Genomic DNA, 288,358 nt, shown 5'->3' with positions numbered 1-288,358 from the left:
ATGCTGACGGACCAGATGTTGGACATGAGTAGGCAGTGTGTACCTGCAGCCCAGAACACCAATCACATCCTGGGCTGCATCAAACTATGCATTGCCAGCAGATCCAGAGAGGTGATACTGCCATTTTACTGTGCTCTGCTCAGACCTCACCTGGAGTACTATGTCCAGGTCTGGAGCCCTCAGTACAGGAAGGACATGGACCTGATAGAGTGGGTCTAGAGAAGGGCCACAAAAATGATCAAGGGGTTGGAGCAGCTCTGCTGCAAACACAGGCCGAGGGATCTGGGGGTGTTCAGCCTGTAGAAGAAAAGGCTCCAGACAGACCTAACAGCAGGCTTACAACACCTGAAGGGGGGCTGCAAGAAGGATGGAGAGAGACTGGTTACTAAGGCCTGCAGTGACACCACAAGGGGCAATGGCTTCAAACTAGGGAAGAGCAGATTTAGATTGGATGTTAGGAACAAGTTCTGCACCATGAGGGTGGTGGAAGACTGCCCTGGGAGGTGGCTGGGGAACCCATTCCTGAAGATGCTCAAAGTGAGGCTTGACAGGGCTCTGGGCAACCTGATTGAATTGAGGATGTCCCTGCTGCCCACAGAAGGGTTTGGACTGGATGACCTTTGGAGGTGTCTTTCAGCCCAGCCCATTCTGTGATTCTATGATTACATGAACTGTTACAAAAGCGTTACTCAGGTTGCTGAAAACTGAAGCAGTTGATGTGTTATGCAGTTCTCCATTGTTCCACCTCTAGCGTATAGGTGGGGAATATTCACTAGGCTTGCTAAATGCTGCAGTCAGAACAGCTCTCTGGTTTGGCCTGCCTGCAGACATTGCCTGCCATTCTGGATGCCATCAAATGCTGGGTCAACACCTCACAAAGTTGAATGGAGAATTATTCCTCCCTCTTGCAAAACCTGATAATTTTCCAAGCAAGCTCATCCTCAGTTGGCATTTTATTAAAAAAGACTACTAATCCCTCATGGATACTCATAGAATTTTGGAGACTGGAAGTGGAAAGGGAGGGCTTATCAGGTCATCTCATCTACCTGAAAAATTGTGCACTTAGTGCAAGTTTTAATTCTTTGGCTATCAGCATTTTGTGTGGCATGTATAAAGCAAAGCAGTCTTTATCCATTTAGGCAACAATTCTGTGGAGAAAGGTCTCTCATCAGCAAATTCTGCATATCATGGTCACCTTAGCCAGTATACAGACTGGCAGGCTTTGCATGTTCTCCTTTCACACTGAGGCAGCCACCAGTATTTTTGGCTTAAAACTATATTGAAATGGGGGTGGGGGATGTGTGGAATTATTTGAAGCTTATTTTTCAATTGTTCATCACATTTGTTTGGAATAGAAATTTTATAGTTCACTTTCAGCTTGTAGAAGAGGATAAAGGATAAATTTAAGTATTTCAGGCACTGGAATGGGGGGGGGGGGGGGTGTGGAGTCATCATCCCTGGAGGTATTTACTCAGCACTGGTTAGGCCACACCTGGAGTACTGTGTCCAGTTCTGGGCCCCTCAGTTTAAGAAAGACGTTGAGGTGATTGAATGTGTCCAGAGAAGGGCACTGAGGCTGGTGAGGGGGCTGGAGCACAGCCCTGCGAGGAGAGGCTGAGGGAGCTGAGGGTGTTCAGCCTGCAGAAAAGGAGGCTCAGGGGAGATCTCATTGCTGTCTACAACTACCTGAAGGGAGGATGTAGCCAGGTGGGGGTTGGTCTCTTCTGCCAGGCAAGCAGCAACAGAACAAGGGGACACAGCCTCAAGTTGTGGCGGGGGAGGAACAGGCTGGATGTTAGGAGAAAGTTCTTCACAAAGAGAGTGCTTGGCATTGTAATGGGTTCCCAGGGAGGTGGTGTAGTTGCCATCCCTGGAGATGTTCAAGAAAAGACTGGATGAGGCATTTAATGACTTAGTGCCATGGTCTAGTTGATTGGACGGGGCTGGGTGCTAGGTTGGACTGGATGATCTTGGAGGTCTCTTCCAACCTGGTTGATTCTATGATTAGTAGTGCTTTTCAGGTTCAACTCTTGGTAAGTAAACTTGGGTACTTAACTCCAAGCATCTGTAGCTGTTGCTCAAGAGGGATATTTCCTGAAGAACTGAGTGGCCAGGGTAGGCTTTTTGCTGCTGCTTTTCAGAGGAAGAAGAGGGACTATTTTCTCTTAGCCTCTCACAATTAACGCTTGTCTTCGACTGCCAGAACTCTACCTGGATTTCTGTGTAGTGGAGTCACTATCTCTGGAGGTGTTTAAAAGGAGATTGGATGAGATAGGTTTAGTTAGTTAGAAGGTGTTAGGTGATAGGTTGGACTCAATGATCTTGAAGGTCTTTTCAAACCTGGTTAATTCTGTGATTCTTTTAAGAAAAGAATAAATGTGGCACTTGGTGGCGTGGTGTAGGTGACATCATGGTGTTAGGTTATACTCCGGATTTGATGATCCCAGAGGTCTTTTCTAGCCTTGGTGATTCTGTGATTAAAACTGTGTGGGAGGGTGGTTGTTAGCTGAGCTTTGCCTTTTTTGACACAGTCCCTAGGTCAGATCTTTTCTTATCTTGAAGAAGTCAAGCAATGTGTTGCTGAGGCTTCATGTGCCATTCCTTGCACTATATCAGTTCTGATGCAGCTCTCTTTTCCTTCACAAAGGCTGATGCTTGTTGGATTTTGACTGGTTTGCAACCACAAAACAAAACAAAACAAAACAAACTTCCCCCCGCAAAAAAAAAGAAAAGAAAAGCCACAATGATTCATTCTGACTTATTTTGTTCGACAGCTGAAACTTGTTTGCTTCACCTTATTTATGACACTCATTTAGTAGTCATTACAATATCCAAAGTTACTGACAGCTTAAGTGTTTTTTAGAAATAAGAAGTCAACTGTTCATTTTTTTCCCAGGCTTTTACAGATCCTATTGCTATCTAATCAAATGTCCACAGACCCACTGTAAACACAGACTGATGTAAGCTGAACTCTGAAGCCTCAGTATCAGATGAACACAGCACTCAGGATTTTAAGTGGTTTTTTTTTTCCTACACAAGGCTTCCCAATTTAATTTGCAGCCAACTTTCCATACGTATCAATTTCCATGAGGCTTTACAAATTTGCATTGTTTTCTTTGATGCAGCCTGCAGTTTTGCTGACTGTACAGGGGCTTTGATGACGCTTTCAGTAGGTGTGAATTCAGAAAACAGAGGAGGCGCTGTGAGCAGTAACAACATGTGTATGAGTATAAGGTGTGCTAGTTTGAAGCTAGCTAGAATGTTTTGGTGAGAAGGATTAGATCACAGGCTGTGAAAGAGAAACAATGGTCGTGTCTACTTCACTCATAGGCTTGCTGAGAGGTATAAGAGCAAGAATCCAAACAGATAAGGGAGTTGCTCTTCATCTGGGCTGTGGGCTGCATTTCTCTCTAACCTCACCTTCCATCTCTCTGATTAATCCACCTGCTTCCTAACCCCCCATGCCGACTCTCCATTCTTCCTTGGGCACAAGGCAGTGTCTGGGGTAAGGTAGAGGGGTGGGAGAATGTGAAAGGGTGGTGGGGAGCCCCTCCTGGGGACTCAGGTTGCTGGGAGGGGAGTTGTGTTTCTGTATTACCGTTTTCCTTGTATATTTCTGTCTATAACTGTATATACTGTAAATATCTGCTTGTATATTCTGCTAAGCTGTAAATATAAGCTTCATTCAATTTCCAGAGCCAGCTTAGTCTAGTCTGGGTGATTTCCAAAGTGTGTGTGTGGGGGGGCAGGTAACACTCAAACCACCACAACAGGGGACAATTCGCAGTTCCTCCAGCAAAACTCAAAAATAAATGCTTTAAGGGAAATGTCTTCACTTCTGTGTGAGCTTTGTAGCGCTTCCATGCTCCTCTGACATTAAAACTTCCACAAAGCATAGGTGCTTTAGTGAGAACTTTTGTAGACATGCAGAGAGAATCTAAGCATTGCCCTTTTGCTTAATTACACAGAAGCTGGGGGAAAATATAATTAAAAAAAAAAAAAAGGAAATTGCTTTTTAATGAGCTAAATAAAGCTGCCAAAAGGACACTGGATAATTAACCCTGGAGAGGAAGACAGTGAAACGTTTTGTAAGGAAAAAGATGCTTGGCCGGATGAAGATTGCGGTGTTGGGGAACAGCAAAGTGGTGAAGTATGAAACTGAAAACTGATGACTTAAGGCTAACTGTATGTCCAGATACTAACATGGAAAAGAGCATTTTTAAGCATAGCAAACAAAATCATAACTTTATATTTGCCAGCACAAGCAGAAGGTAGTTTTGCAAGATGTAGTGTAGCTGGCTCAGAAAAGCTCAGACAAACATGGTCTGCAGTTTTCTAATTAGAAAATGCCAGGGATATTTTTCACAGTATCACAGTATCACCAAGGTTGGAAAACCGCAACTCCACCACCTCCCCGGGCAGCCCATTCCAGTGTCCAATGACTCTCTCAGTGAAGAACTTTCTCCTCACCTCCAGCCTAAAATTCCCCTGGCACAGCCTGAGGCTGTGTCCTCTTGTTCTGGTGCTGGCCACCTGAGAGAAGAGAGCAACCTCCTCCTGGCCACAACTACCCTTCAGGTAGTTGTAGACAGCAATAAGGTCACCCCTGAGCCTCCTCTTCTCCAGGCTAAACAATCCCAGCTCCCTCAGCCTCTCCTCATAGGGCTGTGCTCAAGGCCTCTCACCAGCCTTGTCGCCCTTCTCTGGACATGCTCAAGCATCTCAATGTCCCTCCTAAACTGGGGGGCCCAGAACTGAACACAGTACTCAAGGTGTGGTGTAAGCAGTGCAGAGTACAGGGGCAGAATGACCTCCCTGCTCCTGCTGACCACACCATTCCTGATGCCGGCCAGGATGCCATTGGCTCTCTTGGCCACCTGGGCACACTGCTGGCTCATGTTCAGGTGGGTATCAATCAGCACCCCCAGACCCCTCTCTGTCTGTCTGCTCTCCAGCCACTCCGACCCCAGCCTGTATCTCTACATGGGGTTGTTGTGGCCAAAGTGCAGCACCCTGCACTTGGAGCTATTGAACCCATCCCATTGGACTGTGCCCATCTGTCCAGGCCGTCAAGGTCCTGCTGCAGAGCCCTTCTGCCCTCCAACCCAGCCACATCTGCCCCCAGCTTGGTGTCATCTGCAAACTTGCTGATGACTGACTCCATGCCCTCATCCAGATCATCTATGAAGATGTTAAAGAGGATGGGGCCCAGCACTGATCCCTGGGGGACACCACTAGTGACTGGCCACCAGCTGGATGTGGCAAAGGTTGCAGCAGTAGTATTTTCTTTTAAAATATAAATCACATTTTCTTTTTTTTTTTTTTTTCCTGAGGTTATCTGAATAGAAATTATAAAATAGGAACATTGGAGAGAGAAATAAAATAGTGCCAGGCAGTGAACAGGGCATGGGTGTCAAACAGCCCAGAAAAGGCATATGTGGCTTTTAATAAAGGAAATGCAATCCAAACATTTCCGAAAGATGTGCAACAGCTTTTTCAAACCCTCCCCTGCATAATTAGGGCTCAGCTTTGTGTGTTCTGGTCATCAGAGGGATTTCCAAAGTTGAGAATTCTAAGACATTTAACCCTGATGTAAATTCCTGACCTACTTTTACCCCGATTGTAGTGGTAGTGAGGCATTCAGTAGCCAATTAATCACTATATTAATTTAAGGTTTTCAGGTAAACTAATATCCACCTATTGCATAACATAACAGCTTCTCCAATGATAAACTAATGACATAGAACTGTCAGGGTTGGCAGAGACCTCAAAGTTATCCAGTTCCAACCCCCCTGCCATAGGCAGGGACACCTCACACTAGACCAGGTTGTTCAGAGCCACATCCAGCCTGGCCTTAAAAACTCCCAGGGATGGGGCTTCCACCACCTCCCTGGGCAGCCTGTTCTAGTGTCTCACCACCCTCATGGTGAAGAACTTCTTCCTAACATCCAATCTGAATCTACCCAATTCCAGCGTTGTTCCATTCCTCCCAGTCCTGCCACTACCTGACACCCTATTAAGTCCCTCCCCAGCTTTCCTGTAGTGCTCTTCAGACACTGGAAGGGCACAGTAAGGTCTCCTGGGAGCCTTCTCTTCTCCAAACTGAACACCTATGTCCAGTTTCTCCATGTGACTGCATATACATATATCTGCAGCACTCAAAATAGCAATTTACACAGGTGAGCCAGAACAATCCCTGAGTGTACACACACTACTTCTGCTCTTGATAAATTTATGAAGAAAGATTGCACAGAACACCCACCCCCCCCACCCCCCCCCCCCCATGCCCTATAAAAGATATATCCAGGCAGTTTTCAGTCAAGACATTGGCCATAAATGTTCCCAGACCACCAAAGCAGTTTGTAAGTAAGCATGTCTTCCATACTTATGCTTCAGATCCTCCACCTCAACATGAAGAAGAACTTCTTTACTGTAAGGGTCATGGAGCACTGGAACAGGGTGCCCAGAGAGATTGTGGAGTCTCCTTCTCTAGAGACCTTCCAGCCCTGTCTGGGTGTGTTCCTGTGCAACCTATGGTCCTGCTCTGGCAGGGGGGGTGGACTCAAAGATCTCTTGGGGTCTCTTCCACCCCCTAACAGGCTGTGATCCTGTGAAATCTCCTCCAAGAAGATCAGATGCAGAAAACCAGATTCTCTGTAATGTCTTTTTATTCCTACACATGCCAAAAATTCGCTTCTGTGAGTGGAGTGGTGGAAGGTTAGCAAACAGATCAGTACTTCTCTGCTTCTGCTGCAGCAGTGTCTGAAGTAGCTGGCTGCTCATTTTGTGGGTGGTTCTTCTGCTTTGTCAAAATCTCAGCTAAACAGCTGTGACTCTGTCCAGACCCTCTGCTTCCCAAAATACACAGAGATTGGGGAACAGATAAGGAATAACTGCGAAAATAACTTGGACATCCAAATATGCTTTCCAAGGCAGTCATCTCAGGAAGCAGACCAAAGCTTGGAAAAGCCAAGCCAGTTTATAATGGAATCTACTGAATAAAACCACACTGGTTTAAGACATTATAGAAAGAGTTTTAGAAAGCAGAAGGACAGGAGCACCTTCCAGAAGCTGCATATTTTTGTAGCAGCCTTCCAGTATCTGAAGGGGGCCTACAGGAAGGCTGGGGAGGGACTATTTACAAGGTCTTGCAATGACAGGATGAGGCCTTGAGTGACCTGTTCTAGTGGTGTCCTGGAGTCTTGTACCCCTAAATGCCTCTCCTGCCCGGACTTCGGGGGGAAAGGGGAAAAGCCGCCTGGTTTCCCTCCCCCCTCGCCTGCCCTGCAGCCGTGAAGGGGGGGAGGACTGCCCCGTGAGTTCCCGCGCTGGAGCCAGGCTGGGATTGGCCGTGCGCTTTCGCGCCTAAGGTGTGGTAACTCTGCCCTTTGTCTAGCCAAGGTTATAAATATTGGGGGTCTTCCCGCCTTTGGGGTTCCCGCTTTGGAGTTTGCCTGTGCCTGGACGTATGTGTCTGCCTGAGCTCACACACTCCCCTCGGCTGGACTGCAGAGACCTTCAGGAATTCGCTTTCCTATTGACACCTTTGTGTGCCTAACGACCCTTAACGACCCTTAATGATTCCTGCAGCCACTGAAAGGAAGAGGGAGACAGACCGCACGAGTCAGCCTGAGTGAGTTATTTGGCTTAGCTTAATTTATTAAGAAACCACTATTAATTAATAGCTGAGGCCTTTTCCAACTTCTGACTTCCAATATGGTCAGATTATTGATGGTGTCCTTGTAGGTTAATTCTCATGCAACTGAATCTGCTTATTAAACTAAATTAATCTTTGTATATATAGTTGTGGGGGCGGGTGTTTGGGAAAATAAAAATAACTATTTTTGATAAATTCCTGACTTGGCCACATATTAATTCCTGCTCTCCGCAACAAGTGGGAGATGTCCTTGTCTATGGCAGGGGGTTGGAACTGGATGATCTTTGAGGTCTTTTCTGACCTGAACCATTCTATGATTCTATGACAAAGTTAGTCTGTGTCATAGCACTATTGTCAGTTGGACTTGGTGATCCTAAGGGTCTTTTCCAACCTGAATGCTGCTGTGACTCTATGGGAGTTAATGTTTTCAGATAAAGAACTTGAGATTCAGATAGATGAGTCAAAGGTAATTAAAAGAAAGGATCTAGGTCAAAAGAATATGCTAAACCCAGGCAACCAGTGACAGAACAAGAGGATAGAGCCTCAAGCTGTGCTAGGACAGGTTTAGGATGGATTTTAGGAAGAAGTTCTTCACAGCAAGAGTGATTGGCATTGGAATTGGCTGCCTGGGGAGGTGGTGGAGTCACCATCCCCAGAGATGTTTAAAAGAAGGCTGGATGAGGCACCTGGTGCCGTGGTTTAGTTAATTAGAAGATGTTAGTTGAATAGGCTGGACTCGATGACCTCAAAGGTGTATTCCAACCTGGTTAATTCTGTGGTTCTGTGAAACAGAATCACAAATTTGCAGATAAATACAATTGTTGTTCTGTTTCTTAAGAAAATGTTACATGTCTGATATTAAAATCTTTAGCATTATGAAAATCAGTGGAATTAAACCCGACACCTGATCTCCAAGGTCTTTTTACTAAGAAATTGTTTACAAACTTAAACTTTCCACATCCCTAAACTTCTGGATGCACTAACTCACAAAGGCTAAAGATTTAGGAAGTGTTTTTGTTGTAAGTTCATCTCATTCCAGGCTGTGTTCTGGAGCATGAATAGATCGGTCCTTGTATTAATTTATTTCAGGCATAGCAATTTTCATTTATTAATTTGTTCAAAATATCTGACTCCAGCTCAGTTCAATGGGTGGAGATTGTCATGTGCTGGAGCAAATGTGCTGCTGTGTTGTTGCTGGCTTTGTTTCATGAGGTCATAGAGAGGAGAGAGCAGCAGAGCTGCTCATGCCCTCCTGCACACTCCCACTGTGCCTTTCACAGAACTAAAAGGCTCCAGGGGGCTGGCAGGGCTTGAAGGGTCAGCTCTTCTGCATTTCTGTTCTGGCCTGTCCCAGTGTGATCTGAGACTGTAGCTTTCTTCCATTCTCAGAGTCTATTGCTGTAATATCAGCCTCTGCCTGCAGAACTGCCTGGGATCTTACCAAATCCTAGGCAGGCAGTTCATTCCTTGAATAGCTGATGCTTGCTGTAGCTCTTTCTCTATCTCTTTTGACAAGTACTGGTTTTGAGGGTCATCATTAGTCACATTTGAAGGGAGAGCAAAAAAACCAGTAAGACTGGTCAGGTGAACTCATCAGAATAACTCATTGCAGACAAATGTGCCTTGATGGAAACAGAGCTGGCTAAAGATAGAGATCAGAAATGAAAATATTCAAAATATTTGTTCTCATGTGGGAATGCAGCACATGAGAGGAGCATTTTGCATCAGTTATTTACCATCTCACCTGTCTGAAGGCCATTTTACAAATGTTACGGCTTAAAAATTACCAGGTGTCCTAAACCCCATGCGTTTCTTATGGCTGAAATGAATGCTAAAAGCATGGCAGTTGAGGAGTCAGCTTGAATGTGACCTCAGCTGTCAAACAAACTGCAAAGAAGAAGTGTGTTCAGCTCTTTGGGGCAAGCTTTTCTGTTTGCACCTCTACAACTACCTGAGGGGTGGTTGTGGCCAGGAGGAGGTTGCTCTCTTCTCTCAGGTGGCCAGCACCAGAACAAGAGGACACAGCCTCAGGCTGCGCCAGGGGAGATTTAGGCTCGAGGTGAGGAGAAAGTTCTTCACTGAGAGAGTCATTGGACACTGGAATGGGCTGCCCGGGGAGGTGGTGGAGTCGCTGTCCCTGGGCTGTTCAAGGCAAGATTGGACGTGGCACTTGGTGCCATGGTCTAGCTTTGAGCTCTGTGGTAAAGGGTTGGACTTGATGATCTGTGAGGTCTCTTCCAACCCTGATGATTCTGTGATACTGTGAAATGTACTTGCAGTGAAACAGCAGAACATGGAAGCACCAGCTTAGATGTCTCGAATCCTTCATTGTGTTAAGACATCAATAAAAAAAAATAATCCTTAGTGTGATAACTGTGAGACTCTGAAACATTCAAATAAAAAGCAGCTTCTAGCTCTTAATTCCCTCAAGATAGCTGAGAGACTGCAAGGTCATCCAAGTAGTGACTTGTTGATGCAAAGTGTCTAGATTGTGACTTGTTGGCTGACTGTGAGGTTGCTTTACAACTCTCTAGTGACATGGGGTGAGGAGTTTGGAGAGCCAGCTTTTCAGTTACTACAGGTCTGAACAGCTCAGAAATCTCATTGTTAGTTTCTCTTTTTTATTTTTATCCCTTCTTCTTCTCTTGTCCAACATGACTCTGGATGTTTGTGATGCTCTTTCTTACTCAAATGGTGTATAATGACAGTGAGAACCAGCTCAGAAGCTCCAAACCCAGGAAATGCATTAAGTGAGAATGGCAGGTGTTTACACCACCAAGGTAGCCATGGATTAATGCTCATGGAAATAAGACAATATGTGTCAGGGTATGACATCTTCCTCCTGGTAGATGCTGTCTTTCAACCTACTAAGAGTAGTTTTGAATGATTTTATGTTTATTTATAGAATCATAGAATAGTTTAGCTTGGAAGGGACCACTAAGATCATCCAGTTCCACCCCCCCCACCAGAGGCAAGGACACCTCCCACTAGAACAGGTCACTCAAGGCCTCATCCAACCTGCCCTTGAACACCTTCGGGGAGGGAGCAGCCACAACATCCCCGGGCAACCTGTGCCAGTGTCTCACCACCCTCACTGAAAAGAACTTCTTCCTAACATCCAGTTTAAATCTCACCTCTGCCAGTTTAAACCCATTGCTCCTCGTCCTGTCATTACAAGATCTTGTCAATAGTCCCTCTCCAGCCCTTCTGTAAGCCCTCTTCAGATACTGGAAGGCCACTCTAAGGTCTCCTCAAAGCCTTCTCTTCTCCAGGCTGAAGAGCCCCAGTTATTGTAGTCTGTTGTCATAGCAGAGCTGCTGCAGCCCTCTGAGCATCTTGGTGGCCAACTCTGGACTCTCTCCAACAGTTCCATGTCCTTCTTGTGTTGGGGGCTACAGAACTGCACACAGTACTCCAGGTGGGGTCTCAGGAGAGCAGAGTAAAGGGGCAGAATCCCCTCCCTTGCCTCTTGGCCACACTGCTCTTGCTGCAGCCCAGCACACAGTTGCTGTCTGGGCTGCACTCACACTGCTGGCTCATGTTGAGCTTTTCATCAACCCAGACCTCCAGGGCATTTTCCCCCAGGGCTACTCTCAGCCATTTGCCACCCAGCTTGGATCTGTGCTTGAGATTGTGCCAACCTAGGTGCAAGACCTTATACTTGGCAATGTTGAATGTCATGAGGTTGGCCTGGGCCCACCTCTCCAACCTGTCCAGGTCCCTCTGGATGGATCCCTTCCTTTTAGCAAGTTGACTGTGCTGCACAGTTTGGTGTCACCTGCAGACTTGCTGAGGGTGCACTCGATTCCTCTGTCCATGTCACTGACAAAGACGTTGAACAGCACTGGTCCCGACACTGACCCCTGAGAGATGGCACTTAACACTGGTCTCCAGGTGGACACTGTGATGTGAAGTTTGTTTGTTCGGGAGTTTGGTTTTGGGCTAGAGGGTTTTTTGTGCCTGACAAGGCATGGTTTGGATGGATTTGAACCTGGATCCCCAAGGAGGTGAAGCAAGCCTCAATATGCTTAAGTGTAACTTGGGAAGTGAAAAGCGCTTCAAGGGTAAGGAATGTGGAAAGCCTCTTGGTACTGACACGCTGGGGCCGTGATGTTTGTGCTGTGTTTGACATCTTCAGGGCCTGGCTTATGTGCTGTGCAGCTCATTGAAAAGAGTGCACAGTCATAGAATAGAGACTCTCCTCATGTTTTTTCTCCATCCAACATCATTTACTACAGCCATTCCTGAAATGGCAGGGATGACTCTGTGAGAGACTTCTTATTATTCCTTTCATGTGCCATTTTTGCCTGACACTTCCACAGAAATGGAAAACAGAGCCAAATTCTTGCTTGTTTATGCCTCTTATCCACCATTCAGTTCATCAATATGACCTGGACATGTCTATGGATGTCATTCATATCTGCTTTAGCAGTTCCATAATGAGCATCTATGTGTTTGGTACTTATGGTTTATTCTATAAAGGAATCTTCAACATTTCCTGTTGGCCTAAAAAATATCAACATATCAGGACCTCAAAATCAGTTCCAGAAAGAGCCAGATGCATTGTTTCTGAGATGGACTAGTAGCTATTTTTCCCCTGGGAGGTGTTATTAGCTCAGCATGAATAGATTAAAACTGGCTTGCTCATTGTTGTGCTGGTTTGAGGTTAATTGGAATATGTTAATGAGACAAATTAGATCATTGGCTGTGAAAATAAAATAATAGTGAAGTCTACATTGCCAGCAATAGCATAACACACATATAAGTCATAGAATCAGAGAATGGTTTAGGTGGGAAGGTATGATGAAGGGGTAACAAATTAATTGTGGGATGATATTTTCCAAAATTAATATTGTTTATTAATTTTTGATACTCAGGACTCTCGCCACCCTGACCACTAATTTTAATACTAATGGGTTCTTCACACGGTCATGGAACCTTTACACAGACAATAACATAGGATCTTGAAATAACTTGCAAAAATACATAAGCAGTAATTTGTGGGAGAATTTCTCCCGCAGCGGAGCGTGAGCTGTAAACATGAGAACTTGTGATGGGAAATGTCCTTGGAGCCCAGCCAGCCCCAAGGAAGCTAGGCTGTTAGGCTGAGCAACCCACGCACACCTGATAGGGGATGGAATCTGCCAGCCCCTAGGGGTGGACACAGCTCCAGGGGGCTGACCCTGCCAGCCCCCTGAGGTGGGACCACGGGCTGTTTTCATAAGGGTAACCTATCTGCACCCTGCACGTGGCTTGGGGCCAATCTGTACTGTCCACTTCTGCCAGCCCCAGGCTGGTTGTGCACACCTCCTCTGAGGACTATATAAACCGCTGTATCGCCTTAATAAAACGCACTGATGCATAGCAGCTACAGAGTCGACTCGTCAGTACCCCGATCTCGCCTCTCGTCAGCCTCCGGACCCCAACAGTTATTGAACTGGAAGAGCATGTTCTTGCAGCCAGGTGCTGCTTGCAGTCAATGTACTGCTTACCCACTAGATGGACTCAAGGAGCTTCTTTCTGCTTATGGCAGAAGGCAAAGGTGAAGCACAAGAGGTTTTAAGTATTTACTCACAAAATATTATTTCCCAATTTGTAGGGCTAGCTACAGCTTCAGACAGTACCCAGAGGCTTTCAGGGAATTCTGTTACTTATCAGCCACAAAGACTTCTGATTCTTCCCAGGCTCCATGGACTGCTGGGAAAGGAGACAGACGATCTCTGACCTTATATCTTTGTTCCTCTGGATGATCTGTGTGTCTCCAGCACTTCCTGTCTTGGCAGGAGCCTCTCAGGTGTAGGCAGGATGTCTTGTGATGTGCAGTCTTAGCACGATGTCACACTGGCTATGCAGGCCACTCACATGGAGGCATTTAGAGGCTGTTCCTGGTAAACTCAAGGCAGGCAGTTTCCAGGCAATTCAGGATGCACTGAGGCAGTGAGCAATAGCAGCAGGCAACAGCAGGCACAAATACAATGGCAGAGCACATTGTGTTACCTGTTAAATTTCTTTTATCAATATGGCCCAAGGTTAATGTGCCTTTGGACACAGAATAGCCAATGAGAATGGCAGTCAGCCAAGCCTGACCATATTAGGTGAAACCATAGGCTTGCTTTACCTAAATTTGGGAAAAGCATAGGCCTTGCACAGGGCAAGCACAAGCTAAGTGTGTGTACCTTGTTTACCACAGCATGTAAACAAGTCTGGGCAGGCCAGAGTCCTTAGACTCAGTGGCTCTGCATTCTTTGTTCTCTTTTCCACAGGTGTTTTTCCCCAGAACAGAAGAGAGACATCAGAAAAATACGCCTGGGCAAGCCAGGACATGTATGAGACTATTTCAGCCTATCAGGGCTACCATGAGAGAAGGGACCTCAAAGATCATCCAGTTCCAACCCCCTGCCAGAGGCAGGGACAACTCCCACTAAAACAGGTTGCTCAAGGCCTCATTCAACCTGGTCTTGAACACCTCCAGGGAGGGAGCATCCACAGCCTCCCTGGGTGCCAGTGTTTCACCACCCTTACTGGAAGGAACTTCTTCGTAACATCCAGTTTAAATCTCCCTTCTGCCAGTTTAAACCCATGACTCCCCATACTCTTCGCCATTTTACACAGAAGATGACTATAACCATAGGATCACAGAATCACAGGCTTGTTTTGCTTGGAAAGAACCTCTAAGATCATTGAGTCCATCCATCAACCTAGGACCACCATGGCCATTAAACCACAGCACAGAGCACCATGTCCACTTGTTTCTTGAACACCTTCAGGAACAGTGACTCCACCACTGCCCTGGGCCATCTGTTCCAATACCTGAAGTGAAGAAGTTTTTTCCTAATATCCAACCTAAATCTCCCTTGGCACAATTTCATTTCCTCTCATTCTGTCACCTGATATATTAGAAAAGACTCCAACTCCTGTCAGATAGTTGGAGAGTGCAATGAGGTCTCCCCACAACCTCCTCTTATCCAGATGAGAGCACAAAGGTCTCACAACCAAGCTGTATCATGCTGTAACCTGTTGCAGCACATGGCAAGATTGTTCCCCTTCTTCCACTAACATTTCAAGGTGTTTCTGTGCATTCCTGCACCCACCCAGCAGCCCTTGGCAGGTCTTTTGCTTTCCATCCCCCAGGTCCTGGAGCTGGGCACTTTGCCACTTGGATGTGTGTTTGAAGGGTGTGTAAGAGAAAGCTGCATGGCCTTTAGAAAGGGAAGGATCTTGTATTCTGTATTGCCAGGTGGAACAAGTAAATATGCTTGCCAGTAATTTTTTCCATAATTAATAACCTGCAGCTTGTTTGTGCTGTACCACACTGTTCTCCAAAATCTGTGTCTCACCCAGGCAAACATGCGTGCAGGCACCCACAGAAGGCTGCTGTGAAACCTCAGATCACTCCAGGCTGAAAAGCAATAGAACAGACACCAATAGAAAGCATCAAGCAAGATCCTTCTTTTTCTTGTTGTTTCCCTAAGGCAGTGACCCTTCATTGCAGAAATGGAAGGAACTCCAATACCGAGAAGAACAGAACAGATGTGAGGGGAAAGAAAAGCCAAAAAACAAACACCATTTGTGTTGAAATTTGTTTTAGCAATCAGCAAAATCTGTTAAGTTTGTTGGTAGCTTTTGCATTGCAATGCCTGATTTATCTTGGAACAAATGCATCAACAGCAGTACAGCTCTCTCTAGATTTTTAGAGGTGCTAACCATCATAAGAATGTTAATTGAAAGCATTTTCAGCAATTTGTGCCTATTCTGAACTATCTTCTTTTTCTTCAGAAGAGCAGCCAAAACTGTTGAAGTTTGCAGAATCACAGAATGTTAGAGGTTGGAAGTGACCTCCAGAGGTCATCGAATCCAACCCCCCTGCCAAGGCAGGATCCCCTAGGGTAGTTCACACAGGAATGCATCCAGGAGGGTTTTGAAAGTATCCAGAGAAGGAGACTCCACAACCTCTCTGGGCAGCCTGTTCCAGGGCTCTGTCACCCTCACTGTAAAGAAGTTTCTCCTCATGCTGAGGTGAAACCTTCTCTGTGACAGTTTGTATCTGTTGCTCCTTGTCTTATTGCTGCTGACCATCAAAAAGAGATTGGCTCCAGCCATTTGACACCCACCCCTCAGATATTTGTACACCTGGATCAGATCTCCTCTTAGTCTTCTCTTCTCCAGACTAAACAGCACCAGGGCTCTCAGTCTCTCTTCATAGGGGAGATGCTCAAGTCATCTATGTGGCTTTCCACTGGACTCTCTCCAGCAGGTCCCTGTCTCTCCTGAAATGGGGAGCCCCAAACTGGACACAGTATTCCAGGTGTGGTCTCACCAGGACATATTAGCGGAGAAGAATCTCCCTAGATGTGCTGGCCACACTTTTCCTGATGCACCCTAAGATGCCATTGGCTTTCTTGGCCACAGTGGCACATTGCTGAATGTTCTGAACCTGGTGATCTGCACTATCTGGGCATTGGCAGAGGACTAACAAATTAGCAGGAAAAAAATTCAGAAGGATTTACTGTTTCACTTGCTGGTGGCACAAAGGTACCGAGAGTTTGATGTTAATGCTAATTATGATTCTATGAAGTAATGATAAATATGATTTGGATGACAAGGAACAAATTTGAGGTATGTGACCACCTCCATACACTATGATTTATTAAATACATCACCAGATCAGGACCAAGATTCTGCTCATATCTTTATTCCACATGTTTAGAACATATTGTCTCTTCTGTATGCTGTATTTTCCCATTTGTTTCATATGGAGATGCCACTCTAGATATAAAGTTCTCAGAGATTTGGAGATGGTGTGTGGATGTAAAGCAATTCACCATTTTGACATTCCCTTACTCAGTCTTTCCTCCACTTTCTGAGCAGTGAGAATGGTCATGGGTGAGATCTCGGGAGCTGGAAAAGTAAAAGTATGCAGCGGTTTTGTTCACAATGGCAAAACATAAAGAGGCACAGCAAGGCAGCTTATGGGAAAGATAGAATAACAACCCTGACCCCCTGACCTTCAGAAATTAGGAAGTGCAATTTCTAAATCAAAACCAGCAGCAGAAGCTCTGGGAATGGAAACAGACTTAATTCTCTGCTGTGCAAAGAGCTTGAGAGTTCCATAATAGCAGGTCAGATTTTCAATCCTGCCTACGTGTCCGTTTGTTTCAGAAATTCCCCACAGCTGTTTGTGCTGCTGGCCTTGGGAACAAGCAGGAGGCAGGGATAGGAGGTGCTGAGTGGTGTGCTGGGAGTTGGCATATCATGAGATGCAGAGTTCAGAAGCAGGATCAGAATTAATCAGGTTGGAAAAGACATTTGAGATCATTAAGTCCAACCTATAACCTAACATCTTCTAATTAACTAAACCATGGCACTTAGTGCCTCATTCACCCTCTTTTAAAACACCTCCTGGGATGGAGAGTCCACCATCCCCCCGGGCAGCCCATTCCAATGCCAATCACTCTTTCCGTGATGAATTTCTTCCTAACATCCAGTGTGAACCTGCCCTGGTTCAGTTCCAGGCTGTGTTCTCTTGTTCTGTCACTGGTTGCCTGGCAAAACAGACCAACCTCCACCTAACCACAACCTCTGTTCAGATAGCTGCAGAGAGCAACGAGATCTCCCCTGAGCCTCCTCTTCTCCAGGCTGAACACCCCCAGCTCCCTCAGCCTCTCCTCACAGGGCTGTGCTCCAGCCCCCTCACCAGCCTTGCTGCCCTTCTCTGGACACATTCAAGCACCTCATCATTTGACTCCTCCTCTCTTCCCAGATGGGGATCTATTTGCAGTTGACACCTTTCATCTCTCCTGCAATATCTTCTCTTCTGAAATCTGGGGTTGTTTAGTTTGGGGAAGACTGAGAGGAGACCTGATCAATATATACACATATCTGAGGGCTGGTGTCAAGTGGATGGGGCCAACCACTTTTCAGTGGTCAGCAGCAATAAGACAAGGAGCAACAGCTGCAAGCTGGAAGAGAGAAAGTTTCACCTCAACATGAGGAGAAACTTCTTCACAGTGAGGGTGACAGAGTTCTGGAAAAGGCTGTCCCAAGAAGTTGTGGAGTCTCCTTCTCTGGAGACTTTCAAAACCCTCCTGGATGCATTCTTGTGTGAGCTACCCTAGGGGATCCTGCCTTGGCAGGGTTTGGACTCAATGATCTCTGGAGGTCCCTTCCAACATCTAACGTTCTGTGACTCTGTGACCTACTGAACCGTCTGAGCACTGCACTGCACTAAACAACTCCCTGCTGCCATCAGGAAAGAATGACCCAGAGCAGATCTCTAAGGCTAAAATAAATACTAATCAGATACAGTGGCATTCACTGAGTGATTCTTTCCACTGCTGCTGCTGCTTTCAATTGTCTGCATGCAAGATTTCTTCGATAGTGTGGGTCCTGGAGCTTGACCGATCTCTAGCAAGAGTTTGGTGGAGTATCCCCTTGAGGGCAGAGAGTTCAGCTGAGGCTGGCAAGGTGGAGTCAGATGCTGAGTTTCATTTAAAGACATACTCTCTGCTCTCAAAATCATGACTGTGGTACTTTTCTGTAATCACAGCCCCAGCCTTGTGCTTCTGCTTTTCCCATTGTGTTCATAGCAGACTATTCATTGTTCTGCCCTTTCAGAACAGGATGTTTATCATCTTCAAATGTGGATTTAATTAACTCTGCATCTAATTAGCACTTTCCTGTATTTCCACGTGTGTAGAAAAGGATCTGCTGAAAAGAATGCATTCTTAGATTAAACAGTGAGATGTCACACCACAAAACTGTTCATTAATAAAAATGATAAATAAATCACAGGATCACAGGATGTCAGGGGTTGGAAGAGACCCAAAGAGATCATCCAGTCCAACCCCCTGCCAGAGCAGGACCATACAATCTAGCTCATGTCACACAGGAACACATCCAGATAGGTCTTGAATGTCTCCAGAGAAAGAGACTCCACAACCTCTCTGGGGAGCCTGTCCCAGTGCTCTATCACCCTTACAGTAAAGAAGTTCTTCCTCATGCTGAGGTGGAACCTCCTGTGCTGCAGCTTACATCCATTGCTTCTTGTCCTATCATAGGGAGCAAGTGAGCAGAGCCTGTCCCTCCCCTCCTGACCCCCAGCCCCCAGATATTTATAAACATTGATTAAATCCCCTCTCAGACTTCTCCAGACTAAACAGGCCCAGGTTCCTCAGCCTCTCCTCATAAGGCAGTTGTCTTGGGTTCAAATGCAGGTTCCCAGAGACTCTTATAAATTTGGTAGACCCAATGACAATTTATAGAATTTATAGAGTGCCCTCCCCTCCTCCCCTTCCTTTCCCCAAAAGACAGGGAGAGAGATAAAAGGTAGGGACACCCCAATAAATCAATCTCACTCGATTTGGAAGTTAAAAAGGAAAAGTTTAACAATAACTTAGAAAAAGGGATTGGAGGTAGGGGAGTTTACAAAGGATAAGGAAGGGAAAACAGCAAAATACAAAACAGGGATGGATACAACCCGAGTAGTGTGATGGTGTCTCTGCCTCGTGGCTGGTATGCAGTATCAGTGTGTGTGTGTGTTCGTGAACGCAGGTAGGGAGAAAGAGGGCGAAAAAAGAGGAAGAGACAGGAGAACTCCTGTCTTTTATACCACAGGAAGTGGGGGGAGTGGGCTAACCATCACCTGGAGTGTGGCCCACCCCTGAGGAGGGGCCGAGACCCCTAGGGTCAGGTTCAGGGTCACTCCCCCAGGAGTGTTAACCCTATACAGCAGTGCTCCAGTCCCCTAACCATCCTTTCAGCCCTCTGCTGGACTCTCTCCAGAAGATCCATGTCCCTCTTAAGCTGGGGAGCCCAAAACTGAATGCAGTATTCAAGATAGAATCTCACCAGGGCAGAATAGAGGCAGAAAAGAACCTCCCTTGATCTGCTGGACACACTCTTAATACAGCCCAATATCCCATTTGCCTTCTTGGCCATAGATGTTATCCACCAGCACTCCCAGGTCCCTCTCCACAGGGCTGCTCTTCAGCAGATCACCTTCCAGCCTGTACTGGTGCAGTTTATTATTCCTCCCCAGGTGCAGGACTCTGCCCTTGTCCACAATAGTTTTATTGTTCCAGTGGATATCTTTTGCTACCACATATATTTCCACTTTTCCATGAGACACAATTGTTTGCATAGAACTACATCCATTACCTTTAGGATACAAAGACTTAAATAGATTCCAAGTTAGGCGTAACAATTTTGTGATTCACAGAATAGCTTAAATCAAGTGAATTAGCATAAATTATTTGAGTATATGTAATTATATTGCTACCATTTTTTTTGTTTTTTAGATGATTCTTCCTAACTTCAACTTGGTCACCAGAGTCCACCACAATTTTGTTATTGCTGCTTTTGTGGCATCTTTTTACATGAAGTATCTATCAGAGCTTTTCCAGGCTTGCCTATCATAACCCAAACAGCTTTTGCTGACATAAAACTGCTGTATCTTGAGCAAACCTGCAATCCCATATAGAAGTTAACCATAAAATGAGTTCAGGTCAGTAGTATAGCTACAAACCTATTTATAATGTGGCTTTTTAATATCTTCTTTATCTGCCATTAAACCTGATGTTATTAATACATCAGGTAAACCACAGCACAGGAAAATCCACCCCAAGGTGAGGTAGAGCTTCTTTACTGTAAGGCACGAAGCAGTGGAACAGGCTTCCCAGAGACGTTATGAAGTTTTCTTCTCTGGAGACTTTCAAGCCCTGCCCGAACGCATTCCTGAGTGACCTGCATTAGATTATGGTTCTGCTCTGGCAGGGAGGGTTGGACCTGATGATCTCCAGAGGTCACTTCCAATCCCTAACATCCTGTGATCCTGTGACTTGGAGGCTTTCAAATATCAAGTGTCTATTTAGTCTTCTTAGGACAGGATTCACAGATTTACAGAAGAGACCCTCAAAGGCCATCTTGTCCAAACTCCTTGCAGTTTGGAGCAAGGACACCTCAGGGTGTCCAGGGCAACAAAAGGAGCTCACCTCAGAGTGTCCAGGGTGACAAAAGGAACTTTGAAAGCTACCTTTGGAAAGCACAATAGATCAATCCATTCCTCTAAACTAAGGTCCCGGGGTGACTGGACTAGATGACCTTTTGAAGTCCCTTCCAACCTAAAGCAATCTGTAAATCTGTGAACCCCATCCTAAGAACATGCTTAGGGATATGGTTTAAGGTGTATCCTGTGAAGTAGGGTTATAGGTTGGACTTGGTTGTCCTTTGGGTCCTTTCCAACTTGGATGTTTCTGTGATTCTGTGATTAAACAGTCACTTGGTATTTGAAAGCCTCCAGGCCTGCTTCTCCAAAGTTGTTCTTCAATGCATGAGACTGGACAGATCAATTTGTAATTGCTGCCACTTTCCAGCAGTAGATGTACGATGAGCTCTGTGACAACATACTGGGGTCAACGGCAGAGAAAAGAATGCGACAGGAGGTCACAGATCAGAAGAAATCCCATAAAGTACATGTTGAGAGAACCCTTGCAGTCAGCCTTGCAGGCCACCCACCCACTCATGCGAGCAGCAGCAGGGCTGGCCCCAGCTTGGTACACTTCCCCTCCTCCTCCTCCTCCCAGGAAAGCAGCTGGATGCTGTTTGTCCATTCTAGGAAATCAGTGTGCTCTTTGGGACACATGGAGCTCTCACAATCCAGAGGAGAACGTCATACCTGCCTCATCCCATCTCCCAGCCAAAACGGGCTTGACATGACTCCTGAAGATTGCTACTTCATGGTGTGTTCTGTTTTTTTCAGACTGGGATTTCATTTTCTAGTGGAAGCCTCTCACATTGCCACATTCTCTGACCTACTTGCACATCTGCAGCAGCCTTCATTTAAGAATAGAGGCATTCTTTTAAAAAAAAATATTCTTTTGCCTTGGTAATTTCTGTTGCTTCCAATCATGTTAATACTGAACAGATCAAGAGTTAAAACATTTAATCCCTGTCTTCTTCTCTTTTCTGCTTTGGTTTTTGTTGTTTGTTTTTTTTTCTAAGGATGAGTCATCTGAGCACGGAGGGCCTTTTGTTTTTCTTTAGTAAACTCAAGCAAGAATACTCATTCCCTCATTAGAACAGCAGTATCTTAGACTCATTGTTCCTTTTTGTTATTGTTTAAAAAGACCAAAAAAAAAGTCCATGAAATGTAGTGGATTGCTACTGCTGAAGCTTGGAAGCTACAACCTTTGTGAGATGAGGTCCCATATAAAGCACAGCTCAAGTACAGTGCACTTGAGCCTGCCGTATCCTATGTGTGCTCTCCGAGGGCCAACAGAGACAGCAGCTGGTCCTTGAGCCTTACCAACAAAGTGACTTTTTTTGATTTGCATGGTGCCACCTCCACTTTCTACACAAACTCCATGGTAGAAAGCATAACCTATTTTTAATGACAATTTCTTCTTCTCAGCTTGTTCTTCTGATGGATTGAAGAGGTTTCGTTACAGCAAAACATGACTCTTTGGAAGTTGTGTAAAACTAACATAGATACAAATTCACAACCAGTTTTGTTCTTACACTGATAACTATTTTCTTCCATCTCATGTCATTTTAATGTCCAACAACCATAAGCTGCAGATCAGAAAAGGCTTTACAAATCATTGTCCTGCCACCAAGTCCCCTAGCCACTTTATGAAGTACTTTCTTAGGTGGATAGGACTGTGGTATTTCTTTAAAAGGGAGAGTCTGGGTTTTTTTTTCGCTTGCACATTGGAAATCTGTATTAGAGACAAGAAGAACTGTTTCCTTGCAAAATGATTTTGACACCTCTGTGGAAAGGAGGAGCATCCTCAGACAGGCGCTGGGCCAGTGTCCTAAATTAACAGTTTCCATCACTGGCGACCAGAGTAGGTGCGTGTTCAGTACAGAAAAGCCACTCCCTGACCCTAAGCTTTGAATTCCCCAGCATTCAGTACACCCAGAGGTCATTTTAAACCCTTTTGGCTTGCTGTCCCTCCTGCTGTGAAGAGAAAATGCGGTGGGTGCTGTCTGCTTCACCAGAATGCAGTCATCATGTTGGCTCTGCCTTAAGAGCCCTCACAGCTGTGCTGCAACGGTTGTTCCCAACATGACTCAGATGAAGGATTTTTATTTAATCTGCCCAGCAGTTTTCTGCAAAAAGAAGTGGTTTTTCACTTGTGAAAAGCATTGGAGGTGAAAAGAGAGCACATGTGAATGAGAGGTTGTCTCTGCAGCTGACTTCACATTGTCTTAGGAAATTGTTTCAGTGAAAATGGAAAGGTGGAAGAATGAAACAATTTCATGGACCTGACCACCTTAATTTCTGTAATTGCCCATTAAGATGTCATTCATGGTTTACATTACTTCATGGACAGGAATGGTTGAAGTGCATGGGGAGTGATTTTCTAGAGGCTCTAGATTCAGCTTTTTTTCCACATCAAATACTTTAACAAGTGGGCTTTAAGAGAAAACAATTCCATAGATGCATCTTACAGCTGTTGATTCATTAGGTACCATTTGGACCCCCAAAAAAATTTATTTACATTTATCTCAATGAAGCATTTAAATGTTTTGTTGTTTTTAATTCTCTTGTTGTGCTTTTGGTCACCATTTGCTGTGCAGTATATGCTGTATTTTATTTCTGCAAGCCTTTACACTCCTTCTTTAATTCCGAGGTTCTTTACTGTCCTTGTAGTCTGCTCTGGTGAGGCCACACCTCGAGTATTGTGTTCAGTTTTAGGCACCCCATTACAAGAGGGATGTGGAGGTGCTGGAGCCAGTGGAGGGCAAGGAAGCTGTAGAAGGGCCTGGAGAATAAATCTTATGAAGTGCAACTGAAGCAACTGAGGCTGGTTAGTATAAAAAAGAGGAGGCTGAGGGAAGACCTCATTGCTGACTATAACTACCTGAAAGGACCTTCTGGAGAGGCTGTTGCTGGTCTCTTCTCACAGGTGGTTACTGATAGAACAAGATGGAATGTCCTCAAGCTGCAACTGGGTGGGTTTAGATTGGACATTATGAAATATTTTTTTGCAGCAAGAGTGGTCAGGCATTGGAATGAGCTGCACAAGGAGGCAGTTAAGTCACCAATCCTGGATGGGTTTGAAAGTCATTTGGATGTGGTGCCTGGGGATATGGTTTAGGGTGAACCTTGTGGAGTAGGGTTCTTGGATAGACTTGGTGATCCTGAGGGGCTTTTCCAACTGGAATGTTTCTCTGATTCTGTCATTAAAATCCACCAAAAAAAAAAATATATATATATATATATATTTTGTTCCTGACACAGGGATAATCATGTGTAAAACTCCTGAAGATTAAACTCTCTTGGACACAAGGGATAGCTTCTGGTTTGTTCTTACGGTGAGAAATTGGGGAACTGTCAAAGTAACACCTGGATCATTCAGTTAAGGACTGGCCTTTTGTGAAGGGGGACCCGAGGTCACCTGATGAACATGTAAAAGTGTGTCTTCCATTTGTCTTTCTAAGGCAGGATGTCACTAACCACAAGACTCAAACATATAGACAAAATCCCAAAGTGCAGGAGCATCATAAGGGCTCCAGTCACCTGAGGCAGAGGTAGTTTTGTTCTATGCACCTTTCATGATATCTGTGCTGAAGTGCAAATGCCTTTAATAACTCTTATTATTAAACTCCTATTATTCCAGGTCCCTCTGTGCAAAATGCTCCAATTGCAATGTGAGAACCTTCTTACAGTTCAGTCCAGATGCCAGGATGCTACATCCCTGGGAAAGCTAAGTGTTAACCAAGAGCTGCTCCTTAATACTCCAAAACTGCCTCCAAGACTCAAGAATCAATACAGATGGTTTTCTAGGACAACTGCTTCTGTGAACAGGTTATCAAAAGGCAAGATTGAGTCATAAAGTGTCCACTGAATATTCAAGGGAAGTTGAGTGCCAGTCTGTCCAGCCCAGGCAACTAAAGGAAAGAAAACTTGTGAATGTCCAGTCAGAAAGAATTGACTCATGATGGAAAACAGCATTTGTGCCACACTAGTATTATAGAATCAGTTCTACAACCACCACTATGTGAAGGTAGCACTAATGAGAAATTCCAGGGTAGCTGAGCTGACATACACGATTTACTGAACCTCAGCAAATAGGCTGCAGTGCCCAAGGAAAATAAGGTCCATAGGTTGTTTTGGTCTTTATGGAATGTAACCATTAAGCGATATTGATTATGCTTCTACACATAAACCTCAGGATTCATTTCTGCACAAATGCAAACAAACAGGTTAATGCTCCAATGACTGTGGGAAAAAGTAGGTGTCATGGATGAGTCTTGGTTCATAATCTAGTTAGAGACTCATTTAACATCCAGGGTGTACAGACCAGAACTGTTGTGAGTGTTTAAATCTTAGTCATGTCTTGTTCTGTAAAAATTTCAGAGGAGTGTTAGTGATTTTAAGGGAGTCACTAAGGATCTTCCTTCTTTTGAAAGGATAAACATAAGAAATGTAGATAAATGTTTATTATGGCCAAATGGGCTGGAAAAAATATAGAATTCAATATGAAAGTGGCTTTAAGTCAAACACCGTCATCAAATTTGTCTTAGTTTTCCTTTGGCCATCTGAATGTGGGCACTATGTAACTTTGATTAAGCTTTATGGAAATTAAACAATTACTGTGCTGAGCAGGTAGGCATTCCTACAGGAGAGTGACAATAAAATGTCATCTGCAGACCACTTTGATAAAAAGTTAATTTAGTTTAATTAACCATAGCTGAGAATGGTTTAGATCCAGTCTTTGGTCTGTTTGTGCAAACCTTTGAAGAAAGAAAGAAAAAAAAAATCAATCCAGGTATTATTAGGTATTGTGGTTCTTATTTATGTCCTGAGGAAAAAAAAACTTACATATCCATGCATAAAAAATGTAAGTATTTTTAGTTTACTTTGTAGGACAGCTCAATAAGTGGTGGTTGTCTGGTTGTTGATTGTAGCTACTTGGAAGTTCATGATCCAAATAGCCTCTAACTAGTATGATACTGCACAGGAAAAACACAAACTGCATGAAATAATTTCACTGTGACAACACAGACAACATGTAAAATAGGGAAATATTTAATTTGTGCAAAAGAAAAATTGGTGTGCAAGTCCCTTGAAATGTATCAAGCCATGAATACCTCGTGGGTGTTAAATGGCACAGAAGAGAGTCTCAGGGTGCATTGAAAGTGGCATCAAATTATTTAAGGTCTCTTAGCACTTGCTTCAAGATTTTTCCCCTAAGGTCACCACTGCAGAAAAGATCTTTCCAGTTTAAGTGAAGATGAATTTCAGATAAATCAGTTTTGATATGAGGCCAAAGATTAAAAAAAAAAAAATAGCATCAAGCTGCTTTTGTTTTGCTATGCATTCAGAGATATGTGTCCCTTTTTTGGAATGACAGTTGAGGACACTAATCAATTTATCGATAGGAAGGATGGTTCCCTGGGTCACTAACAGGGAGGGCTCCCTGGGTCACTGTAATCTCAGCAACACTTAAGAACGAATGAATGAGCACTCCTGCAGCTAACGACTTGGATCAAGTTAATCGACTGAGAGTAGCAATCCGTTTTGGTCATGATCTTAGCAGAGATGCTCACTGTGACAGCTTTCTGTATTCCCTTTGGAGTCTCCCAAACTTGTACTTAAAGCAACACTGCATTCATAGCAAAACTTTCTTATTTGGAAATAAAGTGTACTTCTTGTCCTGTCCTGGGTGTCCTGATCCTGTTTTCAGTAAAGTTTCACGTGGAACAAAGAAGTAGGTTTGATAGGGATCAGTAGTCTCAAGGTCTTTGCCTGCTGTACCTTCTAGTTAGAGGAGAACATGGTAAAGAAAAAAAGTGGTACTTGTCCTGCATTCCTTTCAAATGTTGTAATGACAGCAACAAACTGAATTATTTGAAAAGTTTTCCTTTGAGAGATCAGTGCTTCTGATTTGGGACCTTGCTTTCTTCGGTTTGAGGTTTTTGGGTTTGGGGCTTTTTTTTTTTTTTTTTCAGGTTTGCTTTGTCCCCAGGTCTCACAAAATTATGGTGTGAGGCAGACATTAGGAGAAAAGCACTGTGGAACCAAAATGTTGTGGTTTTCAGGTCTCCCTTTCCTTACCTCTGGTTTCCTTACCAGCAGAAACATCCAGGTTTGCTCTTCCACTTCAGTGATTGTCTCAGCCACATTAGGTATTCATCTTTTATCTTTGTAAAGGAGCACTAAGAATTTCAAGTCCTCTTTGGGCTGGAGCCGTTGACTCCTAATTAACTTATAAAAAAAATGCTTTTCCACAGAGGCTTTCCTACAGGAATCCTTTGGTTTTTTTCCCATGTGCACGTATCTGACATGCAGCACACACTAACTACTCCTCTCACACACACTCACAGTGTGCATTTCATAAAAAAGTTCCAGATGTGCTGTGTGTCTTCTTTAAAGTTCCAGATGTGCTGTGTGTCTTCTTTAGTTGACTTTCTTCTCCTGTAAAGCCAAGAGAAATATTAATCATTCATTTACTGTTAGGGGATGGGTCCTCTTCTCATGTTTCAGTAAAGGGGGTGGAAAAGTAAAGTAAGCCAATTTTTTTCCTATTTAAGGCCAAAGCTGGGGAATGCTTGTGGCTGAGTTCTGTACATGGCCCGGTGCTGGAAGGGCAGGGAACAACCGATGTTGCTAATTTGAATAGATTTTTTTCTTTTCTTTCTCTCCCCCCACCCCCCCTCCCATTTTTATTTTTGCACAGAGAGTCTCATGTCTAATATTTAGACATGATGAGCTTTGTGCAAAAAGTAGCTTTGCTCATTCTTGCCGTGTTTCAACCCTCGGTTATCTTGGCACAACAGGATGGTGAGTAATACAAGCTTCTTATGATTTCATGGATTGGGGGGGGGGGGTATTTTTATTTTTATTTTCACCAATGGGTTTAATAGCTTGTAAGAAATGCACAAATCTCACCAGGACACTCTTCCTTCATTAAATGAAGCAGGCAGATAATTCAGTGCCGAAGCTGAAAGCTGAGGAGCTTGCATTGCCACCTCCAAGTTTTCCTCTTCGCTTTGCTTTTCTGCGGTTGAAAGGACTGTACAGCATGGTCTGCCTTAGCTGAATTTGTTCTTGTTCTATCTTGTTATCCTGTCACAGACATCAGAGAGTTTTCAAACTGTTCCTTTTAACTCTTGGATCAACATTTGAACTGAGAGCTCTGTGCTGCCGGGAAGTCGTTTACCACGAGGAATAAGTCCTTGCTTCCAGCTTTTTTTCATTTGGAGTCCTCCTTCGTATCTGTGTGTTTTCCACTGGCAGCACAGGGGTTGCCAAAAACAGGCTTAAAATTCTACCTGGTTTGGATGAACAGTTTTTAAGAGCAATATATGAAAATATGTCAGCTGATAGGATTTTGAACTTTGACAGAAAGCAGGAGGGTACATTAATTTGCTGAGCTGAGATAGTTTGAATCGTACATCTGCAGGCTGTTTGCTGTTTCGGTCCTACACAGGACTGAGTAGCAGCTGATGGTATCTGGTAGTCCGTGCAAGCACGTGTGCATGTTTACAGAGGATGAGAACACCAAAAGGCAGAGGAACATGGATTTTTTTTTTTTCTTTTTTTGTGGGGGGAGAGAGGGGAAATTACTTTGTATGCAATAGCCCAACTTTGAGTGAAGATAAGTGTGGTATGAGTATTTAAATTACATAGAAGACATTCCGCAAGTACAGCTGACCTTTTTTGGATGTGCTCTGTTCCTGCTTGCCAGATGTTGTAAACCAGACCTCCCTTCACATAAAACATTCTTCTTTTCTGCTAATATGAAAGATCTGCAGTGGACCTTGAATTATTGGAGGTTTCCTCATGGGGCAAGCAAATCAGACACGTAGCCTAGGGAAGACTAGTGTCCTTCTGAAGTGGCAGCTGCCCAGCAAGCAAGTCTCTCTTAAGCAGCAATAAGTGTTTGTGTAAAAGCAACTGAACTTAATTTCTATGCTGCAAATGTAGCCAGGAGAGTACTCTGACATTTTATCATCTGCAGTGTATTTATTCCCACATGGAGGCAACGAATAACATTCCAAACAGCTTGATAAGCAGCAGCCGAATGAACTGCAGTGCAGCAAAGGAAAGCCAAATGCCTTTGAAACCACACCTCACCCTATTCTGTGTGATACAAATCATGGAAACGATTCCTTCAGCCAATTTCATGGCAAATCTATCTGCTTCAACATACCTGTAAAGGCATCTCTGCCGAGGGGAGGTGGCCTTGAGTCCACCAGCAGGCTGTCGGCAGTAGAGCAGCTGAAGCTCAGGGGGCTCTGTGCATGAGCAAATCCTCTGCCACAGCAGCTTGCCCAAAGAGCAGCCTCCCCTCACCTGGCAGAGGCATAGGCTGAGCCTTGTAAAGTATTTTAGAAGAGAAAAAGCATGTGAAGGCATCATGAGAACAAACATAAGGTACTGTGAACTGATGCTTTTCTGCTTCTGCTTTTCCTGCATATAAGCTACCTCTGCGGTAATTCAAGAAAATACTACAAAATGTCAGCAAAATTCATGCTGTGAAGTTTCCCTTCTCACAGCAGCAAATACTATGTACATATATAGACTATATTTCATATGCATTATCTATATTGATACATATATATGCAAGTGATGATCCAGCATACAGAGAAAGAATATTGGTGTTATTTCTCCCACTAATCAAATTCCCCCTGAATGCCAGATCTCTTTCCCTCACTGTAGTTTTATCCTGATGTTCAGCACACATTTGACTCAAGAAATGGTAAATTTGGGGTAGAAGAACAATACACAAACGAAGTGTGAGGGAGTATTCTCATCTCTCCTCCACATTCCTGTTTCATGGTGTAGTAACATTTCCTTGCTGGGCTAACTTCCATACTACTTATAGGGACAAGGTTACACAGAGGGACTGAAAAAACACTGGCTGTCTCTCAAAACATCAGATGCTGTCCTCTCTTTGGAATGTTCCTTTCCTCACATTTGAAAATGCTTTTCTCATAAGAATAATAATATAACTGGAGGGGTTGAAAAGAAATAATTGGAGAGGTGTGTTGCTAGCATCATTAATTCATGTGCATGGCAGCAATGACTGGGAAGCCAAATTTTCCACAGTTTGAAAGAAAATTTCCAGACATGGTAAAAAATGGTTAGTATCAAATGCAAGTCAGTATAAAAGTTTCCTTGAGACAGTCTGCCAAGAGACAAGACTTGGCAAGATATTAAGGAAACTGCTTGGTATACACTAAGTTTAGGATAATCAGATCTACCTCTGGGCTATGTGTTTCTTTGTCTCTCTGTTAAAGCTAGAAACAGAGATTTAAGTTAAGCCTCAGGTTGAACTTCTTTAAAAGCTTGAGATCTGGATACCGCGGAAGGAGGAATTTTCTGTGGCTTTGTGTCCCAGTAACCCACTAGGATGCTTTTAGCCTGCAAATGAAGTAGCCGTGACACAATTCAGACTTTCTGATGTGTGTCAGGTTAGTGCAAGGCTATAGAAAGCCCTGAACCTGTTTGTGTTAAAATGCCTCCTGGTGGCTGACATGGCATGAAGGTGGTGCATTAGATTCCAGCAGTACACACTCAGTTCTCCTACAGGAAGGCAGCAGAGGGACTTTTCATACAGATGTCCAGCAATAGGACAAGGGGGGATGGTTTGAAGCTGAGGGAGAGTAGGATTAGACTGAATCTTAGGAAAAAGGTTTTCAGTATGAGGATGGTAAGACTCTGGGATAGGCTGCCCAGAGAGCTTGTGGATGATTCCTCCCTGGGAGTGTTCAAGGCCAGGTCAGATTAGGCTTTGAGCAGTTGAGTTTATAGTTGGCAGACATCCAGATCCATGCCAGGATGGTTGGAGTAGATGATGCCTAAGGTTCCTTCCAACCTAAGCCCTTCTTTGATTGTATGATTTTATGATTTGAAGGCAGCTTTACTTCCTGTATATGATACTATCAAAAAATGTAAGAACTTAGAAATTTCTTTTCTTAATGAAATCCATCCTCCTCTCACCCAGCATGAGTTATGCAGGCCTTTACCAGCCTTATACAAACCAACATTAATCCTATTTATCTTGAGTTTGTAGAAGCAATCAAGGAGGCTACCCCAGAAGCAACACAAGTTTTGGTTAAGCCAGCCTGTGCCTATCTGACCAATTTTCTCCATCTTCAAAGGAAGCATGTGCACAGCCCTGTCTCTTTGATGCCAAAAGGGAGGTCAGATGGATTTGGGCCAGGCTCAGCTGTTTCTGATATGGTTAAAGGACATCTCAGTCACCAAGAAGCATGGCATTTCTCATACCTCATAGTCCTTGAGGAACTTCACTGAAGTCATCAGATCTGCTCTAAAAGCAGTGTGAGAGCAGAGCCAGTATCCCTGCTTCACTATTACAAATGATGTTTTGGCTCCACTGTAATTAAGTGTCTTCCTTGCAATGACCTTTACATTAGAACCATAGAATCATAGAATGGTTTAGTTTGGAAGGGACCTCAAAGATCATCCAGTTTCCAACCCCCCCCGCCAGAGGCCAAAGACACCTCCCACTAGAACAGGTCACTCAAGGCCTCATCCAACCTGCACTTGACCACCTCCAGGGAGGGAGCAGCCACAGCCTCCCTGGGCAACCTGTGCCAGTGTCTCACCACCCTCACTGGAAAGAACTTCTGCCTAACATCCAGTTTAAATCTCTCCTCTACCAGTGTAAACCCATTGCTCCTCGTCCTGTCAGTACAAGATCTTGTCAGTAGTTCCTCCCCAGCCCTCAGTAGGCTTCCTTCAGATACTGGAAGGCCACATCAAGGTCTCCCTCAAAGTATTCTCTTCTCCAGGCTGAAGGGACCCAACTCTTATAGCCTGTCTCACAAGGGGAGGTGCTCCAGCCCTCTGAGCATTACTCTCAATAACAAAACCCCCATCTTCCAAAGGAAACGCAGGTAAGTTTCAGGAGTCAGCATGCAGTGACTTTTAGTGCTAGTATCTATTTCTGATCCCCCAGAAACAAAGGATGGATTTTAGGGAAAGTTGTAAAAAGCTTGGTTTAGTTATTTTGCTTTCTTGTGTGGTTAACAGCAAAGGGTTAGAGAGGTGATGAAGCTGATGAGTACTGAGTAGTCACAGTACACTTGTGAGAGTGACAGGCTGATACTTACTTGTCTGTAACTCTGCACATCTGCATTCTTTGGTGATAAACTGCCCAGTTTGAGGATAACACCAGTGACTGAGCTATCTCTCCTCAAAGGTTTTGCTAACAGAAAAAATCCCCTCCAGACTTTTGAAGATAAAATTAGATGATGCATGTCTGTGTGCGGCAGACAATTCCACCCTCCTATCTAACCTGGATCATGGGAAGCTATCGATATCAGGAATCTACTGCTCCCCTTCCATTTGTCCTAACTGTTTATCACCAAGCACATGGCAGGCAAGATTGTGCTTAGGAAAACTGAAACATTCCTTTCTGATCTGGAAATCTTGTGGTAAATGAGAGCCTGGGGAATACACCACCTCTAAAGATTATGCATAGATATGTGTGTGTGTGTGTACTTGGAAATCTGACAAATTTCATAGTCACGTTTTAGATCACGCATCCCTGGAAGACATCAGCCTTAGGAAAATGAGGACATTGTATATCATTTTCATTATTTTCCAGAGGTGTTTTCTGATTTGAAATCAAATCTATGCAGAGTTGTTTGTTTTGTTTTGTTTTTTTATATATAGAGGGGGTGGAGCTGGAAACATCCACTAATTCATTAGCAAGGGAAGAGGCAGAGGGAGAAGGTTGTCTCTGGCACAGATAATACTGTTGATGCCCCAGAGTCATTCTATTTGCTCCTCTCTTAGTGCTGCAGGTTACAAGCAGATCCTGTTTCCTCTTCCAGCTTCTGCCAGAGTTTTGAGGTTGGAAATAGCCAGGTGTTACTTGCAAAATCTCAGCTGATGCCAGCCTTACATAACCATATGTGTGTTAGCTTTAATTAATACAAATGAGGTTCAACAAAGACAAGTGCAGAGTCCTGCACCTGGAGAGGAGTCATAAACTGCACCAGGACAGGCTGGGAGGTGATCTGCTGGAGAGCAGCCCTGTGGAGAGGACCTGGGAGTGCTGGTGGATAACAAGTTACTATGGGACAGCAATGTGCCCTGGTGGCCAAACAAGGCCAATGGGATCCTGGGGTGCACTAAGAAGAGTGTGTCTGGAGATCAAGGCAGATTCTCCTCCCACCCTACTTTGCCACGGTGATAGCCTATCTTGAGTACTGCATTTAGTTTTGGGCTCCCCAGTTTAAGAGGGACATGGATCTTCTGGAAAGGGTTCAGCAGAGGGCTGCGAGGATGGTTAGGGGACTGGAGCACTCCCTTATGAGGAGAGGCTGAAGGACCTGGGGCTGCTTAGTCTGGAGAAGAGAAGACTGAGAGGGGACTAAATAAATATTCATAAATATCTGAGAGCTGGAGGTCAGGACTGGGGGGACAGGCTCTGCTCACTTGCTCCCTATTGATGGGACAAGAAGCAATGGATGTAGGCTGCAGCACAGGAGGTTCCACCTCACAGAGGAAGAACTTTACTGTAAGGGTGACAGAGCATTGGCACAGGCTCTCCTGAGAGGCTGTGGAATCTCCTCTGGAGACTTTCATGGCTGTTGGATGTGTTCCAGTGTGACCTGAGCTAGATTGTATGGTTCTGCTCTGGGCAGAGGGAGTTGGACTCGATGATCTCTTTGGGTCACATCCAACTCTGACATCCTGTGATCCTGTAACAGTGTTCAAGAGAAAGAAAGGAAGGGATTACTATCAGGTTTTTTGTTGCCTGGACTGGTCAATGAACCACACTGATACGAATCTGTTAGTCATGCCCCAGTTACGTGTAATGTGTTTCAAACCTAGTTTTAATCAGGAACGAGCAGGAAAATGGGGAGAAGCCTGGCTTCATAATGCTTGGGAAAGCATGCTGGTAGGTCAGTGACAGAAACGATGCAAGCTGTCAAAGGCAATCTCTTCAGAGTTGAAAGTTCATCCTGTGGGTAGGGGGGAAGCAATAACAAAGTGTTTTTTCCCAAGCTAGCAGGCACTGTGAAAGCTCCATTGCTCTGATGTTTTCCAGGGTAGGTTTTTTGGTTGGGGAAAAGCATAGGTCACAGCTGCTGTCACTGTTGCAAGTTGTATTTGTTGGTTAGAAGTCATCATTTGTGAAAACTCACAGAACTGGCAATTAATGGAATGGTCATGTCCATTAATCATAGAATTATACAATCATAGAATGGTTTAGGTTGGAAGGGACTGCAAAGACATCTAGTTCCAACCCTTCCCACAGAACAGGTCACTCAAGGCCTCATCCAATCTAGTCTTGAACACCTCCAGGGAGGGAGCAGCCACAAACCTCCCTGGGCAACCCTGTGCCAGTGTCTCACCACCCTCACTGGAAAGAACTTCTTTGCAATATCTAGTTTAAATCTCCCCTCTGCCAGTTTAAACCCATTACTTCTCATCCTGTCATTACAAGACCTAGTAAATAGTCCTTCCACAGTCCTCCTGTAGGCTTCCTTCAGATACTGGAATGTTACTACAAGGTCTCCTCAAAGCCTTCTCTTCTTCAAAACCCAAACCCCAAATTTGGAAAAGATAGACTAGAATCTTTTCTGATTCAACATGAAAATGTTTAGCTCATTCTCTCTGCCACAGCTTGGTAGATTATAGTAGCACAATTTCACTGTGGTTTAGAGTTCATAAAACTGTATGTCCACAGTTTAAAGATGTTCTGATTTTGGTTTCTGGAAGCTGATAGCCAACCCAAAATGAAACAAAAATTCTAGTGTCACCATTTTACCTGCTGCAATAGTCCACCAGTCTACTTCTCTAACACATGTGTGATAGAATATCCTGTACAGGAGGAGAGCTGGCCACAGACATCATTCCTTCTCCAGGAGTGATGCAAGCAGTGTTGTTTGCTTCTGTGCCTTCAGGTCAGGCTTATTAAAGGAAGTGTGGGTGAGTGAAGAAGAATGCTGCAGCCCTTGACCCTTAGCATGCTGTCCAACTCCATCTCAGGAGAGCCAGAGGATTCCTCTTAAGAGAAGGCTCTTCAGGGCTGTGCTACACGCAGTGATGTAACCTCTGTCACAGAGATGCCATGTGATGATTGCCACAGTTGGCTTCCCATGGCCTTGCTGCTGCTAGGTATAGGAACCAATGCTCTGGTTTAGTTACTGCTGCAGGACAATTACTCCTCTGTGGATTTTCTTTCCTCTCTTTGTTTTTCTTTCTTTTCTTTCTCAATGTATTTGTGAAGCTTTATTTTCTCTCCTCTCTATGGCTCCCATGGTAAGAGCTACTCTGTCTTTGCAAAAAAAAAAACCTGTAAGGAATTCCTACAGAATTTCCTGATCTTTCTCCTTTCAGGACAGTCAGGCAGTGTGTCCTTAAGGGAAATAAGACTCCCATATTTATGTGTAGGGAGCATGCCACTACTATTTCTCACATTGCTTTGAAACTTTCTGACAGTTTCAAAGGAGGATTAACTCTCAAGTTGCTCCTGACTGTGGTTAATGAACTGATAATCTCCACAGGCAGCAGAAAAAGTACACATTACAGAAGTCAGAATGTCTCTTCTATTTGTGTAGGGAAGATAGCGAGGTGTGCTTATCCCACCTGGCTGACAGGTTGGACTGGATGATCATGGAGGTCTCTTCCAACCTGCTTGATTCTATGATTCTGTGATACCTTAAGTGCTGGAAGGGTCCAAGGATGAATGAGTGCCACCAGTGTCTGTAAAACAATACATCTTTCATGCAGAGCCATGGTAAATGATCTTTTTCCTTCCTATTTTCCAGAAGTCATTATTTATCCTCACCTTTTATTTCATACAAAAGGTTCTCTCCATTTTGCTTCGAGAAAACCAAACCTGTTTCCAAGCTGGGGGTTTATTTATTTATTTTCCCTTCAGAGGCAACCTTCCTGTCTTTGAATTTGCAAAATGGAAGCCTCTGCCTGTTCCGTGTCAAACCGACAATGGAAAACATGATATAACCCCCTCCAACAACAAGCGCTTGTTGGCTTTAGTTTGGATAAACTTCAGCTCTGGGACTTCTGGCTTTGTTTAGTGGAAGTACAGCAGAAGAGATTCCTTTCACATTAGCTAAGAGACTGCATCCATTTTCCCTCATTTATGTCAAACCCTTCATTTAAACATAACTATCAGAATGAGAATGAAAATGAGGCCTCCTTTAACCACGGCTGTGCATTGTTGTCTTGCTTTGGGTCACGCAAGTACTGCATGAGGAGATTGAATCATCAAATCATAGAATGGCTTAGGTTGGAAGGGATCTCAAAGATCATTTAGTTGCAACCCCCCAACCATAGGCAGGGACACCTCCCACTAGAACAGGTCACTCAAGGCCTCATCCAACCTGGCCTTGAACACCTCCAGGGAGGGAGCAGCCACAACCTCCCTGGGCAACCTGTGCCAGTGTCTCACCACCCTCATGGGAAAGTTCTTCCTGACATCCAATTTAGATCTACTTTCTTCTAGTTTAAACCCATTACTCCTTGTACTGTCTTACAAAACCTTGTGAATAGTGCCCCCCCCCCCCCAGCCCTCCTGTAGGCTGCCTTCAGATACTGGACAGCCACTACAAGGTCTCCTCAAAGCCTTCTCTTCTCCAGGCTGAATAGTACCATCTCTTGTAGTCTGTCCTCATATGAGAGCTGCTGCAGCTCTCTGAGCATCTTGGTGGCCTCCTCTGGACTCGCTCCAACAGTTCCATGTCCTTCTTGCGCTGCGTGCTCCAGATGCCTGGCAGGGAGGAGAAAGCATGCACAGGACATTGCACAGGAAGACTGTGATGATAATAGAAAGATACACATTGGAGGGCTGAATGTGTTTTGTTATCTTGAAAGACTATGCCTTTTCTCACAGCTTAAGGGACACACAAAGGACTTTCAGGACACGGAGGATGTGACTTGTAGATTTAAGGCTTAAGCTGAGTTTGTACCAGAGTAGCCTGCAGCATAACACGCAGACACAGAAGACCCATCCCTTTCTGCTGATGGTTTTCTGCTTTCAGTCCCTGTGCATCCCACCCTGGAGGGCAGCACAGACTTCCTTTCATATGCCAAACTTCTATGGGCTGCTATGGTGGCTTCAGGCACTGCTTTTTGCCCACAAAGACCAGCAAAATCACAGGAGTGTCCTGTGCATGCTTGCAGCAGTGGATATGAAAGGATGATCTGTGTCTGGAAACTGGTGGTCCTTGGAAAACTCTGGACATAATTAGTCCCCACTAAAATTGCCCACAATTCACACCCACTACACCCAGCCCGTGCACTAGGAGGCTGGCTGCTGTGAACGTCTATTTGATTCTATTCTTTCCCTTTGCACTTCTTCTCTTTTCCTTCTTTGTGTTTTCTTTTAGGAAGGGAGGCAAGAGCAGACCTGCAGCTCCTTTTTCAAACAGAAACAGTTGCTTACCCAAACACTGCAAATGGAAAATATGGGAATGGTTGCTCCTTGCCCCTTTGATGTTCAGTGTAGTAGCCATGCTGAGCATCAAAGGAGAATGAGCTGCATCCCCCATGCTTTCCCTCAGCTATAAGCAAGGAAAATAGAACTGCCATTATCTTGGGAAACACTCCTGTGCTCGTGAGAGTCTCTTTTAAGAAAAGCTAAATAATTTCCCCCCCCTGTGTTTGGCTTTAAATCTACTGTGTGGTGTTTGCTTGTCTTCCTACAGAGCAGCAGTTGTTCTGTGCCAGCTGTTTAAGAGAAGAATGTCCCAGTGAAAGCAAACAATAGGCTGTGCAGTGGGGATTGCAAACCTTTGAAAAGAGTAATTGAAATCTGCTCAGACATTTCCAAGAGTCCTTGCACAACATTCTAAGCTTGTTGGTGGCTTAGTGTTTGCCAGGGTGGTCTTCTTTGTAGATCCCTCTTTTTTTGTAGGAACAGAGAAACATAAATATGGGGGGGAGGGGAAGAAAAAGAAAAGAAGAGAGACATTCAAGTCCAACTGATTCTTTTCCTGTTAGAGCAGCTGAAGAAAGAAGGAGCACTGTAAATTTCCTTCAATGAGGAATTAAAAAGACAAAAAGGTACAGAGCCTCTTCATTTATCAGGTGTTCTCTGGCTCAGGCTCTTCCACTCATACCTTTTAAGGACTCTGGTGGAGCTGGCTGTGTCTGCTGAAGATGTTCTGCTATGCAGAGCTGTTTATCCTCACTCCATGCCAGCAAGCACGGTTGCTACACAGAGCAGGGAGAGTTAAACGTGTGCCAGGCTTCAGACAGCCACTTCAGCAGCAGTGCTTCTGACCTCTGATATTAACATCATATATTAAAACGTCAGCTCTGTGCCTGCAGGCTCTTCACCACACCAAGAGTGTGGATTTTCACCTGACAAGGCAGTTAAGAAGGAAGACCCTTAGGTCCTCAATGCTTGCAAAACAGGCTTAGAACTTGATACTTAAAAGTGGCTCCAAAATTAGGAAAGTTGTCCTTGGTACCCTGAGAAAACTCTGGCAATGCTCACTTGAGTAGTCTTAGGGAGCTGACAATAAGAACGTTGTACAGAGGGTACAAATAGCCATTTAATAGCCTCTATGAGGCAGACTAAGAAGAATTTCAAATGCTGCCATCTGTGTCCAACAAACTGTCCAAAACTGCTGCGGGGTGAATTAGCCCAAACTGGAGTGAATGAATGCAAACTGTTCTGCAGATGAAGCTGGGTTAACAATGCTCCATGCATTCAGAATCTCACTCGCTGACCTTCTAAATTACAAATACCTTTAGTTTACTGGCAGCCAAGGGTAGGATTCTTTCTTTAGACAACACGCCAGAGTGCTTTAATCCATCTCTGGAATATGAAATACAAACCAAACCCTTCGTTTAATTCCAGCTCCTGAAATTACAGGGAAATAAAAGAAATTGTGTAGTGTAGAATTTGCCCCCCTGCTGCTTTACTCCTCTCTGATGTAAATGCACTATGGCCGTGGAGTTGCATGTATTGGGGCTGGCTTTGTCCAACCTATCTGCAAATACAAACGATAGTACCATATGTACTACACTGCATTGTAACATTTCCCATCTGTTTCAGTCTCGGGAGACAAGCACTGAATCAAGCTGACTTCTTCCAAGGCAAACCACGGGAACAGCCTTGCATGAAACTGTTAGCCCTCTCTCCCTGAGCTGAGGGGAAAGAGAAGATCACATCCCACTTGAAATTTGAATCACTCGTTACAAAGTGGTTTAATTTCAAAGTTAGGCAATAACACTCCTCCCCAATCTTTTTTTGTTTTTCCCTTTTATCTTGCAAGAAGCCTGAAGTATCCTGAATTAAGTAGTTGTAGTTCAGTGTTTTACACTGGGTATGTAGAACAAGGTGCACCAATTCTGCTTTAAAGCCCTGACACATGGCACTGTTGGGACAAATTCAGACAGAAAAATGATCTGAGGGTTTCAGCACCTCTGCTACAAGGACAGGCTAAGAGAGTTGGGGTTGTTCAGGATGGAGAGGGCTCCAGGAAGTCCTTATTGTGGCCTTTCAGTATTTATAGGGGGCCTTTAAGAAAGATGGAGACAGGCTTTTTAGCATGGCCTGTTGTGACAGGACAAGGGGTGATGGTGTGAAACTGAAAGAGAGATTTAAATGAGATACAAGGAAGACTTTTCTTTTTAGGCTGAGATTGGTGAAACATTGGCCTAGGTTGCCCAGAGAGGTGGTAGAAGCCCCATCCCTGGAAACATTCCATGTGAGGTTGGACAGGACTCTGAGCAGCCTGCTCTAGCTGAAGGTGTCCCTGCTTTCACCACAGGAGGGCTGGACAAGATGACTTTTAAGGGTCTTTCCAACCTTAAGGTTCTGTGAATGATCAACTTCCAATGGTTTCTTTTCCCTTAGTAACTCAGAAGCTAAATCCCACTTGTGTGATGCTTTGGCTTTGTCAGGCTGGTTGTACAGTCTGGGAAACCCTCCTCCACACAATGAGTTTTCCAGTTTTTCTTTATTCTCTCCAGGGGAGACCTACTGCAAGAAACGTTGTGAAAAAAAAATCCTTCACTGCTAGAGACTCTTCCTGGTGCTATCTAAAATCAGAAAGACAGCAGCCTTTCTATGAGATATCCCTTGGGTGGAGGTGATTTGCTCTTCTAAAGAAATATGTTAGGCCAGCTCCTTGGGGAATAAAATTGGAAGTGTTTGTGTGTTGAAGTGTTCAAAATTAAGATCCCCTTCACATTTGGGCTCTGACTGTACAGGTCCTCATTGAAAATCCAAGGAGTGGGCAAGGATGTATAATTAAAGAAACTAATAAATCCATAAAAATCATCAGTAATCCTATCAGACCTTGAATTTATTTCACTTTCTGCTTGGTTTAAGACACAAGCCTTTGTGCCATTTGGCATCAGTTACTCTAAAGACAAGAAGCTCATTAAAATCAGATTACTGCAGAGGAGGGAGAATTTATGCCAGTGCTAAAACTAAATAGCCACAAATAAAGTGATTGCAGCCTGCTGCTTGTTTTTAGAGTTGACACCAAGTGGCACAAAAAGTGATGTACCAAAACATATTGCAGTGTGAGAAGAGAGGGGATGGAAAAAAATCTCATAGGCATTTTAAAGGAGTGACTGAAAAATTACATAATGGTCCCTCTAAAAGACATTGAATACATTGAAATAAGATTAAAATCTTGTTTGCTATATGTCTTGATCTTACTTGTACTAAAAGGTTTGATCACTGAGGAACTGAAGACCTTCAGTATAGAAAAATTAGATATTTATGTTCTTTAGACCTGATCAAACCCCAGTAAAATCAAAGTAAGTTCTGATCAGGCAGCATTCACCCTTAGTAAGAAATGAATGATACAATAATGTACAGATTACAGCAAGAGAAGTTTATCCCTATTGAAAAGACAGAAATGTCAATACAATTGAGTTGAATCACAGAATCATTTCTGTTGGAAAAAAATTTTAGATGTAGGATATTTGGAAGAATTCCTTACCAAAAGTGTGGCCAGACACTGGAAACGGCTGCCCAGGGAGGTGGTGGAGTCACCATCCCTGGAGGTGTTCAAAAAAGCTGTAGTCAGGGCACATCAGAACATGGTTTACTGAGTCTGGTTGGTGCTGGGTTGCAGTTGAACTTGATGATCTTAGAGGTCTTTTCCAGCCTTAGTGATTCTAGGATTCTGCAAGATCATCAAGTCCAACCGTTATATAACTCTACCAAGTCTGTACTAAACTGTGCCACTCAGCACCACATCTATGCATCTTTTAAACATCTCAGTGGATAATGACACAAGAACCGCCCTGGGGAGCCCAGTGCAGTGTATTTGATCATCCTTTTGGTGAAAAGGTTTCTTCTAATATCCAAACTAAACTTCCACTGGCACGACTTGAAGCCTTTTCCTCTCACCCTATCACTTATTACTATGTAGAAGAGATCAACACCCCCACCTTGCTACAACCTCTTTCAGAGAAAGAAGTCTACCTTCACAAAAGAACTTCGAAGAGAAAATATCAGAGTGGCATTTCAGTACAGATGGCCACTCAGGAATGTCTTCCTCCTTCCCTCCTGAGCCATAACGTTGTCTAGGAACAGCTAACAACAGAAGGAGTATAAGCCAACCATCAGATGTTTTGCTCAAAATGACTTTCTTAAGTTCAGAAACAGGTAAAACAATTCCCTGGGCAGCTCCCTAAAGGAAGCAAACTGATACATAGCAGTCTGCTCTATCCTGCCCCTGTTATGTTGGTCTGAAGGTGATCAGAGGTCTGGAGCAGCTCTGCTATGAGGACAGGCCATAAGAGTTGGGTCTCTTCAGCCTGGAGAAGAGAAGGCTTTGAGGAGACCCTAGAGTAGCCTTCCAGTATCTGAAGGGGGCCTGTATGAGGGCTGGGAAGGGACTATTGACAAGGTTTTGTAAAGACAGGACCAGGAGTAAAGGGTTAAACTGGCAGAGGTGAGATTTAAACTAGATATTAGGAAGAAGCTCTTTCCAGTGAGGGTGGTGAGACACTGGCACAGGTTGCCCAGGGAGGTTGTGGCTGCTCCCTCCCTGGAGGTGTTCAAGGGCAGGTTGGATGAGGCCTTGATTGACCTGTTCTAGTGAGGATGTCCCTGCCTCTGGCAGGAGGTTGGAACTAGATGATCTTTGCAGTCCCTTCCAACCTAGACCCTTCTATGACTCTGTGAAACAACAGTTCTGCCAAAGACAATCCCCACCAATGAAACAAACAAGGAAAACCTTGGGCTTTGTTTTCCTGTTAGCAGCTTAGAAAGGAGAAGCCTCATCTGCCATTGTTTTCGTGTTGGACACCAGCTGAAGCCAGTGGGGCCGTTGTGCAACAATATCCCTGATGGGTTATCTCTGATCCTTCTTTCAAAGCAACACTTATGTGGCAGGGTGACCTTTAGAAGCTGCATGAAGAACATCATTCAAGGATGTCAACACGCGTGCCTGAAGAGAACAAGTTGTGGAAGGCCAATGTGGAGACAGAACAATGTGACAGATTCATCCACTTTAGAGCATGCTACCTTTGAAAAGAAGATTTGCCCTTTGAAGATAAAGGGGGGAAAATGGTTCTTTACATAAACCAGGCTTTGAAAGATTAGGGAAATGCCAATCATCTGGACGGAAAATAGGGGCACTTTGTGTCTTCCTTGGTAGCAAATTTGCCATGAGGATATATTTTAATCTGGATGTGTGTAAAAAACCTCTAAACTGCAGCAAGCTTGCAGCTCTTGGTGCTTACAAAGATGAGTGGAGGGAACAAGCAATGAAATGCGAATCACCCTGCCAGTGCAGGCCTGGGTGGTTGGGTTTGAGAGCCTTTGCCTGAGAACTTAAACTGAAAGGAAGGAGATTTAAGCTACATGTTAAGAAAAGGTTCTTTCCTGAGGGTGGTGAAACACTGGAACAGGTCCCCAGGGAGGTTGTGGCTGCTCCCTCCCTGAAGGTGTTGCAGGTCAGGTTGGATGAGGCCTTGAGCGACCTGTTCTAGTGGGAGGTGTCCCTGCCTATGGCAGGGGGTTGGAACTAGGTGACCTTTGAGGTCCCTTCCAACCTAAACCATTCTATGATTCCATGATTCTGTGAACCCAGCTTCTCCTCTCCTATACATTGCCAGCGAACAAGTGAGTGTCTCCTTTGCACCATACCTCTGCCAGAGCAGTGCAGTGCTGGTTAACCAACATCCTTTCATGCTGCTCACTCTTCCTTTGCTCTTAGCAAAGAGGAAGACACCTGGGGCTGGGGCAGTGGCAGCACTATTCAAACACCAACTTTTTTGGCAGGTGAGCATCCCCAAAAGTAAGAAGGCTTTGGTTTCACTCCGAAAGCACAGGAAGTAGCTATCCTTTTGGGTGTGAGACTTGGGAAATCTGTGAACCACTCATTCAGAGGCAATTCTTGCTCCTATAGGACATGGAACAGGGTAGGGGTTTAAAGATAGGCCTGCTTCTTCTTTATTTAGGTTGGAAGGGATCTCAAAGAACATCCAGTTCCAACTCCCTGCCATAGGCAGGGACACCTCCCACTAGAACAGGTCAATCAAGGCCTCATCCAACCTGGCCTTGAACACCTCCAGGGAGGGAGCAGCCACAACCTCCCTGGGCAACCTGTGCCAGTGTCTCACCACCCTCACTGCAAAGAACTTCTTCCTAACATCTAGTTTAAATCTCCCTTCTGCCAGTTTAACCCTTTACTCCTCGTCCTGTCATTACAAGACCTCGTAAGTAGTCCCTCTCCAGCCCTCCTGTAGCCCCCCTTCAGATACTGGAAGGCCACTCCAAGGTCTCCTCAAAGCCTTCTCTTCTCCAGGTTACAGAGCCCAAACTCTCATAGCCTGGTTCATAGGAGAGCCACTTCAGCCCTCTGAGCACCTTCATGGCCTCCTCTGGACTTGCTATAACAGTTCTGGTTGGTTTTTCAAAGCCTGCATTTAAGTGATTTATCATTTGAGATTTTGTTGCTATAACCCCCATGGCTTAGTGAACAAGCCTTACAAAATAAAGTCCTAGCACTTTTCAGATGGAAAATGTATATGATGTGTAACTGTGCTCACGCTGGCACAGATATCCTCATTCCCTGTGAAATTAATTCAGTCAATTAGCTGCTTAAGACAGTTCCAGATGAAAGAATGTCTGTCAGCTGGGGCTGAGTTTGAAGAACAGCTCTTGGAAACTCGAGAGCAGTGCAAGAAGGTTTTGCAGGGTTGGTCCCTGATGCTTCAGCAGGAAGTCAGTGGAATGAAGCTGGTGCAGACCAGAGCCATCCTTAGCTACACTGCAGCAAAATGCCACCACTATAGGAAGGACCTAAAGGAGAGAGCCCTGTACTATGACAGTATTACTCTTCTCCAACTTAGTATAGTAGTTTGGATGCATCTAGAATTTGTGGACCTTGAAGTTTTAAACAAAACCAGACCACCAGCTCTTCTTAAACCGTTTCTTTCCTTGCATTTCCACCTTTTCCTTGACCTCTGTCAAACAGACACTATTCCAGACTTTTTTGAACACTTAGCTGAGAGGGCAGAGGTGGACAAACCAGGCCATTCTGGCCCAGCAAGCCAATTAGTTCATTCTGAGTGCCTGGTTTGTTTCCATTACTGATCACTGGATGGAATGAGTATGTTTGATTCTTGGATAAACATCATCGTAATACCAGACAGGGAGCCCAAACCATTTGCTTCGAGGTAGACTCCATGGCATTCTTTTCTGCTCAGGACATGGAAAGCAGAAAGGCTGCAGACACTGGGGTGGATTCCTCCTCCTGCTCCAATGACAGCATTCCCATTGCAAATGAACCATGCATCTCCTTTCCACTTTGCCCTCTGCTTCAGCCGTGTTTGAACTAGCATTGGAGCACACAGTAAGTTGATGTTCCTACTGCAGAAGGAATTCAAAAGCACTTTTGGAAGTAGCTGCCCTGTAAAGTGAATTACCAAAGCCCCCATCAGAGAAAGAAAGCTTTGTACAATTGAACATCCATGGAAAGCAACAGAAAGAGCCTTCTTCTCTTCAGCAGCTTTTAGATCTACCCAGAGGCAAGGCCTCCTTCAGTATAGTGCTGTCACCTCTACCAGACTCGCTTTCAGTAACAGCAAAACTTGTTTGCTTTACTTGTATTTCTGAGCAGATCCTCACGGATCAGAGGTTCTCAGCTTTGCTTCCCAAGCTCTCCTCAGGAGGCTGCTGGAGGGTCGTGAGTCACTCTGTGGACGATCGCCCTTTCTGAGGCTGAACCAGACAAGTTCAAGATGTTCTCTAATTTCTAACCACTGAGTCACATCTTTGCAACTGGGATCTGTGAGTCTGCTCCTAATGCAATAGCTGGACATTTGCTTTGTTCAAAGTGGAAAAGCCTGTGGTTTTGGAGGATACAGTTAGGAGATTTTTTCCCTTTGCTGTACAAATATAGTCAAGTCATGATCACAGCACTTGCACAGATACAAAGCCAAAAGCAACTACAAAACAGGTCAGCTTCTCAGGTCATCATGCTACATAACAAACTCCCCTTCACCTCACTGGGTTGGGTTAATGCCCCATATGACAGATGTCATACAGCCTACCACAACCATATTTATTCTCCCCAGTACATATCTGGGCTCTTTCATGTTTTCCAAGACTGAATGGTGATTTTTCCTTTCAGCTTTCCCTGTTGGTCTGTCCACACAGAGCTGCTAGTCTGCTTAGAAAATGGGAAATCACTCAAAACCAGCATATAACAGACACTGCCATATAACAGACACTGCCTTTTAGTCTTTGCATTTTTTTTTTTTATTAGGCTGGCCTTGGGAAATGCTACTCACAGCAAAATCTTTAAGAATATGACTGCTCAGACTACAGCATCAATGTAGAGGTCTTTAGGCTTTCAAATACTAAACTTCAGTGCTTCGTGCAACCGATCGGAGGCTAACGCAGCTACCAGCAAACCACTGCAACAGCTGCCAACAGAGTGCAGTGTTGTGTAGCCACCATATTTAGGATTTGGGGAAGAAGAAGGTGATTGTGCATCACAGATGGATACTGCTTTTAATATTAGTCTAATGCATCAATAAGGAATCAATAAGAAGAGCTGGCTAAGGCGAGCATGTGAGTGTTTTACCACAAGTCTAGACTCAGGCAAGGCAGCTTCTTTTACAGGCTCGTTATTGCTATGCATTACTTGCCAGTGCTTTAGCACAAATCAGCTTTCCAAAGGGTTTTGGAGCTAACAGTCAATCTTTATGAGCAATGCAAAACGCATTATGTCATAACACAGATCTACATCCGAGCACGGAGGGGGTGTCTTCAACAGACTAAGTCTTCCCAGATGTAAGTTTCCTTTGGAAACCTATTTGATATTTTCATTCTGCCAAAGGCCACAGCGATTTTTATCCCAGCTTATTTCTTAATTCATTTAACAACGTCCAGAAAGTTAGAAGCATGTTTGAATGTCGTTAAACCCGCGCAGCCTCGGGTTTTTTCGGTCTCGTCTTGCTGTTAGATGATGCCATCTACTGTAGAATAACCAGATGGCAACCTCGTGGGAGGGCAGAGAAATCCTGCTTCGCTTCCTCCACTGCAAAATTCTCTCTCTCTTAATGTTCTGTGATTTTCGTCCACATTGTTGACCAAAAAACCCAAAGCAGTAAGGTATTCTTGGTGAGGAAAAACTGGTTGTGGAGAAACGTCTCTGTGTCAAAAAAGAGAAGTTGTCTTCCCAATAGGACCTTTCCCAACCAACGGTGAAAAATTATGTGTCTGTGTGTGGGTGAAATCCCATTTCTTTTTCCCGTCTGAACCATCCTCTTCCCTATAAGGCAGCAGGAGCACAACTCAATGAAAATGAAGTAAAGCTGAAGGGAAATAAAAAAGGACATATCAAAACGGGTATGAATTTCCTCGTGAATAATTTTGTTGCTTAAAGGCACAGTTAAAAAAATAGATTGTGGGTTTGAGAGGATGAGAAAGTGGTACAGAGAGCTGAGGATCTCAGTGTTTCAAGAAATCAAATCACATCTTGTGAGTGCAGAAGGGTTTGTGCACTGTGCATTGCTTTGTACGTGTGTGCAGTACATACAAGAGTGCACTGTAACCGTTTTAAGCTACTTAGATCTGTGTCATCGTATTTTTATTTCATAATTAGGAGCAGATTATGTTTTGCCCTAAACTAAACTAAATAAACAAATAAAATCACCTCTTCCTTTCCTGGTGTTTTAAAATTTAGGAGGATGTTTTAACCTGTGGAGCTAAGGAGTGCTCCAGTGGAGCGACAGCTGAGTTCATTGCTGTCAGGCAAAGTGAATCTGTGCCCACCTACTCTCATTTGAGGCAGACAACAAGCTCTAACCTCCCCAGCAGCTCTGGTGGTGTTCTGCTTCCCACAGGATACTGCTTTCCAGGTCTTGCCATGTACAGTGAGCCACCTGCACTCTGAGTGAGTCAGCTTTTGCCATTTTATAATTCAGGTGTTGTTGCCAGTTCTTAAAGGGATTGAAAAGAAAATTTTATTCATAAGACTGCTCTTCTGATTTTTTAAAATGCATCCCAGCCTTCTTGTTTGTCAGGAAACATTTGTCATTGCTCCTGTCAAGTAATGCTTGTCAACTTCCATTTCCCCTCCAAGCTCCTACAGTGGCATTCTAGGCTTTTTAAAGGAGGAGCATGTTTCCCACAGAAAGATAGCAACTTAGTTAAGCAGAGAATCAGCTTATTTACCTGGGACCCACTGAGTGGACTCTGCAGGCTGAGAGCTGGGAAACCAAGCAATATTTGGAGAAGTTAAATCTCTCTTGGCAGACTAAGGAAGGATGTCTAGATCCTCTTCAGGGATTGTGCTTGTTAGGTGGTGTCCTTTGAAGAAGCATCCTCTCATGCTGTGACCCTGTGCCATACTGGGTGTGAGAAAGTTGCTGTGTTGAAAAAGAAACAGTTCTTCTCCAACTCTCCAGGGCTCGATCTGAAGTTTCTGGTGAGACTCAAAGGTGGAGAAGTGAAGGAAAAATGAAAAAGTGAATTCCTAAGTGAAAGGAAATAGAAGAGGGGGATTAATTTTCATATGCCCCTGAAAAGTTTCAGATTTTAAGGTTTTTGGTGGTGGTGGTGTGTGTGTTGCTCAAGGAGCTTTGCTCAATAACCAGGCAAATAAAAAATAAATGTTGGCTTGAAATGTAATCAAAAGTTCTCTTGAGGCATTTTGTGTCTTCTTGTTCTAATCAAGCCAGAGGTCAAACTCAGCTTTTAACCATAAGCACTGTCAGCCTTGGTGAGTCAAAGTTTGCTTCCTTCATAATTGAAGTGCAGAAATAGCACAGGTTGGTGTGCACAGGCAGCCTGGAGTGGGGTTGGAACTGGGTAGAGAAATCTGTCCCACAGAACCATAGAATCATGGAACGGTCTGAGTTGAAAGGGACTTTTGAAGGTCATCTAGTCCAAGCCCCTCTTTGGTAAGCAGGGGTGTCCTCAACTAGATCATACAATGTCCTGCTCTGAGATCCACAGTATGGATCAGTGAACTGGGAGGTCTTGGTTGTATTCTTCTTAGAGCTCACCTTTCAAACTATTAAACATTGGAATAAACTCCCAGAGGAGGTGGTGGATTCTTCCACATTAGACAGTTTCATGGGCCAGACTGACAGGGTGCTGGAGCAGCTCATTTCAGCTATATTCTTACCCTGAAAGGTTAGAAAAGGTGATCCTTGAGATCTTTTCCAGCCCATCAATCTGTGAATTTCATGGGTGACGCAGAGGAAAATTCAGGTTAGCATGGATGAGGACATGCAACTCAGTGAGATGCTGGGAAGGGAGCAGATCCTGGACAACTAAGCTGAGCTGAGTAGATGACAATAAAGAAGATGAGCTGTTCAGGTAGAAAATACAGAAGAATTCAGGAAAAACACAGACAATTTCTGTGTTATGGAAAAGATAAAACCAATTAGAGGAAAAATAGCCTGAAGAAGAGGCATAAGAAAGGAAATGAGTCGAAGTGTGCACCATGCCAAACATGGGTATGAGTATGGAAACAGATACTCACAAATACAGAGGGAAAGGAAAAGAAAGAATATGAAGACAACAAAGAGAGCAATGTGCTACCAATGGTAGTGGAAAAGGGACAAAACGGGTGAAGGATGGCACATGTGTCTGCTAGCGACAGATGGGGTACATCTGTCTCAGAGAGGCAGAAAGATCCTGACACATGAGCTGGCTGGGCTTGTTGAAAGGGCTTTAAACTAGGCTGAAAGGGGGGGGGGGGGGGAGGTTTAAACACAACAGTACTAGAGCAAACTGAAGGAGGCTGAGGGTGGTAGGCCAGAGATAGGAGTAAAACCAGCAGCCCAGCTGAAGTGTATGTACACCAGTGCATGCAGTACAGGTAACTAACAAGAGGAGCTGGAAGCCTTGGTACAAAAGGAAAACTACATTGATGTCACCATCACAGAAACGTGGTGGGGTGACTCACACAATTGAAGTGCTGTAGTCAATGGCTACAGATTCTTCAGGAGAGACAGGCAGGGGAGAAGGGGTGGAGGAGTGGCTCTGTATATTAGGGGTGCTCTGGATGACATGGAAGAAGAGATTAAGGATGATCAAGTTGAGTGTCTATGGGTAAGAATTAGGGGGAAGGCAAACAACACTGACATCCTGGTTGGACTCTGTTACAGAGCACCCAACCAGGAAGAAGAGGTTGCTTTATTACTCTTTAAGCAGCTGGAGACTGCCTCAAGATCACCTGCCCTTGTTCTTGTGGGTGACTTTAACCTGCCAGACATCTGCTAGGAATTTTAACACTGCAGAGAAGAAGCAGTCTAGAAGGTTCCTAGAGTGTATGGAGGACAATTTCTTATCCCAGCTGTTATGTGAGCCTACCAGGGGCGCAGCCCTACTTGACCTGCTGCTCACAAATAGAGAAGGGCTGGTGGAGATCAGAGGCTGCCTGTGGTCCAGTGACCATGAAATCAGAGAGTTTTCAATATATGGTGAAACCAGGAGGGGCAGCAACAAAACCTCCATGCTGGACTTCCAAAGGGCAGACTTCAACTTATTTAAGGAAGTAACTCAGAAAGTTCCTTGGGAACTTAAAAGCAAAGGGGTCCAGAAAGGTTGGACCTGCTTCAAGAAAGAACTCTTGAAGGCACAGGAACAGGCTGTGCCAGTGTGCCAGAAGATGAGCTGACAAGAAAGGCAGCCAGACAGGATGGACAAGGAGCTGCTGAAGGAATTGAAGAGAAAAAAAGAGGGTGCATCACATGCAGAAAAAAGGGGATGTTTCCCAAGAAGAGTTCAAGGATGTTGCTAGGTCCTGTAGAAGAAAAAATTGGAGAGATAAAAGCCCATTTAGAACTTAAGTTGACCACTACTGCTAAGGAGAATATAACATGTTTCTATAAATATATTAATGGCAACAGAAGGGCCAAGAACAGCCTGCACTCCTTATTAGCTGCAGAGGGGAATATAGTAACAAAAGATGAGGAAAAGGCAGAAGTACTTAACACCTTCTTTGTCTCAATCTTCAATAGTGGGACAGGCTGTCTCCAGCACAACTGGCCTCCTGAGCTGGTAGATCAGTGTAGTCCCCCTGTAATCCAGGAGGAAGAAGTAAGGGACCTGCTGAGCCACTTGGATCCACACAAGTCCATGGGATTGGATGGGATCCATCCTAGGGTGATGAGAGAGCTGGCAGATGAGCTGGCCAAGCCACTATCCATCATTTGTCAACAGTCCTGGCTCATTGGAGAGGTCCCCAGAGCCTGGAAGCTGCCAATGTGATACCCATTCACAAGAAGGGCCTGAGGGAGAAACTGGGAAATTCCAGACCTGTCAGCCTGACCTCAGTGCCAGGCAAGGTGATGGAACAGGTCATCTTGAGTGCCAGCACACAGCACCTACAGGATGACCAAGGGATCAGGCCCAGCCAGCACAGGTTTAGGAAGGACAGGTCTTGCCTGAGCAAGCTGAGCTCCTTTTATGATCAGGTTACCTGCCTGGTGAATGCAGGGAAGGCTGTGAGTGTAGGGGACACAGTCACAAGCTGTGCCGGGGAAGGTTTGGCTGGATGTTAGGAGGAAGTTCTTCACAGAGAGAGTGAATTGGAATGGGCAGCCATTGGAATGGGCTGCCCAGGAAGGTGGTGGAGTTGCCATCCCTGGAGGTGTTCAAAAAAAGACTGGATGGGGCACTTAGTGCCATGGTCTAGTTGATTGGATAGGGCTGGGTAATAGGTTGGACTGGATGATCTTGGATGACTCTTCCAACCTGGTTGATTCTATGATTCTATGAAAAGGAACTGCATAACTGCACTATACATTTGGGCTCAGTCTCATGATGTATATTTATGACCATTACATTTCAATGTCATTCAGAATTCTCTGTCTGGAGCCAGTGGTCATTTTCCTATCAAAGCTTTGAATTACAGCTTTTGGCAGGTTTTTTTTCCTGTTTGAAGGATGATGTGCAGTAGGTGACTTATTCTGAAGCTGAAGTTTTAAGGACAACACAGGCACACACATAGCTCTTTCTCTTTTAGTGTTTGTGGATGGAATTATTTTGATTTGTTCATAGGGAAGAAAAAAAACTCATCAGATTCGGTTAGTCCAGACCTTCATTGATACTCGTATTTGCAATCACAGAAACACCCAGGTTGGAAAAGACCCTCAGGATCACCAAGTCCAATCTACAACCCTACTCTACAAGACTCATCTGAAACCATTCAAACAACCCTGAAACAGATCCAGGGTTGGTGACTCCACTACCTCCCCAGGCAGCTCATTCCAGTGCCTGATCACTCAGTGAAAAATGTTTTCCTAATGCCCAATCTAAACCTACCCAGTTGTAGCTTGAGGCCATCCCTCCTTGTTCTGTCTCCAACTACCTCTGAGAAGAGACCAGCAGCAGCCCTTCCACAATGTCCTTTCAGGTAGCTGTAGAGAGCAATGAGGTCTCCCCTCAGGCTCCTCTTTTTCACACTAACCAGCCCCAGCTCCCTCAGTCACTCTGCTTAAGGTTTATTCTCCAGGCCCTTCCCCAGCTTCGTTGCCTCCCTCTGGACCCACTCCAGCACCTCCACATCTCTCCAGTATTGAGGTGCCCAAAGATGAACACAATCCTTGAGGCATGGCCTCACCAGAGCCGAGTTCAATGGGACAATCAGCTCCCTACTCCTGCTGGACACAGCATTTTTAATCCAAGCCAGGATGCCATTGGCCTTCTTGGCTGCCTGGGCACACTGCTGGCTCATATTCAGCTGCCTGTCTGTTACAACCCCCAGGTCCCTTTCTGCCAGGCAGCTCTCCAGCCACACTGCCCCAAGCCTGTAGCATTGCTTGGGGTTATTGTGACCCAAGTGCAAGACTTGGCATTTGGTCTTGTTGAAACTCATCCCATTAATGCTGGCCCATTGATCCAGCCTATCCAAGTCCCACTGAAGAGCTGAGGCTTCTGATTTCATCTGTGAAAGTTACAAGGAGTTTAGCTAACTTTGTAGTGTGGTTTTCATAATGGTTTCCTTTAAAATCTGATTCCATTATTCCAGACCTTCATTGATACTCATATTTGCAATCTGAGGCTTCTGATTCAGTCTGTGAAAAGTTACAGGCTGTTTAATTAGCTTTGCAGTGTGATTTTCATAATGGTTTCTTTAATATCTAGGCTTTATGGGTCTTGTTTCTCTCCAAAAACACAACCTCCACATTAATGTTTGAGGTTGGCTTTTGTCAGTCTCTTCCAAGTCATTAACTACAACAAATCCAATCAGTAGGATACTGGAAATACAGACATTTGTAACATGTAAGCAGGGCAGAGGACACATTAATTGCAAACCATTCTGGCAATTAATGTGAGCATTTCTTTAGATTTACTGCATAAGCTGGCTTTCAAAAGAGCCACTTTGAAGAACCCTTGGTGCTATCTATTAATGCAAGCTGCTAGTGACAAGAGTTTGTGCTGGACGGATGGGTTATTCCCCATCCACATGTGACCGCTCGCATTGGCACACAGGAGGCAAATGCCACACTTGTTTGAGAGGATTGGAATGGTTCCTTACGAGCTGCAGCAGAGAATTCTGTTGATAATTACACAGTAAAGCGGTCTGACACTAGAATTACTTGAGACAGAAGATTATCACAGATTTAATTGGGCTTTGAATCAGCTCCAGGAGGCTTCCATTGATGTCTATTTATAGATTCAGAGCAGACTCTGCCAGTAATGTAAGAGATCCTCTCAGTGTCTGAGGAGAAGCACTGAGCCTTTTAGCCTTTTACTGCACACACATAAACTACATTACAGTAGAAAACAAAGCAGACTCTCCAGCAGCTTCCACTCTCTATCTCTGGTGAGTCCAAAAGAGAAGAGACTGAGGGGTGACCTCATTCTACGTTATAAAGGTGTGAAAGGCAGTGTGAAGAGGACAGAGCCAGGCTCTGCTCAGTGACAGCTGATGATAGCACAAGGGGCAATGGGTGCAAGCTGGAGCAGAGGAGGTTCCACAGGAGCATAAAGAAAAACTTTTTCACTGTGGGGGTGACAGAGCATTGGAACAGGCTGCCCAGAGAGGTTGAGGAGATATTCAAAACCTGCCTGGATGCCTTCTTGTGTGATCTCCTCTAGGTGATCCTGCTTTGACAGGGGGGTTGGACTGGATGATCTTTCAAGGACCCTTCCAACCCCTAACATTCTGTGATTCTGTGAGTGCCTGAAACTCTTTTTTTTGCATTTGTGTATACCGAGTTCCACAGATAACTTCTTAAGTAGTTTAATTTCTTAATATAGAGTTGGCTAGGAACAAAGCACAAGACTGAGAGGGAGGAGATCTGACATCCATACCTGTTTGTCTACCTGACACCTTGTGTGAACACAGATATCCCATTTAAAGCCCAAGAGACACTCAGAACTCTCTCCTGGATGTGGTCCTGTGTGACCTGCCCTAGGTGATCCTGCTCTGTCAGAGAGGTTGGACTAGATGATCTTTTGAGATCCCCTCCAGCCTTTACCAACCTGTGATTCTGTGACTCTTGAGCACTGCTTTGTGTTTCTTTGCAGTGGCAGGATGTACCCATCTGGGGCAGGTGTACGCCGACAGGGACGTTTGGAAACCGGAGCCATGCCAAATCTGTGTGTGCGACTCGGGAGCCGTCCTCTGCGATGACATCATCTGCGATGACCAGGAGCTGGACTGTCCCAACCCAGAGATTCCCTTTGGAGAGTGCTGTCCAGTTTGCCCACAAACCACCCCACAGCCTACAAGAGTAAGTTTGCCCTGTGCTGTTAGTTTGGCACTGCTGTCTCCTTGATCCATGTCAACCTCAGCTCATTTTCTTTTCATGGAATCTTAGAACCATTTATGCTGTAAAAGCTCTTTAAGACCATCAGGTCCAACTCAACACTACCATGTCCCTCCACACATCTGCCTGGGATAGTGACTCAAACACTACTTTTATTTTTCCAACAATTTTCTTTTGAATCCAAAACTTGTCATCTTCTAACTCTAGAGAAATGCTTAAGGTGGGTAAATGTTGCCAAATAACAAATAAATAAATTAATAAACTGGCTTGAACTTTCCTAGAGGTTTATTTTTTTTTTTTTTTTTTACTAAATTCATTAATATTTCTGTATATTTCTATAAGGCTCTGGAGAGACCTTACAGAGCTTGTATCAGATAACTGGCGCTAGGTCTTATAAAGTTCTTGTTAGTACTTCGAGGTATGCAAGTGAAAACATGAAGTCACTCAACCCAGTTTTATACAGACATCAGGCACAGATAAATAGTAGAAAGGGATAGAGAGCAAGGATTAGCCACAGTAGTTTCATTTCACGGAGCTCATTTTTTGACTGCCTGTTCAATCTATATCCATGAAACTAATGCAGACATGGAGTTACTTAGGCAATTTTCACAGCATTTGTTGCCAACTGAAGGCTGCACCATCACAGAGCAAATTCCCTTTTTCCAGAATTATTGCTGACTTATTACCCTCTAAAGGAAAGGTAATTCAAGACCTACATCTCTGGTTTATCATCATCTTATTCATAGAATCAACACTATCTAACCCAGTTGCAGTGGTTTAAGCATGGCAAAATCAGGATGATCAGAGGGAAAACAGGATGATCAGAGGGCTGGAGCACTTCTGTGAGGAGAGACTGAGGGAGTTGGGGCTGTTCAGTCTGGAGAGGAGAAGGCTCTGAGGTGACATTATTGTGATGTTTCAGTATCTTAAGGGGGCCTACAAGAAAGCTGGGGAGGGATTTTTTAGGAGGTCAGGTAGTGATAGGACTAGAGGCAATGGAACAAAGCCAGAAATGGCTATATTCAGACTGGATGTTAGGAAGAAGTTCTTCACCATGAGGGTGGTGAGACCCTGGTGGTGGAATCCCCATCTGCAGAGCTGTTGAAGGCCAGGCTGGATGAGGCTCTAGACAGCCTGATCTAGTGTGAGGTGTCCCTGCCCATGGCAGGGAGATTGGAATGAGATGATCCTTGTGGTCCCTTCCAGCCCTGACTGATTCTATGATTCTAAAATCAAGAATATTAGTGCATGCCAAGTCTCCTGCCTAAACTGCTTCAGTGAGTGAGCAGATATGCTGAGCTCTACGCTTATCTAAGCATTACCTCCTGCTTTAAGGTCTATGAGATTCTGTCAAAGTGCAGAGATTTCCATAGGCACACAGAAATTCTTATCCAGAAGATAAAAGAAAAGAGTGAAATGTGTATCTAGGAAAGAAAGGGAGAAAGATGTATTTCTGCAGCTCTAGAATATACCTTCTTAAGCATGAAGTGTTATATTCAGACATCTCACCTAGTGTTAGCTTCATTGACCTGCTTTTGGGGTGTAAGCAAGAGGTACCGACAAGTACACTGGGGATTTAAGCCCAGCTCCCTCTCTCGTTAAGCCCAGGGACTATTTTATGAGTTGATATGGCTCCTGATAGTAAAGAATATGTGGATTACTTCCTCTGTTTATAGAACTTTAATCAGCATACTAGAAGCTGTCCTGCTGACCTTGGGTGCTGTCTAGGGAAATGCCACCTTGAAAGACCCAAAAGATAAGTCTGGTGAGGGCACTGGAGGGAAAGTCTCATGAGGAGAGACTGAGGGAGCTGGAGTTCTGCTGAGTTCAGCCTGAAGAAGAGGAGGCTTAGAAGGGATCTTATCATTCTCTACAACTGCCTAAAAGGAAGTTGTATTCAGGTGGAGGTCAGGCTCTTCTCCCAGGCAACTTGTGACAGGACAAGAGGACATGGCCTGAAGCTGTGCCAGGAGAGGATTAGCTTGGATGTTAGGAAGCACTTCCTCACAGCAAGGGTGATTAGACACTGGAATGGACTGCCCAGAGAGGTGGTGGAGTCACCATCCCTGGAGGTGTTTAAGAAAAGATTGGATGTGTCACTTGGTAACATGGTTTAGCTGATGTGGTTGTGTTAGGTCATAGGCTGGATTTGATGATCTCAGAGGTCTTTTCCAGCCTCAATGATTCTGTGATAATATCAGCTGAATATTCTTTGCTACCACTAGCAGCTGAACTTTTAATTGTGAATCCAGATAAAAACATACAACTGAATTGTTAATTGAAAAAGAAATAAATTGGAGGAGTAGCTCTGAGAAATTGAAGTTATCTACTTTGTCACGATTAACACTCTGGGTTGAGAAGTCAACTGGCATGTACAGATTGCCACAGTGGAAAGCTGTAATGGCAAAGCTGCAATAGCAAAGCTCTCCTGCATTCATCACTACCATGGTTTTCCCTACAGGAAAGGTGTAGCTTAATTGACAGCCTGTAAAGATGCAGATGAGCTGGCCAATGGCCTGACAGCTTTTCATAGAATCAACCAGGCTGGACGAGACCTCCAAGATCACCCAGTCCAAGCTATCACCCAGCCCTAGCCAATCAACTAGACCATGGCACTAAGTCTTTTCCCGAACACCTCCAGAGACAGCGACTCCACCACCTCCCTGGGCAGCCCATTCCAATGCCAATCACTCTCTCTGTCAAGAACTTCCTTCTAACATCCAGCCTAGACCTCCCCTGGCACAACTTGAGACTGTGTCCCCTTGTTCTGTTGCTGGTTGCCTGGCAGAAGAGACCAACCCCCACCTGGCTACAACCTCCCTTCAGGTAGCTGTAGAGAGCAATGAGGTCTGCCCTGAGCCTCCTCTTCTCCAGGCTAAACCTCAGATCCCTCAGCCTCTCCTCACAGGGCTGTGCTCCAGGCCCCTCACCAGTTTCGTTGACTTTCTCTGGACACATTCCAGTACCTCAACATCTCTCTTGAATTGAGTGGCCCAGAACTGGACACAGGACTCAAGGTGTTGCCAACACTTTTAAGTATACTGAAAAAGAACAAGTGGAATTCATCTGATAAAACTACTTTCCAATGTTTCCTGAGTTTATATATATACATATATATATGTATGTTCAGGTTTGGGGGTTATTTTATTGTCTTTCTTAATTTCATTATTTTCCCTTTTGTTGCTTTTTCTTTTTTCTAGTCTCCTGACCCACTTGTCCGAGGCCCCAAAGGAGACCCTGTAAGTGCAACATTTTTTGGTTTGGGGTTTGTTTTTTTTTTTAATTTCCAAGGAACTTACCAGAATCAAGAGCCCATTCCTGTGTTGTTGAACATCCCACTCAAGCTGCTGAGATATCCAGCCTTGACTGATGTCTGCACTGCCTGAAAGGACTGTGCCATGTAGTTATTTTGAAGTAGACCCTTAAGCTTCAACAAAACTCTCAAAGAAAGCAGAGAAAACAGAGAGAATTTAGCCCAAAGTGCATTACAATCATTGTTTTTTGATGTATTTCTTCCCAGCAGGAAAATTAAACAATCCATGGACTCTTGTAGCACATTTAGTATTAAATTCAGATACAGGAACTGACCTGTAAAGTATTTCTAATGTATGCAATATTTCTAGGCTCTAGCAATTAAGAAGTGTTTCCATGTGTGAATTTCATCACCTATCTCTGTCATTCCTGAATGTTCAGCTGTGACTTTAATTATGTCCAACAGAGAATATTTCCCACTGCAACCACACAGATTTTGTCATGAATGGAAGGGTTTATCCTGCAGTGCCCTTGCAGCTGGAGGCAAGTGCCAGCATCTGTATCTACTCCTTTTGTGTCTTTGCAGGGTTCTCCTGGGATCCCAGGCAGAAACGGTCTCCCTGGCCCACCAGGACAGCCAGGGAGTCCTGGAGCTCCTGGACCCCCTGGGATCTGCCAGTCGTGTCCCAGTATAAACGGAGGTGTAAGTCATCATTAAGTTCAGCTTCTACTCTGTTGCTCATACACATATGAAGCAATACTGCAGGACACTCTACTCTTGCATCTTCACACCTATTTTGCTTTCAGTGACATCTGTCTCTCATTTGTGCCTCTTAAAAACACAGATGAGTGGTAGGGGTGGTTCTGTTGTTGTTTTGGGGGGTTGTTGTAACAGTATGGGCAAGATCTATTCCAAAACTAGTATTGTTTATCAATTTTGATCTTTAGCAGTCTAGCCACAGACCATAATTTTTAATAATAATAGGTTTGTTTCACAGAGAGAAGTAAACAGGGAATCCAGAACACTTAAAAAAATAGCTAGCAATAATATAACCAACATTAACTATTTAGGAGAGAATCTTGTGGCCAATACGCCGCTCATCCTTGAGGGAGACCCGAGGGGCTCCTTTCTGCTAAGGTAGAAGGCACAACAGAATTGAGTTATAGAGAGGCTTATGAGTATTTACTCACAAAGTATTATCCCTGGATTCCTGGGGCTAACTAGTTTCCAGACCGTACCCAAACACTTGAGGTGTTCTGTCGGTGACTTGGTAGCCATTGAGAGGCTTCTAGATCTTCCCAGGCTCAAACAGGGTGCTAGGAAAAAGGCAGACAATCTCTGACTTGAACCTGGTTCCTCTTAGACTCCAGATTTGGCACGAAGATTTGCAGAGGTACAAGCAGGATCTCTTGCAGATGTGCAGAGAACATGATGTTGGTGGCACTCCTTGACATGTCGTGAGGCACTTAATGCCTTCTGGCAAACTTGAAGCACTTAAGTTTTCAGGTAGTTCAAGCCCAAAACATCAGGGCTAAGCTGGTCTGAAACACGAGACAGAGTAGAACACACCGAGGCAGAGCAGAACACATTGCCCAAGCCAATGAGGCAAAGGACACTGTCTGAGCAGAGCACTGACTGCTTGCAACTTAGCTCCATTTATGCTATTTGCCCGAGTGCAGTGGCTCCTTTGGCCACAGAGATTCTCCAATCAGAATGGCACTTTGCCAAACTCACCATATTAAAGAAGCCAGGGCTTGCTTACCCTTATTTGGGCAAGACACTCACAAGTGCATAAACACCTGTGAGTACCTGTTTATCACTTTGGGAGGGGACATAATGGTCCAAGCCTTTGTTTTCCTCCCACCCCTGCTTCCCCATCTGCAGAAGGGTGGGGCAAGCTAGGACATGTGTTAGGACTACTAGCTTTCCAGGTCCATTGTCCACAACATTTGACTGGAGTGCAGTTAAAACTCTGCCATAGATCACTTTTAAAAACTTCTGGAGCCAGAATTGAAGAAAGGCTTGTGTAACTCAGAAGTAATCTGGCCAGAAGGGCAGTGCTCAGGAGGGTGTATGTCCCTTCAAGCTCAATGGATGGGAAACTCTCTTCCTTTCCTCCCTTTTATCCAGTCCATGTTTAAAAAAGAAGCATTCCCAGGAGGCTAGAGTGAAATACAGGTTCTCTGCTTGCCATGTAAGTGCTGTTTGTGATATTGCCTCTTGATTTCTGTCCCACTGGATCTTGAATTCTCTTCTGAAGAGTTGAGCAGACTCAGCAAGAGTCAGAAGCTTCTCTGTGGCTGGGTTTGCTAAGGGAACCAAATCACAGCTAACGTATCTCATGAAAACCAGCAAGCCCAGCTTTACAAGGCAGGATTGCTTTGCCTTCAGACTGTTAAAAATGGTTCTGCTAAAGCAGTGGCTGCTTTTGAAAACAGGCCACTGCTTACAGCTTCCATGTATTCCTGCTAAGCCAAAAAGTGAGGACACATGTCTTGGGTTTATTTAATTTGGTTAGGGACTGCATCTGAAGGACTTGTCTTCTGGGAGAGGTCACAGTGGACACCACAATAATACACCAAGAGAGCTACCTGGGTTTGGGTTGGCCGATGCAGGCATGAGAGAGAGAGAGGATGACAGGCTGAATTAGTCACCCGTTCCACTCTGTGTCAAAGATAAGGTACTGAATCCTGACAAGAGAGTGGAAATCAGTAGCACAAGAGTTTTCTTGTACCTACCTGGCCAGCAGAGGATCTGGGTCACCAGGCAGAACACTGTGTGTGCTCAACCTCTCCTGCTCAAAACCTATGTGCCATTAATGCACAATCTGCATTGTTGCCATATTATTCAACTCATGAAATCAATATATGCCAGTGAAGAGGCTTAATGACAATTCCTTTAAAAACTGCCTGTGGAATGTATAGGCTTTGGTCTCTAAAGCAGTGTATTATGTAAGTTGGTATGTCAAAGATTCTCTCTGCTCTCAGAAACACCCAGAGAACAGGTGTTTTTTTATCCATGCCTTGGGCTGAGCTTCCATTTGTTTCCAGATAACTTGTCAAAAACACTGAGGCTTGGCTCCTTGGGCTGAAAAGTGACAATTGTATTTGAATTGTTTGAAGAGAGAAGGGGAAAGACAGAAAGTGGCATTAGGAACAAAAAGTGTAAAACTTACTTTTCTGAGAAGTGTAAATTCCCATGAATGAGGAAAAAAAACAAACAAACAAAAAAAACCCACCCCTTTGTCATTCAGGGAAGAAAAGACTTATTTTAAAGTATTTTTCAGCAAAATTCTCTTACCTGTGTATAAGATATTCATTAGTCACAGGTAAAGTAAATTAGCAAAATAATAGCAAACAGCTGCGTTCTTTAGAACAATATAAAACATTTCATCAGCTTCCTTGAGCGAAAACTGAGACCAACAGAAAAGAGACTGCTAAAGAAAACATGTTAAAAACAGCCAAAGAATTAAAAGAAGAACCAGTAAGTTTTTGATTCAGCTGAGATCCAGCTGCCAAGATGGAAACGGCATGCACAGGAGGTAGAGGGCTCACCTTGCCATGACCTCAAAGGGAAGATAATGGTTGGACTTCTTTCACAGCTGATTGAAACACCTGGCAGCTCTCTGGCAAGCAAGCACCATTCAATAGACTACAAATAAGCTATTTCCATCCATTTGCCATATCAGTATAAGACAAACTTACTTGATTTGTGTAGCAATCACCTATTTTTTTCTCTCTCTCCCCCCCCCCCCCCCCTTTCTGTTTTCCTCTTGTTTCCTTCACAGAGCTTTTCTCCACAGTATGACTCCTATGACGTGAAGGCTGGCTCAGCTGGCATCGGCTACCCACAGCCCATTGTAAGATGATAAAGACTTTTTTATTCCCCCTCCCCAGCTCTGTCCTTTCTGTTTTTTTCTAAAGAACACATTCTCTGCTCGCAGCTTACGCCTTGGATGTGTGTGTATCCTGGTTTTAAATTAACAGGAGAAGTCGTAATTGCAGTGTTGCCTGCAAGCACAGTCTGATGTCAGGCAGCAGCTTGCTTGGCAAAATCATTCTGGAAAGTAACTACAGAGTATTTGGGGGGAGAGGGGGTGGTTTTTCCCCTCCTTTTCTTCCTTTTCTTGCCTTCTTTCTTCATAATCTATAGTGTCTATCCTATGGCACAGGAAATTCCACCTCAACATAAGGAAGAACTTCTTTACTGTAAGGGTCCCAGAGCACTGAAATGGACTGCCCAGAGAGGTTGTGGAGTCTCCTTCTCTGGAGACTCTCAAGCCCTGTCCGGATGCGTTCCTGTGTGACCTGTGGTAGATTCTATGGGCCTGCTCTGGCAGAGGGGTTGGACTTGATGGTTTATGCAGATCCCTTCCAACCCCTGCGATCCAACCCCCCTAACATCCTGTGATCCTGTGATTCACTTTCTTATGCTGCCTAAACATTTATCCTTTTTTTTTCCTTGGATACCTTCCTCATTTATCTGCTATGATGTTTGACTAATTGCTTCCTTCCCTTCTGCAACTTTTTTACCTCTTCCACTGCCCCTGAGCTTTCTTTAACCAGTCAGCAACATTTCATCTCTACTTACCATGATAGTCCACATTTCACTTTTCCACAACTCAAATTGGTCTGATAACAAGTGAGTAAAAACCTTTCTTGTAATCTATTTTTTTACCCCAGAGGCAGTCAAAAGGTTTTCACTTGTTCTTTATTTTGGTTCCCTTTTTGTTTTTTTACCAACAACCATTCAGGTTGTGTACTAAGGATGCTTTTCTCAGGGTTTTTTAAGTGAGATAAAGCATGGATTGCCTGAAACAGTTATGCATGAGCCACAATTCCCATCTGAAATAAATATGAACCTTGCACCTCATGATTTTCCTTTTAGGCACCGGGATTTAGAGGTACTTGCCACTGATGACATGGAGTTGTTCTGGGTTCAGCCAGTCAGCTCTCTAGAGGATGTGGTGAATTTGTATTTGAAATGGCTGCTGCTCCATTAAGCATAATCATTATTTTCAGCCCAATGCTGCATAGCAAGGTTTGGATACTGTGTGTTGCAAAGTATCAAGGCAGTGCCAAGGAAATATGGTGTTTCTCAAGGTGCAAGGATCACCTTGTGAGATAAATTTTACTAGTAATGACAGCTGCTTTTCCTGAGAGATAATGTATTGTTTTCTCATCTTGATTTTTACCTATTTATCACTACTTCCTTTATTTGTTAATGTGACCTTCCACACATTGGTCTCCTTCAGCCATCTGGTTTTGTGTTTGTTTATTCACTTATTCACATTCAGCTCCTCATAGTTTTTGCCCTCAGCTTATCCTACCATCTACACTTTGCTACTCAGTATCTTAATACAAGATGTGCTAAACCAGGCAGAAGCCAAGATCTCTCTCAGCTAACAATTGGAATCATAGAATAGCTTAGGTTGGAAGGGATCTCAAAGATCAGCTAGTTCCAACCCCCTGACAGAGGCAGGGACACCTCCCACTAGAACAGGTTGCCTTATCTGACCTGGCCTTGATCATCTCCAGGGAGGAAGCAGCCACAACCTCCCTGTGCAACCTGTGCCAGAGTCTCACCACCCTCACTGGAAAGAACTTCTTCCTAACATCCAGTTTAAATCTTCCCTCTGCCAGTTTAAACCCATTACTTCCCATCCTGTCATTACAAGACCTTGCAAATAGTCCCTCCACAGCCCTCCTGTAGATACTGGATAGCCCTCTCCAAGGTCTCCTCGAAGCCTTCTCTTCTCCAGGCTGAAGAGCCCCTACTCTTGTAGCCTGTTCTCACAGGAGAAGTGCTCCATGGCCTTATTGTGGCATTTTAACTTGATGTACTTTGTGACTGCTAACACTCTGATCTCTGGATTTGGTTTAAAAATCACTAAATTTACTTTGGCACCCTGGAATATTTTCAGCCAGGGTTCTCTGCATGCTTCCAGATCTCTTATGGTTTCTTACGTGGCACTGTTGGACTACAAACTAAGTAACGGAGCAATTGCAGGCTCAACCCCTTAGAACTCAATACTGCTTGCCATTAATGTTACATAGATTAATTTATTTAGTAATTTGTAACTTTAATGTGTCAATTTTCAACTTAAACAGTTTAACTAAATTGCAGGCTAATTGCAGGCTCAGCCCCTCAGAGCTCAATACTCTTTGCCATTAATGCTACACAGGTTAATTTATTAATTTATACATTTAACTTACCAGTTTTCAACTCAGTTTGACTAAATATCCACACCTAAATGATTTGGATGGGTAGTAAGATTAAAAATGCCAACTATAACACCGACATCTGGCCACGAGTGGTTACCATACCTGGTATTTCCTCAGTCACACATCTCTCCATGGCTGTCCACTGCTTGCAGACTGATTCCTGTATATTGCTTGGTGCTTTCTCTCTACCTGTTCATGTAACCTCCACCCATTTGTCTTTGTCTCTTTCCATCAGTGAAGATATTCTAACTAAAATTGCTTGCTTGCCCACAGCCTGGCAGCAAAACAAATGTACCTAACCGTCGGTTTGTCTCTTCGGTGGGCGCCTTGGAAAACAATAATCTGTTTGATTATAGCTGTATGTCTGATCAATTGAGGGCTTGATGGCTTCAGTTTGTCTTGAATGCAGAGTTATTTTACACCAAATGAGGTCTGACAGCAAGGGGCTGTTATTTAGCAAGAGGCTAACTGCTCTGCCACTCAGTGTGCTTCTTATCCCAGAAAGTAGCAAACATTGCAAATATTCTCCTTTTTTATTTTTTTTTAGCCAAAAGAAAATCAGTGATCTCATATCTGTAGTGTGGTAGTGTACTACACCATGCATCCTGGCATAGTATAGCAGTCCTACTAATCTTGTACTGCAAAACTGAGGTTCAGGTAACACCTGTAACAGAAGACCTGCTCTGACCCAGCATGGTGGTGCCCCATGGAACACGTTTTGTGCAATACTAAGCTGTGGAGTGTGCTGCCAGCACTGCAGCATACAGTGGTTCTTTCTGTAATTCACATGCTTCAGTTGCTTGGGCTGGGTCGAACCCATGAAGAGTCAAAAGCTTTTTATTAAAGGAGCACAGAGAGCTGCAATAAATCACTGTTCTAATTCTCAGGTTTTCTGGTTTGCAGTATTGTAGACTCATAGAAGGGACTTTCAGAGATCGAGTCCAACCCCTGTGCAAAGCAGGGTCACTTAGGGCAGGGCGCACAGGAATGCATTCAGGCAGGGTCTGAAGATCTCCAGAGGAGACTCCACAACCTCTCTGGGCAGTCTGTTCCAGGACTCCTTCACCTGCACAGTGAAAAGTTCTTTCTCCTGCTGAGATGGAATTTCCTGTCAGTTGACATCTGTTGCACCTCTTTCTGTCATTGAGTATTGCTGAAAAGAGATTGACTCGATCCTCCTGATAGCCACCCTTCAGATATTTATAGGCATTGATAAGGTTTCCTCTCCACCCTCTCTTCTCTTGGCTAAACAACTCCAGGTCTCTCTCCTCATAAGAGAGTTCCTCCAGCCCCCTAATCATCTTCTTAGCCCTCTGTCATTGTTGCTACAAGAAGTAGAATCATAAGAAGTGCTGCTTCGTTTTTTACTGCACTGAGTGCACAGCACCATGGATTTGTCCCTGTGAAAAGTGATTTCACAGTTATTGGTGACTGATGCAACTACATTAAGTTTTATGGCTATCCTGCATTAATACAATGACTAATTTTTAATCTACACTACAGAGTGGCTTTCCAGGACCCCCTGGCCCCAGCGGCCCCCCTGGCCCACCTGGTCATGCAGGTCCACCGGTAAGTAAAGTGAATCATTTTGTAATCATCTCATTCTTTTCTAAGAGCTTCTCCTTTTCTCTGTCAAAAGTATTAGGTACATCTCCAGCCACTAAGCCTAGATAGCATTCTGAGGAACTGAATGGATAAATGTCCTCTACATTTAATGGGGTTCTACAATCCACACACAGCCAAAGCTAAGGGCTGGGCTTTCTTCAGCCCATGTGTATCTCTGCAATTCTGTGGGGTGTCAGCTAAGGTTGTTTTAAGATATGCCACTACCTATCATCCTCTATTAACAGCCCCAAACATTTATTCACGCAAAAAATTAACAGGAGGTGAAGTGGGAATCCCAATACACAGTGAAGAAGCTGAGTTTTTTTGATGTATATCTCATTTTAGAGGAGCAGGTTTGGAGGAATAGTCTACTTGCTTCTGTTAACTTCATCTTTGGGCATTTGGTGGCAGTTCTTGACCACCACCTTCCTTACAATTACAAAATATAGTGCCACTGTGCATGCAATTGTTCACATCTTAACTGGGGATTTTTTTTGCCTCATTATAGGGCTCTGCTGGATACCAAGGCTCCCCTGGAGAACCAGGACAACCTGGCCCTCCTGTACGTATACATTATCTACCACTATATATGTTAAAGGCATGAATCTGTGCCATCACTGGAGTGGGCTGAAATTCTGCAGTTCATCCTGCACCTTTACCATCACATATGCCAAATGTGCAGATGTTTCAATGGCACCTAATGCATTTTTCAATTGGAAGAGGCTTCATATCTTTTATTATTATAATTAATATTCATCAATTTTCTGCAGGGACCTCCAGGCCCTATTGGAATGATAGGCCCAGCTGGTCCACCAGGAAAAGATGTAAGTTCACTACTATTATTGGTATTATTATTATTAAATATATTACACCTGACATATTATTATATATTAAAATATTATTATATACAAGAATTAATATATTATATAACATGTGTTATATATAATATTATACTATTTAATAATAATGATGATAATAATCATAATCATCATCTTCATAAATGGGAAGGAATAACCTTCACTAAATGGTAATACAGCAGAGGATATTGATACCATTGTATTCAAGAACTGTTAACCCCTCCCTGTTCCTCAATTTGAGAGACTAGATTTGGCCTGCATTACACATAAATGTCCAGCCCCCAAAAAAAGTTCCCATTTTAGTGGGCAATTTGAGAGGCACAATTTTAGTAGACACAGATATGGCCTCACCAGGGCAGAGTAGAGGGACAGGAGAACCTCTCTCAACCTACTAACCAAAGCCCTTCTAATCCCCCCCAGACTGGCATTGGTGCTCCTGGCCACCAGAGCACATTGCTGGCTCATGGTCAGTGTCCTATCCACAAGGACTCCCAGACCCTTTTCCCCTTTTCTGCCTTTCAAAAGATCAGTCCCCAGTCTATACTGCTACATGGGGTTGTTCTTTCCCAGGTGCAAGACTCTACACTTGCCTTTGTTGAATTTCATTACATTTCCTCCTGCCCAACCCTCCACCCTGGCCAAATCTCACTGAAACTGTCACCCTGCTGTCATTTCCCCTCAGTGTCTTTGGTGGAAGTTTCACCTGCTCATTCAGTCTTGCCTTGATCTGCTAGGACAGGTTCTTTGCCACTAACCAAAGCAGCAGAAAACTAGTAAAAAAAATGAATCTCTTCCAACAGGGTGAACCAGGAAGACCAGGCAGAAATGGAGACCGTGGAATCCCTGGATTACCGGTATGGGAAAATCCCCCAACAGCAAGAGTCCTTGAATCAAAACTTTTTCTTTTCCCATTTGAAGTTAGTCAAGTGAACTTGACCTATAAATGAATGTTGGCTTGCGCCCTTCATGCAGTACCTGATTGATTAGTCTTTCTATATTTGTGCATTTAGGGTCACAAGGGACACCCTGGGATGCCTGGGATGCCTGGGATGAAAGGTCAACGAGTAAGTGTATATTGAGTATAGTTGAGTCTGCTTCTTTCCTTGAACTATGATGTGGCACTGTTGTGCTCTTTCAGTTATCAATTTCCAGGTGAACAGACTAAGTAATGGCTGATTTCTTCACCTCCCACAAGAAATAGTGTTGAATTTTATCTAGTTACCTCCACTGTAGAGCTCCTCCCAAATGCTAGGGCTGAAGCATCATTTCCGCTCTTTACTAATGGCCATGGAGAGATGGAGGATCCAGAACCTTCTTTCAGAAAGAGTTCCAATAGCTGATAGCACTCACTGTTAAAAATGTGCCCCTTTATGTTGAGTTTTAGCTTGCAGCTTAATATTTAACTAAGAATTGAGTTTTCCAGATGGAAGGGGAAAATTGTTCACAGATCTGCTTTTGCTTTCCCACAGGGCTTTGATGGAAAGGATGGTGCCAGAGGTGAAAGCGGTGCTCCTGGTCCAAAGGTAAAAACCCACAGTGTCATCTGTCTTTGTCAGAGGTAGAATAACATCCTCCATCATTTCTTATGTTGCACAATTATGAAAAGAAATACAAAATATTCAAAAAGCTCTTTGAATATCTCTGAGAAAAGAATGAGAATCGTTTCAAATGAGTTAGACTTTCTGAACCACCTCATGTCCTGGGTTCCCAGCAGTAATAAAAGTTGAGATTCCAAAATGAAAGGACATGCCTGCATCACCTGACTTTATTCTATAATACTGAAAGACTGAGCTTCCTCATTATTCTTGTCTTTTTTTTTTTTTTTTTTCCTGTTTAAATGTTTTGTCCTGACACTTGTTTAGGCTTCTTGGACCTCTGGCCCTTGTTCAGACTTCTGGCACTGGTGTAGACTTCTCAGCCCTCACAGACCTCAGTTCATGTTGAGGATGCACAGAACCAGACAGAAAGGGACATCAGATTGGACTTTCTTCTTTCTCTGTCTCTTCTCTTGAATAAACCAATAGATACTCTCAGCAAAGCTCACTCTGTCATTGGTGTTTTCTTCCCACCACAGGGTGAAACTGGTCTTCCTGGAGCAAATGGATCCCCAGGCCAACCGGTAAATATGTGTATCCTCTGGCATTTAACTGGAAGTGCCAATGGCATCTGCTGGTTACCTGAGTTAGTCATCTTTATTTTGGCTTTAATTGCCCCAGCACATGCCTGAGTGACACTGAGACACTCAAATAAGAGCAATATCTCTTTGCTTGGCTCTATCCTTTTGGAGTTTATTTCACAGAGTCCTTATGTTTTCTAGGGACCCCGAGGTCCAGCTGGTGAAAGGGGAAGACCTGGGAATCCTGGTGGCCCTGTAAGTGTTTGCAACTCTTGTTCTGATCCAGAAGTGGCACATGTTTTGTTTCAAAAGGTTGAAAAGTTCCTGCTTTTCACAGACTACCTTCTAACAATTGTTATGCAAAGGGTCCAGAGGAGGCCAATGAATCTGGGGAAGGGCATAGAAAATGAATCTGATGAGGAGCAACTGAGGAAGCTGGGGCTGGTTAGTGTGAAAAAAAGGAGGCTATGGGGAGATCTCATTGCTGTCTACAGCTACCTGAAGGGATGTTGTGGAGAGGCTGCTGCTGGTCTCTTCTCGCAGGTAATTGGAGACAGAACAAGAGGGAATGGCCTCAGTCTGAGACTAGGTAGGTTTAGATTGGATATTAGGAAAAAGACAGTGATCAGGCATTGGAATAAGCTGCCCAGGGTGGTGGTTGAGTCACTGACCCTGGATGTGTTTAAGGGTTATTTGGATGTGATACTTAGAGATACGGTTTACGGTGAATCTTGTAGAGTAGAGCTCTAGGTTGGACTTGGTGATCCTTGGGGTCTTTTCCAACCTGGATGTTTCTGTGATTCTGTGATTAGAATGTGTGAAATCAGATACAAAAGCTTTTCACTCCTCAGTTCAAGATGTAAACCTTCTAACTCAGGACAGTTTCACCACCTAGTTCTTTTTTTTTTTTTTTTAATTAATAGATCACACACTGAGGGAGAGTTCAGTGTTTCAACATAAGCTCAAGGTTCAGCCAGGAGGAATGGGGAGGAGGAGCAGAAGCAAAGGACATAGCAGAAAGCAGAGAGAGGGGAGGGAAAAATACAATCTCAGAAGTAACTGGCAGGAAAAAGATAAAATTGCTCTTTGACTGAGAAGAGGACCTACATTCTTTGCTCTGTAGGGAGTCATAGTTTTTAGTGTCCAGTACAATGGCCAAAACACAGCTGAGCTCTGATAACCAGCAGCTCATTCATACGAACACTACATAACCTGCTCAGCAGACCTGGTCCAACATGCCTACAAGAGAGACAGCTTGGTTTAAATCATACCACTGTGTGTTAAATTTTGGGGAGTGAGACTTTAGTCTCTTATGTGAAGCAGAAGTCACCATTACTTTGAAACAAACACTCATTGTGCTCTTATTTAGTTAACCTTAAGAACTGTGCCATGGTCTAGCCTTGAGCTCTGTGGTAAAGGGTTGGACTTGATGATCTGTGAGGTCTCTTCCAACCCTGGTGATACTGTGATACTGTTCTCACAGAGGAAGCTTTGCAACTGCTATTTCCTTAAGACATTGAATAATACGAGTACCTTTTTTGCACCTTGCTGTCTCCTCATTGCAGTACAAGCCTCAACAAGTGTTGGATATTCCATCCCAAATTCTTTAGTTCATTAGTATTTTAAAATTTCCTATCTGAGGAATTGTTGGGTTGGTCAAGTAAGTGAGAATGTACAGACAGAAAAAGGTGGTCTGTGGGTCATAGGCACTAAAGCATCCTGGTTCTGTGCCCAGGGTACTGCTCTGTATTCAACACTTCTCTTCCTCCTCTTTAGAAGGAGGCTAGATGTGGCACTTGATGCCATGGTTTAGTTAATTGAAAGGTGTTAGGTGATAGGTTGGACTCGTTGATCTCAAAGGTCTTTTCCATCAGGGTTAATACTGTGATTCTGTGATTTTTTTCTGTAGGGTGCCCATGGCAAAGATGGATCTCCAGGAGCAGCAGGCCCACCTGTAAGTTGACTTACAAATATTTGACTCTAAGTATTTGTGTTGCTCAAGTCTAGTTACTTCCAGATGGTGTTCTGCAACGCCATCAAACCCCAAACTTGGGATACACTGCTTTAAGAAAGAGCATTTTATAGAATTATATTTTGTAGCTCTGCTGGTTATGATACTTGAAGCCTACAGCACAAGAGTAGAGCTTTAACACTGTGAATCAGAAAAATGCATCCATTCCAAACCAGACTGTTCTTAGAGAATGCAGAAATAGATAGAATTGCTCTTATTTGTGCAGAGCAAATTTAGAATGACCTAGATTGGCTTTTGGATTTTTCCCTCCCCCTCCTGCACCTTATGTATATATAATTAGAACCTCTATTTCATATTTCATAGCTGTGTTATTTTGTTTGTTTGTTTGTTTATTTGTCTTATTTTGCAATGCAGAAATTGAGCTGAACATAAAAATAAGTGAGGGTGACTAAGATGTAGGCATCATGCTTTAGGAGCAGCCAAAGTTCTGTGGCATGATTTATATTTGCTGTTTTGCCAGGTGCTTCTTTGCTCAGAGAAAAGCCTCATCATCAGGCACCATTTTGTAAACTTGATTAATTCCACGTGGCATTAACTTTTTTGCATTTTAATAGTATTTCTTTCACTTTTAAGGGTCCCCCAGGTCCCCCTGGAACTGCAGGATTTCCAGGCTCTCCAGGTTTTAAGGTATTCGTCTATGGGATTTGACCCCTCCTCTAGTTAGCCATCTTCTGCCTCTCTACATCTTTGTTTTGTGTGTCCTTTTTATGGCTTCTGCTGCACTGCTTGCAAGCTTAGAACTGAGGCATTTTTACAAGCAAACCCTATCCTCATCACCCTCATGAACACTCACCCCAAAACACCATTATTTGGGAGACCTACTGCTTTCTGCTGCAAGTGAGCTTCCCACAACTAAGGGAGTTGTGCAGCAAGTGATAGTTGCCATGCACGGGTTTTGGTTTGGCTCTTGCACTCAGGGCATGATGGTAATAACCTACTTCCCCAGTCACACAAAGATGCCACTGTAGAAGAAGAAACTATGAAGCTAATACATATTGCCCTGGAGACAAGACTAAAATGCATTTGTTTTCTCTTTGCACTTTATTTCTGTAGGGTGAAGCTGGTCCTCCAGGTCCTGCTGGTGCTAGTGGTAGTCCTGGAGAGAGAGGAGAACCTGGTCCTCAGGGTCATGCTGGGCCACCTGGGCCTCAGGTACATAGATACTACTTGGGAACTGAGGAGTGTTGTGCCACCTGCTCTTCACAAAACCCTGTATGCCTTTTGGTTTAATCTTAGGTTAGCAGCATTGGTTATTTATATATTTACTGTTTCAGGGCCCTCCTGGAAGAGCTGGAAGCCCTGGCAACAAGGGTGAAATGGTGAGTGCTTCTCATATCAATGTCACCCATACCATCAAAGAACAAAGACTCCTGAATTCCCTTAATTGCTTTCAGAAAAGGTTTAGTAACAACCATTACTTAGCATAGTTGTTAAATATTGCATTATTATTTGTTATGGACTACTGATGGCTGCCTTTAGATCTGGCAGAGTCCAGACAGCAAAACTCTATGACTGTAGAGTATCCCCCACCATCAACTAAGGGACCTTGTGCTAAACACAGCCCAGGAAATAATGTTCACTAATCCAGCTCTAGCTTACATTCACATCAACCCAAAGTAATTCAGTCTCTTCAGTATCCTCACAGCTCACGGCTGTCCGGGGACAATAGAAGGCCTGGTAGCAGCCCTAATCATCAGCAGTCCCTTAAAGCTTGAGTCTGCAACAGCAGTAGGAAGATGCAAATCTATCAACCTATTCTTTAGCTCCTATAACACCATATTTGTAGCACTGTGCTGCTGAGGGTTGCTGTTTGGACCAGGCAGAGTCTGACAACTCTCTTCATCCTTGTCTACTGTTTGTAGGGACCTTCTGGTATTCCTGGTGCTCCTGGTCTGCCAGGTGGCCGTGGTCTTCCTGGTCCTCCAGGTACAAGTGGAAATCCTGGAGCAAAAGGCTCTCCGGTGAGTTACTAATATTCATTAGACTGATTGTACAAACAAAGATGAAGCTAGCAGTTCTGATAGCATAAAAAAACAAAAACAAACGTCAAAACCAAAAACATTGACTTCAAAAACATTGAATTTCTCCTACTCACTTGAGATGGCACAATAAATTATTTTATGATAAAATCTGGTAATAAAAAATAATAAATTGATCATAAAAATAAATAAATAAAACCAAATAAGGTTTGATAGTAAAAAAATGAAAATATTTTTTTACAAGCAGCTCCTCTAAAATGGCTGTTAGACAAAACCTATTCTTTTCACCTGTTTAAACTCCCACAATCTGACCCCACAACCCGTGACACCTAGTGAGTTACACATACACTTCTACTGGTATTTACCCCAGCAGGCTGTTTTCACAGTATCACAGTATCATCAGGGTTGGAAGAGACCTCACAGATCATCAAGTCCAACCCTTTATCACAGAGCTCAAGGCTAGACCATGGCACCAAGTGCCACGTCCAACCTTGCCTTGAACAGCCCCAGGGACGGCGACTCCACCACCTCCCCGGGCAGCCCATTCCAGTGTCCAATGACTCTCTCAGTGAAGAACTTTCTCCTCACCTCGAGCCTAAATCTCCCCTGGTGCAGCTTTGAGGCTGTGTCCTCTCGTTCTGGTGCTGGCCACCCGAGAGAAGAGAGCAACCTCCTCCTGGCCACAACCACCCCTCAGGTAGTTGTAGACAGCCTTACAACACATGAAGTGCTTTGTCACAGAAAATACTCAGGAACCTTGAGCAAAAGCCTCAGTGATGCCTGAAATAGCTCAGAAACAGTCACAGAGCTTTCCTCAGTGGTGTTTAAGCTTGGATCACTCCTTTACTGCATTGTTAAGGAGCCCCTTGCAATCTGCATCCACCTTCAAGCAGTGCACACTAACTCCTTTGCAGAATGTGAAATAACAGAAATGAGTCCATTTGAAAGATGCTGTGTCTACTTTGTCATATTTTAGTACATCTAGAAGATGTATGGCAATGCCCTGTTGAAACCCATCACTTAATGGAAATTCTCTCCTCTTTAGGGAGAACCTGGTAAGAATGGAGCAAAAGGAGATCCAGGCCCAAAAGGCGAGCGGGTAAGTGGTTATATAATTGTCTTCAGAGACTTCTTCCAAGGAAGTCTGACCTGATTCATGTCCCCATATTAAAGGTGGGGGTTTATTTTTGAGATCTCTGACTTCCCTGTTGGACTTGCCAGGGCGAAAACGGCACTCCGGGTGCTCCTGGGCCTCCTGGTGAAGAGGGCAAAAGGGGTGCAAACGGTGAGCCCGGCCAGAACGGCGTACCCGGTACACCTGGAGAAAGGGTAAGCTGCTGCACCATGCACATGAGGTGCATCTCGAGTTAATGCAAAGACAACAAAATCTGCTGTTCAAAACACTTTGACTCCATGTTTGCTCTCAGCAAATTCCAAATGTGAACCCAGGTTGCTGTTGTGGAGGCAGGAATTAATGTGTGACTGAGTCGGGAATTTTATACAAAAATAGTTATTTTTATTTTCCCAAACACCCGCCCCCAAAACTATATATACACAAAGATTAATTTAGTTTAATTAGCAGATTGAGTTGCTTGAGAATATCTACAGGGATACCATCAATAATCTGACTATTTTGGAAGTCAGAAGTTGGAAAAGGCTTTAGCTATTAATTAATAGCGGTTTTCTTACTAATAAAGTTGAGCTGAGCCAAAATAACTCACGATCAGGCTGACCTCCTGGTGAGGTCTGTCTCTGTCGTTCCCTTTTCAGCAGCCGCAGGTGGATCGTTAAAGGTCGTTAGGCTTACAAAGGTGTCTATGGGTGAAGCAATCCTTTGAAGCTTTCTGTATTCAGCTTAGGTGAGCGAGGGGGGGGGAGAAGTCTCAGGCAGGCATGAAGGCTCAGGCAGGGACTAACTCCAAGGCGGAACCCCCGAAGGTGGGAAGCCCCCCAATTTATACCCTCGCTAGACAAAGGGCAGAGTTACCACACCTTAGGCGCGAAAGGGCACAGCCAATCCCAGCCAGATCCCAGCGCGGGTGCTTCAGGGGGCACTCCTCGTGTGGGCAGGACCCCTTTGCTCACCCCCTTCATGGCTGCGGGGCAGGCAAGGGGGGGGAACCAGGCGGCTTTCCCTCTCCCCCGAAGTCACGGCAGGAGAGGAATTTAGGGGTGCACAGGACTCCAGGACAGTTATGAAATCGGGGAGAATTCTTATCTAGGTGCCCAGCTGAAATACAGCACTCAGGCTTATATCAGTCTGAAAGAAATTGATTTATGTAAATATAATATTTACGTTAACATAAATAAAACATATACATTATATATAAAAATATACATTATACATTAAAATATAGGGCTAGGGTGGATGAGGCCTTGAGCTACCTGTTCTAGTGGGAGATGTCCCTGCCTATGGTGGGGGGCTGGAACTAGATGATCTTTGCAGTCCCTTCCAACATGAACCATTCAATGGTTCTATAAATATAATTTTATATATATATATAAATTATTTTTATATATACACATGCATGCATGTATGTGTATAAGTATCAGTAATCACTTAGACCTGCAAGTTGTATTGAAAGGTCTGTGCTGAAAAGCAGCCATAAACTGTGAGAAGTATAATAGACTGCACCAGTACAGGCTGGGAGGTGATCTGCTGGAGAGCAGCCGTGTGGAGAGGGACCTGGGAGCGCTGGTGGATAACAAGTTATCCATGGGACAGCAATGTGTCCTTGTGGCCAACAAGGCTGGTGGGATCCTGGAATGCGTTAAGAAGAGTGTGCCCAGCAGATTAAAGGAGGTTATCCTCCCCCTCTACTCAGCCCTGGTGAGATCTTGAGTAGTGCTTTCAGTTTTAGACTCCCTAGTTTAAGAGGGCAGGGATCTGCTGCAGAAGGTCCAGCAGAGGGCTAAAAGGATGATTAGGAGACTGGAGCATTGTCTGATGAGGAGAGGCTGAGGAACCTGGGGCTGTTTAGTCTGGAGAAGTCTGAAAGGAGATTTCATAAATGTTTATAAATATCTGAGGGCTGAGGGTCAGAAGGGAAGGGACAGGCTCTGCTCACTGCTCCCTGGGATAGGACAAGGAGCAATGGGTGGAAGCTGCAGCACAGGAGGTTCCACCTCAACACAAGGGGGAACTTCTTTACCGTAAGGGTCACAGAGCATTGGAACAGGCTGCCCAGAGAGGCTGTGGAGTCTCCTTCTCTAGAGACTTTCAAGGCCTGTCTGGATGTGTTCCTGTGTGACCTGAGCTAGATTATGTGGTCCTGCTCGGGCAGGAGGGTCGGACTGGATGATCTCTTTGGGTCCCTTCCAACCTCTGACATCCTGTGATCCTGTGAAGTACACAGGGCAACAAGTAAAATACGCAGACTATGAAATTTATCTCTCAGCCAACAAAAATAAACAATGACAAAATTCCAGCTCTGGAAAGCAAAATTAGGGCAAGTTCTTCCACATTCAGCATAAGTCAACAGCTTTATTACCAACAGATCTTACATGGCAATCACGTCAATGACAAGAATATTGTCAAGGTGTGTTCCATGTAACAGTATCTTCACTGGCCACGGGTTTCTGGGGTGGTAGATATGCTGACTTTCTAAAGAGCTGTTTCACAAAGCAATTCCTGATTTGATTTGTTCGACAAAAGAAACCGAAGGAAATGTTTCCCATCTATCTAGAACTCCATTTCCATCTATTCCTGTCACAATAACGTGTCCAATGGTACATAGTTTAGGATAAAACCACCAGCTTCCCTTTTCTAAGTCACATTGACATCCATATTTTGTTCTTTAATTCGGCAGGGCTCCCCTGGTTTCCGCGGCGTACCTGGTAGCAATGGACTTCCAGGAGAAAAGGTATAAGTCTTCCTCTTAAAGCTCCCAACTTCTGGAGAATCCCTGTTTGCATGGAAAATTTCTGATTCAGTGGTGATTTCCTAGCTGTCAATTCCAATATCTCTTTTTGCTTGTTTGTTTGTTTTTAGGGTCCTGCAGGTGAACGAGGTAGTCCAGGCCCTCCGGGCCCCAGTGGACCTGCAGGAGAGCGTGGGCAAGATGGAAACCCAGGTCTTCCCGGAATGAGAGTAAGACAGGATGTCTCCATGAAAATCAGATCAACTCCATCACCTAACTTCTATTTGTATTAGAAAGGCTGTGGTTAGGAGATCAAGAGAGGTTCTCTTCACCCTCTACTCTGTCCTGGTGAGGCCACATCTGGAATATTGTGTCCAGTTTTGAGTGCCTCAGTTCAAGAAGGACTTCCAGGTGCTGCTTGAAAGAGTCTAGCACAGAGCCACAAAAATGAGTAAGGGAGTGGAATGACTTCCTTAGGAGGAGAGATCGAGGGAGCGGGGGCTCTTTAGCTTGGAGAGGAGGAGACTGAGAGGTGACCTCATTCGTGTTTATAAATATGCAAAAGGTGAGTGCCAGGAGGATGGAACCAGGCTCTGCTCAGTGATGTCCAATGAAAGGAGAAAGGGCAATGGGTAGAAGCTGACGCATAGAAAGTTCCATGGAAACATGAGGAAGAATTTTTTTCACAGTGAGGGTGATAGAAGACTGGAACAGGTTGCCCAGGAAGGTTATGGATTCTCCCTCTCTGGAGATATTCAAGACCAGCCTGAATCCCTGTGTGATCTGGTATAGGTGTGATCCTGCTCTGGCAGGGGGGTTGGACTGAATGAGCTTTTGAGGTCCTTTCCAGTCCCTAACCTTCTGTGATTCTATCAGAGATGCCTCATCTGAGCTGATATAGTAGAACCCAGTTAAAGAGTATTTTCTGTTAATTCCTTTAATTTGATTACATATTTTCATAGTGCAAAAAATAATCAAGCGAAGACATGGGGCACTGAGAGAACATCTGTCACAAGTGGGTGAGCAAGCTTAGGTGAAGCTAAGCATGCTCCTCAGTTCTCACTATCATGAGATATGGCTTTAGTGTGACATAGTCCTGGATGATTTACTATATTATCTATTTCCAATTGATTCTAAAATACATTATACTTCCTGTACTGAATAGGTATTTAAGTTATTGTATTGAAATATCTATATATTTCAATAACTATTTAAACTGTCAACTAAAATGCTATATAAATTGAATCAAATTACCTCTTCAAAGTGAATTTTTCATTTAGACAGCTGAATAATATACCCATGCTTAGTTTTCAGTGTACTCAAATATTAAATTTATTGCTGATTGGCAATTAGAGGAAATAATCTTTTGGTTAGAACTCCATAGTAAACACCAAGGAGATATGGGGTTGGAACTAGATGGTCTTTGAGGTCCCTTCCAACCTGAACCATTCTGTGATTCTATGATTTTCTGGGATAACCAATTGTGGCAAGACAGACAGAAAGTAACAGCATTCTATGACCTGTACTAACAATCAGCAACTGTTGGCAAAAAAGAAGGCAATGAAATTCAAAAGTCAGCCTGGCTGCAGGCTTCTGGGAGTTAGCTAAGCAAGGTTTTACTGGAAATGACAATGAAGGATTTCACAGAATGCATCTAGTTGGAAAAGCCCTCGAAGATCACCCAGTCCAACCCCAACACTAAATGGTCAACACTAAAGTGGCATCTCTAATAAACTAAAATATGAAAAACACCAATCGTGTTAACTAAAATCAGATGTAAGTTGTCTTTCTAAGTAGGTCCACATGGTCAAAATTGCTTCATTGCTTGATTTCCAGTACCTGAAGGGGGCCTACATGAAGGCTGGACTCTGTTTACAAAAGCCTGTAGTGATAGGACAAGAGGCAATGGTTAGAAACTAAAGCAGAGCAGGTTTGGATTGGCTGTTAGGAACAAGTTCTGTACCTTGAGCACTGCAATAGGTTGCCCAGGGATTTACATTTCGATTAATGAGGTTAAAGATCAAGCAGGGAGTTGAAAACGTTAATTTCTCTTTCTATACTGTAACTTAATGCTACACATTCTAAAGTGAGGAAAAAAACACTTTTTTCCCCTCCAATTGCAGGGTTTGCCCGGAATTCCAGGAAGCCCTGGGGGTGATGGGAAGCCAGGTCCTCCAGTAAGTACCTTGTGCAAGTATTTTCTCCTAGCCCTCCTCCTGACTTTACCCTCATCCCACAGCCTCTGTGTGGCAGGTTGTTAACACAGTCTCTTGTTCAGCAGTGGTGGTGGTGGTGTTTGCTTTATCAGAGCACTTTATGTGCTGCCTCCTCACAGGAATATTCCATTAATCTTATAATTTAATACTATTTAAAACACAGAGTAGACAGAAGCTTAGTTGATATTCCAAACACATGATACGCTCTGAATGTCTTCAGCTTGCTCTCACCCTTACTTGCTCATTAATGAGGCATGAATATTCACCTCTTTCACCTAACAAATGCCATAGCTTTATTTCTTTTTTTTCCTCCTCATCCCAGGGTAATCAGGGTGAATCTGGCCGCTCTGGTCCACCTGGTCCTCCAGGCCCACGAGGTCAGCCAGGTGTGATGGGTTTCCCTGGTCCTAAGGGCAATGAGGTGAGTGGGATTGCTTCAGTTCCTCTTGTACTTATGCTTGATCAGTTCAGTGTTAAAATAAATTGGCTCCATAGTGGGGTTATCTCATGCTGTGGCTTTAGGTTACTGAGTGCTGACCGAAACAGGGAATTTAAGTGTGACTTTCTCTCTTCTAAGGGTGCACCAGGTAAGAATGGAGAAAGAGGCCCTGGAGGACCACCTGGAACACCTGTAAGTCTTATTAACATTTTGTTTAGTAATAGCATGCATTAGATCGATTGATAATCACAGAAATATCCAGGTTGGGAAAGACCCTCAGGATCACCAGGTCCAACCTAGAACCCTACTCTACAAGATTCACCATAAACCATATCGCTAAGCACATTCGAATGACCCTTAAACACATGCAGGGTTGGTGACTACAACCTGGGCACACTGCTGGCTCATATTCAGCTCCTGTCTATTACAACCCCCAGATCCCTTTCTGCCAGGCAGCTCTCCAACAACTCTGCCCCAAGCCTTGTAGCATTGCTTGGAGTTGTTGTAGCCCAAGTGCAGGACTTGGCATCTGACCTTGTTGAAACTCATCCCATTAATGCTGGACCAGTGATCTAGCCTATCCAAGTCCCTCTGAAGAGCCTCTCAACCCTTATTCAAATCAACCAATAATAATTCAGTGAGTCTTGTAAAAATTATACTAACCCATAACCACAGCCTAATTTTGTCTTTGCATAGGGTCCTGCTGGCAAGAACGGTGATGTTGGCCTCCCTGGTCCTCCTGGACCTACTGTAAGTGTGGAAGTGCCACCACTATGGCAGTTATGATTTACTGCCAAAGTGGTCTGACATCTATAGATAGAAACTGTGAATTTAGGGGAAGGAAAATATTTTTAATGATATGAAGAGATATGCTTTTCTGAAGATGAATACCATTATTTTAATAAATTAATGCTCAAAAGTTGGTTAGGAGAATCTGGCATTGGGTATGCATGGTATAAGTTGAAATAAAAAGTCAGAGCAGCAGCTTTGAGAGAGCTACCATCTTTTCAAATGGAAGCATATTGTTGCTCCCTTTAGCCTTTAGAGTATTTTAAATTAGTATCAAGTACAAATGTGATTGCTGAATTGCAACTCAAAGCTGGAGTGAAGAGAGCAAATCCCATACATTAGCCTTTGGGATTGTGCCATGTCATCACCAGATGAAGACAAGGACTTGTAGATGAGAGGTGGAGCGATGCTGCTGTTTATATGTTGCAAAAGTCTCAGACAATTTCATTTATTTGGTTTTTTTTCCTCCTCTTTTTATTTGATTCTAGGGTGCTTCTGGGGAGAGAGGAGAACCAGGACCAGCAGGTCCTCCCGGCCTCCAGGTTCTGTCTGTTTGCTGTTCTTTGTTTTGTGAAGCATCTAAAGATTTTCACTAGGTTGCATGCCATCGTATTTTGAAGTAAGAAGCAAGATAAACCCAAAATAACAAAAGTTATTGCCTAGTACTCCATAGTTGCAAATCAGATGCTGGCCCAGTAAATGGTGTTGCACAAAACCTCTGCTTATCAGATCAGTACCTCCTCCTTCACAGAGGAGTTGGAAGGAGTTTGGAACACTTTCATTGAAAAACCAGACAGTTCTGCTAGATAAGAAACAGCATGATTTAGCTATGTAATATGAATGATAATACTGTTCCTTCACACAGGGGTTGCCTGGTGGACCAGGACCAGCTGGAGAGAATGGGAAGCCTGGAGAACCAGTACGTGGGAATTGCTTGTTTTTTTCCCAAGTAACAAAATAATACAAGAGAAGGACTTCCTAGATTACATTTCCAAATTCAGACCCCTATCAGAACTCTTCAGATCAGAGAAATCTGGGTTTAGGGATAATAGACAAGAAAAAGAGGGTGCTAATCATCATGTAAATTTCCTAAGTGAAGGACATGGATCAACTGCATTTCTTTTCTCATAAACAGGGGCCAAAAGGTGAAATTGGAGGACCCGGGTTCCCAGGCCCCAAGGTAAATATGCTGGAATGGCTCTCTAATGACCTTGTACTCAGCACTGGTTAGGCCACACCTTGAGTACTGTGCCCAGTTCTGGGCCCCTCAATTTAAAAAAGGTGCTGAGGTGCTTGAAAGTGTCCAGAGAAGGGCACCGAGGCTGGTGAGGGGGCTGGAGCACAGCCCTGTGAGGATAGGCTGAGGGAGATGGGGATGTTCAGCCTGGAGAAGAGGAGGCTCAGGGAAGACCTCATTGCTTTCTATTACTACCTGAAAGGAGGTGGTAGCCAGGTAGGGATTGGTCTCTTCTCCTAGGCACCAGCAACAGAGCAAGAGCCTCAAGTCTCAAGTTCTTCACAGAAAGTGTGATTGGCATTGGAATAGGCTGCCCAAGAAGGTGGTGGAGTCACCACCCCTGGAAGTGTTTAAAAGGAGGCTGGATGAGGCACTTAGTGCCATGGTTTAGTTAATTAGAAGGGTTAGGTGATAGTTTGGGCTCGATGACCTCAGAGGTCTTCTTCACCTGATTAATTCTGTTCTTCTGTGGTACAAGTGAATTAACAATGGCTGAACCTGAAAGCAAAAAATGACACATTTCTCTGTCACAGGGTGAAAATGGTATCCCAGGTGAACGTGGTTCACCCGGGCCTCCAGGACCTCCTGGAACAAGAGGTGGGCCAGGTCCTGCCGGCTCAGAAGGTGCCAAGGTATCCACAGAATTGTTGACTTTCCCACTCTTATGCCCTAGCATTCAACCTTTCTTTCTTTCTTTGTTTTTTTTTCACTAACTATTTTTGGCTGCTCTTTAGGGTCCTCCTGGACCTCCTGGTGCCCCTGGAGGCACAGGGCTGCCTGGCTTACAGGGAATGCCAGGAGAAAGAGGAGCTTCTGGAAGTCCTGGGCCAAAAGGAGACAAGGTAAAATACTCACAGTCTATGCTAATTTAGTGTTAGCTTCCCACAGGACACTGGGTTTGTTCATATCTGCACTGGTGGCTTGGTTTCAGAGGTGATGATGTGTGACAGTGCTGTTGACTTAGTAGAGTGGTAGGGGTCCTGTATGTTAGAAATAAAAAGATTTTTCACCTGGTTTATTAGGTGCTCAGATATTCTGCTGTGCTAGATCTCTATGGGGAAGTGGTCATCCAAACAGATCTACTGAACCTAATAAACAATGAGAATAGTTCAATAGTTCATGGGTAAATAGTTTGATACAGACTTCATTTTGAATCAATTTGGGAGTGGCTCTCCACCAAAGCATTAAGTATCTGCTGCTGAATACTGAGCAGATCATCCCCGATTTTAGACTCAGGATCACAGTGAGGAAATATGGTTATTGGTTCACCCTCAATAAGAGATCTTCTCAATAATGTTTTCATTCTTCTTCCCCTCCCATTATACTTGCTCTTTTAATGCTTTGTATGTCTCATGCTTGTTAGGGAGAGCCTGGTGGCAAAGGTGCTGATGGCATTCCTGGTGCGAGAGGAGAGAGAGTGAGTAGCCTTTAACCATCAGCAGTTTATCACACAGCTTCATATAGTCTACACTTAGAACCCGAGTGAACTAAGGGCAAATACAGACCAGCTAGGAGAGGTAAAGTGCTAATCCCATTGTGTTACATCCCAGCAGTGCAAAACTGCTTTTATGCATTAAATTGGACTTAATACTGGGCAGCCTGATTTTGGGGTGGGGGGGGGGTGTGAGCTGGAGGGGGTTGAGCTAGATGACTTTTGTAGGTGCCTTCCAACCCAGACCATTCTATGACTATAGACATCCAGATAATGGAAGGGAAGACACATATAAAACTTCAACTTGTATGAGTTGGGGGGAAAACAATAAACAAAAAAGTAATTCACACCACAGGGTGTGCATTGAGTTCTGAAGAAAGAAAAATGTCAGGAGAGGTTGAACATGTAGTGAAGAAACATGGAGCAATTATCTCTATGAAAAGTTAGGGCAATGGATAACTTTTATTGCCTACCATATAAAGTTGCCTATCAACTTCAGATGGGTTTGGGTTAGATTTAGATAGGGAGGAGGGGGAAGAGAGAATCAATCAGCTGGAGACCTCTTACACTGCAATATGATATGATTATTAGGTGATTACTGGACCATTGTTTCAAAACACAGTGTACAACAACACATTGGCATTGTAGACTTATCTTCATCTAAATATATGTAGCAGCCTGTTTACACTGGAAGGTAAATGATCACAAGGGAGGAAACAACATTGTCATCTTTTGGTACAAAGTATGTTATTTTCTAATTGCTTAGGGGAATGTAGGTCCCATCGGTCCTCCTGGTCCTGCTGGCCCACCTGGAGATAAGGTAAAGCATCCTCTGTAATGATGCCTGATACTGTAGAGTCACACTGGTGCTGTCTCGTGGAAAGAAGGACAACATCTAGCAATCATTCTTGTTCCTTACAGGGAGAGACTGGCCCAGCAGGTGCCCCAGGTCCAGTGGGTTCCCGTGGTGGTCCTGTAAGTGAGAATACTTTTCTCTGAGAGCACTTTTTCTTCCAGTATGACTTCACTGTGGCTCCTTTAGCCTAGAACAGGCATCAACATCGCACCTGCCCTATCAGGAACATACATGGCTTCAGTTCAACATAAACCAAGAATGCTCAGCTTCTGTTGACTCTTGGGATTTACAGATGCTAAGGACTTTTAACACTGCAAAGAGGTTAGAGGGCTGTGGTGACAGAGCAGGGCAAGAGTGTGAGCAGTAGTTGATTCCGCCTTATCTTGCAGTTAAGTAAACTTAAAAAAATACTTTTATATTTACATTTTATATTTAGATTGATAAAAGAGCACATTTGGATCTCAGCTCTGTCTGGGCTCAGGGTTTACACAGTTGTAACTGAATAAAAGAGTGCCTTTGGGGCTCAGTTGGCTCTGGGCTCAGTTTGTCACACCTCAGGAAAATGATCAAATAATTCCTGAACAGTTTTTTTGAAAGCTCAGGAGCAGCTTTTGTTTTGTTTTGTTTTGTCCAAAGTCTGATAAGACAAAGAAAGTTCAGTGGTATTCATGGGAGTATTCTCTAACTTGGAAAATTAAGCTTCTCAACATCTTCTACTGCTCATCTGCTGTTTTCTACAGGGTGAACGAGGAGAACAAGGCCTTCCTGGACCTGCTGGCTTCCCTGGAGCTCCAGTGAGTAAAAATACTTAAAAGCAATTGAATGTGGCTATCAATTTCTCTCAGTTCATCCACATCTCAGAAAGGCTTGCTATAACCCCTTTAACATTTGTATCTGCTACATATACTTGATTCCTTTGCCTCTCTCTCTGTACTCAGTCACTCACAGAGCAGCATTTCTTTATCCTTCCCTTCCTGCCCTGCTAGGGCCTTGGAGTTAAACCTCATTCATGTGAAATGTAATATTTAAGTTCCCTTCAGAAGAGCATCTGGATAAAGTTTCTCATTACAGTGATCTAACTTATAGTTTTGGAGTCATACCATAATATTTTTTTCTGCAGGGCCAAAATGGAGAACCTGGTGGGAAAGGAGAAAGAGGCCCACCTGGTCAAAGAGGAGAAGCTGGACCCCCTGGAGCTGCAGGTCCACAAGGTGGTCCTGGTGCACCAGTAAGTTTTTGCTGTCCCTTATTGCTACACTCCACTTCTCCACTTCTCTCTCAGCCTCAAAGTGGCTGAGCCCAAGTGAAAGCATTCAAAGTGCCTGAAGCTTGATATAAAGTCAAACTATTCATCAGATAATTTGCTTTATCTCTTTCCTTCCATGTAGGGCCCACCTGGTCCCCAAGGAACGAAAGGAGAACGTGGATCTCCTGGAGGTCCTGTGAGTATCCCCTCTCTGATCTATTCACTGATAAATTTATCTATTGCAGCAAATGTGATGGAAATGAAACCAAAAACCTGCAGTGATTTTAACACAGACAAAAACAATTAAAGTGTTCCAGGAGGAGCAATTCATGTTGAGGTGTTTAGTGATCTGGATCTCACTGATTTTAATACCAGTGAGGTGCCAGAACAGCTTTTGGCGCAATGACCCAGAGATCTAAACTGGTTTATCTCAACAGTTACTAGACTCAGATAGCATCTTTGCCAAGTTTCCAAGAGCCCATTAGTTGACTTTTGAGGAACACTTGGGACATTTCCTTGCAAAACCTAAATGCATTTTAAACATTTGTATAATTCTTCTTCTGTTCCAGGACTTCTAACTCAGGTTTTAAGCAAACCACCTAAAATCTCATTTAAAGTTATATAAAAGTCAATTTGTTCAAGTTGTTCCAGATTTCAGGAGATGGCAACTAAAATCATCAATTCCTTACAGGGTGCTGCTGGTTTCCCTGGTGCCCGTGGTCTGCCTGGTCCTCCTGGTAACAATGTAAGATGTCTTATCCCTCTTTCCTTTTATTCTTACCTTGTGGATGTATTCAGACATATTCACTATCTTAAACTGTGATGACAGGATAAGGTTTAAACTGGCAGAGGGGAGATTTAAACTGGATGTTAGGAAGAAGTTCTTTCCAGTGAGGGTGGTGAGACACTGGCACAGGTTGCCCAGGGAGGTTGTGGCTGCTCCCTCCCTGGAGGTGTTCAAGGTCAAGTTGGTCGAGGCCTTGAGCGACTTGTCCTAGTGGGAGTTGTCCCTGTCTCTGGTGAGGGGTTGGAGCTGGATGATCTTTGGGGTCACTTCCAACCCAAACCATTCTATGATTCTATGAATATGACATGTCCTGATGTCTGGACTTAAAGGGAAAAGTCTGCAAAATGGAGTTTGCTCTCCTCTTAGTTCCTGTGAAACAGCAGTTCACTCACTCACTGCCTTGATACTCCTCCTTCTACGATGGTTGACTTTCCAAAGTCCATCAGAGCCTTTGTACATCATTGGCAAGGATTTTTTTTTTTTTTTGAGTTACCTGTTAGGATTTAATTTTCCTGGGATGGAGGAGTTTGCAAAGATTCTTTTGGCAAAGTTTCTCTCATCATGGGTGAGTTGCTGACCCTGGATGTGCTTAAGGGTCGTTTGGATGGGGTGCCTAGGGGTATGGTTTAAGTGAATCTTGTAGAGTAGAGTTCTAGATTAGACTTGGTGATCCTGGGGTTTTTCCAACTTGGATGTTTCTGTGATTCTGTGATACGGTCTACAGCTGAAGTTTAATCTACCACCACTCTGTAGTGGCCTGTTATAAAAATGGATGCTGATGCATCAGCTAATTGCAGTATTCTGCACAATATGTGTACATTAAGAAAAGCTGCTTCAAAATACCTTTGTGGGTTCAACATGAGCCTACTTCTGACTCTCACAGCAAAACTTAGACTCTGATTTTCGATTCTTTAAAAATTGATAAGAAATTAGAAAGAATACAGTGGATTTACTCATGTGAAAATCAAAATGATGAGTTGTCCTTTGCTGGATGGCAACTGTGATCACAAATCACAAAGACATCCAGGTTGAAAAAGACCCTCAGGACCATCGAGTCCAGCCTATAACCCTACTCTCTATTGGCATGAAGTAAAAAACTCTTCTCTATTTGAACGAACAGTTTTCTGCTTTCTGTCATATAATTGCAGACAGGTGCAAATTAGAATATCCCTGAATAAGGAGAAAGAGTGGGATTTTATCTAAGGTATCAATAAAGTCAATGAGATTGTCATAGAGCCATATCATGGCTTAGGTTGCAAGGGATGTCAAAGATCATTTACTCCAACTCCCCTGCCATGGGCATGGATTCCTCTCAGCCAGACTCAGCTGCTCAAGGCCTCAATTATTCCCATTAATTGGGTCAGTTAAGAGTTTTAATGAAAGACATCCCACTCTGCTTGTGTCTAAGACACCAACCTTAAAGATATATGGCCTGAGTGATTCAAGAAGTCTTCGGGATCTGCTACTATCTGAAATTCTGTGGCAGGGTAAGGAACATGTGTCCTGGGTTGTGTATATCACGACCACTGGGTATCCAAAATGTGCAGGTGTTCCATTAGGTCAACCATATGTCCTGGCAGTAGGAAGGGAAAAAAAAACAACCCACCAGTTTTAAAAGTGATAGGTGAAAGGATCCTATTTATAAGACCAGATCAAATTTAGGTTGGACTTTAATTCTACCTTGAGGCAGTGACTCAAGCCTAGTTGTCTTTTGTGAGGAATGACCATTATCAGTCAGTGTGTGCTGCTGGTTCAGACAACACAGCTGACTCTCTTCTTTCTCAATTTATTTTTAGGGCAGCCCAGGTCCCCCTGGTAATGCAGGGCCTGCAGGCAAGGATGGACCTCCTGGACCCCCTGGTAGTGCTGGTTCTCCTGGTGGTCCAGGACCTGCTGGAACAAGAGGTGAGCCTGGCGCTCCAGGGGAGAAAGGGCCACCAGGTGCACGAGGAGAAAGGGTGAGTACATGTTCAGGCAGGGACTGTTGCACCAGTGGGCGTGGATTAAGCATGCCAAGAATGAAGAAGTCACCAAATGAAAGTTAAAGATGCTCAGTTTCAACTGATCTCACATTTTCTTCAACAGGGTGCTCCAGGCGAGCCAGGTCCGCAAGGCATCGTCGGTGGCCGGGGCAACACGGGTTTGCCAGGTCTGCGTGGCCCCAGCGGGCCACCCGGTATGGCAGGGGCCAAGGTGAGAGCATATTCACTGCAGCCATAGCCTCAAAGCTAGCCCAACAGCCTGCTGAAAATCACAGGATCAAAGCATCAGAGGATCACAGATGTTAGGGGTTGGATGGGACCTCTGTTGATCATCAAGTCCAAACTCCCTGCCAGAGCAGGACCACAGAATCTAGTGCAGGTTGCACAGGAATGCATCCAGACAGGGCTTGAATGTCTCCAGAGAAGGAGACTCCACAACCTCTCGGGGTAGCCTATTCCAGTGGTCCGAGATCCTTACAGTAAAGAAGTTCTTCTTAGCTTAGAGGTAGAAAAATCAGAGTCATAGAATGGTAGGGATTGGAAGGGACTTCTGGAGATCATCTAGCCCAGCCCCTCATGCCAGGGCAGGATTGGCTCTGGTGAGGCAACACCTCATATATTGGTTCAGTTTTGGGCACTGCAATACAAGAGAGATATGGAGATGCTGGAGCTGGTCCAGAAGAGGGTAACAAAACTGGGGAAAGGCCTGGAGAATAAATCTTATGAGGAATGACTGAGGGAGCTGGGGCTGGTTAGTGTGAAACAGAGGAGGCTGAGGAGAGACCTCATTGCTGTCTACAGCTACCTGAAGGGGTGTTGTGGAGAAGCTGCTGCTGGTCTCTTCTTACAGGTAATTGGAGACAGAACAAGAGGGAATGGCCTCAAGCTGAGGCTGGGTAGGTTTAGATTGGATATTAGGAGAAAGTTTTTCATGGAGAGAGTGATCAGGCACTGGAATGAGCTGCCCAGGGAGGTGGTGGAGTCACCAATCCTGAGTGTGTTTAAGGGTCATTTGGATGTGGTGCTTAGAGATATGGTTTAAGGTGAATCTCATAGTGTAGGGATATAGGTTGGACTTGGTGATCCTGGGGAGCTTTTCCAACCTGGTTGTTTCTCTGATGCTGTGTGATTCTGTGATCAGCTAGAGCAGGCCACACAGGAAAGCATGCAGGTGGGTTTTGAAAGTCTCTAGAGAAGGAGACTCCACAGCCTCACTGGGCAGCCTGATCCAATGCTCCATCACCCTTAAAGAAGTTACTAATAGGGAACTTGCTTTGGGCTTTTCTGATGCTTGTAGTCCAGAGGCTGCAGAACTGACAGTCAGTTGTGTTTACAGCAGTAAAATCAGGCTTTAAAATATCTGGTAAGCAGCAGCTGTGGGCTGGAAGGTGTCCAGAGAAGGGCCACAAGGGTGAGGAGCTGCTCTGTTATGAGGAGAGACTGAGGGAGTTGGGGCTGTTCAGTCTGGAGAGGAGATGGCTCTGAGATGACCTTATTGTCACCTTTCAGTATCTTAAGGGGGCCTACAAGAATGCTGGGGAGGGACTTTTTGGGTTGTCAGGTAGTGATAGAACTAGAGGGAATGGAACAAAGCTAGAAATGGGTAGATTCAAACTGGGTGTTAGGAAGATGCTTTACACCATGAGATCCAGGAAAGGGTTGCCCAGGGAGGTGGTACAAGTCCTGTCCATGGAGGTGTTTAAGGCCAGGCTGGATGAGGCTCTAGACAGCCTGATCTAGTGTGAGGTGTCCCTGCCTATGGCAGGGGGCTTGGATGATCCTTGTGGTGCCTTCCAACTCTGACTGATTCTATGATTCTATAACCACCAAAGCCACTCTGGCTCTTCACTTTGTTGGGTCTCCTTCACAATTGTAACATGTGTAGATGGCTACCAGGATGGTGGAAACACAACCTTTTGCCTTTTGCATTCAGGGTGAAGATGGTAAACCAGGCACCAATGGTATCCCAGGAGAACGTGGTGCCCCTGGGCCACAAGGGCCTATTGGTCAAAGAGGCTTACCTGGAGAACCTGGCAGAGATGTGAGTAAGAGATGTGTTAGACCTTTCTACTAGCTTGTGAGGTACTAACAGGAGGGTACAGGAGTCTTCCCAAAGCCTCCCTCAAGTGCCCGATGCACAGGGAGCTGGGTAGGCTACGTCCACATGTAAGGAGGCATAGACATCTGTCTCTGATATACCTTTTACTGCTTCTGGACCACATCTGTCCCACCTGGAACTGAACAAGGGACTGCACAGCCTCTATGCCTGAAAAACAGTATGGATCTTACACATCTTTTATGGGCTGCTCCATCTCCAGGAGCTCTTCTCTCTTGAAAACTCTTTCTTCATTGAGCACTGTTCAAGCGGACTGGAAAACAAGCTGTCTGTACTTCACTCAGTTTGTGACCAGACTGCACTGCTCTTTGTTTTTATCCAGGGTAACCCTGGCTCAGATGGCTTGCCTGGACGTGATGGATCCCCAGGAGGCAAAGTAAGGAACCACCAGTATCTTTAGATTGCCAAATAAATGCTATGTAGAGATGACAATACACATTGCTCTGTGCTGTGTAACTCACTCCTGGAGCCTCTCATGCTCCACTGAATGTATTCTTTATGGTGTAGTTCTGTAAAACATCAAATTTATTACCCTCTCAACTGTCATCTGCAGGGTGACCGTGGTGAAAGTGGCTCTCCTGGCCCTCCCGGACCTCCTGGTCACCCTGGACCTGCAGGTACCAGCGGTGCACCTGGAAAAGCTGGTGAAAGAGGATTTCAGGTGAGGCCCAAGTGAACAGCTTACTGCTTCTTTACAAGCCTTTCCTGTGCAGAGCCCATTTCACTCAGCAGTTTGGAAGAGACTCACATATGTAACTGCCAAGTTTGTTGGCATCAAGAACCTTCTTTATAAGAGTATCAAGGGGAAAGACATCACAGTTTGTATTCCTGATAACTAACTCTATTGAAATGAAGCTCCAAATCCGTGCACTCCTTAGGATGCCAAAAAGCACAACCTCATCCCACCAGGCCCGATTTGAATTTCTATCTCATCTGGTGCTCGTGCAGCACAAGTTGATGTCATTGGTTTAAAATAAGGGAGTAACTTGGGAAGCCTTCAAATGATTTCTGAGAGGTGTTGACAAAAGCACAGCTTGAGCACTGAGAACCTCACAAAATGAAGAAGGGCTCTAGTGCATGTTGTGTGTAGCAGTGCCTCCAACAAGCTGAGGAAGTCTAACATTGGTAGAAAAAGGAACTGGCCAAAATTCTTGCTGGCTTGACAGTCTCTGTGTGTGTGCTGTGGGTTAGAGTGGATCCTTCTAGTGACCTGAGCTAGATTATGGTCCTGCTTTGGCAGGGACCTCTTTGGGTCCCTGCCAACCCCTGACATCCTGTAGTTCTGTGGTCCTCTCCCAGTAACTTGCTGTAAACCTACCCCAGAGAGAGAGAAAATTCACTACAGCTCAGGATTTGGAAAGTCAGAAAATGAAATTTTGTATTTTTGCAGTTAAACTGAACACAGCAGTATAGACAAAACCAACTACTGCAGAATATAGCAACCACAGGGCAAGTGAAGATGGAGTAAAGCAAGCAAGCAGCAGCCAAAACAGCGACAGGGAGGAGACTGCAGCAAGTGCAGCAAAGTAGCAAGAGGGAGATACAAGCTATGCTTACAGACATAGTTTTTGATGCTCCAATTAACTTACCCGTTGTTGCCATTTTATGGTCTGCCCCTGGCACTCAGACTCCAGTACCTTTCCACTTTTCAATCGGTGTCTAAATTTCTCTTTTCCTAGGGATTTTTTTATGTCTGAGCTAGAAATCTAGCTCAAATGGCCACAGTGTGTGTGTGTGTAGCTTCCCCTTGTTTCCAAACAGCTGATGGATTTGAGTATAGTACTTATTTGGAAGTAAAAAGACATCTAGGCAACTCCAAGTGATCCATACCATCTTCTTCTCATGTGTCACAGGGTCCACCTGGCCCTCCTGGCTCTAGCGGTCCTGCCGGAGCTCGCGGTCCTGCTGTAAGTCACATTGCAAGCCTTTGAGCTATCACAAGTTCACTGTTTCCTGTTATTTGGGCATTTCTCTCATTTCTTTATACATTCCTTTTATTTCAACTCTACTCTTAAAGGGTCCTCAAGGTCCTCGTGGTGATAAAGGTGAACCTGGTGAACGAGGTAGCAACGGCATAAAGGGTCATAGAGGATTTCCTGGTACACCTGGTCTCCCTGGTCCTCCTGTGAGTAGTTTTGTATTGAGCTGGAAATAGCAGCTGGTCTGAGTTTCTATGGCTTAGGTCTCAGGTGACTAGTGCACCTTAACTGATCTACTGAGGCAAGGAAACAATTAGCTGCAAATAACTTGTGTCATGTGTTCAGAAGTTCAGGTTCCTTGGATCAGCCTGAAATAAGCAATGATAACCAACTGGAAGAAGCTGCTAGGAGCAAAAACTGAGTCTGCTGTAGTCTCTTTCAACTATACATCTGCTTTTGTCTGGATCAAACCATTTTTTGCATTCATTTCTATAGGCTATTCCTGATTAAATTCTTAAAGATAGGATTAGGGGTTGAAACATCCATGCCTAGTAGAAATCTGTGCTAGAAACTAAGTCGATGGCAAAGCTCAGAGTCCAGATACCTCTCTTCTGTTGAGCATCTTTATTAGGGCAAAACAGGGGAAAAATGTTAACTACTGAGTTAAAACCATTCATTACTGAGGGTCTTTTCCAACATGAATGTTTCTGTGGTTAGCATTTTAAATACAGCTTAATATATCTTCTTAAAGCTGCCTTCCAGTAGCTGGTAGGATCCTACAGGAAGGCTGGAGAAGGACTTTTCATAAGGATGTCTAGTGACAGGACAAGTGAGAATGGTTTTAAGCTGGGGGAGAGTAGGTTTACACTGGGTCTTAGGGAGAAGTTCTTCAGTATGAGGGCGGTGAGACTTTGGAATAGGTTGCTTAGAGATGTTGTGCAGGTCCCCTCCCTGTGGGTGTTCAAGGCCAGGTTGCATGAGGCAGAGTCTAGTTGAGAGGAATCCCTGCCAATAGTGGGGAGATTGGAGCAGATGATCTCTAAGGTCCCTTCCAACCTGAGCTATTCTATGGTTCTGTGATTAATAGCTAAGGGAACTGAAGGGCAATGGACAGTCAGGATCTAGATCTTTATGACAAGTACAAAACTGAGAAGAGATTTCTGCTGAAAATAGCACTCATGATGCAAGTGAGAATCATGAAATCTAAATTCACTCAACTAATCTATCAATGGCAACAGAAAAGATGGATGCTAGCTGTCACACTACCAGTATCACCCTCTTTAACCACACAACATAACCTGTATAACACAAGCTAAAGAAACACCAATCTGATAAATTCTCACTAGCACTGTGACAGCACAATGCTCCACAGTGTTTAAACTTCTGACTTATTTATTTGCAGTGCAGAAATCGAGCAGTTTTATTTTATTTATTTCACTTTCAATGCATTTGGAGAGAATTTGTTCATTTATCTGTATCCCTTTACTGGTAATATGATTAAAACTTCATCCTTTTGAGCCCATAGTGATGTATGCTTATGAACGGAGGGTATCACCCAAAGCTCACCAGTGCTGGTTGACTTTCTTTCATTTTAGATATCACAATACCAATGTTTTCTTCACAGAGAGAGCATTTGGTAGTGCTTTCTGGTTAAAGACTGACAGCCATTCTCTCTCCCAGTCTGCTTTTATATAATCTTAAAGGTGTTTCATATAATCTTTAAGGTGCTTCACATAATCTTAAAGATGCTTCACACAATCTTAAAGATGCTTCACACAATTTTAAAGATGCTTCCTATAATCTTAGTGGTTTTATTTAAGGTACATCCAGCTCATTCCAAACTGAGAGGTGTGTGACTTACTTTTCTTGTCTTCCTAGGGTCCCCTGGGTCCACAAGGTGCACTTGGAAGTCCAGGAGCTTCAGGTGCAAGGGTAAGAACAATTCTGAAGAAGAAGTCCAGCTGCTTGCTTTAAAAGATTAAAATAACAAGACAAATTTGAATCATCCATTTCAACAGGCAACAGCTGAAGAAAGGGGAAAAAACCACCTTGACAAAACACACAGAAATGCTTCAAGTAGCTCACAATGTATTTCTGAATTTGAGATTACCTGTTAAACTATTTTAACCGTGTTATTTATGTTCCACCTTGTTATAGGGCCCCCCAGGACCAGCTGGGCCACCTGGAAAAGATGGTACAAGTGGGTATCCGGGTCCAATTGGTCCTCCTGGGCCCCGTGGGAACAGAGGGGAAAGTGGCCCTGCAGTAAGTAAATCTTTAGGGATTGTTGATCAAACATTTAAATATCTTCCACAGGAAAATTTTGTACTTCGTGGGTGGAGTCTGTGGTAGGAGGTCTCCATCCAGATAATGCAGCTCAGTCAGGGTAAGTGCTGATGCACAGCATTGTGACAGTGTCATGTAGGCAGCAAGCCCGTTCCATAGAATAGGAAGGCTTTATGGCAAAGCACAGACTCCATTTGTGTCTTGGAAGCTATGAAATGGCTTTCCTGGACTCCACTAGGGAGTGCTGCAAAGACCACTGGCACAGGCACTTCTCTTAAAGGCAAGAAATGGTTCTTCTCTGGATTTTGGTGGAAAGGGTTCCTTTCTCCTTCCCAAAGCCCAGGCTAAAGAAAGGCAGTCACAGCTTGGCAAAGCTAGAACTAGTCCAATTGTAGGAAAATAAAGACCTGGAAAGTGTAACAGGTGTTTGTACACAACAAGTGCCATTGTTTACTGAAGAAGCAAATTAAATGTTCATGTGAGGACTCTCATTTTTTGTTATGATTGGGGCCCACATAGACATTAGTCTCAACCTGTGTTCTCTACTCAACACTGTGTTAACTTTCCTTTTTCTTCCTTTCTCCACCTTTCTTCCTTTCCTCGCACCTTTCTTCTCTTCCCCCCTTCTTCCCTTTTCCCCCTCCTCTTTCTCCCCGTTCCCCCTCCTCTTTCTCCCCGTTCCCCCTCCTCTTTCTCCCCTTTCCTCCTCTTTCTCCCCTTTCCTCCTCTTTCTCCCCGTTCCCCCTCCTCTTTCTCCCCGTTCCCCCTCCTCTTTCTCCCCGTTCCCCCTCCTCTTTTTTCCTCTTTCTTTCCTAGGGTCCACCAGGCCAACCTGGTCTTCCAGGTCCTTCTGGTCCTCCTGGTCCCTGCTGCGGTGGCGGTGCAGCTGCCCTGGGTGCTGGTGAGAAAGGTCCCACGGGCTATGGGTATGAGTATCGAGATGAGCCAAAGGAAAATGACATCAACCTGAACGAGATCATGTCCTCAATGAAATCAATCAACAGCCAGATTGAAAACATCATCAGCCCTGATGGCTCACGGAAGAATCCAGCTCGGAACTGCAGGGATCTAAAATTCTGCCACCCTGAGCTCAAGAGTGGTAGGTTAAGCTTTATTTTCACCAGTGCTAGCAGGTCCTGGTTGGTTTTCTTGTTTTTTGCATGACTGATTTTTTTCTTTGAGTATCTAAATGCAGAGATCTACTATAAAAAGTGGTTATTGTTTTGAAATAGAAAGGTAATAATAACTCTAACTATGAAAATGATTAAGGGGCTATGAAGATGATGAAGGAGCTGAAGCACTGCCCTTTGAAGAGAGGCTGAGGGGCCTGGGGCTGTTTGGTCTGGTGAAGAGAAGACTGAGAGGGGATCTAATCAATGGCTATAAATATCTGAGGGCTGGGGGTCAAGAGGGAGGGGACAAACTCTTCTCAGTTGTGCCCTGGGATAAGATAAGGGGCAATAGGTATAAACTACAGCACAGGAAGTTTCACCTCAACATGAGGAAGAACCTCTTTACTGTAAGGGTCACAGAGCACTGGCACAGGATGCCCAGAGAGGTTGTGGAGTCTCCTTCTCTGGAGATTTCTCAGCCCTGTCTGCATGAGTTCCTGTGCAACCTGTGCTAGATGGTATGGTCCTGTTCTGGCAAGGGAGTTAGACTTGGTGATCTCTTTGGGTCCCTTCCAACCCCTAACATCCTGTGATCCTATAAACCTTATTTTACACATTTACACAGTGTGTATGCTAACTTCAGCCTCACTCCTTACATGCTTGCAAATGAATATTTGTTTAAATACTTTTATAGTGGGGAAAAAAAAAAGCCAAGCCAAATTCTATTTTCATGTCAAATGCAAATCATTTTACAGTACTCAGAAGCAGGTATACAGAAGTCAGTGTGGTTTTATATCACTCTGTGGTCTTTCTACTGTCAGAATTCATATTCTTCTTCATTTGGCTCTGGAATCTGGCAGAGAGAGAAGCTTCCCCATCATGCAGTCAGATTGTTCTGTGAACATGTTAAGCTCACTAATTTGTGGGTTTGTTTTGTGTGTTTGTTTTTTTTAATCTCTAGGAGAGTACTGGATTGATCCTAACCAAGGCTGCAAGATGGATGCTATTAAAGTCTACTGTAACATGGAAACTGGTGAGACGTGCCTCAGTGCTAACCCCAGCACCGTGCCAAGGAAGAACTGGTGGAGCAGTGAAAGCAGTGGAAAGAAACATGTTTGGTTTGGAGAATCTATGAATGGAGGCTTCCAGGTAAGAAATTGCTAGGTAACAGCCCCAAAAGCAGGACACATACTGTCCTCCTGGACATTCCAGTGTACTCCAAAGTGCTCCTGATGTTAAAATGCTCCTGATGCCGGGTTCAGAACAGGCTGGATGGCCAGGCCCAGAGAGTGGTGGTGAATGGAGCCACATCCAGTTGGCAGCTGTCACTAGTGGTGTGCCCCAGGGATCAGTGCTGGGCCTAGGCCTGTTTGATATCTTCATTGGTGATCTGGATGAGGGGACTGAGTCACCATCAGTAAGTTTGCAGGCAACACCAAGTTGGGAACATGTGTGGATTTGTTAGGGGGCAGGAGGGCTCTGCAGAGAACCAGGACAGGCTGGACAGATGGGCACAATCCAGTGCCAGGAGTTTTAACAAGTTCAAGTGCCAAGTTCTACACTTTGACCACAACAACCCCATGCAGTGCTACAGGCTGGGGACAGAGTGGGTGGAGAACAGCCAGGCAGAGAGGGACCTGGGAGTACTGATTGACAGCAGCTGAACATGAGCCAGCAGTGTGCCCAGGTGGCCAAGAAGGCCAATGGCATCCTGGTCTCTATCAGGAATGGTGTGGCCAGCAGGACCAGGGAAGTCCTTGTGCCCCTGTACTCCGCACTGTTTAGGCCACACCTTGAGTCCTGTGTCCAGTTCTGGGTGCTCAATTTAAGAAAGATGTTGAGGTGTTTGACTGTGTCCAGAGAAGGGCAGCAAGGCTGGTGAGGGGGCTGGAGCACAGCCCTCTGAGGAGAGGCTGAGGGAGCTGGGGGTGTTCAGCCTGGAGAAGAGGAGGCTCAGGGGTGACCTCATTGCTGTCTACAACTACCTGAAAGGAGGTTGTAGCCAGGTGGGGTTGGTCTCTTCTACAGTTCTGTCACCCAGTGATAGAACAAGAGGACACAGCCTCAAGCTGTGTTTAAGCTAGATATTAGGAGGAAATTCTTCACAGAAGAGAGATTGTCATTGGGATGGGCTGCCTGGGGAGGTGGTGGAGTCCCCATCCCTGGAAGTGTTTAAGAGGAGGCTGAATGAGACACTTAGTACCATGGTTTAGTTAATTAGAAGGTGTTAGGTGATAGGTTGGACTCAGTGATCTCAAAGGTCTTTTCCAACCTGGTTATTTCTGTGGTTCTGTGAAACTAAGCTAAACAGTTGGTAGGTGACATAATGACTAGGACTGTGCCCAGAGGTGATCTCACACAAGCTGTTGTGTATGTGTTGCACTCTGCAGTTCAGCTACGGAGATCCTGAGCTTCCAGAGGATGTCTCTGAGGTTCAGCTGGCCTTCCTCCGCATCCTTTCCAGCCGTGCCTTGCAGAACATCACCTACCACTGCAAGAACAGCATTGCCTACATGGAGGAAGCCAGTGGCAACGTTAAAAAAGCTCTGAAATTGATGAGCTCTACAGAAAGTGAGATCAAGGCTGAAGGAAATAGCAAATACACCTATGCTGTTCTGGAAGATGGCTGTTCTGTAAGTAAACAAGACTTCAGTATGGTAGTGTAATCAGTAACTCTCTCTGGAGAAAGACCCATGCATGAGAGGTGCAGCTGTGTCCTTTCCTTACCTAACAGGGGAAACTGAAATTCTCTAGAGGTATCACACCTGCAGCAACTGCAGAATGGGAGGTGTGCTCCATTTCCATCTGTGCTTTACAGACGTCTCCTTGCTTTAAATTCAAAGTCAGTGAAGTCACAGCGAGCCAGGTTTGATGCATCTGGTGTTAGGTCTAAAACAAAAGATAGCAGGAGTTATCAGACACTGGAATGAGCTGCCCTGGGAGGTGGTTGAGTCACCAACCCTGAATATGTTTAAGGGTCATTTGGATGTGGTGCTTAGGGATATGGTTTAAGGTGAATCTTGTAGAGTAGGGTTCTAGGTTGGACTTGGTGACCCTGTGGGAATTTTCCAACCTGGATGTTCTGTGTGTGATACTGTGTGTGATCTCAGTCATACCAAAAAATCAAGGCTAGCTGATTTGAGCTATCCTTATGGGAAGGGGCAAACACAGTCACTGTGAAGCTGCAACATCACTTTGCTGTGCTGTGATCACTGCAGGAGAATGTATTAGCAAGGAGCAGTAACATCAGTGAGCTTGCTGCTCTGTGAGCATCTGCAGCCTTGTCAGTAGCAAACACAAAACAGCACAAGACCATGCACAGTAAACCTGACACCTAAAGAGGCACAGAGACATTCAATTTGCAGCTACTTTGTGGCCATTCCTTTAACATGGACATGAAGAGCTGACTCATTGCTGTCGCTTTTTCCTGAGGCCAAGACCACTTTCCAGGCAGAGTAGCTATTTTACCACCTCCCAGCATGCAGAGTATTTTTCAGTCCTAAGCCAGGGCACTGACACTGCTCCATCAAGGTTTTCTCATCCCTTGCAACCCACAGCATCTACAACCCTACAAGGTCCAGAAAGGTCTCCATCCCTGGAGATCACAGAATCACAGAATTGTTAAGGTCCCTTCCAACCTTGAGGATCATCTAATTCCAACGCCCTGCCATGGGCAGAGACACCTCACACTACATCAGATTGCTCAGAGCCACCTCCAGCCTGGCCTTAAAAACTTCCGGGGATGGAAATCCACAGCCTCCCTGGCAACCTGTTCCAGTGTCTCACCACCCTTACAGTGAAGAACTTCTTCCTAACATAAAATCTTAATCTCCCTTCCTCTAGCTTGGATCCATTCCCCCTCATCCTATCACTACCCGACACCCTAGAAAGTCCCTCACCAGTTTTCTTGTAGGCCCCCTTCAGATACTGGAAGGCCACCATAAGGTCTTCTCAGCACCTTCAAGATAGTCAAGGCAGGGCTCAACAGGGCTATGTGCAACCTGATTTAGTTGAGAATGTCCCTGCTGACTGCAGTGGAGTTCGCACTAGATGACCTTTGGAGGGTTCCTTCCAACCCAGACTGTTCTACGACTCTATGAAATGAAGGCCCACTGCCTATGTGTTAACTTCTACAGTAGCAGCAACCAGCTTTCATGGTGTTGAAAGGGACATGTTGGTATGGAAAGAGAAAACATAAATATGAGAGCAAGCAGGCTACAGGGTAACTTCTCCACAGCATGAGAGCCAGTAGAGAATCATAGAATCATAGAATGTTAAGGGCTGGAATGGACCTCGAAAGATCATCTGGTCCAGTCCCACTGCCAGAGCAGGATCACCAAGAGCAGATCACACCAGAACACATCCAGTTCTTGGATATCTCCAGAGAGGCAGACTCCACAACATCCCTGGGCAACCTGTTCCAGTGCTCTGTCACCCTCACAGTGAAAACATTCTTCCTCAGGTTCACAAGGAATCTTCTATGCCTCAACTTCCACCCACTGCCTCTTGTGCTGTCACTGGGCATCACTGAGCTAAGGCTGGCTCCATCCTCCTGGCACTCACCCCGTACATATTTTTAAACATGAATCAGGTCACCCCTTAGTCTCCTCTTCTCCAAGCTAAAGAGCCCCAGCTCCCTCAGGCTCTCATCCAAAGGAAGATGGTCAAATTCTTTAATCATCTTTGTGGTTCTGGGCTAGACTCTCTCTAGCATCTCTCTGTCCTTCTTGAGCTGAGGGACCCAGAACTGGACACAATACTCCAGCATGAGAGTCAGCAGAGTGCAGGGTAACTTCCCCAGAGGTGCTGTCTTTAACGTGTTCCTCTTCCTTCCCTTCCACCCTCACAGAAACACACTGGCGGATGGGGCAAGACAGTGTTTGAGTACCGAACGCGCAAGACGATGAGGCTGCCTGTGGTGGACATCGCACCCTTAGATATCGGTGGTCCTGAGCAGGAATTTGGCGTGGACATTGGCCCAGTCTGCTTCTTGTAAACCCAAGGCCTTGCTCTTTCCCAGCAAACAGATTCACACTCCAACTGTGCTCCTTTGTTTCAGCCTTGTCAGCTAGTACAGGCGCCCCTCTCTTTCCCAGTTATTTATTAACAAAATTTCTGGGGGGAAAAAAACAAAACCAAAACAACACAAAAATCAAATTGACCTTAAGGGTCAGTATTTGTTTTCCCTGCTATTACACAAAGTACAGTTAAAAAAAATGCTGCTTTTTTTTTTTTTTTGCTCTACTTTTTTTTTTTTTTTCATTTTAAACCCCAAATTCCATCTTCCAAAACATGACTCCGTGGTGCTATGATACAACTTCAACACTTAGGAAAACAACACTGTGGCCCTATTAGCTGAATGTTAGCCAATTTCCAAAGCACTGATTGCTCCCGGTGCCAAAGCTTGCCCTTCTTTCTAAGATGCAGTCCATAAAGCTAGAAAGACCTCCCTGTTTCAACTACCTCAACACGGACAGAAACTGGGATGTGTCTGATGAGGCAAAACCAACCAAACAAGCACAAAAGAAAATCAGTCAAAGCAAAAAAATCAGAAGAGATTGGGCCCTTTTGGTACAACATTTTCTAATTGCTTCCATCCTGGTTAGCATATTTTTGAGAGCTTTTAATACCTTTCACATGGCAGTCACCATAATTTCGTTGTTGGATTGTATTCTGTTATCAAAGGTGCTTCTCTACTTTCCTGTCATTGCTGGTCAAGACCACTAAAATTAGGGAAGTGTTTAAAACAAAAAGATGACTATGATGGTGCTAATGTATTTTTTCACTCCTAACTCTGCAAGTCAGGGTTATTGACTTGCTTTAAACAATAAATTAAAAGAAAAAAGGGGAAAAAAATATTAGAAGCAATCTTAAATGTCTCCTGTCATTGGCCTGTCATAGTTGAGAACTTTCTCCCTTCACTCTGTAAAAGTCAATAAAGATGCAAACTTGTGAACTTCCTCTGGCACGTTAGCACATTAAATAGTGTTGAAGGTTAACCATCTTTGTAAGCTTTTATATGGTTGTTGGTCTATTCCTTACAGAGACACATAATAAAATACCTTAATAAAACTTCTCGTTTCATAAACCTGACTTCTTTTCTTTTTTCTTTCTTTTTTATTTTAATTTTACTATTTTTATCTCTTTCATCAAACAAATGAATGGGGCAGGGCATGACTCTGGCACCACTTCAGCTGGTTTGACTAAGATGTTATTGGAGGGAAAACTTGGTAATCCCAAAGTGTGATGGTTTGGGGGTTACCCCGCCCCTCCCACACTTTTGAATTTGCCCCAGCTAACTCAGACGGACCCTGGGAATATAGATGAAGCAATTTATTTACAGCTAGCAGAATTTACAAGCAGCTATTTACAATATATACAGTTATATACAATTATATACAGAAATATACAAAGGATAAACAATACAAAAGCACAACTCCCCTCCCAGAAACCTGAGTCCCCAGGAGGGGCTCTCAAACCACCCCAACACCTCCCCCCCGGCCCTCTCAACCTTACCCCAGTTCTCAGGAAGAAAAGAGGTGCAGCCAAGAGGTTAGGGAGCAAGGTTAGTAGGAGCAGGGTTAATGAGATGTGACCAGGTCTAAGGCAAAAGCAAGAGTGAGTAACAAAACGGAGAAAAAGTCTTTCTTCTTCCCAGAGTTCTCAGCGAGACTGTGAGAGAAGTTGACATCAATTGTTTTCATTTCACTGCCTGTTATCTAGTTCTGTTACCAAAACATTCCAGCTTGCTTCAAACTAGCACACAAAGGATGCCCTTAGAGCGTTGTACTATGACATTTCTTTTTTTACCTCTCCCACTTGCCTCCAGCCAGGGGCTTCTTTTTTCTCATGTGGTGAACTTCTAACAGTGCAGATATTCAAGGTCAGGCTTGACAGGGCTTTGGGCAACCTGATCTGATCTAGTGGAGGATGTCCCTGCTGACTGCAGCAGGGTTGGACTAGATGACCTTTGGAGGTCCCTTCCAATCCAATCCAATCCAATCCATTCTATGATTTGTCTCTGGCAGCAAGATGCTAAACAGGAGCCATGTACCTAGGCAGACCAGTCTGGAGGAAATCAAAGAGCTTAATCCTCCCTGCCTCAGTCTAAATAAATAGTCAGCTGGCAGCTTAAATCAATGGCCTAACGGTCTCCTACTGTGAAGAGGCAGTTTGATGAAGCTGACCATCAGAAGACTTAGAGGGGATCTAATCAATGGTTATAAATATCTGAGGGCTGGGGGTCAAGAGGGAGGGGACAAACTCTTCTCAGTTGTGCCCTGTAATAGGACAAGGGGTAATGGGTATAAACTACAGCACAGGAAATTCCACCTCAATATGGGAAAGAACTTCTTGTGGGTGGCAAATGTAGAGTTCTGCACCTGAGGAGGAATAATCCTCTGTACCACTACAGATCCGGGCTTGACCTGCTGGAAAGCAGGTCTCTGGAGAAGGCCTTGGAAGTGCCAGTGGACAAGAGGTTCACCATGGGCCAGCAATGTGCACTCAGGGCTAAGAAAGCTAATGGTGGTTTTGGGGTGCATTCAGAGGAGTGTGGCCAGCTGGCTGAGGGAAGCTGTCCTCCTTCTCCACTCTGCACTGGTGAGGCTGCCCCTGGAGTACTGTGTCTAGTTGTAGGCACCCCAGTTCAAGCAGGACAGGGACCTACCAGAGAGAGCTCAGCAGATGGCCATGAATATGCTGGGGAGGGGCCGGAGCATCTCTCTGATGAGGAGAAATTGAGAGCCCTGGGGCTGGTCAGCCTGGAGAAGAGCATACTGAGAGGTGATCTTCTTGATGCTGATCAGTATCTATAATGGTGGAAGCCATGAGGTTGGCTCTGGGCTCTTTTCAGTGGTGCCCAATGATAGGACAAGGGGCAACAGGTACAAACTGGACCACAGGAAATGTTGAACGTAGCCATTTCTTTACATAGAAGGTGACGAAGCACTAGGCTGCCCAGGGAGGTTGGGAGCCTTCTTCTCTGGAGATTTTCAAAGGCCATCTGGATGCATTCCTGTGCAACCTGATCTGGGCATACCTACTTTAGCAAAAGGGTTAGACTAGAGAATCTCCAGAGGTACATTATGTATTAATGACAGCTGACACAGCCACCTCAACCAAGGCTGAAACCTTCATGGCTGGCTGTGAAAAAAACACCTTTCTTTCTTCTCACCAGGAAAGACATTAGGTTTGACCTCCCTTCTGGAAATGTGAGTCTGGAGGCATTCATTGCAGAAATATTAACCTATAATAAAGTATGACATAGTTTTCTGATGATTTTGGCACTTTAACTCAACCTTCCCAGGGAGATGGTGATGGAGTCATCAACCCTGGGTGAGTTTTAAAGTCATTTGGATGTGGTGCTTGGGGATGTGGTTTAGGGTGCACCTTGTAGAGTAGAGTTCTGATTTGGACTTAGTGATCCTGAGGGGATTTTCCAACCAGAATGTTTCTGTGATTCTCTATGCTCATCTGTATCTTGATATCTTCTGAAAGCTAGCTCTAAAGTACTGTAAGAGAAAGCTCTTCTGATGAGGTTTCAGGATTTGGGAGATGCCTTCTGTGTTTCTGCTTACCTACTAACTGGGAGGAGGTGAGATGCAGTTCCTCCTACACTGAGGAATCCACCAGAAAAACCCATCCTGGTAATCTTGTCTTCTCATCTGGTCTTTTCTCTGCAATAGCTTCATTCCGGAGGATGTCTTCTGCAAGCATTGAGCGTAACCCACACTGTAGCTTTGCCATCATAGCAGCTGCTCCTGCTTGTGTCATCTCCTTCCCAGAAGGAGGTCATCACCTTTTATTTTTTTAACCAGAAGCTGCCCCTGGCAAAGTTAAGCTAATCTAAAATTTCTCTCTGGGAGAGGAGGTTCATGAGATGAAAACTGCATGACCCCCTTTCTGTACACCCTTAGGTATGGCTATCTCTGTGTTGTTGATGAATCCACACCCTCCATCCACTGAGAACAGTCACAGAGGGAAGACCATCAGCCAGTAATGTTCCCTGGGCTAGTTTGAAGCAAGCTAGAATGCTTTGGTAAAAGAACTAGATAATGGGCAGTGAAATGAAAACAATTGATGTCAACTTCTCTCAAAGTCATGCTGAGAACTCTGGGAAGAAGAAGAAAACATTCTCCATTTTGTTTCTCTCTCTTGCTTTTGCCTTAGACCTGGTCACATCTCATTAACCTTGCTCCTACTAACCCTGCTCCCTAACCTCTTGGCCGCACCTCTCTTCTTCCTGAGAACTGGGGTAAGGTTGAGAGGGCCGGGGGAGGTGTTGGGGTGGTTTGAGAGCCCCTCCTGGGGACTCAGGTTTCTGGGAGGGGAGTTGTGCTTTTTGTATTGTTTATCCTTTGTATATTTCTGTATATAATTGTATATAACTGTATATATATTGTAAATAGCTGCTTGTAAATTCTGCTAGCTGTAAATAAATTGCTTCATCTATATTCCCAGGGTCCGTCTGAGTTAGCTGGGGCAAATTCAAAAGTGTGGGAGGGGCGGGGTAACCCCCAAACCATCACATTCCCGTATGGCAAATAAGGCCAATGTCATCCTGGAGTGGATTAGAAGTGATGTAGTTAGCAGATCGAGAGAGGTTCTCCTCCCCCTCTACTCTGCCCTGGTGAGGCTGTGTCTGGAATAGTGTGTCCAGTTCTGGGCCCCTCACTTTGAGAATGACCTCAGGGAACTGCTTGAGAGAGTCCAGCACAGAGGCACAAAGATGCTGAAGGCAGTGGAACATCTCTCTTGTGAGGAGAGGCTGAGGGAGCTGGGGCTCTTTTACCTGGAGGAGGCTGAGAGGTGACCTCATTCATGTTTATAAAGATGTGAAGCATGTCAGGAGGACCGAGCCAGGCTCTGCTCAGTGATGTCCAATGATAGCACAAGGAGCAACGGGTGCAAGCTGGAGCAGAGGAGGTTCCATGGGAAGGAAAAACTTTTTCACCGTGAGGGTGACAGAGCATTGGAACAGGCTGCCCAGGGAGGTTGTGGAGTCTCCTTCCCTGGAGACATTCAAAACCTGCCTGGATGCCTTCCCATGTGACCTCCTCTAGGTGATCCTGCTCTGGCAGGAGGGTTGGACTGGATGATCTTTTGAAGCCACTTCCAATCCCTAATGTTCTGTGATTCTGTGAATAAAAGATGACTCTTGGAGGCACTTGAGATGTTGCAGCTTCAGCGGAGTTTTGTGAGTGTGTTCCTGTCCTAACTCACACTTCAGTTTCACTACATTTGTTATGGTACCTCCAAGGTACCTGAAGAAGTTTGTTTATTCCTTCTTTCAGTTTAGTAGCACCTGCAAAGCAGGGATTAACTTCCTACCCCTTGTTGCCACTTGCAACAGACAGAACTGCGCTAAATGTTGTAATCTGATGTTTCCTTTGTGCTCCTTAAGTTAATCAACCTTATACAATCTAGCAGCTCATTCTAGGTTCCTGGAACTAAAGCTGTGTTTACATGAGGCTATGCCACATTACCTCGTAGAGGTGAAGCAGTTTAGAGCACTGCAAATCCCCTCCCCACCTCTTTTTAAGTGTTTGTCTGCTTTAAAAGAAGTCTGCAAAGCTTCGTGGAATGCTTCAAGAGGGAGTGAGATGTGTACGTGTGCATGCTGTAAACACAGTCAAGAGAGGCGAAAACCAACCCCTTGCATTGCAAAGCCTCCTCAGTCAATCACTCAGATTGCCCAAGTCAGGCTTTGCTTCAAGGATCCCATGAGTTTTACAGAGCATTACTTCAGATTGCTTTCTAGGTAAAGCCATCTCAGCACTCAAGGCGTCTGGCAGAGGAAACACCACACACTTCCTATGCAGATACAAACGTAGAGAGGCTTGAAAACTGTATCCCTCCTAATGAAATACTTTTGTCCTTCAACAACCACACAAAACATATCTACTATCCAAGGAGTATAATTCTCTGCTGCTGAAAACAGATTGAAAGTAACTTTCCTATGTGCGTCTATACTCCAAAAGCTGTTTATTTAGTGCATCCAGGTACGAATGTCTGTGGGATGGGTGTCAAAAAGGGATAGTGACAACCTCTTCTCAGTTGTGCTCAGTTTTGTGCTCCCCAATTCAGGAGGGACAGGAATCTACTTGAGAGAGTCCAACAGAGGGCTACGAAGACAATGAAGGGGCTGGAGCACTGCCCTGTGAGGAGAGGTTGAGGGACCCAGGGCTGTTTGGTCTGGTGAAGAGAAGACTTAGAGGAGATTTAATCACTGTTTACAAATATCGGAGGGCTGAGGGTCAAGAGGGAGGGGACAAACTCTTCTTAGCTGTGCCCTGGGGTAGAACAAAGGGCAATAGATGTAAACTACAGCACAGGAGGTTCCACCTAAACATGAGAAAGAACTTTCCTGTGAGGGTGCTGCAGCACTGGGACAGGCTCCCAAGAGGGGTTGTGGAGTCTCCTTTTCTGGAGACTTTCAGAGACCAATCGAGTGTGATCCTGGGCAACCTTCTCAGGCTCACCCACTTTTAGGAGCGGATTTGGAGTAGGTGATCCATACAGGTCCTCTCCTATTGCCACTGTGCTGGGCTGCCATAAAATCCACAAACTCTTGATGAATTTCCATGCAAAATGGAAATGGGCTGGAGCACTGCCCTGTGAGGAGAGGCTGAGGGGCCTGGGGCTTTTTGGTCTGGTGAAGAAGAGACTGCAAGGGGATCTAATTAATGGTTATAAATGTCTGAGGGATGGGGGTCAAGAAGGAGGGGACAAACTCTTCTCTGTTGTTCTCTGGGATAGGACAAGGGGTAATGGGGATAAACTACAGCACAGCAGGTTCCACCTCAACGTGACGAAATATTTCTTTACTGTAAAGGTCACCGAGCACTGGAACAGGCTGTCCAAAGAGGTTGTGGAGTCTCCTTCTCTGGAGACTTTCCAGCCCTGTCTGGATGAGTTCCTGTGTGACCTGAGCTAGATTGTATGGTACCGCTCTGGCAGGGGAGTTGGACTGGATGGTCCCTTCCAACCCTTAACATCTGTGATCCTGTGTGAAATAAGCTGATATGGGACAACTTGGAAGTTAATTCTACAAAAAGGAAACCACTTCCATAGCAAGAAGCATGTATTTAATTAAATGCTTTGCAAAGATACATGAATAAAGCTATGTGCATGACTTTCTTTAGGGATGGCCCCAGCTGTTTATTGTCTTTTTTTTTTTTTTAAAGGAATGAACAAACAAATAGAAAAAAAAAACCCCAACAGATGCAATAAAGAAACAAAACAAAAAATAAACCAAAAGAAAAAGAAATAAACTAAGTTTGTAGCCACATACTTTACAAAATAAAGCACATCAGTGGCACAAAACATCCTATATATTGTATGACCAACAAATAAATGCACTGTAACATTGGTCTCTCCAACACCAAAAGCCTAACAGCTAAGCTCTGAACATGACACTGACAGCAGGAGTCTATTTTATCAGCCTTCTACAGACTCATTTAGCACCATCATATTTTTTTTCTTTTTCTTCTTTTTTATTTCTTTTTTTTCTTCGTGTGGTGGTTTTTGCTGAGCCTATCTCCTTTCTCCAAGGAACACAACAGAAGCATAGCACCTTGTAATATCTAAAATAAAATAAGGAAAAAAAAAACCCAAACAGGTATATTTAAATGCATCCCAACTTCCAGAGATGAGGTAGCTCATGCTAAGAAATGATGGAACTGTCTGGCCTTGACGACTCAAGGTCAGGAAATCAAATTCCTGGTGATGCATGCCAAAAGGAAAAAAAAAAAAGGTTTCTAAACTCTCCTTTATTAACAATGGGTCAGGGATACATGTGAACAAGGTACAGAAACTGCCACCACGCACAAGACATCTGTGGAATTTGCTCTGTAATGGCTTCTTAGATGGGCAGGCATCAGAAAATCAACAAGTATTGGGTTTAAGATGGACTCAGGAGATTAATTTCATGGAATGACACAAACGATGCCATGAGAAGTGAAGTGAGGGGAGACTTCATGGCTGGCTGCAGCTACTGGAAAGGATCTTGTGGAGAGGCTGCTGCTGGTCTCTTCTCACAGGTAAGGAGCAATTGAACAAGAGGGAATGGCCCCAAGCTGCACCAAGGTAGGTTTAGACTAGATATTAGGAATGTTTTTTTCCCAGCAAGAGTGATCAGGCATTGGAATGGGCTGTCCAAGGAGGTGGTGGAGTCATCAACCCTGGATCTGTTTAAAGGCCATGTGGATGTGGTGCTTGGGGATATGATTTAGGGTGAACTTTGTAGAGTAGGGATATCTATTTGACTTGGTGATCCTGAAGGGCTCTTCCAACCTAAATATTCCTTTAAATTTTAAGATGAGGGATGCCCCTACCAAAAACTCCTATTTACCCCAGTAGCATTTTCCCTCCATCAGTTAATCATGGCGATGGAATGCTTTCACAAGCAGACTGATAGATAGGAAAGTGCAGGGAAAACTACACCAAATTCAGGTGATCTTATCTGAAGAGACTTTCCTCTGCAAAAAGATCCAGATTTCTGTGAATGGCTAACTACAGGATCTAAATGATCTTTGAGGTCACTTCCAACCTAGACCATTCTATGATTCTATGACAAACTGGGATAGCAGGAGGAGATGTGACTGAAATGTAGCCAAAGGTTCACAAAAGTGCTCATTTTGTTTTTAATTGGCAATTGGGTATTCATCCCAGCAAAAGGACCAGTCCCACATTAAAACTACTGAGCTTGGATACCTGCCAATTTCAAAGGACTTTGAAAGAGAAGCGAGGCAAAAGATTCAGACTGCTTTTAAAAGGTGGTCAGGGATCCTCTTTAGACTGTACTGCTGGACTTTAAAGAAAAAAAAAGTTGGGTTTGATCATTTTTCAACAGAAGGTTTGCAAAGTAAAATAAATACTCCAAAGGAGGCCGGGCGATTGTAAAGAACCCTTATGTACAGCGCTGACCCAACGTCAGCCATTACTTCAAGAGTCTCAGGATTAACTTCTATCAGTCTAAGTTCACGTGTTGAATTGCTGCTGCTGCTGCTGTTGGGTGGTGTGTTCATTTCCCCCCTTCCTCTCACACAAAGCAAACTGGCCCAATTTCGATTCCAAACTCCTGCTCGGTACCGCCAATGTCCACCGGAGCAATGTCTATGATGGGTAAGCGCGCCACGTTCTGGGTTCTGTACTCAAACACAGTCTTGCCCACGTTCCCGTTGTGTTTCTGGAGGAGGAGAAAAAAAAAGAAAAGAAGGGGGAAAAAAAAATAAAAAAAAAAGAAAAGAAAAGGAGATAAAAGAAAGAGAAGTGTTATGGTATAAGGCTTAGATTAGTTGTTGTGACTAATTGTAGACAAGGAATAGGAACTTGCCATGGATGGTGAATTAAAAAGGGCCAAATGTAAATAATTGGCTGCTGGATGCAAAAAGAACAACAAAAATAAATCTGTACAATTCCTGACATTCACTAATTGGGATAGGTCCCAGTTCAGGGACTGGAGAACAGAAATGCCACTTACTTATTGTGAAGAGTAAGAATGAAGACACTGAACAGAAGTTTCAAGAGGGATTCCCTTCACAGGAGCATATATGCAAAAGGCAATCAGGTAGAATGAACACATCCACAAGCTCAGTCAGGTCTACTGGACTAAAATCACTTAGAAATCCTCCACCCCTTCACCCTCAGCAGGCCTGAGAGTAGGCCAGAACTGCCCTCCCCAGCTTAGGCCTGCATGAGGCAGCTCAGGATTGCCTGCCAGCTGGGAGCCATCTCCCACACACAGACCATGAGACAAGGAGGGATGCGCTCTGCACGGAGAGCAGAAGTGAAGGGAGGAGAGGCAGGGAGGGGAAGAGAAGATGTAGCAGCCAGGCACTGCCTTGTAAGCTGTGATACTGCCAAGTGGAATAGAATAACAATATTACAACATCCTGAGACTACCTGTTCCATCCCCTGGGACGGGACTTTGTCTCTGTGGTTTTCTTAAGGGAACCTGGAACTCTGGGACCCCTCAGACTACCACAGGATAAAAAGCCAATGTATAAACAATTCCTTCTTTCTGCCCTTGGCTTTGGTCTGCTTGCACCTTTATGCTTTGCACTGCTCCTCTTAATCTCTATCCTAACCTTCATGCTGGTTTGAACCATCTGGGAGATAACAGGATAGGAAGGAGGGAGCAGGTCTGGTTGCTGGGAACCCTCCTGGGCTTCATCCCAGGGGCAGTTCAGGGAGGTCGCTGTGAGGGGATCCTTGTTTTATTTCTGATCCATGTGTGATTTCTAAACTAAATGACTGTAAATACAGTTTTGCACATCTGCATATTGTTATATTCTTGTCAGTTTTATCTGGCTGGAAATATATTGCTTCCTTTGCTTCTAAGGCCTCTGAGATGCGCTGGTGAATATATTGGAGGGGGTAATCTTGACCCTCCACAAGAACTTAGGTCAGAGCTCATGAGAAACAGCCTGGATTCCACCTGGTGAGCCTAGGAGTTCTGAGTGATGGCCTCGTGTCTTGGTTTTGAGAGGACAGAAAGCTGTTTTACCTCTTCCCAAAGGAGTGAAATAAAAATCCCCCACACTGAGTTGGTAGTTTAAGTGGAAAATACTATTCACAAGAATATACAGAAATGCAGAATGTCCAAAATCTTATTTAGCCTCAGCTCAGTTCTCCAACCTGGGCTTTTTCCCATCAAGTCTCAATGCCCACCCCTCTACCTCCCCCACCCCCCAGTTCCTCCCTGTTTCCCTCCCCATAGCAGGCCCAAATTACACAGCAAAAATTATCTTTGCCCAGGCCCCAGAAGACTGTAAAACTCCCACCCACATTGCAAGAGATAAGGATCTGTGCTGGGAAAAGAGAGAGGGAGAAAAGGGCAGAGCAGACAGAAATGTCTGTTCATATAGTGGTGCAGGCTGATGGGAATGACATAGCAAAAGATTACATTTTCCAGTGTCCAGCCCTTGCACTCTGTCGTACTTCTGGAGGACTTTTTCCCTGTGGTTAAAACATCCAGTTTTAAACCCACAACACCTGTACCTTCCCTGAGCCTTTACTGCACCTTGGTTTACTTTACAATGAAGACGTCTTGTTTTACAGAGAGCTGGTAGATGGATACAGCAGGATCTCATCCTGCAACTGGACTGATCTGAATGTATGTCATGAAATTCTTCTCTGTGTGTGAATAGGTTACCCTGCACACATCATCTCAGGCTACACTATTTAAGAGCACAGAGAGAACTATAGTTTACTACAAGTGCAAAACTAATCTTACAAATATTTTGTCAGTACCTTGAACTAGTCTAAGAATGTATTGAAAATGAAAGAAACCTACTATCTGCTGGGTTTTATGACCACAAAGTACTGTCTTTTAGGAGGATTTTCCTTTCCAGCTGGATCAGGTACCTGTTGAGGTTCCTCTCTCGTATTGATGCAATAATCTGACTCATGTCAGGCCAAGTGCTCAAAGTTATCTGATAAATTCATGTCATTCCACACAGAAATCACACAGAATGAAGTACAGAATGATATGGGTGGGAAGGAGACCATCCAGTCCAAACTCCCCTTGGCAGAGCAGGGTCACCTAGAGCAGGTTGCACAGGATGGCATCCAGGTGGGCTTTGAAGGATGCCAGAGATGGAGACTCCACCACCTCTCTGAACAAATACTGGGAAATGCAAAATGGGAAGACATGCACCTCAGAATGCTCTCTAATAAGCAGTGATGTACAAATAACCTCTAAAGCATGCAGAGCTCTCTGGCGTGATTAGCCACAAAATGATAAACCGTATAAAATTCTGCAGCATATTAAGTACTTTGCTCTCTGGAGGTTTTTTTTGTTTTCTAAATCAAAAAACAATTGCAAAAGGACAAAAATCCTCCTCCTTATCCATCACAGATGGCAAACACCCCAAACTTACAGAGCAGCTGTCATGAAGGACAGTGTATCTGAACCGGCTGTTGCCCTCGGCTTTGATCTCCAGGTCATTGGCCCCCTTCAGCACCACAGCTTTTTTCAGGTTCTTCGTCTGGTCATCCATGTACCCAACACTGTTTTTACACAGGTAAGTGATGTTCTGGGAAGCTTCCTTCGACAGCAGGCGCAGGAATGTCATCTGAGTGACAGCGGTATCCCCGTACACAAACTGGAAAGAGAGAGGTCAACATATATTACAGGATCATAGATGTTAAGGGTTGGAAGGGACCTCTTGAGATCATCCAGTCCAATCCCCCTGCCAGAGCGGTACCATACAATCTAGCTCAGGTCACACAGGAACTCAAACAGACAGGGCTGGAAAGTCTCCAGAGAAGGAGACTCCACAGCCTCTCTGGGCAACCTGTTCCAGTGCTCAGTGACCCCTACAGTAAAGAAGTTCCTCCTCATGTTGAGGTGGAACCTGCTGTGCTGTAGTTTATCCCCATTACCCCTTGTCCTATCCCAGAGAACAACAGAGAAGAGATTGTCCCCTCCTTCTTGACCCCCATCCCTCAGACATTTATAACCATTAATTAGATCCCCTTGCAGTCTCTTCTTCACCAGACCAAAAAGCCCCAGGCCCCTCAGCCTCTCCTCACAGGGCAGTGCTCCAGCCCATTTCCATTTTACATGGAAATTCATCAAGAGTTTGTGGATTTTATGGCAGCCCAGCACAGTGGCAATAGGAGAGGACCTGTATGGATCACCTAGTCCAAGTCCACTCCTAAAAGTGGGTGAGCCTGAGAAGGTTGCCCAGGATCACACTCGATTGGTCTCTGAAAGTCTCCACAACCCCTCTTGGGAGCCTGTCCCGGTGCTTAGCACCTTCCTCCTACCCTCCAACAGATCCACACCTACTCCTAGCTTGGTGTCATCTGTAAACTTACTGATGCTGGACTCAATCCTCTCATCCAGATCATCAATACAGATATTGAACAGGACTGGGCCCAGCACTGATCCTTGGAGAACACCACTAGTGACAGCTGCCAACTGGATGTGGCTCCATTCACCACCACTCTCTGGGCTCAGCCCCCAGTCAATTCAAAGCAATCAGTACCACATCTGCTCTCAATGTCACCTCTGTTCTCAGCTGCTGAAGTTATGAACTGTCCTCAGGAACCAACTGATAACAGCAGTGCTATTGTTATATACCAAACCTTATTTCAAATATATTTACTTCCTTCCTATGAAATAAAGGCTGAAAACCATTTTCTTTGCCTCTGAGTTGATAAACTAGGAATAGAAATAGCAAAAGCTTGTAGTTACTTCTATGCATTGCAAAGCACAAATTGTGGCTGTTTGGCATCGTTGTTAAGCCTATGTTTAGAAGCTGGCACAGAGGGGAAACTCAACAGAAAGCTGAGTGGGACTTTTGTCTACCTGCAGACTGGAGCATTCTGACACATATGGTAAAATCAGATTTCTCTTAAAAAGAGATTAGCTGAAAGAATGTACAAAGTCAGGTTTGTATTTTTAAGTGGCAATGAGCTTTCTGGGAAAAAAAAAAAAGGCTGGAATAGCAGTCATTTAAATCATATATTAAGATGAAAGAGCATTTTTTAAGGACAAGGATAGGGAATTACCGAAGTAGAAGGCCAGAGAAGATGAGAGGGTTTTTGGAATCTAAAGAAATAAATCTATTCTAGCAATGCTATACTTAGAGTAAATCCTGCCTCAGATGCACTTGGGTTGTCTTTCCCAGCTCTTTCCTATAATAACACTCTGATAAGAATCAACTGAACACAAAGAGAGTAGATCAAGTGCTATAATGTTTGGGTGTGGCACTTGGTGGCACGATTTAGCTGATGTTGTGGTGATAGGTTATAGACTTGATGACCTCAAGAGATCTTTTCCAGCCTCAATGACTCTGTGATTCTGTTCTGACTGTTGCAAAATCTATTCAGAAGGGCAGATGAAGTTTTAAACCAGAAGGAAACAAGTTTTATAGCAAAAAGACACAGCCACTAAACATATTTAGTTACCTGTGATCCCCTGTTCATATCAGCACCATACCAAATGGGCTTTATGTCAGCTGACCTGCTGGCCCACCATGTTTTACGTGGTATAGTAGATGGGTTTGCAGAAATACAGGTCTCTCCAGTTTCCATGTTGCAATAGACTTTTATAGCATCTTCAACACATCCCTGGTTAGGATCAATCCAATATTCACCTACAAAGAACACAGAATGAGATTCCTAAACATTAAGATCCTTGCAATAACTGTGGAGTTGGAAGCAAAAGTCAGTCATGGCAGGACAAAACACAAGGGAACCAGGCATGTCTTTCACAGAATTGGAGAGTAAATCAGATCAAGAGCAACTGAAGGAGCTGGAGCTGGTTAGTTTGAGGAAGAGAAGGCTGAGGGGAGACTTCATCGCTTTCTACAACTACCTGAAAGGATGTTTTAGAGTGCTTGGCACTGTCTCTTCTCACAGGTCTATCAGAATTAGTGCTAGAACAAGAGGGAATGGCCTCAAGCTGCAACTGGGTAGGTTTAGACATTAGGAAATTTTTTTCCCAGCAAGAGTGGTCAGGCATTGGAATGGGTTGTCCAGGGAGGTGGTTCAGTCACTAACCCCGGATATGATTAAAGGTTGTTCAGATATGGTCTAAGGGTGAATTTTGTAGAGTATGGGTCAGTGGTTGGACTTGAACCCAGGGGTCTTTTCCAATCTAAATGATTCTATGATTGATAATCTTATGCATGTTTTGATGTGTGCATCAGGTATATAGTGTAATGTTACTTCTCCCAGGCAACCAGAAAAAATGGACACAGTCTCAAAGTGCACCAGGGGAGGTTTAGGCTGGATGTGAGGAAAAAAAATTGTTCACAGAAAGATCTATTTGTCACTGGAATGGGCTGCCCAGGACGGTGGTGGAGTCACCATCCCTGGAAGTGTTTACAAAGAGACTGGATATGGCACTTGATGCCATGGTTTAGCTGAATAGATGGTGTTGGGTAATAGGTTGGACTTGATGATCCTGAAGGGCTTTTGCAACCTGGTTGATTCTGTGATGCAAAGTACAAGCTGATCAGTTTTTCAAATATTTCAAAACTTGGCAATGCAAGTTGTTTAAGATTAAGGTTGTTTAAATCCACTGCAAAATCCCTGGGCACTCCAAGTGTAGTCTCCTTCTCTAGAGATCTTCAAAACCCACCTGGATACGTTCCTGTGTGATGTGCCCTAAGGAGTCCTGCTTTGCAGGGCAGTTGGACGTGATGGGGGAGGACCTCTGAAGGTCCCTTCCAACCCTTAACTTTCTCTGATGCTGTGATATAGAACACAGACTGTCTAGAAGACAGCTTTCCCTAGATACAAGAAACCAGTGGCAGCCCCTCCTAATATTTATATTGGAGGCAAGGTGTCAGAAAAGGGGGAAAATCTGCCACAAATTATCTCTGCCTTCCAGTCTGTTCTGATTTATCACTGGTAGTTCACAGAAACTGGGGAAAGTCCTACATGACATATGTGCACATTATCACCCACCAACTGCTATTAAGTAGCAGCAGCAGAGAACTCTGGAGGAGACCTTTTAGTCCAGTATCTGAAGGGGGCCTACAGGAGGACTGGGGAGGGACTACTGACAAGGTCTTGTAATGACAGAATGAAGAGTAATGTGTTTAAACTGGCAGAAGGGAGACTTTAACTGGACGTTAGGAAGAAGTTCTTTTCAGTGAAGGTGGTGAGACAATAGAACAGGTTGCCCAGGGAGGTTGTGGCTGCTCCCTCCCTGGAAGTGTTCAAGGCCAAGTTGGATGAGGCCTTGAGAGACCTGTTCCAGTGGGAGGTGCTCCTGCCTATTGCAGGGGATTGGAATTGGATGATCTTTGAGGTCCCTTCCAACCCAAACCATTCTATGGTTCTATGAAAACACAGAACAATAGAAGATGGTTCCCAGGATTGTTGGACTCTAAGATCATTGAGTCCAACCATCAATCCAACACCACCATGGCCATTAAACCATGTCCCAGGGTGCCATGTCCACACATTTCTTGAACACCTCCAGGGGCAGTGTCTCAATCACCTCCCTGGGCAGCCTGTTCCAATGCCTGACCACTCCTGCAGGTGAGCAAGTATCTGCTAGCAATGTGAGAGGCTGGTATGGCAGAGACAGGAGGTGGTGTGTTTATACAGACCACTCTTCTTGGACGGGTGGCACAGCTTCAGGTCATCACAAGTCCGTGCTGGGTGTTTCTTGGAGCCATCTGGGCTGCGCATGGTCTCAATCTGGCTGCTCAGTGACTTCAGTGTGGCGTGGACCCCTGGGTCTGTTTTGTTATGGTCATCTGGGGCTGCCTCATCTTCAGTAAACTCTGGCAGTGGATCTGCCATTGCATCATCATAGTGCCCCATGATGTCACCAATGGCAGCAGTGAGATGGCCTGGAGGGCCTGGAGGACCAGGAGGGCCAGGATCACCTGGTGGACCCTAAGGTTAAGAAACAGAAAAGGCAACAGTGGAATAAATACTGTGTAAAATGATAGCAAAGCCAGCCACTGAAACACACAAAACTTGAGGGCCAGTCCTCCAAGTGCAGAGGGAAAACTCAGATATCTAAGGATAAACAATTCACACTTCCAGGATCAGGGGCAAGAGATTAGCACCACATGTGAGGCATTCTCAACACTTCATGCCCTCTCTCTGCCTGTCCTAATACCTTGCTCAGCTTTGTCTTACTCCTGATTTCAGACTTTGCAAATGGAAGAAATAATCAATGAATGGCTTCCTTCCATTTTTCAAAGCCATTTGTCTCTCCTTGTTCAAATCCCTGCCTAATAACTTTATTTCTTCAAAACATCCAACAGCTGTAAACGATTTTTAGATCAATCTAAAAACGTCTGCTTCCTCTGGGTCACTTCAAGCAGATTTTCAATTAGAAAAGCCTCAACAGAAAATTTGGTACCAGAAATACTTTTACACTTACCCTGCAGGGCACTGAGCTTTCTGGCTACAGATATGTGAGACACAATCTACATCATCCCTACTTGGCAGAGCAGGTGTTTTCCTTCCTGAGTGATGCATTGTGAGGTCCTTCTGCCAACCTGAATTGTGATAATGGATCTGCTAATAGACATATGTCCACCTGTGGGCTCTGCCAGCTCTTGCTTGGCAGCAGGAAGTCTCTTACACACCCTCATTGTCAGTTTGAGGCTCTGATGCATCAGATGGTCTACCAGAACATGGCATTCTCATTGAGGGAAATCACTTCAGGATTCACAACAAGTGCTCTGAATGTTTACTACAAAGCAGATACCCAAACTAATAGATGCTCCACCTGGCAAAGGAAATCTTCAATCTATATCTGGCTTTCTGGTTCCAATTTATAGTTGCAGCAAGCCAGTGTGGAAAGCAAAAGTAAGGTAACTGGTATGCAGTATTTCTTTTACAGTCTCATTACACAGATATGGCCAGGCTGGATGTGGCTCTGGGCAACCTGATCTAGTTGAAATTGTCCTTGCTCGCGGCAGCGGGGTTGTAATTAGATGATCCTTGGAGTCCCCTTTCCAACCCTGACAGTTCTGTGATTCTGAGATGCAGGATCTGGATGCACATTAAACTCTTGCACTTTACATGGACTGTGCATTCAATCCTTAGTGCTTCAGCAGAAATGGAGACACCAATAACTGGCAGAAATTCAAATGAAACATGGTGATTATCAGCACACCATAAACACAGGAAACATCACACCCTACAAGACAGAAAAACGTTAGAAACTGCCTTCTCTGTCTTGCTTGTTATTTTAATCTACCTTCTCCACTTCTCCCTCAAATTAAGCAATATCAATATTTAAGCTCTTCACATGATCACCCAGCCTAACCTTTTCTCACATCTCTGTATTTTCCACTTCTTCCTTGCTTTTTCCATAACTTGCCTGTTATGACTTCGGGTTTCATGAACTGGCAAGTGTGGGATGTGCCTGAGGTGTTTAGCAAGAGTTTAGGAATTCTTACTAAATGGTCCAACCATTTTTTCATGAGCTGTGAATCAGCTCATAGTTGATGCCTGTAAATCTCAGAGCAGACTGAAGAGGCCTGCTGAGCTCAGTCTGAGCTGTTTGTGCTGAAATCTTTCCTAAATGCAAGGTGTGATGGTGCATGCTGCTGGCAATCACTCACAAGCCTCTTCTAATTCATTGCCACCTCTGGAGAGCTGCTGGCTTTGTAGCTGACCAGTGCTTAAGCCTGAGTATTTGGACCTGGCTTGCCAAATAGCCATGGTGAAATGCAGATCCAGCAGGATCCAGTATGCTAACTGTAGTAGTGTCAGTTTGACCTCAGGAGAGCAAAGGTGGATTAGACTGGGACGGTCACAGGTCCAGTAGATAAACATGAGTAAGTAATTTTGCCTTTTCATACACAGTTACCCTAGGTCTTTGTTGTAGAAGATGTATCAAATCTTCAGGTTTTCCTTGAGCTCAAGAATGTTTGTGAAAGTGATGCTATGGCCCTTTCAGAGTCTCATTATTTGAAGGTAACCTTTTCCCTCCATGTTCCCATTGATTTACCTCAGGTCCAGCTTCTCCTACAGTCCCTCTAACACCAGGAGGCCCAACTGGCCCAAGTGGACCAGGACTTCCATCTTTGCCAGAAGGACCAACTGGACCTGGAGGACCCTAGAAAATACAAGGGAGAGAAAGCATTTTAGCATTTAATAACACAGTCATTTAAAACAGCCTTTTACAAGCAATATCCTCTCAGGAAGCAGTCTAAACTTTCCTGTCTTATCACAACCTCCTTTTTCTTCTTCTCTAAAATTAAGAAGGCAGTTTCAGTCTTGAAGTCACCTCAGCCTTGGATCAGCTGCATATTTTTTCCTAAACCATTTAAGTGGGATCAGCTCCAGACGCCCCCCACACTGAAATACCTGCTGCATGCCCATGTGTGTACAAACTCCTGCTCCTTGGGAACATTCAAGGGAGTCAGATTTCTCCTTTGCTTTTGGGTGAAGGACATATAGGGGTTATAAAAGGCACAGTAGCAACTGGCAGAGCTGCCACATTGATGGTTTGAATCAGCTGCAGGAAAAGTGCCTGTAAAAAGAGACTGCTGCCCTGTGGCCACTCTGAACTGACCTTTCTATCTACCTATAAACTGCTCTTATGTCGAAGGTTTACTGTATTAAGCAAGGTAATGTCTTTCAGCAAAAGATCATCACATGCTTCTGAAGCCAATAAAAAGCACTGAAAGAAAAAACAGAAAGAGAAATCTGTGGGAAAAATCTGCAAGCAAAAAGGACCTTAAACCTCAACCATTATACTCACCCGAGGACCAAATGGGCCTGGAATACCTGGACTGCCCTGTTCACCAATAGGACCCTAAACAGAAGAAATGATTGTGTCATTATGGCATTTAAGGTATATGAAAGTTTGGAAGAATTGATGTATGATAAGCACCCAATACTGTATGAACAGAATTATAATGTACCCAAACAATGAGGAGCACCTTTCCCTCTTAGGATTCACTTTCTCTACTACTGCTCTCTCTTGTCACAGACAGAGAAACAACTCTATTCATTTAGATTAATAGAATGCACTGGTGCTCAGCTGCATATGTTTCTGCAGAAAAGCCTTGCTTTCGTAGAATCACAGAATTGTCAGGGCAGGAAGGGACCTCAAGGATCATCTTGTTCCAAGCCCCCTGCCATGGGCAAGGACACCTCACACTAGATCACGTTGCTCAGAGACACATCCAACCTGGTCTTAAAAACTTCCAGGGATGAGTCTTCCACCATCTCACCAGGCAAACCACCCTCATGTTGGAGAACTTCTTCCTAACATCCAATCTGAATCTACCCACTTCTAATTTTGCTCCATTTCCCCCAGTCCTATCATTACCTGACATCCTAAAAAGTCCCTCAGCAGCTTTCCTGTGGCCCTCTTTAGATACTGGAAGGCTACAATAAGGTCTCCTCAGAGTCTTCTCCTCTCTAGACTGAACAGCCCCAACTGTCTCAGCCTGTCTTCAGAGGAGAGGAGCTCCAGCCCTCTGATGATTCTCATGGCCCTTCTCTGGACACGTTCCAGCAGATTTCATGACATTTAGAATCAGACTGTCTTGCAAAAGATTAAGTAATAGCTCTATTATGAAGTGATTAAGATGCTGTGGGTGTTGTGGTTTTTTTGTAGACTCCTTTTCTCCATGCTGTCTCCTGCCCTCCGTATTGAAACTTGCAAGATCAGTGAATAAATGTAAAGAAAAAATCAGTTTTCCATGGCATCCCATTAAATTGCCACTGAAATTATTAAGTGTCTAGAGAATGGCAGTGAGGCTCATGAAAAGCCTCGAGCCTATGAGGAGCATCTGACAGAGCTGAGGTTCTTCAGTCTGGAGAAGAGGAGGCTGAGGGAGACCTCATTGCTCTCCACAGCTACCTGAAGGGAGGTTGGAGGGAGAAGGGGGCAGAATCTGTTCCTTGGTGGCAAGCAACAGGACTAGAGGAAGTGGTTACAAGCTGTGGCAGGGTAGGTGGCTGGATATTGGGGAATATTTTCTCACTGGAAGGGTTCTCAAACATTGGAATGGTCTGCCTAGGGCAGTGCTTCAGTCACCGTCCCTGAGGCGGTTCAAGCAGACTGTGGACCTGGTGCTTAGGGATATGATTCGGTGTTGACCCTTCAGTGCTGGGTCAAGGGCTGGACTGGATGATCTTGAAGGTTTCTTCCAAACAATTATTTTCTGTGTTTTATCTCATCCTGCAACAGGGATGTAAAACTACATTAAAAATATTTCCAAGTATGGACAGTCAGGCCACTCACAAGCACCTTTCAGAGAAAAAAAACAAAACCAAATAACTCCCATTTGTTTTTCTATTTTCTCTAACTATGTTCCTAATACAATATTTATCTGGCAAGGAAATAAAGTTAAAGTAAAAAAAATAAATTAAAAAAAAAAAAAGGAATGACTTACAGGAGGACCAGGAAGACCTTGAAGCCCAGTGAAACCCCGGTGTCCTTTCTGACCCCTGTCACCTCGATCGCCATGGTCACCTTTGTCACCACGAGGTCCTTGGGGACCCTGAAAATATCAGTGATGAAATGTAAAATTCTAGACTGGGGGAAAAAAAAACAACAACCCAACCTCAAAATCCCCTCATTTGCTTTTAGGAACTGCAATCAGCTTCTCAAGACAGGAAGAAGATAAAGCTGAGGCAGCTCCAAGAACCTACATATTTTTTACCAAAGAATAAGTAAGTAATTACAGAAATCTGTGTGGTGCCTAATTAGAGTTGTGGAAAATGTGGTCTTTTTACATCATGACAGCAAAACAAAGCCCTGTAATAATGATATTAAATAATGTAAAGAAATTGTAAATAATATAAATAAATGAAGACTGACAAATGTCTTTGCTTTACAGAATCTAGCAAATTATTTTTGCAGCTGTAATTCAAACATTAAGGATCTCTCACATACTCCTGAGAAAAGTATTTTCGGTATGAAACCTTCCATGCTGCATCTTCTCACAGCTCCTTTTTTGCCTTCGCTGTGGTTAAAAGACAACTGAAGTTAACATACCCTAACAACTGTGCTCAGGCTCCCCAGTACAAAGAGTTTGCTTCTGCTACCACTACAAGTTCATTTGTGGTATTTCTGATGATAGTTTCAAACTTCTTATACTAATTCAAGAACCATTTGGCTCCTGCTTTCAATTCTATATTTCTCAGCCCAAACTGCATGCTAAATTTCTCGTGCCAGATTCCAAATACTTCATCAATGGCATCATTATCAATAAGCTTTTCTTGCCTCTAAGCAGACATCTGCTTAGGGTGTTTCAAGCTTGGATTGTAAAAGAATTATGTAACACAAAAAGATGGGGTTGGTTTGTTTTCCCACTTGGACTGAAGTCAGAATCTCCTTAGTTGAATTAAGGAACAGGTGATTCTGTTCTACTTCCACCATTTTTATCTAAAAATTGGTCTTTTTTGTTCTGCATTCATTTCTTTAGCCCTTGTCTGATAAGCATCAAATACGGACTCCAGCCATTTGCTAACTTAGGTCCTGCACCATCATCCAGACAGCAGCACACCTCCAACTAAAGAGGCTTGCAATGCATCTGCTATTGCTCTCAAAACTATTTTTGAAGAGAGTGTAGAAATATACAACTAGACTTCTACAGCTTTGCAGCTCAGAAGACCACCTGCATCCACTTCTAATCAGAACACTAAAAGCTGAAGCCCTGTTCAGCATTCCAGTCAGGGCTCAGTTTCCAATATACGTTCCTGCAAGAAGTCTCTCAGATAAAACCAGAGTGACTGTGGAGAACTCACAGGCAAACCTCTTTTTCCTGCACGACCTGGGGGACCCATGGGACCTCGAGAGCCCTACAAAGGTAGCACAAAGAAGAGATGTGAAGCAATGCACAAAAGCAAATGCATCAGCTGATTTTTATAAACAAAGGTATTGATAAAAGGAAAATATCACTTACAGTTTCACCTCTTTGACCTGCATCTCCTGGAGGGCCAACAGGACCTGGAGTTCCTGGCCCCCCTGGGGAACCTGGTAAGCCTGCAGGGCCAGGTTCCCCACGATCACCCTGCAAAACACAATTTCAACATTATTTATCTAGAGAGGACTGGACTAGATCACAGCAACAGGACTCTGGCATTGCTAATGTATTTTCTAGCAATCACAATCCACAAAGACATTCTTCTGTAAGAATTCAGCCCTGAAATTGTGGAAGCAGGTGTCCTTAGCCTCTAGCCAGATCTTCTCAATTTTGAGGGGTGCTACTTATTCAAAGCTATGATACACTTTCAGGACATGTTCCACTCTCAGATTAACAGAGTAGCTAAGTAACTACTGTCAGTAAGTCAATAGTAAAAGGGAGATCTCCAAAAGTGATCTAAGAAAACAATATGTTCTTACACGTTCTCCAACAGCCCCATCTCTTCCAGGAGTGCCATCATTACCAGCAGGTCCCTATAGGCATAGAATGAAAACAGGGCAACTAATTAGCTCTGTCATCTTGCATTATAGTAAGAAGAACTAAAAAGCTGTTCTCTACCTCTAACTTCAAGTCAAAGAGAACGACCACTAGAGGATTTTTGCACCTGTGAGGTTCTAATACTTACTTCTGGGCCGGCTTCCCCTACAGGTCCAGTGGCGCCTGACTGGCCAATAGGACCTGGGGGACCTTTATCACCAGGTGGCCCTGTGGGCCCTTGTTTCCCTGGTGTCCCCTAAAAAAAAAAAAAAAAAAAAAAAAAAATATGAGAAATACCATACCAAGATTTTAATCACAAAACACAAAGAGAACCAAAACCTTTTGCCTACTATTCATAAATCCAGCCAAACTGGCAAGGAAAAGTGTCCTGATAGATTTTGAGTATCTATTTCATACACTGTGTATTTTTAAGCAGGTTATTTGCGTTAGCTGCTCTTGAACAGCCTTTTAATGACTGGAAGGTGCACTTGAAGTCAATTTACTATCAGTAGTAATGGCAGATCCTCCATATCATCCTTTTCACTCATATCTGCTTAATGACTTAATGATCTCCTGGATCATTAGACTTGCCAAAAGGTATCTATAAACCCTGCATGAGAGCAAAAAGAGCACAAATGGCAGTTCTGAAGACTGTATGTCACAACTTACGAAAGGGCATTTATTTACTCACATTCAAGTGACCTTCAGGCAATTAATGAGCAGTCTGGACTTACTGGTTTGTTTTTTCTTTCAAGGATCTAATTTTAAGTCAGATAGGAACATTTTAACTAGAAGTCTCAATGCTGTTATGCACTTACTCTTATTTCAGGCTCAGATCTTCCATTACAGCAGAAATAAACTCTCCCACCTCGTGTAGTAATTTACTATTCTCTCTGTATGGGTTCATGCAGATGGAGTTTTCTGGGCCTCTCTCCATGCTATGGAGAACCACTTTCTCAGTCCGACAAAGACCAAAGAAAGCCCAGGGCTGGTGGTGTACTGACTTGACTGTTACTTACTGCAGGCCCCGGCAGCCCTGGCATGCCTCTTTCCCCTCGCTGTCCTGGCATACCAACAATACCTCTTTGGCCAGTAGTTCCTGCTGGACCAGGGGGGCCATCCGGGCCCTGAAATCCACAAAGGATAAAACAACATTACTGTTGTCCCAGCTGCAACAGGGGGAGTAACAACAAGATAGGAGTTGGCCTAAGGAGAGTTGGCCAGATCAAGCGGGACATACCGGCTGCCCATCGTCCCCGGCGTCACCCTTGTCTCCAGGACCGCCAGGAGGTCCAGCTGGCCCTCGATCTCCCACACGGCCATGAGAACCAGGATCACCACGGAGACCTGGGGGACCTTCTTTTCCTGGCTCACCGATAGGCCCAGCAGGCCCCACAGCTCCCTAAGGAGGTTAAAACACCACTTTACATTGGACACTCTTCTGGTCAGGACAACTGCACAGGATCGCAGGATGTCAGGGGTGGGAAGGGACTCAAAGACATCATCCAGTCCAACCCCCCTGCCACAGCAGGACCACACAATCTAGCTCAGGTCACACAGGAATGCATTCAGACAGGTCTTGAAAATCTCTGGAGAAGGAGACTCCACAACCTCTCTGGGCAGCCTGTTTCAGTGCTCTGTGACCCTTACAGTAAAGAAGTTCCCCCTTGTGTTGAGCTGGAACCTCCTGTGCTGCAGCTTCCATCCATTGCTCCTTGTCCTATCTCAGGGAGCAGTGAGCAGAGCCTGTCCCTCCCCTCCTGACCCTCAGCCCTCAGATAGTTATAAACATTGATGAAATCTCCTCTCAGACTTCTCCAGATTGAAAAGCCCCAGGTCCCTCAGCCTCTCCTCGTAAGGAGAAGCTAAGAACCACATTTTGATTAGCTGTTGTCCCAGTTTGAGGCCACAAGCTATCCAGGATGGGAGGACAGAAAGAACTCTTACTCCTTTTGAAGAGTAAGAATGAAGACACTAAACAGAAGTTTCAAGAGAGATTCCCTTCACAGGAGCATATATGCAAAAGGCAATCAGGTAGAATGAACACATCCACAAGCTCAGTCAGGTCTACTGGACTAAAATCACTTAGAAATCCTCCACCCCTTCACCCTCAGCAGGCCTGAGAGTAGGCCAGAACTGCCCTCCCCAGCTTAGGCCTGCATGAGGCAGCTCAGGATTGCCTGCCAGCTGGGAGCCATCTCCCACACACAGACCATGAGACAAGGAGGGATGCGCTCTGCACGGAGAGCGGAAGTGAAGGGAGGAGAGGCAGGGGGGGGAAGAGAAAATGTAGCAGCCAGGCACTGCCTTGTAAGCTGTGATACTGCCAAGTGGAATAGAATAACAATATTACAACATCCTGAGACTACCTGCTCCATCCCCTGGGCTGGGACTTTGTCTCTGTGGTTTTCTTAAGGGAACCTGGAACCCTGGGACCCCGGAACCCTGGGACCCCTCAGACTACCACAGCTACAAATGTGTACACTCTAAGGAGGGGTCAAAGTGTGAATGGGAGTTATTATAATCTCATGTGTGATCAAATAAATGAGATTAAATAAACTACAGGAAGATATGGAGTTTGCTGTTTTGCTCCTCTAAGCAATTAATTCATTAGAGCAACTTGAACAACTCGAGCCCTACTTAACTCAGTGAAGAGCTTTTCACTAATTTGGATGCACATATACCGGATCAAGCCCAAGACTAAGGAGTTTTACTTAGTGAAGTCAGATGTAAGCATGCAGTCACTAAAGTCAGTGCTGAGAGGCCATTCTCTTTTATTGCATGAGACCATGAGCATTGGTCCACCTTCCTTTCTTCATCTGCTCTACAGATTTACAATGACCCAGTTATGGAACACACCCATTAGGAATATGAACACCTCTGGCGTGAGGATAGGCTAAGAGAACTGGGGTTGTTCATCCTGGAAAAGAGAAGACTCCATGGGGACTTTATAACTGCCTTCCAATACCTGAAGGGAACCTACAGGAAGGCCAGACAATAGGACGAGAGGAAATGGATTTAAATTGAAGAAGGACAGACTTAGAGTGGATCTGAGGAAGAAATTCTTCACTATGAGGGTGGCAAGACTCTGGAATGGATTGTCCAGGGAGGTTGTAGATTTTACCTCCCTGGAGCTGTTCAAGGCCAGGTTGGATGGCGCCTTGAGTAACCTGGTCTAGCTGAGAGAGAGGTACCCCTGCCCACGGCAGGGAGGTTGGATTAAATGATCTCGGAGGTCTCTTCCAGCCTAAGCTGTTCTATGATTCTACAATTGACTTACAGTAGGTCCTGGAGGCCCAACTCTTCCAGCAGATCCTGGGAAGCCAGTAGCACCCTGAAAAAGAAAACATTTTAATGCCAGCACAGGTTACTTCAAACCTTCTCAGCTGAAGTAACGAGTTAATGTTATAATTACAAACTGTGAGAAACAAGCTGAGACAAGGAACGATACACAGGACGTAAAATTTCAGTATTACATTATCTTCAGTCAGGTCACAAAAATTAAAATCTACTTACAGGTGGACCCTGAGTTCCTCTACCACCTTTCAGACCAGGAACACCTGAAGGGCCCTAAGAGGAAAGAAGAAAGAGAGGTAACAATGAATACCCAAGAGAGGTGACAAGCAGGATCAGCCTTTGCCACTGGTTCTCTGACATTATTTATACTTACTGGTGGACCATGAGACCCAGCAAGACCCTGTGGTCCTGGAGATCCAGCATCTCCTTTCTGGCCAGGTTCTCCTGGTTCACCTTTCACACCTGGCTGACCATCAGGGCCCTATAAGAAATAATATTTAGAAGAGGCACCAGGTCAAAGAACACCAAATCACTGTAGCACAGCAAAGACATTTTGCAGGGAATTTCTGGAAAGCAAAATAAACCAGGAGAATAAATCTGTCCAGAGAACAGTGTATTGGCTCAATGGTTCAAGGCAACTGCAACAGCTCAGGTCACAGATAGGATTTTCTGAAGCCTGCAAAGTCAGAATTTCCATTTACAATATTTCCTTCTCTAACTCATATTTTTCTTTCCTTTATGTTTTTCTATTTTCTGCAGCATCTATTACATACCTAAAAGCAAAAGAGACTGAATAAACATTATCTTTGCCGGTCTTTTTTTGTTGTTCTTTTCCCCCATCAAGGGAAGCAGGCGCCTGACTCTTTGTGAAAGGTCTGAAGCACAGTATTTAGGCTGTTTGGGGTACCCACTGAAAAAACACAAGCCTTCCATTTCTTTCCTGTCTTTGCTACTCTGGGCAGCCTGATGTAGTTGCTGTCTACAACTACCTGAGGGGTGGTTGTGGCCAGGAGGAGGTTGCTCTCTTCTCTCAGGTGGCCAGCACCAGAACGAGAGGACACAGCCTCAGGCTGTGCCAGGGGAAATTTAGGCTGGAGGTGAGGAGAAAGTTCTTCACTGAGAGTCATTGGACACTGGAATGGGCTGCCCGGGGAGGTGGTGGAGTCGCCGTCCCTGGGGCTGTTCAAGGCAGGATTGGACGTGGCACTTGGTGCCATGGTCTAGCCTTGAGCTCTGTGGTAAAGGGTTGGACTTGATGATCTATGAGGTCTCTTCCAACCTCAGTGATACTGTAATATTGATGTCCTTGCCGACTGCAGAGGGGGTTGGACAGGATGACCTTCAAAGGTCACTTCCAACCCAGACAATTCTACGACTCTATGATACTCAAAATCTTGCTGCTCTATGATACTCAAATCTTTGCTACTTTCAGCAGACAACACTTTGTAACCTGCTTCATCTTAATCCCAAAGGAGCAACATAACATATACATGAAAATACAAAATCTGATGAACAATTACATAATGGTAACTAAACCACTTTTCAAGCATCTAGGGTGGTTGTTGGCCTTTTTCTTTACTTAATACACTGATGGAAAAAAAAATAGCTCTTTTTGCCACAAAAAAACCCACCCAGCGAATCACATTCTAGAGCCCTGCAATATTATTTCTGATGAAGGAAACTGAGTATGACTAAAGGCAACTCATTAATGTTACAAAACACATACCGGAGGACCAGCAAAACCGACAGCACCAGTTGGACCATTTTCTCCTCGGGAACCCTGCTCAAAGAATGCAGAAAAACTGTATTTAACACACCAAATTAAAAATAAAATCCTTTCTACAAGCTGAATAACTTACAATTAAACATACAAGAAAGGATGTTAACTATTTACTGTCCTAAGTCTATTATTCACTTCTTCTATTAATTTGCATCAAAGGATCTCTGAGCAACACTATAAATGTTGTTAACTGTCATGTTGAAGTCTGCCCCACACTTGAGACTATATGGAGGTGGCTTTCAGGATTTAGAGATGGAAGGCAGGTGGCAGGCACTAAAACCACAACAGGAGAAATTCTGCTCGCAAGTACTTGCAGTGATAGCAGGATTAGCCAGAGTGCACTTGCTTTATGCAACCCATCATTCCAATAGACTGGGAAAAGAAGAATAGCTCAAAAATGTGTTCTTTTACAAGGTCAGAATGGGTTATGAGCTGCTTCAGCTGCACTTTCCACACAACGTATGTTTGGAGAAGAAGGTGCTGAAGGCTGCCAAGATCCAGCACTCCCCAGAGGGGTGGAAGCTATTCCAATTTACACTGGAAGTAAGGCTGCTCTGATTTATGACAGATGCCTAATCAATTCCAAGCAGCATGAAGGACCTGGAAGGGCTGAGCCCTTAACTCCCTAATCAGTTAGCCCTTAAAATCACAAACAGAATGAAGATGACAAGAGTTGGTGTAGTTATAAGCAAACTGAGATAGACTTCTGTGCTTTCTCCATCTAAATATTTGGTGTGTGTCTGGTAGTATCTGGTATGGGCATGCATTTTAAAAGAATTAAACAATTCATTGGTGTCCTCTTTTCAGGAGAGACACAGATGAGAGTAACTCTGTATAAAGCTTGCCCTAAACCAAGTACAGGACAGAAGAACAAAATCTGCCAACAGCTTTGCAAGTGCACAGCAACAGTATAAAGCTACAGGTTGTCAAGAAAGGGGAAGAGAAAGAGGCAAATATACCAGCAAGGGAGACAAAACCTAGAGTTTGGATGAGCGTTAGATACTGTTAACTTATGCCAGGCAACAAAAACCCAAACATGTTTACTCACAGGGTTTCCACGGGAGCCAGGAGGACCAACTAGACCTCGTGGACCTGGTTCACCCTTAAAATATGAAATTCAAGGTTATTTCCCAAATAATTTGTTAGACAAGTAACAGAAGTGGCAACAAAATATGGTGATATTAAAAAACTTCAGAAATGAGTGGCATAAAAAAATTGTTACCTTTTCACCTGTAGGACCTGCAGGACCCATTGGGCCTATTGGACCAGGGAGACCCTTTTGAAGAAATAAAGGCAAAAGGAAGTTTAAAAAGTGACACTTTAAAACTGCTCATGTGTTACTATTACCATAGGCTTTTTTGTTCCTTTAAATTCTTCCCTACTATCTCTGACATCTTGGCACATTTTTTACCTAGTTTCCTTCCATTTTCTCTCCCATTGGCCAAAATCTCACATCTCAAAATTCCTGCTTTCATTTATAATATTTTTTTCTGCTCTAACCTCACCTTCTACTTTCTGCAGCATTTACTAATATGGCCAATGATAGAAAAACAAAACCTCTGGCTTTATTTTGCTCTCGCAGGGAGGAAATTGGATCCTTCTCCCCACACTTGCCCAGAAGTTCTCCTGCTGATATTTCATTGCTTAAATTAATGTTAAGGTAATCATCACTTTTGAAGATTAACTTTTATCTTGAAAACTCTTCCTTTTCCTCTTCACAGGGCAGTCAGGCAAAAAGGTTTCAGTCTCCATCCAAATCCATCACTTGTATGTTTGAGGTTATAAGACACAGGAAAGGGCCTCGCACTATATTTCTTTTTCTTTGCCATTGGAATGGGCTGCCCAGGGAGGTGGTGGAGTTGCCATCCATGGAAGTGTTCAAAAAAAGACTGGATGAGGCACTGAGTGCCATGGTCTAGTTAATTGGATAGGGCTAGGATGCTAGGTTGGACTGGATGTTCTTGGAAGTCTCTTCTAACCCGGTTGATTCTATGACTCTATGAATCTATGTCACACTCCTGCAGCACTATTCAGATATCCCAGCTGTGATCCTCTTTCACTAGAAGCAGAGCTTTCACCAACTTCAAGCTTTCACCAACTTCATCTACAACAAAATTCACCCTCCCCAAACGATCACCTCTGTAACTTAGTTCAAACTGAGGAGAAATACAACAAAGGTGAATTCACCAAGGATACTGCATCAGCATCAGTGCCCCAGTGATTGGTAGCAGAGATATCTATAGATACCTATCTAGTACATTTACTTGAGCATTGCTTTATCTGTTCATTAGTTCCCATAAGATGTGGAGCATTACACTGACTGAGAACTGTTCTGTGTCTTTAGAGCCTATCTGACTCGTAAAGAAATTCCAGTTTTCAGCTGCTGTTAGTTAGTGCTTCTGTGTGCTAGGGTGTCTGCAAAAAAACCTTCTCTTTAACTAGAAATACAGTCCATCCATCCAGAACCACCATCTTTTCCTTCTATCTCAGGTTTCCAAACACCTAGCAGTTAGCACACAAACCCCAGAAATCTCAGACAGACACAATTTATTGTCGTTACATTTGCAGATGACACCAAGTTGGGAGGGAGAACTGATCTCCTGGAGGGTGGGAAGATGCTGCAGAGGGACCCAGACAGACTGGGTCAATGGGCTGAGGCCAGTGGTATGGGATTCAACAGGAACAAGTGCAGGGTCCTGCACTATGGCCACAATAACCCCATGCAGCACTACAGACTGGGGCATAAGTGGCTGGAGAGCAGCCCGGCTGAGAGGGACCTGAGAGTGCCAACTGGCAGCAGGCTGGACATGGGCCAGCAGTGTGCCCAGCTGGCACAGAAGGCCAATGGCATCTTGGCCTGTATCAGATATACAGCAGGGACAGGGATGTGATTCTGCCACTGTACTCAGCACTGGTGAGGCCTCACCTCGAGCACTGTGTGCAGCTCTGAGCTCCTCATTGCAAGGATATTGAGGTGCTGGAGTGGGTCTGGAGGAGAGCAACAAGACTGGGGAGGGGGCTGGAGGGGAAGGCTGATAAGGAGAGGCTGAAGTTGCTGAGGGTGTTCAGTCTGCAGAAAAGGAGGCTAAAAGAGACCTTATCATTCCCTACAACTATCTAAAAAGAAGTTGCAGTCAGGTGAGGGTCAGGCTCTTCTTTCAGGCAGCCAGTGACAGGACAAGAGGGCATGGCCTGAAGCTGTGCCACGGGAGGTTTAGCTTGGATGTTAGGAAACACTTCCTCAGGGAAAGGGTGATTAGGCACTGGAATGGACTGTCCAGGGAGGTGGTGAAGTCACCATCCCTGGAGGTGTTTAAAGATTGGATGTGGCACTTGTTAGCATGGTTTAGCTGATGTGGTGATGTTAGGTCATAATTTGGACTTGATGATCTCAGAGGTCTTTTCCAGCCTCAATGATTCTCTGATTACACAAAAACTGACTAGCAACAGCTTCTGGGAAGAAAAGATAGGCCATGCATACACATACACCCCATTAGGAATTACTGAAGTGTTGGCCTACGCAGAAGTGTCCATGCAACATATCTTGACCACACTGGATTTACTGCATGTGAGCAGGCCAGCCAAGTTCAAAGCTCTCACACGCGCCAGTGGCACACTGCTCATTTGGGGCTCAGTATGCTTACAGCAGTTTTCACCTGTGAAACTAAGGGCAGAACATGGGCAGCTCAATCCAAACAATGAGGAGGCATCTTGGACTCTTAGCCCAAGAGTCAGAACTGAGGGTTTTGCTTTTTTGGCTGTTGATGTCTGCCTAACTTTTTTCATATTTTAATTGTATTTAGATAAGTGAATCCCAAAGGAAACTGCTACTTCTGGGAATCCTTGAGACTTTCAAAACCCACTACATTCCTCTGCAACCTGATGTAGGCATACCCATGTTAGCAGCAGGGCTGGACTGGATGATCTCCAGAGGTCCCTTCCAAACCCTACCATTCTGTGATTCTGTAGCATCTTAAATCCCATTACTGATTTCACAAAACAGGGGCTTGGAACTGTCTAGACTACCTGAAGGAACATTGTGGAGAGGCTGCTGCTGGTCTCTTCTCACAGGGAATTGGAGACAGAACAAGGGGGAATGGGCTCAAGCTGAGTCTGGGGAGGTTCAGATTGGACATTAGGAAAAAGTTTTTCACAGGGAGAGTGGTCAGGGACTGGAATGAGCTGCCCAGGGAGGTGGCTCAGTAACCCACCCTGGAAGTGTTTAAGTGTCTTTGGGTGTGGTGCTTAGGGATATGGTTTAAGGTGAATCTTGTAGAGTAAGGTTAGAGCTTGGACTTGGTGATCCTGAGGGGCTTTTCCAACCTGGATGTTTCTGTGATTCTGTGATAACAAAATGTCATGTACAGCAATACTGAAATACTTGAAGAGCAAATTTGGAGGAATGTGGGACTGAGAATGACTGCCAATCCATGATGTCACCAAGCAGAGTAGTGTTTATGGGCTGAGCACCTCCAGCACCATAAACAGAAAGAGTGAGAGATTCACTTACTCGTGCCCCATCGTTACCAGCTGTGCCTTCAGCGCCTTTCTCGCCTACACCGCCCTGTGGAGACACCCAGAGAACCTCAGTTATGACACTGAAGGTTGAGTGCTTCATACCCTGGCACAACAGCAGCATTCTGGTGATTCTACCAGGTGTCTCAGAAGTAACTAGACTTACTCTATCGCCCTTTGGACCAGGTGTTCCAGCAATCCCTCTTTCTCCAGGCATACCCTGAAGACCTGGTGGGCCTGGATCACCAGGAGTCCCACTAGGGCCTGGGCTTCCCTGAAACAAATAAAGAACAACATCTTGTCAGCTCAGCTGAGAAGTTTATAGACTGTGGAACATGCTGTGCCTGTGTTGGAAGTCTCTGGGGTAGAGTTTTAAGTAATAATTTTCTACTAAATTTGGACTTTATTCGTGTCCAAATACTTTTCTTTTCCCACTCAGGAAGTTCAGCTGTAATACTGTAGGCCTTCCAAATATATTAGCATTTATCCATTGTATACAGAGGATGAGAACAAGGGGGGAAAAGGAAGCTTGAGCACCTTTCTATCTTGAACTCGATGCCACATGGGTTTACTTAGAGCCATGAGGATGACTGGGGGACTTGAGTGTCTCCCCTATGAAGAAAGACTGAGAGCCCTGGGACTTTTTAGTCTAGCAAAGGGAAGGCTGAGAGGAGATCTGGTCAATGTGTACAAATATCTGAGGGGTGGGTGTCAAGTGGCTGGGGCCAATCTCTCTTCCATGGTCAGCAGCAATAAGACAAGGAGCAACAGCTACAAACTGGAACATAGAAGGTTTCACCTCAACATGAGGAGAAACTTCTTTGTAGTGAGGGTGACAGAGCTCTGGAACAGGCTGCCCAGACTGGTTGTGAAGCCTCCTTCTCTGGAAACTTTCAAAACCTGCCTGGATGAATTCCTGTGTGAACTACCCTAGGGGATCCTGCCTTGGCAGGGAGGTCAGACTTGATGATCTCTGGAGGTCCCTTCCAACCTCTAAGGTTCTGTGATTCTGCAATTACACAAAGGAGCTACAGGCAGAAGTTGCCAAGGGCAGAGATGCTTTATTTGTGTTTTGCTTCTCACAGCTGGTGTCTCTTACAGATCCCACATTACCTTCCAAGTTTGGGGTGACCGCTCCCGCCCCCCAAGGCCTAATTAAATCAATTGGAGGTGAAAGGCAGGCACGAAGCTTTCAGCATTGTCTTTTAAACACTCATCCTGTCCACAATGTCTTTGTGTAAACTGACATGGCTCTTAAAACATTGCTAGAGGGTTTTCTACCCTTCAGAAATGGCTTTGCCCAGTCCTACTGAGAAACACAAAAGCCATTTTCAACTTCTAGACCGATATAAAGTAATACAAAACGTAATTTTTCACCAGTTAAGCATCTTGCAAGGTATTAATACTGCTGTAGTGAAGTAATTTGGATGTCCTCCTAGAAGCCTTACAGAAGCAAGTTGCATTTCATGAAAGATATGCCTTTTGTGACAAAGAAAAGCCTCTCCTTAGCATTGGTGCACATGCACAGAATTGCACATTGCATCACTGCAGCAACACTAATCTCCACTCAGCTTACCTTAGGACCATCAGGACCATGACCTCCAGCCATACCCTTTTCACCCTGGATTCCTGCTGCACCTGGTTCTCCCCTTTCCCCAGGATTGCCACGTTCTCCCTACAGAATGGAAATATATTACTCGTGTACAAATCAGGGTACAGCTCTGGTAGACAAAACACCGAACACACCACATGTGCAGCTCTGCTGTTTGAACCAAGAGCCTGTAATCAAATTCTAAGAGAACTGGTCAAATAAATCAGTCTTAAGCATTTCTAGTTAAAAGCAGGTGAAATAGCATGTTGACCAGCAAGATAAAAACTTACTTCACAGCTGTAAACCAGATCATTCATCAGCACACACTGTGAAACACACCACTAAAGGTGGTAGGTTTTACAGGAGCCATCTTAAAATGTACCCACGTTTATGAACATTGAAAGAAGTCAAATAGTTCATGTTATATATCAACTTTCAACTTCAGAAAGCTGTCAGGAATACTTAAATTCTGAAAGAAAGCAACTTACCCTGGGGCCCAATGGACCAACAGCTCCAGGATCTCCTGGCACACCCTAAGCAGAACAGAACTCATCATGAGAATGAAAGCATTATTCATAGCCTGATAACCATGGAAACCAGAGACAAACATTTCCATTTCCAAAGCACTGTGAATATAGATAACTAGTTCTGAGTATTATTTGTCCAGGACAAGAGGAGAAAGTTCAGCTTAGTGCAAGAGGATGGTCAGATTCTAGTACTTATTTTATCCAAAAGCAGTTCTCTGACAGCTTGCAGAGTGTATCAATGCATGTTTTGAAAGAGAGGGAGAAAATAGATCACAAGGTGAAGGAAAGGTAGGACATTGCTATCAATTCTTGTTAAATCATACAGAAATTACCTGATCACCTGGCTTTCCTCCCTCACCTGGGGGACCTGGTGGCCCAGGCAAGCCCTGTGAAAAAGTAAATTAACTGGTTATTAATATGATAGACAATTCTTATTTTAGATTTAACTAAGACCTGAAGAGTATCAATGTGGTATTATACTCAGCCAAAGAGATCCCCAAGTGAAATAGCTACATCAATATTGTACCATGCAATATTTCCATGCACATCAGCCCTAAAGATTAAGTTCTCTATAGAGATTGCCTTAACTTTAACACTTTTTTTCTCAAAGCAATTATTCAGCTCCACATTTGGAACATTTTGGGGGAAATCACAAAATTAAAACTGAAAAGCAACAAGGGTAAATAAATACCTGAAATCCTGTAGGACCTGGAGGGCCTTGTTCTCCTCTTTCTCCTGCTAAACCCTACACAACAGAAAGCAATAAATATAGAGGAATACAGACAGGCTTCATTCTTCTCTCTGAACACACATATTCTCAATGATGCATTTGTTTATTACACATTTTTACTTACTCAAGGGGAGGTTTAGATTGGGAAAAATGTCTTTCCTGCAAGAGTGGTAAGGCATTGGATGAGGCTGCCCAGGGAGGTGGTTGAGGCACCACTCCTTGGAGGTGTTCAAAAACTTGCAGACATGGCACTCTGGGACATGGTTTAATGGCCATAGTGGTGTTGGACTTGGTCATCTCAGAGGTCTTTTCCAACCTTAATGATTCTCTGATTCTATGATACACCTTATCTAAAAGAAGTAATAAGATGTATCTTCTTTTTTCCAAGATCCTCCCAGCAAAAGTTCTGTGCTGACAGGAAAACATTTTGCTCCTTGCATTATTTCATGTTATGGTCAGCAAAGTGATTTAGAATCACAGAATCAAAGAATGTCAGGGGCTGGAAGCAATTTTGAAAGATCATCTGGTCCAGCCCCCCTGCCACAGCAGGATCACCTAAAGGAGATCACACTGGAATGCATCCAGACAGATCTTGAATATTTCCAGAGAGGGAGACTCCACAACCTTTCTGGGCAGCCTGTTCCAGTGCTCTGTCACTCTCACAGTGAAAAAATTCTTCCTCAGGTTCACATGGAACCTATCATAGTCTGCTTTGTGTTTGGAGGGACCTTTAAGTGTCATCTAGTCCAACCCCTTCACAGTCAGCAGAGATAATCTTTGACTAGATTGGGTTGCCCAGATTACCTCTCTGGGAAATCTGGGCCATTGTTTCACCACTCTCAGTGTAAACAATTTCTTCATTACACCTAGTCTAAATCTCCTTCTTTTTGCTTTAAACCATCTCCTCTTGTCCACTCACAACAGGCCGTGCCAGAAAAGTCTATCTCCATCTTTCTTAAAGACTACTTTGTAGATAGAGAGATAGACAGAGAGACAGAGATAGAGGCAGAGAGATACAGTGAGAGCGATGAGAGAGAGGCAGAGAGATGAGAGAGAGACAGATATATATATATACATAAAGACAGAGAGAGACAGATACAGATAGATATAAAGACAGATATAGAGATACATATTTCATTATAAAGCTTGCCACTATTCTACCAAAAAAATTATCTAAGCAGCTTTAGATTTTTTGTTTGTTTGTTTGTTTAGAACCAACAGATGCCATGAAAATAGACAAAAACAGAAGCAGAGAGAGAGTAACAAGTGGATGGAGACAGCCAGGTAGGCAGAGTGGTAAAGTTAACTTACTGGTGGGCCGACAGGACCAGAAGGACCGACTTCACCATCTTTACCAGGGGCTCCCTAAAATAAAAGGAGGTAGGAAGAAGTCTTGTATAGTGTACATATATTACAGACAGGCATCGTTCTCTGTAACCACTGCAAAGAACAGTAACACTCACTCTCTGTCCTGGGACACCTGCGTTGCCTGCTTCTCCAGCTTTTCCAGGATCACCCTGATTTGCAGGAATAAAAATGACTATTTTCAGACACTGTTTTCATCTACAAAAATGTATGCAAATGTTCAAAATGAAACAGATCTTGGGCACCAGGTGCCATACTCACACTGCTACCCTTTGGCCCAGGAAGGCCCATGCTGCCTGGCTGACCTCTGATTCCTATTGAACCTGCTGGACCAGGGCGTCCATCCTCTCCAGGAGAGCCCTGCAGAGACAGAGCATTTTTCATATTAAATCATAAAGATATTTATTCCTATGAACCTATTTACCCTTGGAAAATTTATATTTAAAGAACTCAAACCATATCATTAACCTGACTTGGTGTTACAGTTGCCAGTCAAAATGTCTTTAAAGCGGAGATAGCTTTAGCCACACTGCTGGGTTTAACAAAACACTATGAGGTTAATGTAACGAAGTTGTTACGCACAAACGCTTCATCATTTCCTTACACAGCTGGAAAAGGTATTTCGTTCAAAATGGCTACAAATACATTGCAGCAGCTGCTAAACAACAAACACTGCTACACAGACAAGGCTTAAGGAACATTATCTGGGCTAATTTTGGAGTCAGGAATCTAAAGTGAAGAGCTTCAAGAGAAAATGAACCTTCAGAAATCAAGAAAATTCAGATTATTAGGAGCGATGAGTCACAGCCTGCAAATTACTGTGGCATTAACTGAAAGAAATAATTTTTTTTAGTGGCTTACCAAGGGGCCAAGTTTTCCTTCAGGGCCTTGAACACCTGGATTTCCTGTCAAACCCTGGAGGCAGGAACAATATTAGTGTTAAGGCTGTGCATACAACTCTAGAAAAAAACAAGAAATGTAAATAAATCCACCAAATGTGCTTGGTTACTACCACAGGATAAACTTCTGTATGTCAAAGGTCTTCATGTTACAGCTTCATCCCTCACTGCCTTTGGTCTTCACTTTTTCCTTTCTCTTGCCTTTGCATCTCTTGAACTTCTCACAGGGTCATTTTTGTTCCTGCCAGCATTATTCAGTTATCTCTATCAAACTTGGGACTTGCTGCTCCCTTTCTCTCCTTCTGTGATACTCCAAATTCTCCTTATATACTTTCTCTGAAAAAAGTCTCTAGATGACAGGCACCACACAGCTGTGTAAATTATCAATCACCAATTTAAGGAAGGTTGGCCATCAGTTAGCTTGGCCTTCATGTGCCTGCAGCTGCTTTTCAAGCACACTTTCTTCAGCTGCATTATAGAATCACAGAATGGTTTAGGTTAGAAGGGATCTCAAAGATCATCCAGTTCCAACCCCCTGCCAGAGGCAGGAACACCTCCCACTAGAACAGGTCACTCAAGGCCTCATCCAACCTGCCTTTGAACACCTCCAGGGAGGGAGCAGCCACAACCTCCCTGGAAAACCTCTGCCAGTGTCTCACCACCCTCACTGGAAAGAACTTCCTAACATCCAGTTTAAATCTGCCCTCTTCCAGTTCAAATGCATTACTCCTCATCCTGTCATTACAAAGCCTTGTAAATAGTCCCTCCCCAGCCCTCCTGCAGGCCCCCTTCAGATACTGAAAGGCTACTACAAAGGTTTCATCTACTGCTGTTGGTTTCTTACCCTTGCACCCGGTAGACCAGGTTCACCAGGACGCCCAGGATCTCCCTGACCACCTTTAGGACCAGAAGAACCCGCTGGACCACGCTCTCCTTGGGCACCCTAGCAAGATACCAATGGGCTACTAGTTAACAGGTAGAAGAGAAGATGAAACAGAAAAGGTAGCCTCTATTAAAGATTTATTTTAGCAAGCAGAGTTCCCAGTCATGAATACTTTAATTATTATAACATTTCCCCCCTCCCAGACTATTACTTAAAGTTTGTCTCTTCCAAATTTGTAGAAGAATTTTAGAATCCCTCTGTTTTTACCAAGAAGTTAGGAATTTACAGAAACACTGAACAAACAGATGTGTGAGTCACTTCCTGGAAGTGTCATAGAAGCTAGGAACACCAAAGACTTAGACAAGCCCATCTGTTCAAGGAACAAGTCTAGAGAAACTATGCCATGGGCAAAGAAAAGCCAATTTTTCAACCAGTTGCCTAGTTCAGAGCAATAAATGAAGCTATGTCGTAGCAGGATGGGTCAATGTTCTTTTATTTATTCACATCTCATTAAGGCAAGGACATGTAAGCAAAGCTAAACATCACAGGAATTGAAAGTAATTCACCCATCCCCCCCCCCAAAAAAAATGTACTCTCAAAACATTCAGACCCTGTTCTGGCACTCATCAATTCCTGCTTCCAGTTATTTTGAGGGTCTGCTTATTTGCCCAGGGGCAGATGTTTTTAATGGAACATTTTCTTTCTGTGTGTATGCAAATTGAAACACATAACCCTGTAATTTCATTTACCTTTGGTCCAGGCAAACCATCAGAACCTGGAAAACCACGGTTACCAGGAGCACCCTAGGAAAAGCCATAGATTCAAGATGATTAACTTAAATTTTCACATAACCTGTTGCAAATAAAGCCCTAGATTTATGGTTCAATTGATTTCCTTACAACTTTGATAGTTTTTTATTTTAAACCACTTGGGGGTTTCACTCATTTGTGCCATGTGCAGTAGCTGCTCTTATGTGAACAGTCTTATCAGTGAAAGCAAGAAAGCTACAGATGGAGACATCTGCAGCATGGCTCCATCATTTCTCCTCCCAGACTATCTCATGCACTGAATCCACCAAAGAAAATATGCACAGTAAAAATATAATGCACAGAATTAACTACTGTGAGGAAAATAAAGCTTGACTACACCCATGATGAAGCTGTAAGAAAGAAAAGCATGGTTAGGTCAAGAGGTTTTTCAGCTCAGCAGCACATCTCTCAAAATATTATTCCTTTGGATTGCTTACCCTCTCTCCAACAGGACCTGGTGGACCTACTGACCCAGGATCACCTCGAGGTCCTCTTTTCCCTTCTTCACCTATAGGTCCAATAGGACCCTGGGGACCTTGTGGGCCCTGGTGAAAGTAAAATGGTTTTAAAATATCATCAAGATCATCACTTCTCAAGTAGATTGAAACAGGAAGTCTTCTAAGCACCACAACCATCTATCCAACTAAAGCAGAAAAGAAAAAGGTTTTGAATCAGTTAAAGTCAGCTTTTCAGTATCAGCTTCTCTCTTCTATGGTGCTTATAAGCTAGTAAGGGTATAGGCCAATAGCAAAGTGTGTGCCCAGGCAGCACAGAAGACCAACAGAATCTCAAGTCGTGTCAGAATTATTGTGGCCAATTGGACTGGAGCTGTTTCCTGTGTGATCTGGTATAGGTGATCCTGCTCTGGAAGGGGGGTTGGACTAGATGATCTTTTGAGGTCCCCTCCAGCCCCTGACATTCTGTAACTCTATTCTTGTCCCCCTAATACTGGGCCCTGATAAGGCTGCACCTCAAATGCCGGAGTCAGTTTTGGGCCTCTTACTACAAGGACATTCAAGTGCTGGAGTGTGTCCAGAGAAGGGCAATGAAGCTGGGGAAGGGTCTAGAGAACAATTAATATAGGGAGCAGCTGAGGGAACTGGAGTTGTTTAGAGTGGAGAAAAAGAGGCTGAGAGCAGACCTTGTCACTCTCCAGTTACCAGAAAGAAGGTTGGAGTGAAGTTGAGGTCAGTGTCTTATCCCAAGTAACACGTGATAGGACAAGAGGAAATAGCCTCATGTTGTGCCAAGGGAAGTTCAGGTTGGACGTTAGGAAAGATTTCTTCCCCAAAAGCAAAGCCTTGCCCTGGATCAGGCCACCCAGGGAAGCGGTGAAGTCCCTATCCCTGGAGGGATTTAGAAGCCGTGTAGATGTAATGCTGAGAGACATAGTTTAGTGGTGACCTGGCAGTGGTGAGTTAATGGTTAGACTTGACGATCTTAACAGGCTCTTCCAACCAAAATGACTCCATTGTTCCAAAATTTCAGTAAGAACTGCACTGTGAATAAACTAATTGTGCAGTTTGCCTACACAGTGCTTCTTGAAATTACCTAGTCACGGTAACTTGTATTTATTACTATTGGTTGGACAAAATTTAGTGAGGCTCTAGTAGAAAGTCTCAAAAGAGAAGACATCAATATGGAAACTGTTACACCAGCTGTATGCTTTTTTATCAGTTATTGTGTGATCATTTTGTGAAGGATGTGTGCTTGGAAAGCTGTGGCTTGGAGAGGCACCTGGGGTTATTGGGTGACAGTTGACTGAATGTGAGCCAGCAATGTGCCAGGTGGCCAAGAAAGCCAATGGCATCCTGGCTTATATGACAAACATGGAGGCCATCAGGCATGAGGAGGTGATCATCCCCTGCATTCAGCACTGGTGAGGCCACACCTTGAGTACTGGGTTCAGTTCTGGGCCTCTCACTACAGGAAGGACATTGAGGTGCTGGAGCATGTTCACAGAAGGGGAAGGAGGCTGGAGAAGGGCCTGGATCACCTGGCCTGTGAGGAACATCTGAGGGAGCTGAGGGTGTTCAGTCTGGAGAAGAGGAAGCTGAGGGGAGATCTCATTGCTCTCTACAGCTCCCTGAAGGGAGGTTGAAGCGAGGAAGGGGCAGCCTCTGCTCCTTGGTGGCAAGCAATGGGACCAGAAGAAATGGTTTCAAGTTGTGCCAGAAGAGGTTCAGGCTGGATATTAGGCAATACTTCTTTGCTGGAAGGGTTATCAGACATTGGAATAGTCTGCCCAGGGCAGTGGTGGAGTCACCATCCCTGGGGGTGTTCAAGCAGCCTGTGGAGCTGTCGGACATGATTTAGTGTTGACCCTTCAGCGCTGGGTCAAGGGTTGGACTGGATGATCTCAGAGGTCTCTTCCAGCTGGATGGATTCTGTGATTGTGTGAAAAACTAAAGGTTGGCTGACAAGTCAAACTGACAGCAACTCATTAGAATGACTTCTCTTCCAAAATTCACATGGGGGCAGTGGAGTTATCTTTGCCTTAAACTACCTTTCACAAATATTAGCTGAGGGACAAACTTTTATTCATACCATAAATAGAAGCTATTGATATCATCTTAAATATTAATGTAAATGTAACTGCATTAAGTATAAAAGATGTTAAATGTAAGTACGAAATAAAAAGGATTTTTTAATTACCATTAGCATACAGATCTTTATGTTCCTAAATGCCCAGAATCACATGGAGCCATTTCATGTGAGGTGAAGAAATTAGAACACACTCATTCTGTGTGCTACAGGAACCCTTGTAGATGCACTAATTGTTTTTTCTGCCCTTGGGCTCTGTAAGGCCTATTTTGGACAGGTGATTTACAGCATCAAGGGATCTGGTTTGCCATTTGTTAGTTCTATCTAAGCAGGTCCACCATGGTTTGTCTTCTACAGCAATTATTCTCATTATTAGGAGCATCCAAAGTGTCTTGAAACCGATAAGAATCATAGAATGGCTTAGGGTGGAAAGGACCTCAGAGATCATTTACTCCAACCTCCTTGCCATGGGCAGGGACACTTCTCAACTGAGACTTGGTTGCCCAAGACCTCACCTAGTCTGGTCTTAAACACCTCCAAGCAGGGAGCATCCACAGCCACTCTGGGAAACCTATTCCAGAGTTTCACCACCCTCTGAAGAACGTTTTCCTAAGATACAGTCTAAACCTACTCTCCCTCAGCTTTAAACCATTCTCCCTAGTCCTGTTACTAGACACCCTTATAAAAAGTCCCTCTCCAGCTTTCCTGTAGGCTCCCTTCATATACTGGAAGGCAGCTACAAGATGCCCCTGAAGTCTTCTCCAAGCTGGAAAATCCCAGCCCCTTCAACCTTCTGTCACAGCAGAGGTGCTCCAGAATCCATTCAAAATACTCATTCAAGCCTTTGTGATTCTTTTGCATCTTACAAAGTATACAGATACTTACAGGTTCACCTTTGGGCCCTGCTTCTCCCTTAAAGCCTGGGACACCGGGGTCTCCCTGAAAATAAACACATCAGTAACACACATAAGGCTAAAGCTCTGCAGAAATCACTTGACTATTGTGTGTTATGCTAGGAAACAGAAGCACACTTGGCCACTGAGTAACCAGTTGTAGACAGCATAATGAGATGCTTCTCATGTTTTGTCTTTCCCCTTATCATGCCTGTTTATGATGCTGTTATCAAGACAAAATCTTAAGACAACTCCAGGACGTAGCTGCTAACATTTGCCCAAGTTTATAAAGACATTCTTCCTCCTCAGACCTTTAAGAAAGCACACCCAGTGCATTGGACACCCAGAGAAGATTCACAAGATCTGAGCCTCAGCATATTCACTAGCATGCTGTTAACTTATTTTAAAGGGTGTCCCCTGCTAATCCTTAGCTTAGCTTCATAGCCTTACACATTTGCTAGACAGCATCGCTTGCACAGAGACAAAGACTTCATTACCGGCTGGCCTCGAATACCGGGTGGGCCAGTGCTGCCTTGTGGTCCTGGTGAACCGGGTGGACCTAATAAACCAGGGGGGCCTCCAGTGCCTGGAGATCCCTACAGACAGAAAGAACAGCAAGCACAATAAGGAAATAGGATAAAAAAAGAGAATGAACTAAATTTGCTTGCATTGTTCCATCAAGAGGTGACAGGATTACTTACCGTAGGGCCCTTAGCACCTGGGGAGCCATCTGTTCCTTCAGCACCCTAAAGATCAATCATTAAAATCAGTTTGAATGAGGAGAGTACTGATAACCAAAGCAGAGGATAGTTGTTTTATCCACTGCATAAGACCAGAAAATAAAGGTTATTAAATCAATACAGCAATATATGATTTACCTGTGCAAATGCTAAGGGTTTTTCATTTTTAAGATCTTATGCTTAAGCTTAAGATTTAAAGTATTTGGTTTTATTGCTGTTTTCATTAAACAATGCAAAGTTCTTCTCAACAAAATAAGTACAAAACAAATTAATGAGACCTTTTCTTCTCTGGGCAAAAAGGGATTTTGAGCAGAACTTAAGTGTCTAGCAAATAAGATATTCCAATTTCCATTAAGGATGCAACATGTTGAAGCTGAGCACTGAAGAACACAATTTAAGGTACTTACAGGAAGACCTTGTGATCCAGCTGGGCCCTGTGGACCTGTTTCACCTCTTTGTCCTTGAGGACCTTCAGGACCACGAGGACCTGTTGGACCTGCTTCACCCTAAAATTTCACACAAGAAAAAACCTGGAGATAACTTTGGTCTCAGAAGTAGCTCTGCAAAGTAACTAAGGAGGAATATTGAGTTTATAAAAGGTAAATAGATCACTATCCTTAAAAATACTTTTTTTTGCTTACCTAATTCTGCTTCTACATGAATGCAAAGTTCAGAAGTACAAACTGAAATTTTTCCTCATTTGATATAAGGACAAGGAAACTTTCTACAGAGAGGAAACACTTTATCAAGTGGCCCAAACCACATCAAGTACCTTAGATTGACATTTGTCTCTAAAAATCCCATTATCTGTCAGTAATTGGACAACTTTTGCTCAGTTTTGGGGATTTTTTGCATGGTACAAGATTAGCTCCCTGCTGCAGCACTCTATTGGATAGAAAATTCCTCTAGGATTGCTCTGCGTATTTCAATAATAAAACAAAATCATCCTGGCATCTCCTTTAAATGTTATCTCTAAGTGGCAAGTTTGCCTTTTGGCTGTTACTATCATGTCTTTGTAGAGGAGGGCCACATCTTCACTGTGTAGCTCACTTAGCTTTCATCAGTTCAAAGCAGCTACTCCAATTTTGCAGCAGTTGATGATCAAATCTCCTCCTTTTCAAGACCTTTCATTGCTTTGTCAAGTGATAACTTCTCCAAATGTTTATTTAGATATTAGGTAGAGCTTAGCTACATCAAAACATTTTACAACAAGCACTAAAAGCTCTCTCATTTCACTGTATACATTATGTTAATGCTTCTATTATCTCAAAAAAAAATAAAAAGCTGTTTTGTGAATGTTGCCAGCGTCACAACAACACAGAACATCTGCTGAACTTGGTCTCTTGACTAACTGAGGGGTTCTTCTGGTGCAATTTCTTCCAATCAAGTTTTAGGGATATGAAGGAAGAAAGAGAAGCAGCTGGGTGGAGGGTAAGTGTAAAAACCATAAGAAAGCTGCATGAGATGCCTTCTTTATCTGTATGAGTTGCCTTTTATATCTTTGCAGATAAAGAGTAAGAAGAAAAAAAATAAAACCAAACAAACAAAAACCCCAAACAAACAAAAAGTATAACTGAGTGCTTTCCTTAAAAACACAGGGAGGAGAGTCCCACCAAGACAGAGCTGTTTTCCACTTCAGCCCAATCACAGAGCCACAAAAGGCAGCAATCATCATTTGCTGAGCTTTGATGAACTGTGGTACAGCTCTGTTGGGGTTCAAGCCTTTTCCTTGAACATCATTCCTCGTGCTCTCAAAAAGTGTCTCAAATTCTAGCCCCAAACTGGAGTTTTCAGCACTACATGGTACTGCTTCCATATTGCCTTAGACTTATCCTCACAATTTACCCTGCACCTTGTTAGTTTTTGAATATCCTGGGCGAGACTCCTGAGGCACAGTGTGGCAGCTTTAGAGGTAACACTCTCCCTTTAGCCAAAATTTTAAATATATAACTGTATTGGATACAGAAGAACTGCAATAAGAGAAGTCTATGCCATTCCATTCACCTGCTGTTTAGGATGAAGTCTGCTGCACAATTTCCTTCCCTTCTCTCTGCCTTCTGCTTCTCCTCCTCCTTCGCTCCTCCACCCTGAACTGCACTAACCTTGGCTGAGGAGACAACAGCTGGGGCCTTTCTGATTTCCTCTCTGGGTGGGGAGAAGAGAGGTGGTGGTTGGCCTCTTTTGGCTTTGTCCAGGAGGAGATTTCTGTGTTATTTGTGAATTGTACATAATTGTACATACACATTGTGTATCTGCTGTTAGATTTTAGTTCTATCTTACTTCCACGTCTTCTGAGCTCGCCTGGCAATTTTGGTGGTTTTTTTTTTGGGGGGGGGGAACTCTTCAATCTACCACACACAGCATTAAAATCATCACCACTTCTCAGCTCAGGAGGAAATGGAAGCAGGGAAAGCAGCTTGACTGTGGTGAATTGCAATGGCTTCATTTGGCTTCTGCTAGCTCTCCTCTGCCTCGAGGCTGATTTCACAGCAGCTTTCCAGCACCAGACACAACAGCTGGAACTCACTTTTTAATTCTTTTTAATTATTCTGTGTTGTTAGACATATTAAAAAGATGTGGGGTTTTGGTTTTGTTTTCTTACCTTTACACCAGGAACACCTGGAAAACCTGGAGAACCAGTTATGCCAAGTGGGCCCTGTGAAAGACAAAGACACAAATCTGTAATCCTGCAGTTGAGATCACACAGAGGAGCATCTAACCACCAGATAAAGATGGTTCTGGCATTAAAAGAATTGTCAAACCATAAATTGTTTCTTAACAACAAAACCAACATGGTAATGAATTTTGATTTTGTAAGTGGTACACTCGTTTTTCTGAGGGATACATTTGATGGCACTGTGGTACAGCATTAATTTTCATAGAATCATTGTGGTTGGAAAAGACCTTTAAGATCTTTGAGTCCAACAATCACCTACCTCTGCCAAATTTCCTGCTAAACCACCTCGCTCAGCAGTGCATCTTTTAAACACCACCAGGGATGAGGATTCAGCCACCTCCCTGAGGTGCTTGGTCCAGTGTTTGAGAACTTTTTTACAGAATCACAGAATCAACCAGGTTGGAAAAGACCTTTGAGGTCATCAAGTCCAACCTATAACCTAATAGCTTCTCATTAACTAAAGCATGGCATTAAGTGCCTCATCCAGCCTTCTCTTAAACACCCCGGGATGGGGACTCCACCACCTCCCCAGGCAGCCCATTCCAATGTCAATCACTCTTTCCATGAAGAATTTCTTCCTAACATGCAGCTTAAACCTGCCTAAACACAGCTTGAGGCTGTGTCCTCTTGTTCTGTCACTGGGTGCCTAGGAGAAGAGACCAACCCCACCTGGCTACAGCCTCCCCTCAAGTAGTTGTAGACAGCAATGAGGTTACCCCTGAGCCTCCTCTTCTCCAAGCTGAACACTCCCAGCTCCCTCAGCCTCTCCTCACAGGGCTGTGCTCCAGGCCCCTCACCAGCCTTGGTGCCCATCTCTGGACACATTCAAGCATCTCAACATTTTTTTTAAATTGAGGACTCAGAACTGGACACAGGACTCAAGGTGTGGCCTAACCAATGCTGAGTACAGGGGCACAAGGACTTCCCTGGTCCTGCTGGCCACACCATTCCTGGTATAGGCCAGGATGCCATTGGCCTTCTTGGCCACCTGGGCACATTGCTGGCTCATGTTCAGTCAGTTGTCAACCAGTCCCCCTAGGTCCCTCTCTGCATGAGGTTGTTGGGGCCAAAGTGTAGAACCTGGCACTGGACTGTGCCCATCTGTCCAGCCTGTCCAGGTCCCTCTGCAGAGCCCTCCTGCCCTCTAACAGATGCACACATGCTCCCAACTTGGTGTCGCCTGCAAACTTACTGATGGTGACTCAGTCTCCTCATCCAGATCATCAACGAAGATATTAAACAAGCCTGGGCCCAGCACTGATCCCTGGGGCACACCACCAGTGACAGCTGCCAACTGGATGTGGCTCCATTCACCACCACTCTCTGGGCCTGGCCATCCAGCCTGTTCTGAACCCAGCACAGAGTGTCCCTGTCCAAGCCAAGGGCTGCCTGCTTGGCCAGGAGAATTTTTAGTGGAGAAATTTCTTCTATCATCCATACTAAATCCTCTCTGGTGCAACTTGAGGCCATTTCCTCTGATGCTATCAATTGTTACTAAGGAGAAGTCTTTAATGATGTTATCTACTGCTTTCGGAAAACTCACAGCTCTTGATTCAGCTATCAATGCCCAAATTGCAATGTACACAGTTGCCCTGGTGAGACCATATCTAGAGTACTGTGTTCAGTTTGGGGCTCCTAGAGCATTGTGTTCAATTTTGGGCTTCAAGAGAGACAGGGAACTGATAAAGAGAGTCCAACAAAGAGCTGCAAGGATGACTAGGGGACTTGAGCATCTTAGAATCATAGAATCAACCAGGTTGGAAGAGACCTCCAAGATCATCCAGTCCAACCTAGCACCCAGCCCTATCCAGTCAACTAGACCATGGCACTAAGTGCCTCATCCAGGCTTTTCTTGAACACCTCCAGGGACGGTGCCTCCACCACCTCCCTGGGCAGCCCATTCCAATGCCAATCACTCTCTCTGTGAAGAACTTCCTCCTAACATCCAGCCTATACCTACCCTGGCACAACTTGAGACTGTGTCCCCTTGTTCTGTTGCTGGTTGCCGGAGAGAAGAGGCCACCCCCCACCTGGCTACAATGCCCCTTCAGGTAGTAATAAGATCACCCCTGAGCCTCCTCTTCTCCAGGCTAAACACCCCCAGCTCCCTCAGCCTCTCCTCATAGGGTTTGTGTTCCAGGCTCCTCACCAGCTTTGTTACCCTTCTCTGGACATGTTCCAGCACCTTAACATCTTTCTTGAATTGAGGGGCCCAGAACTGGACACAGTACTCAAGGTGTGGCCTGACCAGTGCTGAGCTCTGGTGAAGCCACAACTCAAGTATTGTGTTCAGTTTTGGGCACCTTATTACAAGAGGGATGCTGAAGTGTTGGAGCGAGTGCAGAGGAGGGCAATGAAGCTGGGGAAGGGTCTGGAGAATAAATCTTATGAGGAGTGACTGAAGGAGCTGGGGCTGGTTAATGTAAAAAGGAGGAGGCTGAGGGGAGACCTCATTGCTGTCTACAGCTACCTGAAAGGACCTTGGGGAGAGGCTGCTGCTGGTCTCTTCTCACGGGTAATTAGTGATAGAACAAGAGGGAGTAGCCTCAAGATGTGACTGGATAGGTTTAGACTGGACATTAGGAAACATATTTTCCCAGCAAGAGTGGTCAGGCATTGGAATGAGCTGCCCAGGGAGGTGGTGGAGTCACCACCCTGGGGTGTGTTTAAAAGTTATTTGGATGTGGTGCTTGGGCATATGGTTTAGGGTGCACCTTGTAGTGTAGGATTCTAGGTTGGACTTGGTGACCCTGGGGGTCTTTGCCAACCCGAATGTTTCTGTGATTCTGTGGTCTTTCTACTGGATGATAAACTCTCTGCATGGCAGCACACAGTAGTTATAGATCTTCACTACAACACTGTTTCCAGATAACTCCTCCTTATATTTTCCTGATTACCCTTTTAGTAAGATACAATCACATTGTGCAGGAATGTTCTATGCATTGAAGTCTGATGGGAAACCTCATAAGAACAACCTGTCCCTCTGAGCAGGAGTTAAGAGACAACCCTTCTGCCACGATGGTGCAGTCATATCTGCAGAACTAACCTAACAGCTTTGAAAACCTGTGTCTCAGTTCACTGGATCACAAATTCCTGTCTGCCAAATCTCTCTCTTGTTGCAGGAAGAATTCCAGAATTCCTGACCCCAACAGCAATGCATTTCATTAACACTTCCTCCAATGAGAAGTATGTGCATGAAGCACCAATGTCTCCCTTGTGACACAACATGGACTTCACCAAAAATATTAGCCAACCAATTATCAGGTCCAGTCTAGCTGAGCTCATCTAGTAGAGCAGATACAAATTCCAAGCTCCATGTAGAATTTCTCAGCTCAGGAACAAGCTTTTTCTAAACTTTATCAATTGTTTTCAATACTCCAAAACCTTTTGTTTCAAAGTTTCTTCTAACAAGTTACTCCTCTTTCATGATACACTAAGTAAGTGAGGTTTGCAGCTTTCAGACACTTCCTCTCATTTTCTGAATTACAGTTAACTGTTTCTTAAAGAACTTCAAAATAAAGCAATCTGGTCATTAAGATGACACAAGTAAAAGAATGTTGTCTCAAGACTTACACCACTTAAAACAGCATGCACAGATGGCAATGTTAGTTGTGGTGAGGTGAGGTTTGGGGTTGTATAGGGTTAACACTCCTGGGGGAGTGACCCTGAACCTGACCCTAGGGGTCTTGGCCCCTCCTCAGGGGTGGGCCACACTCCAGGTGATGGTTAGCCCACTTCCCCCACTTCCTGTGGTATAAAAGACAGGAGTTCTCCTGTCTCTTCCTCTTTTCGCCCTCTTGCTCCCTACCTGCGTTCATGACCGCACACACACACTGATACTGCGTACCAGCCACGAGGCAGAGACACCATCACACTACTCGGGTTGTATCCATCCCTGTTTTGTATTTTGCTGTTTTTCCCTTCCTTATCCTTTGTAAACTCCCCTACCTCCAATCCCTTTTTCTAAGTTATTGTTAAACTTTTCCTTTTTTTACTTCCAAATCGAGTCGAGATTGATTTATTGGGGGTGTCCCTACCTCTTATCTCTCTCCCTGTCTTTTGGGGAAAGGAGGGGGAGGAGGGGAGGGCACTCTATAAATTCTATAAATCCTATAAATTGTCATTGGGTCTACCAAATTTATAAGAGTCTCTGGGAACTTGCATTTGAACCCAAGACAATTTATTTGGCGTCTCAACGTGGGGCTAGGTAGAAAGAATTCTTTCAGAGAAGATTTGGAAGTTAAAAAATGGATATTCTGAAAGTCTTAATCATTAACGCATTTGCATGGCTGTTGTGGGGCTGGCTGTTAAAGTTTATAAGTTACCATGTCTTCTGGATTGTCATTGATATGCTCTGGGAATATTCTAAGCATTTGCCTGCCCGAGTCTATGCCTATTTCCTGAATTCTGTTAGTAATATCACTGTGTTTAGAAATGTTTCTGGAACATGGAATCAGTCTGAGTATATGCATTGGAGCACAGAAGCTCCAGATATTTTGGGGGAAAAATGGTACTGGATAGCTGTTATTTCACTGTGTGTAAATTTGGGTTTGGGAATTAATAAGATAGCGGTGAACTGGGACACGTGGAAATATCGAGTGGGCGCCGCCATTAGGGTGCTTAGGGGGAGGGGTGGTCCTCACTGCCCCAGCTGCAGTTGCGGGGGTTGGGCGACAGGTCAGGCCGTTCCGGCCGCCCCCAGCGCAGGCACCGCCCCTAGCGCGGCTCCGCCCCGAACTCCGCCTCCGGTCCCGCCCAGGGCAGCCCCCCGGACACTGCCCCCTCAGCCCAGCCCCCTTCACCTAGCGCCAATTACGACGCGGCCAGCAAGATCAAATCAAAACCCTCCCGCAGATACCGATCCAGGGCAAGGGACCTCTTCGGGAACCAGCACCCCCCAGCAACAGCAACCAGCTGGAAATGGACCTGATAATGGAGTGATCCTTATCAGCTCCACGCCCAGAAAGGAAATCAGGCACATAAGGCAGGAGTATGCAAGGGCAAACGGACAGTCCCTTTTAGCCTGGCTTTTGAAATGCTGGGATGCAGGAGCAGAAACAGTGGACCTAGATCACAGGGAGGCGAAGCAGCTGGGATCCTTGTCGAGGGATGGAGGTGTGGATAAGGAGCTGGGAAGGCTCGATGGTACCCACTCACTTTGGGCCAGGCTTCTGATAGCTGTGAGGTACAGGTACCCGACTAAGGATGACATGATTTTCCATCCCCTTAGATGGACAGATATGGAACAGGGGATCTCATACCTGAGGCAAATGGCGGTTCAAGAGATAATTTATGGAGCCGACCAGAGGCCCTCGGACCCTGATGATGTCCGCATGAAGCCAGCCCTCTTAAAGAAACTGACTCAGTGTGCCCCTTCCACATATGCCCCCACATTGGGAGCACTGCTGCTGGGCAGAGACCCCAACAACCTTCCCACAATCAGGGAGTTTGTGAATGACCTAAGACAGTTTGAAGACAGTTTGTCAAGGAAAACCTTAATTGCCACTGTAGAGACCCTCACCCAAGAAATGAACGAGCTGAAAGCCTCTTTCTCTGAAATGCAGAAGGCAGAGGATGACTGCTCTTCACCTTCAGAATGGGTGCAAGTCTCAGCTATAAGGAACACACGCCGCCGTGCTCCTCCTCCTCCCCGCAGGAGACCAGCCCAGAGCAGACAGGGTACACACAGGGGGTCACTCTGGAGAACACTGTGTGACCATGGGGAAAACATGGATAGATGGCATGGCCAGCCCACCTCAGCTCTATGGGCCAGGGTAAGGGAACTGCAGGGGACAAACACAGGGAATAACTCCTCCAGAAGAGGGGTTGCCCCAGTGTCCCGCAGGCAGCGCTCTCGCTCAAGGGGTGGTGAAGCCAGTAACTCAGGTCCATGTGCCTCATGCAGTCACACTGCTCAGAATTAGAGGTGCCCTGTCTCCAGCCAGGCGGAGGCCAGGGATAACAGAGTATATTGGGACGTGTTTGTGAAATGGCCTGGCACTTCTGAAGCCGAGAAGTACAGAGCGTTGGTAGACACCGGTGCCCAATGCACTCTGATCCCCTCCAGCCACAGGGGGACAGATACTGTTACAATTGCAGGAGTCACAGGGGGGTCTCAGGAGTTGACTGTGCTGCAGGCTGAGATAAGCCTCACCGGGAATGTGTGGGAGAAGCACTCCATAGTAACTGGCCCTGATGCACCTTGCATCCTGGGGATTGACTTTCTCCGGGAAGGGTACTTTAAAGATCCGAAGGGGAACAAGTGGGCATTTGGCATAGCAGCTGTAGAGACTGCAGACAAAGAGCAGCTGTCTATCATGCCTGGCTTGTCAGATGACCCTTCCGTGGTTGGTACCCACAAGGTGGAAGATGTCAAGTTACCTATTGCTTCTCGTGTAGTTCATCGCAGGCAATACCGCACCAACAGAGACTCCCTGCTACCCATACAGCAGCTGATTCGCCGCCTGGAGCAGCAGCTTGTCATCAGCAAGAGCCACTCGCCCTTCAACAGCCCGATATGGCCAGTGCGAAAGGAGACAGGGGAGTGGAGACCCACGGTGGATTTCCGAGGCCTGAACGAAGTGACTCCTCCAATCAGCGCAGCCGTGCCTGACATGTTGGAGCTGCAGTATGAACTGGAAACGAAGGAGGCCAAATGGTATGCCACAATTGACATTGCTAATGCTTTCTTCTCCATCCCCATTGCAGAAGAATGTAGGCCGCAGTTTGCCTTCACCTGGAGAGGAGTCCAGTACCACTGGAACAGACTGCCTCAAGGGTGGAAGCACAGCCCTACAATCTGCCACAGCATCATCCAGACTGCACTGGAGAAGGGTGGAGCTCCGGAACATCTGCAGTACATCGATGACATCATTGTATGGGGTGAGACAGCAGAGGAGGTCTTCCAGAAGGGTGAGAAGATCATTAATATCCTGTTGGATGCTGGTTTTGCCATTAAGAGAAGCAAAGTGAAAGGGCCTGCCAGAGAGATCCAGTTCCTGGGAGTTCGCTGGCAGGATGGCCGACGCCACATCCCTATGGATGTGGTGAATAAAGTGGCCACTATGGTGGAACCCACTAACCGGAAGGAGACACAATCCTTCCTGGGGTTTGTGGGCTTTTGGAAGATGCACATTCCCGGGTACAGTCAAATTGTGAAACCCCTCTTTGACGTTACAAGAAAGAGAAATAACTTTGGGTGGGGACCTGAGCAGCAGGTGGCATTTGACCAGATCAAACGAGAGGTGGTCCATGCCATGGCCTTGGGACCAGTTCGAACCGGCCCAGAGATTAAGAACATTCTCTACACAGCAGCCGGTGAGAATGGTCCTAGCTGGAGCCTATGGCAGAAAGCTCCTGATGAGACAAGAGGCCGCCCACTCGGGTTCTGGAGCAAGGCATACAAAGGCTCAGAGACCAAGTATACCCCCACAGAGAAAGAAATCCTAGCTGCCTATGAGGGAGTCAGAGCTGCCTCTGAGGTGATTGGGACGGAGTCACCACTCCTTTTAGCTCCAAGGCTTCCAGTCCTGACTTGGATGTTTAAAGGGAAGGGTTCGACTCCGCACCATGCCACAGATGCCACTTGGAGTAAGTGGATGGCTCTGATAACTCAGAGGGCTAGGATGGGGACTCTCGAACGTCCAGGCATTGTAGAGGTCATCACCAACTGGCCAGAGGGCACTGACTTTGGAAAGCCAGCAGAAGAGAAGGCAGTGACCCGTGCCGAGGAAGCCCCCCCATACAGTGACCTTCCTGAGGAGGAAAAGGCATATGCTCTCTTCACAGATGGATCCTGCCGCCTGGTAGGCAGCAAGCGGAGATGGAAGGCTGCCGTCTGGAACCCCACACGCAGGGTTGCAGAGGCAAGAGATGGAGAAGGCGAATCCAGCCAGTATGCTGAGGTGAAAGCCATCCAGCTGGCCCTGGACATTGCAGAACGAGAGCAGTGGCCAATGCTATACATCTACACCGACTCATGGATGGTAGCAAATGCCTTATGGGGGTGGCTGAAGGAGTGGAAGAGAAATGATTGGCAGAGAAAAGGGAAGCCTATTTGGGCTGCTGATCTCTGGCAAGACATTTCTGCACGCCTGGACAAACTGCCAGTTAAAATCCGACACATCAGTGCTCACATCCCAAAGAGCAGAGCCACTGAAGAGCAGCAGCATAACCATCAAGCTGACCAGGCTGCCCACATCTGCCAGATTGACCTGGACTGGAAGCACAAAGGTGAACTGTTCTTAGCTCGGTGGGCACATGACTCTTCTGGTCACCAAGGAAGAGATGCCACATACCAATGGGCCCGAGACAGGTCCGTGGACATATCCATGGAGGCCATAACTCAGGTTATCCATGAATGTGACATCTGTGCCACCATAAAGCAAGCCAAGCGCATGAAGCCTTTGTGGTACGGGGGAAGGTGGTCAAAGTACAGGTATGGGGAGGCCTGGCAGATTGATTACATCACTCTGCCTCGGTCTCGTAGTGGCAAGCAGTATGTGTTAACCATGGTGGAGGGAAGCACGGGGTGGCTGGAAACCTACCCAGTACCTCATGCTACTGCCCGTAACACCATTCTGGGCCTGCAGAGCCACATCCTGTGGAGACACGGTACCCCAGAGAGAATTGAGTCAGACAATGGGACCCATTTCAAGAACCACCTTGTAAGCAACTGGGCAAAAGAGCATGGGATAGAATGGGTTTATCACATCCCATACTACCCACAGGCTGCAGGAAAGATTGAGCGACACAATGGCCTGCTGAAAACCACCCTGAAGGCTATGGGAGGTGGAACTCTCAGAAACTGGGAGAAGCACCTTGCAGAAGCCACTTGGCTGGTGAACAGCAGGGGATCAGTTAACAGAGCTGGTCCTGCTCAATCTGCCCTACTGCCCACAGTTGAGGGAGATGGAGTTCCTGTGGTCTGTGAAAGGAATCTACTGGGAAAGACTGTGTGGGTTGCTCCTGCCTCTGGTGGGGGAAAACCCATCAAAGGGGTGGTATCTGCAGAGGGTCCTGGTCACACATACTGGGTGATGATGGAAACTGGTGTTATCGAGTGTGTCCCTCAGAGAAATCTCTCTTTAGCTGAAAAGGTTTTGAAATCTCAGAGTTGATTCCATGTGTTCCAGATACTTTCAGGTTATCTTGTATTATAGTTGTATAATAGTTGTATCATAGTTGTGCAATACTTGTATCATAGTTCATAAGGGGTTACAAGTTGTTTTTGTAGTTATACCCTCACCACTACACGGCGTCCAACAGAACCTACATGACAGCAGCAGCTATCCAGAGTCCTACAGCATCGCATCACACCACGGCGTCCAACCAGAACCCTGCATCTGATTCGTCACTGATGCCCTGCAGTGAGAGACTGTTCCTGATTTCCCTCCAGAGGATGTCTACAGCCATCTCATCTACACCTGTTCCCCTGATGCCGGACATGAAGAGACTGTTCCTGATGTTTTCTTCGCAGAGGGAAAAGACTCTTTTCCTGAGTACCAACAAGAACTGTTCCTGATTCACTGACTTTTCTTCCGTTCCTGCCCTGCTCACATCTCAGCAACCTGCACCGGACCAGAGGAACACATCGCCTTGGGATACAGCCGGGGACCAAGAAGGACTTCACGAACTCTTAACCCATGGACACTTTTCCCATCTTTGGAGAAGAAGACTGTTCTTAGGAAGGTGGAAGTGGTCTAACCAAGGGGTGGAATGTATAGGGTTAACACTCCTGGGGGAGTGACCCTGAACCTGACCCTAGGGGTCTTGGCCCCTCCTCAGGGGTGGGCCACACTCCAGGTGATGGTTAGCCCACTTCCCCCACTTCCTGTGGTATAAAAGACAGGAGTTCTCCTGTCTCTTCCTCTTTTCGCCCTCTTGCTCCCTACCTGCGTTCATGACCGCACACACACACTGATACTGCATACCAGCCACGAGGCAGAGACACCATCACACTACTCGGGTTGTATCCATCCCTGTTTTGTATTTTGCTGTTTTTCCCTTCCTTATCCTTTGTAAACTCCCCTACCTCCAATCCCTTTTTCTAAGTTATTGTTAAACTTTTCCTTTTTTTACTTCCAAATCGAGTCGAGATTGATTTATTGGGGGTGTCCCTACCTCTTATCTCTCTCCCTGTCTTTTGGGGAAAGGAGGGGGAGGAGGGGAGGGCACTCTATAAATTCTATAAATCCTATAAATTGTCATTGGGTCTACCAAATTTATAAGAGTCTCTGGGAACTTGCATTTGAACCCAAGACAAGGGTTTTGAGGAGAATTTCTGGTGTGGTGGGTTTTGGTGGGTGGCTTTTTTCTAAAGTTCAGCAATGTGCTCTGGTGGCCAAGAAGGCCAATGTCATTTTGAGGTGCATTAGAAGGGCTGTGGTTAGTAGGTGGAGAGAGGTTCTCCCCCTCTACTCTGCCCTGGTGAGGGCACATTTGGAATATTGTGTCCAGTTTTGGGCCGCTCAGTTCAAGAAGGACCTCAGAGAACTGCATGAGAGAGTCCAGTGCAGAGCCATGAAAATGATTAAGGGAATGGAGCATCTTCCTTACGAGAAGAGCCTGAAGGAGCTGGGGTCTTTAGCTTGGAGAAGAGGAGACTGAGAGGTGACCTCATTCATGTTGAAAATTATGTAAAGGGTGAGTGCCAGGAGGACAGAGCCAGGCTCTGCTGGGTGGTACCCAAGGACAGGACAAGGGGCAAAGGGTGGAAGCTGAGGCACAGGAAGTTCCATGGAAATACGAGGAAGAATTTTTTCACTGTGAGGGTTACAGAACACTGGAATAGCCTGCTCAGGGGGTTGTGGAGTCTCCCTCTCTGGAGATATTCAAAACCTGCCTGCATGCCTTCCTGTGTGATCTGGTATAGGTGATCCTGCTCTGGCAGGAGGGTTGGACTGGATGAGCTTTCAAGGTCCCTTCCAGCCCCTAACCTTCTGAGATTCTCTTACTCTTGCTAAGAATGGATTCAACCTCACCTGCCAACTTTGTACATGAAGGAGGTCAGCATGCAATTAGAAACTGCTTTATATTAGGGTAGATATGGTCTCCAAGCTGGAGAAATATGGTTTTGATGAGTGGACCACTGGATGGTCAAAGAACTGGCTTGATGGCTGCAACCAAAGAGTGGCTGTCAATGGCTCTATGTCCAAGTTTGCTGATGACACCAAGCTGTGTGATGCAGCAGGCACACTGGAGGGAAGGGATCCATCCAGAGAGACTCGGACAGGCTGGGCAGGTGGGCACAAGCCAACCTCATGAGGTTCAGCAAGACTAAGTGCAAGGTCCTGAAACTGGATCGAGGCAATCCCAAGCACAAATCCAGGCTGGGCAGTGAGTGGCTGGAGAGCAGCCCTGAGGAGAGGGACTTGGGGGTGCTGGTGGATGAGAAGCTCAACATGAGCCAGCAGTGTGCACTTGCAGCCCAGAGAGCCAACCAGATCCTGGGCTGCATCAGGAGAAGTGTGGCCAGCAGGTCGAGGGAGATGATTCTCCCTCTGTACTCTGCTCTGGTGAGACCCCAGCTGGAGTACTGTGTCCAGTTCTGGAGCCTCTATTACAGGAGGGATGTGGACATGCTGGAGTGTGTCTAGAAAAGGATCATAAGGATGATCAGAGGACTGGAGCACCTCTCCTATGAGGACAGACTGAGAGTTGGAGCTGTCCAGTCTGCAGAAGAGGAGGCTCCAAGGTGACCTTCTTGTGGCCTTTCAGTATCTGAAGGGGGCCTACAAAAAAGATGGGGAGGGATTTTTCACGATACCAGGTAGTGACAGGACTAGGGAGAATGAAGCAAAGCTGGAGGTGGGTAGATTCAGACTGGACACAAGGAGGAAGTTCTTCAGCATGAGAGTGGTGAGAGCCTGGAATGGGTTGCCCAGGGAGGTGCCCAGGCTGGATGAGGCTGTGGCCAGGCTGATCTAGGATAGGGTGTCCCTGCCCATGGCAGGGGAGCTGGAATTAGATGATCCTTGTGGTCCCTTCCAACCCTGACTGATTCTATGATTCTACATCTTTAAGATATTTATCTCCTTATAATATGGACCTCACTTCAGTAAAGCAGCAAAACATCACCCCTCCAGAGGAGACCTTACAGCCTGCTCCTCTGCAGACTGAAACCTTTAAGATGAAGCAAACCACAGTGCATGTTTTCTCAGAAGACAGCATTGAAGCTGTGATGAGTAGAACTAAGAATCACCTGCAGATAATTCCAGGTGCACTTACTTCCAACAACAGCTGCCAACAATTTGCTGTGCTGCTTCTGGTAGTGTCAAAAGGTTAAGGGGCAAATATAAAGTGAAAATAACAGATGACTAAGAAAAAAAAATCTTACCATTGGTCCTGGCTTCCCAGGCATACCATGTTGGCCACGTCCACCCTAGGTATAAAAACAAGACAAAACAGTTATAAGAACTCTGTGGTTTTGTTTTGGTTTATTTTATTTCATTTAATTTTGTTTCATTTCACTTCATTTTATTTAATTTTTATTTTATTGTGCTAGATTGAAGCTAGCTAGAATATTTTGGTAAGAAGGATTAGATCACAGGCTGTGAAAGAGAAACAATGGTGATGTCTACTTCACTCATAGGCTTGCTGAGATGTATAAGAACAGGAGTATAAATATAGATAAGGCAGTTCAAGCACTGCCTGAGCTCTGGGCTGCATTTTCTCTCTAACCTCACACTCCATCTCTCTGATGAATCCACTTTGCTTCCTAACCCCTCTGGCTGACCCTCCATTCTTCCTTGGGGCACAAGGCAACGTCTGGGGTAAGGTAGGGGAGTGGCAGAAGGTGGAAGGGCGGTTGTGAGCCCCTCCTGGTTTCTGGGAGGGGAGTTGTGTTTCTGTATTACCTTTTACCTTGTATATTTCTGTCTATAACTGTATATACTGTAAATATCTGCTTGTATATTGAGCTAAGCTGTAAATATAAAACTTCATTCAAATTTCCAGAGCCGACTGAGTCTAGTCTGGGTGACTTCCAAAGTGGAGGGGGGCAGGGAACACCCAAACCATCACATTTATTTTTATTTCTAGTTATTGTTAGCATTTTGGGGGTTGGTCTCTTCTCCCAGGCGACCAGCAACAGAACAAGGGGACACAGTCTCAAGTTGTGCCAGGGGGTGAATAGGCTGGATGTTAGGAGGAAGTTCTTCACAGAGAGTGATTGGAATGGGCTGCCCAGGGAGGTGGTGGAGTTGCTGTCCCTGGAAGTGTTCAAGAAAAGCCTGGATGAGGCACTTAGTGACATGGTCTAGTTGATTGGCTAGGGCTGGGTGCTAGGTTGGACTGGATGATCTTGGAGGTCTCTTCCAACCTGGTTAATTCTATGATTCTATTTTTGACACCAGCCATACAAAGTGACCAAAGAAATGCTGGATTGCAGAGCCCTCCAAACACTGGCATGGAAAAATTCTGGAAGAAGTTATGCTCCCTTTCAAGTAAATGGATTTCTCTGTTTCCACAGAGGCCTCTGTCACATTTTCAGTGTAACTGTAACATAAATGGAACACGTAAAAGTCATGGGGAGAAACGCCAGAAAAAACACCACCTGACACAGAACATAAAGCACCAGAAATAAGTTTCTTCTCAAATGCGACCTCATGTCAAGGCTAATCCTTCTTTCTTTGCTGAAAAGCAAACCACTTTTTAAGAATTACTATTTTTCTGGGCTTTAATAAGTCTAAATTTTCATTTCAAACTTCTTTTCTGGACAAAGCCAATAGATATTATTTCTTAGTTCAATAACTCTTGGTGAAAACAGCCTCTCAAGAGAAATTTCACACACACACACAAATTCAAAAAAGAAGTTGTAGTACAGTGAAGAGATTTGGCCTCGTGTGCAGCACTGCTATGAGAAATGAGTATACAGCTTAACATTCTTCATTTCAAACTGGTTTTTAGTTGCGAAATTTACAGTAAAGGTCTCACCCCACAAAACTCTGCTCAGGCCCTAACTGAAGCTACAGCAGAACTCCCCATGGAACTGGAAGGCAGTCAAATGAAAAAAAAAAAAAAACAGAACAAACTACTGTCAGACTCAGGGGTTCAAATTTAAAGTAATATAAGGGAAGAATTACAAGGAGAGAGAATGAAGATGCTACTTACAGGGGCACCCTGTGGCCCAATTCGGCCTCTTTCTCCTGGCATTCCTCTCGGTCCCTTGAAAAGAGAAAAAAAAAGTGCATTATTGAGGAGCTCATCATGGTACAGCAGAAAACTGTTACAAAGTTCACTTGACTTTTCCCACCCCCGTAGTGCAGAGAATGCAAACCACCCTCTTTTTTGCTTCTTTTTCTTCTTTGTCTTTGCTTTTTCCTACTTTTTTTTCCTTTGTTTTTTAAACATTCTTGACTTTTCGCTTGCCTCAAATTAAGTTTTGCACTGTATCACTCTTCAGCAATTTTCTGCCTAGCCTTCTTTATTTGCTTTTAACAAGAATGTGATTACATTCCCTGAGACTACAAGCATGGTAAAGAGAGATGATGTGAACAGTTACAGAACCAATCTTTTTGCATGCTGCAGATGTAGCTTATCTTGTCCTACGGCAGCAAAGAAGTAGCAGCTAACATAAATCCTTGTTGCCTTGCAGGCTTGCCCAGTAGAAATTGAATAGACTGTGATTTCTCTTTTCCTGTTCCAGCAGTGTTTCTAGCTTGAAGCACATCAGAATAAATACTGTAATGTATTCATCAAGAACAATAATGCAATGTCATTTACCACAGCTCATTCACCAACTAGGGTCCACTTCAGGGATATTAGATTCTGCATGACACAAGGCAGTACTTTGCAGAAAGATTTCATTATCTGATATTAGAAAGGTGCTTTACTTCCACAAGCACTGCTGAGAATTGATTTTTTGGCTTGTTAGGCTGCTCATAGGTTGTCCAAAACCACATCTGAATGAAAACTACTCCAAGAGAATGTTTCCTGGTTTCATTTCCATGTCATGCATGCTTAATCCGCACCACAACCTTCAGAATCCTCTGTCCGTGCTTTTCTTAGCTAAAGAGTGCATTTCTGACCTAAATTGTTCCATTTCTACCTCAGTGTTGTGGGAGGCCCAATAGGCCCAAAATAGGCTTATACATGTCCTGCCTTGCCCAGGCATGCGTTTCTGCTCCACCAGAGAGGCAAGCCCGGGAAAAGGACACAAAAGAACCTGGAGCCACTGAGTCTGGCCTGCCCAGGGTCCAGTGGTAAACAAGGTACACACTTAGCTTGTGCCTGCCTAGTGCAAGGTCCGTGCTTTTCCCAAATTTGGGTGATAGTGAGCCTATGGCTTTGCCTAATATGGTAAGGTTTGGCTAACTGCCATCCTGATTGGCTATTCTGTGTCCAAAGGGCAATTAATCTCGGCCCACATTGATAAAAGGAGATACGCAGGTAAACAATGTGCTTGCTCCCCTGTGCTTTTGCTCCTCTGTTTTCTCTGCTGTGCTCAGCCATGCTCTGCTGTTGCCTGCTGTAATTGCCTATTGCTTTATTGTTTGCCTGGTAAACTCCACTGCCATGAGTTACGAGGAGCAGACTCTGGATGCCTGCACACAATCGGCTTGTGTGGTCAGCGTGACGTTGTGCTGAGACTGCATGGCATCTGCCTCTGCACCTGAAAGTCCTGCTCAGGAGAAGCCAGGAGACAAGGTCAGAGATTGTCTGCCTCTTTCCCCAGAAGCCGGCAAGAATCAAGTACCATGTCTGACAAGACAGAGTCCCCTGAAAGCATTTGGGCACTGTCTGGACTGTGGCTAAGCCCCGTGAGTGGGTAATAGTAATTTGTGAGTAAATACTTAAATGCCTCTTTGTAATTCTCCACTGCCTTCTGCCACGAGCAGAAAGAGCTCCTTGAGCCCATCTACTGGGCAAGAGGCATATTGACCGCAAGCGGCATTTGACCACAGGAATCTTCTCTTCCAGTTCAATTAATGTTTAAATATTTTGCTGGTTATTACTAGATCTAGATCTTACCCATAGAATGTTTCCATGGCTGTGTAAGAACCCAAAATATTATTAAATTAGTGGCCTTGGGTGGCGAGAGTTCTGAATAGCAAAATTAATAACCAATATTAATTTTGGAGAAATATCACCTCACATTAATTAATCTTCCCCTCCACAACACTCAGAGTAATGTAATCGAGTTCAGGCTACACTGAAATCACTCTGTATGAACCATCAACATGTAAAAACCTAGATTTGATTATCTGACACTTACAGGAGCAATCAAACCATCACAAAACCTGCCATCAAATCCCTGTCGTGCCTTCTGATTTGTTATTCTTATCCACATCTGTGGACTGCAAAGAATAACAGTTTGCAGACCAGGAGACCAAAGGTACTGTTAGTGTTACAGAAAATAAAGCCTTCATTAAGAGAAAAGTCAGCTTCATGACATCAAGTAGAATTGAATTTCGCATTGGCCACATCTTTTACAAGCTTAAAGTCACTTCCGTAACACCCAATGAAGATGACACTCACTAGAGGACCCGTTGGACCCATGGCACCTGTTGGTCCGGATTCTCCCTACAAATGGAAATGAAATGACACAATTAGAGGAAATTAGCCAGAGAAAAAAGAAGTTAGATGTTTCATCCCTGTCCCCTGCCCCTGTGCTGGACCTACGAGGCAGATATGCACATCCGCATGCATCAAGAGCATTGCTGTTGCCCATGCTGATGGGAGCTGCTATGTTTGCATAATCTCAGTGAAGCTGACTTAACTCCTACATGTTGTAGCTAAAACCTCACTCATCTTTTGTACTCTTTTTACCAAGTCTTCTGCTGTTACCACCACAGAAAGTGGAAGGCAATCTCAGGAAAGAAAGCTTGAAATCTTTCTTTTTATTTTTTCTCCTTACTGATTTCACATTTGGATTTGGATTTTGGAAGATTCACTTTACTATAACAGTCCTGTTCCACTGGTGATTACCATCTACACAAGGTCAAACATATTTCAGCATCAGCACTGATCAATGTGGAAAAAGCCTAGAAAACAAAAAGGTTGTTTATGGTCCTTTGGAATAACTTTTAATCCTCCTGGAAAGAATTGTCACCAGCTGGCTATCACATGTTAGCACTGCTTAGAGATGAAGTTTCAGTACCAGTGAGGATACAAAATTCTAAGAGAATAGATTTGTTAGGTGACAAAATAGTCAGTGGGATAAAACACATTCTCTCAACTCTCCAGTATCTGCCTGTTTCAAAATGGTAATCCAAAAGAGGAGAGTCAGCTTTTAGTTATGGATTATTGTTTCATTCCATTTTCAAATTTAGAAACTGTTTTTTCTTCTCTCAGTTTGGTCAGATAAGAGCCAGCAAGAGCCATGAGCTGGCCAAGTAGAGAACTGCAATGTGTGCATGGGCTCTTTATTAACAGACTGTGCTGTCCTGGTTACTACGTAAGTGTCACAGACAGACCACAGTCACTTCACCTGGTGATCCTTCACAGGCTTACAGCTGAGCTCCAGCTGACATTGTGACTGGCACCAGTGAACTCTTTATGAAGCCCGCACATGTTCCTCCATAGCAGTTTTTATGGATCACACACAGAGCGAAAATGAATAATTCCACCCAGCTTTCTCACTTTCATACTAGCAGCATGGACAGGAGAGGGCAAGAAAGCAGCATTATAAATTTCTACTATTTTTCATGATTCTGGCACTAAAGAAAACATGCTTAAGCAGTTAGTTCTTTGGGTCATGAAATACCTTTGCTCCAGCTGCTCCAATTTCACCTTTTGGACCATCAAGTCCTTTCAATCCCTGTAAGGGTATAAAAGAAAAAAAAAATAAAAGGTGAAATTGTCTTTATAAATGTACACACAGAGAACATTCCCACTATTGTTGTTAAAATAACTCAATACTAAAGTGTGAAGAATGGTCCAAGGTGGCAAGAGCAAGAAAAGGGAAGAAATCAAGAAGGAAAAAATCCAGATGGAATAAAAAGTTTTAAACATTTCCTAAATGGAAACCATTTGTAGGAGGTACATTTCCTTGGATCTGGTTTCCCTTTTAAAACAAGAACCTTAAAAAAAAAAAAATGTCCTAAAACAACAAGAAGGAGGCTCTGAGCCATAGGAAACCTTTTTATTCCTCCCCAAAGCAAAATTCTGGCCAGAAAACTTGGTAATTTGCAATGACTCCATGCTGCAAACATATCCACCTCTCAGGATCTCCACCCTAATGGAAGACTTGCCAACAATGTGAGAGAACTGGCAGGTTCGTGCCTCCTGAAGCTTGGCAGGGCTCACACAAGCTCCTTCCAGATTCCCAGATCATTTGAAAATAGAGTGAAGAAAGCACTAGAGAATATAACAAAGGTCATTTTAAAGGGGAATAGTGCAGACTTTCTGCAAGACCCTCTTTCTTTTAAATGCCACTGATTGTGCTGCAGTGGGCAGCACTAGAAGTGTGATCAAATTCACCACTAATACAGAAAGATAAATTAAAATTGAGCACCTTTATACTGAAACTGCCCAGAAATGTCATGTACAAGGAGAGGGAAAAACCTCATTTCTTACCCTGTGTCCCTTGAGACCTGGGAGACCAGGAGCACCAGGAAAGCCTCGAGGCCCCTAAGTAGGAAAAAGAGGGAAAAAACCCCAAACATCAACCACATAAAATCTCTATTTGTGACCAGAGGCACTCAAAAATGCACAAACATGGCATTTTGGAACATGGTTTAGTGAGAATGGAGGTGCTGGATTGATGGTTGGACTTGATGATCTCAGGGGTCTTCTCCAATCTTCAAGATTCCAGGATTTTATGATTCTGGTGCTAACAGGGAAGAGGACAGCAGCAGTACCTGAAGGGGGCCTACAAGGAGGATGGAGAGAGACTGTTTACAAAGGCCTGGAGTGATGTGTATGTGTGCAGCTGCAGTACTTCCTTCCTGCATTATAAAGTAGTCTGTAAGATTATTGGATTGAGCAAAACAGCTTGATCCGGACAAAACACTACTCTGTGGACCACATTTGTCTCAAGCAGCTTATGAAACACTGTCCTTGGGCCATGAAACTTAGGAGGAAAATTTAGGTAACCACATTGTTAAAAAAAAATTATCTCTCTGTCCAAGAGATCATATCTGCAGTTGTTAACAGAATTGCCAACCAAGAACGGGACACTTAAAAAGAAAAGGAGGCATCACAGAATCAGAGAGTTAACCAGGTTGGAAAAGCCCTTTAAGATCATCGAGTCCAACCTATCACATAACACCTTCTAATTAACTAAACCATGGCAGTAAGTGCCTCATCCAGCCTCCTCTTAAACACCTCCAGGGGTGGGGACTCCACCACCTCTTAGAAGATGATTTTATCAAATGGCTTTAGTACTGGGATTTACTTGTCCTCTTTTCAGGCACACTACCGCTCCCTTCCAGATGAGATGTTCACCTTGAAATGACTCTCAGGATTAACTAAAAGACTTATTGAATCACCTGCTTGGTTCTGAGCTACAGCATCAATCTGGATCATTAGAGTAAGCTGCTGCAGGTACTTCTGAAATCAAATGGCAGAGCTTTGCACTCATGATTAAAAGGAACAGTGATAACATAGGTATGATTAAATAATCATGCTCTTACTGGAGATCCTGGAAATCCAGGCTCACCGGATTGTCCTGGTCTACCAGGTTCACCCTAAGGAAAGAAAAAAACAACAAACACAAACACATGAAAACAGCAAATGCCGACATTAACTTCTCTCGCCATTGGAACAAATGAGGACATTCACATCACTATTGTCTATCTCCTCTTTCCTGTAACAATTTCGGTGACATAAATCAACTGCACACCCGATTACCAATGTGGATTACACCCATTAACTCATTAAAAAAAAAAAAAAGTTTTTTTTTTAAAGAGAGACTGAAGACTTGAGTCCAAAATGCATCCCAGCATCACAAGATGGTGCTGCAACATAGCTGCACTGTGAATTAATGAGGCAACGTTTTTGGCATCATCATGCAGAGGATGAAATTACTTTCATTTTCCACAGGAACAGCAATCTAAACCTGCCTCCATTGTAGCTTGTCAGTGGTTTACAATTTTATTCTAGGTCAGTGACTATTTTTCTCTGAGATACAACAGAAAATACAAAAGAATCAAATAAGCATATTTTGAAGACGATTCACAGTCCCCCTGTACCCCAAGCAAATGTTTCTTCACATGCATCCATCAGTTCAAATGCATCCAGGACTCTGGGCTGCAGGAAAATGCAAGGCTTCAGAAAAGGAGTTCCTGGACAGAAAGAAGGTAGAGTGCTTCCTAAATGCAATTGAGGCCCCCATTGATACCCTGGAACTGGAAGAAGTTCTTAGACCAGTGTCAAGGTTCAGCTTTCCTTCACTGAGTGTTAACTTTTTCCAAAGAATCCTGTCACTTCTGGTATACAACAACACCTAGCACCTTCAATTTTCAACTCCTTGCCAAGGTAGAGATTACAATTCAGATGCCTTTAACGTGCTTTGCAAGACAAGAAGACATAAGTTAGGCTACTGTTGTGCAGTATAGATACGTATATATATACTTTTGTAAGATGTGCGATATACACAGCTCACATACATGTGTCCACACATGGATAGAATCATAAAATCAGTTATGATTATCATATATTATTGAAATCAGTTAGGAATATCATGCATTATTAAGAAGTTGAAAAACATGAATGCTAAAATGTCATTTTCCAGACCCAGGTGAAGGTTATCACTTAGTCCTTCTCACCGATCATGCAATCCCAAAGAGAGGAAATACCTCCAAATGCCCCCTCCTATTATTCTGTTTGATTTCAAGCAGAGCATCTGTGGCTGAGGCAAGAAATAATAAAGAACCAGTGCTTAAACCTTTGGCATGATGGTAACACGTAAAGAAAAGAGAAGAGGGTTTTGAAAAGGTTGGCTAAGAGTTACAGCTGAGACACTGCACTTAATGAGGAGTGTGTTTTTACAAAGCACAGAGATAAAAGGAGTTACAACAGGCACATCTGCTGGTTAGTCACTGTCTCGAAGATGCCAACATTTGTTTTATTAAAAATAAAACAAGATACAAAGAATAACAAACTCACATCTTCACCAGGTTTGCCTGGAGGTCCCTCTGGTCCACGAGATCCGACTGGACCCTAAGAAACAAATGTATTTGTTGAGAAGACAATTTAGCCATCACTAAAATATCTATTTGCTCCACTTTGAAATCTGTTTCTTATAAAAACAGATGCAGAAAAAGGATGATTTTATGTCTAAGGACATTTGCTTAATTTTCTAGTGCTCTTTCTCACCATCCTGCCTCTAGGAAACCTAAAAAAAAACAAAACCCAGGATGGATATTTTAAGAGATAAAAATAACACAGTTGCTGATCTTCCAAATCCCTTTTTCTTTGAAATCATTGCATCACCTCCAAAAAATAAACATTCTCTTCATACTCTGAGTAAGTTACACTACAAGATGTGGTTTTACAGCACTTCACCAGCCTCAGGTCTGCGCTGAAAAAGTAACAATTGGCTTTTACAACGATCATTACTGTGCATGTTCAAGACTATTTCAATCCACGGATTCAGGCCAGCATGCTTTGAACACCACAACTCTTGCCTACAGTTAATTAATAGCCTCAGCTGAGACAACATGAAAGAGAAATCTGTTCTGAAGTAAGTGGTGTGTGCAATCATCTTATAGAATGTTTCTATTTATCAGCCTTACCATAGGTCCTGGGTCCCCAGGTTCACCAGGAGGGCCTGTAGGGCCAGCACCACCCTGAAATGAACCAAAGATTACCCAAATGACAAATTTCAAACAGTAAAAAAAAAATACAAGGATATAATAAAAAAAAAAATCCACGACCAGGAAAATCATAGCCCATGGGACAGTCTGGATTCTAATTCAGAACTAGCACAAAAGGAATTCTGAAGTCCCTCAAGCTTCAGGTAAGTTCTGTGCCATACACAAACCCCACTGGAGACTTAACACTGTGCCAATCCTGACACCAGAACAGTCATCATTTTAGGTGATATGGCTTGGGTTAAAACTTTGTTAAAGGTGTAATGATGTGTGTAATAAGAGTACATTCAGGGCAGAGCTCCAGAGCTGCACATCTAGATTCACCTCTAGAGGAAGATGCATTCATCCATGCATGCACAACATTGAACATTGCCTCATAGATGCACATGCAAAGCAGCCACATCGTGCTCTGGCTTAGCTTCAATCCCCTCAGGTGAAGGGCTTACCTGCTTGCCTTGGAGACCTTGAGGACCTCTTGGACCCACTGGACCCTATCAACAACATACTTGGTTACACACTGGAAAATACCCTTCCCCAGAGAGCAGAACAGCCTGATAGTCATCTCCAGGAAAACATTTGTATGGCCAAACCCTCTGAAAGTCTTTTACTTGGGAGATTGATGTCATGAAATATGGAAGTAGATAGAAAGGAAATCCTCAGTCAAAAAGCCACAGGAGTGTAGACTCATTAGCAGCTGAAAAAATAAGAGGGTCGTTGCTAGTTGGAACCTCACAGCCTCTGTAATCTGTTGGAATAGCTGGGATGCCTGCATAGCTCCACTGACAAAAAGAGCTGCTGGGGTTAGGATCTTCCCTTGAAGGGAATCTCAGCAGTCAGATCAATCTCATTGTGGAATCAATGACAAAATAAATTTAGGCTGCCATTCCCAGCCATGAGCAAGCAACAAGCTGCAATGGAAGGACATATTTTCATGAGTCATACAAACCACTAAATAGCTCCCAAATGGCTGTGGTCTGCTGCAGAAAATTCAGAATTCCCTTTAAAAAGCTCCATGAGATTTTTCAGGAAAAAATCTTGTCCCTCATTGTAACTTACATCATGAAGTCAAGATAATCTTGTCTGGAAGTAAGTCTCTAGCTCATAGCAATAACCAAATTTCTACAGCAGACAAAAACTTGCATTTTTGACAGAGGATCAATATTTCTGTCTTTTACACACAATTAAATACCTTTGACTAATTTTTACAAAGCAAATGTTAAAGAGTTACTTATAGGCCACTTAAAAATCCTGACCAATGAGAAAAGAAGAACAGTGGCTTAGCTGAGTGACTATCAGCCACCCAGTTCATAAGGGAAGGGAAAACAAGGATTATCACAGAACATGATGAATCAATGCAGATAGCAAGTGAGTGTCATCTCTCTTTAGGAGACTTTGTGTAAGGCAATAGAGAGACCCAGAGATTGAAAATATCTTAAAATAGATATTAATATTAAAATGTATATTTGAGAGTCACAGAAGAAGGGGCAGTAGAAGAGACCACAGAATCACAGAGTCATAGAATGGTTTAGGTTAGAAGGGACCTCAAAGATCATCCAGTTCCAACCCCCTGCCATAGGCAGGGACATCTCCCACTAGAACAGCTCACTCAAGGCCTCATCCAACCTGGCCTTGAACATCTCCAGGGAGGGAGCAGCCACAGCCTCCCTGGGCAACCTCTGCCAGTGTCTCATCACACTCACTGCAAAGAACTTCTTCCTACCATCCAGTTTAAATCTTCCCTCTTCCAATTTGAACCCATTACCCCTCATCTTGTCATTACAAAACCTTGTAAGATGAGAGATACAGGACATGCAATGTCTGAAGACAAATTGAGTGAAAGGGTGACACAAAATGATGGAAGACAACAAGGTAGGGCAGGATTTTGGAAGAAATCATCCTGTGTGCACCCAGTGAATTTACTCTATTTATTCTATCATCCATGGAAAAAAGGAACTCTCTCGGAAGAAATCACTGTAAAAGTTAATCCTAAGGCAAACCATCAAGATCATCTTTAGGACTTTCTCAATTGTACAGAAACTAAGTCTGAAGGTTACTAGTGGGGCCTCATGTAGGGGATTCTATTCAGGGTAAAGCAAACTGTCACTACAGTCACTAAGGGTTGGTTTCCTAAGAATGAATGTTTAAACCAACAGCAAGAAGTGGAACAGTATCTTCAACATATCACAATGTGATAAATACACACAGTGAAAAGAAGGAATACTCAGAAGCAACCGCAAATGCTTCTAGAAGAGAGAGGTTAGTGTAGTGAAACAGCTCTCACAGATGGTAAACAATGCCACTGCTTCAGCCTGGAGAAGAGAAGGCTCTGGGGACACCTAATAATGACCTCCCAGACCTGAAGGGAGTCTACAAGAAGGATGGAGAAAGACTGTCCACAAAGTCCTGGAGTGATAGGACGACAGGCACTGGGTTCAAACTAGAAAAGAGCAGATTTATATTGGATGTTAGGAGCAAGTTCTACAGCATGAGGGTAGTGGAACATTGCAACAGGTTGCCAAGGGAGGTGGTTGGGGCCCCATCCCTGGAGATATTCAAGCTGAGGCTCAGCAGGGCTTTGGGAAACCCGATCTACTTGAGGATGTCCCTGCTGACTGCAGAGGGATTTGGACTGGATGACCTTTGGAGGTCCCTTCCAGCCCAGACCATTCTATGATTAAGGTCCTAAAAAAATGTCCTCTGTGCATTATCTAAAGAGTGAGAGATGCCAATGGCACAACTCGACTCACTGGAGAAACAGGATGTCTGCCTTCAAACAACAAAGCACTGCTTTCAGAAATATTCTGTAAATTACTACCAAAAATACAGACCTTTGATGCCACCATGGGAAAAGAACCATCCAAGGCTGCACAGTTCCTTATTCTGCTCTGTGTTATACCTGGCTTTTTTCAGTTACTTTGCAGTGACTCAAGAAAGGAGGAAAAACAGGATCATTTTTCTCCCCTCCCTGTACCTTACTGCTAGTAGCTGCTTTCTTTCAAAGGAGGGAAGGAAAACAAAGTTAGAGATGGGGGAGGGGAATAAAAGCTTTCACTTTACTAGAATATTTATTCACTTCTTTTTTTTCCAGGTACCATGCAAGACTGCACTATAAGATCCTGTACCTCCAGTTTCTAGAGGCACAGGAAGTTAAAAAGGATTAATTCTCCTTTGGGTTTTCACACGTGCACTATACCTCCCCTCTTTTCTACAGCACAGAGGTAATCTGGTCTTACCACTGCACCAGGCATCAGTCCCATCTGACTGCCAAGGCCAGATTTCTCATCCAGTCCTGCCATCTGAGCTGCAAAGGGCTGTAAAAAAAAAAGGATGGGTGATTTGGGTTGTCAGTCATTTTGGCAGTTCATAAAGCAAAAGTCTATGCAAACAAAGCTTCCTAACACATACTGGATTTGCAGCATTAAGAAGCAAATTCTTGGTTTAATCATTGCAATAAAAGTTGTATTTCCTGTGAATCTGAGGCAGTTTAAGGCTTCATACATCATACACCAGGTGAATGCATCATATTGTCTGCTCACTGCCCCCACCTGAATACTGAACAGAAGAGAAAACTGCCTAACCTGAGGGAAAGCCTCTCCTGATGTTAATCTGATGTTAATTATCTTTCTTTCACCACCTTCAAATTTAAATCATGTCTTACCTTCACCCACAATATTCTTCCATGTCCTTAAAGCCTTTCTTTTGTTCTCACTTAGTGTGTTTCCAGTTCAGAAATACCCAAGTGGAAATGCAGCTGACTTTATAATTTGAAATTAGAAAGTTTTTAAGGGTGTTGCCCTTATCCAGCAAAGCTGAAGGTCACTGCTGTTTGTGCCAATTTAGAGACAACTTAGCTGGAGAAGGGAGAGTTCAAGTGCCCTCCTTGTTTTGCTAACACAGAGCTGCAATCAACAGTTTCATTTTGCTCCCTTCAGAGCCAGATCCTCACTCATGGCAAGGCCCAGAGTTTATGGTGGCTGAAAAGGAGCAATTGCACAAACGTGCACTCAGAGACGTCTAAAACTGAGAGCTTGTTCCACACTAAATTGGTCCCAAAACAGATTTTCCACAAGGCTGGAGACTGCCTAACTTCAGTGACAGAAATACAAAGAGAAGCCTTAGATTTCTGGCTACACCTGTTCTTTCACAATTTCTGAGGAAATCTGTGGGACAGTGGCCTAACACTCATCCTGGTGCTCCTGTGACTCTAAGGCATTCCTCTGGGCTGCAGGTATTTGCTTGGGCTGAATTTGCACGACTCAGGACTCTTTGGAAAGGTGCTTAAGTCAAGAAATGCTGCCCAGACTTGCACCCTGTTGGCCTAATGTGAGTATTTCAGCTTATTGCCAGAATAACTATTGTGTGCAGTCACCTTGCAGGAACAACAGCGAGGGAAATCAAAACAGATTGTCTTGAAATGGTAATGAGTGTGTAACCAGATACACCTGAGAAACTCAAACATGCATTTCACTATCAATCATAATTAGTGTTCCATCGAATGGGGCGGGAGGGGAGGAAAAAATGTCTCACAGAACACCTCCTTGTCTGTATCTCTGGCTGCTCAGCACTGCTTTACACACACAATTCCTTGCCTCATCTTCTCAGTGCTGGTCTGAGCAATTCCAGCCAGAAGTGTTTTTAACCATATTCTAATCTATTTCATTACTTATTCTGTTATTATTCATCTCACTTTTTCTTTGCTCTGTTCCTTACTTGGTACACCAGCTTCCCTGTACTACTGTCCACATCCCTTAGGTTTAAGTGAGGTGGAACTAACAGAACCCTACTGAAAGGTTTAGATTTGGGCATACTGGCTTTTTTAGATGCCAAAACCCATTGTGGAAGTTGTGTCCCTTGCAAGGATTCTCACATTCAACTTGCCTAATTTTTTTTTTAGCAGAACTTGAACTGCCACTGGCTGCTCTTCCTCGTGGCTGGAATGTCCCACGTTCACAAAGCAAAGAGAAGTTACCCTTTACATCATGTGGATCTGGCCCAACGTTGGCTTAACATTCTACTAAAGCCAGTGTAAAACTTACCCTGCTCAGTCCATCTGGTCCTGTGTGGGTAGGATGTCCTGGAGGACCAGGGTCACCAGGTTGACCAGGGATACCAGGTTCACCATCAATACCTTGAGGACCACGGGGACCCTAGAAAGCAAATGAGACATGACCACAGTGTGTAAGCATATTCATTAAAGTCACAGTGACTGGCAAACAAGTGCCTCACTTGCTAGGCCTTGGTTAGGGAGTGGGAGGGGACTGGGTCCAGCTTGGGTCATTTTGGGTCCATTTTGGCTCACTTTGGGTCAAATTTGAGTCTATTTTGAGCCTATTTGGGGTAACTTTGGGTCCATTTTGGGGTCTAATGGAGTATTATGGTTCAGTTTGAGTCCATTTTGGGTCATTTTGGGTCACTTTGGGTCAAATTTGAGTCTATTTTGAGCCTATTTTGGGTAACTTTGGGTCCATTTTGGGTCTATTGGAGTATTATGGTTCAATTTGAGTCAATTTTGGGACATTTTGGGTCAATTTTGGACCATTTTGGGTCCATTTTGGGTCCATTTTGGGTCACTTTGGGTCCATTTTGGGCCTATTTTGGGTAACTTTGAGTCCATTTTGGGTCTATTTGGGGGTATTTTGCTTCAAATTGAGTCCATTTTTGGTCATTTTGGGTCAATTTTGGTCCATTTTGAGTCCATTTTGATTTTCTTTGGGTCCATTTAGATCCAGTTTGGGGCATTTTGGGTCCATTTATGATCAATCTGTATTCCTGCAAACAATCAGCATCTCTCAAAACCTGTTGCTACCTTCAGATCAGAAGCACCAGCTAAAATTAGTCACAAATCCAACACACAAGCAAACTGCAGTAGCTCCTCTCACAGGCTCTTTCAGCCACTCAGACTTCCCGACATTCCGTACTGGAGCATATTACTCCTGAAAAAAAAACTATTTGGCATTGTACACAATACAAAATATCACCAATTGCCTTCTGAAATTAGATCAGTGTAGATACGTACTTAGGAAACTCTGCAAGCCTGGATTTTAACAACCTTCTGACACTGTGACTGGTATAGGCAGCTCATACTGTTGCTGAATTCTCATCACAGCTACACTGCCATAAATTAAGAGAAACTCCTTTGGTGTTGCTGCTATCTCCAGCTAACATTTGCAGGATGGATAAAGAAGCCATCCCATTGCTTCCATTTTAATCACCCACTTTTGATTCCTAAACTGCATTCATCTTACCTTGGGTCAGAACTAAAATTAAATGCAGCAGCAGTTAATAAAACATCAGTGGAACAAAATCAATAGCAACAGGGCCAATAAAGATCTACTTCAATCATAAATACAGGCTTGGAAGTGCTTGTCACTGTTGCTTCAAGCTGGTGAAGGGCTTGAAGAATAAATCCTATGAGATTTAGGTTAGGTGAGGCCTTGAGCAAGCTGTTCTAGAGGGAATTGTCCCTGCCTAAGGTGGGGCTTGGAACTAGATGATCTTTGAGGTCACTTCCAACAAAAAACATTTTATGATCCTATGGGGAGTGACTGAAGGAGTTGGGGCTGGTTAGTGTGAAAAAGAGGAGGCTGAGGGGAGACCTCATCCCTGTCTACAGCTACCTGAAAGGACCTTGTGAAGTTGGTGCTGGTCTCTTCTCACAAGTAAATAGTGATAGGAGAAGAGGAAATGGCCTCAAACTGCGACTGGGTAGGTTTACACTGGACGTCAGGAAACATTTTTCCCAGCAAGAGTGGTCAGGCATTGGAATGGGCTGCCCAGGGAGGTGGTGGAGTCATCAACCCTGGATGTGTTTAAAAGACATTTGGGTGTGGTACCTGGGGATGTGGTCTAGGGTGCACCTTGCAGAATAGGGTTCTGGGCTGGACTTGGTGATCCTGAGGGTCTTTTCCAACCTGAATGTTTCTGCAATTCTGTGATTTCTTCACTAGAATAAAATGCTTGAGTATGGTGAGGAAAAAACATTATCCTGTATAAGGAACTCTTCTGTTTTAAGAATCCTTAAGCAGAAAACTTTGGAAGCCTGGCTCAGTGAGTCATTTCCACAAACACAACTATAACCAGACAGCTTGCCTGTATTTCCACAAAACGAGGACTGTGCTTCATAGCAGTCTGCAACACATTGCAGTGGAATTTATGTCTGAACCAGCATGGTTTGAAGTAGTATGGTTTGAACCAGCATGGCTTGAAGTAACATGGTTTGAATCAGCATGGTTTGAAATAGCACAGTGGGAAATAGTATGGTTCACATGTTAAAGGAAATGCATTCCCTTGGGAAAGGGCTACAAAAGGATAGCACTGACAGTAGGATTCCTGAAATAATTATCTTAATCCTTCATCTGTCTTTATGCTCTGAAACTCCCAGAAGCTTGGCAATCAGAGGGAAAAAACCCTCTTCTTCTTATCAGACACACATGTACACCCCCTATCCTCCTGGCAGAGTAAGTTGTGAATGGACAGTGTTTGGAAATCAATGAGATATGTGCATGTTGGACCGAAGCAGGAGGTTCTAGCACAAACCTCTCTTATTTGATATTTCTTTTATAAACAGAAGTACACACTGCCAAATCTGAAAGCCCAAACTGTCCAAAGAAGGAAGAGAATTAGTTATCTTCTTTTGCCTGTTCTCCAAATAGAAAGGAAACAAAGCCAAGCATAAGAGAAAGCAAAATGTTGCCTATGAAGAATTGAGCAAACCTCAGCCCACTGATTTTCAACAGCCAAACCAAGGCACCTCACAAAATCTGATTTAGGAAAAGGTCCTTTTTAAAAAAAGAAATCTTTTTTAGAAAATTAGCTCATTTTTAATCACCTGAAATCAACCTGCACCCCTCCATACCACACCACCACCATGTCCCCAAATTGCATGTTTATATTTGTAGGCGGCAACTAACCAGTGGTGTACAGTCAATGCTTTGGGGTACAAAATCTTGGTGATACTTATTTATTTGATATTATGTATAGATATATGCTTAAAAGCCCTTTCAGTTTCTCTCATCAGCTCGAGCGAGGTTGAAAGGTGGTTAAAAAGGCTTTAACTTCCGAGAGAGGCCACGAGGTGGCACCAGGCAAACGCACAAATCACTGCGCCTGGGAGCGCTGCTGCTGCTGCTGCTGCTCGGGAATCCGCAGCGTCGGTCTGTAACGGAGCCGCTGGAGCTGTGGGTCGTGCTGAGAAGGCTCTCAAACCCCTACCTGCTTCAACTGCTACTACAGATACAGTCAACCCACATGGAAACTGAACGCGTCCATGTTTAGGGGAGTGGGCAGCAAGGTGGATTGAGAACCGGCTGAACCACAGAGCTCAGAAGGCTGCCAGCAGCAGTGCAGGTCTACCTAGTGGTGTTCTCCACTGGATCCAGCCCTGTTCAGCATATCCATCAATGACCTGGCTGAAGGACCAGAGTTTGCTGGTGGGACAAAGCTGAGAGGGGAGGATTGACTGCCACCTTATCAGGCTGTGCTGCCATTCGGTGAGAGCTGGACAGGCTGGAGATAAGGGCAGAGGTAAACTTCATGAAGTGCAACAAGGGCAAGTGCAGAGTCTTGCACCTGGGGAGGGATAATCCCCTCCACCAGTACAGGTGAGGCCTGCTGGAAAGCTGCTCTATGGAGAAGGACCTGGGAGTGCTGGTGGACAAGTTCACCATGAAGCAGCAATCTTCACTCCTGGCCACAAAGGGCAGTGGTATTCTGGGATGCATTAACAAGAGTGTGATCAGCTGCTGAGGGAGGTTCTCCTCCTCTGCCCTGCCCGAGTGAGGCCCCATCTGGAGTACTGAGTCCAGTTGTGGGTTCCTCAGTTCAAGAGAGACAGGGAACTACTGGAGACAATCCAACAGAGGGACACAAGGATGGTGAGGGGGCTGGAGCATCTCTCTGATGAGAAGTTGAGACACTTGGGCCTGATTAGCCTGCAGAAGAACAGACTGAGAGAGGATCTTCTGCTTATCAGTATCGAAGGGGTGGGGGTCTTGAGGATGAGGCTGAGTGTTTTTCAGTGGCGCTCAGTGATAGCAGAAAGGGCAGTGGGCACAAGCTGGAACCCAGCAAGCTCCACCTGAACATCAGGACAAGTTTATTCACTTTGAGTGACCCTGACTTGTGATCCTGGGCAACTGTACTCTAGAAGTGGCCTCACTAGGGCAGAGCAGAGGATGATGTGAATCTCCCTTGATCTGCTGGCCACACTCCTCTTAACGAGTCCCAGGATCCCACTGATGGTTTTGGTGCCACGTGCACAGTTTTCATAATACAAACTGCAAGTGTGAGCTAACTTTTCCCACACACACACGAGTAGAAATGAAAATTCCTGCACTAGCAGTCCTTCTGTAACTAAACACAGAATGGTCAGGGCTGGAAGGGACCTCAAAGATCGTCCAGTTCAGCCCCCCCATCATGGGCAGGGACACCTCACACTAGATCAGGTTGCCCAGAGCCACATCCAGCCTGGCATTAAAAACTTCCAGGGATGAGGCTTCCACCACTTCCCTGGGCAATCTCTTCCTGTGTCTCAGTACCCTCATGGGAAACAACTTCTTCCTAACATCCAATCTGAATCTACCTACTTCTACTTTTGCTCCCTTCCCCTCAGTCCTGTCACTACCTGACACTCTAAAATGTCCCTCAGCAGCTTCCCTGTAGCCCCCTTCAGATAGTGGAAGGCCACAATATGGCCTCCTTGGAGCCTTCTGCTCTCCAAACTGAACAGCTCCAACTGTCTCAGTCTGTCCCCACAGGAGAGGAGCCCCAGCCCTCTGATCATCCTCATGCAGAACTGGATGCAGTATTCTAGGTCGGGTCTCACTAGAGTGGAATAGAGGGAGAAAATCACCTCCCTTGACCTGCTGGCAGTGCTCTTCAGTTTCAGCCCTGCACACAGCTCACCAGAACCTTTGACACAACAATTTCCAAGAGGCTGACTAGTTCCTAATTGCTTGATACTCCTTGAAATCTGTATAATGACCTCTGACAAAGGAACTCAGAATTGTTTACAGCCAGCTCATACTTTCAGTGCTTCTAGCAAGTACTCTGTAGAGCCATACAAGGGACGCATGACACAGAAGCAGAAATCATTTAGAATCTCATTGATAACTCTGCCCATTAGGAAAGCACTTCAGACATCTCTACAAACACAGTCAAGATTCCTCTGGACACCACAAGATTTCACAATTACTCTCAGGCTTCTCTTAGATATCTTAATGTTCATTAATCAGACAAATGTCTTATGGTGATCCAGAGAGCAGAAGTGGCTTGGCATCCATCTCAAAGAGGCTACACACTTCACTGCCTTCAAAGTGCCATTACCATCTATGGACAAAAGGAAGGGGAAACAGCACAAAGGAGTCAGTTTTAGGCATACGTCTGAAATCCTGAGGGGCAGGAAAGTAACCACATAGACGTTACAATGATACAACTCTTTAGAGTCTGCTTTTAGCAGCTTCTGCTCTTTGCCCTAGCATTTTCAACAGGAATGTGTCATCTTTGGTATTTTCAGCACCCCCTTTTGGCCTTTCAGTGGTTCTCCACACACTGAAATTCCTTCACGAAGTCTGTATTTCCATTGATTGTACTATTCAGCAGCACACCAGCATCTGTAGTCACATATTAACTCCTGCTAACTTTGGCCTTGTCTGAAGTACTCTGAGCCATGCAGCTCACACTGCTTCTGATTCATGGGAGCAACCAGCAAAATGTCAGTGAGCTCTTAAACAGGCAAAAGTCCAGTTTTGTTTGGGTTTTTCACCTTGAAGAGGGCTGTATTCTCAGGCACTACTTTGGGTCTGCATGTTGAGAAAGGATGGCTTTTAGTGGAAACATTGCTAAACTTCTGACAATGATCTCCAAACATTCAGGTTTCAATTGACCCAGGAAAGATTTTTTTCTGTTTGTTATCTAATTCTTAGACAATATGAGGACAGTTCTGGTAACTCTAGAAGATGTGGGAGACAGTTTAAAGCCCTCTAACCTCTTGAGGTTAGCCCAGTACTTGATTCCTGAGCTATTTAATAACTTACAGGTCTTCCTTTTGGGCCTCGTTCTCCTCGTGGTCCTTGTGAGCCTGGAGGTCCCTAAAAGAAAGATTGAAAATATGAAGTACCTTTTACACTAGCTAACAACTAATAAAGCTCTGATATATGAAATGCTACTTTCAAAAGTAATTTGTGGTTTGGTTTGTTTTCCACATCACCCTAAAGAAAAGAACCACCAGCACCAAGCATTCAATATTTCTTCTCAACTGTACCTTGCCTGGAGGGAGTTGAAGATCTGCAAACACAGTTTCATCACTCATGTGCTCCACAGGTCAATTTTGCAAGAGTTCTCTGAATGCTGGAGGCTCTCAATGTGGAGATGTGCAAGTCTGAGATGTCTTTCCTGCTAGTCCAGAACTGCTCTCTGCTTAGCTGCAGCTGAGGGGCATGCTGCATCCCCTCCAGCTCCTGCTAGACTCTTGCTTGAAAAGCATTCCCCAAGCGTCCAGCTCATAAAAAGGTCCTCAGACATACTAGAACCATGCATCCAGTTATTTAGGGCACAGATTGACCTGAGACTAGTAAAATATCCCATAACCCTCTTGCCTCAAATCCAGCAGCTTTGCAGACCACACAAACCACCAGAGTCCTCCTTCACATCAAAAATAAAGGGCAGAAAGTGGAAGATGCCATCATGAGAGAAACAGGTCAAAAAATACTCACAGCTGGTCCTGGGCGGCCTCGTATTCCTGAAACCTAAAGGTGAGATAAACTAAAGTTAGCACACAACATTATGGCTATTTTTGTCAGAAAAGGAAACAGCAAGAGATAAAGTATCAGGCAAGTTGCAAGGCTTTAAAAAAGCAAAATCTTGGAAGTATCCTTGTTCTTCCAAAAAAAAAAAAAAAAGATTAAATAAGTGAATTACAATTATTTAGGCTCAACAACTTCTGCTAATTTGTTTATCTTCCTGTTAGAAAGGGATAATAAAGACAGGAAGTGACAGCTGACAGTTTTCTCCAGCACCTCAACAGTCATTTACTGTTATACCTCTACAAAAATTTGACTGTAGAGGCTATAACAGATTTAACTCAGTAAGTCTTTGTCTCCCAGAGTCCAATTGGCAGGAGTTTCTAGCATTACATATGTGAAAGAAGGTAATTCACTCCATTCTTTTCATTTCTAGGCTGTGCATTTGGGTTGTATTTCCTTACCTACTGCAATTTAAAGCACTAAATTGTACACTTCTAGCATGCGCTGATCAATGGTGAAGAGAAATTAACTTACAGGTGGCACTATTCCAGGTTCTCCTTTTTGTCCCTGCAGGAAACAAAATACCAAATATCAGAAGGCAGAAAACAAATTAAAATACCAGCACCAGTTTCACCAATACCATTCCTGTGACTGTGCTCAAACTCAGGGTAAAACTGAGACTAAATTAAAGTGTCTGCAATAGCTAATCCATACTATTTTTAATGACTGTGGACACTGATTAAAGGAAGGCTCTAAATTAACAGACTTTTCTCTAACTGCACAGCAAACTGGCTGAAAGAAGAGTCAAACTGAAATGCTACTATGGTGTTTAAAAAATAGAAAACACCTTGCATTTGATGATTTGATTCATACAAAACACAGAGCCCAGAGCAGCTTTCAGATTCCATTTCTTCCAAGGTGTTAAATTAAATTTAATTCTATTTAAACTCATATCATTAAATTTACTAACATCAAAACCCTTTGTGTCCATCTGCAGTGTAGGGACAGAATACCAAACGATATCACAAAGCTTCAGAGTGAAGGACACAGCATTTGCCAGCTGACTTTTCTTTCACCTGAATGTGTTGACAATGATTATGTGTTACATAAAACACCTGGGTTTAGACCTCCTGGTCGTAATCAAGTTTATTAGGAGAAAAAAGAGGACTTTGTAAAGACAAAATATCTTTGTGCCTTGTTGCATATAGCTCATTTGAGCCCAGAAACCACCTCTTGGTGGTTTCACTAAACCTGCTTGGGTTTAGTGAAAACATATCCTTGATCACCTTAAAACTATTTCAACTATTTCTTGTAGCTTCTTCCTGTCTTATAAACTCCTTTATCAAAATGCATTTTTTTAAAGGGGGTAAGTATAGATCTTCTCTTTGTTTAACTGCATCTGATGAGAGATGCTGCCCACACCACCATGGCTTGCATCATCCCAATGATATCTACTGTGCACTGGGCAGCCAAGTCCTATCCAAAAACAAGCTCCAACTTCCAACAGCTGGGTTTCTAATGACCTAGTGGACCCTTCCCTCATTTTGTAGCACTGCTAGAGGTGAAACAACCAAACTACTCCATCTGGAAGTCCTTTGGTGTAGGCAGCAGGGATTTTCAGGCAGGAGACTCATGATATTAAGAGCAGGATTTTTGCCTGCATCTCAGGATTATTTTCCCATGTGGACTGCAATCTTCCTATCATTGTGAAAGAGCAAGTGGACAGAATTAAGTGTTTTGGAAAGAGATTCACTTTAATTTCTGTAAGGGAAGACAAGAGACTTTAATTACAGTTTCAATATATTAAAAATATTATAGTATAAAATAAGTAATAGAATATAAAATAAGTTATATAGCATAAGATAAATAATACAGCACAAAATAAACAATATAGTATAAAATAAATTATATGGTATCAAATAAATGATATAGTATAAAATAAAATTCTTACCTTTCTTCCTCTACCTATTAAAAAGGAAAAATGAAGAAAGGAAATTAATGTTTTCACTCTGAGAGACAGAACATTGTGAGTTGAGTGCAGATGTTGCAGCTAGAGCCATCTGTTAACCTAGGTATGGAGAGGAAGGTATATTGCCTACAGGGGAGGTTCCTAGGGATAAACATACTCCTTTGGTATGGTGTAAGGAATAGAAATGGTCTGCAATGATGTCCTCTGATTCTCAGCATTGCACAGAATAAGAAAAAGCACTTTAGGAAAGGAGAATCTCAGAATCAAGGAAGGCTAGGGGTCAGAATGGACCTCTGGGGATCATCTAGTCTAACCCCCTTGCTACAGCAAGGTTACTTAAAGCAGGTTGCCCAGGATCACATCCAAGTGAGTTTTGAAATCTCCAGAGAAGGAGACTCCACAACCTCTCTGGGTAACCTGCTCCAGTGCTCCATCATGTACATAGAGGGTGGCTATCATGAGGAGGGAGACTCCCTTTGCACAAAGAGTCTCATGGTAAAGACAATTAGTAACAAGTTGCTGCTGGGGAGATTCAGACTGGATGCCAGAAAAACTTATGTCACCATTCAATCTATGAAGCATTGGAATAAACTCCCTGGGAAGGTGTGGATTCCCCTACATCAGTTTCAAGGTGCAGCTTGACACGGTGCTGGGCCAGCTCATTTAAAATACATTCTTACCCTGAAACGTTGGACTAGATGATCCTTGAGGTCCCTTCCAACCTGGTATCCTATGAATCACCTTCAAAGGAAATATTTTTTCCTTATATAGGTGGAAGAATAGCTTGTTCAAGGCTGGCCTAATGATTGAGAGTGAAGTCGAAAGAAGCTTTATTACTGAGCTTGATAGGAGCAATGTTGATGGATCCACAACATACTACATACATGGTGTTTTTCAACAGATAGAGCTGACTTGAGGGATTTTTGATTTTTTCTTGTTTGGAAAGGCAGTCATATGCCTGCATTCAAAGCCATAGAGCCACAGTCATAGCCACAAAATATCAATCACAGGATCACAGAACCTTAGAGGTTGGAAGGGAGCTCAAGAGGTCATTGAGTCCAGCTCCCTGCCAAGGCAGGATCCTCTAGGGTGGTTCATACAGGAATGCATCCAGGCAGGTTTTGAAAGAGTCCAGAGAAGGAGACTCCACAACCTCTCAGGGCAGCCTGTTTCAGGGCTCTGTCACCCTCACTTTGAAGAAGTTTTTCCTCATGTTGAGGTGAAACCTTCTATGTTTCAGTTTGTAGCTGTTGCTCCTTGGCTTATTGCTGCTGACCATCACAAAGAGATTGGCTCCCTCTACTTGACACCCACCCCTCAGATATTTGTGTACATGGGTAAGATCTCCTCTTAGCCTTCTCTTCTCCAGACTAAACAGCCATAGCTCTTATGGTCTCCCTTTCTAGGGGAGAAGCTCATGTCTTCCAGTCATCCTTGTGGCTCTCCAATAGACTCTTTCCAGCAGGTCCCTGTCCTTCAGAGGAATATTTTACTAATACCTTGAATAATACAGCAAGAAATTCTGGAATGCATCCATATTACTTTCATATTTGCTGGGTGTACCATTGTTGACACTGGCCTGTTGTCCCCCAAACCACAGCAGGATGCACCAGCTCTTTATTAGTGCCTGCCACATCTTGCTCCACCTCTCAATTACGCTACTACAGTCTTTTTACCACTACTTTGTCCTATTTTGAGCTCTTCAACAGCAATTATAACTACTTAAACAAAAAAAATTTGCTTTGATTATTATATATAGAATGTAGTTCAATTAATTCAGTACACATGCTCAGAGAAGGCTCCTCAGGATGTGCACAGGGCTGGAGCACCTCTGCTATGGAGACAGGCTGAGTTGGGGCTGCTCAGTCTGGAGAGGAGAAGACTCTGAGGAAACTATATTGTGGCCTTCCAGTATCTGAAGGAGGCTGCAGGAAAGCTGCTGAGGGACTTTTTAGGGTGTCAGGTAGTGATAGGACAGGGGGGAATGGAGAAAAACTACAAGTGGGTAGATTCTTCCCCTGTACTCAGCACTGGTCAGGCCACACCTTGAGTGCTGTGTCCAGTTCTGGGCCCCTCAATTCAAGAAAGATGTTGAGGTGCTGGAACGTGTCCAGAGAAGGGCAACAAAGCTGGTGAGGGGCCTGGAGCACAAATCCTATGAGGAGAGGTTGAGGGAGCTGGGCCTTTTTAGCCTGGAGAAGAGGAGGCTCAGGGGTGATCTTATTACTGTCTACAACTACCTGAAGGGGCATTGTAGCCAGGTAGGGGGTGGCCTCTTCTCCCAGGCAACCAGCAACAGAACAAGGGGACACAGTCTCAAGTTGTGCCAGGGTAGGTATAGGCTGGATGTTAGGAAGAAGTTCTTCACACAGAGAGTGATTTCCCATTGGAATGGGCTGCCCAGGGAGGTGGTGGAGGCACCGTCCCTGGGGGTCTTCAAGAAAAGACTGGATGAGGCACTTAGTGCCATGGTCTAGTTGATTGGTTAGGGCTGGGTGATAGGTTGGACTGGATGATCTCGGAGGTCTCTTCCAACCTGTTTGATTCTATGATTCTATGATTCTATGATTCAGATTGGATGTTAGGAAGAAGTTGTTTACCATGAGTGTACTGAGGCACAGGAACAGGTTGCCCAGGGAGGTGGTGGAAGCCTCAACCCTGGAAGTTTTTGATGCCAGGCTGGATGCGGCTCTGGGCAACATCTAGTGTGAGGTGTCCCTGCCCACGGCACAGGGGTTGGAACTAGACGATCCTTGAGGTCCCTTGAAGGCCTTACAATCCTATGACTCTATGATTCTATGATTCTACTAATAAGCACTAATTGTAAGAGAAGAGATTCTCTTTTAAGAAAATTAGAGGAGTGGGAAGATTGCTTCATCTGAGTTCTCCAGGAAGAAACAGAGTGGAAAAAAGGTATGTTACAGAAAGAAAGCAAACAGGGAGTTAATAATACTTCATGTTAATGGTTTTTACCTCCTGTGTCTCCCAAAAGGATCATGTCTCTGTGTTTCCACTGTGAGGAAACACTTTATACTGTGTACATTTGATTGTTTACCTCTAATGTTTCTGTTTATTCATCTATTGAAGGGGCTTTAAACTTTATATAATAACAAATATATACTAGTCAATGTATAATAATATATAACAAATCCTATACATTTATATAATTTAACTCAATATATGCTATATATTCACAATATTTAATTACATTATATATATTTATATAATTATTTATACATTGAATAGATATATGCTATGTATTTATATAATTTATCTTAATATATTTATCTTGCAGATTCAGATGAATCACCAAAGAAAAAGAAGCCAAAATTCAATGTCCCTGAACTATCAAGATGAATTTCATAGGATCATAAAATAGAATCAGAGAATCATAGAATTGTCAGGGATGGAAGGGACCTCAAGGGTCATCTAGTTTCAATCCCCCTGCTATGGGCAGAGACACAGTATCACAGCATCACAGTATCACCAAGGTTGGAAGAGACCTCATAGATCATCAAGTCCAACCCTTACCACAGAGCTCAAGGCTAGACCATGGCACCAAGGGCCACATCCAATCCTGCCAGGGACAGTGACTCTACCACCTCCCTGGGCAGCCCCTTCCAGTGTCCAATGACTCTCTCAGTGAAGAACTTTCTCCTCACTTCCAGCCTAAATTTCCCCTGGCGCAGCCTGAGGCTGTGTCCTCTCGTTCTGGTGCTGGCCACCTGAGAGAAGAGAGCAACCTCCTCCTGGCCACAACCACCCCTCAGGTAGTTGTAGACACCAGATCAGGTTGCTTAGATAGAACTTTTAGATATTAGCCCATTTGGGCTTCTGTCAGATTCATAGTCAGAAGATAACTACTTTTAGAGCCAGCTCAGGTGTAACCCAAAGCGGTTTATGCCTGTCAGATACTTCCTACTTTCAGATTTAAACTTTCACCATAGAAACACTATCAGAAATGTCAGTACCATGAGGTTCCTCGTTCTTTGGGCTATCTTCCAAAGAAAAAAAAGCAAGCTGGGAAGCAACCTTACCGATGGTGGTGTCAAAATCACGTGTTGTATGGGGACACACAGGACAGCACTCTCCCGGGGGCACCTGTGGGTTCTCACACTCCAGCATGTCTTGACACTGGATTTCATCGCAAAGAATAGCTCCATTGTCACAGACACAAATCTGGCACGGTGAGGGCTTCCAAATATCCCTGTTCAGGTACATCTGGCCATTCTGAGTGCAGGCTATTTCTTCAACGTCTTCTCCTGGAATAAAAGAGACAATTGACAGTCATTTTACAACTGTGAAGTCAAAGGAAAGTAGGGTCTGGACAAGGAGAGAACACATTTGGAAATGAGAAGCAGCATCACATACGGGAAGAAAACAGTCCACCAGCATAGCTGAAGTTGGAATTAAGGACTTTGAAATATTAGTCTTCTTAAATGTCTTTGTTATTTTACAACCTTGTCTCTTGATCAGAAAGAAGTAAAAGAGAGTCACCACTGAATGCACAACCCACTATGGTATCAAGTGAACATTGCCTGCTGAGTCTCTGGGTGTCTTTCTGCTCAGTGGGGCACTAGTGCTGCACTGAGGAAGTCCTGCCACATGCCTGCCCTTTGTAATAGTTCTGCAGAGGGTGTAAGAGCTATCTCAACATGGAGAAGAACCTAAGAGGTTTCTGTACAAACAGCATAAACTATCTCTTCCCTGCCTCCAGTGTTTTAACCATCCACATTAGAACAATGTGCAGCACACATGGCAGTGTTGCTTGAAAAGGAAACAACTCATTCATTAGGGTTGTGGTGCAGGACAATGCCAACATGGAGAACCCAATTTTCCAAGCAACACAGTCAAGTCCCTAACCAGGAGCAACAGCAATTTCTATTGCAAGAGTACTTAGAATCACTAAATCATATAATGATTTTGTTGGAACAGACCTTTAAGGCCATCAAGGCCATCTGTTAACCCAGCACTGCCAAGTCATCACTAAACCATGTCCCTCAGCACAGTATCTGCATGGTTTTTAAATCTCTCCTAGCATGGTGATTCCACCACAGCTCTGGGCACTCTGGTCTAAGCCTTCACAGCTTTATTGAGGAAGAAATTGTTCCTAATGTCCATCCTAAAAATCTCCTGGCGCAATTTGAGGCCATTACCTTTTGTGCTGTCACTTGTTACTAGGGAGAAGAGACCAATCCCCATCTTGCTCTATCGGTTTCAAGTAGTTGTAGTGAGTGAGAAGGTCTCTCTCAGTGTCTGCATCTGAGTGAAGAGAGGCTTCTCAAAAATACTTATTTTGCTCAGTTTCTATAAACCAGTTGGTCACGGTCCTATGCTGTTGCCCCAACACACATATTGCTAAGAATATATATTCACTACGTACAAAAGGCCTCTTTAGGTATTTTAAACATATATAAAAGCCTGTCCTGTGTGGCTGACTACAAGCAGGTGTCCTACCTATCTACATACCTATTTTTTATGGAGCTCATTCTGTTTGACTGAGGTTGTCTATCTCATTTTTAAGCTAATCTGCCCCATTTTTTTACAGAATGTTGACTTTATTCCTTGTCTCAATACAATTCATAGAACCATAGAATCAACCAGGTGTTCTTTTTCTTTCTTTTCCTTAAATTCCAATTGAGAATTAATTTCTTACTAATTATTTAGGAATCCATGCAGCACAGTTTTTGCTCTCTCATTTTCAATCAACCTGCTCTCACCAAGGCAGAACAACTTCTCTGGGTTGAATTTATGACTTGGGCATCTCAAAAATATCTCCATTTGACTGAGAGCAGCACCTAAGGGGACCCCTGGGGCAGTTCAAGGCAAGGTTGGACGTGGCACTTGGTGCCATGGTCTAGCCTTGGGCATTGTGGTAAAGGGTTGGACTTGATGATCTGTGAGGTCTCTTCCAACCTTGGTGATACTGTGATACTGTGATACTGTGATAACTAATTGTTTAGCTGCTGTTCTAGCCATACCTAAGTCTGAGCCTTTGGTACTCTTTCTACTCTGTAGGCAAATACTCCAAATATGTGGATTAGCCTATTTTTCTAATTCAGAGGTGAATAAATACCAATATCTCTCTATTAAAAAAAAAAAAAAGTCTGGTAAAGAACTGAAAAAGCCAAGCCAAGTGAATTATTTTCTTTGTCTATCCAACATTTTACTGAATGCTGTATTAGAAAACAAATAAATATATAAATTTCAAACAATTACATAAATTCAAACAACAATAGCAATAATAACAACATCATCAAATAATAACATGATTATTGTTACTGTTTGTGGTGGTGGTGGTGGTATTGTTGTCGCTATTCTTGTTACAGTACTATAATGATATTATTCTTGCAATTATTATTGTTACTGTTATATTTTATGTTATTGTTGTTATTGTTATTTCACTTTGGCCCAATGAATAATTCAACCTCTTAAAGGAACACAAACGCTGAAGTGTCCCCCAGGCTGACCCCAGACAATGGGTCACAAACCTGCAAAGCAAGAACCCTAGGGCCAAGACATCCTCTTCTGAGTCAGATAGAGCAAAGCTGTTACCCACAACCCAAAATTATTCTCCTGACTGCTGGGGTGCTGTGGAGAAGGTTATTTTTACCCTGGTGGGAGCTCCATGTGAACAAGGAAATCTTCCTATCAAAAATGTCTTTGAAACTGGACAATCCAGTTGAGATCAGTAATTCCCACAGCCCACTGCTCAAAGATGACGACCATTATTTTTAAGAAAACCTGTTGTCAGTGCAAAAATCAACAGCTCTAAGCAGAAGGGCAGTTCCACTGTTCTGTGCCTTTCTCTCCTAATTTAAACCAGATGTAAACAGTGAATCCCAATGTAATAAATACGAACAGATTTGGAGTTTCAACTTCATGCCTTAACTCCAGTTCAGTTACTCCATCAATGTCAGAGCTGAGAGAAACGGAGCAGATGTGTTGTTAACTGTTGCCTGCCACCACTAACTTCTGCAGCTTTCTAACAGGAACTGAAATCCAACATTCTAACAGGAACTGAATTCCAGATTCATAGCAGGCCTGCTCCTCTCTTCAGTTGGTTTGCCACAGCAGCTGACAAAATGACTGGAAGGCATGCTGCAGAATCACAGCGTCATTGAGGCTGGAAAACATCTCTGAGATCATCAAGTCCAGCCTATGACCTAACACCACCACGTCAGCTAAACCATGCCAACAAGTGCCACATCCAATCTTAAACACCTCCAGGGATGGTGACTTCACCACCTCCCTGGGCAGCCCATTCCAGTGCCTAATCACTCTTGCTGGGAGGAGGTGCTTCCGAACATCCAACCTAAACCTTCCCTAGCACAGCTCCAGGTCATGCCCTCTTGTCCTGTCACTGGCTGCCTGGGAGAAGAGCCTGACCCCCACCTGACTGCAACTTCCACTTAGGTAGTTATGGACAGTGATAAGGTCCCCTCTAAGCCTCCTCTTCTCCAGGATGAGCATCCCCAGCTCCTTCAGCTTCTCCTCATCAGCCTTCCCCTCCAGCCCCCTATCCAGTTTCATCAGTCTCCTCCGGACCCACTCCAGCACCTCAATATCCTTCTTGCAGTGAGAGGCCCAGAGCTGCACACAGTGCTCAAGGTGAGGCCCCACCAGTTCTGACTACAGGGGCAGAATCACATCCCTGGCCCTGCTGGCCACACCATTCCTGATACAGGCCAAGATGCCTTGGCCTTCTGTGCCTGCTGGGCACACTGCTGGCCCATGTCCAGCCTGCTGCCAGTCAGCACTCTCAGGTCCCTCTCAGCTGGGCTGCTCTCCAGCCACTCATCCAGAAGCTCAGGAGGAAATGTTTTCAGTGTGAAGTAAAGACCAAGCGTGGCTGTAGAGTCCTTTTCTGACAGTGTGAGAGTGGTTCTCCAAAAGGCAGAAAGCACTCCTCTCTCCTTTCCCTTGTGAGCATGACATAATGCACTGTCTGACACACTTAGCCTCTTCCCCCAGATGTCTGGCATATGCTCTGCGGCTGCCTTCGTGTATCACCCGCAGAACTCGCTGTGCTTTCAGAAGAGCAGCACTTTGCATAAATGAAATTGCTGCGTTCCTGAGCTCCAAGTCAGCATTCTGTCATAACTTCAAACAAAGCACACAGCAACTGCTCTGGCAAACCAGGGCCGAGCCAGATGCTGACTGGCTTCTGCCTGGGTGCTGCTCAGCTGCCAAGAAAGAGGCAGACAAAAGACAGGATAAAAAGCACCAACTTCTGGCTGGGTACTAACTCTATTTTCCTATCAGATTGCAGATACGCTGATAAGAAGGAAAAAGCCCACAACAACAGAACACCACCAAACAATCCCACCCCCACCCCACAATACTGCTAGAAAACACATTTCCCATTTTAAATCTCTTGGTTACATTCGGTGCTTCCAGTTTTGCTTTGTTCTGTGAGAGCAACATGAAGAGAAAAGCTACTTCAGAGCCAACTCATGCCACAAGCACACCTTGACACTCGACTCTCAGGCCTGAACTGCAGGCACATTTATCCTGATCCATTTATATACATGGATCAGGAAAGGAAGCAAAGGGAATTGTCCTATTCTTTCCTCCTGGGCTTGGAGGAAGAGCCCAACTGACACACTCTCTCTGTCACACATTCTTTCCATCTCTGCAGCTGGAACACAACGTGACAAACAGTTTAAGAAGTATTGGAAAACACAAAATCAAAGTATATTAGTGGCTGGAAGGGAACTCGAAAGATCATCCAACCCTCCTGCCAGAGCAGGATCACCTAGAGGAGGTCACAGAGGAAGGCATCCAGGCAGGTTTTTAAGGTCTCCATAGAAGGAGACTCCACAGCCTCTCTGGGCAGCCTGCTCCAGGGCTCTGGCACCCTCACAGTGAGAACACTTTTCCTTATATTCCTGTGGAACCTCCTCTGCTCCAGCTTGCACCCACTGCCCCTTCTGCTGTCACTGGACAGCACTGAGCAGAGCTTGGTCCTGTCCCCCTGACAGTGCCCTTCTCGTCTTTATAAACGTGCTTGAGGACACCTCTCAGTCTCCTCTGCTCCAAGCTGAAGAGCCCCAGCTCCCTCAGGCTCTCCTCATAAGGAGATGTTCCACTCCCTTCATCATTTCTGTGGCTCTGTGCGGGAGTCTCTCAAGCAGTTCCCTGAGGTCCTTCTTGGACTGAGCGGCCCAGAGCCGGACACAATATTCCATGTGCAGCCTCACCATCCTACCTGGAGAGCACACATCAACAGTCTGGAAGGGAAAATCCGGTCATGCACTGGCATGTCGAGCCCCCGTTTTGTGACAACGCTGACACGGCGCTGATGCCCGGGACACACCCAGGCGGGGCTGTCCCAGCCGCTAGGAGGCTGTCAGAGCCCAGCCGCTGTCGCCAGCCAGGGTCGTTTCCGCACAGCGCAGGCGCGCCCGCGGCGCTCCCTGCTCCGCGCGTTTTGTGCCGAGCTGTGCTTGCTTCCAAGTAGATTTCTCTCAGGGTTTATTCCACTCCTCGACAAGCCAACATTGGTGCTTTAAAGTGTTTTGAAGGACAACATATGAAGCCATTTCCATCTCACACCACCGTACAGACATCACTTTGAGAGCAACCCCTGGAAATTTACTGGTGCTTGGTTTGCTGTGTAAAACTGCTCCCCATTATTGCACTCCTACTGCTTTCACTGACTTCTGTTTTGCATCTTGCATGTGAACATGGAAAGTAAGGCCTGGGCATAGAAAAAGGCAGGACAAATGGAAAGAAAGAAGGAAAACAGCATCCTAGAAAGAGAAGGTGAAGTAGAGGGGAAGGTTGGTCTCTTTTCCCTACTATCAAGTGATAGAACGAGAGGACATAGCCTCAGATTGCACCAGGGAACATTTAGGGTGGACATTAGTAAAAAAAATCTTTCCTGAAATAGTGATCAGGCATTGGAACAGGCTGCCCAGGAAGGTAGTGGAGTCACCATCCCTAGAAGTGTTCAAAAACCATGTAGATATGGCACTTAAGGAGATGGTTTAGTGGTGTTGGGGTGATGGCTGGATTCGATCTTGAATGTCTTTTACAACTGAAATGAATATATTAACATAGTGCCTTGAGCAAAATTATTTAGTAAGAGAAGGGTAAGAAGAGGGAGGGCAGAAAGACCACCCATACAGGGAGGATTGCTGAAGCTGTCAGCCTAAGAACCAACTTTTCCTTGCAGAAACATCCCCAAGCCTCCATACTATACTCCTGTTCCTCATTTGTGCTCACAGAAAACCTAACATGGGAAGCAGCCAAGCACCATCTCTGAGGAGATGGCTGGTACACAATGGAAGGAAATACATCTTTCAGTGCCCCATGTGGGCAAAAAGGGCCTGAGCAAAACTCAGACATATAGGTTTTTCTGCAGACATTAACAACTTTGTTTCATAAATGAAGTGCTAAGAGAAAGGAAAAGACTGAACAGCAAAGCAGCTACATTTAGTTGCAGTCCTATCAGTGGGATAATTTTAGACCTATGCTGATAGGTCTAAAATGCTGATAGGTCTACAGCAGTGGAGAAGACAGCCTAACAAAGGCAGAGAAGATGATGATGACTGGTATTGAAAGCTCAGCTTGCCAGTTTTATGCCTCCTTCTGCCACAAGGGACTTCTTGACGCATACTGTAACCAAACCCCGAGGCTTTTTCATTGCTTAACCTAAAAAGACCAGGAGAGAAGAACAAATGAATGAATGAGAAGGTTAATGAATGAAAAAGAAGCTGGAAACAAAGCAGCTTGTGCAGGTAGCTTCTCATCCTCCCTTTGTCATCCTGACGCTAGTTAGTGAATAGCACAAGGAAATGTGAGATTGCATAGATAGAGTGGAGGTTATGCTACAAACAAAAAATTAAATCCATCTCTAGAGCATGGTAAGCTGAGATTCCAGTTATGAATGACCAAGCTGAACCCTGCTGACTCACAAAGCAGAGGTGCAGCAGTAAATGGAAGTGAAAGGCGATACGTGCTAACAACTGCTTTGCAGATGGGACCCTTGTGCCTCTGTACAGGCTGCCAAGCGAGAGACAAGAGGAGCTGGGTCTTAATCATCTTTGACTGGCAGCCTGTGGCAACAATAATGTCAGGCTTGATCCAGCTCCCATTAAACCCAGGGGAAAACCCTCTCATTTACTCCAGTAAGAATCAGAAAGATTACTTTGTTTATCCTGTCCTCACTTTTCGAGTGGCAACAAATGAGGTATTCTCCAAATCACTGTGCCATGCAAATTAGATTGTAAACACCAGTCATTAGGGAAATCAGATACTGATAAACACAAACCCTGTTTGGCATCTGCTGCACAGATACAATTCCTGTTAGCCGTGATTAACAGGCACAAGTTACAGAAGTGCTCCACACATACACACAGGAGGATGAATCTGGAATCCCTTACCAACAAAAGACTGAACAGATTTGTAATTCACTTTGTTGGAGATATTTGATTGTTAAAATGAAATCAGATTACAGCCAGATGTATCCATTCAGGATACACCACACAACTCAGTGAACTAAATCAAGGAAGCGTGGCCTGGATGATTGGGTAGTGAGGTGGATTGGGAACTGGTTGAAGTCACAGAGTTGTGGTCAATGGGATAGAGTCTAGTAGCTGGAGGTCTGTGGCTAGTGGGGACCCTCAGGGATCAGCACTGGAACCAGTACTATTCAATATATTCATCAATGACCTGGACAAGGTCACAGAGGACACTGTCAGCAAGTTTGCTGATGACACAAAGCTAGGTGGAGAGGCTGACACACCTGAGGATTATGCTGCCCTTCAGTGAGGCTTATTAGACAGGCTGGAAAGCTGGGAAAGGAGAAATGGAATGAAATCTAACCAGAGCAAGTGCGGAGTGTGGCATCTGGGAAAGAATAACCCCAGGGACCACTTTAGACTGGGGACTGACCTGCTGGAGAGCAGTGAAGGGGAAAAGGACCTGGGTGTCCTGGTGGATGGAAGATTGCCCGTGAGCCAGCAATGTACTCTAGTGGCCAAGAAGGCCAATGATATTCTGGGGTGGATTAGAAGGGTTGTGGTTAGTAGGTCAAGGGAGATTCTCCTCTCCCTCTACTGTGTCCTGATGAAGCTGCATCTGGAATATTGTGTTCTGGGCACCTTAGTTCTGGGACCTCAGAGAACTGCTTGAGAGAGTCCAGTGCAGAGCCACAAAGACGATTAAGGGAGTGGAAGGTCTTCCTTAGGAGGCAAGACTGAGGGAGCTGGGGCTCTTTAGCTCGGAGAGGAGACTGGGAAGTGACCTCGTTCATGTTTATGAATATGTAAAGGGTGAGTACCAAGAGGACAGAGCCAGGCTCTGCTCAGTGATGTCTGAGGACAGGACAAGGGGCAATGGGTGGAAGTTGAGACATAGGAAGTTCCATGGAAACATGGGGAAGATTTTTTTCAGTGTAAGGGTGACAGAACACTGGAACAGGCTGCCCAGAGGGGTTGCAGAGTCTCCCTCTCTAGAGATATTCAAAACCTGCCTGGATGTGTTCTTGTGTGATCTGGTCTAGGCAATCCTGCTCTGGCAGGGGTTTGGACTGGATGAGCTTTTGAGGTCTCTTTCAGCCTCTGACCTTCTGCAATTCTGTGTAAGGTCAGGTAACAGCTACAGTACGACAAGCACTCAAACAACTCAGCAGTCTCCTGGAAACACTGACTGCCAACCAGGTCTCTAAGGCAGTGTTAATTCACTAAGGCTTACAGAAGATGAAGGTTCTCTTGTCAGCTTCAAATTCAGTTTAAGTCTCTCTTATAGCCAAGAGAACAAGCAACGAATGACACACACAGAGGCAACAGGAGCATCATGCAGAGGGTTTATTCCTGACAGGACTGTCTAAAAGAATAACTAGCACAGATGCTCACTGGTCTAATGTAAGATGACTTTCCTGAAGTCTGTGGCTCTGTGTTGCTTTATGCCAGAAAGTGGAAATGAACAATTCAGTTGGCAATTCCCTTATGGTTTCCTATGGAAATTAGGCTTCTGTGGTCCCACTACTACAGAGAGGGTTTCAAGAGGATGTAGCCAGTCTCTTCTCACAGAACAAGGTGCAATGGACATGAACTAGAGCACAGCAAGTTCCACCTAAACAGAAGGAAAATCTTCTTTGCTGTGAGGGTGCAGGAGCCCTGGAGCAGGCTGCCCTGAGAGCTTCTGGAGTCTACTTCTCTGGAGAGATTCCAAACCTACCTGGCCATTGTGATCCAGGACAAGCTGATGTGGTTGACCCTGCTTTTGCAAGGGGAGATTGAACTAGATTATCCACAGAAGTCCCTTCTGACCTCGGCTATTCCATGATTCTGTGATACTGGCTGCACTGTGACATCTGTGTCCCCAGGCCCATATGATTCCAGTGGCTGACCTCATCCAGGTTTGACCTTGTGAGACACCTGGGTCTGTGCAATCCCAAGCACAATCCAGGCTGAGTGGCAAATGGCTGAGAGCAGCCCTGAGGAAAAGGACCTGGAGGTCTGAGTTGATGAAAAGCTCAACATGAGCCAGCAGTGTGAGTGCAGCCCAGACAGCATCCATGTGCTGGGCTACAGCAAGAGCAGCGTGGCCAGCTGGGCAAGGGAGGGGATTCAGCCCCTTTACTCTGTTCTCCTCAGACCCCACCTGGAGTACTGTGTGCAGTTCTGGAGCCCCCAACACAAGAAGGACATCAAACTGTTGGAGTGAATCCAAAGGAGTGCCACAAAGATGCTCAGTGAGCAGCAGCAGCTCTGCTATGAGGACAGGCTAGAAGAGTTGAGGCTTTTCAGCCTGAACAAGAGAAGGCTTCAAGGAGACCTTGGAATGGCCTTCCAGTATCAGAAGGGGACTACAGGAAGGCTGGGGAGGGACTATTGACAAGGTCTTGTAATGACAGGATGAGGAGCTTAAACTGGCAGAGGGGAGATTTCAACTGGATGTTAGGAATAAGTTTTTTCCAGTGAGGATGGTGAAAGACTGGCACAGGTTACCCAGGGAGGTTGTGGCTGCTTCCTCCCTGGAGGTGTTCAAGGCCTCTGCCAGGGGTTGGAAGTAGATGACCTTTGAGGTCCCTTCCAACCTAAACCATTGCACAATTCTATCACTGAGTCACTAAGACAATTAGACTCTTGCAAACTTTGTGAACGTACAGAGTCAGGAAGAGAGGGAGTCCCAATTTAGTGCCCAGCTATGGCTCCCTTGTAAAACAACTGGATTAGAACAAATGCCTTCCATTTTGCTTTTGGGTATGCCCACAGGCATGTGGTTTAAAGCACAAACGTCCAGGAAACCAGGTTTCACCAGAAGAAGTTTTTAGGAAAGAGGTGCTGCAGAGTTCCCACTTAAAAAAAAAAGCTCCTAGAGGATACTCTGCAAAGTTGATAAAATGTAAAAGTGTTCTTAAAAGCACTCCACAGATTAAAACACATTTATGATGAATTTTCAATGTGATCGAGGGGGATCAACCCTCTAGAAAGAAGCTGCAATCCTTTGTGCCTTTGTTCAGAAGAAGTCACAGAGTGTTCTCCTACATGATGTAGATGATTTTAAAACATATATTTTAGGACTGGAAAATTACAGACTCAACTGTTTGTCCTGCAGACTCCACAAATAGCATCAAGTATGAATAAACACTGCTAAGTATCAAGGTGCAAGCAGGGATTGAATTAGCTGTTGAAATTCTATAGCAGTTAACATACAATACTAAACACTAAGCAGTTAACAAACTTATTTTCATCTGGCAAGTCACAACTGGGAGGGAGTTCACCCTCTGAGATTCATCAACCAAGAAAATCCAACCTCCAAGCTCTAAAAACCAGTCCAAAGGCAGAAAGCAACAGCAGAACTATAAACCTTGACTCAGCAGAAGAGGTAATGTCCCAGGTAAAGGGCTGTCTGAGTGGGACCTGGCCACCGGGATTTGTCTCTTCTAGAAAATGGGGCCAAAAGAAATAATTTGGCTTCCTACTCAGCACTGTGACTCCAGACTGGGTTGAAAAGGAGAAACTATCCTTGGGATCCAGATGATCTGGATGAGGGCATGGAGTCAGTCATCAGCAAGTTTGCAGATGACACCAAGCTGGGGGCAGATGTGGCTGGGTTGGAGGGCAGAAGGGCTCTGCAGCAGGATCTTGACCGCCTGGACAGATGGGCAGAGTCCAATGGGATGGGGTTCAATAGCTCCAAGTGCAGGGTGCTGCACTTTGGCCACAACAACCCCATGCAGAGATACAGGCTGGGGTCGGAGTGGCTGGAGAGCAGCCAGACAGAGAGGGATCTGGGGGTGCTGATTGATACCCGCCTGAACATGAGCCAACAGTGTGCCCAGGTGGCCAAAAGAGCCAGTGGCATCCTGGCCTGCATCAGGAATGGTGTGGTCAGCAGGAGCAGGGAGGTCATTCTGCCCCTGTACTCTGCACTGCTTAGACCACACCTTGAGTACTGTGTTCAGTTCTGGGCCCCCCAGTTTAGGAGGGACATTGAGATGCTTGAGTGTGTCCAGAGAAGGGCGACGAGGCTGGTGAGAGGCCTCGAGCACAGCCCTACGAGGAGAGGCTGAGGGAGCTGGGATTGTTTAGCCTGGAGAAGAGGAGGCTCAGGGGTGACCTTATTGCTGTCTACAACTACCTGAGGGGTGGTTGTGGCCAGGAGGAGGTTGCTCTCTTCTCTCAGGTGGCCAGCACCAGAACAAGAGGACACAGCCTTAGGCTGTGCCAGGGGAGATTTAGGCTGGAGGTGAGGAGAAAGTTCTTCACTGAGAGAGTCATTGGACACTGGAATGGGCTGCCCAGGGAGGTGGTGGAGTCACCGTCCCTGTTCAAGGCAGGACTGGATGTGGCACTTGGTGCCATGGTCTAGCCTTGAGCTCTGTGGTAAAGGGTTGGACTTGATGACCTGTGAGGTCTCTTCCAACCTTGGTGATACTGTGATACTGTTAGACTCTGAATGAATTTTAGATACAATACTACCCTACATTGGGGCTGGTTGTTGACATGTCCCCAACTCACACATTGTTGTCTCCACCAGAGTGAGTGGGAGCATTGTTTGCCTTTTAATGGATAACTTCGAACACAGGAGAAAATCAAGAGCAAAGATTTTGTTACAAGATTCGACACACACTGGATACAAAGGCAGAGTACATTGAGACCCCTCCCAGTAAAAAGGATTCTTTTGCTGGACCCACAGCACTATCCAATGTTTATTATACTGTTCAATTCCCTAAGAGCATCTGATGATGTAATCTGAATATTAACATCACTGTTCCTGAGCTGCTGAACAAGACTTCTAAACACCCCATGCTATGGAGAGGACAGAGAACTATGCAGCAGCCCAAAGACTGGTCAGGGTGGCCCTTTTCTCTTGGTTACACCACAGTCTTGGATCTTTATACTTCAAAAGCACTTAGTTTAACTCTCTAGAGTTATCCCACAATTAAGGTTAGATACAAACACATTTTCGCTTTTATTTTCCCTAGTTCTAGTCGTTGTTTCGCAACTAGGGTGGCTGAACACATTGTTTGGTGCCTGTAGAAGAAGAGGGTGAAGGAGAAAATCTGAAGAGCTTGATCTGCCAGTAGCACTTAGACTCTCTGATGACAGCAATGAAGCCTCAAGCCTACATTAGGAAATAAAATTACTTCCAAATGTCTAAGGCTGTGCAAGATGGTAATGGAGAGGCATTCAGGGCATGCCTGAGAAAACACTGCTGCAGATCTCAGCAGTTGGAGCGAATCAGTCAAAAATTGGAGTAGTGGGGTGCCTGCTTTCAACTGTAACTCACATGGCCACAAAAACCCTACTTGGAGTTTGCCATGCAAGGCAGTTACAATGAAGTCAGTTTGTTTACAGCTACCTGTACCTCAGTTTTATTCCTCATTCAGGACAGAAAAAAACTAAATAGAGTGCTTATCATGGCCAGATATTATGTTTTAGCATTTGTTCAGAATGAGGGCATTGAGGGCATCCTCAGCAGGTTTGCTGATGATACCAAACTGGGGGGTGGCTGACAGCCCTCAGGCTGTGCTGCCATCCAAGATCTGGACAGGCTGAGTGCTGGACTGAAGGCAATCACATGAAGTTCAATAAGGACAAGTGCAGGGTCTTGCATCTGGAGAGGAATAACAACAGGCACCAGTACAGGCTGCCCTGATGGAAAGAAGCTCTGTGGAGAAAGACCTTGGAGTGCTGGTGGGCAGCAAGTTCTGCGTGGGCCAGCAATGTGCCCCTGTGGCCAAGACAGCAAATGGGATCATGGGGTGCATCAGGGAAAGTGCGTCCAGCAGGTCTGGGGAGGTTCTTCTCTCCCTCTACTCTGCCCTGGTAAGATCACACCTGGAATATTGTGTCCCCAGTTCAAGAGAGACAGGGACCTCATGGAAAGAGTCCAGTGCCATGAGGATGACTGGGGGACTTGAGCATTTCCCTTACAAAGGGAGACTGAGAAACCTGGGGCTGTTTAGTCTGGAGAAGAGAAGACTGAGAGGAGATCTCATCAATGTGTACAAATATCTGAGGGGTGGGTGACAAGTGACAGCAGTGATAAGACAAGGAGCAATGGATACAAACTAGAACACAGGTTTCATCACAACGTGAGGAGAAACATACTTACAGTGAGGGTGACAGAGCACTGGAACAGGCTACTCAGAGAGGTTGTGAGTCTCCTTCTCTGGAGACTTCCAAAACCCTCTTGGATGCCTTCCTGTGGGAACTACCCCAGGGGATCCTGCTTGGCAGAAAGGTTGGACTCAATGATCTCTGGAGGTCACTTCCAACCTCTAAGCTTCTGTGATTCTGTGAAGGAGGTTTTGGGCAATAGAGACCATTTACTTTCCTAAGCAAAGTGTTGGAGCACATTTTTCACTCTGGGATGACATTTTTTAAGCAGAATCACTTTCATTTGCATGAAGACAAGCAGGTCCCACAGAAAGAGCAGATTCTTTTGGCAGTGAGCTTGCCAAGAGAACGTTCAACAAGGAACTGAGCAGTCAGCTGAGGCGGAAGAGGGCCAGGGCTTAGCACTGCTGAACAGTCACAAACTCAGCAACACAGCCATCATCTTGAAAATGCAAACAAAATTAAGGCTGCTGTTCGCACATCTAAGGGGCAAGAGGCTTTGTTCTGGGAACCCTACCTACGTGCTGCCACTTCAGTCTCTTGCCCCAAGTTGTTGGTCTCTGCTCCCCAGTAACAAGTGATAGGATGAGAGAGAATGGCCTCAGGTTGCACCAGGGGAGATTTAGGTCAGATATTAGGAAGAACTTCTTTAATGAAATTACTGATCAGTATCACACAGTATCACAGTATCATTAGGGTTGGAAGAGACCTCACAGATCATCAAGTCCAACCCTTTACCACAGAGCTCAAGGCTAGACCATGGCACCAAGTGCCACATCCAACCTTGCCTTGAAGCGCCCCAGAGACGGCGACTCCACCACCTCCCCGGGCAGCCCATTCCAGTGTCCAATGACTCTCTCAGTGAAGAACTTTCTCCTCACCTCAAGCCTAAATCTCCCCTGGCGCAGCCTTAGGCTGTGTCCTCTTGTTCTGGCGCTGGCCACCTGAGAGAAGAGAGCAACCTCCTCCTGGCCACAACCACCCCTCAGGTAGTTGTAGACAGCAATAAGATCACCCCTGAGCCTCCTCTTCTCCAGGCTAAACAATCCCAGCTAAACAATCAGGTGTCGGAACAGGCTGCCCAGGGAGATGGTAGTCACCATCTCTGGAGGTTTCAAGAAACATGCAGACATGGCACTTTGGGGCACGGGTTAGTGGGCATGGTGGTGTCGGGCTGATGGTTGGACTCAATGATCTTTAAAGATCTTTTCTCACCTTAATGATTCTGTGATTCTATTCTGTGATTCTTTTGCAGATTGAAGCAAATTTTACCAGAGCATAAGGAACTGTGCCTAAGGTGTTTAAACCTATGTCTAAACCAGCATGATAACAATGAAAATGTAATATTCTTCTATGGTCTGCTTTGGCTCACTGTTCTGGAATCACTGTATGTTTGACTTTGGTCTATCCAAAATCCACTCTTGGACTGCTGTGCATTCGTAAAAATAAAAAATAACGCCTTTTGGCCGTGAAGAAAATTCTCTCAGCTGCTTCCTGTGCCAGTATCAGCAAGACACAGTTTCCACTCACAGTACATTTGGATTCTTGTAGTAAATCTATCAGCAATTCACAAGAAGCTATCTCAGTCATTCAGCCAGCCAGGAACTGACTGGCCTAGCAACAGGGTGCACTGTGCCAGCCAAGTCCTGAAATACACATTTCCTGATGGTCCCAGCACTGGTCCCTCAGGAATGTCACCATTACGTAGCCATCAGCTGGACTTTGAGCTGCCAGCCATTTCTCTATGAACTCAATAGCCCTATCAGGTTTTCATTCACCTTGTTGTCTATCCGTTCAGTCCCATTCTGCATACTTCCCCAGTTTGCCACATGAGATAGCATCAGAAGCATTACCAAACTAAAGGTAAACGACACTCACTGCTCTCCCTTTGTGTATCAAGCTGAGTATCTCACTGTAGAAGCAATGATTGCTTGACCAACTCAGTGGCAAAGGCAAAATTCATTAAAGAGCCCCTAAATGCAGCCTGATCTTCTCTTCTCTGAAGCCATCTATCCAAGCTCCTACAAGTCCTAGTTTCACATGTGCTATAACGCTCCAAACCTTCAATCTTCCTGATATAATACCCATGAGTGACACTGCAAAACAACTGTGTTGTCTTCCTAGTTTTGTAGGATTTAGCTCCTTTGAAGTCAGACAAAATGCGCATGGATGCCTTTTCTTATTTCATCTAAGAGAAATGCACTTGCTGCTGCCCAAACATCCTCATTCTTTGAAGCTACACACATCAAAGGTCAGTGGAAGCCTATCATTACACATTGCCTTTTCCATAAAACTCTTCTACGTTGTGGTTTGCAAAGTGGGCTTGTGTAAGCCCCTAAATGCATCCTTGCTGGCTAATACCACCTTCTTTTTGAACTAAAAATAAAAGATTGGTAATTAGCAAGAATATTCAATTCCATAATTGAAAATGTTTGCATTCCTACAGGCTCAGCATTGCAAACTGAAGTGAAAACTACCCAGTGTTTGGGTGGAGTAGGAAGGTACTGCTGGAAAGCTATACTCATAATATGCTGTTTGCACAGCACAGCTATTCATTTGCTGAAACTCTGGGCCTCTGAGAAATCCAAAAAGAAGAATAGTAAGCAAGAAGGTCTGCAAGAATTCCAGGGAAAAAAACAACCAAGCTTCTGTTTCTTTTCTGCTACCATTACCTTTACCGCACTTCAGACAGCCCAGTCAGCAACTTCTGGTTTCAAGATGACATGGAACAGGCTTTGTCAACCCTCAGGGCATCCTGACTGCTTTCTGCACAGCATCAGGGATGAAGACTATAAAGGAATAGCCTAGTTTTAGGTGTAAACAAAAGGCAATCACATATGTACATAGGAAGGAGACAGTGTTTTAGGTGTGTCTCATGCTCAAGAGAGAGTTTAACTTCTACACACTTTAAACATTTTTACTACTTACACATATGGGATCAAAAAGCAGTTTCCTTCTTTCAGTGCAAAAAAGGTAAAGTGTCAATGAGAAACCAAGTGAGCAGAGTTCAGTTCATTTCAGTTAAGGTCAGGAGTGAGAAAATCCTTCACAGTGAGTATAAAAGCAAGACTAATTATTAGCACTGGTCAGGAATTTTATGCCATTTTGTTGCTGTTGTTGGAAAGTACTGGATTACTGAAATACCAAGGAAGATGCTTTTATTAGCAATTTCCCTCCTTTCTTTTCATTTTTAGGTTGTTTAAAATTATCTATTTCAGTCAAGAAAACATTGGGGCTTGCTGGAGAGAACTTTGTACCAAAATAACCATATTAAAAACACCCAAGTCAAGCTGAGGAAAAGTGTTTTCATTGCCTTGACCTGATTCTATCTTCTTGATCATTACTGAGTCTGGAGACCTCGAAAAGGTTTCTTCAATTCACCAGGACTGGTTATAGAAAACCCAGAAATTCATAAGCAACTTCTTGTCTAGAACAGGCTGGTGGTTGGATACTGCAGCTTCCAGGATGTCTTCAAGTAGACTTTAACAACTGCAGATCAATAATCTGTAATTTCATGCCTGCTAGAAGAACAATAGGGTAGGTGAAGGGAAGAATGCCCTTACTCCATTGTCAGTGTGTTGCATAATATCACTGAATTTAAGAAAGAAGTTTAAACAAAACCTAGTTTCTTATTTCAGTTTTCTAACAGTGAGAAATGTTAGCAGCAACCTTGGTACTGTTAATAAAACATAAGGCACTGAAAGGAAAATTCAGGAGGAGAGAAGAACTAGAGGTATCTTTGCCTATCGGAGAGGCTCTGTTACTGCACTGGGCAGTTGAATAGACTTACATATTTTTACTTCTATTTCATTTTTAACTTGGCTTTGGTAGGGTCCCAATTCTTGGTCTATACATACCAAAACTGAGCATAAAAATAAGAGAAAGGGGAGAAAGAAAGAAAGATTAGAAAGAAAGATAGAGAAGGAGAGAGAAAGAGAGGGAGAGAAGGGGAGAGTGGGAGAGGGACAGAGGGGGAGAGGGAGAGAGAAATAGGAAGAGGGAGAGAAAGAGAACAAAAGAAAGAGAACGAAGAGGGAATGAAAGAATGAAAAGAAAGAGAGAAGGAAAGAGAGAAAGAAAGAATGAGAGGAAGGAAGGGAGGAAGGAAGAGAGGAAAGAAAGAAAGAAAGAAAGAAAGAAAGAAAGAAAGAAAGAAAGAAAGAAAGAAAGAAAGAAAGAAAGAAAGAAAGAAAGAAAGAGAGAAAGAGAGAAAGAGAGAAAGAGAGAAAGAGAGAAAGAGAGAAAGAGAGAAAGAGAGAAAGAGAGAAAGAGAGAAAGAGAGAAAGAGAGAAAGAGAGAAAGAGAGAAAGAGAGAAAGAGAGAAAGAGAGAAAGAAAGAAAGAAAGAAAGAAAGAAAGAAAGAAAGAAAGAAAGAAAGAAAGAAAGAAAGAAAGAAAGAAAGAAAGAAAGAAAGAAAGAAAGAAAGAAAGAAAGAAAGAAACTCAAAAATAGAGATCAGCAAAGCAGCAGCCCTACAGCCAAGCTACCCACCCTGCCATGTAGATGCATAACCCTGATAAATGTGCTTTCAAAAGCTGCATACCAGCCATTACTGTGCTCTCCTGCAGGATTATGGTTTCTGGGACAGAGGAAATGAAAAGCTTTCCTGCAGGCTCTCCTGTTTTTATTATTTGGATATCCTTCCATATTTTGGGGATGAAGCATTATGAACTTTTGTCAGGCAAGTAGTCCACACCAAAACAACTTGAAAGAATTAAAATTCAAGTAGGGATGAGCAGTTTAAAACAAAGCAGCCATCATCACCTCCAGCTACTGCTTGCTTTGAACTTGAAATCTACTTTCTATTTCCCCTAGTTCCTCCTTTCAAAATTCCTTTATCATTCCTCAGATCTTTTTAATTTTCTCCTACTATTGCTTCTTTAATATGAGCCTTTGAAGCCCAACAAGGCAGCATCCAAGTTACAAGACTATCTTTTTTTTTACCCCAAAATAAAGTTTTATGAATACTGGCAGCTTTTGGCAGCAGTCAACTCTCACAGCAGAGTGAGGAGCTGCCACCAAGTGCACAGTAAATCCAGAAAATAAGTTTCTTTTCCCTACTGTACTGGAATGAAAATCTGTGTGGGGATGTGCAAAGCATCCATGCCTAAGGGATGCAACTTAGATGTGTTTAGGGAACAATTCAAGGTACAAAGAATGGTTTGGATTGGAAGGGGCCTTGAAGATCATCTATTTCCAAGCTCTCTGCCATGAGCAAGGACACCTCCCTCTGTAACAGTGGGCACTCCAGTGTGGCTGTGCCCCATTGCTAGTGTAAGTACTCAGTCTTTCATTGCACTCAGAAATCTGGATGAACAACCCAGGGAATCCTGACTTGTAGTTGGGCCCATATTTGACCAAAGCTGCTTTGGTCTTTGAAGTGGCAATGTCTGGCTGAATCAGAGTCAGGAGTCCTGCGCATGGCTTTTAACTAAGTTTAACAGTGCCAAATGAAAATAGAATAATTTAAGTTGGAAAAGACCTTTAAGAGCATCAAGTCCAACCATAAAGGTAACACTGCCAAGTTCAAATGTTGGAATTGTTACTCAGGAAAGCAGAATTTTTAATTCTTGTTGTGGTGGAGGGCCACATAGGCCCAAATGGCCATGTTTGCAAGTCTATTCTTGCCCAGACATGCTGTCCCCCCGAAAGGTGTTTTTCTATCTAAACCAGGGAAAACAAATTAAGTAGACAAAGGAGCACAACAAGCCTGGTGCCTTCGAGTCTGGCCTGCCTGCTCACAAGGTTGAGGTAAGCAGGTTGTGTAAGCCCACGTGCCTGGGGTGTGGGCCCACCTGTGCCCTCTCCGTATTTGGGGGTACTGGACCTGTGGACCCTACCTTATTTGGCATGTTTTGGCCTGCTGCCAGACGCTTATGGGACAGCATTGTGGCCAAGGACCATCAATCTCAGGCCCATACCTCATAAAAGGGGCAATTCAGTGTTCCTGCCACCCTCCTCCACCCGCCGCTCCTGGCCGCGTTGCCGCATCTGAGGCCATCGTCGCTGCTGCACGATTCCAGCCCATGGTACCCTGCACCGGCCCAGGGGAAATGCGACCAAGGTGCTCCCGGCCAGCTGCTGCCCCAGCCCATCCTTCCCAGCTCGATCGTGCCCGTGGAGCTTCTCAGACAGCGCGCCCCAATAATACCCGAACTGAGCTATTCACACAGTATCACAGTATCACAGCATTATTAGGATTGGAAGGTGTGCTAGTTAGAAGCAAGCTGGAATGTTTTGGTAAAAGAACTAGATAGTGGGCAGTGAAATGAAAAGCAATTGTGTCTCTTCGCTCACAGTCACGCTGAGAACTCTAGGAAGAAGAAGTAAAACATTCTCCATTTTGTCTTTCATTCTGCCTTTGCCTTCAGACCTAGTCACATCTCATTAACCTTGCTCCCACTAACCTTGCTCCCTAACCTCTTGGCTGCACCTCTCTTCTTCCTGAGAACTGGGGTAAGGTTGAGAGGGCAAGGGGAGGTGTTGGGGTGGTTTGAGAGCCCCTCCTGGGGACTCAGGTTTCTGGGAGGGGAGTTGTGTTTCTGTATTGTTTATCCTTTGTATATTTCTGTATATAACTGTATATATTGTAAATAGCTGCTTGTATATTTACTGCTGTAAAATAAATAGCTTCATTTATATTCCCAGAGGCCGTCTGAGTTAGCTGGGGCAAATACAAAAGTGTGGGGGGGCAGGTAAGAGCCCAAACCATCACAGAAGAGACCTCACAGATCATCAAGTCCAACCCTTTACCACAGAGCTCAAGGCTAGACCATGGCACCAAGTGCCACATCCAATCCTGCCTTGAACAGCTCCAGGGACGGTGACTCCACCACCTCCCTGGGCAGCCCATTCCAGTGTCCAATGACTCTCTCAGTGAAGAACTTTCTCCTCACCTCCAGCCTAAATCTCCCCTGGCACAGCCTGAGGCTGTGTCCTCTTGTTCTGGTGCTGGCCACCTGAGAGAAGAGAGCAACCTCCTCCTGGATACAACCTCCCCTCAGGTAGTTGTAGACAGCAATAAGGTCACCCTTGAGCCTCCTCTTCTCCAGGCTAAACAATCCCAGCTCCCTCAGCCTCTCCTCGTAGGGCTGTGCTCAAGGCCTCTCACCAGCCTCGTTGCCCTTCTCTGGACACGCTCAAGCATTTCGATGTCCCTCAACAACGTGGCTTTGCCACACGTATTTGGGACCACCGAGACTGTGACTCCAGCCAATGAGTAACTGAGCAAACTCGTGGCACTTGGTGCCATGGTCTAGCCTTGAGCTCTGTGGTAAAGGGTTGGGCTTGATGATCTGTGAGGTCTCTTCCAATCCTAATAATACTGTGATATTGTGATACTGTGATTTGAGCAGCATAGACTTGCAGTGACTTTAGCAGTGGCACTTTTATGCCACAAGACTCTCTCTATCCAAACCTTTCCAAACCTCTACCAAATTCCTGATTCTTGCTGTAAATAGACTTTCTGTAAAGTAATTTCACAACTGCATACAAAGGGCTTGTGTGGGTTAGCTGTATATAAGTTTGGGGGGGGTCTCTTTGTATGTAATATTAAATTATTTAAAGCCTTTTAAATTCGGCCTCATATTTAATCCCCTAAACCCAAACAAAATCCCTTCACAGCACCTATAATGCACAGAGGCTACTGGTATTGCTTTTTCACAGTGATGTAGACATCAAAATGAAAGAGTATCACAGTATCACAGTATCATCAGGGTTGGAAGAGACCTCACAGATCATCAAGTCCAACCCTGAGTGAAAAATAGGAAGAAGTATCCTCGTTTTATCCAGCTTCTCCATTAAGTTCTTTATTCAGGCCTACTTTTGTCACTATGGAACAGTGATATCAGTACGGAATTGTACATATTGATTACAGTGTAACAGGTTTGTACACTCAAAAAAGCCTGAAAAAGTTCTCCTTTTTGACTTTCATGGGGTTCCTGTCACCCCATTTCTCCACCTGGTCAAGGTACTTCTGGATACCTTGAAAATATGTTGAAAATATGTGTCCTGGTTTACCTGTCTCCAGAATTGGAGGGCACACCTGGCTTCATTAAAAAAAAAAACAAACCACAAAACCATGGCCTTTTTAAATTGTCCTTTTTCACAGAATCATTGAGGCTGGGAAAGACCTCTGAGGTCGTCAAGTCCAGCCTATGACCTAACACCACCACGTCAGCTAAACCATGCCAACAAGTGCCACATCCAATCTTTAAACACCTCCAGGGATGGTGACTTCACCACCTCCCTGGGCAGCCCATTCCAGTGCCTAATCACTCTTGCTGGGAGGAAGTGCTTCCTAACATCCAACCTAAACCTCCCCTGGCACAGCTTCAGGCCATGCCCTCTTGTCCTGTCACTGGCTGCCTGGGAGAAGAGCCTGACCCCCACCTGACTGCAACTTCCACTTAGGTAGTTGCAGAAAGTGATAAGGCCCTCTCTAAGCCTCCTTTTCTCCTAGATGAACACCCCCAGGCCTCAGCAGTGCTGAGTACAGGAGCAGAATCACATCCCTAGTCCTGTTGGCCATGCTATTCCTGATACAGGCCAAGATGCCATTGGCCTTCCATGCCAGCTGGGCACACTGCTGGCTCATGGTCTGCCAGCTGTCAACCAGCACTCCCAACTCCCTCTCAGCCAGGCTGCTCTCTAGCCACTCATCCCCCAGTCTGTATGGCTGCATGGAGTTATTGTGGCCAAAGTGTGGAGGTCTGCACTTGGTCCTGTTGAATCCCATACCACTGCAGCCCAGCCTGTCCAGGTCCCTTCCTGCTCTCCAGGAGGTCACCTCTCCCTCCTGACTTGGTGTCATCCAATTTTAGTTATTGCTTTGTCTCCAGCCTTTGGGGACATGGCCAGCAGCTCCACCTGAGCAGGGAACTATCACAGGATTTGCACATCAGCAATATTCTGTGGCTGAAGAAGCTGCTCAGCACACAAACACAGCACAAATCCAGTCAGCAGCTCTCTTGTCTTTTTCAAGTGACTCCCTGGAGAAGCTCAAATATTGTTTTGCTTGGTTCAGATCAACTCCAGCACATCACAAGCTCACCTGAGCTTTCAAGGTTTATTTTCCTCAAAGAGCACCTTCATTTCCTAACTCTTTATGTTTCTTGATCATTTAGTTTACTGAACCGCAAAAGCCTTCTGCTTCATCTTCTTCCAAACCCCAAATCTCTTCTGTGGAAAGAATAAAAACCCTACTTTTCCTTTACTTCACCACCATAGCTGAGTGTTACATCAAGAAGATACCTTAAACTCACAACTTGTCATTCAAGAACTGCTCAAGTTTTGCTAGGCATCAGCAACTCCACAGCAAGAACTGATCCACAACAGCTCATCCTACTAGAGAAACAAAATAAATCCTTGCCACTCAACAGTCTAGAGGAGTAGACAAACATTTGCCTTTTAACCATCAGTTCAGAAACAGGAATCCAGGATTGAGGAAGGTCCTAAATGACAAGGGGAGTTCCTCAGGGACACGCACTAGGTCCAGTGCTGATGAACATCGTAATCAGTGATGTGGGCAGTGACAGTGAGTGCACCTTTGGCAAGTCTCCTGGAGCACCTCTCCTGTCAGGACAAGCTGCAAGAGTTGGGGCTCTTCAACCTGGAGAAGAGAAGGCTTCAAGAAGACCTTGTAGTAACCTTCCTCTATCTGAAGGAGGCTTCCAAGAGGGCTTGGACAGGACTATTTACAAGGTCTTGTAGTGACAGGATGAGAAGTAATGGGTTTAAACTGGCAGAGGGGGGGTTTAAACTGGATGTTAGGAAGAAGCTCTTTCCAGTGAGGGTGGTGAAACACTGGCACAGGTTGCCCAGGGAGGTTGTGGCTGCTCCCTCCCTGTAGGTGTTCAAGGCCAGGTTGGATGAGGCCTTGAGTGACCTGTTCTAGTGGGAGGTGTCCCTGCCTGTGGCAGGGGGTTGGAACTGGATGATTTTTGCAGTCCCTTCCAACATAAACCATTCTATGACTCCAAGCTGTGTGGTGCAGTGGACTCCCTTAAGAGAAGAGATCCATCCACAGAGATCTCAACAGGCTTAAGAAGTAGGCCAGTGCCAACTGCATGAGGTTCAACAAGCCCAAGTGCAAGGTCCTGCATTTGGGTCAGGCCAACAAGCCCAAGTGCAAGGTCCTGCATTTGGGTCAGGCCAAGCACAGACACAAATACAGGCTGGGTGCAGAGTGGGTTGAGAGTAGCCCTGAATAAAAAGAGTTGGGGACATTGATTGAGGAGCTCAGCATGAACTGGCAGTGCCCTCATGCAGCCCAGAAGGCAGCCATGTGCTGGGCTGCATTAAAAGGTGTGTGGCCAGCAGGGCAAGAGAGGGGATTCTGCCCCTCTAGTTTGAATTTTTGAGACCCCACCTCAAATACTTCATCCAGCTCTGCTATCCCCATCATAAGAAGGACACAGAACTGTTGGAGCAGGTCCAGAAGAGGGCCACAAAGGTGCTGGAGCACCTCTGCTGTGAGAATAGGCTGAGGGAACAGAGGTTGTTCAGCCTAGAGAAGTCTCAGGGGGGACCTTATAGGTGCCTTCCAATACCAGAAAGGAGCCTACAGGAAGGATAGAGAGGGACTTTTTACAAGGGTGTCTAGTGACAGGACAAGGGGGAATGGTTTTAAGCTAAGGGACAGTGGATTTAGACTGGATCTTAGGAGGAAGTTCTTCAATATGGAATAGGTTGCCCAGGGAGGTTGTGGGTTCCTCCTCCCTGGGAGTGTTCAAGGCCAGGATGGATAAGGCTTTGAGCAGTGAATCTAGTTGAGAGGCATCCTTGCCCATGGCAGGAAGGCTGGAGTAGATAGATGACCTCTGAGGTCTCTTCCAACCTAAGCCATTCTGCGATTCTCTGATTCTAAATACACTGGATCATACTCTTGGTAATAACAGTAACGTTGGATGCTTAGTGTGATCAAAAGGACAGAACTCAGATTATCACCTTGGCTCCTTCCTGCCTCCAAGATATTTACCTCCTTTAGAGGTGGCTGCTCACATTTCTGTGAAGAGCAAGACTGGAACATCTATGTGCAAGTACACCTTTCCAAAGTGAAATTCAGCTACTCAGTTAGAATCATAGAATCTCCCAGATTAGAAGTGGCCTCTAAAGGTTATCTAGTCCAGACCCCCTGCAGTGAGCAGGGCTATCCTAAGCTAGATCAGGTTGCCCTGTCAAGCCTCACCTTGAATATCTCCAGGGATGGAGCCTCAACCACCTCTCTGGGAAATCTGTTCCAGTGTTCTAACCACCCTCATTGTAAAGAATAATATTATACTTCAGACCCAGCATGGCTTTTGAATGAGCTTTAATATTTTAGCTCCTTCAGTATCACAGTCATCAAGAGCATCACCAAAGGCACTCATATCTTTTCCAACACCACAGGATTCATAATTCATCCAGCTGAAGAAGGAGGCTGGAAATGCAGGCTTGCATTCGCAGCTGAGTCACTCACAGCTTTGGAAATTCAGTAGCTGTCAATAGACTGGATCGACTCCAGTTCATGCCAGATAAAGATTTTGACTTCTGTCCCCTGACCAACATATTCTTACAGAGATATCTGTCACTCTAAGAAAGTTCCTCTTAGAAACAGCTGGCACCTAGCCACCTGGTGCACTAGAAGTTTGTGATGATGTCCAGAACACAAGTATCCTATTCCTAGGTTCCTTCACACTAATGAAGAAATGTGTTATTGCCAGCATCCTTCCTCATCACTAATTCTTTCTGTGGTCAGTGCTAATGCAGCTTCACACAGCTGCCCCCAAACATCCGACCAGGTTGGTAGGCTCCTACTTGGAACCAAATGCACTAAAGGTTGTTAAAATGAAGGTGTGGGATTTTTTTTTCTAAAATAAAAAGCACTGCAGGAGAGAAGGAGCTACTGTTTTGGTCACTAAAGATGGGCATCAGTACTTGATACAGACAGGGCTCTCAAGGGTGTGTGCTCCATAGCAGACCTGCAGTATATGACCCACACATTTATCTCCACAGAGGCAAGATATGAACAATGAGCCAGTTCTCTCACCCACCATATGTGCAGTGAAACCAAGCTCTGGATGTGAGGCCAGCCAGAATTGCCACACACAAGTGCTGCATCCACACCTTCCAATACTCAATGAACAGTCAACACTCAAGGTCAGATTTCTATCTTCATACATAACTTCTCTTCTTCCCTAAAGAAACAGTGATCTAAAGGTGAGCTGCTGATGCCTGAGAGCACATCTCCTTGATTGAGAGGCTCTTCACAAAAATTCATCTGAGAGCTAACACTTGCAGCACTACTGTACAGTACATCAGATGCATGTGAGGAAACATTCATTTCATACTCCTAAACCACTCAGCAGACTTTCTGCATTTCTACCTTCAGCAGGCCTTCAGCACTGAATGGGCAACACTGTATGAGCTAATCCTTCTCTCCTTTTATTGATCAGGGCCTTATTCAACATTTAAAGCAAAATCTTTCAAGGCTTACAGTCTCCCAAGATGTTGTCATGAGTCTGACTATTAGAGAATCCCAGCATGGTGGGGGTTGGAAAGGACCTCCAGAGATCATCTAGTCTATCCCCCTGCTAAAGCAGGGTCAGCTACAGCAGAATGTCAAGGTGAGTTTGGAGTCTCTCCAGAGAATGAGACTCCACAACCTTTCTGGGCTGCCTAGGCCACTGCTCCAGCACCTTCACAAGACAGATTTTCCTCATGTTTAGGTGAAACTTGCTGTGTTCCAGCTTGTGCCCATTGCCCCATGTCCTATCACTGGGCACAACTGAGAACAAATCTAGCCCCATCCTCCTGAACCCCATCCTTTAGATGCTGATCAATATGGAGAAAATCTCTTCTCAGTTTGTTCTTCTCCAGCATAAACAGCCCCAGGTCTCAGCCTCTCTTCCATCAGAGTGATGCTTCTGTTCTCTCAGCATCTTCATGGCCCTCTGTTGGGCTTTCTCCAGCAGTTCCCTGTCTTGAACTGGCGAGCCCAGAACTGGACACAATACTCCAGGTGTAGCTTCACCAGAGTAGAGGGTGAGGAGAACCTCCTTCAGCTGGCTGCTTACACTCTTCTTAATGCACCCCAAAATATCACTGCCCTGCTTGGCCACAAGGTCATACTGCTGGCTCACAGTGAAACGGCACTCCCAAGCTCTTCTCCACAGAGCTCCTTTCTAGCAGGTCATCCTCTAACCTGAACTGGTGCATGGCTTTACTCTACACTTGCCCTTGCTGAAGTTCATTAGGTTCCCTTCCACCCAGCTCTCCAGCTTGTCCAGGTCACACTGAATGACCTTGTGGTCTGACAGGGTGTCAGACACTGCTCCCAGTTTTGTATTGCCAGCGAATTTTTTTGGGGTGCACTCAGTTTCTTCATCCAGGTTGCTAAGGAATACATTGAACAAGACTGGACCCAGTACCAACCCCCAAAGACCACAGTGAGCTAGACTGTACCAGTGATCACAACACTCTGAGCTCTGTCATTCAGCCAGCTCTCAATCTGCCACACGACAAAGACAACAGACAGAATTGCATTCAATGATCAGAAAGAAGGACAGACAGTTTTCAGCAGGCCAAATATACAGAAGCTCACCCTCAGTCTGTCTGAGCAGGTAAACATGCAATGAAATTGATGGATCAACATCGTCACAGACAGACCCTCCCATCATGTATAGTCACAGAATCACAGAATTAACCAGGCTGGAAAAGACCTACGAGATCAGAGAATCAGAGAATCAGTCAGGCCTGGAAAGAACCACAAGCATCATTTAGCCCCAACCCTCCTGCCGTGGGCAGGGACACCTCACACTAGATGAGGCTGTCTAGAGCCTCACCCAGCCTGGTCTTAAATACCAACAGGGATGGGGCTTCCACTACCTCCCTGGGCAACCCACTCCAGGGTCTCACCACCCTCATGGTGAAGAACTTCTTCCTAACACCGAGTCTGAACCTACCCTCTAGCTTTTCTCCATTCCCCCCAGTCCTATCATTACCTGACAGCCTAAAAAGTCCCTCTCCAGCTTTCTTGTAGGCCCCCTTAAGATACTGAAAAGTCACAATAAGGTCACCTTGGAGCCTTCTCCTCTCCAGACTGAACAGCCCCAACTCCCTCAGTCTCTACTTACAGCAGAGCAGCTCCAGCCCTCTGATCATTCTCACGATGCTTCTCTGGACACCTTCTAGCACACCCATCTCCTCTTGTAACAGGGACTCCAGAAGTGGACACAGTACTCCAGGTGGGGTCTCACCAGAGCAGAGTAGAGGGGGAGAATCACCTCCCTCACCCTACTGGCCACACTTCTCTTGATGCAGCACAGGATCTGCTTGCCCTCCAGGCTGCAAGTGCACACTGCTGGCTCATGTTGAGCTTCTCACCTGCCCACACCCTCAAGTCCCTCTCCTCAGGGCTGCTCTCCAGCCAGTCACTGCCCAGCCTATATTAGTGCTTGGGATTGCCTTGACCCAGATGTAGAACCTTGCATTTGGTCTTGTTGAAGGCTGGCTTGGACCCACCTCTCCATCCCTCTGGATGGATCCCTTCCCTCCAGCGTGTCAGCTGTGCCACACAGCTTGGTGTTGTCAGCAAACCTGCTGAGGGTGCACTCAGTGCCAATGTCCATGGCACCAACAAAGATGTTAAACTAGGCTGGTCCCAGGAAAAATCCCTGACGGACTCCACTTGTCACTGGCCTCCACTTGGACATGGAGCCATTGACAGCCACCCCTTGGGTGCACCCATCCAGCCAGTTCTTTATCCATCTCACGGTCCACCCATCAAACCCATGTGCCACCAGGATGTGGTGTGGGACAGTGTCAAAGGCCTGGCTCAGATCCAAGTAAATGACATCAGTTGCTCACCCCTCATCTATTCCTGTTGTAACCTGTTCATAGAAGGCCACCAGGTTTGTCAGGCAGGATTTGCCCTTGGTGAAGCCATGCTGATTGTACCCAAACACCTCTGCACTATTCTTCTGTCTCAGTAGTGCCTCCATAAGGATCTGCTCCATGATCTTACCAGGCACAGAGGTGAGACTGACTGGCCTGGAGTTCCCTGGCTCCTTCTTCCTACCCTGTTTGAAAATGGGAGTTATATTTCCCCTCTTCCAGTCAGTGAGGACTGCACCAGACTGCCATGACTTTTGGAATAGAATAGAGAGGGGTTTAGCAACCTCATCTGCCAGTTCCCTCAGCACCCATGGGTGTATCCCATTGGGTCCCATGGACTTGAATACTTTCAGGTTCTTCAGGTGGTCATGAACCTGATCTTCACTTAAGATGGGCAGCTCTTCCTTCCAGTCCCTGCCATTATCTTCCGTGATTCCAAGAGTGTGGCTGGAGGCCTTTGCAGTGAAGACTGAGGTAAAGAAGTCATTGAGAACCTCAGACTTTTCCATATCACTTATGACCATGATCAAGTCCAACCTATTACCCAACACTGCTTAACTAAACCATGGCACTAAGTGCTACATCTAGTCTTTTTCAAACCCCTCCAGGGATGGAAGCACAGTCATCTGCTGCATCATTCTGTAAACAAATGGCTAGGGAGCAGCTCAAAGAGCTGCAGAATGAGCTGCATGTCTAGGTGTGTGTGATCCTTTGTGCTGCACCCCTGCAGAACTACTGAAACTGAGGAACTGGGAGAGTATAAAAAGGAAGAGAGCTTTTTACCTCTGGCAGCAAAATATGCATAAATGGGTGTGTTTACTATCAAAGGGCATAAATACTCTTCATAAAGCTCACCCTTATCACAGCTGTAACTACAATCCTGTATCTTGGAGACAGTGAAGAAGAGAGCAAAATATTTTTGTAGTGATAAGCTTGACAAGGAAAGATAACAACCACCTCATTGGAAACAGATGGTTTAAGCTGCTATGCTATAGATAAAGTCATGTCAGTGTTTCCATATCAGGTCTCCCTGTTTTCTAGCACTTTTTGAGCTGGCAAGATACAAGATACAACTCCAGGGGAAACCTGGAAAAGGTGGGGGAAAAGATGCTCTTGAGCTCATGTGGAAAAGAGAGGAGGAAGGTGTTTTAGGGAGCAGACTGGCAGAGGATGTGATCATAGCCAGCAACTGATAGATTTCTACCAGAAAGAAGATCATTGTGTAAGGTTACATCTGAGTCTGCTTCTGTAGATGTTCGTGGCACAGCCACACTGCTGAAGGATCACAGCAAACATCTTTCCTGCTCTATATGCACAAATACTGTGTCATGTATGTACCCATATGCAGATACAATACAGATTTTTATGAGCAGCTGTAAACCAAGAATAAGGTTTGGTAGGAACTGGAAAATGAGAGAAATAAAAGAGCTGTTTGTGTTAAATGGGAAAGTTTAGCTGTGTCCCCCCACGCCCCCACATAAATAAAATCAAATGGATGATTCAACAGAGATTTAATTACTGCTGAAACAAACCTGAAATTAACAAATGACATTCAGAAACATTCCAGAAAACCTTAGCTCAACTTTATCCTTCCCAAAAATCATACTACTACTTCTTTGATCTAGGAGTGATGATTGTCTGGGTTGATTTAATACACATATACTACGTGTATCTATGGGAAATAAACTATTTTTCTAAGGCCTGGATAAAGTTGAAATAACAATGCTGCTCTCACCACTCCCTTCTGGATGCAAACCAGAAATGAAAATCGAGTTTGGATTCCTCTAATTTAACAACCACAAAACTATTTTTGAACTTCACTAAAGTTGGATCAGGCTCTCCTTTGTACACTCACACAACTCACTTCACATTGACATTCACATCTCTGTTCTTGTGCTACAAACTTTGTGGGCCTTGAAATTTTCTCCTGTATTTGCAGCACAAGTCCTGCCTTGACAAGGAATTTGCTCACTGTCTGACAAGGGACTTTTTGACAAGGGTCTATTTGTGGCTAGTGGGCTGTGTGCTTGGTTTTGTTGTTTGGGTTGTTTTTTATTTACTGTTGTGGAAGGCACTGGAAATGAATAATAAATTACACACTGTCAGTGTGACATTAAATCTGTATTAGATGCTGTGAGCTGCTGCAGTTACTCTCATGTATGAAAGATGAGAATGTACAAAGTATAACAAAGGTTACCCTCACCTGAAGCTAGGTAATAGCATTTTTCTAATACAAGTAAATTAAAACTAGTTATTATTTAAAATTTATAGATTAAATTATATGTAGATATATTTAAATTATATATTTTAAAAGAGATTAATTAACTGTGAGGCAGTTGTTAGAAATCTGCAGACTCCTGCTTTGGTTTTGAGTGAATTGAGTAACCAAGCTGAGCACTGAGCTTGCTGGCATTTTGCCAGTGGTCTGAAATACATTCCTGTACTAGTAAGTGTTTAAAGACAAGAAGCTGATAAAAACAAGTGTTTACTTAGGGGCAAAGGGTGAATCTCGCCTGTTGGTACCCTTGGTGCATTGCTGGAGGGAAGTTCACTTCCAAGAGGACACACTGACACAGCTGTGCACAGCTAACTGATTTTTAGTGCAATGCTTACCAACCCAGCAATTTAAAACTACAATGCAGTAATTTTTCTGGTTTAATTCTCTTCCACCAGGAGCAAATTAGTAAGGTGAAAATGTGTCTTTTTTCAACACAGGGAGCAAGTCTGTCTTAGTGATAAAATTGCAGGTCAGCAGGTCTAGGGAGGCTCTTCTGTCTCTCTACTCTGCCCTGGTGAGACCACGCCTGCAATACTGTGTCCCGTTTTGGGCTCCCCAGTTCAAGAGAGACAGGGACTTGAAAAGAGCCCAGCAGAGAGCCACAAATGTGATTGGAGGACTTGAGCATTTGCCCTACGAAGAGAGACTGAATGTCCCGGGGCTGTTTAGTCTGGAGAAGAGAAGGCTAAGAGGAGATCTCATCAAAGTGTACAAATATCTGAGGGGTAGGTGTCAAGTGGATGGGGCCCATCTCTTTTCAGTGGGCAGCAGCTATGAGACAAGGACCAAAGGCTACAAACTGAAACACAGAAGGTTTCTCCTTAACAGTGAGGGTGACAGAGCTCTAGAACAGGCTGCCTAGAGAAGTTGTGAAGTCTCCTTCTCTGGAGACATTCTAAACCCTCCTGGGTGCATTCCTGTGTGAACTACCCTGGGTGATCCTGCTTGGCACTGGGATTGGACTCAATGATCTCTGGAGCTCCCTTCCAACCTCTAAAGGTCTGTGGTTCTGTGATTATGCCAAAACAGAGACTATTTCTTTAATCACTACCAAGTAGAACTTCACTTTTTTCAATGACCTACTTATATTTCAGAAGACAATGATTCAACAGATCTGTATCAACAAGGCTTAGGGGGTGCAAAATACCCTTTCAGTCTGTTAGAAGAACACTCTAAATAACACGGTTTCAAGGCTGACTCATGCAGCACAGTTCTGCATGTTGGGCTGCAGCATTTTAACAAAGAGAAAGTTATAAATAAATTGTGCTCAGAAGCAAACGTCACTTTGAGGCATTCCTTGGATATCAACACTTGAGGAATATAAACAGCCTTGTTGTTTTAGGGCCCCTTACACTCTTGGATGTTAAGCAGAGCAAGTATAGTTTACACTCAGCACAGCCAATAATTCAAATATAATAATGTGATGGCTTGGGTGTTCACCACCACCACCACTCTTTTGAAATCACCCAGGCTAGACTTGGACGAGATGGAAGTTTAGGAATGAAGCTACATTTACAGCTTAGCACAGTATACAAGCAGACATTTACTATATATCACAAAAATATGCAGCTGTATACAAGTTAAAAATAACACAGAAACACAATACCCCTCCCAGAACAATCAGATTGTCAGGAGTGCTCCTGACCCAAACTTCCTCTGCCCCTCTTTCCTCCCTTCAGAAATAACCAGATCAACCCATGCATATCTTACGTGATAAAGCTGGAGATCTGAGATGAGACATCAAAAAGACAATGAGGAGGTTAGAGGAAAAAGGGTTAGGTAGGATTAGAGTTAAGGCAGAGGCAACCACAGAGACCAGACTGCCAGAAAGAAGGAGCAGAACTGGGAGCTGAGAAGTGTGTGAGAAGTGTCCTATCTATATTTTGACTAGTTGTGTTTCTCAGCAGAAGAATGAGTAATATAGGGTAATGTTGGTTTTTTTCCTTCTCAGATCTACAGATTTCATTTCTCTCAGTAAAATATTCCAATTAGCCTCAGACCAGCATCATACAAATCTTAGAGCTCTGTGATTCTTTGTTGTACTTCACAGAGTCTTTCCAACAAATCTCAACAATGGTAGCTGAGCAACACAAAGTTCTGGCATTCGTGAAGTAGTAACAATAAATTAATAGGAAAAGTGAATTAAAACAAAATAATCTTGCATAGCTGCTGAGTATTTAGCCATTGAAACCACTTTAAAATCTTAATATTCTTCAGTTTGGAATATAAAGCCCAAGAATAGCTCCACTCATTATTTTCTACCTGTTCATCAGAAAAAATACATTCATATTTTTAAACAATTGCTTCGTGGATGTGGTTGCAAATGATCAAATTGGAAAAGGTTGCCCAGGGAGGTCATGGATGTCCTCTCCTTGAAGGTGGTCAAGGCCAAGCTGGATGAAGCCTTGAGAAACCTGGCCTAGTGGAGGTGTCCCCATCAATACCAGGGGGATTGTAATGAGCTGATCGTCAAGGTCCCTCCAAACCAAACCATTCTATGAATTACACTGTAAAATCACTCCTAGACACTGGTATTTATTGATTCTCTACTGAATAATCCTGCCCCATGGATTACCAGCTCCGTACACTACTATAGAAACCATGTTCTCCACAATGGCTATAAAGCAGTTTGTAACTACAGGTCAGGATGTCATCCAACCAATAGCTTGGAAAATGTTGCTAACCTTTTCTTAACTGTTATGTTAGTTGTTAGACAATTGCTCATTTGTCTAGCAACTCTAGTACATAGAGAGAGATTGTTTCAAAGGCCTGTAGTGATGTGATGAGGGGCAATGGCTTCAAGATAGAGAAGAGTGGGTTTAGATCAGATGTTAGGAACAACTTCTTTACCATGAGGGTACTGGAACAGGTTGCCCAGGGAGGTGGTTGGAGCCCCATCCCTGGAGATATTCCACCTGAGGCTCGACAGGGCTTTGGGCAGCCTGATCTAGTTGAGGATGCCCCTGCTGACTGCAGATGGGGTTGAACTGGATGACCTTTGGAGGTCACTTCCAACCCAGACCATTCTGATTCTATGATTGTACAATATGTTATTAAAATTAAGTGGTTGGATTGGATTCTGAATATACTAAGTTACTTGTCTCAAAAATCTTTTCATCCCCCTGTAACAGCTGGTTTGCTTATTACACTTAAAGGAACACATCTGTGTATTGCATCTACAATTTAATGTAATTTCCTTGAGATGTGGAACTCTTCTACAAATCTGCTTGAGGACTTCTTAGCCCCCACCAGGAGCTGACTTCATTATATGCCATTAGAGTGCAGAAACAAGCTAGAAAGATGACAGAAGGAGAAGAGGGAGCTCACTGAGGGTACATCACTGCATAGTCATGCCTCACAGCACCTGGTTCAGCAAGAGTTCCAAGGCTCTTAAACAGGCAATGAAAATTATTTGTAATAGAGCTGATCTGTGTAGATGAAAGTAAAAAAAAAAAAACAACCAAACAAAATCTAAACCTAAAATCCCTCAGCCCATCATTACAGACATGGTCCTTTACCCAGACCAGGCTAAAGATTGCCACAACATATCCAATAAACCTCACTGAAAGGAACTGGAATTGGCACACCCTCTGTAAGAGGCACTAAAACCTGCTAAGCTGTGACAGGGTCAGTTCCAGATCCCTGGCTATTATTAGGTGATCACCACATCACAATCAGCCTCAAATGACTCCAAATGACACTAGGGCAAAGTTTCTGCAGCATATAAATACTGATATAACAATGTTCAAAGTCAAAGAGAATCCCTGTTGTGCTTTAATGTTTTCTTGAGGCAGGAAAGAGTAATAAAGATTACATCACATTATGAACAGAACAGTGGATGGCAGAGATGATACATTTTAGTGTACATCCCTGTAAACACTAAGTAAATGCTGAGGTTCAAAGACATTCAACATCATGCAAATTGACCAGACATAAGACCTCTGATGACATACTACAGCCCACTGACATTATCAGGAAGCACAGAGGAGAACCCAATGTCCACAATAACCTCACCTGTGTCTGAGAGACTGCACCAAATCAAAGCATGGAAAGGACCTTTAAAGGTCAGCTAGTCCAACCGTTCCACAGTGAGTGAAGACATCATCAACTAGAACAGGTTGCTCAGAGCCTCTCACCTGGAGTGATTCCAGGGATGGGGCATCTACCACTTCTCTGGGCAACCTGCACCAGTTTCTCACAACTTTGTGGCCAAAATCCTTCCTTCTATCTAGTCTAAGTGTCCCTCTTTCAGGAGGGACACCCTGGTAAAAATTCTGTCTCCATCTTTCTGTAAGCCACTTCAAGTACCGAAAGGCTGTAGTAAGATCTCCTTGGAGCCTTCTCTTCTCCAGGCTGAACAAACCCAACTCTCTCAGCCTGTCCTCACAGCAGTGGGGTTCCAGCCCTCAGGTCATTTTTGTGTCCTCCTCTGAACCTGCTCCAACAGGTTCCAATTAGATGAGAAGCCGTCCAAAAAATGAAAGGTACCTTAACAGTTCTTGAGAAACTAGAAGAATGAGGGGACACTAAGTTCTGTAACAATGATGTGATCAGTAAGTTTGGTCCAACACAGGACACAGGGCTCAAGGGTAAAGAGGTGAGAATGAATGGTGATATGAAGAGGGACTGAGAACAGATGGTCTAACAGTCACTTTCACCTCCAAATACTAGAACCCAGTGCAGAATCTTTCACAAACTTAACCAGGTGCTACAGAAATTATTATTTTATATATATACATATTTACATTTCGACAACACCATTTGTTTTTATTCTAAACTATACAATTTTATAGGGACCTGCACTGGTGCTACAGAATAAATAGTTCACTTAAATACTTTGGGAAAAAAAATTCTTTAAATACTGATGGGAAAATGTGAGTGGAAATCCATGGCCTGCAGATGAATCTCAAATTGTCTTCTTTGTGGTAGTGAAATTCCCTCTCCAAGACAGACCAATCATTTGTGTTCAAAGTTTTTGTGTTCAGTCTATATGCCCTAGATATTTATTACTCTAGCCAGGACTGAGCAAGGTTTATTCCATGTTTGCCCTATGAATCTCCTGCTTCATCAATATGTATATAGCAGAGTCTTTGGTATCAAGCTGCAGAATCATATTCAGCCTTAACATTTCTATGCTATAATGCTCCTTTCAAGACATGGGAAATTTCCAGTCCCCTCAAAGGGGAAAATTACTTTAACTCAGCACCAAAGATTCTACCTCAGACAGCAATAGAAGGAAGCAAAACTTAACCAAGTCACATCATGCAGTGAGAACACACAGAATTCACAGTCATAGAATTGTTTTGGTTGGGAAAGACCTCTAAGATCACTGAGTCCAGCTGTTGACTTAACACTACTATGGCCATTAAACCATGTCCCATGTTTTTCAAAACACCTTCAGGGATCATGGTGACTCTTAACACTTCCCTGGGCAGCCTGTTCCAGTGCCTGGCCACTCTTTACAAGAGTGGAAACTGAAGTAAGGTTTGAAGATATTACAGGACATTGGAAAAGAGCCTCCAATGGTACTTGTATGCATTTTCATATCTCTGAATTTCACAGTATCACAGTATTATCAGGATTGGAAGAGACCTCGCAGATCATCAAGTCCAACCCTTTACCACAGAGCTCAAGGCTAGACCATGGCACCAAGTGCCACGTCCAACCTTGCCTTGAACAGCCCCAGGGACAGCAACTCCACCACGTCCCCAGGCAGCCTATTCCAGTGTCCAATGACTCTCTCAGTGAAGAACTTTCTCCTCACCTCAAGCCTAATTTCTTAGTGCACAAAACACCACAGGCTATCTAACTGGAATCTAATTCACAGTGGCCAGCAAAGCAGTTCTGAACAAGAAATTCTCATCTCCTGATGAGCCAATAGAGAGTAGCAGAAGAAAGTATTTTAAGGACTGCAGAAGAAAGTTCTGTCCAGGTAGATTAAGCTGCTCCTTGGACATCTTCAAAGACACTTGCACTAAGCTCTGAGGGTGAGCTCTTGGTCCTACATAAAGGCCACAAGGGCACAGAGACAGCAAGATCACAGAACTTTCGAGGTGGGAGGGACCTCCAGAGATCATCAAGTCCAATCCCCCTGCCAAGGCAGGATCTCCTAGGGTGGTCCACACAGGAATGCATCCAGACAGGTCGTGAAAGTCTCCCAGAGAAGGAGACTCCTCAACCTCTCTGGGCAGCCCGTTCCAGTGATGTCATCCTCACTGTAAATAAGTCTCTCCTCATGTTGAGGTGAAACCTTCTATGCTCAAGTTTGCATCCATTGCTCCTTGTCTTATTGCTGCTGACCACCAAAAAGAGATTGGTCCCCTACACTTGACACCCACCCCACAGATATTTGTATACATTGATCAGACCTCCTCTCAGCCTTCTCTTCTCCAGACCAAACAGCCCCAGGGCCCTCAGTTTTTCTCCATATGGGAGATGCTCAGGTCCCCCAGTCATCCTCGTGGTTCTCTGTTGGACTCTCTCCAGCAGATCCCTATCTCTCTTGAACTGAGGAGACCAAAACTGGACCAGTATTCCAGGATGCTGGAATATGGCAAGACACTAGGAGCTGCCACAGTTGGTAGTTGGTCTGGGAACTGCCTGCAGCAGTTTGAAGAGTCACCTCACTAAGCTTTATGAATTAATTAGTCTTTATGACTAAATGAGACTGATTTTTTTTCCTTTTTCCTACTACTGGTGTATATTGCCACTTCAGTAGGTAAAACCTTCCTTAGATGCAAACTGATTGTTTTCAAGAAAAAAATACTTTAATTAGACTGCCAGCATATGCTTTGCAAGATAGCTTCGTCTCAAAAGCTTGAGTGAATACAGCTCTGAAACCCAGAGGTACACAGAGAGCTACTACTCCAAAAATCCAGAAACCAAAACCTTGTCCTAAGGTTACTAAGACCCACTGGAAACTTAAGCTCTCCCCAGGCAGTCTGAGAGGAACTTGACAAGATGGAGACACAGATAGCTAATGACTTCTCCAATATGAAAACAAAGCTCCACATTGTCCTCTAAATTGTTCTGCTGTTGCTCATGCTGAAATAACAGATGGGTCCATTTCCAAAGCAAACCCTAAAATCCTGCCGAATTATTCTTCAAGGATTCTCTCAGCCTCGTGAAGATTTGCTCCAAAAGCTTTCAAGCTGAAACATCTGAAAAAGTATTTCTGAGCAGTAAGCAAGCTTTGTGTAAAATATCTCAATTGCTTAAGGTAAGACTAACTCAATCTACAGCATGATTAGAATTCTGTTCTAATATTGCAGATGTGTTGCTCAGCTCCCAGATCCCCAACGGTTCAAAAAGCCACTGCAGAGATAATTGGTTTCATTTTCCTGTAGTGAATGATTAATAAACCCCTGATCAATACCTCCAATCAGTGCTTTCACATGAATGTCATCCTCACACAGTGCCGGCCAGTCTCAAGAGACAAAGGAGCTTCTGTGCCACATCTTATATCTATTTTTACACCATAGAAGCTCATTTTTCTAGGCTATAAGTGGTAGTTTCCTGCCAGATCCACCCACTCACACTGCAGCATCTCATGGTGAACACTTCCAAACATCCAGAAGAGGAATTATGGTCTAACAAATATCAAACCTTCCTGCCCAAGAAAAATGCTGATCTAAGTTTTGTAATCTGAAGTTCTAGCACACAATCCATATTCTGTTTCTCCATCAGCTGCTCGTGTCAACATACATCTCTGCAGACCATTACTACTGCTCAGGCTTGGATTTTCTCTTTAAAACTAAATAAATTCCTCGTAAGAGTATATTTCCAGCAGCTGCTGGTTAAGAAACCAAATTATTCACACATCAAAATATTTAGAGTAAAATTGAAGAAGCTGACTACAACAAGCAGTATTAACCTTTTTTTTTTTTTCTATGAAGGAGATTGAAATATCACTTTGGAAAACAAATGTTCCAAGAGATAAGCAACTTTTATGTTAAAGGAATCCCTTCTTAGAAGCAACCCATGCACAGGGTCAAAGAGGAAGCAGCATCAATCAGCTTTTTTGTGCTGCAAATAGGTGGCAAGGACTTAAAGTTTAAATGTATTCAGAGAATCACAGAATTGTTTTGGTTGGAAAGGATCTTTAAGATCAAGTCCAAACATTAACCCAGCACTGTCATGCCTTTTAAATCATAGAATGGTCTGGGTCGGAAGTGACCAATGAAGGTCATTGATTCCAACCCCCTCCTCAGCAGGCAGGGGCATCCTCAACTAGATCAGGTTGTCCAGAGGCCTGTTGAGCCTCACTTGGAATATCTCCAGGGATGGGGTCTCAACTACCTCCCTAGGCAACCCGTTCCAGTGTTTCACTACCCTCATGGTGAAGAATTTGTTCCTCCACTCTGGTGAGACCCCACCTGGAGTACTGCATCCAGTTCTGGAGTCCCGATTACAAGAAGGATATGGCCATGCTGGAGTGTGTCCAGAGAAGGGCCACAGGGATGGTCAGAGGGCTGGAGCACCTTTCCTGTGAGAACAGACTGAAAGAGTTGGGGCTGTTCAGTCTGGAGAAGAGGAGGCTCTGAGGTGACCTTCTTGTGGCCTTCCAGTGTCTGAAGGGGGCCTACAAAAAAGCTGGGGAGGGACTTTTCAGGATATCAGGGAGTGACAGGACTAGGGGGAGTGGAGCAAAGCTGGAGGTGGGTAGGGTCAGGTTGGACGTGAGGAGGAAGTTCTTCAGCATGAGAGTGGTGAGAGGCTGGAATGGGTTGCCCAGGGAGGTGGTTGAGGCCCCATCCCTGGAGGTGTTTAAGGCCAGGCTGGATGGGGCTGTGGGCAGTCTGATCTAGGGTAGAGTGTCCCTGGGCATGGCAGTGCAGTTGGAACTAGATGATCCTTGTGGTCCCTTCCAACCCTGACTGATTCTATGACATCCAAATCTTATTCCTAACATGAGGGATGTTCCTCTCTGGGGAGCACATTCCTCACGTAAGGTATGTTTAAACTGTTTGTTTCAATTTATTTGCAATCTTCAAGTCTGTTGGAAAGCATCGCAAATACAGGCTGAGATGTCTAACAACAACAAACAAATCACCACTTGCCAGAACAACTTCAAAGCTTGGATGTTACAGACACCTAACAAAAATCAAAGTGACGCTGCAGAACCTCATCTTCCAGCCTCTTCTACTTGCAGCTTACTGGCAACACAGCTTTTTAAATGTTCTCTCTCCCAGGGTGAGTGAAAGTATGTTTTGCTGCTGTTTAGTCTCTTCTGGCACTAGCTGCTAATCACAGCCAGGCTACAGGCTCTGCCATTTCACCTCTAGGACTGGGGTCAGCCCCAGGGGACAGTGACAATCCTTAACCCTATGGCATTCCTTTCCACAGATGAATGGTTGGGAAACCTGAAGCAGCAGAATGAGATACACATTTGAACTTCACAAATGCATTGCTCGAGACCTGTTAGAAAGTTCTCTCTCAGCTGCTTTTTAACAAGTCACTTTGGTACTTGAGACATCTGCCTTCAAAAGCAAACAGCACACAGTAACATGAGATTTCTTCCTCTTTTCCTCTCTTCCTATTTTAAACTAAACCCAGTACCACCTCGTGTTTACAAAGAGGTTCCAAGTATACAGCTCTGGGCCTAAAACAGAATCTTTATTAACTTGAAATAGTAAATTCTGTTGGCAAGACAAGCCTAAAACAGCATCTTCAGTAATTTGAAATCATAAATTCTGCTGGCAAGATAAATTCATAGAATCAACCAGGTTGGAAGAGACCTCCAAGATCATCCAGTCCAACCTAGCACCCAGCCCTAGCCAGTCAACTAGACCATGGCACTAAGTGCCTCATCCAGGCTTTTCTTGAACATCTCCAGGGACGGTGACTCCACCACCTCCCTGGGCAGCCCATTCCAATGCCAATCACTCTCTCTGTGAAGAACTTCCTCCTAACATCCAGCCTATACTTCCCTCGGCACAACTTGAGACTGTGTCCCCTTCTTCTATTTCTAATAAATGTTAGAGATTGCAGCAGAGGGCTACAAGGATGATTAAGGGACTGGAACATCTGTCTGCTGAGGAAAAGCTGAGAGACCTAGGGATGTGTAGCCTGGAGAAGAGCAGGCTGAAAGGAGATCTTATTAATGCTGATCAATACCTGAAAGTTGGGTGTCAAGAAGAAGGGACCAGTCTGTTTGCACTGGTACTCTGTGACAGGATGAGGGGCAACAGGCACAAAGTGGAACATAGAAAGTTCCACCTAAATATAAGCAAAAAACTCCTTTACTGTAAGAGTGATGTAGCACTGGAACAAGCTGCCCAAAGGTGTTCCTCTGTGGTCTGCTCTAGGTGAACCTCCCTTTTACAGGAGGGCTGGACTGAATGATCTCCAGAAGTGCCTTCCAACGCCCACCATTCTCTGATTCTAGACTGTTGACATGGTGAACTATTTCACTCCTTACCAAAACATATAAGCATGGACAGGGTAAAAAAGCTGCAAAATCTCTTCTAGGAACTTAACTTGGAACAGCACTTTGCTACGGCATTACAATGAACATTCCTGTTATGACTCTCCTCAGGTGAGGATTTAGAAGTTCATGACTTCAGTGAATGTGAGTCACAGTTTAAAACATCAATTTCCCTTTTTCTTTGCATTAATTAAAGACCTCCACAGAATTTTAGCTTATGATATTAACTAATATTAATGACAGTTTAGTTTATGACGTTAGTTTAAAATACCCTGCTCTGTGCTGGGCATCACACAGAATAAATGGGAAACAGCCATGACCACTCTGGGATTTCATTCATTCTGGATTTTTGATGGATAGATGGTGGAATTTTGATGAATTTTGATGGTGGAATACTCCAGTCTGGAAATGTACCAAGTTCAACACACTATACTTAACATTGAGTATAGGTTCTTACCTGCTAAAAACTGGACATGGTAGCAAAAAAAGCAGCTTAGGTGGGTTTACATTTTAAATACATTCAAACTCATTCTAGGGTAGGCATCAAAATGCTTGTGAATAATATTCTTGTTAATCCTTCTTCTGTTTTGTCTGCTACTTATCAAAGTGTAGCTATACAAAGAGGAATTCAGGACAGAAACAGAATCACAGAATGCTTTGTGTTGGAAGGGACCTTTAAAGGTTGTCTAATCCAACTCTTCTGCACTGAGCAAGGACACCTTCAGCTAGACCAAGTTGCTCAAAGCCCCATCCAACTTGGACTAGAGTGGTTCCATGGTTGGGGTATCTATCTCCTTTCTGGGCAAATTGGGCCAATGCCTCACCAGTCTCCGTGTACAACACTTTTTCCTGTCCCTCTTTCAGTCTCAAACCACCATCCCTTGTCCTGTCACAACAGGCCCTGCTACAAAGGCTGCACCCCCTCCTCTTTGCAGCTCATTTATCTATGTGAAAGCAGCTATTTGTATACCATAAGGACAAACCAAAGTGAGACTGCTGCATGCGGCAAGAAAAAGCTGGGACATACGATCAGTCTACAGCAGACTGGAAACTTCCTCCCAAGAAAGAGAAAACCAAGCAAGTTGAGGGGGTCCATGGAACAAAACACATTGCTATCATGGCTGACAATTTCCACCAATGCTCAACTCACATTTCTTCATTTCTTTGTTTCTTTCCAGTCAGTTTTCCACTGCAACATTCACAAGCATTACAAAGCATCTACTGAACCTGAGCTCATAAACCTGTCCACATAGTAGTGCAAATAAATCAACTGCATGTCAGAGTGCATATGAAATGTCTACAGCACATGATGTAGAGAGCAATAAAAAGAAGTTTGGACCCAAATTATTTATATAGTTCCTTAAATAGATTTCCAAAGGATTTTCATGCAATCCACAGAGAAATAACAGACATCCACTTGTGGTAACACTACTAAACTAAAGAGTAATCACAGTAGCTCTTTTTGACTAGCAGGAATGTACATTACCTTCTAGAAGTCTCTGTTTCTACCAGGGAATCATAGAATCACCCAGGTGGGAAGTGATCTCTAAAGGTCATCTAGTCCAACCCTCTCTGTAGTGAGCGAGGACATCCTCCACTAGATCAGGTCACCCAGAGCCTTGTCAAGCCTCACCATCTCCAGGGATGTGGCCTCAACCATCTTTCTGGCAAACTGTTCCAGTGCTCAACTACCCTCATGGTAAAGGTAAAGAAATTGCTCCTAAACATCTAATCTAAATGTAATCATAGAATCATAGAATAGTTTAGGTTGGAAGGGACCTCAAAGATCATCGTTCCACCCCCCCACCATAGGCAGGGACACCTCCCACTAGAACAGCTCACTCAAGGCCTCATCCAACCTGCCCTTGAACACCTCCAGGGAGGGAGCAGCCACAACCTCCCTGGGCAACCTGTGCCAGTGTCTCACCACCCTCACTGGAAAGAACTTCTTCCTACCATCCAGTTGAAATCTCCCCTCTGCCAGTTCAAACCCATTACTGCTCATCCTGTCATTACAGGACCTTGCAAGTAGTCCCTCCCCAGCCCTCCTGTAGCCCCTTTCAGATACTGGAAGGCCACTCCAAGGTCTCCTCAAAGCCTTCTCTTCTCCAGGCTGAAGAGCCACAACTCTCATAGCCTGTCCTCATAGCAGAGCTGCTCCAGCCCTCTGAGCATCTTGGTGGCCTCCTCTGGACTCACTCCAACAGTTCCATGTCCTCCTTGTGCTGGGGGCTCCAGAGCTGCACACAGTACTCCAGGTGGGGTCTCACAAGAGCAGAGTCCTATCACTGCAGGCCTTCATAAACAGTCCCTCTCTTGCCCTCTTGCAGGCCCCCTTCAGGTACTGGAAGGTGTGATTAGGTCTCCCCAGAGGCTTCTCTTCATGCTTCAGTATTAATTTTCTCAGCCAGGTAGCTTCATCACACAAGAATCAGATATTTTAAACTATTACCTTCATGCAGGAGGTGTCCTTCTATGCTTTTGAAACACAGGCTCCACTTCTTCAAGGTGACAAGAGGCAGAAACACAGAAGCATTCCATTTGGAAAAGGCCCTCAGGATCACCAAGTCCAACCAACAACCCTACTCTATGAGGTGCACCCTACACCATATCCCTGAGCACCACATCCAGACGACTTTTAAGCACATCCAGGGTTGGTGACTCCACCACTTCCCTGGGCAGCTCATTCCAATGCCTGACCACTTTTGCTGGAAAAAAGAATTTCCTAATGTCCAGTTTAAACCCACCCAGTCACAGCTTGATCACCGAATCATTTAGGTTGGAAGAGACCTTTAAATTTGTCAACTGCTAACCCAACGGTGTCAGGTCACCACAAAACCATGTCCCTCAGCAGCACATCTATATATTTTTCAATATCTCCAGGGATGGTGACTCCACCTTCCCTAGGCAGCCTTCTCTTGGGCTTGACAATCCTTTTGGTGAAGAAGCCTAAACCTCCTGCGCTGGAACCTGAGGCCATTTTCTCTTGTCCTATTGCTGGTTCTTTAGGAGAAGAGACCAACCCCCACCTCTCTACAACCTCCTTTCAGTTATGCTTTTTAGGCATAAGGGTCTAATGCTTAAGGTATGATTTTCCCTTGAGTTATCTGCAGTCAGCCAGGTACCTACATAAGACTTCAGCAATAAACCCTTCCAGATCTGATCCCCAAGAAGAGGATGAGAATCCCTTTCTCAACCATCCCCCAATGTTTCTTCTTGGTAATAAGTGGGGCACAAATGAAAACAGGCAAGTCAAGGTTGTGGAAACATGGAACTGGAATACAGAAAGCAGTAGAAAAAAAACCAAATGTGTTATCAGTGTATTTATATTGCTCTACAGTACTCTGTAGAGCACCCCCAACACTTTTAAGGGCCCACATACCATAAAATGATGGAAAATCATAATCAGTTGCCCTTAGCAAATCTTACTGGGATTCCTTTCCTGCAGTCTCTGCTCCCTGCAGTACATTTTCCACTGAGAGAACTACATCAGTATCACAGAAGACTGACAGGGCAAAATTCCTGACCATGACAGTTACTAACCCAAGCATGGAAAAAACAAACCAACCAACCAGTGAGCCTACATTTCAGGTGTTTTCACAGTGGATTAAATCCCACTGTAACACCAAAGAACAAAAGCACATTTTTAGTACATATGGGAACCTGAGACACAGCTAGGAAGGCAATTTCAACAGAAATAGCTTCAGCCTTCCAGAGTTCACAAAACTGTTCCATTTCTTTAAAAATACCTCCCAGGTCCCAAAGCAGATTAAATCAAAAAAATGTGGAATAAAAACCAGTCAGAAGGCCCAGGTTAGCACAAAGTTTCACAAGATTCATTTTCAGCCCTTGGCTGGCATTTATTTTCCTTCCCAACAAATTTCATTTCCCAGCACCCAACAAATCACTGCTGCAGGGTTCTCTCTTTCTCAGATCACTACCCTGACTTACTTAAAACAAAGAAAAAGTCCTGGTCTGAGCTATGGCACCCAAAATGGTGCCATTCATCATGAAAGAAAAGCATGATGAAGTAGGGATACATCATTTTGACCCAGAAATACCTTAGCTGCTTGCTTGGCACTCTGGTTTTTTCATGTTGAATACATCACCAAAGTGGAGTTTATGGAGCCTGTGGCTAGCAAGGGTAGGTGGTGAGAGGACACCATTTTCATAGGCACATGGGGCATGTGTATGGTTCTGGGCTCTCCAGTTCAGGAGGGACAGGGAACTACTGAAGAGAGCTCAACAGGGAGCTACGAGAATGCTTAAGGGACTGGAGCATCTTTCTGATGAGGAAAGACTGAGAGACCTGGGGCTGTTTGGTCAGGAGAGGAGACAGCTGAGAGGGGACCTTATCAATGCCTGTAAATAGCTGCAGAGTGGCCATCAGGAGGATGGAGCCAGTCTCTTTTCAGTGATACCCAGTGACAGGACAAGGAGCAATGGACATAAACTCAATCACAGGAAATTCCATCTCAACATGAGAAAAAAAAAAAAACATTTTTACTGTGAGAGTGCTGGAGCCCTGGTGCAGGCTGCCCAGAAAGGTTGTGGAGTCTCCTTCTCTGGAGATGTTCAAAATCCATCTGGATGCATTCCCTTGCATTCAGTGGTCCTGCCTTACAGAGCAGTTGAACTCAGTGATCTCTGGAGGTCCCTTCCAACCCCCAGCATTCTATGATTCCATGGCTGACACAGCAAATTCAATGTGGGACACAGGAGAATGCACAAAAATGCCAGATGAAAGCCCATGCTGGAATATCAACATCCTACCATCTGGTTCTGCAGGAGGGATCCTTTTATCAGGTACACTCCTATGTTTCCTAAATGTGGTGTCTGCATGTTCACCACACAGCATGGCTGGAATCTGAAAAGCAGGCATGTGTGGTACATTTTCCTTCCAGTAAAGCAACTCCCCTTCTTTTGCTGCCTCTCAAATTCCCACTACTTCAGCACTACATTTCAACATTCATCACCTTGAATTTACAAGTCACGAAGCTTAATAACAGCAGTGGGTGGCAACATTCCCCAACTAAGGTTCCTTGCAAATTGCTAGGCCGTTCTGAAGAGAAGTTTACTATGCAGGTAGGATTTTTTCCCACTGTAAATGAAGTAGCACCACTAAAGTACACAGAATCACAGAATCCCAGCATGGGATAGTTGGAAGTGATCTGTGGTCATCATCTAGTCCAACCCCCTCGCTAAAGCAGGGTCACACAAAGCAGGTTGTGCAGGATCATGTCTAGGTGGGTTTGGAATCCCTCCAGATTAGGAAACTCTACCTCTCTGGGCAGCCAGCTCCAGTGTTCCATCACCCTCAAAGTAAAGAAGTTTTTTTCATGTTTAGGCAAAACTTGCTTGTGCTCCAGTTTGTGCCCATTGCTCTTTGCCCTATCACTGGGCGCCACTGAAAAAGTTTGTCCAGATCCTCGTGGCAACTGCCCTTTAGATATTTATTCCTTACCCTTCTTTCACCTTATAGCTATAAAGTGTATTCTGTTTGGAACAAAACAAATTTGGAACAAACAACTTACAATGTGCACAATGATAAAAGGAGGTGGATTCACACAGTTCAAATAACTGTGTGTCCTGACACTGGTTTTGAGACCACTCCATTGTTTATCCTGTGAAGACACATTATTTCACATTACTGATCCAAAACAGTGTTCAAGAAGCCCAACCCAACCAGCCACAGAGTTCAGGCCATGAGCTTAAACCTTCTCAGCTCATTGTAGCACATCAGTATTACTCTCTGATGGATTCAGAGGGGTTATAGGATGGTTTAATTTGTGAAATGCTATCAGCAATCATCATCCCAATACTTACTGTTCTCCTCCTTCATATCTAGCTTTCCACTGAAGGAAAAGTCATCTCTTATTCTTCCTCTCTATCACCAATCACTGTTTCAAACCCTGATAGCAGCTTTCAGAAATCACCACATTACCAAAAAGGAAATGGCAAACAAAATGTTTTAGCTAACGTGGTCTGGGCACACAGCAAGAAACAGCTTGCAGGAAGAGGTCTTTGATCTGATCTGTGAGCAGAAAGGCTTCCGAAATACTTCTGAATAGAAGCCACAGACTTGAGAAGAGTTTCCTAGAATGTATTTAGACAAATAACCATTAGATTATCTCTCTCTTCCTTTCTTTCTCACACACAAACTGAAATTAAGGTGTGATGCACCAAAGAACGTTTTCAGAGAGTGTTTCGGCCCAGTTATTTTAGAAGTCTTGAACCATAAGAAGTCTTGAACCGTGTGACCTGCCCTGAGTGATCCTGCTTTGGTGGGGGGGTTGGACTCTCCATCATCCCCTAAAATTCTCTGTTGGCCTTTCAGAAAGGAAAGAATCACCTCAAACCCTGCCGTTCTCTCCCTTTTAATCTAGGCTGCTAGGTTTCAGATTAGTCCTGCCCTCTATTCATCTTCCTTACCTGATCTAATTCTGACTGGAAAAGAGAGTAACTGGTGTCATGCTAGTGCACAAGCTGCTGGGTACCAAATGTCTTTACCTACAGGAATCAGGTATGGAATACATTGCTTACAGTTTGCCTTTCCCTTGCACAAACAGCATCAGTGAGTCAGGCTGCATTGATGGGAGCATAGGAAAGGTTTCTTTTATCAGAAAGCTGAGACAAGAAAGCAAGAGTCTTCCTGTGTGTTAGGATTCAAGCAACTACAGAGCTAAGAGGTAGTTCTTACTGAAAACAATCTATCTGCATAAGCACAAATTGGGTTTCTTTCATATAGGGCAGGAGAGTTATTTTAGTTTGGTTTTCTTTGGTGGGGTTTTTTGGTTGGTTGGGTTGGGTTTTTTTTACAGTGCAAAAAAAAGGATTAGGAGTCACATTGTGAAATCCAACTGGAGATGAGCTCAACCATCACTGCACTAACACAATCTCACGTGGTTACTTTGCAGTAATACCCAGGCTGGTTTTCTACACTGGCATGAGTAAATTTGTACTAATTATTGAGTGGTGGAAACATGTCTTCTTGGCACTCAGGACAATGCCATCTTTTTTGTCCACTCTGGCACAAAAGTAACTTCTAAATTTATTTCATCTGGTATTATTGGAACAGTTCAGAGATTCATTCAGAACACACAAACTCTCGTTTTGGTGGCTAATAATAGCAACAAAAATCACCCCAACTTTGGTGTTTATTACTTAATTGATGCTTAATTATTTAATTATCAATACATCTGCTAACCATTAAAGCACTGAAGTTTCAAGCAGCTGAAACTAAAGAGACAAAGGACATCTCTAAAAATAACTTCCCTACCATTGCACACTGGCTCAGTCCTGAATTTCCTGTCGTAGGGCTTCATTTTATGCCAAAGACTGAATCAGACAAGAACATCAATCTAAAAAATCTATAAGGAAAGGTGAGTGCAATTGTCACAATCATATGTTTGTCTTTCAGCATAAATCCAGCAATGTTCCACCAAAATATGAACTGTCAAAAATGGCCACCTCCATTTTCAAACTTCCAGGCACACTTGCAGAAACATTCTGCTCCAGCTGAAATAATTGGTCAAAGTCTTCCTGAATGCTCTAGACATCTACTTTGGAACCCAACCTCCTTTTATTTAGTCCTTCCATGGTTGCCCTTCGCTCTCAGAAACCCTGCTGCTTTGCTCTGGGCTGCATCTCTCCCAACACATTATACAACTTTCTGCTGGTTCACTGCTCTCCTCTCAGCAGAGATTTAGCATATAGCAGTGTTAATGTGCTTGGTTTTGTTACAGGATCACAGAATTGTCAGGGCCAGAAAGGACCCCAAGGACCACTTAGTTCCAACCCCTTTGCCACGGGCAGGGACACTTTCCACTAGATCAGGCTGCCCTGAGCAACATCCAGGAATGGGGCTTCAACCACCTCCCTGGGCATCCTGTTTGTGTCTCATCGTGCTCATGGTAAAGAACCTCTTCCTAACCTCTAATCTAAATCTTCCATCCTCTAGGTTGGATCCATTCCCCCTAGTCTTAGCACATCCTAAGAAGTCCCTCAGCAGCTTTCTTCTAGCCCACTTCAGATACTGGAAGGCCACAATAAGGTCTCCTTGGAGCCTTCTCATCTCCAGACTGAGCAACCCAAATTCTCTCAGCCTGTCCCCATCAGAGAGAAGCTTCAGCCCTTTGACCATCCTCACAGCCCTTCTCTGGACACGTTCCAGCATGTCCATATCTTCATTGCAATAGGGGTTCCAGAACTGGATCCAGTACTTCAGGTGGGGTCTCACAAGAGCAGTGTAGAGGGGCAGAATCACCTCCCTTGATCTGCTGGCCACACTTCTCTTGATGCAGCCCAGGATACAGTTGGTTGTCTGGGCTGCAAATACACACTGGTGGCTCATGGTGAGTTTCTCATCCACCAGTAGCCTCAAGTCCTTTTCTTCAGGGCTGCTCTCAAGCCAGTCACTGCCCAGCCTATATCAGTGCCTGGGATTGCCACAGCTCAGATATTCTTTTCTTACACCTTTGTCACAAGTTATCTAATTTTCTAATTATCTCTTTCCACTCGAGATTTCACATACAGGACATGCTTCAGCCAAGGAATATCTTGGCATGTGTTAAAATTCAAAATGGTGCACTTAATGCAACTTAACTTAAATGAACCTACAAATTACCCTTCAAAAAACAACTACAGGGTTGCACATGACAAAAATGAAGTCTGAAGACTACTTTAAGTGCAAGGCAGCTACAAATACCTGATACAGAATAAAAACTTAGCACAGGCACCAATGCTTTGGGCTTGATTCCATTGCTTAAATATAAGTCACCTAGGGGAAGTCAGATTTGACCAATCTGATATACCTTCTATGAGGATGTAACCAGGTGGAGAGATGATGGAAGAGCAGTGGATGTGCTTTACCTTGATTTCAGTAGAGCATTTGACACCATCCTCATAATAGCATCCTCATAACTAAACTGAGGAGCTGTGGTCTGGGTGATGGAGTAGTGAGGTGCACTGGGAACTGGTTAAAGGAGAGAATTCAGGGTGTTGTGATCAGCCTAGCTGGAGGCCTGTGACTAGTGGAGTTCTCCAGGGGTAGGTACTGGGACCAGTAGTATTCAGTGTATTCATTAATGACCTGGATGAGGGCATGGAGTGCACTGTCAGTAAGTTTGCTGACAACACCAAGCTGGGTGGAGTGGCTGCCACACCAGAGAGCTGTGCTGCCACTCGGAGAGACTTAGGCTGGAGAGTTGGGCAGGGAGAAATTTAATGAAATTCAACAGGGGCAAGTGTAGAGTCATGCACCTGGGAAAGAACAATCCCAGGGATCAGTACAGGCTGGGAACTGACCTTCGGAGAGCAGTGAAGGGGAGAAGGACTTGGGAGTCCTGGTGAATGGAAGGATGGTCATGAGCCAGCAATGTGGCAAGGAAGGCTAATGCCATTTTGGGGTGCATTGGAAGGGATGAGATTCATAGGTCAAGGGAGGTTCTCCTTCACCTCTACGTGGCCCTGGTGAGGTCTCGTGAAGTATTGTGCCTCCCCCCAGCTCAAGAAGGACAGGGAGCTGCTTGGGAGAGTCCAGTGCAGAGCCACAAAAATGATTAAGGAAGTTGAACATCTTCCTTAGGAGAAGAGGCTGAGGTAACTGGTGCTCTTTAGCTTGGAGAGGAGGAGACTAAGGGGTGACCTGATTAATGTTTATAAATATGTGAGGAGTGAGTGCCAGGAGGATGGAGCCAGGCCCTGCTCAGTGATGCCCAGTGACAGGGCAAGGGGCAATGGCTGGAAGTTGAGGCATAGAAGGCTCCATGTGAACCTGAGGAAGAATTTTTTCACTGTGAGGGTGACAGAGCACTGGAACAGGCTGCCCAGGGAGGTTGTGGAGTCTCCCTTTCTGGAGATATTCAAGAACCATCTGAATGCATTCCAGTGTGATGTGCTCTAGGTGATCCTGCTCTGGCAAGGGGACTGGATGATATCTGGAGGTCCCTTCCAACTCCCCTGCCAGAGCAGGAACATAGAATCTAGCACAGGTCATAGAAAATGCATACAGACAGGCCTTGAAAGTCTCCAGAGAAGGAGACTCCACAACTTCTCTGGGGAGCCTGTTCCAATGTTCTGGGACCCTTATAGTAAAGGAGTTCTTCCTCACGTTGAGATGGAACTTTCTGTGCCCCTTGTCCTATCCCAGGGCACAAGTGAGCAGAGGCTGTCCCTGTTCCTTCTTTACTGACCCCTCCGACCTCAGACATTTATATACATTTATTGTATACATTTATTAGATCTCATTTCAGTCTTCTCCTCCCCAGACTAAAACTTACGTAATGAATGTTTCCCTGAATGGAATAAAAGCAGCTTCCACTGTCTGGGAAAAGTGAATCAGTGCTCCTGTAACTGAGTCCATAATGTACTTCACAGTCCCAGTTTAATCTTACATGCTGGTGTTATTTAATTGCCCCAGCTTGTCAGCTCTTACTTGTCTTCTGCATCCGCAGAAGAACAAGCTGATGAGAATTAAACTTATTCCTCATTTATTATAAATCTGCTGCAAAGTTATGTCAAGGCTCAGCTGGCCACTACATGAGCAACAGACACTCTCTATGAACCCTCTCTCTTCCCAAACAGAAGAGAAAGGGAATAAGGGAGAGAAACTGATGCTTTGGGAAAGAAGCTAGACCAGCTGCAATGCAAATAATAAAATTAAATAGATGCAAATAGATACAAAATCAATATTGACCTCAACCACCCACCCCCCCCCCCCACCCGATGCTAATGACATCACTGTCACCACTGATGCTGAAGCGGCATTGAGGAAGTCCCAAACTGGACTCAGCAGCAGATGAGGTGAAATCTTCTGTGTTCCAGTTTGTAATCCCTCAGCTTTGTCCTGAAAATAGCATCCACGAGACTGAATCCCTTCTTGGTCAGTTCAGGGTGATCTGTCCCATCCTCTCCTCCCCACAGGTGAGGTGCTTACTCAGCATCCCATCTTGTGATTTAACCCTGGGTCTGCAGCCCAGCCCTTGGCAGTAGTTCTCCCCATCAGCTTCTCACTGCCAGCAGCAGCTGCTGGCTGTGCAGACATGCCCTGAACTGCAGAGGGTTCCAGCACTGAGCAAAGGCTGAGCTGAGAAGTCACAGCACTGAACAGAATCAGTTCTGTTCTAGCTCAAACCAGGACGAAGGGTCCAAATAATGAAAGGGAGATATTTTTTCATAACCAGCTGAACACATAACAGCTGTTTGCATAACCACCTTGACTGAGAGAAGAGTACCAGGCACTAACCCTTGGCTTTATTTACTGACCCTTAATTGATTATCAATCTTTTGGGTTCTCTCTTAACGCCTTACAGAAAATGTCTTCCCTAAGGAGTGCAAATGCCTGTCTGCACCCAAACAGCTGCCACACGGCTTCACAAGCAGGTTGGGTCAGGCTCAGAGTTGGCAGCAGTCCGAAAGCTTCATACCACATTGGAGTAACCTGTGCACAGGGCTGGGAGGTTACTTTTAATATCTGCAGGGTAACTTCTGTTTTGGTTTGATTCGCCTCTAGTTGCAGCTCGCACATGCCTGGCTTTGCAAAAACCTGATGTCTGATTTCAAAGTGAGTTATTAGGTAATCTCCTGGTTGTAAAATCATTTGGAGCCTTAAGCCATGCTTTGTCTTCCGTTGTATCAGGAAAGTGAAAATCATTTAGCAGGTATTTAGTTTGCATAATTAACACGGAGCATTTGCTGCAGACTTCAGTGAAGCTGGAACCATTTTGCAGGGCTGGAGTGCCCTCAGGAGACAGGGCAGACTTTGTTAGCAAGTTCTGAAGTACTTAAAGCCTTTTATGCATAACGGAAGTATGGACACAGTCCACAGATCTCTGCCTAATGACACCCAGACATCACCTTTCAATGTCTTGTATTCCCAATGAATTTTTTTTCCTCTCCCTTAAATGAATTCAGAGAATCATAGACCCACATAGGCTGGAAAAAAAACTTTAAGATCCTTTAGTGCAACCATTAACCCAACAACTATCAAGATCACTGCTAAATCAAGATCACTGGGTTCAGTTTTGGGCTCCCCAGATTAAGAGGGACAGGGATCTGCTGGAGAGGGTCCAGTGGAGGGCTGTGAGAATGATTAGGGGACAGGAGGACATGGCTTATGAGGAGAGGCTGAGGGACCTGGGGCTGTTTAGTCTGGAGAATAGAAGACTGAGAGGGGATTTGAGAAATGTTTATAAATATCTGAGGGCTGGCCAGGAACGGGGGGACAGGCTCTGCTCACTTGCTCCCTGGGATAGGACAAGGAGCAATGGGTGTGAGTTGCAGCAAAAGAGGTTCTGCCCCAACACAAGGGGGAACTTCTTTACTGTAAGGGTCACAGAGCACTGGAACAGGCTCCGCAGAGAGGTTGTGGAGTCTCCTTCTCTGGAGACTTTCAAGGCCTGTCTGGATGTGTTCCTTTGTGATCTGTGTTAGATTGTATTGTCCTGCTCTGGCCAGAGGGTTGGACTCGATGATCTCCTTGGGTTCCTTCCAACCCCTAATATCCTGTGATCCTGTGATCCTAATTAGCTAAATCATGTTCCTCAGCACCACATTTACACAACTTTTTAACACCTCCAAAGATGACAATTCCACCACTGCCCTGGGCAGACTGTTCCTGGGCTTGACAATCCTTTCAGGGATAGTTTTTTTCCTAATGTTCAATCTAAAGATTCCCTGGGACAACTACAGGCTGTTTCCTCTCATCCTGTCACTTGCTACTTAGGAGAAGAGACCAATCCCCACCTTGCTACAACCTTGTTTCAGGGAGTTGTAGAAAGTAAGAAGGTCTCCTCTCAGCCTCCTTTTCTCCAACCCAGTTCCCTCAGCTGCTTCTCACAGGACTTGCCCTCTAGACCCTTCACTAGCTTCATTGCTTTCTCTGGGCTCACTTCAGCACCTCCAGTGTCTTTCTTGTAGTGAGAAGACAGACTCCTGCTCTTGCAAAGTCTGGTGTATGTGTCTCTTCCTATGGAGATCAGGATGCTTACTCTTGCATTACATCAATTCTATATCATATATGCATCATCTATATATTCTATATATACACATGGAATTGGTAAAGCCACACCTCCAGTATTGTGCTCAGTTTTAGGCACCTCATTACAAGAGGGATGTGAAGGTGCTGGAGCCAATGCAGAGGGGGGCAAGGAAGCTGGGGAAGGGCCTGGAGACTCAATCTTATGAGAAGCGACTGAGGGAGCTGGGGCTGGTTAGTATGAAAGAAACAAGGCTGACAGGAGACCTCATTGCTGTCAACAGCTACCTGAAAAGACCTTGTGGAGAGGTTGGTGTTGGTCTCTTCTTACACATAAACAGTGACAGAACAAGAGGGAATGGCCTCTACAGTCTCAAGTTGTGCCGGGGAAAGTATAGGCTGGATGTTAGGAGAAAGCTCTTCACAGAGAGCGTGATTGGCATTGGAATGGGCTGCCCAGGGAGGTGGTGGAGTTGCTGTCCCTGGAGGCATTCAAGAAAAGCCTGGATGAGGCACTTAGTGCCATGGTCTAGTTGACTGGCTAGGGCTGGGTGCTAGGTTGGACTGGATGATCTTGGAGGTCTCTTCCAACCTGGTTGATTCTATGATTCTAAACCTACCCAGTCTCAGTTTGACTGGACATTAGGAAATTCTTTTCCCAGCAAGAGTAGTCAGGCACTGGAATGGGCTGCTCAGGGAGGTGATGGAGTCACCAACCCTGGATGTGTTTAAAGTTTGTTTGGATGCAGCACTTGGGGATATGGTTTAGGGTGCACCTTGTAGAGCAGGGATATCAATTGGACTTGGTGATCCTGGGGATGTTGTCCAACCTGGATGTTTCTGTGACTTTATATTTGGAATATATATTGTGCTACTTTGAAGCAGGGTAGAATGTTTTGGCGAGAAGAACTAGATTACAGGCTGTGGTTCTAAAGTGGGGGGGGGCAGAGAACACCCAAACCATCACATATTTACACACACACAGACACACACACACAAACATTTTGAAATGTGTAAATAAGCCTAAGCCTGCTATATTTTTTGTGTTATAATTAATATCCTGCAGGAAAGAGGTGTTTTTCCATTGTACCATGAAACCACCATATTTTATGATGGCATTAAGCTTGCAGAAACTATTTTAAAGATATAACTAATTACATTAGAAGATATGAAATGCTTTTAAATGCCAGGAAAGGACAAAAAAAGAAAATCACCAAACTGTAGGTTATATAATATCACTTTGTTCCTATTTGCATTTGAGGAATGTGTAATATTTGAAAGTTGTCCCTTGTTTCTGGCTGCTCAGCTGGAAAGATTGCTTTTATTGTTGTTTTCTAATGAAATGTTGTACAACTACCACTCAACCTGAAGTAAAAAGGGCAAATAAATTGCTCCTTTCAAATTCAGGCCTACAAGTCTCCCAATTTAGAACACTGAAATCTTTACCTCTCAGAAATAGTAGGCCTATTCATCTTGAGATGCTTTGAGGACAGCTACTCACCACATACATTCTTCTTTTTTTCCCCCTTTAGCTGGCCAACTAGAGGTCACGTTTCAGAAACTTGACCTTAGTCTGCACTCATTTGGAAAGACAAAATCACTTTTTCTTTTTTGTTTTGAAGCCTGGTTCTATTTAACATCTAATTTGTGTACATTCATAGCTTTTATAAAGCTAGGACGTGTTTTCCATACCAAACTGAGATCTGCTGTTTTGTTAGTAGACTAGTTTCTCGATGTCAACACTTAATTTGGTGTAAACATGTTATCATGGAAGTCAGTCTTGACAATCATAGAATGGTAAGGAGTTGGAAGGGACTTCTGGAGATCACCAGTCCAACCCACCCTTCTAAAGCAGAGTCACCCAGAGCAGGCTTTTCCAGGATAACAATGTCCAGGCAGTTTGGAATCTCTCAAGAGAAGGAGACTGACTACACAACTGCCCTGGGCTGCCTCCTCCAAGGCTCCAGCACCTTCATAAGAAAGGATTTTTTTCCTTTATTTCAGGTGAAACCTCCTGTGCTCTAGTTTCTACCTGTTTCTCTTTGTCATATCACTGAGCACTACAGAAGAGCCCAGTCCCACCCTCACCACCTCCACCCTTTAGATATTTATAGGCATTGATAAGATCCCCTCTGCTCTCTTCCAGGCTAAAGAGCCCCAGGTCTCTCAGCTTTTCCTCATGAGAGAGATGCTTTAGTCCTTTTGGATTGCTTCCAAATCAAGATAGTCTAAGATTCTATAATTTCAGCAGTGCTTGTCTAAGCATACATTGTGAGCAGTCCTACAGAGAAAAAAAAAAATGCTCCCAGAATTTTCCACAGGGTTGGGTTTTTTTCCTTTTGAAAGGGACTTGCCACCATTCCACAGCCCCCAGAGATGTTCACTAGTATCTAGACAGATTGAGGGGATGAGGTGACAGAAATCAGTCACACAGAAAAGGAGTTGGGGATGCTGAAGGATAAGAAGCTGGATACAAGCAGACCTTTGGAGGTCACAGTATCACAACCCAAACCATTCCATGATTCTACACCACCATGCAACCCACCCATCCCCTCAGGTAACCAGCAATGTGTTAACTTGTTTACTGGAGAAGCAGCAGCAACATGATGCATGAAAAGGCAATTTATAGAACCTGATGTGATGCCAAGCTATTAAGTATAATCAAACTGATGTCTTCTCAGCTTCGACATACCAATTACATGATACTGCTTTAATCCACAGCTATGAAAACAAACACCACAGACCACAAAGATTAACTCCGCTTCCTGCCTCTCCTCACTGGCTACAAAATGCTTTGTTTGCTCTTGTGTCCGCATCTAATGCAACTGGAGAAAGCTCTTCTCAGACTGGAATTTAAGCAAGATGATGTCAGTCATGCTTCATGCTTCCATTTTTCCAAACCGCTCCAGACTTACGTAATTCTCCTTGTCAGTTGAAGAGGAAACAAAACCAAAAACAAAACCAAGCCCAAGCAAAACAAAACTCAAAGATCATTTAGAAACAAAACAAATAACCCTATCTCATCATAATCCATTAACTGCAAAAGTAGGTCATGCCATTGACTTTATGTCTAGTTCCTTGGTCATTTTTGTCCTGCAACACACAGGATATTATTCACTAATACATCACCTTATGAAATAATCATAGAATCATAGAATCAACCAGGTTGGAAGAGACCTCCAAGATCATCCAGTCCAACCTATCACCCAGCCCTATCCAGTCAACTAGACCATGGCACTAAGTGCCTCATCCAGTCTTTTCTTGAAGACCCCCAGGGACGGTGCCTCCACCACCTCCCTGGGCAGCCCATTCCAATGGGAAATCACTCTCTCTGTGAAGAACTTCTTCCTAACATCCAGCCTATACCTACCCTGGCACAACTTGAGACTGTGTCCCCTTGTTCTATTGCTGGTTGCCTGGGAGAAGAGGCCACCCCCCACCTGGCTACAATGTCCCTTCAGGTAGTTGTAGACAGTAATAAGATCACCCCTGAGCCTCCTCTTCTCCAGGCTAAACAGGCCCAGCTCCCTCAACCTCTCCTCATAGGATTTGTGCTCCAGGCCCCTCACCAGCTTTGTTGCCCTTCTCTGGACATGTTCCAGCACCTCAACATCTTTCTTGAATTGAGGGGCCCAGAACTGGACACAGTACTCAAGGTGTGGTCTGACCAGTGCTGAGTACAGGGGAAGAATAACCTCCCTTGTCCTACTGGCCACACTGTTCCTGATGCAGGCCAGGATGCCATTGGCTTTCTTGGCCACCTGGGCACATTGCTGGTTCATCTTCAGCTTACTATCTATCAGTGCCCCCAGGTCCCTTTCCTCCTGGCTGCTCTCCAGCCACTCAGTCCCCAGCCTATAGCGCTGCTTGGGGTTGTTGTGGCCAAAGTGCAGAACCCTGCACTTGGCCTTGTTAAATCTCATCCCATTGGCCTCTGCCCACCCATCCAGCCTGTCCAGGTCTCTCTGCAGGGCTCTCCTACCTTCCAACAGATCAACACCTGCTCCTAGCTTGGTGTCATCTGCAAACTTACTGATGCTGGACTCAATCCCCTTGTCCAGATCATCAATAACTTCTATTCAACAACATAACTTAGCTTGGAGCCAATTTCAGAAAACACCAAAGGGCACAGAAATGGAAGATCTTCAAAACTAAACAAAACCCACACACTTTGTTGGAATGCAAGTCTGAGGGAAAGGTGCATTTCCCTTGTTCTTCCCCTCCACCATTTCAGTTTTGGTCCTGCATATTCCTGCAAAGCAAGGAATCGGCAAAACTGTAAATGTCTCCCCCCCGACATGGGACTTGACACTTCCACTAGTTCCACTGTCCTGTGTCTTAGTCATAGGATGCTTTAGGTTGGAAGCAACGTGTAAAGGTCATCTAATTCAAACACACACACACAGCCAGTGAGGAAGGACATCTTTAACTAGAGCAGGCTGCTCAGAGCTACATCCAACCGGACCTGGGATGACTCAAGGGATGTGGCTTCTACCAGATCTCTGGGCAACCTGGGCCAGTGTTTCACCACACTCAGTGTAAAAGAATTCTTCCTTGTATTTAGTCTGAATCTCTCTCTTATTTTCAAACCCTTGTCCTGTCACAATAGGCCCCACTAAAAAAAACCTGTCCTCATCTCCTTCTCTGGAGACTTTCAAAACCCAGCTGGATGCATTCCTGGGCAGACTACCCAAAGTGATCCTGCTTTTGGCAGGGGGGTTGGACTTGGTGATCTCTGGAGGTCCTTTCCAGCCGCTAACATTCTGTGATCTTTCTGATAGGTCCCTTTAAAGGAGGCCACAAGATCATCTCCCTGGAGCCTTCTTTTCTCCAGGCTGAACAAGCCCAGCTCTCTCAGCCTGTCCTCATAGCAGAGGTGTTCCAGCCCTCAGATCATTTTTGTGATTGTTCCTTTTCTCTTATCTACACAAGTTTCAAATCAAGACAGTGATACTGAAAACATTCATAGCAGTGCTCTAGGAAAGGCAATGATCTCCTTGGCTTTAGGGGACAGCAGATACAGACTTTGTGGAAGAAATGGTGGGAATTCATATTATTCCTCAAAGCTATGAAACCTACTCATGAAATTCCAGTAAGAAACTTCCCAGTAGTGATAAAAAAAACTGATGTCTAAGAAGTTATATATATATATATATATATATATATATATACATATAAAATAAAGAAAGCTTGATGAAATTAAAAGCTTCATTTTTTCAAAACAAGTGAAATTCATTTCATGCTATTTTCTGCCTCTTCGTTGAAATTGCAGCAATTTGACCAGGAGAGGAAGAATTGTGAAAGCTTAAATTATTCCTAAGTATCACAGTATCACCAAGGTTGGAAGAGACCTCACAGATCATCAAGTCCAACCCTTTACCACAGAGCTCAAGGCTAGACCATGGCACCAAGTGCCACGTCCAATCCTGCCTTGAACAGCTCCAGGGACGGTGACTCCACCACCTCCCCAGGCAGCCCATTCCAGTGTCCAATGACTCTCTCAGTGAAGAACTTTCTCCTCACCTCCAGCCTAAATTTCCCCTGGCACAGCCTGAGGCTGTGTCCTCTCGTTCTGGTGCTGGCCACCTGAGAGAAGAGAGCAACCTCCTCCTGGCCACAACCTCCCTTCAGGTAGTTGTAGACAGCAATAAGGTCACCCCTGAGCCTCCTCTTCTCCAGGCTAAACAACCCCAGCTCCCTCAGCCTCTCCTCGTAGGGCTTGTGCTCGAGGTCTCTCCCCAGCCTCGTCACCCTTCTCTGGACACGCTCAAGCATCTCAATGTCCTTCCTAAACTGGGGGTTCTCATTAAAGTTAGAAAAGAAAAAAAAGGTAACACATCACCATGCCAACATTCACAATGTCTTGCTTTTTTTCCTGAATGATGCACTCTAATAGTCATTTGTCCACAAAAAAAAAATTAAAAAGCATTTTTTACTTTTGTCCCACATATTCAAAGCTGTACCATGAATGCCGGGGTCAGTTTTGGGCCCCTCACTACAGGAAGGACATTGAGGTGCTGGAGTAGATCCAAAGAAGGGTCTAGAGAGTAAGTCTTATGAGAAACAGCTGAGGAAACTGGGGTTGCTTAGTCTAGAGAAAAGGCAGCTGAAGGAAGACCTCATTGCTCTCTATGATTACCTAGAAGGAGGTGAGTGAGGTGTGTGTGGGGGGTGGTGGTCTCCTCTACCTAAGAACAAGTAATAAAACAAGAGGAAATGGCCTGAAATTGCACCAGGGGAAATTTAGAGAGAGTATTAGGAAAAAATTCTTGACTGCAAGAGTGTTCAGGCACTGGGACAGGCTGCCCAGGGGTTGCTGGAGTCACTGTCCCTGGACATGTTAAAAAAAAGAGGGTTACACATGGCCTTCGTGGTGTTCCATCAACAGTAGGATTCAATGGATATTAGAGGTCTTTTCCAACCTAAATGATTCACCAGATTCATTTATCTGCTATAAAATTCACTCACTTAATCAAGAAGTGTCTCACAGCAATCAGGGAATGTCTATACTGCCAGGAGATGACACAATCTTAAGAAGTGGAAATAGATCTGGGTATTAAATTTACCAATGCTTTGCTGCCTGTCAGAAGAAAAGGTAAAGAATGCCATGGTTCTCTGTGAACATGAATGCTTTGCTTCGGTCTGGTCACATTAATGGACCACTAGCTGGAGGATATGCCAAGCCTTTCTTTCAACAACAAAACATGTCAATCAAGAGGAGACAAACCAGCCTCCAACGAGCACTTTTACATAGTTCTAGTAGCATAATCCATGGCAACACTTGGAGCCCCAGTGAGGACTTAGCCAATTCCAGAGGGATCAGGCAAAAAGGTCTGGTCCTCTTTTACAGAACCACAGAAACATTCAGGTTGGAAAAGACCTTTGGGATCACCAAGTCCAACCAACAACCCTACTCTACAAGGTTCACCTTAAACCATATCCTGAAGTACCACATCCAAACGACTTTTCAACACCACCATCACCTCCCTGGGCAGCCCATTCCAATGCCTAACCACTCTTGCTGGGAAAACAAATTTCCCAATATCTAGTTTAAGCCTACCCAGTTGCAGCTTGAGGCCATTCCCTCTTGTTCTATCACTAATTATATTATCATTATTACTAATTACATTTACAGTGCTGCCAGTGAAAATACAAAGTAACCTGCTACAAACTGGGAATGAATACACCAAAACCTGCCCCTAATCTTCATCCCTGAGGCAAGCTTCACAGGGCTCTCAATCCAGCCCTTTTCATCTGGTATCTGAAACAGCATCAAGCGACCACTCATGTGAGTCAAAACTGGGCCCAGCTTCTCACCCGGGTAGCAGAGGAAAAGTCTTTCACGTTTTCCAATTAGGACATAAAATGCCATGAAACTGCTCAGTAACAACATCCCAACAACTCAACAAGGAACTAATCCAAGCCTTAATTCAGGCACAGTTCAGGGCTCTGTTGGATGGGGGCCCAAAAAGCAGCAAACAATGAACTGTTACATTTTTATTTGTCATCTTTTCTCCTTTTTAAAGGGCATGCATCATGGGAGTTTCTCCCATCCCCAGACTAGGGGGAGGTTAATCTTTCCAAGTTTAAGGATGTACTCTATAGATAAGAATTGATCAGAGGTCTGGAGCACCTCTCCTGTGAGGAGAGACAGAGAGTTGGGGCTGTTCAGTCTGGAGAAGAGAAGGCACCGAGAAGACATTACTGTGGCCTTTCAATAGCTGAAAAGGGCCACAAGAAAGCTGCTGAGTGACTTCTTAGGGTGTCAAGTAGTGGCAAGACTAGGGGGAATGGAGCAAAACTACAAGTGGGTAGATTCAGACTGCATGTTAGGAAGAAGTTCTTCACTATGAGAGTGGTGAGACACTGGAGCAGGTTACACAGGGAGGTGGTAGAAGCCTCATCCCTGGAGATGTTCAAGGTCAGGCTGGATGTAGCTCTCCACAACCTGATCTAGTGCAAGGTGTCCCTGCCCATGGCAGAAGGGTTGGAGCTGGATGATCCTTAGGATCCCTTCCAGCCACGACAATTCTCTGAGATTGGTAAGGATAATGTTTTTGTTGCATGATTGCTAACTCTGATTAGTGCTAGATACACACACCACAGCCAACAGATCAACACCACACTAGACACTTCCAGAATTTTTGATTTTATGGACTGCTGGGGGGTGAGGGATTGGGGTGGAAATAAACCCACAACATGTAGCACAACTAGTCTCTGCATAACGACGGAGACCTGTGGGTTGTGTAACATACTCCACTGAAGTAATGAAAGCACTGTAGTTTATGCCAGGTTAAGATCCATTCGAAGACCTGCCTTTTCCAAAGGGGAAAGTCAAGACACTAAACCATAGAATGGTGTAGGTTGGTAGGGATCACAAAGATCATCCAGGTCCAACCCCCTGCCGTAGGGAGGGACACTTCCCACTAGAACAGGTTGCTCAAGGCCTCATCCAACCTGGCCTTGAACACCTCCAGGGAGGGAGCAGCCACAGCCTCCCTGGGCAGCTTCTGCCAGTGTCTCACCACCCTCACTGGAAAGAACTTCTTCCTAACATCCAGTCTAATCTCCCCTCTGCCAGTTTAAGCCCATTACTTCTCATCCTGTCATTACAGGACCTTGTAAATAGTCCCTCCCCAGCCTTCCTGCAGGCCCCCTTCAGATACTGAAGGCTGCTACAAGGTCTCCTGGAAGCCTTCTCTTCTCCAGGCTGAAGAGCCCCAACTCTCATAGCCTGTCATAGGACACTGCAATCACAGGGGGAAAACTGCTGCACAATCACTCGCTGTTGAAAAATAAGCCCAAAAATCCACTAGGGATGCGAGCAGTTTTCACTGCATGCTCAACTAAGCCTTTCAGCAAAGTGCTAGGAGGGTGGGAGCTTGGCTTGAAACACAGCATCCAAAAATCAGAATACCCAGTGTGATGGTGGCTGGAGTTGTTTGGGGAAGATGTGGAGAGGTGAGGACATGGGGTTTACAATGGGATTTTCAAGGCAATAAGGTCAGAAGACAACTCCTCTCCATTGGAAGAATCATGTTTCGGTCTCCCCGAGTAGATATGCAATAAGAATTCCACTTTTGCCCTCTCCATCTACCCTAGCATGTGAGAGGCTAACAATCTCAAGGCTAATCTGTTGCAAATAATGCTCTTCTATTTTTCTCCCCAAAATCACTATCTAGCATTCATCCCAAATACATTCTAACTTCATATCATTACAACAACTGAAATGTGGCCTTCAATCAAAGTTTAATTTTTGGAAAAATCCTCCCACAGGAAGTGGCTGAGGAGCAAAGTTTCAGGCTATTTTCTTCTGAATAAGCCAAGACAATGCTAAGATGACAATTTGGTTCTGACCTCAAACAATTTTCATGTAACTTATCCCCTTTGTCCTTAGCATAGCTGAATAAAAGCTCCTCCCTGTATTTATTGGTTTCCTAATCCCAGCTGTGCTGGCTAAGGTTTAGAACAAGAGGACACAGCCTCAGGCTGCGCCAGGGGAGATTTAGGCTCGAGGTGAGGAGAAAGTTCTTCACTGAGAGAGTCATTGGACACTGGAATGGGCTGCCTGGGGAGGTGGTGGAGTCGCCGTCCCTGGGGCTGTTCAAGGCAAGATTGGACGTGGCACTTGGTGCCATGGTCTAGCCTTGAGCTCTGTGGTAAAGGGTTGGACTTGATGATCTGTGAGGTCTCTTCCAACCCTGATGATACTGTGATACTGTGATACTCAAGGTCTCAGACTTCAAGTGCTAAACCTTAGCCAGCACAGCTAGGATTAGGAAAAACAAAAGAAAACAAAAGCAAACAGTAAATGGAGGGATCTGCTTTGGGGTCTGAGGCCTTAAATTTCCCTGAGACAGGGAAATATCTGCAGCGTGCATCAATGACCTTTTGCAACTGACTGCTGGTTTAGAAACAGGACTTTTCAAACGTCCCAGCTTGTTCAGTTCTGGGGCTTTGGTCCAGATCCAAAACTCTGAGGTTGTTTAAGAAGAAGATTCCAAGCAGTCCGCAGCTGCCCCTGGCCAGTTGCACTGGAGCTCCTGCTTGCTGACGTGGAGGAGGAATACTGTGCTGGGGACTGAATAGGTCCAGATGCTTCTTCTCTCTTCAGAAAGGAAATTATAGTCTACAGAAAAGGATCCTGGCAAAGCCAGCCTTCTAAGCTAGGAAATGTCATGATCTGTTGGAATGTATTAACATGGACATTTTTTAACTTGGAGAGAGACATGGCTTGTTTCTGTTTGGTAGAGGTCGAGCTGCAGGGCCGAAGGGAGTGCAAGGGGCAGGGTGATTTCATTTTCCTCAAGCTAAGGCAGTTGGCAAAAGTGGGTACAGTTTGCTGCTTTTTTTGCTTTTACTGTTATGAATTGTGTGGATAATTAACAGCAGGCTGCCTACGGCTTGGGATAGGCCTTCTTCATGAGACCTGAAATAAAGGCTGGAGTGCCTCTGTTTCAGTGGTTCTGTGCTGATTTCAGAAACAACAAAGATGCCCTTAGGTCTTTGTACCAGCCTAAACCAAGGGAACAGGCTCGCTACACGCAGCAGCAGCCTGGATGTCACCCTCAGATCAGTAATGGCTTTGAATCCAGGCACCATGTCTCCAGACAAAAAGTCTTTTAATTTCCAAGCAGTTTTCCTGAGGCTATTCCCAAGCTCTGAATTTGCATTACATACAGTGGACAAGAGGTAAGCTAAGTAAAACATGAAGCCCCTGAGCTGCATAAAAAAAAAATTTAGGAGAGGCATGTTCCAGCTCTCATTTTCTCAGATGAATTTTTTCTTGTGCAAATACACCTGTTAATATTGCACTCAAAGTCTTTATTATCTCACTCACAGATAAATCTCCAGAGTGTCTCTCCCTCAAGCAATTTCAATACCTATTGCACAGAAATTATTTCCACTACAGGTGAAATACTGAAGGGTGATAGTTCAGTGCAGAGTTAAAACCTAGTTAAGTTTCCACTTTTCAGTCAGCTCAGTTGAAAGAATAAGGATTCCAGTTTCTGAAATATTCATTTAAAACAAGTTACTTCATTTACTTTCATGTTATTGAATCAAAGACAGCAAGAAAAATGGATATGCTCATTCGACTTTTCCAACACAGAAATTCAACTGAGAGTCACAATTAGAAGCAGCAAGTATCGATTTTCTAATGGTTTGTTTCACAAATGGGACTCAGTGGATATTAAATAAATCAATTCTCCCCTTTTACCCTCAATAAAATTCACCTACAATGAAAATAATTCAGGAATTAATCCAAAATTAAGAATTTTGCAATTGCCAGTTTGAACTGGTGCTGGAACACCACAGAGGGCAGAGGCCAGGCAGGGTGCAAGGAAGGAGCAGGAACACAATGGCTGCTGTTTGTGTTGCCCAGAGCAAGGAGCAGTGGTATGTGGAATGAAGAAATTCCATGTTTTAAGTCATATAAAAGTGAACTCCCTGCCCAAAATGTGTTCCTTGTCCTAATCTCAAAAACATCCAGGTTGGAAAAGACCCTCAAGACCACCAAGTCAAACCAACAACCCTACTCTACAAGATTCACCTTAAACTGTATCCCTAAGCACCACACTCAAAAGACCCTTAAACACATCCAGGATTGATGGCTCAGCCACCTCCCTGGACAGATCATTCCAGTGCCTGACCGTTCTCTCCATGAAAAACTTTTTCCTAAAGTCCATTCTAAACCTACCCAATCTCATCTTGAGGCCATTCCCCCTTGTTCTCTCTCAGATAACCTGTGAGAAGGGGGCAACCCAGCAGTAGGGCTGTTCATTCAAATGCAAGTCCAAATCCTGCTCCACTGTCATAAGTAAATGTCACACTGCCTGACTGACGTTCCCTCCACCATCCTACTCATCCTGGGAAGAGAAACCACCTTCTGAAGTCTCCTAATGCCCCATTCTTCAGCAAGGGCAAAGTAACGAGCTCTCAGTCAAGCCTGAAGCAGGTAGGAGATGTCTACAGAGATGGAGCAATGAACTTGATTGAAGGAACTAAAAATACTAAAAAATAAATTCCTTTGGTGCTAAAATTCCTGTGATTGGGATAGGATTACTATTGCAAAGGTAAAAGAGAGCAATCGGAGGGACCTGGACAGTCTGGAGAGGTGAGTTCAGGCCAATCTCCCGAAATTCAACATGGCCAAGTGTAAGGTCCTGCACCTGGGTCAGCACAATCCCAAGCACAAATCCAGGCTGGGTGGCAAATGGCTGAGAGCAGCCCTGAGGAAAAGGACCTGGGGGTCTGGGTTGATGAAAAGCTCAACATGAGCCAGCAGTGTGAGTGCAGCCCAGACAGCAACCGTGTGCTGGGCTGCAGCAAGAGCAGTGTGGCCAGCAGGGCAAGGGAGGGAATTCTCCCCCTTTACTCCACATGGAGTACTGTGTACAGTTCTGGAGCCCCCAACATAAAAAGAATATGGAACTGTTGGAGCAAGTCCAGAGGAGGGCCACAACAATGCTCAAAGGCCTGGAGCAGCTCTGCTATGAGGACAGGCTACAAGAGTTGGGGCTATTCAGCCTGGAGAAGAGAAGGCTTTGAGAAGACCTTGTAGTAGCCCTCCAGTATCTGAAGGGAGCCTGCAAGTGGGCTGGAGAGGGACTGTCTTGTAAAGACAGGATGAAGAGTAATGTGTTTAAACTGGCAGAGGGAGAATTAAACTGGATGTTAGGAAAAGGTTCTTTCCAGTGAGGCTGGTGAGACGCTGGCAGAGGTTGCGGCTGCTCCCTCCCTGGAGATGCTTCAAGGTCAGGTTGGATGACGCCTTGAGCAACTTGTTCTAGTGGGAGGTGTCCCTGTCTATGGCAGGGGCTTGCAACTAGCTGATCTTTGAGGTCCCTTCCAACCTAAACCATTCTATCATTCCAACGCAAAGCCATTTCTGCTGCTCAGCCACACTGCTTCTAGCCGAAACACAGGAACAGCCAACCTCGCAGTGGTGCTGATGTGTTTCCTCTGTGGGGCAGAACTGAGGGAAGGCACAGTGGAGAGCATGACTGACCATCCAGTGCCCATAAATAGCTGCACAATTGCAACTGAACTGCAATCTAAGCTCCACAAAACCCCTCCATGAGGTCTATTTTCTACACACACCTCCTTGTTATGGTTGGTCGGGTTTATGCTGTCCTGCACAGTTTGAGGTCAGCATGGAAAACAGACCCAGAATGGGCTCTCATTCATTACTGGCAAGCTCCCTCCAGAAAAAAATACACCCCAAGGAGCCCAGTGCTCAGGCACAGAGGCAGAAGAGCCAGCTGGTAAGGCACAAAGCCTGTGACTGCTTCATTCAAGGAAGCAGTCCTTGGGATCCCTTCCAGCCCTGGTAATTCTCTGATTCTATGATTTCTGAAGCCTGAAGAGATGGTGATGCATTGCACAAAAGAGTATCAGTATTAGTGCCATGATGATGCACCATCTGTAGTGTTCTATAAGCCACACAGCAGCTGCTGCCTCTTGTTAATATCTGGATATCTTAAAAACTGACTTTGCTGTTCCTAATCAAAGGGAAGACATTAATGGTACTAGGAGCAGTGCTTTTATGGGACAGGCCAAAGGTCAAGAAAAACACTTCCCACAGAGGGAATCTTATAACTGCATATAAATACCTAATGGGTTGAGGTCATTAAGATGGGGCTGGGCTCTTCTCAGCAGTGTCCAGGACAAGGAGCAACAGGCACAAACTAGAACCCAGTCAGTTCCACCTGTACCTGAGGAAAAGCTTTTTTGCCGTGAGAGTGCTGGAGCCCTGGAGCAGGCTGCCCAGAAGTGTTATGGAGTCTCCTTCTCTGCAGAGATTCCAAACCCATCTGGACAATGCAATCCTGGGCAACCTGTTCTGGGTGACCTTGCTTTAGCAAGGGGGTCAGTCTGGTTGATCCCCAGAGGTCTCCTCCAATCCCTGTGATTAGTTCTGAAATAATTTCCCAAATCTCCATCTCACTTATACTGGGTAACTCCAGGGGCAGGGAAAGAAAACAAAACCAATCAACCAACAACGCCAACAGACAAACCAAACCCCCATAAACAGAGAACCAAACAAAAACCCCCAAACTACCTACGGAGACAGGAGCTGGGAGCACAAGGCCTGAGCAAGACCTGTCCTCAAACACCACGCTTTGTTTAATATCAAAAGGGCTCATCATAATCAGCTATTTGTCTTTCCTGACTACAACAACATGTCCTAAAGCTCACTCTGCCATTTTAATAACCAGTTGGAAGTCAACACTATCTGCAAAGGCAGGAGAATGGTATTTACATTTCACTGGCAACTGCATTACATTGTATAAACAAATGACTTTGAGATTTCCCTGTCTTGCAAGGTTCAAGAATTTCAGTCTTTCAGCCTGCACAAGGGAGGAGATTTAACAGACAAAAAGGAAATAAAGGGAGTGTGTGCACACACATACAAGAGTAAGATGGAAAGTTAGTGTAGTCATAAAGAAATAGAATCCAATGCATGGAAAAATAATCATTCTGATTTCATAGAATACCAGGGGTTGGAAGGCACCTCCAGAGACCAAGTCCAAACCCATTTCTACCTTTTTATCACCAGAAGTAGAAGCTGGTAGCTCTAATGAACAGTCACTTCAAACTAGTTTTACTCAAAGTGCATTTTTTTTAGTAAGCCAGCCCCAAACCTACAGTAAAGTTGAAATTAAAGGACAAACTGACTTGATTTCCAAACTCCTTTTCTTCTGAAGTTTAAATATTTAACCTGTGGGAAAAGACTAAAACAGAACAAAACAAATGCAGACTCACAGAACCTTAGAGGTTGGAAGGGACATCCAGAGATTGAGTACAACCTCCATGCCGAGGCAGGATCCCCTAGGGTAGGCCACACAGGAATGCACCCAGGCAGGTTTTGAAAGTCTTCAGAGAAGGAGACTCCACAACCTCTCTGGGCAGCCTGTTCCAGGGCTCTGTCACCCTCACTATAAAGAAGTTTCTCCTCATGTTGAGGTGAAACCTTCTATGTTCCAATTTGTACCTGCTGCTCCTTGTCTTATTGCTGCTGACCACCAAAAAGAGATTGCCCCCCTCCACTTGACACCCACCCCTCAGATATTTGTACACATTGATCAGACCTCAGTCTTCTCCAGACTAAACAGCCCCAGGGCTCTCAGTCTCTCTTCATAGGGCAGATGCTGAAGCTCCCCACTCATCCTTGTGGCTCTCTGATGGACTCTTTGCAGCAGGTCCCTGTCTCTCCTGAACTGAGGAGCCCAAAACTGGACACAGTACTCCAGATGTGGTCTCAGCAGGGTAGAGGGGGAAAAGAACCTCCCTAGACCTGCTGGACACACTCTTCTCAATGCACCTCAGGATGCCATTGGCTCTCTTGGCCATAAGGGCACAGTGCTGGTGCACAGATGGAAGAGACCTCCAAGATCATCCAGTCCAACCTATGAAGAACTTGCTGCCCACCAGCACTCCAAGGTCTTTCTCCACGGAGCTGCTTTCCAGCAGGGCAGACCCAAACCTGTATTGGTGCCTGTTGTTAATTCCTTCCTAGATGTAGAACCCTGCACTTGTCCTTACTGAATTTCATGTGGTTACCTTCAGTCCAGCACTCAGCTTGTCCAGATCTCATTGGATGGAAGCACAGTCTGAGGAATGTCAGCCACCCTCTCCAATCCACTGTACTCTATCCAGCAGGTCCATTCTGCACAAGTAGAATGCCTCAGTCCTTTTCTCAAGACATCTCTACTTGTCAAGTAGTACCAAAGAAGTAATGGGGGCTTTAAGAGCAGGGCTACCTGATGTAGACATGCAGAAGAGCAGCAGGATCTTGTCTTCTCACGTGGCGTTTTGAAATCGTATGCGTGTCATGGATTACTCAGTTGTGATTCTTGTCCCAGTAAAAGAAAGGCAGGGAACTAGCACACCAAAAAGTTTCTTCTCATGGCATTGAGTCAACACTTGCTGAAATTTATAGGAGATAGATTAAGCCACAGCTGTGTCCTGTTAGAAAACAGGACAGCAGGAGCCTCCCCTTTCCAGGCACAGTCACATCCCATTCTCCTACTCTCGCTCCAGCCCAGAGCTCCTGAAGCACTCTTCCAGGCAGAGCTGCAGATGAGAACGTAACACACACACTCCAAATGGCAAGTCACCAGCCAGATTAAGCATGCTTAATTCTGCCCAAAACTCACTTTATAAATTCACATAAAGTGTCCTTAGGACAACTATAGGAGTTGGGCTATCACACCAAGCACACAGATCATCTTGAGAACCCTGAAAGCCTCAACTTGCTGCTTCATTTGCAGTGATGTGATGCAAGAACCTTTTCTGTGTCAGATTTGAGCACAGAACAAAGCCATTGGGATTCCCTTGAGTCCTCCTGGAACCAGGAACTGGGCTGTGGTTTGGGTACTGATGTTAACTAAGCACCAGAAGCAACTTTCAATCAAAATCAAGTGAATTTGTGCAAAAACAGACAGCAAAACTCAGAATGGCTTACTTCAAGGGATAGTTACCAACAGCCTTCATAGCCCTAATGCTCCAGTGGCAATAGATTTTAAAAGCACTGCTCACAAGGAAATTATCTCTATGTGCACTTCATATTATTCTGTACAAATGATAGAAGATTTCTAAGGGAACCACTCTTTTATGACAACTAACTCACTGCTGTGTCACTTCTAATGAATTCTTACTTCAGATGAAAGGCCCCTGATGTTTGTTGCCCTCTTTTAAAATGAAAAATGGAAATACTTAAAGTTTTCATTCATTAAGAGGCAAACAAACTAGACAGAAGTCATCTCATTACAAGGAATAAGGCTATTCATGTGCTTCAGGTTGGGTTCTAAAGTACTCCCTTGAATGGGAGATTTAAATCACCAAATATTTACTTTCTGTATTCATTACAGTCAAACACAAACAAAATAAACTGCCTATCTTGCACAGTGCCTGTAAAATAGACAAATTCTGTCCTGCAGAGGTTTCCTAGGATACCAGAGAAGGCTCCAAGAAACAGAGAACAGCTGGAAGAGGGGGAAAAAAAAAAACCATACCAGAAAAAATCCCAAAGAACTAAATGTTCCATAACCTCAATTTTAAAACCATTAGAACGATACCACTGATAAAAATCAGAGCAGTGCCATTCACACTGGCTGCCCACAGCACTCTGCCTACGAGCAAGCAGGCACAGCCTCAGAGATCAAGATTTAACTTTTCTCTCCCATCATCTCATTCTGCCCCTAAAAAATGACACCACAACACAATCAGGTGTGAATGCTTTGACAGAACATGGTAAGGCTGCAAAGTGTTCGTTTGCACAAGACAAGGAAGGGCAAGTCCACAGAGAGATGTGCTTACTGAAGCCTTACAGCCAGCAACAGCTTGCGGGACTCACAATCTCGAGATGCCTCCGCTGAGCAGCCAGATTCCCTTGTGAAGCTGGTCATGCTATTCCACAGGGAAATCCATGCCATTCCACAAATATATCATAGAATCACAGCATGGTTTAGGTTGGAAGGGAACACAAACACTAGAACAGGTCGCTCAAGGCCTCATTCAACCTGGCCTTGAACACCTCCAGGGAGGGAGCAGCCACAGCCTCCCTGGGCAACCTCTGCCAGTGTCTCACCACTCTCACTGGAAAGAACTTCTTCTTAACAGCTAGTTGAAAACTCCCCTCTGCCAGTTCAAACCCATTACTTCTCATCCTGTCATTACAAGACCTTGTAAATAGTCCCTCCCCAGCCCTCCTGTAGGCCCCCTTCAGATACTGGAAGGCCACTCCAAGGTCTCCTCGAAGCCTTCTCTTCTCCAAGCTGAAGCACCCCAACTGCCATAGCCTGTCCTCATAGCAGAGCTGCTGCAGGCCTCCTCTGGACTCACGTCAGCAGTTCATCAGCAGGATGACTCAGGATGTGCATTACAGCAGTATCCTAAGGCTTCACTTGAGATCAAGGATGCTTTGTGCTTCCTGCTGCACAACTTCCTCAAAAGCTCCCTCACGTAGAGTTACAACATCAAACTGAAGCATGCCCAAGCTGCACAGTCCCCATATGCAAGGTTAAAGTTTTCTATCACTATAGCAAATATTTCATCAGGAAAAAAAAAAGGAAACTAATTTTTTTTTTAAAGAAAGAAAAAGAGTTAAAGGACAATTTGCCTACCCTCAGTCCTAGCTTCTGAGGCAGGCTTCAGGCATTCTGCCAGTCACATGCACAACTCTGCTGTTCAGTGCTGTCGCAGCAGCCCTGCTGTTATGTTGGCTCTTCCTTCCCCACACGGCTCCATTTTCCATGTTCTGCTTTGCTCCTTGCCAGGCTTGATGTCTCTTACACCAGGTTCTTCCCTTCCTTTGTTGCCAGTGTGTGTTCCAGCATTTTCTGGCCCTTGCTGAAGCAAGCATTTAAACATCTGGAAATGATCCTCCATCACTTTCCCCAGCAAGCTTCATCTGCCCAGCAAGGCAGCTCCCATACAGTGGGAAAAGTCTGATGGCTGCAGATGTCACACTGCTGGTACCTAAGTGAAGTGCACCACACCTCTAACAGACCACACATTGCACTACTCTAAAGCTTAACGTGCAGGAATCTAAAAGCACACATAAACTTCTTCTGGTCTCTTCTCACAGGTAATCAGTGATAGAGCAAGAGGGAATGGCCTTAAGCTGTGACTGGGTGGGTTTAAACTGGACATTAGGAATTTTTTTTTTCCAGCAAGAGTGGTCAGGCATTGGAATGAGCTGCCCAGGGAAGTGGTGGAGTCACCAACCCTGGATGTGCTTAAAAGTCGTCTGGATGTGGTGCTCAGGGATATGCTGTAGGGTGCACCTCATAGAGTAGGGTTGTTGGTTGGACTTGGTGATCCTGAGGGCCTTTTCCAAATGGAATGCTTCTGTGTTTCTGCCTCTTGTCACCTTGAAGAAGTGGAGCCTGTGTTTCAAAAGCATAGAAGGACACCTCCTGGCATGAAGGTAATAGTTTAAAATATCTGACTCTTGTGTGATGAAGCTACCTGGCTGAGAAAATTAATACTGAAGCATGAAGAGAAGCCTCTGGGGAGACCTAATCACCACCTTCCAGTACCTGAAGGGGGCCTGCAAGAGGGCAAGGGAGGGACTGTTTATGAAGGCCTGCAGTGATAGGACTCTGCTCTTGTGAGACCCCACCTGGAGTACTGTATGCAGCTCTGGAGCCCCCAGCACAAGGAGGACATCCATTTTCTACAGATTTCAGCATGCATGCTGCAGCTTTACAGCCCCACACATTCCATGGCTGACAGAGCTCTAAATTAGGTAAAAGAAATAGAGTGTAACACATTACATTCAGAACTGTGTTTTTCACAGAATCACAGAATTAACCAGGTTGGAAAAGACCTTAAAGATCATTGAGTCCAATCTAACACCTTCTAATTAACTAAACCATGGCACTAAGTGCTACTGGCAGGGACATCTCTCACTAGAGCAGGTTGTTCAAGGCCTTATCCAACCATAGAATCAACCATGTTGGAAGAGATCTTCCAGATCATCCAGTCCAACCTATCACCCAGCCCTGTCCTCCAATCAACTAGACCATGGCACTATGTGCTCCATCCAGTCTTTTCTTGAACTCTTCCAGGGATGGCAACTCCACCACCTCCCCAGGCAGCCCAATCCAGTGCCAATCACTCTCTCTGAAAAAGTTCCTCCTAACATCCAGCCTATACTTCCCCTGGCACAACTTGAGACTGTGTCCCCTTGTTCTGTTGCTGGTTGCCTGGCAGTAGAGACTGACCCCCACCTGGCTACAGCCTCCTTTCAGGTAGTTGTATACAGTAACAAGGTCTCCCGTGAGCCTCATCTCCCAGCTCCCTCAGCCTCTCCTCACAGGGCTGTGCTCCAGGCCCCTCACCAGCCTTGGTGCCCTTCTCTGGACATGTTCAAGCAATTCAACATCTTTTTTAAATGGAGTGGCTCAGAACTGGACACAGAAGTCAAGGTGTGGCTTAATGAATCAGAGGCTGAGGGCACAAAGCACACATAGCACAATGACTGTCTTGTTAAGCCCTTTGTCTGGAACACTCTTTCAGTGCTCCACAGGCCTCTAAACAAACACTCTCAAGGCTGCTGGATACCACATGAAAAGCTCTTGCGTGAGTTAGAAAAGGCACCTTCTCAGCACTGGAGGCTCTGTTGCTGCATCATGAAGCACTTAGAGACCAATAGGTTTTCAATGTGTGCTTTAGGTTGCGTTTGGTTTCTATACAGTGAGATCAGTGGAATGAGGGAGGTGATTCTTCCTCTCTGCTCTGCTCTCATGAGACCTCACCTAGAGCACTGCATCCAGTTCTGGGGCCCTCAACACAGGGACACTGAATCCTTGGAGTCCAGAGGAGAGCCATGGAAACCAGAGGTCTAGAAAACCTCCCCCATGGGGACAGGCTGAGGGAGATGCAGCTCCTCAGCTTGGACAAAAGGCTCGCATGGAGACCTTACAGCAGTCTTCCAGTACCTGAAGGGGGCCTACAAGACAGCTGGGAAGGGATGACTTTCAGGGGCTTGTAGCAATAGGATGAGAGGGGAGGGATTTATGATCTAGACTGCAGATGAGGAAGAAATTCTTTACAGTGAAAGTGGTTAGACATTGATGCAAGTTGCTCAGGGAGATCATGGATGCCCTTCTCTGACGGTGTTCAAGGCCAGGTTGGATGGGGTCTTGAGCAACCTGGGCTAGTGGAAGGTGTCCCTGCCCATGGTAGGGGGGTTGGAACTAGATCATCTTTAAGGTTTCTTCCAAACCAAAACATTCTATGATAGTCAAAGAAGCCAATCCATCATCTGAAAACAAATAAAGGAAGAGAGATAACTACTTTCTGTCTATTGCAAACTATTTCCACTCCTTTTCTATGCCTCCTGAAGAGGTAGAAGGGACATCTCACATCCAGTGCCTCTTTGGAAGCTCCTGCCTCTTTTGCTTTCCTTTGTCTTCCTTTCTCAAAGGTCTGGCAGGGGTGCACACCCTTGAGTAGCAGAGATTAAGTCCTTGGAGTATCTGTCTTTTTCAAGTCTGGCTCACCTACACTGCCATTTTACATGTTGTTTTCCCCTACCACAAATTAGAACTTAGGCCAATGCTGGGTGAATTCACTGAAGGTGAATGAAAGCCTCTCTTCCTCAGGCTTTTCTGCCTAATGGATCATGAGGGCTATATTTTTCTTTACCTAGGTCATGCTATTTAACTAAGAGCAGCATCTGTAGTTTTAGTCTCCTCTGAGCACAGAGCAAACACTGTTGTTACCATCAGACTTTCTCCAAGGCAGTTGTCTTTGTATGTCTTCCCCATACTTTTGCACAGATGGCAAATATTGAATTCCTCATTGTCATCTGTGATTTCCATTCTAATCCTGTTTCTATCCTGATCTAGATTACAGAAGACTCTCTCTGAAAGCCTGAGCTCATCCGAAATAAAGACTTGTTACTCAGAGTCATGTGCCTTGATTTCATTTTCCCACCACTCACAACAGCAACATCTGGAGTACTGTGTCCAGTTCTGAAGCCTTCAACACAAGAATAATCATGGAGAGGGTCCAGAGGAGGGCTTTGAAGATGAAGAGAGAGGCTGGAGTATGTCTCCTGCAAAGACAAGCTGAAAGTGTTTGGTGTTCACCCTGAAGAAGGGAAGACCTGGGGACCGTAAAGCAGTCTCCAAGTACCCCAAGTGGGGCTACAAGGAAGCTGGGGAGGAACTGATTACAAGGGCACATAGCACTAGGACAAAGGGCAATGGTTTTAAACTATAATAGACTAGGTTTAGATTGGACACAGATTGGAAGAAGTCCTTTACTACCAGAGTGGTAGAACACTGGAAAGGAGAGGTGGTGGAAACCCTCCCTGGTGACATTCAAGGTCAGGCTTGACAGGATTCTGAGCAACCTGATCTAGTTGGGATGTCCCTGATCACTGTAGGGGTGTCAGACCTTTAAAGGTCCCTTCCAATCCAAAGCATTCTATGAGAAAACAAAAGTATTTGAAAGCGAGAAAGCACCAAAAGAGGCTGCAGAGTCTCCTTCTCTGCAGAGATTCCAAACCCATCTAGACATTGTGTTCCTGGGCACCCTGCTCTGGGTGACCCTGCTTCATCAGAGGGGTTGGGTGAGATGATCTCCAGAGGTCTCTTCCACACCCCACCATTTTGTATGTGTGATTTAAGCTAAGACCAACATGAAGATTTCATAAGACAAACCAAGCAAAAGCTTTCCTAGCAGTCAAATGCTATTACATCAGCACACCACAACATCCATTGACCAATAACAGCCTTACAGACCTCCTGGTGAGGAAACTCCATCATGTCTTTCCCCTCTCACAACTGCCATGTAAATTCTATTTCAATACATGACAGCAGCGGGGACACAGAGATGCCACAGTACCATCTCTAAAATATTTTGGGAAGATCTGTTCATATCTTATCTTAGACCTGAAGTCTAACCAGCTTACAAGTTTCCTGATAAATAAATCATTCAATTTTTCCAGAACCCAAATCATAGAATGGTTTAGGTTGGAATGGAACATGAAGATAGTCCAGTTCCAATCCCCTGACATAGGTAAGGACACTGCCAACTAGAACAGGTCGCTCAAGGTCTCATCCAACCTGGCCTTGAACACCTGCAGGGAGGGAGCAGCTACAACCTTCCTGGGCAACCTCTGCCAGTGTTTCACCATCCTCACTGTGAAGGACTTCTTCCTAACATCTAGTTGAAATCTCCCCTCTGCCAGTTCAAACCCATTACTCCTCATCTTGTCATTACAAGACCTTGTAAATAGTCTCTCCCCAGCCTTCCTGGGGACCTTTCCTTGTAGAAATAATACCCAACAGCTAAAGACACCTTCAACAAGGTCAGCATCAGCAGCCATGCTCCTAAGTAATGTTAAGTCAGAACAACCCCAGAACCAAAGCATGCTTTGCTAGCTGGAGCCCTCAGGTTCCTACAGGCCTGGTCACAGCTACCACAGAGAATTCTCTCTTTTGTTGACTGTAAATTCTTGTGCAAAACATCACTACCATGATGGACTGGGAAGCAAGTGAAGATAAATGGCATCCCAAGTATAGTCTCATTTTGTCATGAAAAGAGGAATTTTACTCCAACTCAGTTGTTCAATGGTATCTTTCCTAACAGAAGGTTCATAATTGAGTTGAAAAAGTCAAAGCTAGACCATACTTCATGAAAAAAATCAAAAGATTATTGGTTATATTATGGCTTAATTATAAACTGACCTAAATTATGATTTATGATAAATTCAGGGTAATTTCATTTCCCTAGAAGAGCAGCCATGGCTTAAAAATGGCTAAAACCATCCTTAAGCCTAATAAAGCTAACCCACATATCCTGGTCTGAAGGAACTTCCCCTTGCCAGTGATTATTCAACTCCCTATCTGCACAACATGCCATAGGATGCTCTTAACCAACCACTGGATGTGTAAGGTTCAGTGTTTGGAATGTTTCAGGCACTGCAGCTGGGGGGAAAAACACAGAATCATTGAGGCTGGAAAAGACCTCTGAGATTATCAAGTCCAGCCTACGACCTAACACCACCACATCAGCTAAACCATGCCAACAATTACCACATCCAATCTTTCCTTGCAGGGATGGAGGCTCCACCACCTCCCTGGGCAGTCCATTCCAGTGCCTAATCACCCTTGCCATGAGGAAGTGCTTCCTAACATACAACCTAAACCTCCCCTGGTGCAGCTTCAGGCCATGCCCTGAAAGATAGACAGAAAGTGAGATAAAAATAATTATCTTGGGATAGCATTACATGTTTTTATTAGATCAAAAGACTTGGTGGAGCCCTCTGAAGAAAACCTCTGTGACAAGCAAAGTGGAAACCAGGCAATGAAGCAAGGACAGCCTCTGTTGATTCTGCTTTAGTTTTTTCCTTCAATATTTTTCTCTAGACCTACTGGGATATTTCACAGGACCGGAGACATGAGATTTCAAACTAGAGAGTGATTAAATATTCATCAAGGTCATCTATGGTTCCTTGGAAGAGAGAGGACTGCTTTAAACAGACCCTCTGAGGCTGCAGTAATGGGGCTAGCTATCCAAGGATAGGTGACAGCTCTTAAATGATGAACAGTTTCTTCCTGCCTTTCAGCCTATATTTTCTTACCATTTTTACATGGAGTATTCCTGTTGGAGTAATTAGGCCAAGACAGATTCATAATGATAACTTGTGTCCCATCGTCTCTTCCTGCACTGCACGGTCATTGTGCCTCTAATCCTTCACTCTAGCTGGCCAGCTTGCTGAAGGATGCTGGCAAGCACTTCATGACCAAAGAATGTTGTGGAAGATATTGTATGGACCTTCTCAGCCAGACATCTACTGCACAGCAGGGAAGAGGCCTCAGTGGGACAGTTTACTCCTCTGTTCTTACTCTAAATGAGTTCGTGTCCAAAACTCTGAATTCCTGCCAGCAGTATCAGAGTCGCTGGTTGTGTTTCTCTGCAGCCACATTATCCAAAGAACAGGGGCACAGAGATTCAAATTAATTCTTTAGTCCTCCCATGCCACCCTTACCTAGTCCAAAGGCTATAAATGAGAAATAGCCAAGACACAAAATGCTGTGGGGAAGCTTTTCAGTCTAAAAGCAACTCCATTATATCATTCTCCCAACTGCACTGTTTATACAATGCTGCAGGGGAAAAACAAAACCACACCACAAATTCTCCAAAACTCCAACCAAGTTTCAGCAGGCAGCAGCACAGTCAAGGAACCACCTTAGACCAAGCTGTCCAAAGGCAGAACCTATCTTCATCAGCTGAAAAAAACTCAAAACCCCAAGGGTCTGCACGAATAGAAGTTCCCCACACAGAGAGCATCCCACCGCTGGCCCTCTGACAACTATTCTTAGTCTTCGTGCTTATATAACACATGACCCTTGCACAGCAAATGGGGGTGGGATAGTGCAATAAATGGAATTTGTTTCTCACTACTAGAATAAAAGACAGCACAGCAGGCCACCTGAAATGTACAGTGCTTACTCAGAAAAGGTCATTGTTAAGTAACGCTTTGGATGTTTTAATTACCACAGTGCCCAGGCCTTATCAGCATCCAAAGCTCCCTGCACGTTCTTGCTTCCAGAGTCAGAAATCAATCTACAAATGAAGAATTTACAGAACAAATTGTCACACCTGCTGCTACAGACAGGATAACCATTTTAGCCTTTCTGGTGGTTCAGCAACGGCACTAGCTCCTTGAGTTTCTCAGTGCTTCTCACGGGAAAAGCAAAAAATCATGGCACAAATTTCTCAGCTTTTAAGTCAAGAAGAGCACACATCATCAAACAAAACCTGTGACAAGAACTATGGAGAAAAGGTGTGACTTGTAAGCAGATAGTGTATTGATTACATCCAAGATGTAAACAGTGCACAATGACACCTCTGAGGCATCTCATAGAATGGTCTGGGTTGGAAGGCAACTCCAAAGATCATCTTGTCCAAGCCCCTCTGCAGTCAGCAGGGACATCTTCAACTAGTTCAGGCTGCCCAGAACCATGTTGAGCCTCACCTTGAATATTTCCAAGCATGGGGCCTCAACTACCTCCCTGAGCAACCTGTTGCAGTGTTGCACTACCCTTACAGTAAAGAACTTGCTCCTAACATTCAATCTAGATCTGCTCTTCTCTAATTTCAAACCATTGCACCTCATCCTATCACTGCAGGTGTTTTTAAACAGTCCCTCTGCAGCCTTCTTGTAGGTTCCCTTGAGGTACTAGAAGGCTGCTATTAGGTCTCCCCCAGAAGCCTTCTCTTCCCCAGGCTGAACGACCCCAGCTCCCTCAGCCTGCCCTCATGGCAGAGCTGCTCCAACCCCCTGATCATTTTCGTGCCCCTCCTCTGGACCCGCTCCACCAGGTCCATGTCCTTCCTGCATTGAGGGCTCTCATCCACAGAGTGTTCCATGACTTACAAGCCATTCTTTCGCTAGCTTGAAACTGTTGGCTTCCTTGTGAAGAACACTTACTTCACAGCACTGAAAAAAACACACCACATTTTCCTCATTCCCTTCTCATTATGCTTTGAATGAATGTCTCAGACATTCCAGGTCGAATTATACTTGCCTTTCTGCATGTGACGGTCCAAGAAGCCTTTGTCAAAAACATGAAATTCCAACTTAATCTGATTGAAGTCATTCATTTTACAGCAAAGGATACTTGGGTTTGCCCTGTGCATTAGATTAAGAATAGGCTCTTTTGTCTACAAGTCGAAGTGCAAGCCCAGCCTCTCTTCCCTGGCCCAAGTGAGAACTCACTGGATCAACACTTGGATTTATTCTTCCTAAGAAGAATTCTTTTTGAGGGGGGAGTAAAATTAAACCCCAAACAAACTTCTATCATCAGGAGCTTACACACAAAAATGTACAGGCTCACAGAGCCCACCACAATCAGTGTACCTCTAAGGAGGAATCACATGGCTCCAGATGGAATTCCGACTATTCTTTAGTACTCCTTTACTATTTTTTGGCAGGCAGTTTGTTGCCTTTCTCTGTGTATGGAGTAACAGTTGCACATAGGCCACAACATCTGCTCAGGCCTTTTAAAGGATGCTGGAACATGTCCAAAGAAGGGCCATGAGGGTGATCAGGGAGCAGGAGCTCCTCTGCTATGGGGACAGGCTGAGAGAGTAGTGGCTGTTTGGTATGGAGAAGAAAAGGTTCTGAGGAGACATTATTGTGGCATTCCAGTATCTGAAGGGAAAGATGTGAGGGACTTTTTAGGCTGTCAGGTAGTGACCCTGGAGGTTTTTAAGGCCAGGCTGGATGTGGCTCTGAGCAACCTGATCTACCGCAAGGTGTCCTTGTCCATGGAAGTGGGGTTGGAGCTAGATGATCCTTGAGGTCCCTTCCAGCCCTGACAATTCTATGATGCAGAGTCGTGCATGAAGATCTGCATTCAGACTTTCTGCCTCCCCACATGACACACAAGAATCCCTGAGTTTTCTTCTCTCATAGACCATCAAAACCCAAATAAAGTGGTGAACTGACCACTTCTAATTCAAACCATGGAAAAAAAACACAACCTGTGTAATTGCTACCTAACACAAACAGAAATTAAAAATACTAAACTCATACACAGGTTTTTTTTATAATTAATTGAGGAGTTTGGTGGACACTTAATTCTTCCCCAAGAACTTCCATGAACTAATAAATTGAAAAAGGCTTCATTCTTTAATGTTAATATGTTACTCTTAAGCAGGACCAATCCTGTAATGTTCACATGAACAAATCAACCCAAAAGATTCATAGGATGGTTTGGGTTGGAAGGGACCTTCAAGATCATCTAGTTACACACACCCCGCCATGCCAGAGGCAGGGACACCTCCCACTAGAGCAGGTTGTTCAAGGCCTCATCCAACCATAGAATCAACTAGGTTGGAAGAGACTTCCAAGATCATCCAGTCCTGTTCAATCAACTAGACCATGGGGCTAAATGTCCCATCCAGTCTTTTCTCAAACACCTCCAGGGACAGCAACTCCACCACCTCCCCAGGCAGCCCATTCCAATGCCAATCACTCTCTCTGGGAAGAACTTCCTCCTAACATCCAGCCTATACCTCCCCTGGCACAACCTGAGACTGTGTCCCCTTGTCCTGTTACCGGTTGCCTGGCAGTAGAAACCAACCTCCATCTGGCTACAGCCCCCTTCCAAGTAGTTGTAGACAGCAATGAGGCCACCCCTGAGCCTCCTCTTCTCCAGGCTAAACAACCCCAGCTCTCTCAGTCCTCTCCTCACAGGGCTGTGCTCCAGGTCCCTCAACAGCTTTGTCTTCCTTCTCTGGACACGTTCCAGTATCTCAACATCTCTCTTGAATTGAGGGGTCCAGAACTGGACACAGTACTCAAGGTGTGGCCTGACCAGTGCTGAGTACAGGGCAAGAATAACCTCTCTTGTCCTACTGGCCATACTGTTCCTGACACAGGCCAGGATGCCATTGGCTCTCTTGGCCACCTGGGCACACTGCTGGCTCATCTTCAGCTACTATCTACCAGTACTCCCAGGTCTCTTTCTTCCTGGCTGCTCTCTAGACAGTGTCCCCAGCCTGTAGTGCTGCTTGGGGTTGTTGTGGCCAAAGTGTTCCTTGAAGACCTCCAGGGAGGGAGGCATCCACAGCCTCCCTCGACAACCTGTTCCAGTGTCTCATCACCTTCACTGAAAGAATTTTTTAGCAATCTCCAGTCTAAACCTGCCCTCCTCAAGCTTCAATCCATTCCTTCTCATCCTATCACTACAAGCCTTTGTAAAAAGTCCCTTCTCGGCTTTCTTGTAAACCAGCTTCAGGTACTGAAAAGCTGCTGTGAGGTCTCCATGGAACCTTCTTTTCTTCAGGATAAACAGGCACAAATCTCTCAGACTCTCCCCACAGGGTAAGTTCTCCAGTCCTTTGATCACCTTCATGGCCTTCATGTCCCTCTTATGCCAGAGGCACCAGAACTGGATGCTGTACTCTACATGGGGTCTCACAAGAGCTAACAGAGGAGCAGAATCACTTCTCCCTTGTCCTGCTGGTCACAGTTCCTTTGATGCAGCCCAGAATACAGTTGGCCTTGTAGGCTGCAAGCACACATTGAAATCAGTTGCAAAGATGAAAGGACTTCACCGAGAAATTAAGATTGAGAGTGCCAAAATGTGAATGAAAGCATGGAATGACCATTTGGTTTCTATGGCAATAATTTAGATCTGTAAACATTGTGGAGGAAAAAAATGGCTGCACTAACAAGCACAGCATGCAGGTCTTCTTCAACTCCTTGTCCAAAAAGCCAAGCTAGAGTGGATAGCTGAACATGACCCTCAACTTTATGTATTCCCTAATTTTAAGTAAAATATTTATTCAGTCTGAACAGGAGGATTCTTCCTGGGGACTTTTCTTGTGCCAAGTTCTGTGCAGTCTCTTTCCCACTTTTTTACAGGCAAAGGAGCCAGCCACAAATATTCAGAAGTCCTCAGTCAGTCCCCAAAAACCTCTGACATTTTTTTAAATACAGAATGGATTCTCATCTTCTGCTTATTTAATCACTTCTAATTTTGAGTTATTTGCTACAACTAGACCCACAGACAGAGATGCCCACACACTGGCACAAGCACACAGGCTTCCTCGCAAGCAGAGGTACACCCCTGGAGGTGTTTAAAAGATGTAGAGACATGGTGATAACCAGACTTGGTAGAGTTGGAGAATGGTTGGGCTCAATGACCCTGAAGGTCTTTTCCAATGAAAAAAACCCTCTATGCTTCTAAGTGAATGATCCTGGAACTTCAGAGAGGGCAAAGAAAATAAGAACATTTTAAAAAATTAAAAAAAAAAAACCCAACCCAAACAAGTATCATTAAGATCCTCACTAAAATGGTGTCACAGTATCATCAGGGTTGGAAGAGACCTCACAGATCATCAAGTCCAACCCTTTATCACAGAGCTCAAGGCTAGACCATGGCACCAAGTGCCACGTCCAACCTTGCCTTGAACAGCCCCAGGGACGGCGACTCCACCACCTCCCCGGGCAGCCCATTCCAGTGTCCAATGACTCTCTCAGTGAAGAACTTTCTCCTCACCTCCAGCCTAAATTTCCCCTGGCACAGCTTGAGGCTGTGTCCTCTCGTTCTGGTGCTGGCCACCTGAGAGAAGAGAGCAACCTCCTCCTGGCCACAACCACCCTTCAGGTAGTTGTAGACAGCAATAAGATCACCCCTGAGCCTCCTCTTCTCCAGGCTAAACAATCCCAGCTCCCTCCATTAGCAAGACAGAGGTTTCAAGGGTTTTTTAACTCTCACATTGTTCCCCTTGCACCTTTGAAGACTCTTTATGAAGATTAAAGACCCAGAAAACTGAAAGAAGCACCTAGAATGATTGCTCCACGATTCCTGTTACCTCCTTATAACTACAGTGGGCTCTCCCTTGACATCACATTACAGAATTGTCAGCATTGAAAGGGACCTCAAAGATCATCCAGTTCCAAACCCCCTGCCATGGGCAAGGACACCTCACACTAGATCAGGTTGCCCAGAGCAACATCCAGCCTGGCCTTAAAAACTTCCAGGCATGAGGCTTCCACCACTTCTCTGGACAACCTGTTCCAGTGTCTCACCACCCTTGCGGTGAAGAACTTCTCCAATCTAATCTACTCTCCTCTAGCTTGGATTCACTCCCCCTAGTCCTATCACTACCCAATGCCCTACTCTCAGTGCCTGTCCCAAGGAGACTTTGCAACAAGGTAATCTCTTTTCTCCCTACAGATACCCCCTCACTGATATCAGAAATGTTATCAGGCAAATTGGGTAGCCCCCATTCAAGCAGCTCAGCTGTTTCTGTCTCCATTAAGGCCATTCCATTCTCCACTCTCCTTTGCATGGTTTCCATGCAAAATGAAAGACCTTGAGAACACAGATGCTGAACAAGGTCCAAATAGGACAACGTAGCTGCAAAGGGTCTGGAGAACAGGTCTTCTGAGGAGCAGCTGAGGGAACTGCAGTTGTTTATTCTAAAGAAAAGGAGGCTGAAGGGAGACATTCTCACTCTCTACACCTATCTGAAAGCAGGGGTTGGTCTCTTCTCCCAAGAGGCAAGTGACAGGATGAGAGCAAACAGCCTTAAGTTGCAGCAGGGGAGATTGAAGTTGGATACACATGAGGTACAAGACCCATGAGGAGAGGCTGAGGGAGCTGAGGTTTAGCCTGGAGAAGAGGAGGCTCAGAGGTGACCTCATCACTGTCTACAACTACCTGAAGGCAGGCTGTAGCCAGGTGGGGGTTGGTCTCTTCTCCCAGGCAACCAGCAACAGAATGAGGAGACAGTCCCAGGTTGTGCCAGGGGAGTTATAAGCTGTATGTTAGGAGGAAGTTCTTCCCAGAGAGAGTGATTTGCCGTTGCAATGGGCTGCCTGGGGAGGTGGTGGAGTTGCTGTCCCTGGAGGTTCAAGAAAAGCCTGGATGGGGTGCTCAGTGCCATGGTCTAGCTGACTGGACACGGTTGGGTGATAGGTTGGACTGGATGATCTTGGAGGTCTCTTCCAACTTGGTTGATGCTATGATTTCTTCACTGAAAGGGTTGTCAAGCCCTAGAACAGGCTGCTCGGGGAAGCATCATCCCTAGAGGGCTTGAAAAGCCATGTAAATGTGGTGCTGAGGGACATGGTTTAGCAGTGGAGTTGGCAGTGTCGGGTTAACGGCTGCACTCGATTTCAAAGGCCTTTTCCAACCTAAATGATTTCATGAATCTATGAATTCAAACAAAACCCAGTTGTTTGCTTTTGCTTGCTCACACTGACAAATCAGGTATTTGTAAATCAATCTCTCAGCCTTGAAGCAGGGCTGACACCATAAAAGTGGGACAAGGAAGAATAATAAATCACTGTGACATTCAGCAGACCAAGGGCATGATGCAGAAACTGAGGAGAACCTACAGGCATGTCTAGCATTGCAGTGAGAAATGCAGGAGATAGTGGCAATAAACCACTGCTGCCATGCCCATGTGGAATTGGTACCCAAACCCTCCTGAAGGAGGTGAGTCTCACATTTTGAGCTCTGATTGACGTTCTCTGAGAGATTTTGCTTTGAAAGTGTTTCTAGCTTACTTCTTTGAAAACAAAGTTTTGAAGAAAGCAATCAAATGTACACTCACAAGTGGATGGGAAAGGATCTCACAAGTATGCATTGCTCCTGCTAGTACCTTCCTCCAACCCTACTCCTAAGTCAGGATTATGCAGTGTGTGGAAACATCCCTACATCATAGGTTCAGGGTTTCTGAGTGCTTCAACTGCACAACATTCCAGCCATCTTCTGGGCACTTCTTGGTCCTACTGCATTTCTGAACTAGTCAGGGCCCCTACACAGAAATTAAACCCAACATCTTGCAGTCTTTCAAGGATCTTGCAGTTATCTATTCTTAACTATTAAACAGACACATTAAAACAGACAGTATCACAGTGACCAAGTTTGCTGTCCCAGGTTTGGAAGTGTCTGTATTTCATGTTTGAAAGTTCATTTTAATTGTGTGTACTATACAGCACCACCAGCCAAGAGCTCAAGCAAAACAGATCCATCTGCCATGGTTCCAGAAGAGGAATAAAAGAAAGGAACGCAGAAACTGGCATTATTTTAAAGCACGGCAATGCTTAAGTGCCAAAACAAATATTGTTGAGCAAAATGTTGGGTTTAAAGAAATATTACGCTTTAGTTATTTTTTTTTAAACCATTTAACCTGCTTTATTGGATTCAGCTCTCTCAATAGCACTCACACTCATCATGATACATCCTGTAACGGCCGTTTCTTTCTTCCACTGGTCTTGGGAGTGACAAGCAGTGTTTAACTCTCCTCATTTTTTCTAGGACTGGCAAGAACAATGGTTGTTAAAATAGTTTTACCATGCTTTCTGAAAGTCTGATACTGAAAGTCTGATCTTTCTGATGTGCCTTTCTTGCTTCCCAAGAACCCTCCAATATTGATCTACTACAGCACCTGTATGAGGTGGCACATTCCACCCACTGTATGAACAGCAGTGAAGTAGCTGTACAAACAAGTCATCTGCAGGACAACACAATGTACATTGGTCTCAAACCTCTGTACAAGTACTAAAACCAAGACAAACCAAGGTTAACACCACCAGCAACAACCCCCACTCTGCAGCACTTGTGGCTTCAATCAGGAGCTAAATAAACCCTGCAGACTCGTTCACACAGTTAGATCAACGTGTAGGATGCAAGCCCCCTCTTACTCTGCACCATCCCTCACAACACACTCAAAACAGCTCTGGTGTCTTCCTGGTCTTACTTTTATTACGACGAACTTTGGAGGAGCAGCTTCCTCGTATGGTAGACAAAAACGATTCCATTCTCCAGCAGGAAGATGAGGAATAAGTGAGGTAAGTGCAAACAGATGTCACTGATTTATGACCCTGAATTTTGCTCTCTGGCTTACCACATACCTCTCTCAGCTTCCTAAGCCTTCAGACTATATGGGAGGTACACTCCAGAAGGTGCTGCTCCAGTACTGACTCATCCCAGAATTTCCATAATAGCAACAAACTAGCAAACGTCACCTAAGAACCACGCAGATATCTCACATTAAATTAGCCGTCTTGTCCGTCCCCCCCTTTTTTCTTCTTGTACGGCAAGCGAGCTTTCACTTCTAAATGGCAACACCCTCCCTCCGAAAAAACGAAGTCATTATTTTCACAAGTGTTTTCTTTGTTATTAGATGTAAAAGCGCACAGAATATGCCTACGAAGCACAGTGCCGAGCGGACGCGAAGCGCCCCCTCTGCGGGACTCCTTGCACAGCGCGCAGGGTCAGGGCGCTCCCGCCCGGCTTTGTGCAGCAAGAAGTTGAGGAATTACTGAGCAGCTTTTTAGTCCTCAGGCTCCGGCTCCTCCTTCACTTGTGTAACGCAGCCTTATCCCCTGAGAAGTTCAGTTGCAAGGAACGCTGAATTTTTGAAAATATATACTAAAACAATAGCAAACTGTTTTGTTGGGTCCCTTCGCTGGGCACCAGGGGAAAGCGGCTGGGGTTAAGAGAGGAGAAGCCTTAGCAGTACGGCCAGGGGTACAACAGCTACAGGCGGTCCCACAGCAGTGCTTTCACATTTCAGGAAACCAACGTGCAGCAGGACATCCATCCAGCCCTCTTCTGACCATCGGTCTCTAGGGCACTGAAATGGTATCAAAGCAGCAGGGATGTAGCGGCAGCCTAAGTTCAGGCTACAGGGGTCAGGTAGGCAGCTCGCCAGCCCTCAGCGCTCCGCTCCCAGCCCTGCCTCAGACCCGCCACTAAGAGCTGGGGGAAGGAGAAGCGAAGGAAAGCAAGCAGGAGGAAGAGAAAAGGGGGGGGGGGGGGGGGGGGGGGGTGTGTGTGCACCCCACGTTTCGGCATTTCTCTAAAACAAAGGCAGGGAGCAAGCAGATGTTGCTCGGCGCAGAGGACTCCACCCTGCCAGGCTCCCGTGTTTACTTGCCCGGAGGCTCCCTGCCCGCAGCCGGTCCTCAGCCCCGTCCCAAACACGTTTCTTTGTTGCCCAATTCCCAGGGGCCGCAGCACTGGGGGCCAGCGCAGCACCCCGGCTTCAAAAGCCCCAAGTGCCAATCTCGTTGTCCCCTGCTCCGAAGATAAAAGCCAAAGTCTTGTTACTCCTGTACCCCAAGGATTTTCCACTCCTCTCAGCACTGAAATCACTCGACAAGCACCCTGCATACGAAGAGGAGGATTATTACGGGTTCAGGAGGAGAGAAACTCACCACCATCATATTCCTCCTCGCCTTGTGCTTTTATGGTCGCAAATCGCCCTAATAAAGCTGCAAGCATGAAAAAAGTTCTCGGCTGTACCCAGACTGCCATCATGCCTGGGTATCAGGCATGTATCCTTCTGGGCAGCACCAAAAGCAAAAAGGTGCAGAAACAGAAGGTTATTTTAGCACCATGAAGCCAGCTGGGGAGTCTTTCTGCCTCTCAGCATCAGTTCCAGGACAAAGTCTGCGAGCTTCTTTCTTCAGCACCAGCTCCAGTGCAGTCTGCAAACACTCCGTTCAGGGGATGCAGCTTTAAATAGGAAGAATGCTGCCTCCACTTCTCTTCCTGCCCCTTTTCAGCTCGTTCAGGCTCCTAATCGTCCACTCCCTGCCAAGCAACACTCTGATTGATGGTAAATAACCGAATCAGAGCTGGCTTCAGTCTTCGTTGAACTTTTCCTCTCTGCGACTACACTTGCAAGATACTTTTCTGCTGCTGGGCAGTGCATGTGCTGTATGAGGACCGTTTGTTAAGCGAGCAAAAGCGTAGTACCGTAAGAAGCTGTCAGGAAGAGAAAGCTCTGCTTTTAACACACCCAGCCCACGCTTCCTGGGAATGGAGGGTATAGCCCCATTTGGAGCTGATTCCCTTATTTGGAACTTGATTGCTTCCAGCTTGCTGAGAGGAGGATTTCCTTCTCTTCCCTGCTAACCGTCCCCTGCCTTGCTGCTGCTGCCTGTCGAGAGGGACCACAGAGCTACCAAAGCAGCTTGTTTCAGGATCCTTTAAACAGCCACCGTTCTCCCTAGAGGGGCATAATCCTTCTGCAATTAAGTATTTTCTGGATAATCTCAGTGTGCTCTGCTTTTTTCTGTCTTAACATTGGGAGGACTATTGCAAATCTCTGGAAGATGCTCCACACTTCCAACACCAGAATCACCCAATTACCTTTCCTCCCAGGTTTTCTGCCCCTGTTCCCTAACAACTGGAAACCTATAACCCCCAGCCTAGTATTTAGCCCTTAAGAATGTGCTTAATTAGCATTCTAGCCTGGGTACTAAGCAAATCTCTCTTTTGTGGCTCACTTGCATCTGGAATGGGAATGCTGAGTTTTTTAACTCTCCACAGTGTTCATGGTCTACAAGACTCTGTCATTTAATCCCCTCCTCTGCTAGGAATGGGGTCACCTTATACCCACTGCAGAAAGATGCAGATTAATCTGTTGGAAGGTTTTTCTATCTCTGGGCATTTCAGCTTGAGAACAATCCCATTCTAAGTGCATATAATGAGAGGTAAACCTCTTTGCCTGGATCCATGTAGAGTGAAAGTAGTCTGATTATCACAGCGTGGTTTAGCACTTCTCAGTGATGCAGAATCCTAAAGCCTGTCAAGTTTTCTTCTACCTCTTCCAACGAGCAGCATGCTCAGAAGTAAAGTAATCCAGAAGATGGTAAGCACTACAGTGCCACATCAAACCTACTCTATTAGCAAAACTACAGATTAACAGAGAACCAAATCATAATTCCTTGCTCTCTTGCACCAAGAGGTCTTGACACAGCAGTCTTACACCCATAAAGTGATTCACTGCAGGAGCCACAACATCCCACAGTCCCTGCTGCTCAGGAGTGGTAGCTCTGATAAAGAACACAAATATTGAAGCTGTGCAAGCCTATAAGAAAACTGGGAAGGGACTTTTTGCAAGGGCTTGTAGTGATAGGATGGGAGAGAATGGATTAAAGCTTGAGGAAGGCAGGTTTAGATTGGAGATTACTAAGAAATTCTTTACAGTGAAGGTGGTGAAATGCTGGAACAGGTTGCCCAGGAAGGTCTTGGTTGCCTGTTTTCTGGAGGTGTTCAAGGCCAGCAAGGATGAGCAAGCTGGTCTGGTGGAAGATGTTTCTGCCTATGGCAGAGCAGTTGGAACTAGATGATCTTTAAGATCCATTCCAGCCCAAACCACTTAATATTCTATGAATATTGTCAGAAGACATCTGCCTCGCAGACTGATGGATTTTATACGATGCTGGCTAGAAACATCAAGTGGTTTAGATGCTGTATCTAGTTTAGAATCAGAACCTTTACCATTTGCACTGTTCTATAAGCACATCAGTCATGTGAGAGCAGCAAATGCCCATAGCCCAGGACATTGCCATCCTAAATGGTCACATAGAGTTACACAATGCAAAGTCATTACACACATTAGAAAGCAAAAAGAACACACTTTGAAAACCCCACCACACAAAGTCTCCCATAGGTGGAGGCAACCTGTAACTTACAGTATTAAGTACAGAAATATTCATATTAATAATTTAAGAAAGGCTGAGAATATGGACAGATCTCCTGTGCTCCCTGATGAAAAACCATTAGGACACATATGGAGGTGTTTCTGAACTATGTGCTGCTAACTGGAGGAGATTTATGTACTACTTCTTATAATAAAGCTGACAACTGCTTTGAGAACTCACAGCTGAAAGTGCTCCATGCAGCCTAGGGAAAGGTACAGTGAAAGCAGAGGAATTTCAGAATCACAAAAAGCCACCCACCGGTGAAACTTGCCTTTATAGTTGCTGACTTTGTCCCCAAAATTAGATAATCATTTGTTCTGCTTGCTTCCCCCAAGCCTTGAGTCTGTAGCTATGTAAATTCCAAGTGTTTTCATGGAAAGAATGAGCCTTACAATGATTGTCTCATATAGACTGTGAGCAAAACACCAGAACAAGAACAGGGCTGTATTATGGCACCCTCTCCCCACCCCCCCATTCCTTGATAGGGTATTGAATAAAAACCAAAATCAGAAATATTCCTTTTACCATTTCCAGTGGAACTCTTTTTTTTCTCTGAGGAGCTGGAGACATTTTCAAAGATACCTTCTGCCATATCTAGTCTTTCCTTCAGAGAGATTCCAACAGCAATACTTAGAAGTTGCCTTTCAAATCTATCTCTCCTTTGGCCTCACCAACAAATTACACCATGGAACCAAAACAGATGAATAGAAAAGGATGGGAGTTTCTTAGTAAATCAACCTCCTTATCCCTCCTTGTCCATACCTCCTCACATCATGAGTGTGCGTTGAAATATGTTTTCTGTTCTATTACAAGCATCAAAACTACTCATTGTTTTCCATTTGAGCAAAGGAACTTCTCAGCCTAAGGTATCTGACAGCATCACATTGGACACAAGTGAGAGAAATTCTTTAGTCAGTTCCACTGTAAACTGAGTCAGACTGAGCAACTAAGAGTGGGCAGATAAATAATTCCAAGTATGCTCAGTGGCACCTCCCCCTCCTCTTCTCAAGAGGGGAGAAACCAGCATTGCATAGAATAGTACTGTATAGATATGCAGCAACTTCAACCTCTTCTCACTTTTCCCCATATTTTTTTTAGGATTCTCTAAGAAAAAAGGAATGTGGAACTTAGCAAATTAGCCCAAGGTCATACATTCAGTAGAAGTAAAGCCAGATACAGACATTTTGGAGCTCATTTCTCTCCTGTGCCAAGGAGACTTTATAAGAGATGGAAATTCCTTGGGAGAAAAATCCAAGGCCCTGGTTCTTAGAGCTGATTCCCTTCCAATTCAACTTCCAAGCTATTCACTGTTATATATTAAGCTTACAGTGTGTAACAGACCCAAATTTAGTAGACAGAGCCACTGCAGGAGTGAACACTCCGTTTTCTCTAGTCCATCTCAGTAGAGCTATAGATCTGAAAACTCAGGACAGGAAACAAGTCTTTCTGCTAGCAGGAATTTCTTTGAAACTGGGACAGTCTCAGCTACCAATTCATGGCTGATTTCTTGTTCCCAGGAGATGAAAAAGCAATATGACATGATTAAAAGATCACTTCCAAATGCTTCTTCCTGGAGCACCCAGATGCTTTCAAGCTGAAAGTACTTTTATATCACATAAAGGGAAACAACAAACCAGCAGCAAAGTCTTTACACAAAAGCAGTGTGTGCTTCTTTATGCCATGCTCCCAAAAGTCACCATGAAACGATAGCTGTCCTCAAAGCTAGGGCAATCCTAGAAATGCCATGATACAGTGCACTAAAAAAGAAATAGAAATACTCCCTAATATACAACTGGCTGATATCCATCCCTGTATTTTAGCCAACAAGTAGGGACTGTGAGATATCTGACCTAAATATCACATGAAATGAGAAGTTACTCAAAGAGCATTTTGTATGAGAGGTAAAGCTGGGAAACACTATTAGGTAACTGTCAAGACTCAGAAATACAGAATCATAGAATCATAGAATGGGCTGGGCTGGATGGGACCTCCAAAGGTCACCTAGTCCAATCCTCCCTGCAGTCAGCAGGGACATCCTCCACTAGATCAGGATGCCCAGAGCCCTGTCAAGCCTCACCTTGAATATCTCCAGGCATGCAGCCTCAGCTACCTTCCTGGCTAACCTATTCCAGTACCCTCATGTAAAGAAATTGCTGCTAACATCCAATCTAAACCTGTTCTTCTCTGGTTTGAATCTGTTGCCTCTCATCTTATCACTGCAGGCCTGGAAGGCTGATGTTAGGTGTCCCTGAAGCCTGCTCTTCTCCAGGCTGAACAACTCCAGCTCTCTCAGCCTGACCTTGTAGCAGAGGTGTTCCAACCTCTGATCATTTTCATCTAGACCTGCTTCATCAGATCTATGTCCTTCCTCTATTGAGAGCTCCAGAGATGGATGCAGTATTCTGGGTTGAGGTCTCACCAGAACAAAGTGGCAGACTTGCCTCTCTGGGTCTGCTGGCCTTGCTTCGTTTGGTGCAGTCCAGTATAATTCACTTGCTTACACCTTTCAAATTCTTCAAGTTGATCCAGGAAAAAAACCCAATTATTAGCTTAGGATGCTTCACATCATATATATGACTAATTCAAGTTCCAAAACTCATGAGGATCTCTCTTCAAATCGAGTTTAATGACCTTCACATTGTTGCCAAGTGTGTGATAGTGCTCCTGTTTGAAATCAATTGGTACCAAGCTGACAGAAAATGCCTTCATATAAAATGACCAAGCTGTCTGCATAAAAATTAAATGCTGGCCCACTCTTTTAGCAGTGATAGGAAATCAGTGGAACTGTGGAGACTGATAAGAAGCTGTACTTGAATTCAAAAAGCATCTATTAAAAACCAAGGTTTTCAAAAGCAGTGCAGTTTCACCAAGGTAAGCTTAAGTCAACCTGAGAGTCACTGTCATTACATTCCTAGTAAGTGCTATTTGAAATTGGCACCTTGTATAAGTTCTTCCATCACACAGCTTAAAAAATGAAATAGTTTAAAAGGCAAAGTGACACAACACATCTTCAACTCACAGGAACATAGTCCACAGAAAATGTTTTATTTCTTAGAATTAACTGTTATAATGAACACAATTGAAATATGAGAGGAAAAAAGGTATTTGCCTTTGAGGAGTTCTCACTTTGCATTTCCATGAGCCTTTACTGCAGGAGGTATCAGGTTTTCTTGGTCTAAATCAGCCTTTTTACATAGTAAAAGGACATCAAATTCCATTATTTAAAATCTGAAAATGTAACAGGAAACTACAGGAATTGGCAAGAATATTTGGATGTTAGGAAGAAGTTCTTTGGATGATAGGAAGAAGTTTCTCACCATGAGGGTGAGACACTGGAACAGGTTGCCCAGGGAGGCAGTGGAAGCCTCATCCCTGGAGGTCCTTAAGGCTGAGCTGGATGTGGCTCTGGGCAATCTGATCTAGTGGAAGGTGTCCTGCCCATGGCAGGGGGATTGGAACTAGATGATCCTTGAGGTCCCTTCTAGCCCTGACAATTCTTATGATTCTATAATATGAACAGAGGAACATCTCTACTCTGCCCTAGTGAGACCACACTTGGAATATTGTGTCCAGCTTTGGGCTCCCCAGTTCAAGAGAGACAGGGACCTGCTGGAGAGACTCCAGTGGAGAGCCACAGGATTACTGGGGGACTTGAGCATCTCCCATATGGGGAGAGACTGAGAGCCCTGGGGCTGTTTAGTCTGGAGAAAACTGAGAGGATATCTGTTCAATGTCCACAAATATCTGAGGGTGTCAAGTGGGTGGGGCCAATCTCTTTCCAGAGATCAGCAGCAATAAGACAAGGAGCAACAGCTACAAACTGGAACATAGAATATTCCACCTTAACCTGAGGAGAAACTTTACAGCGAGGGTGACAGAGCCCCAGAACAGGCTGCCCAGAGAGGTTGCTGAGTCCCCTTTTCTGAAGACTTTCAAAACCTGCCTGGATGTGTTCTTGTGTGACCTGCTCTAGGTGATCATGTTTTGGCAGGGGGATTGGACTCAATGATCTCTGGAGGTCACTTCCAACCTCTAAAGTTCTGTGATTCTGTGACCATACTACTTTTAATTCAGACTCTTAAGTGACTACATTCCAAACTGTGTCACCTCAAAAATCATAGAAACATAGAATCATACAATGTTAGGGATTGGAAGTGACCTCTAGGAATCATCTTGTCCAACCCCACTTCTACCACAGGTTTGCCTAGATCAGGTTGCACAAATTGTGTCTAGGTGGGTTCTGAAGGCCTCCAGAGAAGGAGACTCCATAACCTCCTAAGCTTCCTGCTGAGAAATCCACAAAAAAAGAATTTAGCAGCAGCTCAAAATTTAGACAGTGCTACATCAGTAACATCACTGTTCCTTTGCAGGAGAATTTTCCTACTGACTTTGGGGTAGGAAGGTTTAATTTATGAAGTCCTTGTATAGAAAAGAGAGGGAATATATCATTCTGGGTCAGATTCAAACGTTTTCATTGTGCTTCAGTCAGTTTTAATTTGAGGAAGTGGGATGATACTCTGCTTTTAAACTGCTAGTGTGGGGTCTTGGAGTCCATGAGTCATTGCAGATTTGCTTTTGCTACTTGCAGTTCCAAACACAATAAGCTCAGTAAGGTTGTTGGCCTTTCCTTCAGAATGCCTCAATTAAATTAAACTCAACATTAGTCTGTTAGAAAAAATAAATCAAGATTAATTAGGGATGGTCTTGCATGAAATTCTTCTGTAAAAGGTACTTATTGTTTACCTAGAGCAGGAAAAAGAGCATCATTATCTCCTTGTTTATTACAAAGTCATTGTCAAACTAGTTTTTGTCCAGTGAAGAAATTAAATTGATTAAGTGAAGACATAAAAGGGTTACAGCAAGCTACCCACTTAACTGGCAAGGGCAAATGCTAATCTGCAATTTAAATAGGCCTCAAGAGATGACAGGACTCCAGTTCTGGGTGGATAAGGAACTGGCTGGATGGTTGCATGCAGAGAGTGGTGATCAATGGCACAATGTCCACCTGGAGACCAGTGACAGGTGGCATCCCTCAGGGGTCAATGCTGGGCTCAGTGCTGATTAACATCTTTGTCAGCAACATGGACAGAGGAGTTGAGTGCACCCTCAGCGAGTCTGCAGATGACATCAGGCTGTGTGGCACAGTTGACTTGCTAGAGGGCAGGGATCCATCCAAATTCAACATGGCCAAGTGTAAGGTCCTGCACCTGGGTCAGCACAATCCCAAGCACAAATCCAGGCTGGGTGGCAAATGGCTGAGAGCAGCCCTGAGGAAAAGGACCTGGGGGTCTGGGCTGATGAAAAGCTCAACATGAGCCAGCAGTGTGAGTGCAGCCCAGACAGCAACTGTGTGCTGGGCTGCAGCAAGAGCAGTGTGGCCAGCAGGGCAAGGGAGGGGATTCTGCTCCTTTACTCTGCTCTCCTGAGACCCCACCTGGAGTACTGTGTGCAGTTCTGGAGCCTCCAACAGAAGGACATCAAACTGATGGAGAGAGTCCAGAGGAGGCCATGAAGATTCTCAGAGGGCTGCAGCAGCTCTGCTATTAGGGCAGGCTGTGAGAGTTGGAGCTCTTCAGCCTGGAGAAAGCTTCGAGGCCTTGGAGTAGCCTTCCAGTGTCTGAAGGGGGCCTACAGGAAGGCTGGGGAGGGACTGTTGACAAGGTCTTGTAATGACAGGACAAGGAGCAATGGGTTTGAACTGGCAGAAGGGAGATTCAAACTAGATGTTAGGAAAGAATTATTTAAAGTGAGGGTGGTGAGACACTGGCACAGGTTGCCCAGGGAGGTTGTGGCTGCTCCGTCCCTGGAGGTGTTCAAGGTGTTGTGCCGGGAGAAGTCTAGGCTGGATGTTAGGAGGAAGTTCTTGCCAGAGAGAGTGATTGGCATTGGAATGGGCTGCCCAGGGAGGTGGTGGAGGCACCGTCCCTGGAGGTGTTCAAGAAAAGCCTGGATGAGGCACTTAGTGCCATGGTCTAGTTGACTGGCTGGGGCTGGGTGATAGGTTGGACTGGATGATCTTGGAGTTCTCTTCCAACCTGGTTGATTCTATGATTCTATGATTCTAAGGCCAGGTTGGATGAGGCCTTGAGTGACCTGTTCTAGTGGGAGGTGTCCCTGCCTGTGGCAAGAGGTTGGAACTGGATGATCTTTGAGGTCCCTTCCAACCTAAACCACTCTATGATTCTATGATTCTCTTTTAAAACACCCAGTTCATTTACCTTAAAACCCTAAGATAGCTCACTCTGTACTTTTTCATTGACTGAAGGCCCATGCAAGAGCAGAGTTAAAGTCCTCTACAGCAGGCAGAGTCACAATTCAAATAATTTTTCTGACCCAAACTTTAAGTAAGGGAATTTGGCCAGAAGTTCACTTTAAATCCTCAGCTCTTTTTTATGAGTAGGCTTGTCAAAAGCTGTGTTGAGACTCAGGCTTACTCAGTCACCACCTCCAAACCTTATCCACGGTTTTAAAGGAATACTGTAGTGTTAGCTTGATACTCATTTCCCTGGCACTCCTTGATGTAAAAATCTGTGCCTAAGGCTATGCAGAACTATTCCATCTGACTGTCACAGACATCAGACCATTGAACCATGCTTTAATCCACTTTAGTGTGGCTCCCAAGCACCAAATGAGCCCTCTGGGAATTTGTCATCATGTCCCATGGCTTTAAGAAACAAAATGCTGGATCTGTCTTTTAGAATCATAGAATGGGTTGGGTTGGAAGTGACCTCCAAAGGTCATCTAGTCTTTAAATTGTGTTAACTAAGGGAATGGTTACAATCTTATGTATTTATTTTGTCCATCATTGGCCAATTGTTTTCTTATCCTTGTTTTATTTTTTTCAAAGCATTACTTTTCCAGCCTTACAGTTGACTCTGACAGTCTTTTCTTTGAGACAGGCCTGGGGAATAGAGCACTGAATTCTGTAGCAAAATCCTTAATGCTCATAACACAAGTAAGAAGTTCAGGATGTAGACTGACATACCACAGTGCTCCCAGGTTACATCTTCTTGCCTAGCAAAATAAGAGTGCTGCACTAACCTGTGCATATTATGTGCCAATTAAGAGTTGGCCTACAGGTCTGAATGGAAAACAGTTAAAGCAGGAGCAGTGCTCCAGGAGGGACTTTAGAATCATCAGGCCACTCACAGTAAATGTACTATAAAATGAACCTTAAAGGGAAAAAAATATTGAAAGAAAAAATATATGTCCATAATTAAGGAGTCATTGAATCATTAAGGCTGGAAAAGGCCTCTAAGATCATCAAGTCCAAAAATCAACCCAACAGAACCATGGACATTAAACCATATCCTGAAATGCCATTTCTACGTGGCTTTGGACAGACCTCCAGAGACGGTGACCCCACCAAGTCCCTGGGCGACCTGTTCCAGTGCCTGACCACTCTCTCAGGAAAGAATTTTTTCCTAATATCAAATCTAAAACTCCCCTGGTGCAATTCAAGGTGATTTCCTCTCATCCTATCACTAGTTATTCGGGAAAAGAAATTAACCACCACCTCATTCCAGCCTCCCTGGGAGCTGTAGAGATCAACGAGGTCTCCCCCTCAGCCTCCTCTTCTCCAAACTAAATAATCCCAGTTCCCTCAGCTGTTCCCCAGAAGACCTCTTCTCTAGCCCTTCACCAGCTTCACTGCCTTTCTTTGGACATGTTCCAGCATCTCAATGTCATTTTTTGTAGTGAGTGGCCCAAATAGTAAAAGAATTATTGAATGGGTTAGGTTGAAAGGGACTGCAAAGATATCCAGTTCCAACCTCCTGCCATAGGCAGGGACACCTCCCACTGGAACAGGTCACTCAAGGTCTCATCTAGCCTGGCCTTGAACACCTCCAGGCAGGGAGCAGCCACAACCTCCCTGGGCAACCTCTCCCAGTGTCTCACCACCCTCACTGGAAAGAACTTCTTCCTAACATCCAGTTGAAATCTCCCCTCTGCCAGTTTAAACCCATTGCTCCTCTGTCCTGTCATTACAAGACCTTGTCAACAGTCCCTCCCCAGCCCTCCTGTAGGCCCCCTTCAGATACTGGAAGGCCACTCCAAGGTCTCCTCGAAGCCTTCTCTTCTCCAGGCTGAAGAGCCACAAGTCTCACAGCCTGTCCTTATAGCAGAGCTGCTGCAGCCCTCTGAGCATCTTGGTGGCCTCCTCTGGACTCACTCCAACACTTCCATGTCCTTCTTGTGTTGGGGGCTCCAGGACTGTACACTGTACTCTGACGAGAGCGGAGTAAAGAGGCCGAAACCCCTCCCTTGCCCTGCTGGCTACGCTGCTCTTGCTGCAGCCCAGCAAAGCTGGTTATTGATCAAGCTCTACAGACTAAGTTGCCAAATAAGATAAGCCCCAAGGTAACCCCAAGCATACTGGAATTTGTCTGTTAGCTCAAACATGAGACTTTTAGAGCAGTTGCTTTCTCTCAGCCTGCTGGCTGCCAGGCAGCTATGGGGGAACCACCCTGGGTGGTCTGCAGAAGGGAGGATCTTGCGCAGATGAGGCACTGTTCAAGCCAAAGCAGATAGGTCCAAGGAGAACTTCCCTTCTGAGGAGGAGTGAAACACTAAACTAAAGGGCCACTGAACTAAAGAGTATTTCCCCCTACCCCCTCCAAAATCATATCTGTTATTGCATCCCTGTGAAACAAAGTGCCTGGGACTTTACACAGGCTATAAAGCAGGACTGAAGAGATCCATTTACACAGGATATCGTTTCCCATGTTAAAACAAAAAAAAGAACCTTAGCAGATGTTTAGTCAGTGGTTGATATAATGTCAGAGATTAAGTTTACATTGGCCAGAAAATCTCTTCATTTTAATCATAATGATTTTGTCCTGGGTAGCCAAAAGACTAATGTGGCAGTTTGAGGGATCCTGGGTCTCCCTTAAGAAAACCGTAGGGAACTATTTTAGTTGCCCTCAAAAAATAAGTGAAGCCTCAACTCCAGTGACAAGAGGAGTTTGGCTTGCTCAGTGCATTTTACTGGAATCACTTTATTTAATATCCTTCGTTAAGATTTTCTAAGAGCAAGAAAGAAGAAACTGGTTTCATAACATTGGGGCAAGTATGCTCAACATCAGAGCAAAGCAATAGATGCTCTGACGGAATAATGGCCCTGTTGAAGTTAGCAGCAATGGTTCAGCTACTAAATTGATGTTTTCACTTGAGAAGGATGTTTCTGTACCTTTCTAACAAGCTTTTCATCACACTCTTGGATGAAAGAAGAAAGTGAATACATGCACGAGCTTCCCTACTTGGAGCCTCTAGCATAACACCCTTCTGGCAAGTGCTATTGGTGGCAGCAGCTACAACCCCATCCAATCTGTTGTTTCTAGGAAAAAATGCTTGAAACTCCCAGCACAAGCACACACTCATAATACCTTGGGGTCCTAGGCATATTTTACTATACCATTCTATCCTTCTTGAGCACTCAAAAGAATGAGGAAGTAGAATTGTGTCATGCTTTTAAGATGAAGAGGAAAAGCAACTCAAGCAAATATACAGCAATGTATCAGCAGCCCTGGCAAACCAAATCATGGCTACCTCAGGTACTGGTAAGCCTTTCTTTTCCATCTTCACATTGTTTTCTGTTGTATGAGTGTGGTCTTCCTGCATACACTCAGGAACACTTCACTGGACACACCGGATGAGCTGCATAGGATCAAAGCAACAAATGATGAGGGGCAGCTTGTATTTGCCCCACCATGAGAGGTGTAGAAGTAAAATATAGATAAACACCTGCCAGGAATAATGTGGGTATAGTTTATCCTGCTTTAAAGGAGGGGAATAGTCTAGATGATCTTCTTAGACTTCTTCAAGTATTGTCTCTGTGATTTATAAATGTGTTTATGAAGGTGTACAAGGTGAGTGCCGAGAGGATGGAGCCAGGCTCTGCTCAGGGATGCCTGCTGGCAGGACAAGGGGCAATGAGCAAAGGTGAGGTATAGGAAGTTCCATGGAAACACAACGAAGCATTTTTTCACTGTGAGGGTGACAGAACACTGGAGCAGGCTGCCCAGAGAGGTTGTGGAGCCTCCTTCTCTGGAGATATTCAAAACCTGAATGGACGTGTTCCTGTGTGGACGTGTACAGAGAAGGTCAACAAAGCTGGTGAGGGGGCTGGAGCACAGCCCTACAAGGAGAGGCTGAAGGAGCTGGGGTTGTTTAGCCTGGAGAAGAGGAGGCACAGGGGAGACCTCATTGCTCTCTGCAACTACCTGAAAGGAGACTGCAGCTAAGTGGGAGTTGGTCTCTTCTCCAAGGCACCCATTGACAGAACAAGAGGACACAGCCTCAAGCTGCACCAGGGCAGGTTTAGGCTGAATGTTAGGAAGTTCTCCACTGAAAGTGTGATTGGCATTGGAATGGGCTGCCTGTGGAGGTGGTGGAGTCCCCATCCCTGGAGGTGTTTAAAAGGAAGCTGAATGAGGCACTTAGTGCCATGGTTTAGTTAATTAGAAGGTGTTAGGTGATAGGTTGGACTTGATGATTTCAAAGGTCGTTTCCAACCTGGTTAATTCTGTGATTCTGTGGTACCTTAGGTGTTCCTGCTCTGGCAGGGGTGGTTGGACTGGATGATCTTTTGAGGTCCCTTCCAACCTCTGACAGTCTGTGATTTTTCTTCCAGAAGGAAAATGTGATTTACATAATGACTGTGTTTTCTCTCAAACGAGAGGCCACATCTGGAGAGCAGGACCCACTTCTATCAGACAATGAGATTTGATAAGTGGAAAGGCTGGGAATGAATAGTACTCAATTTGTAAGCACTTTGAAAAATCCATGTCATATCCTTAGTGTTTTCCATGTTGACACAGACCTTCCATTTCACTTTCTTGGAAGCAGCAAGGAAAAAACTGTGTCAACATCGACCAAATTATGGATGATTAATAGAAGAAAGCAGAGCAACATCTGCAGAAGGAAGCAATAGAGAAAAAGGAGCAAGAAAGGAATCATCATTTGTGTAAGCCAAGGATATACGACTTGAATTTATGCATCACACTCACACAAAGCTGAAACAAGACCAATTTTGTCTGAGGGAGCTGTAACTCCAGCACTGTGGATGTTGGTGTCACTATTAGAACCACAAGGCCAGGACAGCATTAGATAAATGTCAGCACAGTTGCCTGGTTACGCTGGATTCAAATACAACATACAGATTTATTAAGGGGAAAGGTTCATTCTGCCTCCTTTACTTTTCCATTTCCTCTCCACGCTGCCTGCTTTCCAATATGTTATAGCTTTTTATGAGCCTTACTGCAGCATGATTTGAATGCATGTGGGGAGCACATTTCCCGCTGCCTTTGTGCTAATTGAAAGTGCTAATTGAAAACATAGTTTACTCAGAAGCAATCCATCAAGTTTACATTTAAATTTTGCTATGGAACAACAACTGGGGAAAAAAAGAAAGTGTTAACTGAGCCTCTGTAAAAAAAAAATTGTTTCTGAACACTTCATGAGGTAGGCTTGTTTTCAAAGCTATGGCCCATCAGTAACTGGATTTTCATCTGGTTAATGGGCTGAAGCAGACTGTCCGAGGGAACACCAACACCTATTTTGGTCTGCTTCCACTGACTGCTTTCATGATGTATTTCGGGAAACCAGCCTCTTGCCCTGTGTGAAGAGTGATAGATCAGATGAGCCTCAGATGTTTTATAAAACAGCTATTCATGCTTAAAGATCATTTTACATTTCCTCAGTAGCATAACTTAGTTGTTTCTTGAAGCTCTCTACGCTCTAAAACTCCCATGATAGGCTAAAGCTTATCAGCAGTCTTGTTACATCTCCTGTTAGTTGTGTCCTTTCTGACTGCAGCTAAAATATTTCAGCTTGGTGGCACAGCAGCACACGGGCACAGCCTCACCTTGTAAGCCAGGATTCAAGTACTGGGTTGGTTTAAAACACAGAGATAAGCAATAGCCACAGTGGGTGGCTGGCCTTCTCTTTCCCCTATCAGCCAGCTGCTTGGTATATGTGGAAGATGTAGTGTTTTTCTTACAAAGCAAAGGTTTGTACAAAGGATTTAGTTTCAAGTGCTGTAAAAGCACTGTATCATGTCACATCTACTCTCCTTTACATTTCCCAGGACATTCATTTACATCTGCATTAGTTCAACACACAAATCAAGTTTAAACACCACTACCCAGAGCAAAGCCCGCACAGACTCAGCTATGCATGAGAAAGCCTTGGACAAATCATAGGCGAAACCCACAGCCCTCTCACTGAGCCCACTTCCATCATCTGATGTGTTTTGCATGTGTACCTCTTATCCAAACCTCCAGTCACACAGAAAGATACTCATCAGCCCTGTGTCCCCTAGCAGCCTGGGGAGCAGACTCCATCCAGCTGAGCTCCCCAGGTCAGCAAGTGACAGGGCACTGGCACTCCCACCAGCTGCTCTGCAGGTGTGTGGTAGAAAGTCATATTTTTAACACTTTATCCCACATCCTCTACTTTATAGTCACAATTGTCTCTTAGAGTCAAACTTCATTCCTGTAATCCAAGCACAAAAGCATCCACAAAAACTAAGTACAGAAATTAGTTAATGGCAGTTTGTATGTCTTGTAATTGTGCTGGTTGGTTAGAGACATCTCACGCTGGATTATCATCTTGCTTGTACTGCCTCCAGTTCTGGGACTCCTATTACAAGAGGGATATGGATGTGCTGGAAGGTGTCCAGAGAAGGATGATCAGAGGGCTGAAGCTGCTCTGCTCTGAGGAGAGACTGAGGGAGTTGGGGTTGCTCTGTCTGGAGAGGAGGAGCCTCCGAGATGACCTTATTGTGGCCTTTCAGTACCATAAGGGGGCCTGCAAGAAAGCTGGAGAGATACCTTTTAGGATGTCAGGTAGTGAAAAGACTAGGGGGGATGGAACAAAGCTAGAAATGGGTAAATTCAGACTGAATGTTAGTTCTTCAGCATGAGGGTGGTGAGACTCTTGAATAGGTTGCCTGGGGAGGTGGT

At 44.6% G+C, this 288,358-nt stretch overlaps 2 protein-coding genes across 2 annotated transcripts; one reads left to right on the top strand and one right to left on the bottom strand.

Moving 5' to 3' along the window:
* Nucleotides 1-27,218: 27,218 nt before the first annotated feature.
* On the top strand, nucleotides 27,219-100,271 carry COL3A1 (collagen type III alpha 1 chain). Its single transcript, XM_064158034.1, has 51 exons — nucleotides 27,219-27,446; nucleotides 53,599-53,804; nucleotides 57,041-57,079; nucleotides 57,679-57,795; nucleotides 60,881-60,952; nucleotides 64,821-64,886; nucleotides 65,431-65,484; nucleotides 65,693-65,746; nucleotides 66,580-66,633; nucleotides 66,790-66,843; nucleotides 67,249-67,302; nucleotides 67,854-67,898; nucleotides 68,097-68,150; nucleotides 69,805-69,849; nucleotides 70,501-70,554; nucleotides 70,981-71,079; nucleotides 71,202-71,246; nucleotides 71,790-71,888; nucleotides 72,952-73,005; nucleotides 73,128-73,235; nucleotides 75,716-75,769; nucleotides 75,898-75,996; nucleotides 77,890-77,943; nucleotides 78,305-78,403; nucleotides 78,560-78,613; nucleotides 79,118-79,171; nucleotides 79,699-79,752; nucleotides 80,076-80,129; nucleotides 80,346-80,390; nucleotides 80,981-81,079; nucleotides 81,182-81,289; nucleotides 81,811-81,864; nucleotides 82,646-82,699; nucleotides 82,801-82,854; nucleotides 83,476-83,529; nucleotides 83,856-83,963; nucleotides 84,124-84,177; nucleotides 84,673-84,726; nucleotides 86,565-86,726; nucleotides 86,854-86,961; nucleotides 88,684-88,791; nucleotides 89,189-89,242; nucleotides 89,420-89,527; nucleotides 90,720-90,773; nucleotides 90,884-90,991; nucleotides 92,664-92,717; nucleotides 92,943-93,050; nucleotides 93,888-94,170; nucleotides 95,145-95,332; nucleotides 96,574-96,816; nucleotides 99,033-100,271. Exons 1-51 carry the CDS (start codon nucleotides 27,368-27,370, stop codon nucleotides 99,177-99,179), a joined length of 4,383 nt encoding a protein of 1,460 aa, XP_064014104.1. The 5' UTR covers nucleotides 27,219-27,367; the 3' UTR covers nucleotides 99,180-100,271.
* A 5,979-nt stretch (nucleotides 100,272-106,250) lies between these two features.
* Nucleotides 106,251-273,819, bottom strand: COL5A2 (collagen type V alpha 2 chain). Its single transcript, XM_064158033.1, has 54 exons — nucleotides 273,117-273,819; nucleotides 184,802-185,026; nucleotides 180,747-180,760; nucleotides 179,330-179,362; nucleotides 178,766-178,798; nucleotides 178,088-178,141; nucleotides 172,091-172,201; nucleotides 170,288-170,365; nucleotides 167,501-167,545; nucleotides 166,977-167,030; nucleotides 166,348-166,401; nucleotides 164,874-164,927; nucleotides 163,816-163,869; nucleotides 163,004-163,057; nucleotides 161,776-161,820; nucleotides 159,409-159,462; nucleotides 157,634-157,678; nucleotides 145,222-145,275; nucleotides 143,027-143,125; nucleotides 142,581-142,625; nucleotides 142,377-142,475; nucleotides 141,872-141,925; nucleotides 138,880-138,987; nucleotides 138,383-138,436; nucleotides 137,595-137,693; nucleotides 136,713-136,766; nucleotides 136,113-136,211; nucleotides 135,950-136,003; nucleotides 135,798-135,851; nucleotides 134,448-134,501; nucleotides 134,089-134,142; nucleotides 133,718-133,762; nucleotides 133,215-133,313; nucleotides 131,805-131,912; nucleotides 131,634-131,687; nucleotides 128,346-128,399; nucleotides 128,172-128,225; nucleotides 127,070-127,123; nucleotides 125,717-125,824; nucleotides 125,563-125,616; nucleotides 125,327-125,380; nucleotides 123,287-123,448; nucleotides 123,066-123,173; nucleotides 122,195-122,302; nucleotides 121,989-122,042; nucleotides 121,549-121,656; nucleotides 121,391-121,444; nucleotides 120,034-120,141; nucleotides 118,389-118,442; nucleotides 117,633-117,740; nucleotides 115,264-115,555; nucleotides 113,108-113,295; nucleotides 111,070-111,294; nucleotides 106,251-108,374 (listed from the first exon to the last, which is right to left on the bottom strand). Exons 1-54 carry the CDS (start codon nucleotides 273,217-273,219, stop codon nucleotides 108,228-108,230), a joined length of 4,491 nt encoding a protein of 1,496 aa, XP_064014103.1. The 5' UTR covers nucleotides 273,220-273,819; the 3' UTR covers nucleotides 106,251-108,227.
* Nucleotides 273,820-288,358: the final 14,539 nt, after the last annotated feature.

This window comes from Pogoniulus pusillus, chromosome 2 (assembly GCF_015220805.1).
Source record: "Pogoniulus pusillus isolate bPogPus1 chromosome 2, bPogPus1.pri, whole genome shotgun sequence".
In the NCBI taxonomy this organism is placed as follows: Eukaryota; Metazoa; Chordata; class Aves; order Piciformes; family Lybiidae; genus Pogoniulus; species Pogoniulus pusillus.
The sequence above is the reverse complement of the archived record's forward strand: the minus strand, read 5'-3'. Positions and strand labels throughout refer to the sequence as shown.

Coding starts and splice junctions, on each gene's coding strand:
- COL3A1 (XM_064158034.1), top strand. CDS start 27,368: ATGATGAGCTTTGTGCAAAAAGTAGCTTTGCTCATTCTTGCCGTGTTT. Junction 53,805..57,040: donor CCACCCCACAGCCTACAAGA/GTAAGTTTGCCC, acceptor TCTTTTTTCTAG/TCTCCTGACCCACTTGTCCG. Junction 79,172..79,698: donor CTGGTCCTCCTGGACCTACT/GTAAGTGTGGAA, acceptor ATTTGATTCTAG/GGTGCTTCTGGGGAGAGAGG.
- COL5A2 (XM_064158033.1), bottom strand. CDS start 273,219: ATGATGGCAGTCTGGGTACAGCCGAGAACTTTTTTCATGCTTGCAGCT. Junction 121,657..121,988: donor ATGGGGCTGTTGGAGAACGT/GTAAGAACATAT, acceptor TGTGTTTTGCAG/GGTGATCGTGGGGAACCTGG. Junction 115,556..117,632: donor TAGGAGAAGCTGGACCTGAG/GTAAATCAATGG, acceptor TCTTAACCTTAG/GGTCCACCAGGTGATCCTGG.